The 288358-nt window shown below is 36.5% G+C and overlaps 1 protein-coding gene and 1 long non-coding RNA gene across 2 annotated transcripts; one reads left to right on the top strand and one right to left on the bottom strand.

Moving 5' to 3' along the window:
- Window positions 1-75799: 75799 nt before the first annotated feature.
- ANGPT1 (angiopoietin 1) lies at window positions 75800-232459 on the bottom strand. Its single transcript, XM_040065768.2, has 9 exons — window positions 232012-232459; window positions 161596-161751; window positions 160592-160713; window positions 151726-151958; window positions 135175-135302; window positions 129684-129785; window positions 114414-114580; window positions 87658-87788; window positions 75800-78144 (listed from the first exon to the last, which is right to left on the bottom strand). The coding sequence occupies exons 1-9, from the start codon at window positions 232306-232308 to the stop codon at window positions 77984-77986; spliced, it is 1497 nt and encodes a 498-aa protein (XP_039921702.1). The 5' UTR covers window positions 232309-232459; the 3' UTR covers window positions 75800-77983.
- Window positions 126366-129994, top strand: LOC120753495 (uncharacterized). Its single transcript, XR_005701117.2, has 3 exons — window positions 126366-126506; window positions 127303-127440; window positions 129703-129994. It is a non-coding gene; the product is annotated as an uncharacterized LOC120753495 (long non-coding RNA).
- Window positions 232460-288358: the final 55899 nt, after the last annotated feature.

The raw sequence follows: 288358 nt of genomic DNA, 5'->3' as shown, positions 1-288358 counted from the left end.
TTTGTACTATCATTAGACCACTATCAATTTCAGGCAGAGCATTGGTCAAAAGCTGAGCCATTCTCACTCTTCCCTTTCTGGTGCAAGCAACAGGGGTTTCAAAGTGCCAGAGTACCCAAGAGCTGAGAGACACCCACAGACAACTAAGGGGATGGGATGAATACCCCTTGGTTGCCAGTATGAAAATATTCTCATAGAGTTAGAAAAAAATGCTGGACTCTCACGTGAAACTGGTCATCTCTCGCTAGAGGGACAAACAGATGGCCATGAGCATATGTTTTCAATCCATGAGTTTTATGACATTTGGAAGGTGTATTTTACTGGAGATTATGGAACTACTTTATTCTAAAGCTCTTTTTCTTTACAGAGGCCTCCTTTCTAGCAGAGTCCAGTCTACAATTTCTTCCCAGAGCCATCTGAACAAGCAATCTTTTCTGTCGTGCCTTCACTTCAGAACTGCAGGCCTCCAAGAGTCTGTCTGTGGGTTGATGCCCAACCACAGCAGACCACTCTCAGACAGCTCACTGAGTTGTGGTCACCCCCACAGATGGGCACTTACTGACACAGCCTTCAGCCCTCCCACCTTGGTGTAGCATTGCCTGGGGACTATGCGCTAAGCCATGTACTTTGTTAATTCATTAAAGTTCTTTAGTGGCTCTTAGATCATTGTGGTAACAGAATTACTGTGACCAGGAATGTTGTTTTACAGCAAAAAATAAAACTGGAGCTAAATTGAGTGTGACAGTGACCATAGAGAAGAATAACATTGCTAATGGAGCTCTTGCACTGCTCAGATTCCACAGGCAACACTGGGATTGTAAAACAAGACTTGGTTTGATTTTATGCATAGCAACAACATCAAAACTGACAGAAACAAGGGCTGTGAGATAGAAACATACCAAAAGCATACTTGTGTCAGAGGAGTTTTGACTAATGAACTGAAGACAGGAGGTCTGAAGTGATACATTCAGAGCTAAGGTTAGTAGCAGCACTGTGACTTAGCCAAATATGATTTTCTCAGCTCCATTTTACTAATGAGAGATCTGCTTTGTTTCTCTGCTGTTGTTAAATTGAGGAGACTTAATACCAAAAGAAACCTCTTTATGGAAAAAGCTGTCACACCAAGGAAAACTGAATGGTAGGCACTACATCAGCATGCTCAGCACTTGCTCAGCCTTGCCACCACCAGAGTATGGCATCAGGGGCCATGGACCCAGGAGTGTGGGAACCTGGCATCAGCTGGTGTTAGGGTGCAGAACATGGGCTTGACTTGTAAGAAGGAATCTCCCAAGGCAATATGGCTGGGAATGAACCCAGAGGTTGTCAAATTCACAGAAGTCACATTAGTATCCTGGTTTGCATGAAGCTTTTTGCAATATGTGGATCTTCATTATAGATAATGAAACCAAAAATTGTAATAATCAGGTTCAATTAAAGACCTGACATACTGAAAGATGGAAATGAGGAAAACAAAACCTGAGATGTTCATTACTCTAGTGCATAATGTGGCATGTAAACATTTTCTCTGTGTAATACCTATTCATAACTCAGAGAATACTTTGAGCTTGCAATAACAATTGCCAGGATAATAACCAGGCAGCACACAGAACATAGAATAAAGACTCCTTTCTTTTCAGCAAATATTTAGGTAGAAAAAAATCAATTTAAGTAGCAATGCAATTGAAGTTGTCAGACAGAGATAAAAACTGAAATTAAAATATTGTTTTGCAATTCTTAATATTGAGCTGTCAGTATCATGAGAAAAAAAAAAAAAAGAAAAAGATAAATTTCAGCTTTAATAACATACAGTCATCCATGAACTGTGTTGGCACTGGTAATATCTCTTTTGGGATGAACAATAACCTCAAAGATTCAAACTTGGAAGTATTCACAAAATTCTGCTAACAAAAATATTTTTGAGATTGAAATCCAAAGCAAAAAGAACAAGTGGGAGAAGCAAATGAAGTACTCATGGTTATGCGTGCATAAGCCTATGTAGAAACTCTAATACAGAACACTTGTACACTTCTATTGATTGTTTAGCTAACATGAAAACTTCCCCAAGGGAAATTTTCAATTCTAAAAAAGCATTCACACCCCTCAGAAAAATCTCCTTCAGAGCATACTCAGTTTCAAGGAGAAATCCTGTAAAAATAGCGTGCAACAAACTGATGTAACCCATCACGCATAATTCACTCAATGGGAGCAAGTGGAGGCATAAGTGAAACTGTCTGTATAATTGAGTTTTTCCAGGGGCATTTTATTGCTTACTTGCACACTTGCTTTCATTCAAATAAAGAAAAGAGTAAACTGAAAGGAAAAGAGGTTTCTGATAAACTCCCTTTGGGAGACCTAAAATTATTTTTTCATTACTTTCACTTTTCAAAGCTTTTTTGTCCTTCCTGTGACTGAACAGGCTGCCACCCTCTGTAATTAGCTCTTCAGTATCATGATACCTTCAATCCTTGTCTGCTTGCCTTCTGGAAATATGGCATAGGCAAGTGGCCTGAGAAACTACTTCCCTTGGAGAACCCTGGCTTAAATGTCACGTCTGACACATTTGGCAGAATCAGCAGTATCCAGTGACCCTCTGAAACAGTACAAAGCCATCTACCTTACTTAGAAATCTTTCCACCAATATCTTTCCAATAAATATTTCAGGAACCTGTACTACATGGGTAAAAAAAGGTGAAGAGGTTGTTTCTGGGCATGCTTCCTCAAAAACCTGTACATGAAGTTTATTTTCTTAGCATGCTTGCTGATGCTGTCTGCTGGTGCACCAGACCATAAATAAAAGGGCACAGTTTCAATAGTACCATCACTTCTCTTGACTTGGTATTTCTGATCTATATGACTCTGACTCAAATACAAATAGGCATTAAAATCAAGTATGCCAGTCTTCACAGGGTCACAATCTTAAAATTCTTCCAAATCTTTTGTTTTTATTTCTTCAATTCATAAAAAAAAAAAAAAAAAAAAAAAAAAAAAAAAAAAAAAAAAAAAAAAAAATTGATATATTATTATGTTTAGAGTCAGTCCTTTAAATTACACAGGGTTTGCGTCAAAAATATCCGCAGAAGAGTTTTGCAAGGAAAGTGGCTCTGTTACCACTAGATCCTGTTGAAATAAAGCCAAACCACTGGAAAGCACAGTGCACTAATGAGATTAGTCCAGTGTCAAGGTTTCTGCATAAAACTACACAAAATACCAGAACAATGCGGTGCTAATGTGCTGGTACTGCTATTACTGTTGGTGCCATGTGGATGCTTTATAGTGCCAATACTGTCATGGTCTTAAAATACGAAGGTTTCATTAACGTGTTGCTTGAATCTGTAACTGTATCCCTTAGGGATTATTTTTCACTCACTGCAAGACTTTTTCTTCCATACATGTCTGATTTCTCTCAATATTTATTTTAATTAAGCTTGTCTTGAAAATGAAAATGAGAAAGTATTTCTGTCCTTAATTATAAGAAGGGTTTACTTGACACTATGTCAATGGGGAAATATTTTATGGTAACACAGATTTTGTCACTTTTGCTAAAATTTTAATTTTACACTGGCCATGTACATTTTCCCCTTACACCTTGAAGTGGCTGTACTCTGAGCAATACTCCTATTTCTCATAAGCTGATCAAGGAAATGATGAAGAGGTGGAGAAGTTGTTGAGATTTTCCATTGTTCCAGATTAGCTCCTAGAAAAATTAAATCACACAGAATTATGGGAAGAGTTTTGAACTTGTATTTCTTGTAATATTGACACTGAGAAGATTTCACTTCACAAATCATATTAAGGATAGAATTTATATTTGCTTTGCAAATTGCTGGAGAGATGCATCGTGTTGCACAACCTCTAACATCCAGCAAAATTATGCTCTTGTTCTTGTCAATTCCTATTTCACAAGACAAATAATCTCTATTGTATCAACTTCCTCAGGGCAACATATATTAGCACATATTAGCAAAACCTAGTGCTTTGATTGTTTCTTTCTTCACTGTCCTCCTCGATTTTTCTTCTTTTCCTCCTGCAGAAACCCCACATCTAGCCCAAAGCTTCAAACAGAGTTAAATATTTATTGTTCAGTCCATTTACTTTTCTATGTTTTGTGATTTGATTGTGTAATATTTAAAGAAGATTGAAGACTTCTGCTAAAATATATGCACAAAAAGAAAAGTCACTATAATGTTGTATTCTTCACATCAGCTTCTCCCAAGCTGCCCCTCACAAATGGCACACACCTCAGATGTTGAAGGGGAGCCCTCATTTTGCTTTCCTCTATACGCTCTCCCAAGTGGAATAAGAAAACAAAAAATTTTGCTTTCTTCACTAAATTCCTCCCTGGAAATGGCAATGGTCCCTTAGTAAATAGAAGTTGGTTAAAAGTTGTAACAGTTGAGTGGACAAGAGAGGAGGATATGCCTAATCTAGAGAGAAAGGCATATTTAGGGTCTGAACTTACGTTTTCAGTCTTTCAGACTGATGACCTTCCTCTGCATTACCCTTCAAATGTACTGTCGTGGAAGCACTACAGGGTGGAAAACCTTTATAGAAAGAGTTCAAAGGATTCTTTAGATTTACATTTAACAGTCTACTATATTAATAGCATGATTCACTTTGACTCTAGTGGGCTAAATGACATCATTGTTATACTGTGGGAGAAAGAAGTTAAGTTGGAAATAATATTGTTCAGAATCTTATCAGCAATATTTATGAAAGTATTAATATTACATCAGGGAAAAAAATTGAGCTGAAATCCTGAAGAATGTGTTTTATATTATAAACTTCCATAAACCATTGACACAGAGCAGCTTTAGCATTTGGCACAACTGTTTTCTCTCTGAAATGCTATCTATGGCAAAAGAACAAAAAAATCATTTACCATATTTTCTTCTTGTTCTCAGATTTCTTTAGTATTGACTGATATATTTATGGCATATGAATACATAATGTGCAGATGTATGTGTGAATAACTACAAAGAAATTACTTAATTCAATATTTTAATCTTCATCTAGATCATTGTTTGAGAAAAACAATCCAGATATTTTGAAGGAAAAAGTTATTGTTTCATTATTTAGTCTTTTTGGAAACAAAAAGGATATTGAAACAAAAAGGGGATATTTTTAGCAATACCTTCTCAACTGAAATATTCTTCTCTACTAAAATATGACTTTTTTTCTTTAATGATGAGTAATATATTATGTCTAATTATTGAGACACTACTGGCATAATTAGATATATTGATAAAATATAAGAGCAAAATTACTTTATATGTTCATACCAATTTTTTCAATTATCTCTCTCATCAGAGATGGACTTATGGTACGTACTAAGGTATTTCATTTTATTTTGGTCATATCTTTAATATAGAGGAGAATTTAAAATACTGAAGATAAGATTTACTGTTCTCTTATGAATAGAAGTCAATATTTTTTAATAAATTTGGGAAAAATAGACTTTCAATAAGGAAAAGTAGAAGAAAATACTCTTTTGAAGACAGCCTTTGGAGAATAGATATAAAAATTTTAAATTGGAACACTATAATGGTGACAAAAAGCAACATAATGATATCTCTCTAGTGTTATACACTATAAGATTTCCCAAATTATATATTTTTTCATTATATAAAACATTTTGAATGCAACAAGTGGAAATTTAATAGTATAATTTAAGCAAACATAATTTTATAGCAACATATTGGTATTCTTTTTGGCTTAAAATCTTCCTCATTATTTTGTTAAAATCCATTGTCCTTACTTTACCAAGTTTTCAATATCAAGCTTTAGCAAAGAAAAAAAAAAAAAAAATAGAAAAAAAGTGAGAGAGAGAGAGAGAGAGAACATGCATATATATATATACACACACACACACACACACATATATATATTAAAAATACACACACACACACACACACACACACACATATATATATATATATATATATACACACACACCTTCAAATCAGTTGTAGCATTCTTATAACCGACAAAGCAGACAGCTAGAAGTGCAAAATTAGGGGATTTGGATGTAATTGTGGCATTTCCAGGATGCCTGGAAATGATATCCCTCTCTCCATTTCAGGTACAAATGTATACACACTAAGAATCTGCCTGTGTTCTGTGACTTTGGTTACCCCTGTTCTGAGCTGCAAATAGCTGTTGTCTTTTAGGTGACTATGCCAGTTCCTTTGAGAAGAGGCTGATCAGTTCCCAACTTGGTGCCAAAAAAGGTCCATGTGGGCTGATACTTGGCTTTGTACTGCTGTGCCTTAGTCGTTCTTGCTCACAGCTTTTTCTTTGTGTTAGCTTGTCATTTTATGTCCTGCAGTGGAAGCGTCTATTCATCTGCACTTGAAATGGTATCTGACATGAGTAGACAATAATTCTTGAGCCAGTTTCTGAATATATTTCTATTGGAGACAGTCATTACCATCTAATTGAGAGATGTTCCCACTGATGACAGAAGATCTTAGGCACAATTTGTTTCTAAGAATTTTTCTTTCCTCTTAATTGAAAACTATCTATAAAGTCAATAAACTCATTAGACCTCACATTACTGCAACAATGGTCTGGAACACAGAAGTTCTGGGAATCAAGTTTAAAAGGAAATGTGAAAGATAAGAATGTTCACTGCTTTCTTACTGGCAGTTCCAATGGAATTATGAGCTGCCTTTTGTGGTAACCATGACATATTTCATGGAAAATAAAAAGTAAGTTTAGATTTCTGTATGGTGTATCTTGATATACGCACCAGATGATTCAAATTTCAGAAGAATTTCTGCAAAATTCTATGTACAAGCTAGATGGAAAGTTAAAATGTGGATCTCTCACCACACTACTTCAATAAGGTTATTAATGAAGTAAACAGCTATACACAAAAGACACATTGACCTTTTGTCAAGGATATAGTATACACACACTATCTTCTGAAAGGGGTGCTAATGGCCTCAGTCATTGAAATATCTGTCAAATCAAGAGAGACTGAGAGAGCAGAGGCTGTTTAGCCAGACTTGAGAAGGTTCAGGGAGGAGTGAAGAAGAGAGAAGCAGACTCTTCTCAGTTGTGCCCAGAAGTGTACCAGAAGAGGTAATGGGCAAAAATGGAAATACAGGATATTGCATTGAAATGTTAGAGGAATCTTTTGTGCTGTGAGGGTGGTCAAATATTGGAACAGGTTGTTGAGAGAGGTAGTGGAGTCTCCATCCTTGCAGATATTCAAAACATGACTGGACATGAGTAGTCATATGTGGCTGACCCTGCTCAAATTGGGGCTGGACTGGACTGGATGAGTTCCAGAGGTTCTCTGAGGTGAATGAAGGTGCTCCAGACTCAGTCACACTGCAGCTCCCTTTGTTGATACTGGAGAAGGCTCATCATAACAACTTGTTAAAGTTTAGCTGAGATCAAAGTTGCATAACAAAAATTATTCACATTAAATTTTGGATTAAGAATGTCTATTGCTGATATAAAGGTTGCATGATATCCCTGTTCAGTGTATTTCTGATCAGTGCTTGACATACATCACACAGTTCCTGCTTTATATTCTAAATGGTAGCAGTAAGTATTTAATATTCATCGTTAAAAATCTCTTTGAAACAATCTCGTTCAGTGGAAATTTAAAAAGTTTTTGCTGGTGTGAATGAAGAACTAAGAGTAGCATGCTTCTTTTCCTAAGAACAGTGTTCTGCTTTAATTCTTAAGATTTTAATTTCTCAGTCCAATTATGTATAGGACATAATTGGACTGAGAAATTAAAACCTTGAGAATTATTTGAAAATATGCACCTAAAGTTTGTAAAACTGTTACAAAATTTTATTTAATGGAAAAAAGTATAGTTTAAAAAAATGTGTAAATTGGCAAGTGAAAATAATGGGGGTTGCACTACACTTAGTAGTTCCTCCTAAAAATTTCCATCTTAAAAACTCATTTATCAAATATGAATCTAATGCCTATCTTATATTTAAAAGGTCAGAATGGATTTTCATATTTTGAGGGCTTGTTTCCATACCCAGATTAAAAATTAATGTATAAGAGAGGTTATGTAGCTTTTGGCTACAGTTCCCTTACAATATATTAATTTTAGATGTGTTAGAAGACTGTTACAGAAGGATATTTCAAGATAATAGATTTACCAGCTAATGAAAATAAAACTGCTGTTAGTTCATACCAGCATATAGAAAGAGCAGAGCAAACCAAATATATTCTAGAAGGGGATGATAACTTTATGCTTAAAATAGAAAATATTTTGATGATATGTTTGACTTTTGATGAAAATATAAATTATAAAAAGCATTTTTACTTGCAATATTTGGTTCCTCTCCCCTCTCCTCTCCTCTCCTCTCCTCTCCTCTCCTCTCCTCTCCTCTCCTCTCCTCTCCTCTCCTCTCCTCTCCTCTCCTCTCCTCCTCCTCTCATCCTCCTCTCCTCTCCTCTCCTCTCCTTCTCCTCTCCTCCTCTCCTCTCCTCTCCTCTCCTCTCCTCTCCTCTCCTCTCCTCTCCTCTCCTCTTCCTCTCCTCTCCTCTCCTCTCCTCTCCTCTCCATCATCTCTCTCCTCTCCTCTCGCTCTGCGTCCTCTCCTCTCCTCTCCTCTCCTCTCTCTCCTCTCCTCTCCCATCTCCTCTCCTCTCCTCTCCTCTCCTCTCCTCTCCTCTCCTCTTGAGAACACAAACTTTCAGCTTTCAGACTGCCTGGGTAATGTGATGGGTCCATAGTCTCATTTCAAAGGAGTGAAAGCTCATGGAAAGCCAGATCTGTGGGTTGAAACATCAGTCTTACAACTTCTTCTAGTAAAGAAATACCAGCTTGAGCTGCACCTCATTGCAACTATTGTTTATACCACTCCAAGGACCCTGCAGGTCTCTCTCACATCACACCACCCACACCCAGAAAAGCCCTGTGTCTGCCTAGCATTTTCATTATCCCTGGTCACTGAATTGGACATCTACAATGCTTGTGCTCTGTGTAAGTTATTTCCTTCCCTACATTATATTTTAACAAGATAGAGCCTTCCAGAAGAGAAGATGCTTTTTGAATACTTATAAATTGTTTTGAACTGTTGTAGAAAACCTTCTGTTAGAGCTATGTAGTACTGGGGAGTACTCCCTTCTTCCCATTTTTTTAGGCCATATTAAAGTGTACAGGAAACATAAAATTACACCAAGGTCCTTGATTCTAGTGATCATCTATAAAGAAATATTAGTAAGGAAGAGAACCTTAAGAGATCCACATGCAGATGTGCAGTCATGTACATCTTTGATTGTTTCTTCATTTTCTTTTATGGTAATTTTACTGGTGTTGGTCACTAAATTTAATAGCAGAAGTCACATACATCATGACTGATCTCATTGATGGAAGATACAGTCTCACACTTGAATTTACATTCGTACTACTGACCCTGTTGTCAACTGAGAATCCATTATCTTGCTTTGACTCATATTTTCTTTAATTTTACCTAATGTATGTCACAGCTTTCATATTGAGTTATATGCTGGCATGCTCTTGTAGGAGCAAGATCAAGCACAGCACTGCTGTTACCCTGTCAACACCAGGTTTCAGAAGGAATTCCTTCGATCAGTCTGCCTTCAGTGCTGTGCCCCTCAAATTTGAAGTTCATCCCTGCAGAGGGTTGTCTTGCTGGTTTAATATCTCTATCAGTTCCTTTCATAATGCCTTCCACTTACTAGATTACTGTTTTCTTTAGGGAGTGCCTTGGAAGGACATTTAAAAATAACTATTTTAACAAACACATATATGGGAGAAGTAAGAGAGAAGCAGAAACACTCAACAGGTATCTAAACTACTTTTTCTTGAGCTATAATACCTTTGAAGATACTTCAATGAAGGACATTTTGTGAATTATTTTTCCATGTTGTATATTTAAAACTAAAACAACCAAAACCCAAGCATTTTAGGAAGACCATTATCTCCTTAAATAATGTTACAATACACATGGTATTATTCAATCAATATTGAGCAAAAATACTTTCATTGTTCTAAATGAGCATTTACTGTATATTTTGGACCTGTTACAAGAACTGCTAAAGTGAGAAGATTTTGGGGTGACCTGAATAATTCTATTGAATCTTTGCTACTCTCGAGTAATCTGATTTACTCACACAAGAGCCAACAAAGCCTTTATGCCAATCCACAGCACACTATCAAGTTATTTTTGTCTCCCCCATCTAACCTAGTTTTCAGCACTTATACCAAAGCCAAATTACCATGATGAAAGTCTCAAGGCTGGAGAAAGAGTGATTGAAAGTTACTTAAACCTGAGAGTATTTTGGCACAAAGCTGGTAAAATAGATCTTTGTGAGGAATTCACCAAAAGTCCGTCCAGGTATAGAAGAAACTGGAACAAATTCTTCCTCGTGTAACAACTAAGCCATGATATAACTGGTAGGTTTCTTTGTGTAAATGAGAGGAGGCTTTGGCTGAGCATTTATCTAATAGGTTAAATGTAAATAGAGTCCAGTAGAGAGCTGTACTTTCCACATTAATCTGAGTTACTGTTGGGAGTTAAACTATGTGTGTCCCTTTCTTATATTAAAGAAAATGAGTAAGAGAAATATAAGCTTATCACTTGCTGATATTTCATAGAGATGGAAGTAGGAAGAGGCTTTAGCTTTCTTCAACTGTTTATTCTTCTTTATTTTTCTTCTGAACATGAATCTCTCTTCTCAGGAAAACTGCTGTTTCAGATACAGTCTTACTGAACCTCTGCCCAGTGCTTAAACCAAACCGAATCTGAGCCTTTTCCAGGAAGACTGGGAGGAGATGTGAAAACTGCTTAGAGCTAAGATTAAAAAAATAAATGTAGTGTCTCAGCACTGCTGCTTTCACTTGAGATTCAAACTCAGGTCAGATGGGCCATCCTTACCTAAATTCCTGAGAGGTCCCAGCCAGGGAAAGTTCATTCTTCTTAGGCTGTCAGAGGTGACACAGGCATTTTACAAGTGACCCTGATGCCAGATTTGTAGATCTCATTTCCTTTAGAGACAGATTTGGAAGGAATACTGACTATGATAGGAAAGGAGAACTCTGGTCAGGCAACTTCCTGCCCTGTAGGAGAAATTGGACCCCTGGCTGCCAGAAGAGGGATGGCATTTCTTGCAAGAAGGATTGTTTGATCAACTAAAACAGAACCTCAATATCAAAAGCATCTTTTTCACTTGTATGAGAATTAGGAGGTAAGTGAAGACTCACTAGTAATTCATGTGTCAGGAAACAGATTCAACTAGAACAGACTAATGAAACAGGTGCTAAAAAAATTTCAATGTTCATAGGTGCAGGATGACCTGTAATTACAAATTTATTTTGCACAGTACCAGCTTGTGAAATTGCAACATTAGTGCATTTTTTTCCTGCTTACTGGTTTAGTTGATATTTCAGCTTTGATTTTTAAGGGTTAAATTAAAATAAACTGTGTTCTTTTTATATATAAACATCACAAGCAAGATGCTTGCTAATAGCAGAAAATATTCACAAGTCTTTATGAATATGAATTTATGAATCTATATGATTGTGACCAAAAAAGAGCACCCCTAACCTACCTTGTAAACTTCATTTTAATTTTAATTTACACTGCCTATAATGAATATAGGAGGATTGAAAGGAGAGACACTATGTCAGGATTTGACCTATGAAATTCAGTCTATTTACAGTGAAATATAATCTTTTTGAAATTCCTTGGTGAACCTACAGTGCGGAGTTTTTTCTGTACCTCCTCAGTCTCTAATGCTGCTGCATGTTACTTTTTAGATGTGGTTGCTGTGACAAAAGGAAAATGTCTCTCCATCTGCCACAGAGCCACATGGGCTCTCTCAAGGGACAAAAAAATGGTGAAAGGAGGAGGAAAGGGAATGGGAGGTGAATTTTCTGTTGGTGTCATTCCATTACCAGTTATGTGATAGAGTAAGCCCACAGGTGTTTGTTGGATGTTTCATAGAGAGAAAGATGTAAGCTCTCTTTCTGCTCTGCTTTTAAAAACACTTTCTAAATCTCCCTAATCCATTAATCTGTTTTTGTGCTTTTCCTTAATTTCTGAGGAAATAGATGCAGAGCCCCTCTAAACAAGGTTGTACAATTAGAGGCTGAAGAAACTTATCTGACTATGGATTGATGAGTCACTTATGCCTAGCAGGAGTGATTTATAAAATATTCTGGCTAACATCTAAAACTAACTAATGAACCTAAGATACCACTAAAATATTTAAGAGTAGCAGTTCTCTCCCCACTCACTACTTATCCTTTTAATGCCTTCCTATACTTCAGCTAGATTAGTGAATTACAAGAAAGTGTCATTCATCTGTTAAGTGTCAATGCAGAATGACACCTTTTTACTAGCTTATATTTCTCTGTGTCTGAGTCACACTTGAATCTGTTTAGTGTCTCAGTAAAGATCATGCCTTCCCACAATTTTAGTTGTTAACGCAGACCACTAAATATGTTTTTGGTGTTTTCAGCAGTTTTCAGTCTGTTTAAGAAGAGCTTCCTGCTTCAGAAAGAAGATTTATGCTTCTAAAGAAACAGAACACAACCCCTCCTGATCCCATCCTGATCCCTTTCTATCTTCTCCCTGCCCATTTCTGCAGAAAGGAAATCAGCAGGCGTCCAGAGGAATGTCTCTCTACATTTCTGTACTGATTCCCTTTCTCCCTCCTTCTGCAGATTATAGAAAGAAAATAATTAGACATCAGGATAGGTTAACTTCAATCGTATTATCTCCTACCTCTCAGTATCTTGGAGTAAGTCCTTAGCGCAAGTGAGCTAATTACTAATTGAACTAATTCGTTCAAGAAGAAAAACTTAACGTCCCTAGGTTTTATTTTTTGTTTTGCGATTAAGGTAACTTTGTACTTCTCCCGTAAGTCAAAGTTCCTTACTTTGACTGCAAATTACCAAAAAAAGAGGAACAATGCTACTAGATCTACTTCTAACTACAAAAGGATTATGATACCAGCAAATCACTGGAAACATTCAGATTTGGAGGACTTCACACAAAAGTGGGTTAAACCAAGTGAAAACCAGTTCTACTGCCAAAGATTTATCTCTTGACCTGTAACTGTGAAAGTAACAACGCTGCCAAAGTAAAGAGCAGTACCTTAGCCCTAGGTATCAGGGTATACTGTGGATTTTAGAATTAAGCTCAGCTGGAGATGGTTTATATAAAATACACTAAAGAAGGCTACTATAGAAAAAAAAGTTCTTTTCTTATGCTTTTCAGTGGCGTTTCACTGTAGGGAAATTAGTTTTGAATCTAAATGAAGGTTGCTCAAGCTTACTCAAGTTCTTGGTGAATTTTCATGTTAATCAGTTGACACACCAATGCAAATTCTGATAAATTCAGCTCTTAGAAGTTCTGTCTTTCCCATGCTGTTGACTAAGTTACAAAAGAGTGTTCTTAACTTTATGTCTGATTTTACTATATACTCTTAGTGTATTTTTAATACATGACTTCTTTAAAAAGTCACTATAATTGTGTAGCCTTCTTTTTGTCTTCATTTTTTTGTTTGTAGATATCTGTAGACATTTTACTTCCTTCAGCTGAATCAAGTATTGATCTCTGGTTTGGAACTTATGCTATCCAATAGGGGCTTGTAATTTTATCTATAATAGCCAAAACAGAATGAAAAAAAGGGTTATGTTTCTCATTTTTTATATATTAGGGGCCTGGAAGCACAAGTTGTATGAATATTGTTCATATCTGTAGATTTATACATATGGTACTATTCAAATTCTATTAATGATGAAGACTCTTTCAAATTTTATTGATTTCCTAAATGAGTTCTCCTCTGTCTCTGCACGTATTAAGTCGCTATAGGAACCAGACCAAGCTTCCCTTCTTTCCCAGATCTAATCCACTTCAGAAGAGATAATAAAAAATGCTTTCTTCTAGAAGAGTAAAGTGTTCATATTACGATATATTTAATTATTTTTCATTTGTTTTATTTTACTTTGAGTGAGGGGTGATTTTTCCTGATTTGCTACTAAGAAGCAGTAAACTCTTAATTTCATACGCAGTTTAAATAACATTTTTCTCTTTCATACCTATATGTGGAGACCTGTTAACATGTACAGACCACCAAGCAAAACACAATATTTGGAAAAAAGTTTGCAGAAGAAATGCTTTACCGATGAAATTGTCTGCTTCCAAAGAACAAAGGTGTAAAGTGACACAGGCAGAACTACCTGTATTGGGAGTACATATTGAACAGGCAATAAACAGAGCATATAGCATACCACTGTATACTCTAGGAAGTGTATATGTCCTGCCTGTTCTGCAGAGGCATTGTCCTCCCATCTAAGAAAAGATACAAAACTGGAAGAAAAACAGAAAATGACATCTGAAAGATTAAAGAGTTTCTGTACAAAGAAGATCTTACACAGGCTGTGACTTGGCAAGCTGAAAAAGAACATCTGAGGGTATCCAGCATAAACCTGTAAAAGTGTGAGAAGAAGAGTGTGAAAGTCATAATTTTATCACTTTTAGTGCAGAGCTAAATGAATGTAGCAATTAACAAGCTAAAACTTCACAAAAGCAGATCTTTTATATATCAAGTAGTAAACCTAAAACTACTCACCAAAAGTTATCCCACTAATGACCGAATCTCATATGGCAGGTGAGATATACACTGAAAGGTATAGATATTAGTTTCAATTTATTAAATTCTCGGTGGAGTGACATTGTTCCTGTGGAGATATTTGTCTGCACCTGGAAGTTAGCACATATTTTACATAATTGCCTGAAACTGGGAACTTGGCTTAACTGGTTTCTGCCCATATGCTTATCTGGCTTTGATAGTGCTATTTAATTTCTGAGACCTCTGGATGATAAAATTTTAAAAAAATTAATTAAATAGCCTTCTCCCCTCCCCCCTTCTACCTCTATTAATTATCTCATTTGATAAAAAATGGCATAATATTAAGATTTGTCATAAAATTACAATATAATCTTGTATATCAGCAAATAAATACTAATGGTACAGAACCTATGTCCAATTCTTAATCAGACAATTTCTTTTAATACTTTCATTCATTTTATGGCATTGCTTTAGCAACTTATGTCTAAGAGTCACTACTTTGGCATGGATGTAAGAGAATCTCTCTTGCTGACTGACATGAGGCCTTCATTCCTTGCTGTTGAGATAAACCCATCACTGGAAAGCAGTAAGGATGAAGGTGACATATTATTCTTGGTGGTTTTTGTTTTGTTTGTTTTTCCCAACTGGAATTCTCTCTCCTTTACAGTTGAGATAGTTCCCTTAAGATCTTCCATTTAAGTTAAAGGTAAGGATTTGCGTATGCAGTGGTAAATGAAAACTACTGGAACAGATTTTATGATTTCTTACATTCATGCACAAGAATAATTTTACCAAATTAAACAGACTCAACTTTGTACCTGCCTGCCAATAGCACAAAACCACCTTTTGCCTCTGCCTCTCAATTTTAGGTGTTTTGACAGACTATTGCCTGATTATAGCAAACAAGATATTGTAGTAATCTTTCTACATCAGGAAGTGGTTTCATTGGTATCCTGAAACCATACTTTGAAATTGGAGGTGAAATTGTAAATCCTTTTTTTCTGCTAAAGGGTTTTGCAATCATTGCAGTGAAAAGACAATTACCAGATTCTCTGCAGTAGAAGCTCCCTCCAGAGTTTTCAAGGTTTTGGATGAACTTGAATTTCCATGAGCAGCTCTAATTTCTTGTGAAAATGAGAGAAGATGTGGAAATTTCTCTATTCAAATAAAATCTCTATCAAACCCCAAATCAGTTAAAAATCCCTCATGAGTGTTGCTTTCTGCTGAGTTTTATCAAAGCTTCCCAGGAAAAAGGAGTGAAAATGTATGAGCTAGGATTTATAAATCTATGGCCACTGTGAAAACATTATTTCTAACATAGCGATTAAATACTGTCATTAGCACACAGAGTATTAAAGAATGCTGCAAATCTCCTTTTAGCATAAATTTGTGAGAAATTGCTTAGAGAGGCATGTGGTGAACAAGCCAAGAATTTTGCTTCCTTCCTGTTTCAGGATCTGTTTCTTCCTGCTGAAAGTTCGATTTCCTTGGTGCCTACCTCACAGAAGCTAGAGCACTTCCCTAGGTCATTTCTCTTGCAACCTGAAGTTGCAGTTGCCAAATTGTATGTTCACAAAAGTAATTTACTGTAATTTTTTGAAATATAATTAGAACACAAGGTAGGGTTTAGTTTGAACTTAGCTGCACCTGATTTTTACACTCTGCGCTATTTTAACAGTTAATTGATGCTGTCAATAATTCTAGTGGAGAGTAATGCCTATCTTTGTTCTGTAGCATTCCAAGCTTGTTTTCAGGTTTTAGGTATTTTCCAACTTGTAGTCGTGTATTGCAAAGAAAAACAATACAATAAAAATAGATTGTCATTGTAGCCAGCATCAACAAGTAAGTTTCCAATTTTTCTGGATGTTTCTCTTTAATTTTATCCTAACCAAATTAATTGCTCCTTCAATCTCCAGATTCTGAGAAATATAAAGAGCTGCATGAGAATGAGCTCACTGTGATAATGTACATTACCAGGAGAGCTGGCCTAGAGTGAGAAAAGTCTGAGCATATGCAAAAAAAAAAAAAAAAAAAAAAAAAAAAAAAAAAAAAAAAAAAAAGGCCAAGTCTAGAATTGAAAGCCTTAGTGAGAAAACATTTTTATTAGAAATAAAAATACATTCTCTCAATTATCTATTTCTCCATTGAAAAATCTAGCCAGTATCTAATTTTAACGATATCTGCACATCTTCTTATTGCTGTAAATTTCTTGGTATGTCCAAACATTAAAACCAGATGAGGATTTAGTTGCAAACCCTGTTCTCTTCAAATGCTCAGAAATTAATTGTCTGTAATAATCATCAATTCTTGCATTTCAGAACTTGAGTGAATTTAGTGCTCAGGAAAGCAGAGTCAAAACTATCTCTGGCTGATATTTAAGGCTGGTGCGGGTGTCATGCAAATTTTACCTCTGTGCTGCCCCAACTATGACTTGCATTGACCTACTAGTTCAAAATAAATGCTAACAAATTAAAAGGAGAATCTTAAATGCTGGCAGTAGCTAAAGACAATGATGACACCATTGCATATTATGACATTATTTACTGCTTTTTGGGTGTCTTTGGTACAAAGGGCAGACAAATGTTTGTGTTTCCAGCTAGATATAAAATATTTACTGCTCAAAGCAGCTCAAGCTGAATCCTTCCTCAGAGAATGTCTCTTCGCCATTGCTGAATAGCCCTGAGATTGGAGGTTAAAGCATGGTGCTAATGGTACCGAGGCTGTAGATCCAATCCCCTATAATTCAATTAAGAGGTGGATTTGATCATCTTTTTGGGTCCCTTCCAACCCAGAATACTCTGTGATCTGGAAATAAGTATTAAATATAATAGACCCCAAACTAAATAGGCTGATCCACTTGCTCCTAAGTGGCTCCTGGGAATATTCAGGTTTTCTGAGTAAAAGTTAGTTATTCTATATTGTAAACAAGGCCTTCACAAATAAATATCTGTTTCCAGAAAGGTCACACCAAAACAGGAGTCTGTAAAACAACATGTTCTATTTACAATAGTAGATTACTTAAACACTAATTTAGGGAAAACCTGATACTGTAAGTACCCTATTAAATAAGTTAATGTATCATTTTTACTTCAATGTATTTATCATAGTACAACAAACTGTGACTGTATGAGATCACAAACCATTAAAATTACAATTCTAGAAGTCCAGAACATGTTTACATAGCTGCAGCTGTGAATTTGAGTTGAAAGCAATGAGACAAATTTAAGCTAGGTAATATGATTTGTTAAAATACTCTGGAATGCAGACAGGTAGCCCCACTGATGACCATAAGAGAATGAAGGAAATTTATTTGCCTTGTCAAGGAGTTATTCAAAAGTACTGGGGCAAGTGAGAGTTTCAGATGTTGCAGACATAAACCTTTTGCAAAAGAAAATATTTAGATATCACTCCCAAATGCTCCAGAAATCCAGGAGGATTAATGTACATTTTTAACTGCTACCAACACAAATTTAATATCTTCTCTGACTACATATGTCTATAGGAATTTTGAATATCTCTATCCCATGAGTTTATCAAGAAGTTGAATAATGAAATGGCTGCAAGAGCTGCTCCTTGTAGTCAGACTTAAAACCAGACAGAAGGGGAGAGTTCTCATGCAGGAAAAGTTAATTCCAAAAAATTTGAATCACCTGCCTGCAAAGGAGGGTGATGATATTAAGTATAAATCTATTTTTAGTTTTCTGTGATTGCAACGCAGAAATAATGAGTACTTTCTAAGTGATAGACATTCTCAATTGTGAATTAGCAAAAGAACAACAGTTTGATTTTCCACTGAATTTTAATCTGCTCAGATTTTTTCCTTACTGTTTTCAACTGTTTTTTCCTAAATTTCTGTGCATCTTAATGTGTTACTCTATGTATATATTAGAAAACATCAGAAACCACAAATAGCTTGTTAAAACAAAGACACGCTAAAAGGGAAAGGAACCAAAATTGCCTTCTGCCAGTCACACAGAACTGGCACTGTTTCTGTGGGCTTGGAAATATTTCCCATTCCCTTACTGGAGAGCCCACTACACTGCTCCCTTATGAAAACTGAAATATTGATTATTCTTAAATCTAGTGCCATCCTGCTCCTTTGCCAGCCTCAATGGAGAGGCCAGAGAGTGGTCTCATCCCTCCCCACCCAATAAAACCAACTAATTATTCTTCATCTCACCAGATCTGACTCTCTAGGATAGGTCTGCATGTTTCCTGCTGCTGTGGGTTGTACCAAGGGGCTTTCCTCTAAATCCTAATGCCTGTGGGTAATCCTAGTATCTTATTCTTACTCCAGTTGAGGCCCAAGTCCTTTCCACCTCAGTACTGAGTCTTAAGATTCCAGGATTCTAAAGCTAAATCAGAATCATAATGGAAACTTAGGTAAGCAGTTGTCATTATTGCAAGAGTGTGGTGGGGTTTTTTTGTTTGTTTGTTTTGTTTTTTTTTTTTTTTCCTAAAGAAAGGCAACTTTCTGGTAAGATAACAACTTTCTGGAAGATAAAAACCTTGGGAAAGCAAGGCTGATACTGATTTTAAAGTCAAAGTCAAATACAACTAAAGAAAGACACTTTCTTTTTTGGTCTTTTTTGGCTTTCTTTTCTTCTTTCAACTCTTCCCTCAAGCTGTTGTTTGATGGATGAGATACTTTATCAGCAGTAATACCTGACCACTCAACTGTCCTCTTTGACCAGTTGTATCTGCCCCAGGTCAGAGATTCCATTTCAGATGTCCCAACACAGTGGTCTAAGTTCATGCTGTCAAAGTGGAAATCAACTCTGTACTACCTTTTGGTTTTGTTTTAAATAGGAGGAAGGGGATTTTTGGTTATCTTTCTGATAGTGAAGTTTAAGCCAGGGAAAATACATTGGACACTTGGTTGTTACTTCTGAGAGAAATGTGTATTGGCTTGATGTCAAAATGAGATTCTCATTTTTATTGGGTTCTTCTTTTAGTTTAGTTTCCTGAGTATGTTTTACTAGTAATACAAAAACAAGTGTTGTTTTTATTTTCAGTTGAACCAGTGTTTTACCTCCAGCACAAATCACTGACACTAGGAAACTTTTGGAAACTTTGTTAGATCTTTCTGATGAGTTTCAGAAGCCTGGAGATTGGAAAACAAAATGAAGGAAAAAAGAAGTTGCTATTAGAATTTTAAATATTTGCTATCTCATGAAAATTAAGCAAAGAAGATAATTTTGTCCACTTTCTAATAGGCTTTTCATACACTAGAACTAAAATAAATACCGGCCAACACTGTAACTCAGAGCTGAGTTACTGTAGCATTTTCAGTACAATCTTGAAATGCTTCAGTGTAGCAGAAGCAAAAATATTCTGAGCCTTTGAAAGCTGGGGGCCAGTCCCTCAGATGAGGTGATGGTAGTAAACATCTGGCTTTCAACCCTGCCTCAAATAATGAGCAAAACCAAGTGATAGGTCACCTCCAATGCTTTCCAGAACTAACCCAGGGAGATACATTGTAAATCTACAGCAAATGTAGAAAATGTTACTGTTTTATTACTAATGACAGTTTATAAAATGGCATAGCATTGTTATAATAATGCAGTATAATAGTTTATGGTTGAAAAATTGAAAGCAATATATTTTCCCTGGTTTTTGACAGTATCACCTAATTCCATTAAAAGCAGATCTATGATGTTATTTTTATTTGTTGATTACTACAAAATCAGCTTCTTTTTTTTTTTGTTGACAAGCCTTTTTGAACTTCATAATTGGAATACAATGTTGTTGAATTAATTTTATGTGTATACATACAGTTAAATTTACCTTCAGATATTTTTCTGGGAGAAATTTCATTTCCAGATTCAGATAGTTACTACCAGAAATTCAGATTTTTAAGAATGTCTAAAGTATGTAAATATATAATGTCCTTGTTATTTCACAGGATATCTCAAAGCCAGTCAAACAAACAAACAAAAAAGTAAAATAGGACGGCTACATTTTCTTCAAAAACTGCTGTGTACTGTCCCATCAGAATTAGTTTGATGAAAGTTTTGCTTTTTATCATATGTTCAGGAAAGCTGTACTGCTCATAAGGAAGAATTCCGTGCAGGAAACTGAAAATCTTATGATGTCTTCATTCAGTCTGAGTTAGGTCTGTAAACACTGATGACTGACAAATAGTTGAATGCCGTGGGTTCTTAAGCATCCAAATTTTCTGTGTTATAAGGAACAATGAAAGCAATATCTGATGATTTTGCTTAAGAAAACTCAGCTTGACTGCTGAGTCAATGGTATCATTCTCGGCTCAGTACATTTCCCACAACTGTTGTGGTTTAGAAATAGTTTTCTCCAATTTGGTACTCCCACTAAAAAGACCATGAGCTGCTCCTCTCCACTCCTGAATGGGAGGTGTAAAAGACAAAGATCACAGGTTAAGATAAGAACCACTTTCTGAAAAAAGGTATGACTTAATGTGTTAGGTTACAATGCAAGATGTACCCAAAAATATGTTTTCTATCATTTGCTTCATGAACTGTTAAAACTAGGTGGGGCACTGTTCTTTATCTGTTCCATGACCCATCTTCCCTCCTGGGGCTATCCTCCGTTAATGGGCCACTGAGTCTCACTGCATGACTGATAGAGCTACATCATCTCATTGTGAGATGTTCTGCTCAGGGGAAGGGATCAAGAATTCATACGTGGATATAATCTGAGATTTGGAACACCACAGGCAGCCTTATCCCCTGAATTCCCAGAGGACAAGAGCTCCATAACCACCACTGGACCTCCAGAGGAAGATCGAACCCTTCTACAGGATCACTGCTTCAACAGAACCACATAGATCACTTCAATAGGACTGCAGCCACTGTTTAATTGGACTGTACCAACACCCTGACCAACAGAATGTCCACACAACTCTGTCAGTGTTTCTGCAGATTATTGCATTTATTTTAATTTTCCTATTTAGTTGTATTTCTGACTTAGGATCTCCTGCTGGTTTGCTTTCAAACTAGTACACTTAAGAGTAAGAGCAACAATATTAATAATAACAAAAGGTATAAGACAAAGAAATTATTACATACAAAATAATACCAGACTGTTTTGCCTGACCCATTTTCTCTCACCAGAAGGAATACCCTTCTACACGGAAGCAAGAGTCTCTTTGTCCTGCCCCAACAATGATGTAGGGTGGTATCAAATATCATTTGGGTCTTGGCCACACCTTCTCCCACTGACCTGGAGCCAAAACCAAGGCAATAACATTTTGGAATAGTTATATTACAAAAATTTCTTGTCAAGAAAAAAGTTCAAAAAAGTTTATATAAAATTTTCTAAAATATTTGAAAGTAAGGCAGAGTATATACTGCAAGTAACTTACAGAGAAATAATTAATCTATTGGACTCAATCTTTATTTGTTAACAGAAATATATGTCTTTCATAGTCCAGCAATGCTAGTAACATGCAGATGAGAAAAAGGCTGTCAAGCTTAGTAAGCAAAATGTAAATTTTGCTGCAATTGTACCAATGACTTTTCACAGTCATTTGAAAAGTATATTCAAAGGCTACTATCAATTAAAAGGAGGGAAATATTGTGAGACAAAATAGTACATAAGTGGCTTATATAAAAATGTGCCATGTAAGAAAAAACCAAACCATTTTAAAGGACTACTTTTTTTTTTTTTTTTTTTTTTTTTAATAGTTTCAATACTATTTCCCACTGATTACTCTATGAAACACCCATAAAATCAAAACAGAAAACTGACCTACCACTACTAAAAATAACGCATAATGAACTGTTAAACATCAAAGTAAAACTGGAACTACATAGGAAGATAGCATGTTCTTTCTTATCTCCATTATTTTAACCTTATGTTTCGGAGAACATTGGATAGTATTCAAGTGAGTAAATACTTAAATAAATTTTTATTTCTTATTCAATGCTTTTACAGTCCTGTTTCAAATGATAAACTGGTTGGGAAAAATCTGTTCAAATGCTATTTTCTGTGGTATGTTTCTCAAGCATATTTCAACATTTTTACAATTGCTGTACTTATAAATTTTAGGATTGATCAGTATACAAGAAAAAATAAAAATAAAATAACTCTCAGGATATGAGTTTAAAAGCTTATGATTGCAGTCATGAAATAATGTCTAAGATGGTATATACAAAGTATTTTATGCAAGTGAAAATATTTGCCATAGAATTTTAAAATACTGGACTGAAAATATAGTTCTTTAGTTCAAAGTATCTTATTTGAAGATGCAATTTCTATCCACTGTTGCAATCAAGTAAATTTCAAAAACATGAAAGACTAATTGTAAAATATGAAAATATTAAACCATGCTTAAAAACAAGGTTTGAGTGCATTTCTTTTCTGAAGGCTTTCTAAGGACTTGTTTGCTTAAGAGTAAATGCCAGCAAAAATGATTTTTGCCTTATCCAGTTGAAAATAAATACTTAACATAGAGTATGTAGTTTAGCCAGATAAAGCACAACCAAGGGAATGGTATGAAATAATTCTTCTTCTTAAAAAAACAACCCTTCAGTTAACATTTTGGCCCTAATCCTATCCTCATTAAAACCAGTGGCAAATATCCCGTTGTTTTTAATATAAAAATACTAACAGCTTTATGACATTCCGATGAGACTGGAAAATAAAGTAATCTCCCTAGAATATCTCTAACTGATAAAATGGAAGACACATGCATAGAACTTGTTCAAAAACATGTTCAATAATATTCTTGGTTCTCAGTGGGGAAAAAAAAAAAAAAAAAAAAAAAAAAAAAAAAAAGGAAAAAAAAAAATCACAACTGGTATGGGCTGGAAACACAGTATTTTCCCAGCAGGAGAATGAGGAAACTGCAAAGAGACCTTGGGGACCTTTTTATCCAAGTGAAATCAACATAACTGTCCAGTAACGAAAGCAACCTACCTAATCAAAGACTGGGTGACAATAAGTTGTCTTTGATGTCAAATAGCACAAAATTTCCTGGGTTTTAACTTTCTTCTAAAATATCCAATAATGTGGCAATAGAGCTAAAAACCCAGGGAATACAAAAACAGAAGTATGTAGGCCAAAGGAACTGAAGACTACTCTGTTTTATTTCCTGCTGAATGAGGATGAGCATGGCTGAGCTTGTGCCCACCCTGCTTGCTGCTAACTATCCACAGCGTCTCACTGTTCTGTTTCCAGTTTTTCAGACGGTAATTTTGATTTGAATTTAACTGGGTCACATCTGGGCAATGCTGACCATGGTCAAACTTAGTGGCACCCACCTGAGCTGGGCTTTGCCTCCCCTGACACCCAATGGTAGCTGGAAATTAAATAATCTTTAGCTATATGAATAAAACAAAGGAATGAAAAGAGGAAGAAAGGAAACAGACCAATGACTTTTGGTTTTCCCTTGGACCATATATGATAGCCAAAAATCTTAACTCATATAACTAAGGTGTAATATAAAGACATGGTTTTGGAACCATTTCTTGTGAAGACAAAGTATTTTAATTTCAAATTTTAGATGAGTTTACATTCAAAATATGCCATTAGGAAAAGGAAACATTTTCCTAATGCTTCCTAACCTGTTTTAAAGTGTTGATGAGTTATTGTTGATGAGTTATTATAGATGAGTCAAAATCCTTTAGACTACTTTGGGGATAATTTTGGAGTGCATTGGGGATACTCTTGAAAACCATAGGAATGCACCTCCCACACCTGAGCAGGTGTTTCCAAATAAGGAAAAGGTGTTTCCAATTTACCCCTGACTTTTATAAAGAAGCACCAGAACTTTACATTCTTTGCTCATCGGCACTGGCTCAGTGCCAGCACAGGGGCAGTGGTTGGGCTTTGGAAATGTTACTCAAAACCTGTAGTTGTTTCTATTGGCAGCAAGCCAAATTGTTCCTCCTTGATCGTTGTATACTTAAGAATGGGCACAGAGGTGCTCAAGTGGTTTTGGGGGGTGTTTTAATCAGGTGTCAGATGCTTCTCGGGCACCTGCAAATGGCTTTTGTTCTTTTGTTTCTCTATTGATTGTTATTTTCTATTTTATTAAAAACCTTGCTTTACAAAACACACCCAAGGAGACATCTCACAATGTTATTAAGCCACTCTGAGAAGTTGCATGTCAACCCTCAGACTTGATACATCTTCAGGGGGCTTACTACACATTGGCCATGCATAAGACTGTATCAGAAAACTGCCTTTATTGTACAGTAAAGCTTGTGAAAATATTTCAGCTTGACCACTTCATGAAAATGACAATGTTTAAATCTACACTTCTGGCCAAGGAAGAGAATGTTATAAATGAGCTCTGCCAATGTGACTTGAAACCTGAAATGTCCAGACATGAATCTGGGCATGTTGTTTAATCCCTGACTTAATAGTATTAGTCTTAGCTGGTAATAAAAAAGTAGTCTAATATCCTTCTTGACTGATCTAGTCCTTGTGGTAAATTACACAGATATGAGGTTATGCACAAAATCTTCTGAGTCATCATAAATCAGCTACACTGAAATCGGTTGGGAAGTAGGTAACATGAGGTTTTTTACTGCCACTTAATTCTGATTATATTTAATTCAGAAGTTCTACATGTCTAGAACAGGCTTAATAAAAGATGTTGATATTTTTGATCATTTGGGAATAATAATTTTATTTTTACTGTTAATAGGCAACCTAATGAAACAAATAGAAAAATAAGTGGAAGGAGGGACTTTTACCAAGGAGCTGTATAAGCACATTAAGGAATTTATTTTCATTATTTAGCTGAAATAAATGTAATTCTAAAAAAAAAAAAAAAAAAAAAAAAAAAAAAAAAAAAAAAAAAAAAAATTAGCTGTTTGTCAGAGCTGGGTGAGGTGACCACTTTAAAAAGTACAGCTTTTGTAAAGCTGTTGCTAGTGAAACTTTAAAAAACTTAAACTGATGTTTGCTTTTAAATGAAAACAACCTTTTTAAACTATATATTTACCCTTTATATATGGATTTTTTTAGACGTTGAAATGTATTTTTTGCTATTATCTTGGTGTTTTCTGATCTGTATTCACAGACTTGGGATATGCTGTTACACATAGGAAGTTGTCAGCCGGAGCCACCCATATTACAGCTGACAGAAACTCCCTAAAGCCCATTAATCCATTTTGATAACCACTGCTGTTTCAGTTTACTACTATTATATCAAATTCAACTTGTTCACATGAGTAAATCAAGCAGGTTTTAACGATCACATGGAAATTACTTGGTGCCTCTGACAGAATCACTTCTGTACTGTAAAGGTTTTAGGGTAATTTTTCCAGTGTGCCAGAGACTTCCAGTAAAGACGGAGGAAAAGAGGCCACTGAAGCCAATAAGCCCTGAATTAGAGCCTTTGAATTTGGTTTATCTCTTATCCCAAGGGTAATATAAGAGTACTCCAAAATAAATAAGTGAAAATCATCTTTTAAAATAGAATAAAGGGTCAGAACAAATTATCTTTGGTTCTCCTGTAATGAGTATAAAGTTTGTTTGAAACTTTACTGTAGGAATAAAGATTAATAAGCAAAAATTCTGGCTGGCTTGTCTTAAGATACAAGCAAATGTGTGTAGCCGTTGTAATCTCCTCCATGCCAGCTCTTTTTGTCTTAATTAGTCTAAAATTTCTTGGTCTTGTGACAGAACTTTTGACTTTATGCAGGCAAAAGAGAAAGGGGCACCAAAAATGCAGATATCAGGAACTACCTTGTATTTTCTCATTTCTGCTGCTGTCCAGAAAAATATTGCAGTGTTCTCAAGAAAATAAATAAAGCTTGAAGGTTGAAGGGAATAAGAAACAAAAAGATCTGTTCATTAACCTACTCATTAGTAATCTTCTTTCATCTGCCATTACATACAAAGTATAATTCAAGTTTGCAAACTGTGGTAAGAGCAGATCCCAGCCTGGATGGTGAATGGGAGCAGGTTCTCCTACAGTGCAGGCAGTGGCTGGTACATGCATGGCTGCAAAATATATAGCTACAACAGGCTCTCCATTCCAGCCTCCTCCTGAGGCACTGCAAAGGAAGGGTGTTTCTTCAGGCTCCCCTCCCCAGCTGTCCCCTTCAGATCTCTGGAAGATAAGGAAGGCTTTATGTTCACATCAACTCAGCATAAGCATTTCCAGGGTGTTTAGACTGATTCTGGAGTTGAGGTGTATGTGGAAGAGCACATGGTCTGGGGAGGCTGATACCATATACCAGAGATGTAGAAAATCAGCCCAGGCAGGAAGTGTTGTGAGCAGTAGAGGCAGTATCTCAAGGGTTTGGACATGGGTTTGGAAAGGGGGGATACAGATCTGGGGCAGTGCAGACTTTGTGCCTTGAAGAACAAGCTGTGAGCCTGCCAGTTAGCTGCACATGAGTATGCTAGTAGGGTTGAAGTGAGGGATGTGACACATAAGTGGCAACTCCATTTCCTTGTGTACACAGAAACAGCTTGAACCAATTCTTGCAACTCCACTTTTATCATGCATTTTCCCTGCTTTTGCCTGCACAGCTCAAGGCCTGACAGAAGCATCTGCCATACTGCCAGTAGCCTCAAATAGAAACTTTTAATTTATATGAACATCTTAAATCCATACAAGGGTTTTAAATTAAAAAATTAAATCCAGCTGCATTAACCATGCCAGGAAAAATTGCATGGAGCTTAAAGTCAACAAAGAATTTTAGAATATGAGCAGTCCTAATGACAGAAAGGGTGACTTCAACAAGAGGTCAAAAATTCATGACTTCCTATTTATACAGGCGTTCCTATAATTAACATGAGAAGTTACTTGTGTTCAGAGAATATTTAGAAGTATATATTTGAAATTTTTCTCCCAGAAATTCCCTGTGAAAAGAGGGATTGAATCTTGAATGCTTTCAGCTATCCATCTCAGAACAGTCAGTCTTCATTATCTTTTAGAGGCCTCGGACTTCACATTAATTGTCTGATGTTTGTATGTTTAACCAGAGCATTGAGAAACATTACACTGAATATTAAGATGGAAGAGAAAGGTGTCCATATGTTGCTTAAGGCATTAATTCTGAATGACATTTTGTCATAGTTTTAATTTCAAACCGGGCAGAAACACTAATTAATGTAGTGGTTTCACGTTTACTAAATTTTGGTCTTGGTATTTACTCTTTTTGTGGGAGAGAAACTAGGAGAAAAAACAAAGCAGGCTCAGCTTTAAAATTAACAAATAGTTTATTAACATACACTAAAAGAATAGAAAAAAAAAAAAGTTGGAAAAAAATGAAAATGGAATGAAACTTCAAAAAACACTTTCCCCTCCCCTTACAAACTCTTCACTTTCTTACAAAACAACATAAAGAGCCAAAACTTGTAATTTTCAGTCAGTTTCACTATCTGATAATAGTCTTTCATCAATTCATTAGGGGAAGAGTATCCTTTTGAGTCATAGATCCTACTAACAACTTAGAACAGTTCTCTTGTAAGTTTTAAACTGTCACAAAAACAACTGCCTGGAGAAACCTGCCTTTGTGACCCTCCCAGGAGCAGTTTACCAAGCTGCTGATAGGTCATGAGTCTTAGACTTTTGCATAGTGGGGTGTCACCTTTTAGAGATAAATAACTTTAAAGCAAAAGATTCTTTACTTCAAGGTACAGAGATATCTTCTCACTTCTTCACTAGCACAGGGAGCTTCTCATCTTTATTTCTGTTCAAGCATCTTATAAGATATTACTTAGTTCATCACAAACACCTTTGCTTAAATCTACACACAAATTAAAACTATCATCTCCCCAAATGCCTATCTTTCCCATGATTTAAAAGAATGACCTAAATATAGAGTTCATTTCCATAGCTCAAGTAAAAATAGAACAACTAACTCTTCAACCCTCTGTCCCAGTAGTCATTTTACTCTTGCTTTACTGACTTCATCCTGCTGTTCTTTATGTTCACTCTGTCCTTTCTCACTCCCTCAGAGAAAAGCTAAGCTCTAGAAGCTTCATGTTGCTAAGAAAGAGTTAAATCTGCTCAGAGTCTTTGTCTCCTCTCTGTCGCTCATAGTGTTAGATGTTCAAGGCCGAGCTGATGAAGGAGGAAGAACTCACAAAAACATCAGAGATCAGAGTACTCAAGCAGTCTAGAATCACAAAAAGACTAAGCAGGATCATAAATGCTTTCTCAGCCTACCCCTCAGTGTAAATCGGGGTGGCTTCAGCCCAAATAGTGCCCATAGCTCTTATGAAAGCCCAGCAGAGATCTCTCCCTGCTCCAGGGAAGTTTAGAGAAAGTAGCTGTTGCAAAACAGCAACCTCTCCTTCCCCCACTTCACCTGGGAGCTGATGGAATCCGGCCAGACCTCAGGCCAACTCCCCCCCAAAAAGGGGGGGAGCAGCAGGCCCAGCTCGATGTTACTTGTCTCTCTCAGGCCAAAGGAAGAAGGAAAAGGACCCACCTACAGGAAATTAAGGGATTTTATATGGTACTTCCCAAAGTTGCAGCTAACAATTTCAGTGGTCAGAGTAGATGTCAATATTCTAACTAACTCTCTGATAGGTCTCTGTCTCTTCTAAAGCAATTCCCAGGTCCTGACCTGGAGAATTATTTTACATTCTTTTATAACTAAAAAACTAAACTGTACTAACCCATGACACATTTCTGTGTCTCTCATATCCTTTCTCCAACGCAATGATGACTGAGCTCTCACACAATAGAAATGCGTTGATTGGTCTTAGATCAAGCTCTCTAGAAGTAAAAATAAAAACTTAATACTTGTACTTTGGCAAATATGGCTTATTCTGTTCATGTCAACTTTTGTGTGAAATACATGTCCAGATAGAACATTTCTCTGCTGCCTGAGCTTGCTTTTTAGTATTCTGTATTATACATACTCGTTCATTATATTTTACACATGTATACGTATTTATGTATACTTCTGTATTATTATTGATAAACTCTATTTGACAGTCACATGAAAATGGTTTCATGATTCTGTTGTCTGTAGTTTTTGATTATTTTTCTGTCTGCAAATTTCCCTTGTGATTTTTATACCACTCTTGATTTCTTATTTTCTAGACAGTCCATGTTAACCAATATGTTTAAATTTATTAAAGCAGAACGTGTAAGAAGACTGAGTCAGAACAGATGCAGATAAGTGAGTTCACTCCTCAGCCCTAAAACTCCTAAGTCTCTAACTGCACTGGGAAATGTCCTATATATTCTTGCTTTTTCAATGGTTTTATTTTCTTCTGCACCCATACATATCAGAGGCTTCTCTCTTGAAAACAGAAAATGAGGTAATTATGTAAAAATGTAAAGTAACAATCATGTTTACAGAATTTTGCTTGTGTTTACCCCAATTCTTGGAAATATTGTTTTGCTCCCAGGGAACCAACAAAAGAGAGAGACTGCATCATCATATATTGCAGGTTATGTTTCATGAAGGAGATCAAGGGAATGATTGTGGAATTAAGAAAAAGGCATATCCTATGAACCACACTGCTAAAATATATAGGAAATTACATTAAATCATTTTAGAGCTCAATTAAAATTGTGTGGGTTTTGTGGGTTTTTTTCTCTTATCTGGCTATAGTACAGGCATATGAAACATCAACATATGGAGAGCAACCACTGCTTTCTGAACAAAACTCTCTGAATTCAAATAACCTGTTTAAATCCAGAGCTTGTCCTGGGTGAAGATTACAAAATACTGACAAATAGGTATGACAAAATTGAATATTATCCCCTGCTTTAGTGAATAATATTAATGGAGAAAAAATAAGATATCAATTCCAGGAAAGGGTAAAAAATGTTTCAGAAGCATGGAATTAAATAAAAGCAAAATACTGCATTTTGCTGTTGACACTTCTGTTAATATTTAGAGGCTGTGGTGAGTGTCTAGCTTCTGGCCATCAACAGACAACAGTGTAAAAACTGTGTATTTTACTAGTGGTATCTGGTCTCTCAATATCTGTGAAAAGAAGGCTTTTGGAAGTGATAACAATTTTAGCCACTAATTTCTTCACAGAAGTGGTTTTTTCTGTCTTTTTTTTTTTTTTTTTTTTTTTTTTTTTTTTTTTTTTTTTTTTTCCTGATTGATGTCTCTTCTGAAAAAAATACATTTAATTATAAGTCTTTCCTGGTGGTGAAGTGGGTAAGCCACTCTCCATGATATTGGAAAAATCATGGCAATCAGGTGAAGTTCCAGGTGACTGAAAAATGGGAAACATTCTACCCATCTTTACAAAAAACATTGGAAAGGGACCCTGGGAACTACCGACCTGTCAACCTCGCCTCTGTGCCTGGGAACATCATGGAACAGAGCCTTCTAGAAGCTTTGCTAAGGCACATGGACAGGGCTGTGATTCAAGACAGCCAGCACGGCTTTGTTAAAATTTTGATTTTGTTGGTCAGAAGGCGAAGAATTTTCATTAGGTGAGAAAAATAAGTTGTTCTATTTAATAAATCACCATTTCCCCCTTCATTTTCAGTGTAATTATAGGGCACTAAGAGGTCAGAAAACATACACAATATAAGAAGCACTTATTTTGTCTGGTAATTCTTTAATTTGACAGGGCATAAATTCTTTTCTGCTTTTCTATTGCAATGATTCTTCTTGCTTGGTGATTTAAAAAAAAAAAAAAAAAAAAAAAAAAAAAAAAAAAAAAAAAAAGTGGAAGGAGTAAAAGTCTTTGACCAATATGGCAAATACATCACTGGCAAAAAATTCTGAGCGGAGGTGTTGATACATGTGTCACTATTTGGCCTTCCTTCCAACACCTGTCCAGAGATTAAGTAGAATGCAGTTTGTGCTTTGTCACTTACACTACAGATGACTTTGGCCTTCAAGTGTAACTCAATAACCCTTAAATACACAGTAGATAAACAGTAAATACCAGGCTATCAGTAATTTTATTCCTAAATGATTACGAGATGACAGGATGCCAATATAATAATCAAGCCATCAATAAGGCTGGTTGTTTTATTTCCAAAGTAACAACTGGATGCAATTAAAAGCTGTGATTTTCTCTTCTGTCATGTCTGTTGAATTTTTTAGGTCTCAGTTGAGTAATAGTGCTTCTTGCACCTCATCTCTTAGGTAGCTATTAGAAGTATGCCACTTTCAATTGCCAGATGTTCCTGTCATCAGCCTGACCCCTCAAGAAAATTTAAACCAAAAGCTGTCTCTTGTGATTTCTTCATTTTCCTGTACAGTAGAAATGAGAGAGGGAGTGATGAGTGGTTTATGGGTCAGAACATATGAAGGATGTCAATTTACAACTACCACTTTTATTTGAAATTTGTAGCCTGTCCATGAGTTGCTGGGTATGCCTTAATGATTTCCCAAAGCTACACATGGATGAATCTAAATTCTCATTCTGTTTCACCTCAGACTCTGTCAGAAGGGTTCATGTTTTAGTACAGACATCCAGCCCAGGGTCTGTTGTTCATTGTCAGGGCTCCTTAGAAAGGAGGCAAGTGCAGTTACAGAGTGCTCCATCAGCAGCCCAATATACTGCTCTTATTTTGAGCAGTTTTGGACCACCAATCTTTGCATTACAAACCTTTGCCAGTGGAGTAGGTTGCCCACAGAAGTGATGGAATCACAGTCCCTGGGAGTTTTCAAAAGGCATTTGGAGGTAGTTTTTGGGTATATGGTTTAGTGGTGAACACAATGCTGGGTCAATCCGTGGATTCAATAATCCCAGGTGCTTTTTCTAACCTTAATAATGACCCCATGAGTCCAAGTTGTGTAGAATTGACTGAGGTTAAAATCTAGCCCAATCTTCTGTATAGCTGAGTGCTAATAAGTTAAAATAAATAAATAAATAAATAAATAAATCACTGATAACCTGAAAATTCATTTAAGGCTCAGTTATCCAGAGCCTTTCAGTTTCCCTCTCCCTCTTGAGCTACAATCTACTCTCCTTGCATATGCAGGTAAATTATTAATACATATATGTATATATATTTCCATGCATGCATAAATTTCTACTTCCATGGGTTTAATGCATGGTGTCCCTGCCCATGGCCGGGAGATAGGAACTAGATGATATTTAAGGTCTTTCCAATACAAGCTGTTTCATAATTGCTATGAACATTGTGTCTGGACCCTTTGAAATCAGCAGGCAGTCTGTCCTCAACTGTGATATGTGTTTGGTCAGAATTCACTTGTAACGTTCTCATTGTTCTAAATAAGGAAACGTTTCATTTTAGATATTCTGATTCGGTAATGGTTCCTAGGGTCCCATGTGCCAAACTGTCACATTATATTGCTTCCCACAGGGATTTTTGTGATGATGTTATGAGATTTGCAATCCTATTTCTTGTCTAGCACTGAATAAATTACCAGCTTTGGTTCATTAGACACTCTGGTGGTTCAGTTCTGCTTTCTCCATACTTCAGACTGTAGCTCTCAGACATGTTAATACCCCACATTAATTGGGGGTAGTTACTTCTCTGCAAATTGCAGTTGATGGAGCTCTCACAGCAGAACATGTGCTCTCAGGTATTGTAAAACATAACCATAAAAATACCCTTTATTTGCTCAGAAGCATAAAATAGGTCTGAAAAATTATTTGTGAAAGAGGAATTTTAAAGGGTGAATTAATTTGTGACATTTATACTGGATTTGGAGTCTAGTTTAAAAGTCAGCTTATCTCATGGAGTTGCATAGACCAGGGCTGGACATAGCCCAGAAATTTGGCCAGCCTCCATAACTCTCAGAAATCTTGTTATATTTTTAGGGGAAGTTACAAGAAAAGAGATATTGCCTGCTTTTAGATACATGGCTTCACTTTTTTTATATACAGCTTAATGTAAATACAGACACACAAGACAGACATTTTGATTTCATAAGATTTTAGTGATAGAAAAAGCACTTCCATTGAAATGTATTGCAAATCTTTATGGATAATATTGATTTAAACCATTTTATAGGTCAGAATGGGTAAGCTGGACTTAGGAACAAATCTTTTGTGTAATATCTATCTTAATATAGATGTGATAAACAAAAGATAAATATGGTGTTCAAAGTAGCAAAATATTCATGTTTTTTATTCTTATTTTCTGTTACAGCAACAAACAATATTGCAAATATTTGTAATTCAGCATGTGACTTAGAAGAAGTCACATCAAAAGAGAAGACTGTTCCTCCAGGTTATATGTTTCCGTAGCATCAGGACTCAACATGTGATTTTCTGTATTGTTGATTCTAAAATTAAGTACAGGGTAAAGAGATGCTTTGCATGGTAATTTTACTTGCAGATAAATACAGATACATGCTTTGTTTAGACCAATAAGTACGAGGTCACATAAAACTGTTACCTGTCTGGAAGAACTAAGTAATCTTAAGAAGTGAGGAATTATGTTTTTAGGTTAAGAATACTTCTGGTTGTTCTTGAAAGGAAAATCAGAATGAAAGGTAGTAGGCCTAATGCTGAAATTATCCCTTGTGAGGGATGAAGTCCAAGACATTTGGCTAGATCTACCACCACCACTTCTCTGTACCTACACTTATGATAGACTTGATAATCGTAAAATATGCATAGCAGGTGTAGGTTGCTTTGTGTGACATTCCTTTATCTAGGTATATAAAATTATAGACAGATAGACAAACATGGTATGTATTTTATGTCTTTGAATTAAAGGTCTGGAAGAATCAATAGACATTGAAACACCTTATAATACAAATGTGCAAATGTGATGTAGAGATAAGGGGATGTTTTATATCCTGGCACTTCATGTCGTGTTGGCAATTATGATTGTTTGCATGCTCAAAGTCTTGAAAGATTTTCAGATGAAAAGCTTGAAATGTTTCCTATAAATGTCTAGAACTGTCACCAAGATTGAATGTAAATATTTAAAAAATATTTACTTATGTGTGTCAGTGCTTAAGAAATTAATGGAAATGAACAGACAATTTGTCAACTCATTGTAAGGGTTCCTGCATTTGTGTGAGAGTCCCTATATTCCTTCCATAAAGAGAGCAAAAAAGGATCTCAGGGTTTTTTTAGCAATGGGCAAAGGGTGAGTTGAGCAGGTGTTCAAACAGAGCGGTGGTGAGATGCAGATAATTAACTCCTCACAGAACACAGTGGATATAAGAAAGGGTTTGGGCTACAGAAAGGGTAGTTGGTATTGTGTTGTATGTAGGATTGTAATTTTTTTTTTCCTCACTGTAGTATTTATTTACTGTCTGATTATTGCCTTCAAGGCATATTGAGTGCAAATAAGAGTATATGTAATTTTTGGAATAAATTTATATAGATATAAAATGTGCTCAAGACTGCAAAACTGGACATTTTGCTTGCCTGAGAAAGGGACCTCTATAAAACCTCATAAACCATGAAGAGCAGACAGTCAGCTTTGCTGGCATCCACAGTCCTTTTCCCCAGATAAAGACACTTCTTTCCAGTATGTAAATCTTCAGTACAAAACTGGCTTCATATCTGCTGAATTTCTACCATCAAGTAACACACTGCTCTTCTTTTTGTAGTGGCCACTGCCAGATTGACAACTAATTTCTTTTCTGCTGCAGATGTGCTGTTCAGGCTAGTTTCTGCAATGATTTTCATTTGTTTTGGCACCTACAAACTCATGACTCTCAATCTGGCCGTTTCTTAGTACATATGTTCTACAATTGAATAATGCATGAGTATAGATTTAGCTGACAATTACATTTTTGCTTCCTTTCTAATTTTAAGTACAACATTATCAGTTTGGGATTTTTATTCAAATGTTTTAAAGCATGTGACTGCAATTTATAATGTCTTCTGAACATCTTCAGTTCATGTTATCATGTTCTTTTAGTATGATTTTGTACAGATAAAACACAGATGAATAGAGCTGATCATGTGATCAAGCATACAGAACTTATATATTTCCACTGTTGCTTTTATAGCCATTTCATTTTAATCCTGCCTCCTAATTCTCACTTTATCTGTCTTTTTATTATTACTTTTTGATATGTTCCATGCATAACCACTTGAGGAAAGTTTTTATTAAAAAAAAAAAAAAAAAAAAAAGTACTTTGCACAAGTGTAAGAACATAAATGCAAGTATTGCTACATTGCTGTAAAAACCAGGAAAATGTAAAATATACCTTTCCATAGCCACGTTTTCATTAGCAAAAAAATATGGTTGTGCCATCTGCTACCAATGTCTATTACCAACTGGTTACAACCTATACAATGCACTAAACAAAAATTAGCCAGCTGAAGAAAAGGAATTAAAAGAGGTATTTTCCTGCTCTCAGTGTCTGTAGCATTCCCCACGAGACTAGACGGCCGCTGAAGGTAAAGGAAGAGTCTTGACTCTCTGACTTCAGTGGGATAGTCCTGCTTTTATTCTTATGTCCTGCTCAGCCTAGAGACCCTATCCAACAGAGAGCCGATGCCAGAGAGTCCTGGCTCCTCCCTTGCCGTGGCTTTTTCCCCCAGGGGGCAGGGCCCATAGGCGAGACCCAGAGGCACCACCCAATCAGCGGTAAAACAGGATTAGGTTACGTCTCAGTGAGGGGGGTGGGCACTGCTGGGCAGGGACAGATAGAAAAGGACATTACAAATATAAACCCAATTAATGCATTACAACAAGTGTCCAGTTGCTGCAGAAGCTGACACAGTCAGTAGTGCTGCTAGTGACCGCTTCTGTTGATGAAGTACTGTGATTTTTGTCATTTGTGCTTTCTCTGAGATTTTTCTTACCTTGGAGCGTGCATCTCCATGCCATTGTGGGCTCTCCCAGCCTGTGGCACGCCCTGCTTCTGGGGATCAGGGGGCAGCTTCTGCCTTGCCCTGCTCTGTCCTGCATGCACTGAACCCCTCTGCCACCACACAAACCACCGTGTGAGCAAAACTTGAACGCTCCATAGTACATGAGGAGGTGCCAGGATGTGTGATGGGTTACGCAACTGCAAAGCTCTTTGCCCCCTCCTCCCTGCCACTCCTGTGCTTTCCATACTCAAGTACCAGTTGGTTGGCAGATGGTTTTAAACCATTAAAACTGACAGAGGATGTAACTTCTGTACATTAAAACATGATGTTTTGTTCCAGAGTCACATTTTGAGTCATCATTTTATGGCAAAATTTCCATCACATAAATGACATTGTGTCCTTCTTTCTAGCACTGTAAGTTGCTGCCTAGCAAATGTTGAAATCTGCAGTGATTTTTGTAGTTATTAAACTGGTCATTACAGCTAGGCAGATTCTCCTGACACAATGCCTCACACTAAGACAATATTGAAGAACAGTTTTCACATGTGAAAGGAAGATAACGCTGTTAATTTCCTCTGACAAACAAGGTTTAGTCAATATATTTTAAAGAAGAGGGCCTCAGTATGACATAAAAAACACCTGCATGGGTCTGTCATAGGAGCTGTCATTTGCTGCCAGTTACAGTTATTTTCAGGGTTATGCAAGTGTTGATCCTGAAAATACGTTAAGAGGAATAAAGATGTCAACAGCTTCTCGTGTTTGGTCTTAGATATCACATGGACTTGTGCTGGCTATTTCTTCACTCCTTCAAGTACAGATTGCTTATATCTATGTGGCCAGCAAGACAAGTCAGGTCCCAAAAAGGAAAGGATCATGACTGTCCACTTCAGAAATACTCCTGCAGTAAATCCAGCTCTCCTTCACTCTTACCAAAGAGTGCTGAATTCTCCTTGTCATGCTTTAGCTGTTCAGAGACACTAAGCAGCAAGACTGGCTGTATAATCTGAAATACAACAAAGTGATTCAATGGTTCTTGAGATTGCTCACACTCTAATTAGTGTGACTTGTCACATCATTAAAGATTTTATCAGTTTGGGTTTTTTTGTTTTTTTCTCTTTATTTTTCCAGTTTTCTGGAATCATCCCAATATCGGAAGGCTCAGTCAGGATTAAGTCTGTAATGTGTTTTACATTCTGTATAGGCACAGAATAATCTGTGTATCTGATTATTTACACAATCTTAATGTCTCTTCCTGAAGACTGAATTCCTGACATGGAGTACTTTCTTTCTAGATGTAAATATAAAATCCTAAGTAAATGTAACATCCTAGTCCTTCTAATGTAAAACATATAAATTTCAAAATTTTGAAATTGTAAGATTGTATTGTGTGTCTTTTAAATACTGGGTGTCCATTTTACATGCCCACTTTGTATGTTTCCCCTTACCTACTTTATTTCTAGAACAATGATTTTAGGGTTACTTATGGCATTTTTTGAACATTTCAGATCATGCAAGATCTTATTTTTCCTTTCTCAACACAGCAATTGTTGAATGAAAATTAAAGACCTATTTGTAGAACATATGGCATGTTCTCCTTTTCTACTAGGCCAAGAAGAGGTATTCAAAGAAATGGAAGTAGGGAGGAGGGTGTCATGCTTGCTGCAGAAGGATCTATAGGTCTCATATCTTCTTAGGTATTTGGGCAGGGTGAAGGATAAAAACATCTTAATGTGAGACTTCTGGTGGCTGTCATCTCAAATTAAACTGGAGAGGTGATATCTTAAAACTGTAAAGCATCAGAAAAGTCCATGCTGCCACTGAGGTGCAGTAGAGTAGACAGAACCCAACAGAGAACACCACGATCAAAGTTTGGCATCGTGATTGGTGAAAGAAGGTGCAGGACATTTCCTATAGGCACAAACTTCAATTTGAAATTCCATTTGTTACCTGTCTTTATGTGAAGTAATGCTGCAGGACTTGATTTTGCAACTTTCAGAACATATCTCCATCCATGAGACGGTGCAGATGGAAGTTGCTGGAATCACAGAATCTGGAGACGGTTCTTTATATGGATCAGCTGAGGTCCAGAATGCTATTTGACAAGCAGCATTGTCCCTTTCAGTGAGATGATCTTCAAGAGTTCCAATGAACTACATATGCCACCATGTTATCAAAAAATGGCATAATATTTTACCAGCAAGTTAATTTATTTGCATTTTTTTCCAAAACCAAATCAGGTTCATTTATTTTTTATATAATTTCATTAAATTTATTTTTTTTGTTTTTCTTACATACACAGCTATTATTTATTGCCTTTCCTCTTTAAAATAAAGAAGCATTTCCTCAACCATGTTTAAGTCTCCATTTATCAATAAAACATAAATACATTCTTGACATTTTAATTTTATTTTTAGTGGGATATAGTTTATAGCTTTTTAAATTTATTCTTCTTGATCTTCTTCATCCTTCATCAACATGGTTTCACAGTAAATGTCAGTCTCTGTTTTGTATAGCTTTTAATATGTTTGATTTTTCACATTTGTTATCTGTTTAATTTATATTTTTGCTTCTCAAATGTTTTATAGGCACTACACCAATGCTGATCCTGTATTTGTGTTGGCTTAGAAGTTCCATGTAATTTAAAATCCCATTGGTAGATCTCTGGGAGGAGACTGCCTGGGGCTTTCACATCCAAGAAATGTAATCCATACTTCCTTTATGCAGGTTTGCTATCTCAATGATGTATGGCATCTGACAGAACCTCTTTGAAGAGTTGCTGAGAAATTTCTTGGATTTGGATACATGATGTAATTGCAACTTTGATTCACATGTGTGTCAGCATTTTTTCTTTCAATTCTGCCTCCAGTAGCTCAGACATCATACCTGAAGCCTCTGTCCATTGCTTAATTTGGCATCTGTCCACAAGCGTGCAGGGTCACTTGAAGGCCCAGACTCATTGTGGATTTTCCCCAAGTGCAAGTGAGCAAAGTGCACTGTTCAAAGGAGCTCACTGAAGCTGTGAAACTTTTATTTTCCCAGAATCCAGAGGTCTTGTGAAGTCTAGGAGTGTCTAGCTGTCTCTTTTTCTTGATACATTATAGCTAAACAACAAAAAGAGTTGTTAATCACTGTTATGCTCCTGGTCCGCCTTGAGCCATTTTCCATTGAGTGGCCTGATATGCAAACACAAACTTTTTATCGAGCACTCGCAAATGTGGATTTCTTGGGTGTTTAGTTTTCCATCCAGGACACCATACTGCCTCTTTAAATGCATGCCTACAGGTAAAATGCCTAAAACCTACTGCCAGTCCAAAACTTTTGATTTTAAAATATTTTGGATATTTTATCTTTGGAAGTCTATGAGGTCAGATGACCACTACGTCTGAAAACCAGCCATTTAACTTCAGATTTTTATAACCGACATTTAGAAGACATGAAATCCTTAATTTTGCGAGAAAATTATATAAATGTGGTGTTGAATGGTTTGGACTTATGTTTTCATATTTATTGACTGCTGTGGTCTCTGTTCTCTCTGCTGGGATCTATTGTCCTACTTTTCTTGCAGAATAAGAGTTAAAATTGTTGGGGCCACAAAAAACAAAACAAAACAAAACAAAACAAAACCCCAAACAAACAAACAAACAAACAAACAAAAACCCCAAACAAACAAAAAACCCCCACCACCTCCCTAAAACCCCAAATCATCAAATTAGCAAATGCTTTTCTAGTTTGGGTTTTCCTAAAATAAGAAAAACATTCTTTTTACTGTCTCACCATATCCTTCATGATATTCCCCATTAACTGAAGTAAAAATAGTTGTTTCATTTCTCTTTCTGTAAATAATTTTCACAGAAATACATACTTGGTAAACAAACCATGAAGAGGGTATCTCTAGTTCTGAAAGTGCTTTGGATGATGTCGTGGCCCAGAAACAGTTCTTGGGGCTACATCTTTACTAGTGAAAAGAATGTTCCCAAGTACTGCCCCCTGACCCTGAAACTCCGTCATCCACATCACTGAATTGTTGGACTGGTTTCCAGAACAGTCACAACCATGACCAACAAGTTCCAGGCTTAAATAAAGACACAGCACAGACCAGGAACTATTCTCAGTGGGCATTTTCAATATGGCCAACCACTTATTGAAGGGAAACAGAATGAAGTGTGGGCATGAGCTATTCCTTGCCAAGTACCAAGACATTCTAGAGGCTATTTATAATGAAAACCAGGCTTTTTCCCAAGATGACTTTTTATTGCTATTTCAGGATCTTAATATTTTGTAAAAGCTTCTTCCTGTTCTCTGATATCTAATCTATGACCTATGCTCTGTAATGATGGTGTAATTGCCTGCAAATCAACAAATAAAGAGCACATATTCTTACATGCATGTCTCAGGTAACATATTTTGAATAGCATCATTGTAAATAATCCATGAATGCAAACCAGGATATGAACATGTTTGCTTCAGAAATATCTATAAAAATAGGGACCGGCATCTTTTTCTGAAAAAGGGGCATTTGTGTTGCATGAGGCACACAATACAGATTCTCATCTGTAGCCCAGGACTCAATCTACATGCTCATCCCATGTCTGTAATGGCTCTTGAGAAAACAGAGAACCCAAGGAAGAGTAAATTTTGTTGTTCTTCATGATCTGTGACATTACTGCTATTTCTGTTCCATGAACAATAAAAATATGATGTCTGATTACTTGTCTCTATTTTAGTTTATCTTGATCTGACACCCAAATAAGGAGTGAAAAAGAAATAAATAAATATTTCATGGAAATTAAAGGGACATTAAAGGGAAAATTGAAACATTGCTCATGATGTGGCATGAAGGAATTACCAGAACAAGGTATTGAGTTTACAGCACTGGCTAGGATTCATACCAAAGCTGAAACTTTACTAAATGTTGTTTTCTACTCATCATATTGTAAAAGTGATTTATACACTACAGTTGTCACCCTTCTCTTACTCTCATCAGCAGAGTTGCAGCTGACATCACATCAAGCACAAGGGTCACCATTTTTGACTGTTACGATGCCAGAATCCTGTGGTCAGCAACCAGAGGTAACATTTAGGACTGAATCCATTTGTGCTGCAATAACCATGTTCCTGGCAACAGTTCTCATCTGAGAAAGAAATAAAAAAAATATTATTGGACAACAGGTCACATTTCCCCTTGTTAGGAAGGGAAATCATCATAAAGAGAAACATGGGACATGGCAGACCCCCAGGGATTTGCGTTTGAGGTAATGAGGAAATTGAATTCTGAACAGACATTTAGAAATTAGTTATAAATGGGTAAGCTGGGAGGTGAACAGTCATAACCCTTTACTGCTCAGTTCCTCTAAACCTGCAGAGCTGATACCATAGACCAGTTCCAAAGCTGATTGCTGAATTACTGACCAAGAAAGGAAGAAATAAATAACTAAATATGCTGGAGTATAGATGCCTACATTGCCAACATGGCATGTGCCAACACGTGAATGGAAACCCAAGATCCAAACACAAAAAGGAAAAAACAACAAACAAACTAAAAACCCCACCTCAAACAGAAAATAATAAACAGAAGCCCTCAGTATTTAGAAATGTGGCTCATCGGGGGAATCTAAAGACTTGGAATTCTCCAGAAAGGGGAATCAGTGCTGGAGTTAAGTTTCAAGATAGGTAATGAGAAGCTGCTGTACAGACTGATTAAGCAATGATCTGGTCTTCTGTTCACCAAAAGTAGATTGGAATTATTTTGGGAGTCCCACGGCACTGAAAACATTTACCTCATCTTCTGTATTACAAGTTACCCAGAAGGAATTTGGTTTAAAAGATCTGACAAAATATCATATAAGTGGATTAGCAGTTGCTTTACAGAACACAGGATATTTACACAAAACTTTTTAATCCTAGCCATAGTTGCCTGTCCCCTTATCACAGACTAGAGGTTTCATGTTCCAAATCAGAGAGTTTTGCTAACATGAGCAATGTGTCAGAGTGTCTGTGTTCAACAACAAAGGACATTGCTGAGATTTCATTGTGTTTAACACTAAGGTTTCCTGCTTCTGGATGTATGAGGAATCTCAGTGAGCATTGTTGCTTGCTGTTGGTACTGATACCTTTCCTTTTTACCTTGCAGGATGGACTTGAATTTAATTTAGTCTTTATTTCTTAACTGCACAGGACCACACTTTCTCAGCTGCTCTAGCTTCATGCTGCTACTGGACTTGATGGAGGGAAAAGGAATATCTATTCTCTCCTCTCTCCAAGCAAATATTTGGGTTTTGCTTCTATTCCTGTGGCAGTAAATGGAGGAAAGCAGTCTGTGGCATTTTGTGGCTGTGCAGTGCAAATGCATCATGAAAGATCATTACTTCATTGTTCCTAGAGAGCTTTCTTTAGGCATAACTTTGTAATAAGCTCATTTATGTACACCTGCAAGTAAAATTAGTTTTACATACTAGTTATTTCTGTTCTACTTCTATATTTCATCATTTCTAACGCTCATATTTGAACAAGAGACCAATTTTAGGCAATGACCTGATTACATCCTTAAATATATTTAATGGAATGAAACAACAGACTTTTTAGTGTGTCCAGCTACATTACAAAGGATTTAGAAAGTTTTAAGTAGTTACTTTATTGAAAACACACTTTGAAAGAGAAATCCTTTGGATTTTGACCATTGAAAGCTAAATGATTCAGAAATTTTTCCCTTAACACAAGAGTGTATTCAGAACCCAGAGTTGATCACCTAATAAAAAGTTTCTCTGGAACATGCCAGGTTGTAGACAATTTTACCTTGTAACAGCAAAATTTCTGAAATAATTATCTAACTTTAACAATGGGAAAATAAGACAGTGTTCAGCTCTGGTTGTGTACTATGTAGCATTTTCTATATTTTTATTTCATGTCATTAAATTGTCTGACACTTGTTTGAATTAAACAACAAAAAAAGATTCTTAATCCAAATGAAGACACCAGAATACAGATCAGTAATTTTATTGCCATACAAAGATAAAAATAAAATAAGACATCTTTTCCTAGTTTCCATATTTCCTGTAGTGCCTTCTTATTTTATCCTCAGTGGAAATGGCAAGGTCTTTGCTAATGTCTCATACTGACTAATTTATTTTGATTCCTTCTCTAGTAATTTTTGCCAATATAGCTGGTTCTGTGCCTTCACTCTTTCTCTTACACTATATTAACTTAGTCCTTTTGACTTTTATACTTAAGCAATACATAACCTTGTATTTCAAAATCTCTGAAATGTCCTAGCTCTGTTTGTACTTAACTTCAAGATTCTGCACACTTAATGCAATAATGGCCCAGCGTGGATTCAAAGTTGCTCCCAAGTTCTTCAGTGGCCTGAACCTTTTGCATGACAAAAATATTATTTTCTAATTCTGATTGACATGAGATTATTTTACATCCTGATAAATAGTCACTTGTATTTGAGTATATATACTTTGTTACTTCCACACTTGACCAATCAAAACATCTAGGACCCCAGTAATACTCCTACATAAAAAGGCTTGGTGCACAAAACTATGCACAGGGGAGTAAGAATTGCTCTCTTATATGCTGAAGAAGGGATGTAGGTGTAAATGATAACTGTGAGACTTTTTAAATAGGAAAGAGGTGGTTTGCAAAAGAGCCAAATACAATAAATGTTGAGGCACCAATGTCGAGGTACAAAATTTATGTAATAGGAAAAGGTATTTGGAAGACATTGTGGTTGAAGACCTTGTGGGAAAGACAGACAGTTTTGTCCTCTAAGCCTCTCAGAGGAAGTCCTGACAAATATTTCAAATGAAACTTTTAACATATTCTGCAGCTATTCCTCAAATTCTTATATATTACTAGGTTGGGTAAAGAATTAAGACTTATTCAACTGTTGCCAGTTATCAGCTTAGGATAATTAATTCAATGTGCAAACTAAGTTCATATCTCATCTTATCAATAGCTGAAGTTAAATCCAAGCGGTTTGGCCTTTCATGTGTCTCAAACACATAATAATTTAGTAGCTCCCACAACAGTTATCCATTAGTGCACAACTGTTTTATTTGTAGTAGCAGAGATTACTGAAAAATATGCTGTTCAACAAAAAGTGAATAAGGCAGGTCATCTTTCGGTATTTTGGAAAGAAGGTGAGAATTGATAGAGCAGCTGTAAGTTTTTGTAAAGGTAGGTTCACTATTCTCTTGCAAAATGTAAGGAAAACTATGTTGATAGATTTTTTGTTATTTAGAAATAATTTAATATTGTAATATTCATTTAATGTTTGCTATTTTGGAAGCAATTTTCATGTATCTTTTGAGATGGATCTGGAGCAAGCTGCTAACTATTTTGACTTTTTTTTAAAAAATCAGGACTGAACTAAAAAACCCCAACATTTTCTTCTGCTCTATGATATTCCACATCCATTTGTTCTTAGGTTTTTATCCAAACTAATTTCAGGATTTTATGTTAGGAAAAAAATGCATTAGTAATAATATTTCTATCATGAAATCCTATGTGCTATTTAGTTTTCTGGGTTTTGTTTAACTTTTTTTTTTTTTATAACTCCCCATTTGTGTAAAACTCGGTATTCTGTCATCTCTTAGTAAGGCAAGAAAGATGAGAGAGAAAGGGACTAATATCTCTATGATTGAAATGCTGGACAATTAACAGAATATCTCCTAATCACCAGTTTTAGATGTAGACAAATCAGCCCAGAGGATCAATGATTTTCATATGGAATTTTCTGTCTGCCAGTGACTAGAATTCCCCATCTGTGCTTAAATTTGGAAATAGTTATCTAGTAATTGTTCATGCTTTGAATGAAGACATGACGGGATAATAAAATCTTTGTAAACATCAATTATTCACCCATAAAGCAGGCCAATGACCTAATGCTATAATTTACATTTAAAATCTAAAAATTTGAACAAAAGGTAGTTTTTTCTTTAGCATATGTTTATCTTGGGTGGGCAGGTGGGGTCCAGTCTTGTTAAACCAAAAATACTATACCTTTGGGTTTACTCAATAACAAGAAAAGCGGAACAGAGTATTAAGGACTGACTGATGAAAGTATTTGACATGAGCTCATGAAAATAACTACTGCTTTTATCTCAGGACTGTGCATCTCTGCAAAGGAAAGGCATTGTGTGAGTGAAGTTATAAATTTGGCATAAAAGTGGTGCATTGGTTTTGCCTGGCTGCCTGCACATGGGTGAATATTTAGCACACCCAGATGGGTTATGATTATTGACTACTAGCGCCATGCTGTACTTGGTAGGAGCTGATGCTGGAGATTCATTTCCTTCTCAGTGGCCCATTCTCTATAGGTGCTCTTCTTGCTTCCCTTCCTCTCCTGTTGTCTAAACAAGAGGTTCATGCCTCTAACTTTTTTGCCTCTTGCACCTACAGTCAAAATATGAGGTGACATTGACTAAAATTCCACTTCTGAATTTCAAAAAATTAAATCATTTGCAATAATATTTTCTTTTAGTTTAGACAACTATTTAACCATAAAAAATAATTTTAGTTTCTTATCACTTATAAGCCAAATGCCTGTGTAATTTCTATTGATGCAAGGTTAGAGAGGAAAAAAAAAAATTACATGAAAAGGTCTTTCATCAGCAAAATGGAAAAATTACCTTCTTTTCAGAGAGATATTATTATTAGGTGGAAGAAGAGGTAGCAAACTGTTAACACTATTTAAGTTTCCTTTCAACCTTTCTGTCTTCCTATTTCCTAAAACCAAAATTCCCCATCTCTTTTTCTTTTTCTATTATTATTATTATTATAATTATTATTATTATTATTACTACTACTACTACTACTACTACTACTACTACTACTACTACTACTACTACTACTTCTTGGGGGGGTTGGGAGGGGGCTGTGGGGAGGAAGTGACTAATAAGGGAAATATTTGTTTTCCTAAATGTTAAATCACCTGTAATACTGACTGTAGACAGGGGCAAGTTCAAGTGCCCATCATATTTTTAGAGTTTTGATTCTGAAAGAAAGGACACGTAATTCATCTTTAAATGGGGAATTTCCCCAGTAACAAAATGCGTGTGTGTTAGGGAAGATGTAAGACCTGTTAAAGAACTTAAATTTCCCATGTGTTGGGATTTTTTACTGTCAAGATCAAGTGCTTCAGCAGGAAAGAGGTAGGTCTATCCATCCACTCAAATATAGATAGATATGTAATACTTCCTTTGGAAGAACATCTTAAAATGTTTAATTCCAGAAAATTTGGAACTGAATTTTTTAAAAATATCTCACTGGAGATTCATAAACTCTCAAGGCACAGGAGTCCAACAGATTAAAGCAGCTTAGGGTATACTAACAACTTCAGCCTTCAAAGTGGAGGCAAAAGCAGATTTTAAATTTCTTCCTTCATAATCCAGTGGAATTTATATATTCCTTTTCCAATATATTTTCACACAGAAATGTCCTCAATTGTAATTGCAAGAATTTAGAGCAAGTCAAGTACACTCCAGTCATCTTCACAGCCAGAATCCTCCCAGATTCTGATGGTCTTAAAATAGATATAACTCTACAAATAAATTCTCTTATGTCCACATCTCTGTCTTCCTTCTCTTTCTATATATCAGAAAAAACACCTGGCATAAATTGACTCCATGTGTATTTCAAATGAAAATTATCTGTTGTCAGTTTAGCAACAGTAAGAAGACTATCACTTAGAACCTATCACCCCCCTAGCAGTTCAGTGGTTGCTTTTTCATGTTGGAGTTCACAGTAGGAAAAAGCAGTTTATAGTGAAGTATTGGCTCAGTTTTGACACTTTTTAAAAATATACTTAGTGCATAATTAACTTATTCCTTTGCATGACAGTAGTATCTGGGGAGTCTTTTGTTTGTTAAGTACTAGGATGAGTAAATTTCCACTTCTGGAAAATGTTACTTTCAGGAGGGTAAAGGCTTTACAATTAGGGAAAGAAAAAAGTCAAAAATTACAGTACTATGAGCATGAGATCTCTGTCTGAGAGTCCTAATTTCCAGACACAGAAATGTTGGTTTGTAGACCACATCAAAACAAGTGGGAAAACATGATTGAATACAGGTTTGGAACACTTGTTTTCCTCTATAATATTATATATTTTTTGCAGATCTCACAATGTAAGGATGTCATGGATTGTAAGCAGAAGTTGTTGGAGTAGGAACAGGTGGGTATAAATTCAAAAGAAAAACGAGAATTCCTTTGCCTAAGTAAATCTGTATGAATTTAGCAAATGCTAAGGGAAAGAAGTAATTAAAAGAAAAATGCAATAAAATCTCTGTCTACTGAATGTTTAGTGTCTGGTCCTGGACCTGGGCCCACTAGGACATGCTCTCTGCAGGCTGGGGCACACAGCTATAAGGGTCTTATCTTCTCTCTGGAATATTTCGGGATTTTATCCAACTATTTTTAATACCAAATTTGTAAAAAACCCAGGAAATTTTAGCCATCCATTTCTGAACAATATATATATTCATTAAACACAAAGTGGCTGGGCCTGGGCAAATGGGAAGATAAATGTATGAATGAAATCCAGTGTTCTGTGTTGCAGGAACATGGGACAATTCCAACCTGGCTTTTTTGCTGTACAAAAACCCACAGTCGATATTTAGGAATTGAAAGCAAAACAAAAAAATAGCAGAAGCAAATGCTGAAGTTTTTTTAGAGGCATAGAATTAAAAAAATAATAATAAAATCATAAGAGGAAAGGTATAGTGTAAGTTTCTCCACTGTCCTGCAAAAACCAGGTCCACCTGCTTCTATAGACATCCTCTGCTGGTGCAATGTAGAAACCTTTATAGAAATAAAAGCCTAAAATAAATGTCTCCCCCCATCCCCAAGGTGTGTGTGGTGTGGGGAGGTTCTCTTGCTCTTTTAGGGTGTGGTTCTGTTACTCAGGTTGTCATCCATGCATCACAGACATGTAAGACACAGGAGCTAAAAAACCTCACCTACCTGAAGGAGAGAACAGAGGCCATTCAGATACAGACACATCAGATGTCATTCTGTCTCTCTGTTTAGGCAACTAAACTTTATAGGGAAGCAGATCTAGATGAATAACCTTGGGTATCTATATGTCTGCTGTGCACTCAGATTTAAATCTGTGGACATCAAGTCAATAGGTCAGCAGTGAGAGATACTCAGCTGATCAGCCAGGGCTTTCTGATTCACAGTGCCTTGACTTGCTCAGGACTCTGCTTGTTGATCCCCCTGTCTCTTGTGGAACTGCCTGTATTGTATGTAAACACCTGAAGATGACATCCTTCAATTTTGTACAGGAACTACACTTCTGTTCAGACCCCACTGGATTCCTCTATTCTTGTCTTTCATGCAAACTTCCAAGATTTGTGTACAGTCGTGTAGCTGTAGGTGGGATTCTCAACAATGGGCTGCTTCCAACTTTACATTTGCCAAGACAGAACAAGCATAACATTGCTATATTTGGAGGAAAAAGGATCTGACTGCTCGTAGTAAAACTCTCCTATTGTACCTATTGTTAAAGGGCCCTGCTGCTATCATGCTGTAGACAGCGGATCAGCTAATGAGGGCAAAGAGCTGGTTCTCAACATACAGCTAGTTTTTTGGTCTGTGTGCAATAAATGCTCACACTAATTCCAGCATGGTTTTCCAGAATACAGAACCACAATTTACAAATGGAGTCTCTAATTTTATTACTTACTAATAAAATTTGGTAAAGTAGTTCACCTCCTTTTCTTGGACAATGACTTTCAGAAGCTGAAAATTCCCTGAAAAAATCAAATTAGAGATTGGACATGAATTATAAATGTGAGATCAGGACTGAACACTGTAATCTGAATCGCTTACAGGACTCTTTTCACACACTTTTTGTTGAAAACAACCATCTTGTGGCTGCACAGGCTGGTTCAGTAATTCTGCTGTCATAAATATAATTGTAAAATAAACACAAGAGGCTAAAGGAGACAGTGGAAGAATGAAGTTGCCAGCTGGAAACCTCAGCAAAATGATATTCGATGACATTAGGAACCATTCAGTACAATTGAACTCTATCTTTACTTGGCAAAATATTCACAATAAATGTAATTGACTGCTCCTCTCTGAACTTTGAGACTATATGGAACTGATCTGTCTATGAAGATTAGATGTTAAGTAATGTCTTTGCTTATGTGAGGTCTTTATTACTCTGTGGCTAGCGGATAGGCTGCAGTATACTTTAGAAATATTTTGCATATTTTGTTATCAAGATTTTAGCTGGTATGGCTTGTGGTGACATTCTCTGTCTCTATCGCCTCTCTTTTTTCTTCTTGTTCTTCTATAGAACTTCTTTATTCACATACCTTTCATAGCAGATTTTTTTTTTTTTTTTGTGCTTTTTAAAGTGTCATTCCTTTTTTTTAATGTATATATTCTGGGGTAAATTGGATGCAATTTGCTGTTGGTCAATTTACAATGTACAGTTCCCACCCTTTAGAAAAAAGTTTATTTTTCAATTTTTCTTTAGAATAAGGCATTTTCAAAGGAGACATTAAGTGGTAGACAAAAGAAAAAAAAAAAAAACCCTTAAAGTCTTCTGCACATGATCCACTTCAAATTATTGCAAAATATACACAAAATAGTCCAAAAAAGATTCCTGAAGATCAAACCAACAAAATCAGTTTTCATTCAGGTGTAGGATATCTTCCTGTTAGCAAGAAGGGCAAACTGATAGCAATGATTATGTGTATACAGGGAAGAAGTCTCTCTAAGAGAGCAACTTCTTTTAGTGGAAGGTGTCCCTGCCCATGGCAGGAGGAATGGAATTATCTGATCTTCAATGTTCCTTCCATCCCAAAAAATTCATTATTCTAGGGTATATTATTCTATGCTTATGTGGGTACATAAACACAGGACATTTTAGAAAAAGAGAAAGTCTACATCTGACCTCTGATCTTTATTTTATAAGTATATGTGACAATCCATCAATATATTCCTGAAGGCTTTCAAGTAAAATTCTATCAAACTACCTTTAGATGCAGTTCTAACTCATAGTGTTACTCAAAGGCTTAGCAGTATCTAAAAGAAACCCTGGAGAATTAGCAATAAGAAATGTTACAATATTTTTTTGTGTGCATTAAATATGGACACCTAAATATTTATATAAACCAATAAATTCAGTATCTGTACTTGCTTCCACACCCAGGGACTCCCTCCCTTCCATGAGCAGGGAAACAAATCTTACTATACTTCATTTTGATAAAAATCCACTTCTTTTCTTTTGGCTTCCCAAATAGTAAAATTACTTTTAATAGAGTAATTTTCTAGAGAAGGAATAAAGCCCAGGAAAGGGACTGAGGTGTGCCTCATATGAAGCAAAATGGCACAGACACCACAGCCTCCCTTAGGCCTTAGTTCATCTCATCAACTGCATGGCCTTGACCCAGTGTCCCAAACAGGCATCACAGAGACCCACAGGATTTTACTGGACTTAAGAGAAGATGGAGCTCATCTCTAGAGACCAATCTAGATGGTGTGTGGGCTGCAAGTGCAAATCAAAGGGTTTGTGACTGATGAGACTGAGGAAGAGAACTTCTCCTGCATCTGTACCAGCTGCAACTTTCCCAGGGCTTATGCTTTCCTGTTTCAGTAAATTGCATTGCTGTAACCAAAATGGAACATGGTGAAGAAATGAGTTATCATCATTGGCAGTGAATCAGAGAGGACTGGATGCTATCCTAAAGCCAGTGGGAGATAGTAGGGAGCATTTCTTGCAAACTCTAAAACACAAGAACATTATCAGTCATAAATCATTTACAATATTTCTTAGCACTTTGTCAGCTAAATATCTCCAAAACAGGTCACGCAAATCCAAAGAAAATTCAAATTCATCAATTATCTAGCAACTATCTTATTGATTTGCTTCTAAAACTTGTTCCCAAGAGTTTTCTGAAACTGAGATGCTTATATTATTTTTTTTTTCAATTTAATAAAAGAATTTCCCAGAACTTTTGACTTCCATCTTTTTCATGGTAAAATTTCCTTAGTCCCCCAAAGTTATTTTTAACTTCAACTGAATATAAAGTACTACTGCTAGGATGAGTTAGGGTCTTCATTTCAGAGCTAGAGATATCAAAATATATGTTCATTTTTTAGAGATTTCCTATACTCTGATGCCTTACAAATTATATATGTGTTAGCATTAATCTTCCTTTCAGCTGCTTAAAAGGAGGAGGTAAATCACACAGACAACCTAGCTTCCAACTGCTGCTCCACAGCAAAGCAGTTCTCTGGTAGGACCTCTTTCCCCTTCACCAGTGACACCTTGTCACCTACCTTTGGACATTTCAACTGGCATCAGAAGCCTTTGTTTGGGCAACTGCATTGAGTCCTTCCTGGTACACTCATAGTCTCATAGTTTATCAGAAAGTAAGATGTTTCTTCTAGGAACCTTTTCTGATTGATCTTAAAAGAACTGAGAATTAGCCTTTGTAGATGAGATTTCATTTTTCTATGGTGATGTGTCCTCTTGTAAGGCCACGCAACCTTTGAGAATCACAGCCTCGATGAGAATCCACTTTCTACGAAACTTCAGAGCAAGAAGAAAATTGCTTGTTTTTAATAATGGCTGTAGCAAAGCAGTAAAGAGAAGTCTCTCAGGCAGGCAGGAGAAATGCCACTTTTGTGGATGACTATGATTTTATTTATTGCTAAAGTGGTATCTAAATATTATCATTGCACTATAAAATATAAGCAGGTCTAAAGTGTTTTGATAAGCAGGTTCAGCTAGAAACCTAGAGGTTTAAAGTCTGGCTTTACATAATGAACAACTGGGAAGCGAAAAAGCACCTATGTAGCTATTTTAGGATTTTATCTCTGTGTGTGACCATATCTTAGCATTTTCACTCACCTCTCCAAAGGTGAGTGTTCCTTGTCTTTGGGCTGGATGTACCCTGCATACTGACCTGCCAGGGGACAATCAACCCAAAAGCTGCCTGCAACCAGTTTTCCCAGTTGTCCCAGTCTCCAGCAGAATTTTATACCTTTTCAAGCCTGTTCATATCAGACAATCCAATCAGCACAACTCCCCCAACTGTGTAATGCATTCATTATGAGAGAAATCCAGACACTTCCTCCTGAAATTCCTGCCTGGTATTCTGATCTTTGGACAAATCATATTGCCTATCAGACATAACAGCAAGGGAGAAGGTATGGGTAGGGGGCAGGGTTCCCCTGAAGACCTGGGGATATATTTTCTTGTTGAGACAATGATCTGATTTGCAAAGCACTAAGGACTAGGACAGTCTTTCAGTGACATTTTTTAGAATTTGTCTTCAACTTACCAACATATGACTAGTTTGAAATTGGCAGATCATGAGATTCACTCTGTCTCAAGTAATCTGCATGCGGTTTTATATACCACAAGTATTGAAACATGTTGGTATTGGGACTGACTCCAGTTGTTTTCCTATTATTTAAAAGAATGTAAAGTCTTTAAAGTAGATCCCCGATGTAAGCTATCCTTTCAGGTTAATGTAATTCCAGTGATGCCAATGGAGGCACCTGCATCATGCACCCACTTCCCCCAAATGTGGTTCTTGGTGATTGTCTGTACATTCCAGATAATTTCTAGTTACTGCATTACGTTGTTTCTAAATATATATATATATATATATATATTATTATTTTAGGGCTTTTAAAATTAATGTAATTTCATAAATCTTAAAAATCCCTTCAAAACTGTACAGATTTCGAGAAGCTTAGACTGGCTGCCTAGCCAGCGTCAGTTCTTTGGTTGTTTTGAATTTGATGTTGCAGGTGTCTTACTGATTCCCTATTTACTCCATTACAGCCTTTTTTAAAAAGGAGATCAGTACATGAAAAATCTGGAGATGATGCTATAATTTAACATAGTAATGATGGTGATATAATTTAATAAAAAAATAGATGTATTTGTTTTCTAAATTATTGACTAAATTATTATTTCTATATTTTGTCTGCATTTTTGGTAAAGATAGAAATAAGTTACTGAAATTTAATCATATAATTTAATCAATCTGCTCTTGAGAGTCCAAAAATTATTTGGCTCTTGTATCAGTTGAACGTCTTGGTCCTAACGATGAGAATATTCTCAGGACTGTTCCACTGTCCCAGCTGATTTCAGCCAATAGGCACATAGGTCAGCCAGAAGGCTGTTTGGGGGTCTACAGAGAAAAAAAGCAAAAAATGAGGAAAAAAATGAACACAAAGGACACCATGGGTCATATGTCTTTCAGTTAAAGGAATATTTCCCTATGGGGAAAAATAAAAAATTTTAAGTACAAAAATAATCATACTGTCTCTTTTGAGACCACTTTCATAGCAACAAATGTAACAAAGAGCTATTGTGACATTGCATTAAAATACTTTTTTACCAAAGTAAAAAAGGTCAGGCAATTATCCCAGTTTAGCCAGTGGCTCCAAGACAAGAAAGAGATCATTTGAAATACTTTTACTTACATCAACCTGTTTACAACTCTTGCAGTTTCAGTACTGAGCAAGTTTTAAAGGAAAGAAAAACCAAGAGGCCTTCTTCAGTGTGTTGGTTCTTGCCTTGCCAAATCAGCTGTCTGTGTGCAGTGCCAATCTCTGTGTCACTTGTGGCCTCTCCTTGGCTTCTGGTCAGAGAGCTTAGGAACTGTTTGTTGTTTAATAGAGCCCTCAGAGATTATTCTTGGAGAGGGTTACTTCTGTAAGCCAGAATACATTGGCTGAAAATTCTTTTCTAAAGCCTTGCAAGACGAGCAATTGGATGCACTCTTTCCCTACTAAATATTCACTGGGAAACAGAAGACTGAATTTGAGATCTACACCCCCACATTTTTGCTTCTTATTCATCAATTTACCACACTCAGGGACACTGTCTGGTGTCTATGCAAAGATTTTTGAGGTGAATCAATGCTGTCATCACATTATGAAGGTTGCTCCCTGCCTTGTGGAACTAGGTCAATCCTAGGGAGCAAATTTCTGTGTCAAGAACAGTAGCACTGGCAACTTAACAAGAATTTGTTTGAGACACTGCAAGAGCATACATATAAACATGAGTATTTACAATTGCTATATATCTATCTGGAAGTCAAATATTAGAATTTTTTTTCTTTTTTGTCTATGTAAGGTAAAGAGATAGAGGACATAACTTTAATAACTTTAACATTTAGAGCAATTAATTTTTATTTATTTCTTCCATGAAAAACAAAAAACTCTCAGACCCTGCAATATATTGTGTGTGTATGTGTGTATATATATATATGTGTGTGTGTGTGTGTGTGTGTGTGTATGCATTTGTATAGAACAGGAAAAATAAACTGTTTGAGCCAAACTTAAACACATTTGCTTTATCTTTAGGATAAAATTTTTAAAGTACTGCAATTTTCAAAATGCAGATTCTTAAAAATTAAAGACTGAAATGCCTTCCCAAATATCAACCTGAAGTTTTCCAAATTTTCCCCTTCTCTGTCTGAATTTCTTCTCCCAGAATTAACTTCAAATTAAGGAATCATTTCCATCTTTCAAATTTTATCTTTATAAGAAGCAACTTTGTGCTGAAGAAAATATTAAATGTCAGCATTGTTAATGTTAATCCACTGAATGAATAGCAGAGTGGGTTTTTTTACTCTCAAAGAATAAATGTGGGCAAACTATGAGTATGAAATTAATATTCATATTTATAATAAATTCATTATTGAAATCTTTAGTGAGCTGACAGTTTGAGAAAGAGCTGTACCTCCATGTCTCCAACAGGATATAGCTGCAGAGCTGACACTGAGCAAATCAGCTGGATATTGAAAATGGCTGCATTAATTATTTAGTCCTGCTCACCTCCAAGTGTCTGCTGTATTACTGCAGTACCACAGACACATCCAGTGTCCGAAATAAGAGTTTTTCAAAATGCTGGTTGATTATTTCTCCCTGTGAATATGTCAGTTCAATGCCTATAAGATAAATGTTGCAGTCCTCAGCCTTATCCTTTGTGGATTCACCCCCTAAGTTGTCATAATAATTTGTCTCATAGTTATGGTAAATTGTCCTAGTGAGTCCAGGGCAAGTGATGGTGCAGGTAGTCAAGTGAATAAAATGATCAGAGATCCTGTAAGGAATGAGAGCAATGGATGAAGGAGAGATGTTCTTTTCTTTATCCCAAAACATTAGGATACACATGGAATGAAACATGACATACATTGGCAACAGATTAAAACTTCTAAAATTAGTTAAAATTCTGAATCAAAACATATTTCAGTAGATCAGCTTTGTCTGAACTGACATATAGGAAACTTTTTTTTTTTTTTAGATGTAATTTGTGGATTTTGATGATTTTAGCAGAAATTGAATAGTCACAGATAAAAATCAATTTTAAGTATTCTTTTTAAAAATCATTCATCAAATGCATGGTCCATAGATCTTTAATTGAATAATTTCCATCTGAATTTAAGCAATCAAATTCCATAATTTCAAAAGTGCATCCTCTGTGTAGGAGGTTGGATAAGGTTGGATTTTCACCTCTTACTTAGATTCTTAGACACTTGCCTGATCACTCTCAAATATCTCCAAAGCACAGCCTTCTCTTGTGAATGTAAATCCAAGATATACTGCAGTATCTGGCAGGCCTTTTTGAGGGTGTTTGGTTCTCAATTAATAATTTAGAGAGAGCCACTCTTTTACTCCTTTGTCTCTTTTTGCCTCTGAATCTTGTGTCCCGTTTGGTCAAGATAGAGGGTATGAAAGTTGGAGAGGAACCTATTTGAGCTGTGGGTTATTTTGCCAACAGACCTTTTCCATGCTCAAGCCTGAATCACTGAGAAGCCTAAAATGGCAATTGCAACCTGAATTCTCCCATCAAAAACCATCCCTGGGCTTCCATGTCCTCAGCATTGCTGTCTACCATGTGTTCTACAGGGAGAAACACAGTAGTCTTGTTGATGGCAAATGCTGAATAAACACAATCTTTCGCCAAGATAATCATTCCCGGTTTTCTTACTTCATGGTATCCACCTCCTTTCAGCACCAGCAGTTCCTGTTGCCTCACTGTTGCAAGGAAGCTCCTTGTGCCATCTCAAGCTCATTTTCCCACAGGTCTCCCAGGGGAGCTAAACTCTGCACCTTGTTCACATAGATCACAGCATAACCCTTGAATTAGACCATGCCTCCATGGCTACAGTGTAATGTAAATATATTCTAATGATTGATCATGTTGGACTTGATTATCCTTGTGGGTCCCTTCCAACTCGGCTCATTCTGTGATTCTCTGATTCTGTATTTGGTTTTCTATTTCATATAAATAAAGCCTAACATTTGGGAATCACACTCTGTCGATGTTAATATAAAATCCAGATGTCCATATTGTCAGCCTACTGCCTTATACTGGATGTTTGAATGTTCTAATTTTCTGCCCAATGGTGAGTTATTTAAGGGAACAGTGTGTGTGCACATAAGTGTGTTCAACACTACAGGTGCGAAAACTAGTGCTCCAGGTTCAAGATATGCATAGATGAATGATTTAAAATCTCAAAAAGAAAAAATAACCAGCCATTGGCATTGGTATTTCATAGGACTGTGAAGATATCAACTTTTATTATGCAAACAGATGGTCATACATGAAATGCCACTGTTATTTATTTTTAACTGCCTGCATGGGAATTTACCTTCATGTTTCAGGAAATACTGCTGCACTGAGATAAAGAAGTGTAGTCTTTGCAAGCCTTGCTTTTTTTGCCAGTCATCTCCAGGCCTGGGGGCACATGTTTGCAACAGGATTAAAATTTCATCAGATTGCCACATACCCTATATTAGATCATTCCAAGCGAGACTGAATTTGGTACAGATCTCCTGTGCCAATGCTAAGTTGTATATTTTATGAGTAAATTGCTAATAATTTTCATGCCATAGTCCAGTTCTGATGACCTTTATTTGGAAAGGCTAACACTGTTGATGTTGGTTATCAAATTATAGTTCTGCTGGATGATTATGAATGATTCCTTCTCAAGAATGAGGAATTTCTCCCAAGGGTGATGGCTGTACAGCAGCCACCAGCACCAGTGACAGTAAGTACAACTTCCCTACTGACTTGAAGGTGCCAACTATGGCAAATTAAAATTAACTTTGCATGACAGTTTATAAGGTGATTGCTCTGACATGCTATTCTTGACACAAACATGTGTCCTTGTCTTGGTTTGGAAAGACAAGTGTCTGCCAGGGAAAGCCAGAGCCTCCCTTGGAATGGAAAATGTAAATTCCGTCCTTCTGCATTATTATAATTTTGAAATTAAGTGGCTTTCAGGCAAAGATATGGAAACACAAATAACAGTTCTTTACTGGAAATATTAAAAATAAAAATGTAGTAGTACAAAAGAGCAAACAAATACAAAAGAAAACAATGACAGAGCGAGAATACAACCTGACACTTCATTGGCCAGGGTGTTGGGAGCAGCCCCATTAAGTCTTCCTGGAGTGACAGATGTGATTCTTTTGGAGCAGAGATGATCCTGTAGAAGGGTGTAGTTTTCCTCTGAAGATCCAGTGGTGGTAAGACGGGTCCAGTCTTCCTCTGGGAATCCAGGGGAAACAGGCCATCCAGAACAGCTGTTCTGAATGCCAGATTTTATCCAGATAGGAATGCTTGGCTTCTCCCACTGGGTGGAGCATCTCACAATGGGATGATGTAATTTTATCAGTCATGCAGTGAGCTTTAATGGCCCATTAACAGCAGATATCCCCCTGGAGGGAGGATGGGTCATTGAAGAGATAAAGAAAGACACCTCCCCAACTGGTTTCAACAGATCGCAATAGAATACGTGCTTTTGGTTACATCTTGAATTGCAACCCAATACAGTCTTTCACACAGAATTTGTTAAGGGAAAGCTGGATACTGCAGTCAAATATTCCTCCACAGCTATTTGAAAGGGATGTTAAGGCAACTTGATCTTGGTTTCAGAGAAAATATTTATGCAGCACTACACCATACAAAGAAAGTTATGCAATATCTTGTATTTTAATATATATTGTCAACAGTTTGCCAAATTCTGATCTTAGATAAGTGTGGAAAAACTCATATTTCATCAACTGAATTAGTCAAAACTAATTAAGAGAAAAGACAGCAGGCTTTAGCACAACAGTGTCAGAAAGATTTCTCATGTATATCTGAAGAGAGGAATGAATTTGTGAATACAGGGCCAGATTGAAGATTTCCCACTGATTTTTCTGGGCTTTGCTTCACACTATAAAATAATTTCAGGAGTAAATGACATGTACTTAGTAATGACTGTGTAATGGAGAATTCATCCACTGTTCTTATAAGCTTTTTTGTCAAAAGCAGTTAATATTATTTATCTTTTGTCACATAAAAAAGTTTTCCTGAAAGGACTTTGACAAAGTGCTACATAACTCCAAAGCTATATCCACTCTTATTAAGCCAATGGTGTTATGCTAGAATTCTGTCAGTGTTAGTGAGTGCACATTACACCTTAAAAAGCCTATTCACATGGGTAAAAGGAGTGGAAGTTTTCTCTTTTCTTTAGACATGGAATTGAAATTTTGACTTTAAAAAGTGAATAGCTTTCAGTAAAATTTTTATTAAAAAGTATTCCATAATCTACCTAAAATAACTACAAGAAGAGGTTATAAATTTTGTTTCTAATAGAATCAAAAATATTGTTATGGATTTTTTTTTTTTTCTGGCTTTGCAAACATGTTCTTAATTTTCTGACAAGCAGCATTTGAAAACATCTGCTCTGTAACTGGATGTGCTATTTTTTTTAGTGCATATGCAAGAGTGGGAGAGAGATGTATTAGAGAATCTTGGAGTTTACCTTGTTATCTAATCAGCTCATTACTCAGCAGTAGTCAGAAAACAGCTCATATGTTGGAAAGAAACAGAAAAGAAAAAACAAAAGGAATTATAAAACTTCTGCCACTGTACAGTGCTATGGAGCTCTTATAGCTTGAATTATGACTGCATTTATGTTGCCTCCATAAAAAAAGAGAATACAATAGCAGTGGAAAGAGAAGGAGAAGGAGGTCAAAAATAGGAAGGCAAGAAGAGTAAATAAAGGTTTGGAACGGCTTCTGTGAAAGAAATGAAGAAAGAACCTCTACTAAGCAAGACATAAAGGAAGGAAGATATAGTTCATTAAATAATAGGTGTGTAGAGCAGAGAATGATTGTTCCTGTCTTTGTCTTTCCTGCACAAGCTGATGTTATCTTTAGCCTGGAGCTCTAGAAATATTACAAATTCAAAAGGTTTGAAATACATAATCTGAAAAAATATTGGGAAAAATCTACAGTCGTTAGATAATAACATTGTATCTGAACAAAGAGGTTCCTGATCTATATTTATGGAAAATCCTCCCTACATTCTGAACCTGCTTTTATCCCTTTTCTCAGACCTAAATGTTGCATAGGGATTCTTCTATAGAAAAGCAGAATACAGGAAAAGATTTTATTTTGCCTGATAGAAGATTTCCTATGTTCTAATTTGGAAACTGATATCCAGTTGAAGTCTGGATGTTGCAAGCCTGCAAATATCCATTTTCCAGAGGAGAGAAAAAGCCTGTGGAGAAATGAAAAAGTGCTAGACCACCACTGCAGTGTTGGTTTAGTTTAAAATGAAAAGTTAAAAGCACAAAAGAAAGACAAGAATAAAATAGCCCAGAAGGCTTGATAAGACAGACATACAAATCTTTATTTAAAAACTAGCATTCTAAAGGATGAAATGTTATCATGCTGCTCCTCATTTTTCAGTCTCTGGAACAGGACTAAACAGTACATGTGGGATTATTGCATGTTTTACTCATAATTCATGAAGCAATAATGCTGTGTCACAAGTTTGCAATGCTTGCTGATTTCAGGAAAGATTACTTATTTTAAAGACTGTCTGCTCAATGTTTTGGTTAGTGTGACTGGATGCCTTCTGTGCTGAGAGCATATGAACCACAAACAAGGCACCACCCATATACTTAAAAATGCTTTGTAGCAAGCCTCATGGTCTGTAAGCCTTTGACTGAGACCTCAGTGCCCTGAGCAGGACAGCTACCAGCACTTGAGTGGAAATTCATGTGGGATTTAGATAGCCATGGGTTTTCCCAGCTGAGGCTCTAAGTTTCTATCCCTTGCTGGAGATTGCTTCAGCTCCAGCAGAAGTAGTGTGAAGTAGTGCTGTGCATCATCTGGGGCAATATGTGTGAGCAATGCACCTACCTGAAGAAGAATGGCTGCCAACCTGTCAGGTCTGACCCTTTCTAATACCTGGTTGCCCACAAACCTCAGCAAATAACATTGAAAAGCTTTAGTTGAGATACATTTGCAAAAATACTTATTCAGTTTTTCCAACTATAGAGATTCAAAGTACAATGAGAAAAACTAAAGTATGATTTTTGCGATAACCAATAACTAACAATTGTTTTTAGATTATTCCTTAAGTTTCCAAGTTAAATCAGTCCTTTCATATTCCAGCATAACAGTTTTTATGTCACTGTGATATCTACCAGGAAAAAAAATATTTTCTCAACTTTGATTAAAAAACAGTAGTTAGTGAATTTTTCTCATCCCTTCACTGGTTATAAACTCAGTTTAAATTTAGCCTTTTGACTCCAATTAGGGCTTTGAGATTTCTTGGGAACAGATGACATATTTACAACTCAATATGTTTGTTTCATCCATCTGTTCTCTTCTGGCAGGTTGTAAATTATTAGGACACATGCTGCTTTGTGTATATCTTTTATGCAGAGAAAAGAGCTCTGTGGGTAGGGTTTCCTGCTCTAATTGGTGTTTAGGTTCTTCCATTGTGTAAAAGCTACACAGTAGTGATCTATGGATAGCTTTTTGATCTACCCTAAACACACTTATTTCTGTCCTGGCTGAGTCACAGTAAAAAGAAAACAAGCACTTTAGACTGGAGCAATGACAGACAGTGTTGGACTCAGAAAACTGGCAGGTCCCAAACAGCTCCAAGTGGGAGAAAGTAAAGAGGGAACCTGCTTAGACATAAAATGAATTTCATGACAGTGATATCATCAGTAAATGATTCAGTGAGAAAATAAATTGTTAAGCTTGTGCAGATATTTCCAATCAAAAATTCATTCTCTATAGGAATAGCCATCAAGCCAAAAAATGTATATCTTTTTCATCAAACCAAAATTTGTTTCATTGCAACACATGTCATTGTGAACTCACTGCTGGAATGAATTTTCTTTGAGAATTCTCAATTTACCAAGTTTCTTTTGCAAACTACAGTTACATGGCTGTCTCTTGTGGTGTGGACATGTTGAAGTTTAAAAGCAAACCATAGGGAATAGAAAAGGTGTAGAATGATTGTGCTGTAAATTCTCCTTCAACTGCAAAGTCTGAGAAGGCTAAAATAGCAGTGCAGCTTTTCTGGAAATCAGACAAAAAGTTAAAGACTGTATTAAACACACTAGGAAAGATTATTAAGAAGTCAAGGGATGATATTGTTGACAAGGCATAAAGCCAAAAAACATTTATCCAAAGCTGATAAGGGAAGAGGGTTAGAAATTGGAGAAGCTTAAGCAGATATTTATAAAATTTTGCTTAGTACAAACATGATCTCCAAGGACTGGGCCATGGTTAGCATAACCCTATTATTAAAAAAGTGTTCTAGAGATTTACTTAGAAAATGTATATCAATGAATTCAGCCTCATATGAGACAGAGTGTTTCATGAGATCAAATAAAGATACCCTTGGAAAAAATTGACAGCCTGAGAACAGCCACATGTTCTCAGGAAGTAGAGATCATGCTTCAGCTGGTTGGAATTCCTGGTGGATATTATTACTACAGAGGTGCAGGTTGATTTGCTAAAGTAGCAAACAAAACAACCAGAATTTGCCCTGTGGTTGTTCAGGTATTTTGATCATGTAAACATCCTAGAACTTAAAACTGATGAGGATTAATGGGCTTAAGGATAAGTGAAACCGATTAATGAAATTCAGGCTGTTTCTTAAACTCATTTAGATTAATGTTTTTAAACCATTGTCAGATTTAAACTTTGCATTTAGAATTTCTCAGATACTGTAGGATTGGACACAATGAAAAAAAAAATACTCCTTAATACTTCAATTTCTGCAGTATTAAGACTAAGAGAAATGCAAAAGAAACAGGAACCAAAAGGAACTTGGAAATATTTTAGAGTTTCTCTAAACTGTATTCTGCCACCAGTGAGACTTAGCAGAGCCTGGTGTGTCTCTAGTCCACTACAGAAATGGAATTTATTTTGGTTTGGTTAGTTTGTGGTCATGGGCAATGCTTAGTACAGGCTTAGTAATTCTTTGCAAAGTTCTTGTATAAGTATATTTAAAGTTAGAATCACTTTAAAATTAATGGTTTTGGTTTAGTGCACCAAATTACAGCAGATCTACAGGGATCGACTGATTTCTTTTTGAGTGCCAGTGGTGAAATATATATTCAGGAAAGAGTATTAGATGAGCACACAGAGAGAAGCCATCTTGAGAGACTACTGAATTTACTGTTCCAAGAAGAATTTCTTCAGGAATTGTAAACTTTGCAACTTGGATGACTGTTGAGATTTCATGATCAGCATAAAATTCCCAGATTGCATGGATTAGACAGAAGAGTCAGTTAACAAAATGAACAGATGTCAAATGAAAGCTTTCCAACAGATCTTAAGGAAAGGGCTTTAACAATCAAAGTAGATCAAGGGTAAATTATTTTGAGTGACATGGGATTACAATAAGTCAAAGTAATAGCTAAATTCTCAAAATAAATATATCCCGAGTTATTTTTAAAAGTTCAAGAGCCCCATAAGTATTGAAAGTACCAGAGATTGTTACTGTAGGAGTGACAAATATATATAATGGGACCACTACACTTTAACAATTTCAGGTTTGAAATGGAAAAAATACAAAAGGATATCTACAAATAGTGATTGCCTTTTAAGTATTTTTTAAATTTCTGCAGTCAAACCTCTACTCATAAAAGAAAATTAATCCTGTTATTCTCACCTAAAGAAAATAGGGCAATGCATCACAAAATCTCCCTTGCCTTTACTAAAAAATGGAATTTGAAATTTGTGTTACAGCATAAAATAACAGAGATTTAAGAAAAAGATGGTGACTTTTTTTCTCCTTCTCTATCTGCTGTTAAGACATCACCACAAAAATTAATCCTAGCTCTGTCTCACTGACTTATGGGCTTCTTTGAATAAAGTATCTCCCACATATCTCTGTCAAATGAGTACAAGTCTTACGAGGAGAGAAAAGTGCCAAGCAAGGAGCATTTTTTCTCCCTGACAGTGCAGACTGGGTTTGGTGTGTGCCAGGGCAGAATGGGAGCAGCTCTACCCTCAAGGCTTTGCTGTGGCTTTCAGATGAACCCTGCAGCTGCTGTGGAGGCTGTCCCACTCAGCACCAACCTTAGTCTTGGTGATCGTGAAATCTCACTTGCACTGAAGATAAAAAATCAAGGGGTGCATTCCTATGTTCAATAGCTGGTTTTTACGTTTTAGCATTGACATTGTCTCTGCTAATCATTCTTATTTCCATTTGAGTCATTGAAATGTTCCCAGATTTTTGATTTAACACTAGACTTGGTTTATTTGGCATTGGATATGTTGAAATATCTAAGCTTATTAGAAGTAGATGTTAGTCCAGATGGCATTGAAACCAGATTTCTGAGGCAATAAGTCTAAAGCAACAAATTATTGACACATTTCATTACTTCTACAGCAGTCTAAAATGTTGGACAAATCACTAATACAAATTCACAGTTTAGATAGCTTTTGGAATAAAGGCAGGCCATGAATTCTTCATAGTCACACGTGATATTTAATCACTCAAGTAACAGCACTTTTCTTAAAACTGCAGATGTCATTTTTGGATTAGATTTTATATTAGGTTTTTTGTTTTTTTTTTTATGAACAAAATTTGGATTATTTCTTTTGTTATATGAATTATTCTGTGTTACAATCTTGCATCTATTGCTGTGGGTTGGGAATCTACAGAAAACTTGGCTTCAGTCATACTGCTCTAATGGCTTAATTGTTATTTAGGGCAGAAAATGTCAACGTTGACAGATCAAAGCCTTCTCAAAACTAAAATGAATTCCTTGGACACTCCAGAGGTTTGTATTCACATTGGATCATATTATCTACAAGTCCTGCAATAATCATTTTATGTCTGTCTATAAACACAGAGCAGATGCAGGTTTCCCCTTCTCTTAATGTCCTCATGTATCCAGCACGGGGAGAGGCTGGCTGAGCTGCGCAGTCCATTTACATAACTCTGGATGCCCAGCAGATTTCACTGCTCTCCATTCACCCATCCAAGTCTGATCTTATGTTTGACCAAAACTGGTGAGAAATTCAGTGAACTATCTAGACCACACAGAATACCACAACTCTGTTTTGTGGAATGGATCTCCTTTTTTTCATTGAATGAAGGAGCAGATTTTTGTGAGACTATCATGAAACTTGTGCTTTCCTTACTATGAAAAATTTAATTTCCATGTGGGCTGCTTGATTGAAGGTGAGTTTGGAATCAAGCCAAAGGGAAAAAAAAAAAAAAAAGAGAAAAAAAAAAAAAAAGGAAAAAAAAAAAAAAAAAGAAAAAAAAAGAGGAGACATATAGAAAGAAGGATTTCTTGCACCACCTGGAAGTGGAGAAGAATTCCTGCTACTTCTTATAATTTGCCATGTCATTTTGAGAGTTTCAGGATGATGAGTAGGAAGTTAACTGTCAGTTTTTGGCTTACATAAATTTGGATGGTCTTCAAGTCCTATGTTATCTTTGGAGGTGCTTGAGACAAACAGTGTTTTTCCTTTGGATATTACTGAAAAAGATACATAATCAAAAAATACTCAATTTTTCCATTGAATTCTGAACAAGACACTTGATCAGACTTGAAGTAAAGGATGCTTCCTATTTTCAGCTTATCACTTCTTTCCTTATATTATTGTGTTTCTAGAAGTGCTGGAATAGTTATGGCTGTATTACAGAGGTATTAATTAGGAAAATACTTTCAGGCATATAATCCTGCTTTTATACTACCTAAAATAGAGAGGACAGGAATTTCAAATTTTCCCACAATTTTCTTTTCAGAAAACCAATAATTATTGTTTCTTATTTGTATTTAATTGCTGATTTCCTTAGAGAAATTTGGGGGTGGAAAGAGATGAGTCTATTAAAAAAGTAGAACTTTTCCACTATAGTACCAAAATATGTGGATCTTTCATTGAAAACCCACACACTTCATTCTGAGGTTTTCAGTGTAGCCACAAATATTTCTAAGGAGAAATTCCCCTTCCCTGAATATTTCTTTTTAATAGCAATCCCTCTGCGAAAAAAACACATTTTGTAGAAATAGATCAGCATATTTTTGATATTTGGTAGTAGTGGGAAGGTTTTTGGGTTTAAATTTTCTTAAACCAGCTCAGTTAATGACATCGTTCCCCTTTTAAGACTTGGAAATCTTATTAAAAAAAAATCTAGACTAAGTGTCAGATACATCAAGCCTTTATAGGTTAATATACTTCATTATATCTTAGAAATTTTATACATAATTAACCAATCTCTGTGAAATATGAAAGTATAAATTTAATCAAAAGAAATATTTTGGATAAAGCTTATCAATATAAGTCAGTAACATTCCAGGTGTTAACATAAACCAAACTGAGCAAGAATAAAGCTACCATAGCAAGGAATAAAGGAGATGAAGGAATATTTTTCAAAACTTCATACAAAGCTCCATATGAGCACAAAGAATAGCCATGGATTCTGCAGCTATGCTATTCTTTTCACAGAAATTATAAGCACTACTAGTTACTAGAGATGGAAAAAAAAATAACATAGAAGTTTCAGCTCTAGGATATGAATTAGTTTCTATTTTATGCTCTACTTTATGTATGTATGCTGAGCAGTGCCAAACCAATAAACTATCAGTCTTAGAAGTTTAATTTCTATATTTTTCTATAGGTAACATTCTGTGCAGGAAAAAAATAAGAAAAGACAGCCTTACAAAATGATTGAAATTCTGCTGATATGAGTTCTGATGCTCAAGAATTAAAGCAAACTAAGTGCTATTACTTCATTTTATGCAGTTTGATAGAAATAATTTTAGAGGAGTTACAACCAAAAAAAATTATTCAGCTAAGGGACGAAGCAGTTAAGAAATTATTTGAGTTAGAAATATTTTGCACTGCCCTGAGAGTCTGTATATTCTGTCATATGTATTTTCTGTACACAGAGACGTGAACGGGAAATATTTTTGCATGTAAGAGACTGCAGCCTGAATATGGGATTACTTATTGTAGGCCACCCACAACACGACTTGCATTGAAGTAACTCTTCTACCAGCAATGATTCAGTTAACCTTTGATTAAAGACAGGAATTTAAACTATGGAAAGGTCTGAAACCTGACACAGTCCTTTGACACCTCCATGTCTGTCATTAAAGATAATCCTGTGTTAGGTACTGATTTTTGAAAATAGAATTGAACGACTTTGGTTTTCACTCTTAACCTTTCCATATTGCAAATGTAACCCTGCTGTGTTAAGAGATTTCCTGAATTACTGGTTCTCCTTTCAAGCCTCTGTGTTTGTGAAGGAGCTTTAAAGGGAGCACAGGGGCTGGTGAACACAAACTGGGCAGCTCCATCACCAGCAAATGAAGTGACGGTCCGGGTTGTAGTAATCAGTGGACCACAAAACTGACCAGGACTTCAGAGTCTGATCATGCCTCATTCTTCTTTCACTTTTTCACACCTCAGTGAGATAATCACCCCAAGACAAACATGTTTGTTATTTTTTAATATTTGCTTTGACTGAGAACCACCAACACTATGCCAGTAATTTTAACTGTCTCTGGTGTGACTGTGTTCCGTCTTTTCCCACTGTTTCTAGCTGGTTGAGTGATGGAAGCTCTGTGATGATCTGAGAGGCCTGCACTTCAGACATACTTTTATGCCTTTTTAATTGCTATGTTTTCTCCTCTTCCTCAACTCTGTTTATCTAAATCTCTAAGAATATCTCAGTGGGAATCTCCCAATATTTCCTCAGCCTGCTGGGTTTTTTTTCTTTTGTCCAACATTAAATGCAGGCAAGAAGTGTCAGGTTCTCATTTTTCAGTGTTTGTGTCTCACCTGGATACACAAAGTAAAATAAGGAAGTCTAAAATAAAATTAAGATGGAGCACAACTCAGCAGAAAATTTCCACTGGAAAATAATGTATGGTGTTCCAAAGTTCATAGGCTGTGAAATATGAGAAAGTCTTTGGATTTATACAGTTTTCGAGAAATTGCCCATCAGTTTTTTGGATAGGTTGTGTACTGCAGTCAGTATGGAATAAGCAAGGTCCTGGCTGAGAGCCGACCAGGCACTGACTGTTCTGCAAAGACAGTTCTTACACACCTCATCACCAGCAATGCTGTTGGTGACAGGACACCACCCAACAAAGGGCCTGATCTTGGAATTATGGCAATAGTCCAACTTGAGCAGAGCAAAAACTGGCTGACAACAGAAGACTTCTCTTGAAACTAAGCAAGAATCCTGGTCAGACTGCAGAGGTGACAGTGCCCTCCTCAGCCATCTTCAAGGCACCTAGATGCCTCTGGATGCTGGTGTCCACCAGTCTTTCCAAGTCACTGACAAACAGTTTCATGACTTTTAGAGAGAGAGAATGTTAATTTTTTTCTTTTTCCCCAGAAGAAGCTTTTCAATCTGCCTTGTCAGCCTGTACCCTCTTGCTAGTGTACATAGGAGTTTCCTAGAGCCCAACCACTCACAGCAAACTGAGCAAAAGAAAGAGGCTTTGTGTTGTTTTCTCTTAGCTCCATGATGTATAGGCATGAAGCCTGAAAAGGACAACTCAGTCCTTGAAAAGCCTCTGAGTGGCACCTACTTAACTGTCCCCGTAGTGCAGCTGCAGTTTTCATGTATCTCACTGAATTTCTGGTTCCTCTTCATAGGTGTCATATGAGGGAACAGTAAAAAGGCTTCAAAATTATTAAGTGCAACAGGGCTGTTGAAAGGTTCTGTATGAGTGGAGACATTTTAGAAACATGCCTATATTAAAATATAAAAACATTTCATTTGCACTGTATAGAAGAAAGGAAAAAAAAAAAAAAAAAAAAAGAAAAAATATGGACAACCTGGAGAAACTTCAGTTTAAAGCTGAACAGTGCAACAAAGCAAAGATGACCAGAGTAGAAAAGACTCCCTCATGGATGTGGCCTTTATGGAAGAAGGTAGGTGAAATCTTACCCTTGTCAGAGAAGCTCATTTTACAGTACCAAAGAGGACATTTCATTTTGGCAGGGTCCTGTTGGCAGCTTATTAGAGCTGCTTATTTTGCAATTGTTGTTTCTGATAAAAATTGCAGAGCGCTGTCTGGAGACAAATACTTTGGGATGCACAGAGTAACCTGGTATTTCCTGGTGGAATACCAAGCTTATCACTTCCGTGACGCTAATCTCATAATTCACTCACTGAGCAATAAAAATTTCTCTTACAAATTAGATCTGTTTGATAATCCATTCAGTGTTTTGACATGCTTGGTATGTTGCTTCTCATATTCTTTCCTGGATAGCAGTTTAATATGGTGATTTGTGATGCCAGCAGGAGGCTCAGACAGGTGCATGGATAAATGAAATTTCTCCATGTTCCCACTGACAATGCAGAAATCTCACGGGCTGCAAAACCTCTGTTTTCTCTGCCTTGCTATTCTTTGCAAATCCTTGTTGAGTGTTATTTCTAAAAAAAGTGAATACAGGAAGAAATACTGCCAACTAGCATTCCCTGACTTCATTTTGTAAAGAAAGAAGAATGTTTTGGTTTGGTTTTATTTGCATTAGGTTCCAGATTAAAGACCACCAATTCAGGAACCATTTTCATAGGTCCTGAACCTGTGCCAAAGTTCTAGGAGCTAAAGACATCAAGAGACACAGTGGTAAAATCTGAAGAAAAGGTATGGCCAGGAAGCAGTTCTGTCCCCATTGAAGTAGTTTGGCTGTCCACAAGTGTTAGTGCTTTGAAAAGTGCGTTGACTTTATTTTCAAGTTTGACTTTTGTTTAGTAGGAGTAGGACTGTTTGTCATGAGGACATTCATTTTCTCTTATTCACTAGGTGTGACATGCCCTGAAAGTGCTGGTTCCTGGATGTGCTCCTGATAAAGTAGTCAACTGGAAAATATACCATTTAAGAAATCTGTGGCATTAAGTACAAAGGTTCTCCACAACTGGGTAGCAGTGGGGCTTATTATGATTCAAAAAACTGATCTGTTAGAGCCATCTGCAAAACATTTCGATGTCTAACTCCTAAGTGGAAATGTCTGTTTAGAAACATACTAAATAATGGTGCTGATTTGGGCCCCTTCAGGCTGTATAATAGTGATAGCCCTGAGAAGGGTTGTTTTTGTTAGCATGGAATCTGGTATCTGAGCTTTCTCATGGCTAGAGTTCCACCTGACCCAAAGAAGATGGCAGGAAGGATATTGGTCTCATTTCCATGGGTCTCCAGACTTCCAGGTCATCTGCAGAGCAGATGAGAACTGAACCACAGGCCCAGGGCCCACCTGCTGTGAAAAATGGCCTTTCAGCGACTAAACCACCATTCAAAAGGCTGCTTTTCTAAGGATACCTGTTCTGTAATCCTACATGTCTTAAGAGTCTGAGATTGAAATTCTCTGTCTGTGTAACACAGTGCCAGCTTCTTTCTCCATACTGTTCCCCAAGCACAATCAAACCTGCCTGTGGAGCTGGAGCACCACTGAGGCAGCCATGGAATGATTGTTTGTCCATCATGCTTGTGACCAGTGGGTAACCAAATTGCTTCTGCTTTTCTCTCATCAGCATCTGTTTTTATTTGTTCAGAGATGCTGAGTTGGCTGCCTTGCAAACTCAAAGTGGACAAGAGCGCACAAACAAATGGGTTTCTCCAGCTTTCTAAATATTGGCTTACTTCTGGTTTCTGTAAGAAATGACATGAAATCCTGCTAATATCTAAGGTTATCTGCAGCCTTGTGACCTGTGAATCCTAACCTCAGTGCGACTCTAGTTTGAACACTGGAAAGCGAAAGGTCAGCGAAATGAGATAGCTTATGTATGGCAACAGGATTAGCAGTTTGGTCTGCTCTGAAGATATTAATTTGGACCATCCCATGGCAAATATCACTCAGGTGCACTTAAGGGGAAAAAAGGAATTTTTGAACTCTTAAAGAGTCAAAGGATCTTTTGCATTGCTGAATATGACTCCAGAGTAAATAAAGTAAATTAAATGAGCTGATTTGTTGGGGAGTTAAAAAATACAAAATTGCAAGTATATATTTTCATTTTCCAATTAATTAGTCTTCATTAATCAAAAACCCTATTGAAATGTGATTCTTGAAGTATGATGTAAAACCTATGGGAGAACATTAAAACATTCAGGGTAACTCGTGCATAAATTGGTTAACTTTAGATTCAAAGAAGAAATTGGATTTTTTGCCTTTACAGCGTCTGAGAAATGTCTTGAAGATTATTTTGACGTGGGTTTGGTTTTTTTTTTTTTTTCCCAAATATAGTTCAGTTTCCATATTGAACTATGTCTTTCTGTTTTTTGCTTCTTCCTTAGGCCTCTTGATGAGTGTGCTCTGTATTAATTACTCTGGTCTAGTGAAAATGTAGTAACTGCAACATGCATTTTTAGAATGGTTTTATGTTTTTCCCTTTCTCCATCACTTGTGGTTTTTTGAGCAACTTTTTACTCTGTACATATTGTTATTTTCTTTAGGGAGGGTCTACACTGCTATGAAACCAATGTATTTTTAATCCACTTGGAATAAACTGAAACCAGTGTGAGTTCAGTACTTTTAAAACTGAAAACATGTACCTAAATATAGACTTCATTTTGACATCTGTGCTGGACATCCTGACAATTTTATTCATCCCTAATGTTTCCTCTTCTTAGCCTTCCTGTTGCATGTTTAGTTGATTTTGGTGGTGAATTTCTCTTTGGAAAAGCTTCTTTTCCAACCACAGGTGGCAGCAGACAGTAGAAGCTTCAGGAATAAGGCCTTCTCTGCGCCTCTGAGTCAGCTGAGATGACAAGATAGATTTTCTTGTTCCACAGTGAATGTTCTTTTTAATTTTCTCCACACATCCAGTGGCTACTTAAAATATATGTTTTATATATTTATATTATATAAGTGCTCTGAAAATATAAGCATTTTTGATTTTTACTCTCTGAGTACTTGAACAGGTTAGTCATCCTATAAATCTTCAATTTCCAACATTTTATATATACTTGCACTTAATCTATTTTAGATTATATCAAACCAAGGCAGGTTTTCTGATTTTTTTCTCTGAGCTTTGGGGTAGCTCACACAGTCTGGAAAGGAGATTCAGGAGATGCTGGTGTCAAGAGAATTTGCACAAGTTACTCAGTCAAAAAGAGGCTGTGAGAGACCTGTTGGGTCCTGCCTAAAACTCCGTTCATAAACCTGTATTCACAGACACATATAAAAAATTCTCTTTCTCTGTGTTTCACATTGTTGTGGGTAAAATTGCTCTTGCTTAGAAACTTATTTTTTGTCAGACAAAGTCCAGTGTATTTATTACTGTCTTTTCCCAAAGCCTTGAAAACTCCAAACTAATGCCAAAGCTTTTGTAACATGCTAAAACTAGGAGACATTAGACACATCTCCACTTATGTGTTTAGAAAACTGTCTGCTCCTGTAGCAAAACTAGCACCTTAATCTAATAAATAGAATAAACTGGTGGAAAAGCCTTTGGTTAATGCATTTGTACTTTTCAAAAGATATTGACATGTATTTGCATCACCTTTGTCTTGTAACCAGGCATTCTAAAGTCTCTCCAGAAGCGCTGCTCTAGTGTGAGCAGCCTGCAGGTAGGCGTGCAGAGATACCATCCCATGGGAACAGCTGTCACGGTGGCTGCTGGGCTGTGCTTCTCTCTGGTCTGGGACAGGAAGGTATTCCAAGAGGAACACGTACGAGGGGGGACTTGATGACACCCCCATTACCTGGATGGAGGTACAGATAGCCCTGGCGTCACCGGCCAGTGGGCAGCTGCTGGTCACAGGGATTTGTGGGACCCAGGAGCAGGATCTGCACTGATGTTGTTTCCAGGAGTTCCAGATTTCCTGGAAGGACTGAATGAAACCCCTTAAAAAGCACAGTGTTGGCTCCTGGCTGTGTGATTCTCCACGTGAAGGTAGAGCAGAAGAGGATGGCAAGAACCACTGCATTAATTCAGGAGTACTTTGGCTGGGGGTTTTACAGAAGAAACAGCACTAAGTAAAGCTATCAAAGAGATTAAATATTCTCTGTTGGATGAAATATGGACACCAAACTAGAAGTGTTAAAATTAAAAAAGAAAAAAAAAAAAGGCAAAAAGAAGAAAAAAGAAGAAAAAAGGAAAGAAAGAAAAATCCTTCAAAGGAAGAGGAGTAAAACATATGAAGGAGTTCTGCTCCATTATTCAAAATAAAATAAGGCAGTGGTTTGACAGTGCAGCTGAATGAGATCAGGTCAGAGATGTGTAGTTTCCTTTATAGTAGACAATAATCCTAAATAAAATTATTATTGGGTTACAAAAGGGTAGAGATTCACATCTTTTAGTGGAATGGTAAATATTATCCAAAGCTGTTTGTTCTGCTGCTGGATTTGTGTCTCATGCAAAAAGCATGAACTGTTTCTCAAGGCAGCATGTCAGCAAAAATTCATCTAAGAAGGAACTGCTTTTTAAGTATTGCTTTAGATTTTATAAGTGTACTACCCCTATATTGTAAATAATAAATAAAAGCAGAAAGTAAAAGGGTGATACAATTCTTTTTAGACTTTGGAAAATTAATTGGATGATAATTATGCTCTAATAAATATGCTAACAGATTTTTCTGCTGGATTCTTCTTAATTTGTTTCTCATCCAGTGCTTTAATCTCTGCCATTTCTCCATATTCTTTTTGTCAGCCCGACTTCCTTCTTTTGCTGACCTTGCCTTCAGCTTCCTAATCTGATTCCTTTGCATCCTTAGTTTTCTTATTCTATAATACAGTTTTCTCACTCAACTCTTTCTTTCCCAAGTTAGTGTATCAAGATTCTCCATTTTTCCTTTCCCTTGCTTGAGACTTATTCCCCCCTCCCTTTCCTACTGCAGCAGAGAAGCTGGCAAAGCATCCAGTTCCTGTTTAAGTTGAAAAAAGGACCTCCATGCACCTTATTTTTCACTTCACAACCTGGCAGAGCAAATGACAAGTGTCAAGAAATGTTCCTTATCCGTGGTTTGGTGGAGAGTGACTTTGTTCTCACAACAGGTGGTGTGGTTGTAAGCACATCCATCTGCAGATCTTCTGCTAAATGTGGTGCTTGCCTCCTGTGACTACTTCCAGGCAGCAGAAGGCAAACACTGCCAGTAGTTTAAAAGGAGTCATAGGGGCACTATTAAAGTGGGAGAAAGGTGAGAAGTGCAAGAAGACAAAGAAAATTTATGGTAACACTTCAGGGCTCGAGATTCTTTTTATCAAAAACAAGAATGGTGTTTCGGCCTTGATGTACTTCAATATATTGTGTGGAGGTCATATTTACAGTATATATCCATTCTTTAATGTTCTTTAATTGAACTCACTGGCTCAGAATACTTCACTGGGCACAAGAAATTTTATCTAGTGGAAGAACAAAGTCTCTAATTTCACAAGATTTTGGATGAGCATAGGTTCTATTTCACCATTACTACTTAAAAGTAACGAAGCAGAATGCCATATTTTCCAGAGGAACTTCTTCATTTTTACAGGACTGCTGCACAGCTAATTTGACATAACCATAAGCAGCATGTCTTCTCAAAAATCCATACTAAATTGGTCCCTGTGCAAAGATTTTAAAAACAAACAGAAAACAAACCAAAACAGAGAATATAAAAAGAAATAATATCCATAGATTTCTACTCGTAAGAGCAAGGGCCAGGCAGAGAGGGTTTGGACACTCCTAGAAGGCAAGGGAGTTCCCACAAAGTGTGATAGTCATGGCACGGTAAATAAGAAGCTGCTGTATCTCACAGGTAATACTTTCAACGTTTTTCTGTCTGTTCTCTCTCTTCATTACAGCCCCATAGCCCTGTCTTTCTCCTTCCTGCTCTTGCTGCTTAACATTGTGGTGGTGGTGGTTTTTTTTTGTTTGTTTGTTTTGTTTTGTTTTGTTTTGTTTTGTTTTGTTTTGTTTTTTTAACCTGAGATTACAACTTCTTTAGCTAAAATTTAGGCAAGATCGTTTTGATTGGCTGTGTCAAGTTTTCTCTAGACATATGGATTTGCATGTGTAAGTGTCTGTCCACACCACAGCTGAGTCAGACAACAGCAGCAGCTCTATTCAGGGTTGCTGCCTCTCTCCTCAATCTGTCCAGCTCATGTAAAAGCTGGTAGGTCGGAATGCTTTTTGGCACAACTGCAGCACAGTCTGGTTGTAAATTACTCTTGATCCTACCTGGAGAATTAAGCTCTTGTTGTGATTGCTATTTCAGTTTTGCTCTTCCCAGAGGAGAAGGGGAAACTGTGCCAATCCCAAACGAGATTATTTGAAGCATGGTCAGAGCTGTGGTTTTAGCTTCAAGTCTGCAGAGAAGAAAGTTGTTTTTATAGCTGGAAGGATTTTTAAAGGAATTTTGTCTTGGGATACAGTTGTACAAATGACTGTAAATGAGGATGATTTACCTACTTAATAGGTCAGTACTGGATGCTAGGGCACTTAGCAAAGTGTGCATTTAAATAACATCTCCAGCCTCAAAATTTATTAAAAATTAAGGAACAATATGCTTTGGAAAACATATCTATTACTTTGTAAAAATTTTGTGTATTCCTGTTTTATAAATCCGGAAGAAATTATCTGTGAAGGGTAAGTAGTAAAGTTACTGTTACCACTGACCTATGACTTTTTTTTGTTATCTGTCAGGCCAAGTAGGATTTTAATATAAATCAACTCCAAACCCAGCAGTTTTATGAATCGCAACACTTCAATTTATGCAGTACATATTGATTCAACTTTAGGAGCAAAATGTGCTTTTATGTATGTTGTTCCTTGCAGCTTTAGTCTTTATTTGAAATGCTGTGATTCCCCAAAGGAACAAAACAAGTCAATTAAGAAAAAAAACCTGAGAAAATGAGGTAAAAATGACTACAAAGAGATGTTAAAACTGATCACTGTAGTCTTTAAAGGCATATGAATAGAGAATAAGGAATTTCTGAGTAAGAGATCAGTGGAGATTTGTCACTGCCACAACATGATTGAAGGGATGATAGAACAACACATCATAAAGCAAGGAAAACATCATATTTCAGTTTGTATCTTTGCCTGTTGAATTAAAGAAATCTTGTATTTTAAAGATTGATAGAGAGTTGTATGATCTGAACCAAAAATAAGAAATATCGTCCCATGATTTTAATCAAGGGAATTCAATAAAAAATACTGAAGTATGGATATGAATGGTTAGAAATGGTAATTACTGGATAAAATTTAATTAGTGTTCTTTGCTTCATACCCTCTAAGCTTATTACTATTTCTTACATGGAGTGGCTTTTGAAATGTTATCAGTCTGTCACAGAAAGTTATATTTAAAGCAAAGCAAATCACAGACTCCACGATTTTTAAATACATTTTATTATAAAGGATAGGAAACCAAATCCACATTTTTTTTCAAACCCAGATAAATAGACAGTAAATATCATGCTTTTAATTTTAAATGTGTTATGCCTTTTGCAATAGGACCTGCAAAACTCTATCTTTTGAGAATATGGTGGAAGACAGACTGCATATTTTGCACATTAATGAAGACCATTAAAAAAAACCTGCTGGAAAATGGGACAAAACATGCTGCAAAGAAAGTGCTGTATAAAGAGTAGTTTGGTAACTTATTCAGCAGAAAACTTCAAATTAACCCTTAGTCAAGATTATTTCAAATATATATATAAATATATACAACTACACACACACACACACACACAAATCTTCCCACTGAAAATGAAACAAACATCAAATTGTAACAAAATTAGAGAATAGTGGTACTATAACCTTGTGATCTTTAGGAAGAGGTGTTTAAGAATCTCCAAGTATTTTTTCCTCTATTCCATAGAAATAAACTGCTAAGTGGGGAAAAAGAAAAAAGGAAAAAAGAAAAAAAAGAAAGAAAAAAAAAGTTGAAAAAGTAAGGGGGAAAAATTTATCATTACCCTTTTTAAAAAATCAGGTCATTGTTGTGCCTCATCTCAGGAGCAGTTTAATAAATATAACAAGGCAACAAAGAGATGAGCAAACACCTCACCACCTGCAGATTCTGTGTGCCATGTTGGTCCAAATTTAATTGATGCGAGTATTACTTTTGATTTCAGTGGGAGCAGGGTAAACTTTTTCATTTCATTTCTAGCAGAATTAGAATGACTGCAAACTGCTTTCCCTAATGGACTTTATTCATATGACTTAATCAAAAGGGCTGTAAATGGAAAGAGTTTTCTCTACCCTCCTGGGGCACCCACAGCTATATTCCTTGTTATTAGAAGACTTTTATCTTTTCCAATAGTCCCACACTTGAGCATTTTAATAGAACAAAACAACTTGTTAGCAACCTGTAAGCAGTCATCTAAAGTTCTTCAATATTTCTATCTTTTTGAGGCTTTTTACCCTTTGTGTGGGTTCAGGGTTGCCTGTACAAAATAAATGACTGTTGCAGGAAATATAAACATGATATTTACAAGTTCACAATTCTTTATTTTATATACAATTCTGATGAGTATTTTTTATAGTCGTAGCCTAAGCACTGTGTAGAATGGGCATGCTTCTGATATTCACAAAAATGTAATAAAGAAGTAAAATAATTAAGGCTAAATTGTGCACATGCAAGGGTACTGTAAAATTAATCCATTGCCATAAGCTATGCATGTATGTAATTTTTTTATACCCTAACAGTTTGCCTTCCTGTGTTTTTTTGATGGAAAAATTCCATGCAAAATATTGTATTTTTTCTTGGATAATATTTCACATTCTTTAAACCTTCCATTAATTATCTACATGACATTCAGACTGCCTGTAATGAAAGAAAGGAAAAACCTAAAACACAGCTACTTTTGTTATCACACTATAAATCCTAGCTCAGGGATTATGCCAATTACATGATTTACCTCTAAAGAGCAACTGAGGAATTTATGCTTATTATACCTATCATTATTCATATGTTTGACTCAGTTTATTTATTAGAAATCTGTCCTTAAAGTACTTAATGAAAAATAATATTTGCACAAACAATTTGACTCTGGGGTTAACATAAATCCATCCACTATTCAAATTCAGTTCATTTAAGGAAAACAATATTTGGAGTGGTCACCTCGGATGCTTTAAGACAAATTTTAATAAAAGGGTCTCTGTAATCCTTTTTCATGGGTAAAATGTTTGCATTTCAGTGCTGAATAACTCTACTCAATAGACCATGGCTGATATGTTTCAGTTCTTTAAATTCCCATCCTATTCCTGAAATAGGAAAAAAAAAAAAAAAAAAAAGACGTCCACTGCCAAGCCCCAAGTTTGGGTGGAATAGCCAGATCCAGTTCTCTGGAAAATCATTTCAGCCACCTTCTTCTAAACCAAGCTCCCCACAGTAATCAAAATATGGGGTGGGAAGTGTTTGCAGGTTATGGAGTGATAGCAAAGCAACTTTGCACCATCCCTACATGTTGCTTCCAAGGAGCCCTTTGCCTTTTACCTTCAGACTGTGATAGCATTGCTGCTGAGGGCAGTGCCAGCCTGGCTTCTCCTGGGATCCACTGCAGAATTCCTTTAAAAGTCCAAAGGCCGGATCATCATGGTGGTGGAGCGCAAGGAGTAGCTGGGGCCTTTGAAGTAATGCCACTTGATTCCATTGAGCTTTCCGTGGTTTTGTCCAGCTGTGTAGAACATCCCATTGAGATTGGAGGGGCCGCAGGCATCAAACCACCACCCTGAAACCATTAAGACAAAATCTTAAACTGCAAGCTCACTAAGTATTTTATTTTGTTGTATTAAGTTTAGATGATTAAGAAATTCTGGTAAATATCTCATAAATAGCACCAGTGTGGTATTTTCATATTTTCCTTTTTTGCTCTTTTGTGCTATTCTGTAGTCAGCGGTGCTGGAGAACACACGTGCATTTACAACATTGTGAAAGTAATTACGTCCCAACCCATTCTAGTTTTATATGCAGTATATGATATAAAAGCAAGAACATGAAAGACAAATGAACTGGTTTTCATATTTAGACAGTATTACATTTTATGTTTAAACTTCAGAAAAGGACTGTAGTTCAAAAGTATTTTGCATCATTTCAATTGTTATTTTGATTATAAGCATGATTTTCTTTTATTTGCCAGCCCTTTTCTGTTGTTTTAACTGTGATTGGTCAACTGCTCAGTTACTTTTGTTTCCAAAAGAGACATTTTTGTCAGAAGGATTATGAGAATTGTGGTGCTGCATTGCCCTATTTTAACTTGTTGCTTTAAGATGAAATTAATCAGTGAGTTCTCTTGTTTATCTCTCCAAGATCTTTTCTTTTTAAGGTGAATTTTAGATTGCCATGGGAGCTAGAGTTTTAAGAAAAATTCCAAATAACATGAAACTTGGCAACACCAAGACTACAGAAAACAAAATGACAAAGATAAACTAGGTGACATGCTGACTGTACTGAAAGTAGTGGCAGTTTTTCTGGATACCTTGATGGGAATAGAATTTTCTCTCCAACACCTTGCACAGTATCTATGTATAGTAACAGAAAGATGCTTAGTCAAGACTGAGAAAGGCAGAATGAATTCTCAGACTGCAAAAACCAAATATCCCCAATGTCAAAGTGTATTTTAACTTCTGTTGCTAGGAGTTCTATTTGTCAGAAAGATTTCTGTTGAGGCTTTTTTTCATAGCGAGACCTATAATTTCATAAATCTTTATCACAGTTTTTATGCATCTTTCCATGGAATATGGTTGTACTGAACATTTGTGTCATGAAGAAAATAAGATCATAAAGATCAGGTAGTGACTTTTGCTTTTGATAGTTAAACGCTACTTTATTATTTTAAAAAATTATTTCAGCCTGCACATCACAACATTGCAATCTTCCCAGGACCCCTTATAAAGCATTTTCTAATAGTACTGGTAGTGATAAACTGATCATCCAGTGAGTGCACACTGAATTATGCAGGTGTCACTGTGGACTGGAATGCTGAATTTAAAATTGTCAGTGTTTTTTTCCACTCTGATTAGAGCTTACTCTGCCCTTTGTATTCCACACAATTTATGATTCTAGTCTTGTAATTCCTAAGATTTTGGAAAGTACTTAGTGGTCTGTGGGTGTTTTTTTCCTTGGTTTTTTTTTTTTTTTTTTTAGAAGTAACACTTCATAATGAAATCTTGAGGGATGAATTTATGCCAGATAAATTCTGACAATCTTCTATTTTGGTACAGCTGACCTCCCTTTGATTTCAATGTTATGCCTAAGGGGGCAATAATCGAAGAAAGGGAAAGCTGTACAGCTGGTGCTTTATTGTAACCAGAGTATAATCTTGTAGAAATTTAAGATGGAGTTAAACACAGAAATCCTAATCCTCATTTTTCACAGCTGGAACTCAGATGCAGCTGGGTTCTGTTTCTGGTGTTGGGATGAAGATATGGCAAGCTGACCTAGTTACCATTTCACCTTAAAGGAACAGGAATAGATGCATGAATGGTCTTTTTTGGGGGTGAAGGTTTTCAGTGATAAAAAAATCCATGTAAAAGCTGGAATAAGCCAAAGAAACACATAATTTTATAAAACATTTGTTAGGACTTGCTCCATCCTCTCATTATAGGTTTCTTCCAAATAAACAATTCTTTCAAATTTTGTTTTAATGAACTTTTTTCCTATTGTAGTGTTCTTCTTAGTGAGGATGAATGAATGAATAAATGAATGCTTGAAATACGTTTCCTAATATTGCGTAAAACTTTGGGTTTGCTTTCTCACTGGTTTTTTGTTTTTAAGTGAGGTGTGGGGTGTTAATTTGGTGTGGGTTTTTTTTGTTTGTTTGTTTGTTTTTGTTTGGTTTTTTTTGTGGGGTTTTTTTATTGTTTGTTTGTTTGTTTGTTTTTTCCTTTGTGTCATGGTGACTTTTTTTTTTTTTTGTCCATATGATTATTTCTCTCCATGCTGCCTCGCAGATCTCTGAAAGGTCTCCTCCACTCCCCATAGAGCCTCAGATTACCACAAGGCTTCCTATTGCATGTCTCAACACTGAAACTCATATCTTTGAAAGAATGCAAAGTTTTTACAGATGTTTTGTATGTTGAGGGAAAGAGGAATGCAAGCAGCGACTTTCTTGGTAGGTATGAGGAAGTGGAGGAACATAGACCAGAGGTTTCTGTAAGATACCTGCAGCGCTGCTATTGCAGAAAACACCAAATAAACCATCTCCAGAGCTGTGAGACAGTCTGACCCAAGGAAGGACACTCAGTAGCTAGATGTTGGTTTATTACCTGGAGTTCTTATGAATAATCTTGTTTATTTTTCTCTCCAAGGTAATGGCTTTCCCAAATAAGTAAAAAGTAATCTTTGAAACACAGTAAGATTTTCACTTTGGAGAGAACTTTTGCAACAATTTCCATGGAATGTTTGAATTAGGCATGAGAATGATGAAGAGTGGGCATTGTAAGAAATAATAAGAGAAGTAAGATTTTAAAGTGAAGTGGTAAAAAGAAGGCTTTCATGAGGAGTTTAAGAGCGTTTTTATTCAGAAAGAAAGGTAGTTTCTTCATGATATGGTGATCACAAAGTCACTAATTATGTACTTGAGTTGAGGGCCAGTTTAAGTCCAAGTGCCGAGTCCTGCACTTTGGCCACAATAACCCCCTGCAACATTATAGGCTGGGGACGGTGTGGCTGGACAGTGCCCAGGAGGAAAGGGACCTGGGGGCACTGGTGACAGCAGCTGAACATGAGCCAGCAGTGTGCCCTGGTGGCCAAGAGGGCCAATGGCATCCTGGCCTGGATCAGGAATGGTGTGGCCAGCAGGAGCAGGGAGGTCATTCTTCCCCTGTACTCAGCACTGGTGAGGCCACACCTTGAGTGCTGTGTCCAGTTCTGGCCCCTCAGTTTAGGAAGGACGTTGAGATGCTTGAGTGTGTCCAGAGGAGGCAACGAGGCTGGTGAGGGGCTTGGAGCACAAGCCATATGAAGAACAACTGAGGGAGATGAGGGTGTTTAGCCTGGAGAAAAGGAGACTCAGAGGTGACCTTATCACTCTCTACAACTTCCTGAAGGGTGGCTGTAGACAGCTGGAGGTTGGTCTCTTTCTCCAGGCAGTAACTGACAGAACAAGAGGACACAGTCCCAGGCTGTGTCAAGGGAAATATAGGTTGAATATTAGGAAAAAGTTTTTCACTGAAAGAGTGATAAAGTACTGGAAGAGTCTGCCTGGGGAGGTGGTGGAGTCACCATCCCTGGATGTGTTTAAAAAAAGACTGGATGTGGCACTCAATGCCATGGTCTAGTTGAGGTGTTAGGGCATGAGTTGGACTTGATGATCTTGAAGGTCTCTTCCAACCTAGACATTCTGTGATTCTGTGATTCAATTTTTTTTAGGTTAGCCTACCTCTAATATTTTGTATAGTACAAGCAGAGCTACCATCTCTGTTTGTAATAAAAATCCCTAGGTCATAAAATTTATTTTCCAAACAGAACCTAAATTAAATAATGTATAGATAAATTGTTTGAAAGTTCAGCTATACAAATAGAAATGAATCCTCAATGTAGATGGCTGTTCTGGAACAGTTAAAGTAAGTTTGCATATCGTGTATGGTTGTGCTTTGGTCTTCAATTTATGTTGCTATAACCAATGGGAAGTTTTTAAATTTCATGTCTGTTAGCTTGTTTCATTAATAAATATATTTTTTTAATGTTTAAGCTACCTATCCCTGATATATATACCATCTTTGACAGAATATGAATGTATATTGAAATATTTTCCACAAATTCTTACAAAAAATACCTAATAAAGAGGCGTTGCTCAAATGTGTAGCAATAATTAAAAGAAAAAAAACGCCACGAGCATCTTTTATAGTGGTTTTCTAAAGTGACAAGTATAATTTTTGCATGATAGGATCTTCTTCTAATAAGCAATGTTAAAAAAGGTCTTTTGCATGCCCAAGCTAACAGATTTACTTTTTTTGCTCGTATAAATTGCAATTAAGCAAGTATGCATGTAAAATTCTTTTACAGTGACCTGATACTCATCAATTCGTGAGTGCACTGTAATTACTGGTGTGCAATGGGAGCAGTAATGATCACTTAGGTTTGATGGGAGCTCCTTATTTGACTTTGACATTCTAAAATAATAGGTATTTAAACACTGCAAAAAGGGCAGACACTTTCCTCAAATGCCTCTGTCTTCCCTCCTGAGCACACTGGATGTCTCCAAATGCAGCAAGATCAGTGCAGGCCATTCAATAAGATCCAAAGTATGTCTAAATGGTATGTTTGTATGAATTTATGGAACAAATGGATCCTATGGAAATCCAATATTTATTTCTAGCCCTCTGTGTTTGTCCATAAAATTTAGTGCATTTGGCAACAAAGCCAATAAGAAAATCCAAAAAATATTGAAATAGTCCTCAATGTCCAAAAGAAATAGAAATTTATTGTAGGAAAGATTTCAATGTTTCTGACATTCTGTACTTTAAAGAAGTTAGATGGTAATACATAAGATCTGCTTGATTTTGCATTGGTAATTTCTCTTGGATGAAGTTTTGGATAACACCTCAAACTATCAGTGGAGCCACGGGACAGAGTCCAAAAGAGTGTATTTAACAGGAATGACTTAGGATTGTTTAGTCAGAATTTGAAAGATAAATTGCCAACAATTTCAAATTCTGACTAAAAACCTTTCAAAGAAATGGAAAGGAATGGTGTCTATTCTTTCCAGTGATGGAGGATATGACAGGATGAAATACATTTAAATTATCACAGAATTAGTTAGTCAACATGCTGAGCTTTCTTTTATTAAGTGTAGACAAACACAGCAACAGATTTTAGCATGAGAATGAACATCGATAGAAATCTTGAAGATGAATAGAAAGACAAATAGATCGAGAAGAATCTGTATTGGAAAGGAACTAAATGACCTCTGGAAGAAATTTTTATGTTCTTTTATTCCTTAGAGTATTGGATTGACCAGACTACTGCTTGACAATCTGAAGATTAAATTAGATTTTAGCTGTCAGGATATAAGATGAAAAGGCATTAGTTTTCATATCAACTGGATAATTCAGTCCCTTTCATAGGGACATTTTTTATGAGGTAAAAATAACATTAAACTTGCAGACTGGTGGCTATGTTCTAATACATCAAAAGTTAGTCACTTCCTGAAGGTCTCCTAACACTGTATTACAGTTGCCCATATTTAAGCCTGATAAACATAACAATGTAGTGATGTTTTTGTTAAAATGCTGCATAGTCATATGTCTAATTAAATATTTTTAATATTTCAAGCAAAAACCCAAATAATATTCTAAATACTTGATTATATTTTTTATAAAAATATTTTACAATATATGTGGTACTTCAATAATGCTGCTTTCTGTGCAATTTCTTTATGAGAGCAGGAATATGCATAAAAATTAAAAACTGGTGCTTTCTTATGTAATTAGGTGTTTATCTGGGGGTTCAGGTCAGATAATCTTAAGTGTCCTGCCACACACAATTTCTTTCAAATATTTTGTTTCAAGGAGAATATAAGAAAAACTGTGGCTTTTCTGATAGGAGTTTTCTATTTTTGGCCAAGAACTTCTGTCCAAGTCATTGCATGAAACCTCCATACCCTTCTTGCCCGAGATTCATAAAATTCACCACTTGGAGAAAAAGGCAGTGAAACAACAGGCAATGAATGCAGCACGATTTTGGAGTCATTGAGCAGTCCCTGACTTAACAGATGAGAAACCTATTGAGGCTCAGTAAATATGTGTTTAATAAATACATATTTTTCTGACTCAGGAAGCCCCTGAGATTCAAAAGATACCGAGAAAATACTCAAGGGAGGTATAATTTAATTGCATTTTTCTTATGCCTGTATTGACTGCGGTCAGAGACAGGAGACTCCAGCTGGATGGACCTCTGCTTCCAGTAAAATAAAACAAACAAACAATTTATTTCAGTCATCTATGCTGCTTCAAACCTGGCAAGACATCGAGAAAGTCACCCTGTCTTTGTCAAATTATTTTAGGGATCAGAAATTTAGCAATTTAGCACTTCTCACTTGAAGCAAGGTAAATGCCTTTGTAAACACCTCAGGCTGCAGCCAATGCCAGACAAAGAAAATTGCCTTAAAACTCTTTCTTGGTGAGCTAAGATACCATAAGTCACTTTCCAGTGATTGAAAACAATTTCGCAAACAATTTGGGGCTCAGTTGGCAGGTGGTATCTGGCTGAACAGATGGGAATTTGGCCCAGGAATCTGATCCAGAGATGTTAAATGCTAAGGGCTGTATTGGAAATCCAAGCATTTTAAACTTTTACTCATAGGCTCATTCTGGTGACAGTTTGTTGAATTTTCAGTGCTGTTTCTTGCAAAAAATCTTGTATACATAACTCATTGGGGTACTCAGACTAAGGCTTGAAATAACCCTTTAGTTTTTAGTTTACTGGCCTGAGATATTGAAACAATTAATAAATTATTTGAGTGAATGTGATTTGTCTCCCTTTAAAGTAAAACAAGCATGTTTAGTTTAAATTTTCCAAGTCACAAAAAAGCAGCTAAAACGTTTAAATAGGATGACAGTTTAGAGGGGTTAAGAATCCAGCTCATACACATAATTTTGAAGGCATTCCCTAAAATCCGTGTAAAGATAGAGCCAAGTAGCACAGCATGGCTCTTGAAAAGACAAGAAACACACACACAATGCATTGTTGGTGCTTCTGTATTATTCTCCGGTATATATTTTCTCATTCTAGGAAAGAGGGATGAGATATAGGCAGAGAGAGAATAATAGGTATGCTATAGACCAAATAAAACTGACAACTAGAAAGATCACAGAGAGAAATGTGTGTTTTCCTTACACTTTTATTTTCAACCTTGATTATAACCATATCACAGTCTTGAGATTTGGCTTATCTCAGCCTTTATTTTTGACATAAATATATTCAGTTCACCTCATAGAGATAACAGACTCACCCAAACTGTCAAGATAGCTAGAACTGCTAGATTGCCTGCAGATTTCATACCATTCATCATTGAAGAGCTCTCTGTGATGTTGCCAATACTAACAGTCTAATATCTTTTTGGGAAAAGAAAAGAAAAAGAAAAAAAAAAAAAAAGTGTTTTTCCAAAACCTATTATCCTTGCTACTTTTCTAAATTAGTCTTTGTCTTGTACAAAACTAAAATATACTCCCCAAAAAGATGTTTTGGTATTTAATTCAATTCTGATCTTTCTCAAGGAATGAGAAAGCTGCTTCAAGGAGAAAAGCATAGTAGAATGTTTGAGGAGAGCTCTAGCAAGATTAAAGACTTTCTTGAGGAGCTACAAGTTACAGTGCTGTACAACCTGTCTCCAAAGAAGCAGTCCTCAGAGTCTAGTCCAAAAGTAGACTCATCTATCTCCAAAGGCTAATTGCACCTCCTTTTACTGTGTGGTGATTTGCTAAACTTGTGACTTCCTCAGCCTTTGGGAATTCTCCCCCTTCCACCCTATTAAATTCATTTGGTACCAGTAAATTCCAATCTGTGGTTATGCTGTTGATTTACAGGAATGCTGCAGCAATATATGTGAACCTTGCGGAATGGTTGTTCAAGAGCAGACTGACCTTAGCAGGGTGTTGACCTGTCATAGAACTCAGAGCAGGAAAATAAACAAAGCCCTCAGCTCCCAGAACTAGCTGCCTGGGAGTAGAGGTGTTTCCAGGCAGCTCAGACACATGAATGAGTCTGCATTTAGCACAAACACAATTCACACCCAGGAGCTTCTCACTAGACTCTGGCCTGCCCTGTAAGAAACATTACTTTAACACAGCATGTTCTCTAAAGGGAAAGGTCAACAGCTTTAATTAAAATAAACAACTGACTTCTTATCCACTATCTCTCTCCAGATCTATCTGGTAAGCTTCTATTTTTTATAGAAATGAAAAAGTAGTGTCTGATCACCTGTCCACTGGAAGAAGTTTCCCATGATAACATTTAATATGATATCCCTAGAGGAAGTTAGGGGAGCTTGAAAATTTGGCTCCTTACGTTCCCAAATGGGTCACTTCCAACTGGCAAAAAAGAATGAGCAGTTGGGTTGTGCATCTGATATAAATTTTCAGTGATGGAAAACCATCTTCAGTTAGCAGATGATTGCTTCAGAGGCTCATATGTGCCTGGATGTGAAATTAGCTGAATTCAATCAGAGTGCCAGTAACCACAAATAATACAGGTTTAACAGTCTGATCCAAAATACTGACAATTTTACATGCTATAGGTTTGGGGTTTTTTTTTCCCCAGGAAAGTTAGAAATCACTGAGAGAGTCTCCAAACAAGATCAGATGTGAAGATAAGAAAGGGCCTTTCTTGGTCATAGTCAGCAAACCAAAGAATCCCAATTTAAGCTCTCTGCTATTATGTGGTATTCTAGAGATAAAAAATGAGCTTGCCCATATAGGGACTAGGAATAAGTATCAGTTGCCAGAGAAAATTCTCTCTCTTAGGAGCATTAGGAGTCGTAATGGAGAGATAATCTTAGATATTCATTCTCTGCTCTGCAGGGAACAAATACCAATCGTATACACTATCCTTGCTGGCAGTCAGATTCACTTGGGACTTAAAACTGTCCCAGTGTAACCTGTCTGTGCTCCTCCCCACCTCAACCCTTATTTCCTTCTGTAGTTTGACTCAGCTCACAAAAATATCAGCTTAAACCCTCCAGATTTGAAAACGTGGTTACTGGTCTAGTCTTTCACAGGTGAGTGAATCAGTCATTTAGTGTCTTTATACAGAGAAAGCTTAACCATTATAAATATCTTAATAACACAACCACATCCCTAAGTGAAATAGATAATGTATTACAAGACTAGACTTTGATTGTTTCTAAACTTCATCATCTAATATCTAATACCTGGCCATTTCTCTCTTCTTTTGCAGGTTAATTGTCCAGCTTCTCACAAACTTCTTCCCACCTTTTTAAACTTTTATAATTTTCTTTGTTATTTTGCCTTTCTTGCCTAAACGATTACACTAACTTATGCTTTCCTCTTTGATATTGTTGCAACAGCTTCAGTGCATCTCTGAATAATCCTTTCTCTGCTGATAGAAATCTAGAGGTATTGGCACTATGAAAGAATATGTACAGAAAAAAGTAGCAGTAATAATAATAAAAGTTTTCACTCAGGACTTGTACATCCATGATACAACTTCATCCATGATTGCTTTAGGAAAACACAGTAGATTCCTATTAACTTACCATATTTTCAGAGTCAGTTTTACTCACCTCCAGTCAACATGAGAGCACATTTACACATACAGTTGTCATTGTCAGCATCTTTTGTACTGAATTCAGCACCATGCAAGATCAGGCTACTCTGTTTTCCAGCAGTTCCACTGTGACCTTTTAAATGAAGCCTGAAACAACAAGAGAAAACAATCAGGGTCACCAAAATAGAAAAGAAAGATAAGAGATTCAGATTTTATCCACATCAGGTTGGCATTGTATGAAGTGCACACAGAAAATTCATTAATCTCTTGTGCTTTGGCTCAATCTCTCTGTTGTTTCAGGTGTGAAAAGGGGACATTTAAGGTTTTTCATTGTATCTGTAGTAGCACATAGTCCTTTCTCCAGAACAGAATTGAGCTGAAGGAATTGGAACTGAAAATACAACAAAGTAGAGGGAGTGAGAGAGGAGGAGTGAGAAGAGCTGTCCAGATATCTGGAATACATTGACAGAATAACTGAGTACTTGAGTAGCTGGTTTCGTTACTGTTTCTTTACTGTGGCACAGAAACAGCAACCTCAGTTAACAGGAGTCATGTTATTAATGCCTGGGCTTGGAAGAGGATTTTTAGCAGCCTTAGGATTTTTAATTCCACCACTTACAGCACAAGCCAACAACCCAGTTCTGCCAAAGCTGAGTGATGAATAGAGAATAACTTAGAGTACAGGCCTAAAAGTCTTCCTAATTTGCAATGCAAAGCATCTCTTTTTCAAAGGAGTCTTTTAACTAGTTGAAACCACAACCATGAGCTAGGAGCTGGAGCTCAGCTCCAGCAGCCAAATGTACCACCTGCAGGAATGTGGAATGGAGTTCCTCTGTTCCACCAAGGAAACACTGAGTACATCTGACCTGGGATCACACTGAGTACAGGAGAGGAGAGGAGAGGAGAGGAGAGGAGAGGAGAGGAGAGGAGAGGAGAGGAGAGGAGAGGAGAGGAGAGGAGAGGAGAGGAGAGGAGAGGAGAGGAGAGGAGAGGAGAGGAGAGGAGAGGAGAGGAGAGGAGAGGAGAGGAGAGGAGAGGAGAGGAGAGGAGAGGAGAGGAGAGGAGAGGAGAGGAGAGGAGAGGAGAGGAGAGGAGAGGAGAGGAGAGGAGAGGACTGCAGGAAGAAGAAGGTATCCTTTGTCATAATAGCTTCATATGCAAGAAGGAAAAGACAGGATCTCAGTGTCAGTGGAGAAGTTTGAAGCCACAATCCTTACACTCAAGAGCAAGCCCTAGCCACTGGAGCAAATAAGAGGGAAAGACACATCCCACCCCTGTCTCACTGAATCTACAGGTTAGGAACAAATCAGTCACAGGGCTAACCAAAAATATGATTTTGTAAATAGTGGGATAGACTTCTCCACTGAAGTGAGAGACATCTGTTCTGTCTTCTAGGGTTATTGAAGAGGGGCAAATATAGGTTTTCAATATCAAGGAGTTAGAAGAACAGAGGCAGGACATAAGCAGGAGACATGGCTGCCTCTCTCTGTGATTTACCTGGGAGAGCTATCCTAGAAAAAGTTTTCCCAACTTCTCCTTCAGACAGAGTGAACAAGGAGAATAGATGGGAACCACTGACTGTCACTGCCTCTCTGTTGTTGTATTTTTATCTAGTTATTTTGTATGAATAAAAGAGTAAATTACTTTACCTGAGAGTCATTCATCCATTTGTTTAGGTGGAAGACATACTTTGCTGCAGTGTTCACGGTATTAACCGCAGGAGTAGAGAACATCCCTAACCTTTCGAGCCTACAGTAGTAGCAGTAGTTAAGCCATTGGCATTTCTTCTGAGATGAGGACAGTCTGTCCCAAGAGAACTCTGGAGCTGAATTTTGCTTATGAGAGCAAGGGCGCCATATGACAGCTTTCCTTAATCAAGTTGTTGATTGGCTTGTTTGTTAATCAAGGCTGTTGGTTTAGTTTTGGTGGGGGTTTTTTTTGTTGTTTGTTTGTTTGTTTTGCATGCATCTGGGGGTGGGTATCAGGTCCAAACAAAGCCAATTAGATTACACTTGTCCCAAAAACTCACTATGGAAAAGCTTTGTCAGGCTATCCAATTAAGTTACTCAAAATGTGAAGGCATAGAACCAGAACTTAGCAACCTACATAGTTTCATACTTGTAGACTGATGTGAACTTCACCTAATTTTCAGTGAATATCTTCCTATGTGTCCTTTGTTAACTCTAAAAATGAATACAGTAGATGCTAAGCATGAATATTTTAAAATAAAAAAAAAAAAATTAAAAAGGAATTGTCACGTTTATCCTTTTAAAGTAGCTACACTGCTTTCCTTAATTTGATTTTAATTTTGAAAGTTGCATGGCTGAGGCTGATGATTAAAAACCTTTGGACTCAAACATTCGAGCAAATTTTGTATATATAGATAGACAACTGCACACATATAAACATACAAAACTTATTGGATTAAAAATAAATATCATGCATAGTCAAATAGCTTCTGGTAGAACAAAAGTAGATAAGGCCAAGTGTAATCCTCAGTAAAAGACTGTGAAAATCCTTTGTAATTTAACAAGAAACAACCTAGGAACAGGAATTTAGGAAGGTCATTACATTATGCTATTGCCCAATCATGGTGGAAATTATCCTGTAATGACCACGTTAATCTATCAAAGGATGTTTGTTTTAGACAAGATTAATCTAAGATCTGTCTTTGCACATGTCCATTTCTTTGTTTCATACAAATGAAGGGCTGGAATTGATCCCATCTTCATTCATTGGACTTTTGCCTTGTTTTTCGGGCTGTGCCTAATATTTTGCAGAACAAAATAAACTTCCCTGAGGTTGTGTTGATTGAAAAATTAGTTTTTCACATGATATCTAAGATTTGAGTTTAAATGGCTGTACATCCACATTACATCAGCCACACCAAAGCTCAGAGAAGTCTCATAATGTCAGCATAAAAAGAAAATGTTGTTTACTTAAATAAGAAAGACAAGGTTAGCCAGACCTTTTTATTAGCAATCAACACTATAAAACCCATTTAGTCCAATTAAAAAAAAAAAAAATACAATCTAAGAAAAAAAAAAAAAAAAGAAAGAAAGAAATATTACTTGGTATTCAATGTTTTCCCCAAAGGGTGAGGGCATTAGGATTATTTACAAGCTCTTTACTTTCCCTGATATTTTACAAACATTCCACTCATCACAGATGTAGATCTTGCCAGTTATGTTTGACTATTCCTCAACACAATTTGTCTAGTATGTCCCCAGTGACTTTAAAAGAATAAAGCTTAACTTGGCTCTGAACTCAAGTGTACTTATCATACTGCAGCCATGTGCAGATGAACCACAGGGTGAAACACTAATTCTGTTTCTTTGGGCTTTTCTCCCTGAATTGGCATTGCCCATTTAGGGAAAAACGACACTGCAAAGTTGGCACTGCTTTACAACAGAATCAGATCTCAATGAAAACCCAGAATTGGTCCTGAATCAATCAGGGGCTCCAGTTCAAGCCATACAGGTCCAAACTAGTCTGGCTTGAGACAGCAAGTCCGCACAGCAGTGGGCCAACTGATGAGCTTGTTAGCTCCCAGGAGCAATAGACATCTTACTACTTGGACTTAATTAGTTATTCAGTATTTTCTGATTCATATTGGTAGGATTAAACCTTTGAAACAAACTTCAAATAACTGCTAGGACACAATTTCCCTCCCTTAGAAAAAAAAAAAAAAAATGGCAATTCAGGGTATAATTCTTCTTGGTTGCTCATGGGGGAAAAGGAAATAAAGTTAACAATAAAAAGCAACTTATTACTGATTAAAAGTCAAAGAACATTTTTAGGAGTACATCTCCAGTCTTTCCACTTCCTCACAGCCAGGAACTTCTGATCAAGGAAAGAAGTGGAAGCACTGCTTAGGCAGGAAAAGTAAATTCGTGGTCATAAAAGCAAGAACAAATCTACTTTATCTGCATACAATGAAACTGAAAAAACAACAAATGAGCAACAGCAATTAAATAATGAGTAAATAGGAGTAAGAGAATACTGCATTTGTATATTAAATTTTGAGGACTTCTGATGATTTTTTAATGAAATTCTAAATTCACTATGAGGAGCAGAGCAGCACTCATTTAAAAACTAGCAACTTTCATAGTTGATATACTAAAGAAGAAACAACATATTTTGAAAAATATTCCTACTGTTATGTCTTATCTAGCATGGGTGTTAGAAACATCCTGCATTTTTTTCAGGTGATATTAGAGCAATGGCAGCTTGGGATCTCACTTCTCAGATGGTGAGGGAGAACTCTTGAGAATGTTTTACTTTTCAACATTCTTATTGTGTGACACAACTTGACTATCTGCAGTAGCTTGAAACAAAAGTAAGGTGTATTGTGTGCAAAGAGTAGATCTAAAAACATTACATAAACAAAAACAGGGCAGCCTGAAATGACATTTTAAATTTACATCAGAAATTTTTGCTTTTGCAGCGATTAGATGACCTAAAATTCTTTCAAATATATACAGCTTAACTGTCTTCATACCACATTAAAAAAGCTTAACAGATAAACTTGGGATAATTCTACATAAATAACAAAAAAAATTAAAATTATATAGTTCTGCAATATACAGCTGTGAAAATTGCAACACACAGAATGAGATATACAGAATTCTAAAAAATAAATGCAGTCATAATAAATCCATGTGGGAAAGTTGTGTGCTAAATATCACTAAAGGTGTAGGAAATAGTTTCTGATGCAGCATTTTACATATCAAGCATCTAATTTTAGATTTTGTATTTATTTATTTTTACTACAGTTAGTGAGAGTTCACTAGAACTCCCAGAATTAAATATGAGCTAGTTTTTCTCTATTGTTTTTCTGTTAGAGTTGCTTGAGGTCACTCCTTCATTTATAGCAGTCTCAATGAAACAGCTAAGAAGTCATATCTGGCTTTGTTGGTGAGTAATAGTTACTTTGTAAACAAACAAGATGATAGCTTACTGCAAATATAAACAGCCATCATTAAGCGATGTAGAGAACCATTTCAGCTACCTCGGTGTGCATCTCTTGAGTATCCTGGGGTAAGAGCAAATTTCATCTTTGCCATAGTACTAAAAATCTGAGCAGAGATCTCCATGACTGGAATTCATAAACATGAGTATTGGCCGAATATCCTTAACAACTAAATAGAGAGAACCAGGAGTAATGAAGTAGGATTTAAATGATTCAGCATGATGAATGGAAACGAATACACTGCCGCTTGCCTTTGGGAAATACATTAAAGGGATGCCTCCATGCCTTCTGTTTGTCTCTGCAGCCTAAAATGTCTTTTCTCCAGTCTGCTCATTCCACATGGCAGGAGGGAATATCAGATTCTGATCCCTTCTCAAAGGAAGGGTTGTTAATTTTGATGGAAATGGTCATGGAAAAATATTAGTTGTGTGGGGATCAGAATCCTGTACCCAGAGTTTCCATTTTAGTTCTTCCTAACTTTGACAGCAACAGAGGGCACCTACATCTCAGTCCCTCTACTGGTCACCACTTAGGTATGTCCTGCATGTTAGGAATGTGAAAGACATCTTTCTTTTTAGAACCCCTGACTGACATTACTTTGCCCTCTAGTTTAGAAATGTTTGAGGCTGAAGAAGGATTTAACTTGCATCTTCCATCTGGTTAACAGCTGCATCTAAATTTTAGACACCTTCAGTTTCTGAAAGGAAACACACTTGTAAAGATGCTGAAGTTGGTAGTTTCATGAAATGCAGTGTTAGTCAAATAATCCCATTCATAATGGAATTTAGGTGATTAAGTCCCTTTTGTGAACCAAAGCGCACTGGACTGCAATCACTTCGGTGGACCCAGTATAAGATTACACTTAGGATACTCTTAGGCATTAATTATAATAATACTAAGTAAGAAAAAAAAAAGAAAACCAAACCAGAGAGCAACTTCATCTTGACTTCAGGTTTTGAGGTTGTTTTCCCTCAAAAATGCTTTGATCAATTATTTGGGAATCAAACCCCCTTTGTTATCAATTAATAAGACATAATGTCGACATTAGATATTGTTAGTTTCTTAGAATTCTTGCCAATGCACCTTTTACTGAACATATTGCAAAATCTCGCCAAGTTTCCCAATAGTAACAGTTGTTCCTAAATAACAAAACCACCTCTGTAAAAAATACATATTACAAATATTCAATGATAGAAAACATGTTATGAACAGGAGAAAAAAAATCTAAATAATCACTCTAGAGGAATACTGCTGTTGCTGAGGTTGAAACTAAAATGTCTGCCAAAAACCAGCTAAACATGGAACTAAATATAATGTGGTAACAATCTGTGAATCCTAACCCTAGTGTTTTACCTATATACCCTAACTTTTCCATCCTTTTGTACTCCCACTAAAGGGAAATATCCCTTGTGTCTGCTCGTTTTTAAATCAGTGGAAAGATGATCTCCTCACAGGAGATAGATCATGAGCCATCTGTGGTGACCAGGGAGATCCCTGTAAGTTTGAACTCTGATGGACTGTAGAGTAAAAGGCATAGTCAGTGCCCTTGTCCAGATTACAGATAGATTGCCTGGGCACCCATTTGGATCCTTTTTCTCTTTTAGGATATAAAGCTTTTTCTTAAACGTAGCCTTTATTTTTTTCTTTGAAAAGGAGAGGAGGAAATATTTAGATTTCATTAGGGCAGCACATACTCTCTTTTTAAAAACAAACAAAATCAAATAGACTCACGATTTTTTAAATCATGAATCAAGATTAACTAGTTAGCAAGAATGTAACACCAGATGAGGTAAATAATTATTAGAAGTAAACAAAAAGCTATCCTAAAAGAAAGGAAAATACTTTGGAGAAATTGAAGAAAGAAGACAGGGTGGAAGATGACAAAAACTGAGTCACCACTACTCTCAAAATTTTGAACTCTTGCTAACTCATTTAATTGAGTTGCAAGAACAATTCACCACCTGGATCACTGCCTGTCTTTGAATGAATAACTGATGTAAAAATACCAAAGACAACCAGAAAGGAATATCACAGTTGGTGTCTGGCTGCAGAAAACCAAAATATCAACAATAAGAACACTAAATTTTCCCCACTCCTATCTTCAGTACTAACTTGCAAAACAGTATACGTGGTAAATTCATGGATTTTTTAAATTTAACTTTGTTATATTCCTAATAGAGTTGTAACTGCAAACAGGAGGCATGATGTCTCTGCAAAATGTTGAAAACCTGAATAATGCAGTAAGTGACAACTTGAACAGATTTTTAACTTGGCTCTCAATATTCTTGCTGCCTGGACATGAAAACAATTTCCTTCTATATTTCTTTTAGAAAAGTGTAAGACGAAATAACCTCTGTATTTCTCCTTGGTTGCTCTGTAGTAATGACTCACTACTGTAATTATTATCTGACATTACTGCATCTCCTTGCCCATTCTCCTGTTTAGACAAGTGAAATGTGCCAGCCAACAAAATATTAATTCAATATATCCAGAGTAAGAACATTTCTGTGCCAATTTTAAAGATAAAATGTTACTATAAAATACAACTATAAATGAATATGATCAGTTTTCCTTTGGAATTATTTCAGTACAATCTATCTAAGGCACAACAAATCCTTTACAGTAGAGGGATCCTTCCCTGGAATTGCACACTGTTTACAGAAAAACTTGTTTTCTCTCTAAGAGTCCACGGTAATTTTAGCTTGTGTTTGAGCTTCAGACCTGACAGGTCAAAGGAGAAAAATACATTTATTCTGGACTATGAACAAGCAAACAACCCAGCTGTGAATAAAAAACACATCTACACATTACAGCAAAATACAGTCTAGTAAGCCTGGATGCTGTACTGATTGTGAGTTTTTACATATAATGCAACAAATTTCCTTTTTCTATATTAAGTTTGATTAATAATTGAGTAAAGCACTGTACTTATTGAATAAAAAATACACAGGGTAGGGATAATTAAAACATATCAGGATCTATCATCAGAGAATTTTTTCCTAACATACAGCCCACAGCCTGTCACACTGCTGTGTGCAAACAAATGGTGCTTTGCCATGGTTTACAACAAGTGTTTAAAAATATGTTTATTCTGGACAGTGAGCAGGCAAACATATGCTTCTGTTACTTGAAATACATGCTACAGAAGCCACAGAAAGTCACTGAGGCTGTGTGAGCTGCTAGGTTTGCAGATGATGTCAGTAGCATGGTGGTGATGGAGAGGAAACATACAGTAACACTGGGTTTTACTGCTAACAGAAACAGAAACATATTTACGGCTACTCTCACAATGATGTGTTGAACAGAAATAATTCCCTCTACTCTAATCTCTCACCAAACACAGCACAGAAGAGATACATTAATCTGCTACTACCATTTTCTGTTAAAACTATTTTTCAACACAATAGTTATTAAAACAAAATCACCCAGCAATGTTTTTTCTCATGGAAATCTGAAATGAAACTTTTTGGTTATTAGATTTATTACATTTTTTATTAAATAGAAGTTAAATTCTTGCTACAGAAAAAGGTTTCACTCTCTCACCAGCTATATAAATACTAAGATTTCCGATTGCTGCAGAAATGACCACTTTTTTCCTGATTCATGGCTTTATAAAACATAACGTTAATTTATAAAATGTAGGGGCTGAATTAGTTTCAAGCTTGAAATAACTAGAGATGATTGATGTTTTAAATGGACATGTAAACATCGAACTGTACTAAATTATAATGATTTTTTTTAATATCATTGAAGATTGATGAACTTCTTAAAAAATAAAATACAAAATTAAAAGTTATCGGAACTTTTTTCCCAGCACATGGACAAATCCAAGGTTAGAGAAATTTGCTTAATTCAAAATGTAACCTAAAATACAAAAATATATTTCTCCTTACTCAAACATACTTTCTGGGTTTGGCTGAAGCCAACAGCAGAAACACCAAAACTGATTCTTAAGGGATTTTTTCAGCACGGAAATACAGGAACTCTACAGAGAAAGTAATATTTTAAAAGTTTTTAAGGTTTATTTAAGTAACCAGGCCTTCTGATGCTTATCTTTACCGAATTGCTGAAGCTTGTGGTGTTTGTATATCTTTATTTAAGGATCTGTTTTACAGACATTGAAGTTAGTGGAAAAGTTCAGTGAACATTTATTAGAAATTTGATTTATCTTTAAATTGATTAATCATATTTGAAAATCCAGTAAAAGAGACCCACACAACTACAATAAAATTTAAACTTAATACTTCTTCCAAAATATGCTTGGAAGTTCCAAAAGTCTCATAAATATAGTTTGTTGAAATCCATGCAGATGTATTGTAATAGTGGATTTCATAAATCTATGCTTTAGTTGTACTGAGGGTGACATTAATTAAACACTGTCATCCACATAGGTTATACATTATCCTAATTAACTGTTTTAGATAAAATGGAAGAGGAAAACTTAATGTATCAGCATGCTGTCTATGCTTACTTTTACCCTGATAGCTACTGTAGAGATACTGGGTTCTTCTTACCATGCAGTGTCATTGAGAATTATCATTTACAGGCCACAGTAAAATATTTATCACACAGCTCACTTAATTGAAAGTCATTAATCATAAGTAACTACAAAAGTTACTAATATCATAGATAGACATGTTAAAAAATTATATTAATCTTTCTGAGATAAGTTGATGTTTGGAAATTAATTTGTCTAAGAAGTATACAGTCAGTGTAGGTTGGTGGGAGGGGTGCTAGGGCTTTGATTTGGGTTTCTTGTGGGGTTTTTGGTTACCTTTTTTTTTTTTCTTCTTTTTTTTTTGTAAAGAGTCTGCTGGAATTATGCCTGAAATTATCTACACTTGTGGTCTAAGAACATTAAATCCACCCTAAATCCATCTTTACTGATCAGTTAATTAAATGTTAATTAATTAACTTAATGTTAATTAAAACTTTGCTATGCAATTAGAAGAAAAAGTCTATGAAGATGACATTTAAATGTGTCATTTCTATTTACAGAGATACAAAAGAATATGTTCATATATACATGCCTAGCTCTTGAAGTTCCATAGGTTTTGTATTTCTTTTATTTTATTAAAAAAAAAAAAAAAAAAAAAAAAAGAAAGTAACTTTCTGGATAGAATTTTTTTTTTTTTTTTTTTTAACCTGGATACTGGATCCTCATCCTTTTCATTATTGCAGAGGTTCTATTAAATGTTTATACAGCTCAGCAGAGAACTGCAGTCTCTGCTGAGCAGAGACTTGTTGCAGAACCCACAACAAGCCACTGTCCTAAGGATTCAGAGTACATTTCAGGGAAGAAATTGAAGTGTTAGTTTAATTGATATTGGCCCCTCCTTAATATTAGATTGTTTCCCTGAAGTTCCATGGTTATGATAATAGGCCACAAACCAGGCAGTGAGAAAACTGAGCCTTAAGCACCCCTGCCCTGCAGGAGAAACAGATCAAGACCTGCATCTAGTGCAAAAAAATATTGGGTTTTCTATGAGAGCAAGTGGTAAGAATCAGGTAAGGGAGGAGCAGAAAAATAAGAGCACACCTAAGGACTGGCAGGCACATAGACTATGTCTTTGGATTCCAAATATTTTGCATAAACCAAAATGAGGAAATGTTTCCTGAAAAAAACTGTTCCAAAAATGTCAGAGGTATCTCATATCAGAGTATCTTCTGTAATGAGTCAGCTGCTGTGATTCACTTAAGGGGCATATTTACTCTTCTATGCAGTGAAAGTAGGATGCTGTCATTCTGCTTAAGAATCATGCCCCCTTCAAGACAGGCTTATATTTCTTGAAGTTGTGTATAGAATCCAAGCTCTTGGCTAAAACAGCAATGAGAGACATGCTAGCTAACAGAATTCTGGACAGAAATATGACTACCGAACCTACTCTTTTAAAATCAAATTGGATGTGGAATAAGATGCAACATGTAATCACCATTAAGAAAATATTTAAATACTGAATTTGACAAAATATCTAGGCTGAGTAACATTTTTTTCCTCATCTCTTTACTAGCACAACAGTTAATTGAAACTGTGAAAGGTATCTTTCAAATATGATAGAAAAATTTATGTTGGAAACGGAACTTAGGATCATTGAGTTCAGTCATTAATCCAGCACTGCCAAGAACACACTAAACCATGTTGTTAAGCAACACATCTCCACAGGTTATAATACCTCCAGGGATGCTGACTCAATCACCTCCCTGGGCAGCCTCTTCTAATGGTTGGCAATTCCTTCTGAGAAAAAAAAAAATTCTTAATATCCAATCTAAAAGTCCCCTCATGCAGCTTGAGGACGTTTCCTCTTGTCACTTCTTACCTTGAAGAGGCTGACCCCCACCTGGCCACAGCCTGTTCTCAGAGAGTTGTTGAGAGTGATAAGGTCCCCACCTGAGCCTCCTTTTCTCCAGACTGAGCACCCCCAGCTCCCTCAGCTACTCTCCATGAGACTTGTGCTGAAGGCACTTCCTCAGCTCCGTTGCCTTTGTCAGGACATGCTTTAGAAATCATTTGGGGGTTTGTTTTTTTTTTTTTTTTTTTTTTTTTTTTGGGGGGTTTTTTTTTTGGGTGTGTGTGTTTTTTTTTTTGGTTTTTTTTTTTTTTTTTTTTTTTTTTTTTTTTTTTTTTCCCCTTGTGAAGAGCTTGGATATAAGGGAATTAATCATTATTAATAAAGGTGGAAGTAGTCTGCAATTAATTTTTCATAAATTTGATTTGATTATTTATTCTTTCTTCTGTGCTAGCAGTGCATTCTTCCTTTATGATTGTGCATCTTTGGGCATTTGCAGATTCTGTTTCAGAATTTTTTCCAGTTGTTAATGACCAAATAACCCTATCAAATCTTACTACAGCATTGTTTTAATATGGATGGAATGGAATGAGTTTGTAGCTGCCAACAAACTACAATGTAAGGAAATAACCTAATGAATAACACATTAAAAGAAATATTTTGGGGTTTGCATGAGATTTTTGAGATTTATGCTGTGATTCATGTCAAGATATGTGTGCTTCCCACTGCATGAATCCCAGAGGAAAATGCAAGTATGTTTTGGGGGATATTATTTTCAAAGCAAAATGTTCATCAGAATTTTTTTTCTCTTACCTGTGTTTGAACTTGATCAGTCCTGATGGATAAGCCAGTTCACAGTTTATGAATTTCCTCTAATCAAATTAAAGGGCTTTACCCAGTGGCTATGTACTCAGACTCATAACATCAGTAAACCGCAAGAGATATTGAAGAACTATTTTGTGGACACAACAGGAAAAACAATAATTTCCAAATATGGAAATTATATAAGGTAATATTAATGACAACATAATTGTCATGATCTTTTTGTGACCCTTATATTTTAAAATTTTTTTATGGTTTTATGTCATCTTAAAGAGTGTGCAATCATAATGAAACAAGAGTGACTTGACTTGCAGAGAGAGCTCTGGTGGTTCTGCCTCAAAAATACTTCCTGTGTGCATAAAAGAAAAAAAAAATTACTTGTGTACATTGCAGAATGAGGGCCTAAATCTGTTAAAAAAAAAAAAAAAAAAAAAAAAAAAAAAAGGAAGAGGGCAAGGAGAAGAAGAAAAAAGGTGGGGATGAGAAAGCCAAGGCTTGTCTCATTCATATAGTATCATTCACACTAACATTATTCATTTTTTGATTTAAGATTTATTAAATTGGAAACAGGATGTAAAATAAAGGCGCTTATATACACAAGAATGTCCCACCTTCAGTCTGAATAGTGTGCAGTAGGTCTGGCTTGATCCCTTCACTCATTAGTGTCTGTATTGTTCAACATGCTACACTTACCCTCTGGCTTTTATCTCCATTATCATACTAAGGTTAGGCTTTCATTATAAGTATCTAGGAAAAGGTAACAAATTTTATAAGTGACTGATGCAAAGAGAGCTTCTGTGAAATGTTTATAGCTATTTGAAAAATAAATATTGGCTTTAATGTTTCCTTGGCATTCTTAGTGCAAAATTAAGTTTAAAAAAATGCCAAAATGAGTAATGTGGCACTAAGACCTTGGTAGAAAAATATAAACAGGCTATTAAAACATATTTCAACTCCCTTGGCGTCGTTTGTAGCCAACAAATGGTCATCTATGAGCGAAAGGTTAACTGACTGTCACCCATTTATGATCCAAGTCCTTTCCTGGTGCCACACTGACCAGGCTAACACAGATCAGCATGTTTTGCATGCCTTTTTCCCCCTAAAAACCCAGGTCATGACCTAATGAGAGCTGTGACACAATAATGACTCCTTTGGTTCAAATGGCATTGAGGTAGGTCCAAGGGGTTTTACTGCAGTGCAACTGAATTATTCTATATAAAAGAAAACAACATATGAACAGTTCGCATGCACTTGGGTCAAGTGTGTTGAGCTGTTCCAGCACTGAATTAAAATTGAAAACACTTCAGCCTCTAGGATCTGATGAAACAGAAGACTGGAGACCAGACTCTCTATGGTACCAGGCAGTTTTCTTTCTTTTTCTAATAGGCTTTCATTGTTATTGAGAACCTCCTTCTTGCAGATCTTTGCAAACCATCCTAACAATAAAAAACTCCACTGTATTGGATATCACAATAAGTTTGTGCTCTGACATTCAAAGTTGTTATCTGTTTGAAGGCTTATGTAAATTAGCAGCTCTTTAGACATGGTGTATACCTCTGCTTTGTGGTCTAACTCATCTGCTGCTTTGCTGCTGCAGACATAATGAATAATATCACTTTTTATTACCATTACCTTAGAGATAGAGACAGCTAAATCAAGTAGGAAAAAAAAAAATCCCAAAACTCAAATTCAAGAGAACAAGAAACTCTTAAAGATTGGTGCAATAAATGACTACTGAAAAATCTGGGATGATTCCTTTGCCAGATTCTCTTCAGGCACCACAGGTACACTTTTTCACTCATGAAAGAAACAAACTCACAAAAAAATACCACATTACGTTGCTGGTATTTGCTGAAAATGCACTGAATCAGTGCAGAAAGTGTTCTCAGGATCAGGCCTTAGAAACCTTGCCAGTGGAGCTGTTAATGATAAAAGGACAGGGAAGAACCACTGGCATTTGTTGGCTGGGAAGCTGGTAACAGATTTCAGAGACTTTAACTACGTACATTCTAGATTAAATAGGGGTCACTCTAAGAATTTCTGCTTGTGTTTTTCAAGCAGATGAAAGCTTGCTCTGTCAGTTCTCTGGGCAGACATGAGCTCATTCTGCCCACACTCTGTCCTGGCTGGAAGCTGAACTGTCGCAGCAAGCGCGACACTGAACCTACTGACAGGCAGGATATTTCAGCTTGGGCCCAAAGCCACATTGACAGGTCTACCAAGCTTCTGCTGAGCTCAGAGGGTGGGCAGAGAGTCAGCAGCTATGGGGGCATACACACTCTGAGGGGGCCTCCAGGTCCCATTCTTTGCTTCTGCATTGTGGAGATCTAAGTTTGAATGTTTGGCTCATGGTGAAAATCATGGACATTGCAGAAAACTTTGCAAGCAGCTTTTTTTTTTTTTTTTTAATATGGAGATATTGTCACTAATACTAAATAAATTCATCATAATCTTGTAAGCACTTACGGTCAACTTCACTTTGATAGGGATCTTGGTCATCCACAGGAAGAGCATATTTTTTCTCAGTGAGATCAGAGACATATCCCATTTTTTGTAATCAGATTTTCTACCTTTTCAGGACTGGCATTTGGAAGTGTCATTTTTTCCAGTTTTGATCAAAGTTATGGGAAGAATAATGTCCAAGTTAAATATTTTGAGCTGGACTTGAATTTGATCTCGAAAATGTACTGTACCTTACTCTTGCACAAATAATAGCGAAGAGAATGATGCAACCAGGGAATCTTAATTAAAGAAAATTTGCCAATAGAGAAATGTTTTCTAGTTATAAATTTTAATGTGAGTTCTTTTTTCCCTCATTCTGCATTTTACCTTTGAATTAGTTTTTCTGCTTGCAGTCTTATAATAGATGCATTATGCTGCAATACTAAATTTTCTGCATATCAGTGATTAACAAACTTCAATGAAACTCTAAATTTTCACATTGTGATTCTTATATATCTACAACATTTGACATGTCCTTACATATATCCATTACACCCTGTACACAAATTTTCACTATGCTAATCTACATTCTGAAAATAATTATAAGTTTATAATAAGTATTATAAGAGGGTTGTAACTCTTACATTATACAAGAATTAAGTGAATTCAAACAGTGAAAAAGTTTTAAGAGCACACACCACTTTTAATTAAGAAAATAATTGTAATGATAAAAATTAATTATTATATTATTCATTTTACTATAGAAATTGAGGAAAATATCACATCACTTATGTCCTTGTGATGGATAGTCTGAATTTAAAAACCACGTGACCTTGAAGATGCCTGAATATTCTACAAAGAGCAGTTTTGACATTAAAAATTCCTCATGGGTGGCAAATATCCAGAAGTGTCTCAGCTACACAAAATCCTTTTATTCAGGAGCTGTTTCATGTCAAAGCCCAGTGGAGATAAGGAAACACTGTTACTGACTTCTATATCAAAATCTAAACTAATAAAACCAGTACTTTTTAGCTCTTTGTAGAGGCTTTGATGGAAGTAGCTTAAAGAAATGTAGCTCTTTTTGGTGTTATTACTGGTAGAAGTAGGATCTCTTACCTTGGGGACAGTGAATTTCATTCAAAACAGGATTTGGTAAATTTTTTTAAAATACTTGTTTGAAATTCTTTCATAATGTAAATGTAGAGGTGGCATAAAGCAATAAATGCTTAAAAGAGAGCAACACTGTGCAAAAAGACTGACAGTGTAGATAGGGAAGATAATAAAAACAAAAGGAAAGTAGTCATTTTAAGGTGGAGTAGCAAAAAAACATGGTCAATATTATATTAAAGTCCGTGCAGCTTTTTAGATGCCACAACATGATCAGTCTACCCGTTAGCTGGAAGAGACCTTGTGAAATCTCCACTGAACTACAAAATTTAAAGAGGAGATCACTACTGAGTTCCCATTAATAATTTTTCTGCCAATACTTACATTCATTAAAGAGTTCTCTCAGACCTCAGGCTCGTGTACGTGTGCAGTAGCCCTCAGCAAGGATTTCATAATATTGTTCTGTCTAGAATTACATTAGTCTCACATAAATCTGCTTTTTCTTCATTAGGTAGTAAGTGGTTGAGCCACTAGTCATTGTTACTCTTAACATTTTATGTAAAAACTTACTGACCTGAATGACTACTAACCACCATGTAGGAGTTAAGTTTTTATGGACTCAGCAAGAGAAAGGCTTAAAACCACAAACCTTCCCTCAGCATGCCATGACCAGCAACGTGTCCTGCTGCAAATAAATTACTCAAGAATCACTGAACTTCCAAGGGAGTGCAAATGTAAGTGTGTAGCAGAATAGTACCCACTGCTTCAAAACATAATTACATAATTTAATATAAACCCATTTAATTCAAAATAACACATGGAACAGGGAGCATAATCTTAGAAATCACTTTCCCACTTCATTGACAAGGGACCTGGGGCCTGTACATTCACTGAGCAGTGAATTCATCCCTGCACAGTGTCAGAGGTTCATGGACGAGCCCATTCCCGGGCAGCACAGATTGCTGCTTTCTCTTGGGAAGCAATAACTATGGTCTGGATACCCTCTGGCAAATGAATGCATTAACCCAAGGCCTTTCATTTCTTTTGTGAGCAAGACAAGACATTGTCTCGTACCTTCAAGCTGTGGACTGTCAGGGGATATAAATGGATGCCTTGCTATTTTCAGAATTTCCTAATGGTTAAAGCTAGGCAGTTCTCTGCTCTGCATGTTGCCTGATTTGGCTTCTGTCTAAGGAGTTTATCTCTCCCCAGGCATGCACAGAGAATCGAGTGTCTCAGGGTCCTGCAGACTGTTCCTAGGGCTCAACAAATTTAATATTAGCACAGAATAATCTTTATCACATATACCTGCAGTAAAAAATGTGAATAACCAGTTAAATTCATTAAATCTAGGATGATGTCTAAGACTAAAAAATTGTTACAAGATATTATTTTTTTTCATTGGCTCACATTTGAATTGATGTTTATTTTATTGTAGATAAGCTTTTTGGAAAAATAAGATACTTTTGTTCTTGCTCATATATTTTCCGTTTCTTAAAAAACTAGTTTAGGAGTCTGGAGGAGGAGATAAGGTCATGCCCACTACATTACATTGTGATAGCTGTGGTGGAACATATTGGAAAATGAGCTTCTCTCCAGTTAAGTGGCTTAAAAGCCCTAAAATGCCAAAGGAGAGAAAAGCTTCTATAGTCATAACAGCAAAATCACACTTAATTACTGAAAGTCTCTTACTAATACCCTATAAAAAACTATTGGAATGTGGGTTCTGCAGGCATGTGAAGTTGAATATATGAATATACTGAATATAATTCAGTATTGATGAAGGATATATATCCATTTGGAGAAGATAATTGAAAATTAACCTGTTAAGGGAAAAGGATAGAGAAAATCAAAACCGAAGACCTCATCAATTTAAAGATAGCTTGGAAGATCTAATAATGAAATTAGATAATAAATATCTACCTATTATTGATAAATAGATGGATACACCAAAATGGTTAGGCCATGGTTAGGCCATTGTTACATCAAATTCTGAATGCAACTTACACTGGATGCTATGCCTTCCTCCTTGAAAACAAGGCTGCTGTACCACCAAGAGTATATACCTAGTAAAACTTGTATTACCAGTACTTTTGTAAAATCTTAAGGAAATAATTTGCTTGTGTTTATGGAACATCAAAGTTGATTTCCCTCTGTGTCCTAGATACTGGTTCATTAAGGAGTTCTAACATCAGTTTTGACCAAACCCCCTCATTTTTAAACAGATTATGTCTGATAAATTATACTATTTCGGAGCTGCCTTTGCATATCAGTATTTAGTAAAAAATACAATAAAAACATAGAGTGATAGAACAGTCTGGGTTGGAAGGAACTTTGAAGATGATCTAATCAAAATTTCCACCCCAGTGAGCAGGAACATCTTCAACTAAATCAAGCTGCTCAGAGCTCTGTCCCACCTGACACTGAATTTTTCTAGAGAGGGGTCATCTACCACTAATTTGAGAAACTTGTTCTGGTATTTCACCACCTCATTGCAAAATATTTCTTCCTTATGCCTAGTCTAAATTTATCTTCTTTCAATTTAAAATCATTATTCCTTGTCTAATGGCAATAGGCCCTATAAACACACTGTCCCAACCTTTCTTATGAAACCCCTGCTAAGTACTGAAAAACTTCTCTAAGATTTCCCTGGAGCCTTCTCTTCTCCAGGCTGAACAGCCCCAACTGTCTCAGACTTTCTTCACAGCAGAGGTTTCAGCCCTGTGAAGTTTTTCAGGGCTCACCTCTAGACCAACTTCAACAGGTCCATGTGTTGTGCTCTGAGGGATCCAGAGACAAAAGTAGCATACCAGATCAGGTCTCACCAGAGCAGAGCAGAGAAACAAAACCCTTCCCTTGCCCTGCTGGCCATATTGCTTTTAATGCAGACCAGGACACTTTTGGCTTTCTGGGCAGCCTAAATACTGGAAGTGCACACTGCTGGGCCATGTCCAGCTTCTCATCCCCCAGAACCACCAAGGCCTTCTCTCATGGGCTGCTCTTGGGCTGTTCATCCCCCAGCTCTCATGGGCTGTTCATCCCCCAGCCTGTGTTGGTACTGGGTGTTGCTCTGATCCAGGTCCAGCACCTTGCTTCCAGACCAGGATCTTCACCTGACTGCCATGACTTTTCAAATATTGCAGCGTGGCTTGGCAACTCCATCAGTCTCTGGACCCTGGGACTCCATTCCCTCTGGACTCTGGGATACATCTTGTGAGGTCCCATAGACTTATGTATGTTCAGTTTCTTCAGGTGGTCACACAACTGATTTTCTCCTACAGCGGGCAGGACTTTGCTTCCCCCATTGTGTAGTCCATGTGCCCAAAAGCTGTGGGAACAGACATTGCCAGTGAAGACTGAGGCCAAAAAAAATTGTGGAGTATTTCAGCCTTCTTCTCATCTGTTATTACCAGTTTTATCAGTCTTGCTCATGGAGGAGAGTACATTTTATTTGACTTTCTTTCTCTTGCTGACACACCTGTAGAAGCCTTTCTTATGATTCTTTGCATCCCTTGCCAAGTTCAGCTCCAGTTGCATCTTCGTTTTCCTGATTTCATCCCTACATAACCAGGCAGTGTACCTACACTTTTTCCAGGAAACCTGGCTCTGCTTCCACTGTCTGCACACTTCCTTCTTGCCCTTTAGTTTGACCAGAAGATCTCAACTCAGCCAACTCTTGACTTTCTTTACTGATTTCTTGCACCTGTGGATTGCTAGATCTTGAATATTATGGGAAGTGTCCTGAAAGACCTATCAGTCTGTTCTGTTCCCTTGTTCCAAAGGACACATTCCCAGGGGCTCTGATTAATAAATTCCTTGACCGAGGTTGTTTTCCTAGAATTCAGGGTCCTGACTTTACTCTTTGCCTGACCCATATCCCTCAGGCCTGCAAATTCCACCAATGCATGAGCAAACTGGTCTAGTGGGAAGTTTTCCTGTCTTTGACAGGGGCTGGAACTAGATGACCTTTAAGGTTTCTTTCAACCCAATCCATTCTATGATTCTGTGACCACTGAAGTATAGGCTGCTTCCCGTCTTGATGTCAGTAATTAGCTAGCTCACTTTTGTTGGTGACCATCAGATCCAGTATTCCACCCTCTCTTTAAGGGCAGCCTATTACCTGGCTTAAGAAGTTATCCTCCATGCACTTCAGGAATCTCCTGGATCGCCTACAGCTCGTTATTATAATTTTTCAGCAGATGTTGGAGTGACTGAAGCAGGAAAAGGGCCTGTAAGTGCAATGCTTCCTTTAGCTAGAGCAAGAAAGTTTTGTCACCAGGCTGTCTTTGAGCAAGTGGCCTGAAGCAGACATCGACAACCAGGCTCCCTTTGCTGACTCAGTCTCCAGTTCTTACCTGTAAGCTTTCAACCAGTTTTAGACTGCTCTTCAGAAACAACTCTTTGCAGTGCAACCATTTATTGATGTAGAGGGCAATGCCTCCAGCCCTCATTCCTTGCCTGTCCCTTCTGAACAGCCTGTGGTCACTGATAGCCACACTTTAGTCAGGCGATTCATCCCACCAAGTTTCACTAATGGCAAGTTGGTCTTCATTTTCTCGTGGCACAGTGGCTTCCAACCCCTGTCTGTTGCCCCACTGGGCTGTCAGCTGTGTCACCTTCTTAGAGGAATAACCCTTGATTCTTCTGAGATATTTCAGTGATGTTTCTCTCTTGGCTTCTGTTACCTCAGGAGGCCCCAGCTCATCTTCTGAAGATTTCAACTGCGCCGCGGCACTGCCAGCATATCTCAATGCATTCTCATTAGATTCCAGAATGAAACCTCTCTTCCTGCTCCACAGTAGTCACAGCTATTGCATATTGAACTATAAATGACTTTAATGAAGTTGGAAGTGGGAAATTATTATCTGTGGATGGATAGTGTATATTGGGATTTATGTGGATTAAGGGTTTTTTTAAATTCATAAATTCCATGAGCATATTTACATCAGCTTTCAGTCAGAGAAATTGTTATATTTAATATCCGCTTACATTTGGAGATACTGCATGAACTGCCAGTGAGTTTTAGTCACAGATATGATGTAGCAACACTGGCATGTTTCCAGAAAGACCTCTGGTTAATGGCATGGGATTGAATCCTTGAACTTCCAGTATTTAAGCCTCATGGAATATTATTGGACTGACAGTATTGTTAAATAAAACAAAATAATTTAAGCCAGATATTTATATATACATAAAGATGTTAAATATTTTCCCATATTTTTGATTTTATACCACTGTTTAGTGAAAATATTTTCAAATTGTGTAAATTATGCATACCACAGATATCATTCTGTTTGTTAATAGAATTTTGCATGGATATTTCCTCTGAAGTAGACTTGCAAATTGAATTTCAGCTTTCAAGAAAAGTAAATTACTACAGGCTTTTTGCATTTTTGCACCATGACTATTTTTTAAGATATTCTGTATTTTTTATATTTGGCAAGAAAAGTACTGGGGTCTCGGCACAGAACTCCTCCCAAGAGGATCTATGTTTATTTTCTCACTTTGCTACAGATTTCCGATATATCTTCCACTGTACTTTTCCTTCCCCATTTGAGACAAGACTGAATAGATCCTTTGAAGGTTTACTGTGATACAAATCATGCTGAAGAAGCTAAGCAGTTGGCTCAAAAAACTTACAAGTCAGATTGATCCCCTGTTTTACAGAAAAACTCAAGTGACACAAGAAGATTTTACTTATAAAACTGCATGTCTGAAAAGCCTGGGTAATAACAAGAACCATACTGATATTTAAAAATGAGAATTTGTACACCAAGAAAGTGATAATGACCTGTGTCCTGTTTATGAAACAGCAATATTACATGGAATATGTTTTTAATTAAGGATACATAAAACCATCTGTCCCCATAAAATTTGTATCTCAAATAATACTTATTTTACTACCTATTAGAAAATTTTCAGCAGTAAAATTTAAAAGACTGTACAGATAAATATATTTTTCTCTATTTTACAGAGAGATAAGTGAGGATTTTTGCAAGAAATTCCATCATTAGTTCAATAATGGTGATAAGTAGCATCAACTTCAAAAAAAATTAAAGATGAACATTATAAGGCTTCTAGCAGCAGACTACCCACCTGATTTGTCTGTGAATACAGAGAGAAAAAAATATTATTTCTGAAATCAAATACACAAACAAAAGTTAAAAGTCCAATATTCTACTCAATGAATTGAAACTCTCTGCTACCAAGTCCCATAAGGTTTACCAATTCTTGGTTTACTTTCATCAACCTTGCTTTGATCTTGTTTCCTAAAGCAAAGCCCGGAGAGACGCAGGAAATTGGAGAGCTTGGAAACTGTCACCTAAATTTGCAGGCCTTGGAAAATCATGTTAGCAGTTTGAAGTGATTTGAAAAATTTTAATGACTACCTCTCCTGTTTTCAACAAATTTCATCAACTTATTGCACCTGAGGACCCACACACTTGACTCTTCCCTACATGATTATTACTGCCCTGTCAATGAGTGTCTTGTGCTCCTAATGGATCTATGCTCTCTTTTTCATGAGTTTTCTAATCATTTTCTCAGGCTTGTTCCAATCTAAAATTTCTTCTTAATTTTAACTACCAAAGGTCAGCCACCACCTTACATCCAAACTGACTCAGGGAAGTTAGGATGTTCTCTGTCCATCACCAGTTTTCACCTATGCCTACACCAATCCCAAAACCTTCCTCACCTGAGCAGCGTTGTCTAATCATTTAATCATATTTCTCCATGGGTAGGACCAAAGTTAGTGAATCATTGCAGCAATAGCAAATTTTCTAACTAAAAGAATGATTAAATACCAGAGTATATTGTCACAGGAGATGTCTATTAAACCTAACAGTTCTGAAGTAAAAATAGCTCAACCAATTAAAAAGTGTAATCTCCCCATTATTCACCCCTAGCTTTGCTTGGAAGTGCTTCTCCTGTGTCATGAATAGCAAAAAACAGATGTATCTGCAGGTGGAAATCACTACTGTTCAATTCAACATTAATATATCTGTTTTCACAAGCTAATATGTAGGGTTATGAATTGTGGTGCCTGAAATCCCAACACATGTTTACTTTTCCTGTTACGGCTGAGGAGTATCTGAGGACATGGGCGAGAGCAGCAGTGTATCACAGCTGTACAGCTCCTAAGAACATCAAACAACGTCAAGTGGGCTAGGCAGAGTCTACACAGGAAAAGGGGAGATGTCATGTGTCTTTTAGGATTCTCTTTCAACTCATGTTTTTATAGTTCTATAAACAATTCCTGACTATATTAAGAAACACTGCACTAAATGGGAGATCTCCGAGTTCTGGCTCTTCTTACTGCATGGAGATTTTACTTGCCACAGTGTAAGTCACAAAGAGTCTGACAGAGATATTTTCATCATATTTAAAGATAGTCTCTGTGTAGTCACCTTGTAGATAAGAAACCTAAAGATGTCCTAAAAGACATAAATCACTTGGATACTGTTATTAAAGTTTTCACATGTGGTGCAACATTTGATTTTTTCTTTCAGTTATCATTTATCATTCTACATTTACTGATTCAGTACCCACCTTCTCATCTCAACCTTCTTCCTAGTCATCATCTGGGATAAATAGATTTTATTCTGATTTCCCAGAAAACCTCTTGGAGCTGTCTCATTTTGAAAGAGAAACAAGTATATTTGAACTTACATGTGTTCAGCATTACTCTTTTTAATAACAGATTCTTTAGACTAATAAAAAGTAGTAAAGAGAATACAAAAAGCCCAGAGAAAAAACAGAACCCTTCTGAAATCACCAACTGGGAGTTATCCAAACCGAACTGAACTTTGCGTAACGTTGAGGCTAGATTTCAGAAGATAAACATGAAAATTATTTTTGATATTTTCTCAAGCAGATTTTATCACTTAATTCCTTTCCTTTCCGTTCCTTTCCTTTCCTTTCCTTTCCTTTCCTTTCCTTTCCTTTCCTTTCCTTTCCTTTCCTTTCCTTTCCTTTCCTTTCCTTTCCTTTCCTTTCCTTTCCTTTCCTTTCCTTTCCATTCCTTCTTTTCTCTCTCTCTCTCTCTCTTTTTTTTTTTTTTTTTTTTTTTTTTTTTTTTTTTTTTTTAAATCTTCCAAATATACAAGGAAGGCACTGCCATTGCAAAATTAAAGATGTTCCACTTCCTGAGTTTTCTTTTCATTTCAATGCTCTTTTCTATTTCAGAAATTCTTGATCCTCTTCCCAGATCAGCTTAGAAACTTGTCTCTTTACTGGTTACTATTACTTAGTGAACTTATGCTATTTGAAACTAATGTGAATCTAGCCAGTGTACAATTACATATTTTTGCTAACAGAAACAACATTTAATGTGGGTCATTATAAGAAACAAGCTTCCAAAATAAGACAGCATCTGTTTTGTTTGGCAAAATAACTCCAAGTAACAGTAATTAAATTTTGAAAAGGTGTGCTGTTCTGTTTTTGAGGTATTGAAAGGAAACATGGCAAATGATGGAAAGTTGTGAAGGAAAGACACTGGGAGCAGGAGTTTGGGAATTGTGCTTTTCAGCTTCAGAAGAATCATTTAAATCCTTAATGGCAGGTCCTCAGATAAAGGGAAAACAGCATTCTCTGAAGGGTGGCCAGCTATTTAGTACTTAATAATAAGGTTTTATTCAGTCAGCCTTCTGGAATTGCTGCTATCACAAATAGTAATGCTGGCAAGCAAAATAAAGAGTTTTAATGTCATAGGATGCATTCCTGTAAAATTTATAAAATAGCCCAACATAATTTTGGTTTGCAAAATCCATTTTTGGCATATATTTGTCTGGACTAGGCACTAGTGCATTTGTCAACCATGAGAAACAGTCTTGACTTGCATATGACTTACACATAATTATTTCCAGGACGGTCACCATGTTACTCAGATATTTTCTTTAACTATTCAAATATACTTGAGTAAAAATAATAGAGGAATTAATTTGAAACTGAAAGGGCCAACAGAGATGGACTGTTATACTTTTTTATGTTTTTAATTTTGCTTATTCCAGAAAAATATGAATTAAACTGATTCCCCATTTCCTCGACAGAAGAGCTTCAGTTGCACCATAAGACCAGAGTGTGAGCAGATCTCATTCTGGCCTTCATTTATACTATGGAATAGGACAGGAACCAAAAGTGCAGTCAATAGCCCCCAGTCAAATTCCCTTTGATTTTTGTGGAAAAGTAATTTTGACATGGGTAGCAGAATTTATGCCTGTTACCCAACATTAGACTCTTTGAGGCCTGTATGACCTCTCTGATTTAATTTCTAGAGGTTTAATTTATATCTCTTTTGGTTTTCTTGATCAGCAAGAAGAATTATATGCATCATTTTTAAATTTTTTGTTCCATATTCAGAAAAATTATTTATATTGCAAAAGATCTCCCTTTTTTATAATGAAAGTGGGTTCCCTTCCCTTCCCTTCCCTTCCCTTCCCTTCCCTGGCCTTCCCTTCCCTGCCCTTCCCTTCCCTTCCCTTCCCTTCCCTTCCCTTCCCTTCCCTTCCCTTCCCTTCCCTTCCCTTCCCTTCCCTTCCCTTCCCTTCCCTTTTTGAAACATAAGACATTCTCTTGGCTATTTTGCCATGAATGAACACAGAGGAGTCCTGAAAAAGAAATCCTCTCTAAATGTGAGCTTTAACATGCTATATTTTCAACAGCCTTCCAATTCCCTAACAATACATATTGTCCTTAGTCCAGAATAAAGATGAGCAAAAAAAATCCCGTTTTTGTTAGCAAAATCAGTCATTTTAGTTCGTCCCCTGAGTAATACTCCTTTCCTCTGATTCATCATCAATTTTTGAGCTGTGTATAACTGCCCTTCAACATTTTTCTCCATTTGAAAAGGATTTTTCTCATCTTTTCCTTTTGAACTTCTACTGATGTTTAAGAGCCTACTTTTACACTGCTTTTTTTATGTTTTGTATAAGTATTTCCTGCCTCTTTTTTGAGAAATTACTTATATTTATTCTTTGCCTTAAACTACCTTGGAATAGGTTCTCCACCTTTCCGGATTTGGGGAAATGGCTTTCCATGGGCAGTGCCAGGCTCAGCACTGCTGGAGAAGTTATCCTTTGTGTGCAGAGGGACAATCCTTGCTTTATGCAGGAGCTAAACTCGTACTGATTGCTTGTAAAGGGATCCTCTGCACTTGCACGGCACTGGCTGCTGCCCCTGCCAAACCCAGAGGGCAGGGGTACTGCTCTGTGTCCCACCTGGGCACAACCCTGTCAGCAGAAAGAGCAAATTGCTCTCACTCCATTTCACTGGGGACCCGGGGGAGGGAGGCAGTCAGCATTTTTGAGAATCATGTTACTTGAATGTAAAGATCTGAATACCAGCCTAGTCTCACATGCCTTGAATGTTTGCGTTTACAATATATCTGCTTCTCTACTGAGTCTTATGCTAATTAGATGTGCTGTAAATAATAACTGGATATTTTTATGGCCTTCATTTTCATTTTCTATGATTATACTGTCTGCTCAGATGAAGCAATGATTAAAAATTGTATAAATTACTACTTAGGTTATCTGCATTTCTTGTGTCTTCAAGTTGTTTCTTCTGGGTTTTTTTCAGGGGGGTGTTTTTTGTTTGTTTGTTTGTTTTGTTTTGTTTTGTTTTAAATAATCTTTTATCTTAAAACAAAGTACGGGAGAAAAATATTATTAAGAAAAGTTTTTGTGTTCAATTTCCTCAAAATAAGATCCAGCATTCTGTTTTTCCTCTTCATTTACACTAAATTTTTAGTTTGGAAATATTAGATGGTTTAACAGCATTTTTGGTCTTTTATTCCCATGTCCATTGTTTCAGTCTTCTGCTTCTGAGGTAGATATCCTTCAGGTTTTAATGAAGAATCCAAATCTTTTTTCTATTCAATCAGTTTTGGGTTCTGAATATAAAAGTTATACAGTTTTTAGCAGTTCTACCAGACAAGACGATTAATAGATCCTTTGTACTCAGATATGTTAGGTTTACTCTATCCTTCTATCACTGAGAAACCTGATTTCTGTTTTATTTTTACAATCTTTATCCACTTTTGATGAAAATCAGAATCATATTATTGTCCTTTCTCATATTTGACAAGTGAACAATGAACAATATTTATCACTCAGCAGAGTCAAAAGAATTTCAATAGATTCTTACCTGTAATTCTGTTTTTCATTTCCTATGTGAAATCTGTCATATTGTGAATATGCCCGGTTTCCTTCCCAGTCCATTAATTCAATTCTTAGAGAATATTGCCTCTGACTTGTTATTGCAAAGATAAATTCATTTCCCAGCCAATGTTCACCTGATGGGCTACCAAAACCCTAGAAAAAATTGGCAAAATAACTAGATGTAATCATTGTAATTGGTAGAGCCTTTATACAATAATAAAACCATCATTATATTTTACCTGTACATTCTAATTACCAGTCACAACTTTCTTTGCTCTGGTTTGACTGTCTCTAAAATGATTCTACTAATATGTATGATGTAGGAATATCATGCAGTTCACCTGGTGTTTGAAATGGTAGCTGAGGTTATCAGCTGGAAATCATTTTACAGGTCCATGATATTAATAGCATGATGATGTATTTGCATGTTGTTCAATGGGAATACTTGACATAGTAATATCCTATGATGCATTTAATATGATGTCAAACCTTGTTATCTAGCTCTTCTAGTCACCTTGCTCTCCTCACATTTCATACGTTGCAATCAGATGATCTTATTTCTGGTTAAGCAAACAGTATCATTTTCAAACATGGAAAAATAATAATGAAAGAAAAAGTATAATTAATTTTCAAAACCAATTCCCAGGCATATGTTTTTATGCATCTCCAGGTTTTAAAGTTGTTTACATTGCAGCTAATATTTTACTATATTAAATTTAAGGTTTTATTCAGTCATTAACTTATTTAATCTATATTAGAATAATTGTTCTTTTTAAACTATTATTTCATACCTGGGAACTCTTTAATCCATTTAAATTTTTTTTATTCTTTAGACAGTAGAAATTATTTTCAACTAGAATACTTATTTGTGAAGTAAACATGAATGTGCTTGCTTATTCATATTTCTTAAGATAGGAAGAATGGGAACCAGAAATCTCCTGATTCACTTACAGTGGGGCTGGGGGTGTTTTAGAAGGTCCTGTGAAAATTTCGAAGTCTAATTAAATGAAAGATTGGATTATTTCCAGAAAGCACGTATTTTTTAAAGGGGTTAAAATCAAGAGATTTCCTTGGGACTAAAGGTTAGATCATGAGAAATGTGTCTCTGAGACACATTGGCAAGACATCGATCTTCTCTATATATGTTTCAGTCACTCCTAACATGAGATGAAGACATCGAAAGCAGAGATCTCTCTCTTTTTTCTTTTATTTTATTGCTGTGGCTCCAGCCCTGATTAGTTGGGTCTCTGGAGGATGAAATCCTGCCTGCCCAGATGCCATGTGGTAGCACAGGTAATACTCGCTCAGGCAACGTATTAGGTAAATCAGCTGAAAATTGCTGAAGAAAATTAATTTAAAAAATTTAGAAATTTAAAGGTTTGACTGGTCCAAAAAATAAAAATGGATTATTTTTGTTGTTGTTGTTGTTGCTGTTCCTAGAGAGAATTACAGTAGAAAGTACTTTACTCCGGACTCATTTTTGTTTACATGACCCCACTTGAGCATATATTTGGTGACTCACTGGTAGTAGAGGCTGAGATGTTTGGGTATGCTGATCTGAGTACACTAACTTGTATTTTGAATAAACACGTCTGCCTTTTGGCTCAGAGACTGTCAAGAGGTACCCATGGACAAAGTGTTTCATCTGCAAGATCTGAAATTCAGTAGTCTGTGGCAAGTCTCTAAGAAGTCTCAGACTGAAATGTGGGACCATACATACTATTAGTTGGCTTTTCCTTCCATGCATGTTATTTCATTATATCCTCTTTCTGCAACAGACTACTTCCTACTTATAGAACTATCTGTAAATACTGGCTGTAGGTATTACCCTGCTTTGAACCCATCTGTCTTCCAGTGCGAGCTGCTGCTCCTCAAGTTTTCCCATCATGATGCTGTTATTTCTCACTTGCTGCTTTGATGGCATTCGCATTCATATTTGGCTTTGTACATTCCTCCTAAAACATGAAAGTACTTGTTTCTCACCTGTATGAACCCTGTCTACAGCTGGCACACCCTTCTGTAGCTATCACTGTTTTCTTTCTGTGCTTTTGATTCTTCCCATCACCTTGCCTTGTCTTTCTACCCTTGACTGTCCCACCTGGTACCTCCTGTTCTAGTAGCTTTGGCAGTGTCATACCAGGGCAGTTAGTGGTTTGTCTGTGACATCTTTCACCACTGGTCACCATCACTCATCTCAGAGTAAGGCAAAACATGCTCTGCATAGACTACCTACCAGGAAGTTTGTCTTGCTAAAATCCAGAAAGAAGAAGTGGAGCATAGTTGTTCAGATATCAGTCAAACTAGTTATCCTGGAGTTTACATGGTTTCTTATTCACAGAAATATTATTATTATTATCTGTCTGTCTTTAAGGAAATATTATCAGGAAGTTCTTTCTTTCTTTTTCCCAGTGCAGGAAAGCTGAGGGGACTCCCTTTTGAACTGTTGTGTATTGAATTATATATATCTTATCTCATTTAGATTACAGCCTATTCAGGATGTAATATATGTAGTGTTTTAACATTATATGATCCCTTATGTGTTTTATAGAAACTCCAGACATCATATATAAGTATTCTGAAGTAATGATTTTTTTCTTCAAATTTTCACCTCCTTCTCCCTTTTCACCTGTGTTATTGCACAAAGATGAAAACCTATCACTTAAGTGCTTTGCTCTCTTGACCAGAGGAAATGAAGCTGCAGCAACAGGGAACAAAAGAAATATAAAAAGAAGTATTGAATATCATTAGGAAATCCACCACATTAGTTATGAAAAATGGAATCCCATTATCAGGGGCTACAATACTGAAACTCAGATTAGAAATGCCTAGAATAAGATTTTTTTTTTTTTTTCCCCTTGACAGAAGTAAATTCTTTTCAAACTACTTGCTTTTACAAAAAGAAAACCAAGGAAGTAAGTGGGATATAAAACATCTTTCTGAAGCAAGGAATGCTCCAAAGGAGAAGCAGTGTACTTTATTAAACACCTAATATGGCTAAAAAGATATAAACAAACAAACAGGCACTCAAAGCTTTCATAGATGTAAACCAGAGAGGAGCAGCACGCTTCTGTTAAGCACAGAGTTGGCAGCAATTTCTACAAGTATAATTTTATTATGCCAAACTCAACTGTTTCCAACCTGTATTTAGTCTGCAGTTTACTGCCTATATTTCAAAGCTGAAGAAAGAGTTGCGTGCATACTGTTTTCCCCAGATACTTTGGCTGACTTAATAACTATACAGCTCTCCTTGTTTATATCCTACTTAGACTGTCTCTATAACAACAACACCACTACTTTGATGGGTTATGTAAACTTCTGTGAGCAGAAGAAAATAGCATATTATTAGCCAAAAAACCCCTGAAAAACATGATTTAATTTTGTGTTTCCATTCCCAACCCTGAGGCTGGCAAAGAAAATGGTTGTGCCTTGTTCTTTTGATTTACCTTCAGAATCCTTAGCTTTCAAAGAACACTTCAGAATTTTATCTTCAAACACCTTTTTTTTTTTTTTTTGTCTCAGAAAAATTAGGAAAACAAATTCGCATAAATGTTATGCCCACCTGTCCTTTATACTTGTGAAATACTTTTTGAACATTTTTGAGGTTTGGTTAAAAATCACAGAAACTTGATGTTCAACATGGTTTCAGAGAACTGGTGTTGAGTTGCTGCTAGGAGAAATGCTGAAGGAGAGGCTCAGCTGTTGCCTATTCCAATTGCTACAAGCAGACACAGAGCAGGCAGCCAAGTGCAGATGCTGAGTAAATATTGCCTCAGAGGTTCTTAGACATCTGGGAGAGATTGAGGGACATAAAAGGGGAACTCAAGCTTTCACCACAGAGAATCCTAGAAAATAATAGGGTTTCAGAAGATTATTCATAATAAAAATGGGACTTCTATGTGAGACTCAGGACAAAAGTCCACAGAAAAGCAGACCTCATTAATTTTGATGTTCATGAGAGAATTCAGCAATTGTTCAATAATTAAACTTCAGTAATGAAAAATAAGCATTTTAGTTAGCAGTCCATTTGGGTTTATACTGCTGCTCAAATCTGTAGGGCCCCAAGTGATAAGATGCCTAAAGCCTTGCCTAAGACCATGCTTGTCATTTGTGGACTGATGCCTCAGATTTAGGACAAGAGATTTTGTTTTGAGAATGCCTTAGGGCAGTGTTAAAAGTTAATGTTAGGAGTGACCTTTTTCAGATGCATAGCTGTTATTAGATATATTTGTTTCCCAGTACATATATACACTGTCAACAAACACTTCGGGTTTTGCATTCAACTGTTATAGCAAATGCTTCCATAATTATTTGTGTTAAAGTTTTGTGGCTGAACTCAAGGAATTACATGAGGTGATCCAAGTCATCCTCAGCTATCAATCCACTAGGAGAAGGAACATCTGTATTTCATGAATGTATTTGCAGTTAACTACATTTTAAGACTCCCTGAAACCCAGTGGGTCTTAGACACGGTTCCAAAATTGCATTTAAAGCTACTAAGAGACACTATTTTGTCATTATCTTTTTATATTTTGTTTGTTATTTCTTTTCAAATAAAGAGATTAATTCTTTAAGCTCTACATTTTATTCCAAAAATGCTCAAATTTGCTTTTCCCTAGAAATTTACATAATATTTTGAGATGGCTGGCAAACCAGAGGCTTTAAATTCCAAAAATAGTGCTTAATGTAATAGGAAAATCAGTAATTTCCAAAAGTTCTCAGAGTTCTCACTAGCACTCTATGGAAGCTGGGAAAATATAGCAGGGAAATATGCTTATATTTTCATAATATGCTTTCTTATCTCTCCACTATTAGTCACAAAAAAAATGCACAAATGTTTGCACTGATCCAGCATAGATTATTATAATGTTTCATTTTATTCTGCACAAACAGAAAAAAAAATATTTTTGCTACTGAAAATTTCATTCAGATCATATTTTGGCAAAGGCTGATCTGAAATAAGACATAAAAATCACAAACGAGTAAATTCTTTTATCCAGGTTTTGTCATTGAGGAACAATAAAGTAATGTTTTATACTACATTAGAGCAGATTGTTCTTCCTACATGAGAGAATTTGTTTTCAGAGAAAAAAAAACCACAATACATAACTGTACTGACAACTGTGAATCCATTTTTGTAGTCAGTTGAAGCAAAGCTGTTTTCTGTTTCTATATAACTTTATCATAAGCTCTGTAAATTCTGAAATAATGTTCAACTGTTATGCAAAAAAAAAAAAAAAATTATTGTTCTTTTGTATGGATTAAAGTACTTAGAACTAGGAATCAAAACCAAACCCACATGATTGTATTATATTTATTCTAGATGACATCTGACTTCTACATCAGCTCATTTTCAATTTCAATTTGGTTATTAACAGAGCCCAAACTACTAAAGAAGTCATAAGTACAAAGAAACAGAATTCAGTACTGGTTTTAAAAACGCCCTTAAGAATTTGCAAAGTTGATACTTATTCAAAAATAATAAGTAGGGTGCAAAAGAATTTTATTAGCTTTGGCAAAATCTTTGAGGGTATTCTGCCTGAATCAAGTTGCTCCAAGTTCATTAAACAATTATCTCTCTTACTTTATTTATTTTGTCTGATAATGCTCACAGGAAGCTTTGACTTTTTATAGACAAAACAAATTGAAACCAGACACAGCCAATATATCCTATGGGTTCATCTTCTGTCAGACAATTCAGTGAATAAAGCAGATAATAATTCAGTGTTTTACAGCAGCAACGACTTCCCAGAAGCCATAAAGGATATTCAGCTCCTTTTGCCTTAGCTGAAAATGCAGAATGAATATTTTTTAAGAAGATAATTTCTAAAATATGTTTGTATACTTTTTTGTACACTTGTATATTTTCATTCCCATCATATTATATTATTCATTCTGTTATTAGAAATAAAGATTTAGTTTATAGAAATTATTTCAATTTCCTCAGATAACATATGTGTTAATTAATGTTAAGTTAAAAGAATATTGGAAAATATTTCTAAATATTCAGATTTTTTCCTAGGAAATACTAACATATATTTGTTGGCAAGTTTTAAAAATATATTTAGGTTGAAGGCAGAGATACCTTCTCAAAAGACTAAAAAGAAAACGAAGCTATTGTCAGTTTAAATAAAGAACTAAATATCTGTATAATCTGCCGGAAAATATTGTTTGTAATCTGCAGCAATTCAGCCTGTTGCACTTCTTTCTAGACTAAATATATTAGTAGACGTATAGAAATTCGGTTCACTTTTTACTTTTTCCTTCTCAAACACACACAATATCAGTAGCAGCAAAATTGCCAATGAATAAAAATCACAGGGACAGATTGAAGTGTAAATCTTACACAGAGGTTCCCTCTGGCTGGGCAAGGGACCCAAAACAGCTCAGTTGCCTACATACATGACCTAAAAATAAAATAACCAGTACATCTTCCTCAGGCCTGGATTTCAATCTACTTCCTTACCATGTAACTGAAAATGGGAGAGTATTTCTTACTGAGACAAATTACATTGAGAACCTTTATCCCAAGCTACATTTTTCACTCCAGGACAAGTGGATCCTAGGAATGAACAGACACTTAGTGTGGCTCCTAGTAAGAGCATCCCAGGGATATGGGTATGTATTAAAGAAAAGAAAACTCTTTTTTTTTTTGAGCTCTGAGAAAAATGAATTTTGAGCTTCAGATACCTTTCTGATTCATTATTTGCAAAGAAATAAATGGTAAGTTTTAAGGCTAAATATGCAAAATATAAGAAAAAAATTAAAAAAATAATTTTTGTGATTTCAGGTAAAAATAAAAACTTTGGGGATGTAGGACTTAATTCTCTTCTCCAAATACACTGATTAATCCCAAGTAGCAAAAATGAGCATGACTAGGAGCATAGATGCTACAACAAGACCAAAAGTTTGTGAGTTTGAAAAGGGGCTTGAGTTTCAGCCCCATAATTTGTCTAAATAGAGCAAGCATCAAATTTATGGATTGTTTTTGAATTTCATGCTTGGCTCAGCTGGTAGTCTAAACAGCTGAACAAGAATAGAAGTTGACTGACATCAGAGTCAAAAAGTTACACTTCTAATTTGTCACAATCCCCAAAGCAAAGAGCTGCTCCAGTAAGTTCCAAACAGATCAGATCACACAGAAGATGCTCCTCCCTGAAGACAAACACTGTTCCATGAGGAGAGCATGCAACTGCTATTTGTGAAGGCATATGCTGCCATTCTACTATATTTTCAAGTCACAGATTTTAAAAGCAACCTCATAGAATCTTACCTGGATCTTCTAATATACCACTTTCGTCTTGTGGTTAGAACAGTTCTTTAATGACTTTAACCTTTCTCATGTTGCTCTACTAGAGGCTGTAAGCATGATTAAGCTAAATCTTGATATCATTATATAAAATGTATTAAATAACAGTCTTTGGAATACCGCATGAATCATTTCAGTATAAATTAATGCTGTTATATTGAAGCACTGGTGGCAAAACAGGCACAAATATGTATGTGTCAACACAGTTCTTGAAATGGATGCTATCCAGCAATGTTTGCTTAGGAAAGACAGTGTTGAGTATAAGACATTTAAAACACAACTGAGCTCCAACTCAAAACTGTGTTTAATTTCACATCCAAAAATATTCTCCAAAATAAAGAGGATGCTTCCTTTTGTAGTAACATCTCTCGTGCCCAATATAGTGATCCAACCCTCTCTGAGACAAATATTGTTTCATTCTTGCTCCCTTACATAATTTTGTTGAAGCTTACACTGTAGATTAAGCCTTGGTCAGGACCAGAAGAGTTTCATGAGCTTGTTTTTGTAAAACAAAATATGGTCTCTCACCACTCCAGCATCATGTCTATCTCTACTGGACATACTGGATTTAGATCTCAGGAGAAGCAGAGACCTTTTTATAGCACTGATGAAAGTAACAATTATATGAGCAACTGTTGCAGTCAGAATGGACTTTTTATTAGACCAGCATGACACGCTGTTCTTTATCACGGAAGGGTGGGTCTCTGTGAAAGGCGTTACTCACATAATATCTCAATACACATTCCAGTCACCAAAAATCATTTCCTTTTATCCAACTTACTTGGTAAATGTGTGAAGGAAACAAATTACTTCCATGTCATCTATCCCAGTCCCTTGAAAAAAATTGTTTATTTTCAGATGTAAGAAACTTACGACTTTGAAGCATACTATCATAAATAATGAATTTGTCGCTATATGGTACCAAATTATTTATGTCTTGAGTGTGCCTTTTTTATCCCCTTGTAATCATAACACACTCTTATAAGTCATTCATTCAACATATTAATTCAAGACCACCACTACTCCAACCTGTCTTGTTTTTTTAGGCTACAGAAACATTATTTCTGTCTTTTCCAGAGTGATGCATCCCCTTGTTTTTGCTTTTCTCACAGGTCCACCCTGTTCTCAAATCCTTCATTTTGCAGAAGGAACCATGCTGGTGTTAGAAGGCACTTCATAAACTGCTCCATGCTACTGACAGGGGAAAAAACCCAAAGCCATCTCTGCTGAAGAAATTATGGGATTTATCTCCATCTAATAGCTAGATAGATAGATGTTGTACAGATAGCTTTATGAAGTCTCTCTTCCTTCCAGAAAAATTTTTGTATTCCTTTCCTGTTCCAAGGTTATCTTCAAAATGCTTGCCCAGGTTCTTTGAACCAGTAATTCTTTCTTTCACAAGTGTTTCACTAAGACATGGGGGGAAGAAGAATCTGTGAAAAGTTCTCTAAAAATTTCCCATGCTAACAGTGAAATTGCCTCAAATCTGACACCAAAGCAGCCCTTTGCCAGCTGGAATTTGGGAATGGCCCAACACCTGTCACTGCTTGGGCATTATCTGTGCATGTTATTTGAGTCAAACTAAAACTACTCTAAAATGTAGTGATGAAGATCTTTTGTCACAAGACATATTTGAGTCCTTCCATTTAAAGAACACAGGCGTACATCTATCAATGAAAAAAATGTGAAGTTTTCATGACCTTAACAATGCATAACATACCTTAAATAGTTATAATCCTAGAGAATGAATGAAAATTCATTCAGAATATCTAGATTAAAAAAAAATCTGAGAATTATGAAAGATATGGTTCCCACAGTATGGGCTTTCAAATTATGAACTTTTTTTTTTTTTTTTCTGTCAAGAACATTCTCCTCAGCCAAGCCATATGGTTTATGTAATTTTTGTTTGAAGTCCCACCCACATCTGATGTTATTTTGCATTAAGATAGTGGAACCAGAATCAATAACCTTACAAAAACAATTCTAAAAGGTGCTTTATGCATTTTTATGTAGTCATTCTCACTTGAAAAAGAAAATTTTGAACATAATGTTCTAATTATTGAAAGGCGTTGGAGCTCTGTCTGCAGTTGTTTGATTCTCCAAGTATTTGGGGGTAAAATATAACCTGAATTCTATTTGTAAATGGATGCAACTACAACAGGGAATTATCTGTGATCTGTCATGCTCTAAGAGTAAACTACATCAGCTTGAGTTTTTGTCTCTTTGTTCAAGACAAATGTAATATAAATTGTGGTGAATGCCTATTCTGAATGAGAAAAATGTGCAAGTTAACATTGCTACTGAAGCAATATAGAAAAAAATAAATATGAGAGTTCAAAGACAAGAAAGGTGGGCAGGGAGAATTATAATTGAACTTGAAACTTGAACTGAAAGTTTCACAAGAGAAATTAAAATTTTCAAGCTGGAAGCCTCACAACAGGTGGAGACCATAAAAGGAATTAGGAGGCCATATTCTAAAACAGGAGCTGAACAGTTTGCAAATAAAAATTGAATGCAAGTATCATCTGGAAGTTTTCAGAATGAACTGAACAAAGGCATTGAAAAATAAAGTCTGTATTGGAATGTTAGTTCTTATGTAGGACTTGCAAAGACTAGCAAGATCAAAACATGGGAGGACCAGCAATCTTACTGTCATAAACAAGAAGGTTTTCCAGGAAACAGGTAGGACCTCTGCCCAAACTAGAGCTTAAGCACAGAAGTGAAGTGTAGGAAGTATACAAAAATGTGTAAAACCCATCATGTCTAGAAGCAAATCAGTGACATGAAGTACAAAGATGTGTTTGGCTGTCTTCTAAGTAGGCAGAAGACTCAGATCACATGATTTGTTATAATAGCTTAACTTTACTGAGACTCAGGCTATTCCAGATAACACAATGTAAATTCCTGTTAGAATTGCGTCCAAAAATATTTCCTGAGAAAGTTCTGGTGACTACCTCCGTGGTCTGGCTCTCAGCATGTGAAAAATTTAAGCCACAAAAGAACATAAATTATACTGCTCTGGTGTCATACCACATCAGCACTATGGAGATAGCCATCAATTTGACACAACAGCTTTAAGAGAAAAGAAAAAGAAGAAACTGCGAAAGAAATGGAAGAGGTTTTGTAGATGTGCCTTTCAAGCACACACAAACGCTACTGATAACTTCTGAAACAATTGGCAGCAGACTTGTTTTAAGCATTGAACTGTTGTTGGACTCTTAGATATTAATCAGGAACATGAAATTGAAGGAATGTGGAACTTAGCACTGAATGTCATTCTTGCCTCAAAGAAACCAAAAGAAAAAAAGCTGCTGGTCAGGAAGGTAGGCAGTTAGGAAGTGGTTGCTGTAAAGCTTAGAAATTCAACTTTGAGTGTAAAATGTACAAGTGATCCTAATCTAGCTCATGACGTTATGGATGATTAAAAAAAGTGATAGGTTTTTTGTCATCAGAGAGAGGAAAGTAGCAATTAAGGCATAGAGTACAATTAAATACTGACATGCAAGAAAAACTGGCTAGGAAAAAGATTGCTGTGAGCTGGCTAAGGCATACAATTTCAAATACCTATTGAGAGTTTTTCTCGAATGAGAGAAAGCAGGAAAATCATTTTAAATGTCTGAGGAAACTCCCAACAGACGTGACCCCAAAGAAAGCCCCCTAGGAAACTCGCAATGAATGTTAGGCTATCAAATGTAGAATAAATTCAGAGAATTTCATGGGAATTATTAAACTAGACATGCTAAAAGGCTAGAGAATAGGGAATCCAATACTCCATCACCTAATTTGGCAAAACTGGAGACAGTCACTGCAAAAGGTGCATTCATCCAAGAACTGAAAACTGGAAAATTATCAAGAAGCCTCAACAGCCAAGTTAGCACATCAGCTAACCATTTACTCTGATTTGATTTTTGCTAATAACTGCCTAATAAATGCCAGAAACTGTCTTGAAGAGTATGGAAAACCCCCTTCTAAAGGGTCTTCGGTTTGCAGATGGCAAGCAATAGTTTTTTAAGTGATATTCCTCTCTAGAGATCAAAACTCTTAATAGTGTTTTACATTTACATTTACTCAGGCAAGAAAATACGAAAAATGCTTGAAACTTGCTTGCTTCGGGGTGATCTCACCTACTGTTAAAGAAATTATTTGTTATTCCACTTCATTTTTTTTTTTTTTATAAGCAACAAACAGTATAACAGAGAATCCATTGCAAAATGCAAACAACAGGTGTATTAGATACTGACAAGGAAAGGATGGAAGGATGAACTTAGGATGCGGTTTTCTCTGAATTTATTCCAATTACTATTGAATGTACCAAACACAAATGCTCCGAAAGATTTGTTAGTGTCCTAGGGTGACTTTTGATACTTGTATCCCCAGTCATCTCTTCTGTTCATGCTTTATGCTAAGTTCTGTACCTTTAAGACTAGGTAACCCCTGATAAGTAACAGCTGTGTTAATTAACTAATACAGCCTTGCCCCTGATGAGTAATAGCTATATCCAATAAGGATGAGTGAGATAAAAGAAGAGGTTAGCTGGTAAGGGGAGGATCATCATGGAGGAGCAACCTTGAGGAGCATGGAGCAGAGACTCATGAAGCAGGATCCTGGAGAGAGAGAATCACTGCTGTGAGACTAGTTCTGAGAGGGAAGGGGGAGAGAAAAGATGCATGGAATTTGTTTTGAAAACAGCATTCACTCCTCTGCATTCCTGCTCTTGGACTATGCTTGTCTGAGGCACAGAGACCTGTTTTGCTCTTAGTTAGTTTTAGCTAGGTAAGGCAGAGAAGTTCCCTGGACTGTTTTTTCCTTTTCCTTGGGACTGGTTAAATGTATCCTGAAAAACCCAGAGAGACACCCAGATCTTATGCCTGCATCCCCTGGGGTCCAGGATAGTATTTTTCCAGCACCGGAGGAACTGATAAGAGACTGAGTGAGCTGAGCTACACCCACAGCAAGGACTTTCTGAATTTACCATCCCACTTCAGAGCAATGAGAGGTTTTATTGTTTCATATTATTCATTCTTTGTGGTTGTGGGCACTTTGTTAAATAAATAGTTCTTTCCACTTTTCTCTGAGGAAGCTCCTTTCCCAGATCACTTGGGGAAAGGGCTGTTCAGGTTTGCTCCCCAGAAGGACCCCATTCAGGGCTTCTCTCACAAATTTGCCCTAAACCAGGACAGTTAGTCAGAAATGAGTTCCTAGAAGCAAATGTACAAATCACACTGTATGCCATAAGACTAAGAAGAAAATTGAAAGATACTGGAAACATATGTCCCTAAGCAAGAAGATACATAACCAATCTTGCGTAACAGTGAGTCTGCAGAAAAGGTTTTGCTTTCATTAGCTGTTGTGTTAGATACCAAAGAAAGTGTTACTATATTTTACTGAGTAGGGGCTCAATGCAAGTGGAAATTGAGGGAAAAAAAAACAGGAGGAAATTTTAGTATCACTATTGTGCTATCAGTGACTGTGTGGGAATTTACATATTAATGGAGTAAAATACTTCCTACTGAAAAGATTTATGGCTGCCTTACCTCTCATTTAACCTGTTTACTGTATTGGTGTCTAGAACAGAAGTGTTTCCATGCAAGCTGAAAGCACCAGTGTGAAGCTGCATCAAAGATGTGTCTCGTTGCTGTCAAGTGGCTCCTGTAAGCCAGCAGTGCTGTCACCCGTGCAGAGACTGCTCCATGCACATCCTTCCCAGGTAAGCTGCTGTAAGGATCTTAGTCAGAGCATATGCGCAGTGGCCTCCTAACACTGTAACAGCCAATAACTTGTGAGGGCTTTAGCAGTAGTGCAGGCTGGTGGCCTGAATTCCTGTGCAGCTCAGAAGCTGGCAAGTATTTGCTTATAGCTTAAAAACTTTGACTGTTTTCCAGATTTCTTTGCAATAAGAACTAAATGTACTGAAAATAAATGAAGCCCTAGAGACTTATGGTTGCTGTTATTATATTGTGATACTATTTCTGTTAGCTTTAGGACCCCAATGAGATATAAGTACATGAATGTCAATTTGAACTGTAGGCTGAGAAAACACACATTAAGTTCGCCTGCTCCAAGTAAGCCTAAGTGCCATTGTGTTCCCCCACCACACCACTCAGCTTCCATTGGAAGAAACACCAGGAAGGGGGGGGGGGGGCGGGGGCGGTGTTCCAACAGCTACCACACACCCTCTGTCAGCAACCAAAGAATTAAGTTAGTGGTGCTGTTGGCTCGAAGCTCAGATGCTTTCAGATACCCCAGTAACACATAGAGAGTCCACCAGTCTCTACCGTTCTACATTTAACAGCTGGCATTATATGACAACCACAGAAGGGAGCCTAAAATTGTTACTTTGGTGAAATGGTTCATAGAAGCAGAGCAAGCCTGAGCCCCATCTTGTTTTATGACATATAGGATAAATTGGTAATAAAATCCAAAAGAGATCCCTTTTATTTGGTAGAAGTAAATGATCTCTTAGAATACTATATCATTCCTAAACAAAAGAAAAATTAATTCAGAGTGCTTGAACTAGACAAAACCAACAGAATCTAATCCTGTAAAAATCCACACTATTGTGAATGAAAAGTGGAGGAAAATAACTAAGAGAAGGGATATATATAAAAAAAGGCCGCATGGGAAAACTTTACAAAGGGCTGTATTTATTACACTGCCTAAGAAATATCAGGAGATAAAAACTGACAAAATCATTAATGTGATATGTATAAGTTTTAAAAAGTCCACATATAAGTTGCACACACAAACTCTAATTTCCTCACTAGTACAACTGGTACAGTCTTCAAATTTTGATTCCCCTAAAATAATTTGATGTTTTATATTTGATTCTGAACCAAAATCAAGTAAAAGTTTTTGTTTTCTGCTAAATTATAACAATATGAATTCTAAAAGAAATTTCCAATTTCGTAACTCTATTAAAAATATTTTGCCATTTTAATATCACTTTAGTTAATATATGTAATGAAATAGATAATGTCCTCTAGTTATCCATAAGAGCTGACCCAAAAGATTATTTATATTTTCAAGCAATATAAAAATATTGAAAATAAAGCATCACTAGAATCCAAAATTAGATTTTGGTTCAATTATGTTTATTTCTGAAATTGTAAGTTCTACAACAGAACTTTTTCCCATAGAAATTTTTACTGAACTGACCTTGCTTTTATTTTTAAACATTTAAAATTCTCTTTTCATTAGTGTTTTTTGAAAACTGTAAAAAAACCTTTTCTCTGCCAGGCTGATTATACAATGCTGAAAACTTCACTAGGAATGTCATTGAAATCCAAGCTAGTCCTCAGGGACTTGGAGAAAGGAGCTCCATCAGAAAGTTTGATCAGGCAGATAATAAAAAAAATAAAATAAAATAAAATAAGAGAAGTTAATTAAATTGGAGTAATTTTTTTTTAAGTTGGCAAAGGGAAAATACCCTGCTTGAAGTCATGTCATCTTTAATTTGGTAAGTTATTTATTTTATTGTAATCCTATTTGAAGTATCAACATTTCCAGTACATTAACTTGATTGGCAGAGGTGCTGTATGACTTGGGATAAATGCCAGTATTTTTATTCCTGTCTGAGGTGCTCCAAATTCTGAATGAGCTCCTCTCAGCTGAAAACACTCATGCCTTAGAAACATTATCACATGCGTATTACCTCCTAACATCACATCAAGTCAGAACTTCAGAGAGATAGAGAGCAGCATACTGGCCTCATCTCATTTTAATCTCAGTATCTGATCTGAAAGGAACTCTAAATCAGGGGGAATAATACTCGACTAACTGAGTAAAAAGTATTTTCAAATGTAACAGACATGATGAAAGGTACATCATAAAAGACTGCAGGACCATGCCACATTACTACAGGAAGAATTTTCTATTTAGGACAATAGGAAGTAGTATTTGAAATCTGACACTTGCATGAAATGTACAGTTACTCCACATTTTTCACCTTACCATTTTGTATTCTTTCCAGCTTTTCTGAAAATCCAGACTTCCATCTTCCCGGTGTTGTATAACTGTCCATCCTCCTCCAGCAATTTCCATATTGCAAAAGACCTAGGCAGTAAATAAAAAAGAAAAACTTAAAAACCCAAACAAAAAAAAATAAAACAAGTTTGCATTGGAATTCTGGCATCTTAGGCAGGGAAGTATTTGTGAATAAGAGTATTAAGGAAGTGTGTTTTTCTATGTACTCATGCCCTATTCCTTCAATGACCTCTTCAGTCATTTGACGACAACCAGTTCTCTGGTTATGTTTAGTGTTATTGTCCCAGAAATGTCTCCTTTCAGTACAACACTGAAGAACCTCTCCCCATCATCCCCCTCTGCTTCTTCAGCTTTCCCCTTCACATTCTGTCCATGCTCTTTTCTATTTTCTCTGCAGTGCCTGTGAAACCACTCCATTCCTCTTAATAAACAAGAGTAATCCCTTCAGTGATAATAATGCTTCATATAGCTTTTAGCAGTGTAATTTGGTCTCAGAGAGAATCTTGTGAAGTATTCTTGCAGAAAATACTCATCCTAGGAGTCTGAAATGTAGCACAGATGAGGATATTCTGTTTTCCTTTGAATTGTAATATTTCCTGTAGTGTTTCAGGCAGCGTCCCAAAATGGGACAGTTGATGTCAGAGTAAGCTGCCTTATACTGATGGAGAACGTAGATAGAAACAGGCTCAAGAGATGAGGTCTGTGAGATAAGTTCGGAAGTTAAGATCTACACTGAATACATAAGATCATACCCTGTCACAACTGCACTAAGAAAATTGTATCCTAGATACTAAAGACTCTGTGTATAGAGGATAATGAAACAATTTGACAATTTTGTTGACCCTTGATATTAGAATATTGTGTAAACTGAAATCTGTTACAAATCTTAAATAATCCATATCATAATAAAAATTTATATTAACTTTTATTCACTTCACTCTTTTTATTATCCTTCCAAAAATATAGAAGATAAACTATTAAAAAATTAAAATACAACTTGTGCATTAGCTTTTCTTGGTATGCAACAAACAGTAATAATTGTTGTTCCTGTTTTTGTAAGACACTTTAAGACCTAAGTTTCTTAGGGCTACTTATTCAAGCAAATTTTTCTGATTTCATTCTCCTGTACTCATCCATGCCATATTGACACTGCAACTATCCTAAATTTCATTTGTTTGTGCTTTTAAAAGCTGTATTCTGCCCTTTAAGTAAAAAGCCAGTATGTAAGAATGCTGAAGAGGTTTAGCTTTTGGCACTCACACCAGCAAGAGTCAATCCATTAAGCACTGGTTGGCAATTTAAAGCTTTATGTTGGTTGAATGATTGGAGGTTACTATCCAACACAGTTAAATAAAAAATTGTACTGCAGTTGACTAGAGGACCGTCTTCTACCCTCAGACAAAGCCATTCTAAATTTATTCTACTCATCAGAGCTGTCATGGTAACAATATGCAAGTGTTTTTGTTTTAATTTGCACCAGACATGCCAAATGAAGTTCCTGTGAAAGTGGAGGAAGGAAATAGAATACCAGAACAAATATAAACTTAATTCTGGGTAACCACAAGAAAACCTGCAATTTTCTAGACAGATATTTTGGCCCTTTTCCTTCTTTGGGGAAGCCACTGTGAGTCAAAACATTTATCTACAGGATTTAATGTCTTTAGTTTGATTTACGGTGAGAATTTCTGAAAGATGGACTTACTTTCCTTATAAGTCATTTCAAGCTCCCATGCATCCACGGCCAATTTTTAAAGCATTAAATCCTAGACTATATTAAGACTACCCATTTTAAAGACGCACACAAATTTTGGGATTTTCATACTACAATATAATGAAGTACCTGAAAGACTGAAGTTTTCTGAATAATATATCAAATTGAAAGAGAAAACTGCACACTGAAAAAAAGATTTGCCAGCAGCAAATTTGCTGTCATTTTCACTTGCCATCATTTTGTGGTCTGGTACTTTCCACAGTGGTAGATACAAACACCTATTAACGTATTAACCATATTTACCATATTAACAGGAGCTCAAGGTGATTGTAGATCTTACTGTGCATAGCTCTACCCTTGTCTTTCCCAGGAAAGATCAAGACATTCAGCCATTTAACACCAATTAATGCATTCTGATACTTAACCCTCAATTAGAAAAGGATGAAAAAAGTGACTGAATTTGTATGCATTATAGATTCTGATTTTATAATTAATAAAATAACCGAGAATAAAAGACCATCCAAAATATTGCATTCTTGCTCTTCCTTAAATGCATGGGTACAAATTCTCAAGCTTTTAAAAGGAAAATACGGGATTATTTCTACTTATTTTAGCTTTACGGACTAAGGTATTAAAACTTTCATAATTAGCCTTCAGAGAGAAGCTCAATTTTAAAGTAAATAGAAGATATGAAATTTCTACAAATTACATTTAAAGCACATGCACAGAGAGATCCCACGAGTCTAGTGGAGCAACCAGACCTTCGAGGTTCAGAGAAGGTGCTCTCTGCCATGCAGAGTCTGATGACTACCATGTTGGAGGACAGTGTGCACAGCACAGCAGGATAGCCTACATTTAATGGGTTAAAATTCTGCCAGATATCCTCAGAGAAAACATCAGCACCAATTTAGTGGGAAGTCCACAAGAAGAAAGTAAAGGGGGAGGAGTGAAGACCACAGCCATAGCAATTGCTTTTTCAGAGCTGTAAAGACACGGACCCTGCCCAGCAGCAGTGGTAACGTTACATTTTCAGTGTAGTGACCCAGAGGCTGGTAACAGTCACGTTTGCGAAGGCATTCGAGGAGACAGTGGGAGAGTCAATACATTGACCCACGGGACATGCAGAGTTCTTGCTTGCACTCAGACCAGTCACACCCAGCCTACTTTGGCTCCCAGAGGTGACTTGGCTCTTTCAACTCCAAAAATGGGAACAACAACATTTTTGTTACTCCCTTGCTCATCAGAAGCCTTGCTTCCCCTGTAGCTCACCCTGCGTTTGCTGGGGACTGAGAGGATCCTTCCTGCCTTTTCTTTAGCTGGGGATAATCATTTGTCCACATTATCAGGCACTGCACATATACACATCAGAGTAAGCCAATTAATTAGCTTAATAGTTTCATCCTTTTTCTCTTTCTATGTAAAAAATATTATTAATATCCTTTTAAATACTGGGTATTAAACACTAATTTTTCATGAAGAGCTTGAAGACTAATGAACTATATTAATGAACTGTTGAAGCTAGGGACAAGAAACAAAAATTGCGGGCTAAAGCGTATGTGAGCATAGAAAAATGAGACATATATGCTATGGAGCTGTAAGCACGAAAGTTAACTTTTTAATGAATATATGAATGTGAAACTAACAAAACACTAAAAATGAGAGTAAAATTTGTGTATATGACAAAGGTATTTTCCATTGAATATCAGGATTCTAGCGTATCCCTTAGAAAACAGAAAATTAAATGAAGGTATATTTTGTAACCTGATGTATAAAATTATTATAAATGAGATAGTTGCCTGTGACTCTGAGTAATACAGAAGATAATAATATATTAGGGCTCCTAAGACATTTCAGAATTGTGCATTGCATTGCTGTAATCCAGATAACTCAGCTGGCTTTAAACAAGCAAGTCTGTCTCCATGGAGTACCTATGAGGACATTAGAGCGATTTGGCTGTGTCTGCATGGTGCTGCCTCTGGGCTAATTAGTGCTGGCACAGGGCTGCACTGACGTGATTTTGAAGCTATCTCAGCTGGAGTTAGTTCAGCTATCTGCACAGCACTACCTTACAACTTGTTTAAATGACCCTAATGTCTAAAAACACACCTGTTAAAGCAATTACACTCCTCACTTGGCTAACATGAACATGTTTGGATCAGCTCTTGCTGTGTTATTGTGAGGGTGAGACAAAAACAGGTGTATCAGAAATGCCCTCAACACACAGAAACACACTCCTGCCTTTTCTTGCTAAAACAGGAACCCTCCAGGAAAACATAATGCAATGAGATCAGCTGAGTTGTGATATCTGTGTTGATTGATAGCAGCGTCCTTAATCAGGCATACAGTGGAAATACAGGATGACTTCCATTGTGTCACTGTCCTTATACTGCCAGTGAAGTGGGTTTGAGGTAAATATATCAGAAGCATCTGTGTCACAGTGTTTTCAAGTAACCACTGTTTTTAATTGCAGCCCAGCTTCTGATCATGGTTTATGAACTTCAGCAAAGCTAAGAAAACTACTGCCAATTGGTGCATGCGATTTGGGCATAGATGTTACATCTCTTTTTGAGTGGAGCAGCATCTACAGGATTTCTTTTATTATTCTTGTCCTGCTCAGTAATGCTTTCAGGGATATCTGCCTTTTATGTCATGCCAATTATTTTCCCATTCACATTCAGCAGAATTATGTTGATCTTGGCCCATAAAGCTCTCCCACCCTAATTCTACTCATGGCTTAATGCTATGCTGTAACATATTCATGTTTACAGGCTTCCAAAGCCTTTTTGTAATAATACCAAACTTCACTTACAAATAAGATTGGCATATCTTAATATGGTCATAATATTGCTATAAACTATAATACTGGTAATATTTTTTACAGTCTTTTTCTGTTTGCAGAGTCACTATTTTACTGTAGTAAGAATAAATCCACCAGACAGAAGGGATTCCCTCCCTCCTGTCTGGCTCACTTTATGGCCACCACTGTATTTCCCAGGTAATCCGTCCTTAGTCTTGGTGGCTGCTCCCAACAGTGCCCTGTCAGAGGGACAGCCAACATTCCTCCATGGATATGTTGGGTTTAGGTTATCCTCTCATGTTCCTAGTCTCAGCTGACTCAGGTACCTTAGCAACAAAAGCCTTGGAGAAAAATAGTCTTTTATACAGACTAGTGTTTCATTTGCATAAAAAAACCCTCACAAGACTCTTTTTTGAGAAGGATGGGATTATACATGCTTCATAATTTCAAGCAGTGCTAGCTCTCAGCATGTTGTGCTCTTTACAGCCAAAACCACTTTTCCCTGTCCCTGACAAGAGAAGCAGAATTTTTTAAAATCCTTATCTTTAAAAACTACTAATTCTGCTACTTCTTTCCTTGTGCTACCAGATAATCCCCTAGATCAGCTTCCTCATTATCACACTTTACAAATTCCCTTCTAAATTTTATCGCAGATTTATTTGCGGCCATAGTCTGATTCAACTGAGCTTGCCAAGTGGGAGGAAGTGAGTCAACTATTGAGTGGACGCTGGAACTTAGGAAGGATTTTCTGTCAGCAGGAAAGAAGAATGTCTGGAATAATACAGTTAATCATTTTCTCAAGACTCTCATTTCAAGACTAAATATAAGACAAGCTTTTTTATACCAGTAAGATATTTTGCGGAATGATAACTTCAATAAAGGCTCAGAACACTTCTTTCAATTCAGAGCAATATCATATTAACAAACAAGAAAATAAATCCATTCTTTACCTTTTTAGGATCTGACACATTGTTAATATAAATAGTGTAGACCCCACTTTTGTTAAAACCAGATTGGTACACATCTGCACAGTCTCTGAATGGCTTTTCTTCTTCCTTTTTTGCATTCTTTAGTAAAACTGCAAAACAAAAAAATATGGTAATATGTTACAACAACAGCCTTAAGCATTTCTGTATCTAGGAAGTCCACTTTTGCACCCTGCATCCCTTTTAAAAATACACAGAAATAATTGTACTGTGTTTCTTACGCTGCTCATGCATTTAGCAAATTCTAGTAAAGAACTAGTACAAAGCTTTCAGACAGATGGCAGAGTAGGCGCCAGAAGAAGTCATGATACAAATAGCTAAACAGAACATCCTGTCTGCTGAGAGGTAACACAGCAGGTTCCTTCTGAGTGCAGAGGTCTGTGCTGCTGCAGGTGCTGCCACCAACTAAAGCTCTACCTGGAAGGTTGCCAAAGAATGCCCCAGAGATGGCACATGAGGGTGGAAAACATGTTCAGTGTTGTGACCTGACACAGATGCTCACCTAAGACAGCAATGTTGGAAGAACAGAGTTTACGCTGTTCATGAAGTAATGACTTTTGAGCAGCATAGGAGCTTGGGGCAAGGCAGCTGCTTGCTTAAATTTGTTTTTTGGAAGAGTATAATTTAATTATTTTCATATCTACTTTCATAAAGGTTGTTGAATACAATAAAAGGGAAAACAGTGCTACTAAAGTCAGGTGTCTAGAGGCAAGATTTGTAGAATTAATTTGGCTCAGCACAGGGAAACCGTTAATGTTATAACACCAGATCTTGATCCTGTATATTACAGACAGACCATTTTTATGTGAGTTTGGGCTGAGAAATCAGGAGTACAAGATGCTGAGAATCCCAGTCTTGAACAACCAGGAAATTCCCTGTAGAAGGAGTGACATCTGAGAGTGTTATTCACTTTCACAAACAAAAGTAGTATGACCCCACACAATAGTGAAGGATATGATTTCATTCCAACAACACATATTTTAAGTACATCAGTATTCCCAAGGAAATCCATCCATCTACTCAGATTCTTAAACATGTCCTTAAGTGATGTGCAGGGTTCGGGCCAGCACTTCATTAATCCCTACAATAAGGATACAATATTTAAGTCTTCCAGACACACTCATCCTCTAGTGACAGATACTTCTTTTTCATTTTTGGCTTGAAAGCATGACTATAGATACAAAAGGGACTACAGAGTCTTATTCACTCTGAGTGAAGTGGGCTCTGCTGCAAAACTGACACTGATGTGCAGCAAGGCAATGGTCTGGCATGGCATGCGGGGTTGCACGGGCCATAGATGGTGAGGATAATGCCAAGGGTGTGCAGCTGGAAGTACTATCTTCCCTATGAACATCTCAGAGCAATATTTTAGGGTGGCAAATTCCTGCCAGAGCACTTGGTATTAATACCATTTCACAAATGGGGAAATTGAAGTAAAAAAATGTTAAATATTTTACCTCAGTCATTCCATGAAAAGGTGAAAATAGGAAAATAGTGAGAAATCCTATCCTGACTGTAAGACTATACTGCTCTCTAGGTAGGCATTTTGAACAAAAAATATATTATTCTCTCCCTTTTATGTGTTTTATATTATTATTTAATTTTTTTATTTTAAGAAACAAAAAAATCCCTTACTTCTCCCCTTCTATGTATTTGCTTCATGCTTATTATTTTTATTCAACACCATCAACAGAAATAAAACCTAATTTATATATTTTCATATGAAATTTGATTAGAAAATCAATGGCTTTGAAACTCAGCCATATTTGGAAAAGGTAATGTTGGCAATGTTGTGGATTACACACTTTCCTGTGAGGTGGCAGAGAGTGAGGTCCTTAGCAAGATGCACATCAAATGTGCACTCTCTTAAAAGTGACATTTTTTAGATAAGTAATAGAACTGAGGTCCTCATGATTTGTGCTAATTAAAAACTTCATGGTACTTTCTGTAATCAGATGGTGTTAGTAACTGTGGCCAAAGTCCAACCCGAATAATTACTTGGGGCTGGAGCCAAAGCCTAGAGGAGTTAAAGCAAAGCCTCTCATCGATTTCAGAGGGCTTTAGAATAGATCCATTCTTTCTGGCCTGACTTTCTTTAATGCTGTTGTTTCAACTGGAGACATCAGTCTCTCCTGTCTAAAAGTTATATTTAGTGGTGCAGAGGCACTGCTCATTTACTTCAGTCTTAAAACACTTATATTTTATTAGCTGTATGCAGCGAGACTATCTTACCTCTTAGATGACTGTTATACACACATTGAAAACCACTTGGAAATAACTACGAAAAAGCAATAAAGGAAATTTGAATTTGGGTCCCTTGTAACTGATACTTAGACAAAAGAAATAATGAATATGTTCTAAAGTTTATATCATTAAAATTTTAAACAAGGTAAGATTTTAATATCAGAGCAAATAGCTTTGGTAATTTTATGAAGAAAGGGATCTCTAGTAATCATCCTTGGAAATAAATTAGCTTCTCATGCTTAAAAACTAAAAGAAACACAATAAAAGGGATATTTGCGTGAGAGGTGAAGTTGAAAAAGACAGATAAAGGTCATAGATATGGCCATCTTTCCTCTTAGAATCAGACAGCTGAAGTAGCTAAAATCACACAGAGAGCAAATGTCTAATTTCCTAAAAATTAAGCAATCTAATACCCATTTGGGGCTTTTTGCACCAGTGGTTTTATTCCACTGTAGCCAGGAGAAGATGGCTTTCCTTGGGTGTCTCTCACCCTTCCCTCAGGAGCTGGTGCTCCCCCTGGAAGAAAAGCCCAGCTCCTTCACAAGGATCTGTACTATTACAGATTGCAGCACAGTATATTAAGCATGACTAGCTAAAGTTTAGGTTTTCTTAATACATCACACTGTAATTTGCAAGAACAGCCCAAACTTGACAGAAAATTAATACTCAGGAATGTTACTGGTAATGTGCTTTTAGCATAAAATATGTTTTCTCTAAGGTTTGCTGTTGTTTTTCTAACTTAATATTCCATAGAGTTTCCAAACTACTTCTACGTATTATAGCTCTGGACTGTTTTTTTCTACAATATTACATAGACCTTGAATCCTTCATACATTAAGTAAAATCCCTGAATGATGTATTGGCTCACATATGGTAGATGTGTAAGTAATTTTTTTTTAAGTAAGAAAGTTCAAATAAATTAGTTTTAAAAGCAATTATATAACCATTAAATTCCTTTGTCACCTTCAAGATATTGACTATACACAAACATCTAATGTTATCTTAGTTCTTTTCAAATATAATGCTTATGACAGAGTTTTATGTACCAGAAGAAAAAAGATAAGTCTATGTCAAGCAAAATAATATTATCATTTTTTAAACCTGAACGCTTAGCCAAGATTTGGAACCCTGGAGGTTTTCTTGATTGCCTTCTTTGGATGAATAAACTATGAATGGTTAGGAAGTCATGTTCCTTTAAAGCAGTGATGCCTGGGTGGAAAGTCCTGTTTTTCTGAAGAGAAGAAGAACCTACAATAATTTTTTCACCACACTTCCAAAAGTCTTCTGGGTAATTTTTAGCCCAGTAACTCTCTCCTTGGGCTATGCTATCTGTTTATCCCGACTTGATGGGAAATCTTTCCTTCAGTTATCAGTCCTTCAGCTGTTCCTTTTCCTCCGTGCCCTGGACGATGACTGGAGTCCAAACAGTACAGGGAGTGCCATCCATAACTGCCCGGGCCCTGTGGATGAGCAGGAACCCAAATCAACGTGTTCTCTGTCAGTCCATAGGCTGTGCAGCACCAGGGCTGAGCAGCTCTTCTGCTGCACCTGATCCCAGGATATTAATCCTCAGCAGAAAGCCGGGGTCAGCACCCCAGGCTGTAGCCCCTCCAGTTTTATTAGAATGGCTTACCTGTGCTTGCAAGTGAGAGAGCTCAAATATATAGGGCTTTTTCATAAATCAATAGTCAAGGAGCTTTAACTGATTGATATTTATGTGAGCCCTGTGTAGATTGAGACTATTTTTCTGCTTTCAGTTGTAAAATTAAATCAATAGTTAATTAGTTTATTTCCTAACAGGTATCACCAATGGAGGATGTTTGCTCTTCTGCCCAGGTTTAAAGAAATACAAACTGACTGCTAAGAATAAGTATCTTCTGAAATATTTAGTAATCTAGTATTCTCCTCTGGGAAATTGAAAGCATACTATATCTGGTTTTCCTATCTGTATGAAAAGTATCTAATTTAATCACAGATAGGAAAAAAAATAAAATAATCTACTTGATTTTTTTTAACTGAGATTTCTGGTTGTTTTTGAGAAAATTAATTTGTCTCATTGCTTTTCAGGTCTCCATCAGATGTCTGGTGAGCTTGTCTATAAGCAATAATGTTAAAATGCAGCTCATTAAGTTGACTGAATCAAGAAATTACAATCATACTTCCTAAATTATTTGAGATCTGAACTGCTATGTTTGTGAAATCAGTTGAGACTGGGTTAATCACTAGATTCTTATGTCCTTTAGTGATACTGACAACAAATGAAAAACAGCTGTTTGTTTTTCTGCATGATAGTGACTTACTCGGACAGATACGCAGTGATTTCTTTAGTGTCTGAGTGAATTATTGTATTTTCATTGTTTTAATGTTCTATTTACATATATCTAATTTTCTAATAGAATAGAAGTACCAAAAACGTACTTTAAAAAATCATTCATGCTTTTGAAGTCAGAAAGGAAAAGTCTTTCTCCCTATCTTATTGGCATATATAATTCACATAATTTTTACCTGCGCTATTAAAAGCATATGAGGTGAAAAATTATGTCCCCTGTTGGGCAACTCCTAAAAAATCAAAAGAAGGTTGTAAATTGATGGGTTTTACCTAAAGCTGCCACATTCCAGGACAGGGTCATACAAGGACTGCCAATGACAGTTTCTGTCTAGATCCCGACTGCAAATAAATTTTGCCTTGATGTTGTCATTGTTCCAGACATATTGTGGGGAATCTTGCATTTCTGTAGGTGACCCTGTGTCTCTGACCTCTTTCCCAGCCATTTGGATGCAGCTGCTGTGCACCAACAAAATTCCAGTTACGATGGCAAATAATGACTGGCTTGTGAAGAATCAAATCCAGAACAGTTTGTTAATGTTATCCAAAGGATGTTGCTCAAACTGTTACCCAGTGAGGAGGCCTGGAACACTGCCCACACAGATATATATGTTCCCCAACTCAGCAGCAGCAACCACAAACAGATCTGACAGAATAAGGTGAAGATTTTGTTTTTGTTTTGAGGAGGAAAAAATATGCAAAGACTGACAGTTTTTGCTGACTTACAGCCAGAGTTATAGTCTGCTATATGTGTGTCCTCATCTTGCATACACCAACCTCCACTTGAAAACAAACATTAAACAGCAACCTAATAGCTGACTGACACCCGATATTGCCTGCAATAAGATGACCCTGTGACAACACCATTGTGTTGCAAATGTTACACAAACCAAAGGAAAAAACACAAATCTGAAGGCTGATTTCAGTTCAGGTCTGCTCTCCAGATAACTACAGTGATGCCTAAGAACTGAAATGTCAGCTATGCAACAGCTCACTTGGCTCCCTCTTAAAATGGATTTGAAAGCACATTTTAATTCAAGTTCATATTACACACTATTGGTTTTTCTTCCAAAAAAACAAGTTTCTGAATTATTAAAGCTATCACTGTCACTCAATATAACCAATGCAAGAAAACAATTAGAAAATTACAATCTTTTGAGATGTATGAAATAAAAAAAATTTGCAGTTACTCATTCTTTATAAAGTATCAGGAGTTTTTATGCTTCAAAAATTTCTCCAATGTCAACTTTATTTCCTACTTTATTAATTCAGTGTTTTATTTTCAACTCCATAGAGTCTGAAAATCTCAAAAAACCAAAACAAAATGGGGGATATTAGTATGACAGCTACTTCTCTTGGAGCCCAGCAGTCTTCTCAGATACGTCATTTCTTGTATACTCAATTTTGTTTACTAGGGAGGTGAAAGAAAGTTTAAGACTGGAGTTTGGACATGCATTTTCCTTTCAACAAAATATGCATACACCAAAATGCTTTTAAAGCTAATATTTCTTTGTGACATTGCTCTGAATCTGACAAAAAGAGCAGGCCATTTGCAACTTAGAAAGTTCATTTTGACATATTGGAATAAAATATTTCTGTTCTGGGAACTATGGCTCCATAATCAAGTTTACAGATTATAAATTTGCAGAATCTAGTGTAAAAAAACTGTATTGTCAAGGCCCCCATTATTTCCAAATGAAGTTACAAGACTAGATATCCCTGGTTACATTGCTGCTCCAGCCTCTCCAGTGCCTCATCTCCAGTATCAGGGCCCTAGAAGTCATGGGGCTTCCTCACTAGACTTGATATTTCAACCATCATCTTCTGGTTTTTTCTTCTTATACTCCCATAATTACTTATTTTCTTCTTATTTTCTTTTCCTTTAGGGCTTTTCACCTCAGGAGGGCCCTAAGATTTTGCAGGAGCTTGGCTGACACCTGGCCAGAAAAAGCTCTTCAATATGAACAGATGTTCAAAGCAAATGCCTGGAGAACAGCATAAGTGCAGGAAAGCATATCCAGGAACTTACAGTTTAAGTTCTTCCTCTACCGGATGTAATATCTGCATCTTTAATAGGTTTTGAAAGAATTCTCTTCCATTGATTTCTCAAGTTAACGTTTTTGAAACCATGTTAATTTTTGTCATTCAGCGTCCCATGCCAAGGAACTCCATACACATACCACGTGAAGGACAACTTCCCACTGTTAGCTTTTAACAAGAGTGTTCCAGCTGGTGACACTATATTCTTAGCAGAAAGCGTCAGTAAGCCTGCACCCACACTCTACAAGTCACCTGCAATTTCTGCTGCAATCTCCTTCTATTATCTTTTGCACTGCCTGAAGTATTTTTCATAGGTTTAATTAATGATATTTCACATACTCAGTCATCTGTCCTTTTTTTTATTTTTTTTTTTTTTTTTGGTTCAATGTGGGTTCCAGTACATTATACGGCATTTGAACACACCATGGATTATGTGGTACAATATTTTTTTCTGAATTTCTCTCTATTCCTTTGTAACAAATTTAAAAATAATATTTTCATTTGGGCCATTAACTGGTAAGTAACACCTCCTGCATCTTTCAAGATCTCCCTGGGAGCTTACCTTGAATTCATATGAGTGTTTTAAAAGGTGAGAGAAAATAAAACTCTAGAATTTCTTCCTTAGGCACAATAATTTGCTGGATAATGACAACAGAAAATGCTGACTTTCATTAAAATGTTCAGACTCTATGACAGTATAAGCGTGTGTATAATGCACATACACATGCACATTTTGAATGTCTAAGGGAGCACTTAGTCCTACCCCAAACACAGTGCAATTACAAAATGTCACTTACAGGAGCAGTGCTGCTCTGGCTATATCTGTTGGCTGTGGACTGGTTCCATAGCCACAGAATGAATCAGCTAATAGGAGATCTTGCAGAAAGTGTTTGGATTTGTTGTAGGGGCAAAAGGCGGGGGGGGCAAGGTTAGGGATTTTGCTTGGTTGCTCGGTTGTTTTGTCGTTTTGTTTCTTTGTTGGTTATATGAGTTGTTTATTCTGCTGGAGCAGTTCAATGATCTTGATTCACCCCTTGACCCTACAGTCCCTGGACTGGATGGACAAATGGAAGGATTTTGTTCCCAAGGAAAAATGACCAAAGCAAAAATAGTTCCTTCACTCTCAACCTCTAGCCCTTAATGGCTACATGCATCATCCTCACTGCATGTGGGAGGCCCAAAGAGGTGTGTGAACGTCACTTAAGTACAACCCAGAGTAACTACCAGGCCCTGCTGAAGTGCAATTAGTAGGGCTAGAATGATTCTACCAGCCTTGGCTGTAGTCCAGTACCAGATTTGTTAGGAGCCGTAAGGTTCATTGTATAGAAGGATTTGAATCAATACTTTTAACATGGGGAGGAAAGAGAAAAGTTGTAGTCAATTAGATGTCTCAGGTTAACGTTTATAGAAATGTTTTAGCAGCTAATAGAACATTAGTTTGCCCTCCCACACAGCCTCTAAGTGTGTGCAGTAAGAAAGGCAAAAAATTGCATAGCGAGAGCACTCAAGCTATCCAAGTAGTTATTAAATAAATCATTTCAAGCAGAATTTCCCTCCTGTAGGGCTGCAGGAATTAACTCGGTCTTGGAAAAAACATTAACATAGAGAGCTTTCACCCTCTCCAGGGAATAATTATTTAATACCTAATATATTATCTACAGTTATCAAGTTTGTTTCCCAATAAATCTAGTCTCAGTGACTGGCAAGAACAATAATACTTCAAATCACTGCGCATTTGAAAGAAATCACTTAAGAATACCATAAAATGGTCCTCATTAGTGAGCTGCAATAGAATGCCTTATGGCCCAGTTACAAAGAGATAAAGACACTTAATTATCCAGCTGCAATATAGTTCCTTAAGAGTTTCTGCTTGAGACAGCAATTTCGTGAGTAACTAGCTATTCACTGAGAGGAGAACTAAAGAAGTCTTTCACTAACTGTACAAGGAGATTAAGTTGCTGGCATTGTTTAATATTTCTAGTGTCCGTATTTCTTTAATTGATTTCTGTTTTTCCACACAGACACCCTAATGTGCATTTGATGTTTCCATCTGAGCAATGGTATGCATACAAAGAAATTTTTTCCTAGCAAGCCATTTGTGTGACACCGAGAGTGCTGTTAGTTGGTTTATATGTGCTGATAGTCTCTGTAATATCTTTGGTGTGAGTGAATAATGCCAGTTTCACAAAACTGAATGAAGAGGGATTTGGCACTGACTTATACTGTAGGAACGAGGATGGGTAATTGATTTTAATATCAACAGTCAAGAATTTATATACACTTCCAGTATAAAGTTTTCAGTACAAATAAATATTGACCTCCTGCTGTGATCATCAGCATGTTAATAGGGATAAAATATCAGAATCCACAATTCTGCTTCAAAGAATTTAAATATTTTCCACTGATATAAATGTCAAATGTTGCACAATCAAATTTACTTACTTCAGAACTGAATCTCTATTAAACTACAGCCTAAGTTGCTACTACTTAATATAATTTGTTGTGTTTTATTTGAAGCATAACTTTGAAATTAAGGTATTCTTGCCTAAGAAGGGTATGAAAATATTTTTATTTTTAAAACATGATGATTTGGAATTGATAATTTTTTTAGTTTTAGAAAAAAACAACAAAGGTAGTGAGTCATATAAATATCATCACTGACATCATTACCTTTTATCAGATAATATGGAGGAAAAGGGCACTTATAGTTGTAAATCAACTCATCATGAAACAACTCACTTAGACAGAAGTGACTTTGTTGATCTAAAAGAGGTCCAGACCTGAACTCTGAAGATGTTAGGAGAGTCAGATAAGAACTGGCCCCAAAAAGCTCTCCAACAGAGCCTTTTGAGCATCTCTGAAAATTGCATGTCAATAAAAAGAGTCTTTAACAAAAACAGGAATTGTATAGCACCTGAACAGAAAAAAACCAAGAAACACAAAAGCTGCTGCTGATGGGTATGTTTAACTGAACATCTACATGACTGCACAAAGTCAGAGCAGCCTCTGACTGCAGCCCTGCAGCACTTTCCAGTTCATCTGCTCAATGGGATCCAGCCACAGAAAGAGTAAGGGGACCCCCTCTTCCCTGACACAGCGCAAGAGAAAGATTCAGTTTTTCTCCAGCTTTCAAAATATAGATAAGAGCAGATCACATATTGGAATGCATCTTTGCAATAGTGAATTTTGTGAATTGCCGGTGAACATTTCCTGATAATGATCTTCTGATCTTTTTTTTTAACTAAAAGTATTTCTGTTATGCTTATGATATCTTAATGAGAATTAAAACCTCATGCTCATAAAATCTCTGAAGATGGAGGAAGTAGAGAGAAACTTATAAAATTGATGTTTTCCATAATCTTGAACACATTATGTCAACCTTAGTGGAAGTGATCTGCTTTGACATCTTTGGGGAAGTTAAAAACTGTGGAACATCAGATGATTTCAGTGCATTAAACTGGATTTTGTTTAAAACTTTGGTGTAGGCATTCTAACTTTGTCAAGTCTCGGGTTTTTAGTATTTTCTTAACCAGTAAAAATTTTGAAAATAATTAGTATATAGAAAGCATCATGCTTTGCTATTACACTGCAGTATATTAATACACATTGATAATTAAAATTCAATTTCTGGTATAAGAAAAAAATGTCTGTCACTTTATTCATAAACTAGTTTCTTTAATGTGTTTCAAGCACAATCCTGATCCACCTCAAACCTAGAGCTTTAAGCCAAAGCTGGCCAAAATCTGTGCACCTGGCACAAAAGATTCTTCTATGTTTCAAAAAAAAATAGTGATTAATGTGACACACTCTAAGTTTCTGCTTCACCACTTATATCTCATCATGTTGATAAAAAACTTAATAATGTCAAGGATGAGGTACTAAGAGGAGGCATGGGCTTAAGGAATGAAATATTTATAGGGAAATGGTATCAGGAAAAACAAGCTGTCACCTCAAAATATGTCTCAGATGAGTACTGATGTTATTCTTTCCATGAACAGAAGATAAATAATCACGACTTGTGTCATAAAGCCTTGCTTTTCTATACTGCTAAAATCCAGTGGATTTAAATATCCTTATTATTGTATTCCAATGTATGGCTGAATCAGTATAACATAGAAAATGTGTCTTACTGAACACAGTAAAAATACTAATATTTAAAACTACTGTTCTCTTTTTCTGTCCTGTGTTCCCATCAGGATTTTTGATTTGGTTTGGTTTTGGCTTTTTGGACTTGATGTTGTTGTTGTTTTGTTTTGTTATTGTTTGGTTTTGTTTGGTTTGTTGTTGTTGTTGGGGTTTTTGTTTGTTTGGGTTTTTTTTTAAATTTTGGGTTGTTATTGTTTTTTAAATACTAGCCTTTATTATAAAAGGTGCCTTTGAAGTCTGTCCAATGAAGAAGGCCAGCATCACTGCTGAGGGAATTCTGCTTCTGTCAATGGAGTTTCCCTTCAGCTTGTAACATTTAGGTAATTTCTTTGAAGTTCTCAGTCTATTCTCACCCTTTTCACTTCAGAATAAGTTTTCACTACACATCAACTAAGAAGTGGAATAGATTGATTACTGTTTTTTTGTTTGTTTGTTTGTTTTTTGGTTTCTTTTTAATAAATTACTTGCAATACCTTTAAAAAACATTAATTCCATTCAAATTACCTTTCGGACGCATTTACTTTTCCTATTCATAATCTAGGAGACTCGTACCTTTTCTGAAATGCCAAGCCCACTAACCATGTTATTTACTTTATGAATTCAATAGGCACTTCTGGGGAAGTAAATTCTTAGCATATACATGTATTATTTTGAGAATTAAGCTTAGCACTTTGTCAACATTCAAAAGGATGATAATTCTTCATTTGTCTTTTACTAAGAGATCATAAAACCAGACATTCATGACAAAACTTTCTCTTCTGTTCCATTAGTTTTCTGAGGTAAGTAAGTTTAGGCCAAATATTTTAGTAAGGTATATTATTATGCAGTCTAGAAGACAGCCAAAGAAAAAAAATTAATAGGAAAACAAAAACAAATTTATGGTTAAATATGCTTTCACACTGAATTTTACATTCCTTTATCCTGTGGGTAGGACTACCTAAGCAGTTATCAAAGTTATGCAAGTTAAATTATTTTTAACATAATAGAAATTCAATAAATTTTCTTCTATTGGAATAAAAGACAATGTTTTTTGACTAGGCACCTTTTGTGACATTTAGCTTGAAACATAATTTTCCAGTGGACCAATATACTTCCTGAATTAGTTCATTTGAACTTGCTTACTTTGATTACATTATCTATTGCTTAATATAGTTTGTAATATATGTGTTGTTTTGGGGTTGAGGAGTTTTTGAGTATATGACTATCTACTTTAGCACTACAAATCTTCTCCATAAATAATTTTTCTGACCTGGCAGCTTAGAAAGTACTTCATGATACTATTCACTGTGTTACAAATGTGTTGTTTGACAGTGACAGCAATGTGCTTTATAAATAATACTCTAAAACAAATAATACTCTAAGCAGCATGAGGAATGAACACTTAAAAGAAAACAACAAACACAAAACCTTTTATGTCCTTTTCTAAGAATAATTTGATCTCTATCTATCTATAATTTCATCTCTATTTGTTATCTGCTACAGGTGAAGTACTTTTACCGTTCTGGAGATAATCATGCAATATCTCTGTGATTAATCAGGCCTTCACTTCTATGTTTTTATTTCCTCTATTTTGTTGGGGAAAGGTAAAAGCTTCATGCATTTATCTACATTTTAATTTGGAGATTACTTCATATTTAAAGAGTTATTTTGATATTCACCATAATGAACAACCATTTCCTTTGGAAAGCTAGAGTGTGAAGGTGTTTCTATTTTAGAAAATCTTCCGCAGAAATTTACTGGCAGATGTTGCCAAGGTTTTTGTCCCTGTCTAAAGTATAGAAATATACACAGACAACGTGACAAGTGTGTTTAGCCACAGACATAGGCCAAAATAGAGACTTGTGAGTCCCCATGGTACCCTGCATTTGACTCTCTGTAGGCTTTGTGACCTATTAGAGTGTCTGTTTGCAACTGAAACTCTAGAATCACTCACACTGGGAGAGAAGTGTGTGGTATTTTGGAAACTGAACTGACAAATAATTCCAAGTTTTACAGGTGGCCCTCATCCCAAAACTGGTCTGTACCAAAACTGACACTGAAAATGGGATCTGGATTTTCTATTTAGGTTCATCTATATATTTTTTTAAATATTGTGTTGCTCTTACCTTTTCAGTTGGTTTTCTTTTGAGGTTTTTTTCATTGGTTGGTTTGGTCTGGTTGGTTTGGTTTATTATTTCTCTTTCCCATTTGCTTTTAATATTTTCAGAAATTCTCCTAATATAAACCTAGGCACAGCAGAAGCACCAAAGCAGATTTCTTAGGGTTTTCATCTAGTTTTGGGGACTTTGTTAGCTCCTTAGACTGTTTAACTGAACAAAACCAGTTTCTGTTCAGCCCTGTAGCTCTATACTACCCAACTATATTATTCATAGGCTCCTAGAAGGAAAACTTCAGACAATGTCCCAATTTATTTAAATTAATCTAAAAATAAGTCTTCTGATATGATTATGTCATTACTGGAATAAATGTATCTCATGTTCTGCAATCAAAAAGCAATGATTATCAGTAGATTGGTTTCAAATTAATTGGTTTGGCTATATTATATTTTTCACTTTCACTAACTGGAAAGTCCTCAGTACTATGACTTTTGAGAAAAAGAAAATAATTTTCCTATCTGTGACTTATCCTGGGAAAGAATTTACACATGGTCGGATGGTTGGATGGATGGAAAGACATTTTTAAAAATATTATGGCATAAATTTAAGGTAAAATATAGTGACTTACATTTTAATTTAGGAAAATTTGACAAAGGTACTTAAAGCCATTCTCAAAATACCACAGGATTTAGACATTGTAATTCCTATCGAGTCTGTTCATGCATATAAAGTTGCTCATCTTAGACCATCTGGCTTTCAAGACTTGATGCCTCACTTAGGTTGTGCTTTCTGTCAAAGATGAGTGTCCCTATTAGAGACCCAAAGTTCTTAAGAGGACCCATCCTTTCCTATCTCTACAGCTTTCTAATAATTAAAAAATATTTATCAATCTCAATGATATCTAGTAACATTTACCTAAATTACTCATCCTCTCTTTTATCAATGGAAAATACTTCTCAGTGTTACTGGCTGCTCCTTTTCTCCCTATCATTAATTATTTTGTGCATTTCCATAACAGCATTCCACATGTCTTCTTTCTCACCTAATAGTTCTGTATGTTACAGCTTTCTCTCCTCATATGAAAATTGTTTCAGGACTCTAATGTTTCCATTGTCCTATTCTTTTCTGGACCATTTCCATTTCTGCTATATCACTTATGAAATTAGATGACTGAGATTTACCAAAGTATAAGACAGAGGAGGTGCCACTGATTTATGTATCACTTTTTGTTATTCTCTATTTCCCAAGAAACACTAGTTCTCACAGAGCAATTTTTTTTTTTTTTTTTTTTTTTGATCATTAATGCACACATCAAGATTTGTGTAAGACTACCCAAACTTTGTATTTTGGTGTGAATTTGGAGTACCTACAGTAGTATTTTCCAACATGCATACATTTCTACCTTCAACGTATGTTTGCACAGACTGAAGTTGGTATTAATTTTTGGAACAACATTTAGTATTTAGTCTTTATTAGAGTGGTCTGGTGCTCCAGGAAAATATTAACTTGAGCAATCTGGCAACTTCTTCAGCTGTGAATGTATCCACCAAAGATATTGGTCAGTTAGACTTAATCAGACAATAAGGAAGAAACATTTCTTCAATTTAACATTTCTTTTTAAGTTATTCTCCTCAAAGAATAAATGCATCCAAGGAAAATTCTGAACATGACAATACACAAAAGGTAATGGAGTCCAAAATCAAGGGCTTAGTTAGGCTATTGAAGTTATATTTAGGCATTTAACTGTGCTAAGCACCATTTACTTCCACAGTTCCTCAGAAGTTAGAAAGACTGTTGAAAACTCAGGTTTTCAGGCACCTGAATTTGTGTCCAGGAGCCCAGTTTGAAACACCTACCTCTGTATTCCTCATTCAAAGTTTTTATAAGAAGCAGCTGAGGAAACTAAGTTTAGGGAAAATGTTGGTTTGTTTGTTGTTTTTTTCTTTGAATCATATTCAGGACTGTTAGAAAATCTTAAGCTAAAAGGAACTTGCTATATATCTCTGTATGAGAATAATATATCTTTCATTTTTATCTCAATTTTAAAATACTCCTGAGCTTTATTAGAACACTCTGGACACAGCTTTGCCAGGTTTCTTTGCCAAAAGGCCATAAAACATAGTAAAGGATTTGCATTGCATCACAATGTTTCTCTGTTGGTATGAGAACAGCCTACCATGAAACATGTTATTTTATTCAAAATGCTAGGAAGCTATATAACAGAATGAGCAGAAGGGAACATTTAAAATGAAAATGAGAGGGGGAATTTTTTTTTTTTTTTTAAAGTAGTCTATCAACACTAGCCCAAGCAGGCATCACTTCCAAAGTGAGAGATGTAATCCTCATGACTGGAGTAGTTTATATTTAAGCCACACAAGTTGCATGGGAATATATAGCAGAGAGAAAACCCACATTGCCTTGAGCTGAATAATTTTGACTGATCTAGTATGTCATCTGCCTCTTAGAGAGTGCACTGAATAATAATGCAGGTGGCAAGTTTTCAGCTGGGGGAATGAGGTAGTTGTTTGCTGGTTTCATTTTGGTGTTTTGTTTTTTATTTTTTAGTTTATGCTACTTGGAGCTCTAGAATGACAATAATCTATTATGCTGGGATTTTCAGACTTCTGCTATATCTCAGAGAACATTTTGATCCATGCTTCCACAATTGCTAAAGGACGATCACGACTCACACATCTACAGTTGCTCTCTGTGTTTAACCTGTATCTTTCTCAGAAGGATTTTTATGATGTCATTTCTGTATGACTTTGCCTTGTTCTTTATTACATAATATACTCTTCCAAGTGTACCATTTCTATTTTTCACAGTGGTCTCCACCCATCGCCCTCAACCTGTTGAAAGAAATTTCTTTTTTGAGACGTTCTGCAGTGTCTTTGGCATTTGAAAATTGAAATTCTATCTGAATTTCTGTCTCTGTTTCTGTAAGAAAACTGTTTAATAAGAAAGACATATTTGAGGAAAATTGTCTTACAGAGTCTTTGCTGAGCTCTTCTTTCAAAGTATATTATTTCTACCTGGTTTTTTAGAGCACCCAGGAACAAACAAAATGCAGCAAGACAGTACAAAGAAAAATTATCCCTTATTAAAAATAAAATCTATTTCAAAAGACAAGATTCATCTTTTGGATGTCTACCTAAAGCACCATAAGAGCCTATATCCAAAATCATCGATGTTATAACCCATACACATGTAAAAAATCCTGAATTACTTTCCTTTTGTTAGCAGACTGTTCTCTCCATTGACTGAAAAAGAAGTCAAAAGTAGATGAGGTACAGACATTTGTAAAGTTAGAATCCATGGTTGGTTGGCTTGCTCCCAGGAGAAGGAGACAGATACTCAGGGAAACAAATCAGTATTGCTCGTGCAAAGGCAATGTAATTTTGGCATATATCTGCTATCGTCAAGATATAAAAACAATGACATTAAATTCAAAGAATCAAATATGGCTCTTGGTACAAGGATCAGCCTCAGCACTGTCTGAATTTTACTTGATTTTTGGGTTCTCATGAGCTCTCTTCTCCTCAATTATAATGTCTTTTTCTTTCTAGGAATAAGACCCTTAAGTTTCACTTTTCCAATAATTCAGGGCTTAAGTCACGAGAAATTTCCTAGTACTTCTGATGTTTTATAATGCCACTTTCTTACCTCCTTCCTTGGAGCAGAGGGTGATCAGGGTGTGAACTGTATCCATCAATTCAAGCTGCTGTTTCTGCAGGACACTGTTATTGCTTGTTGCCTTATTTAACTGCTTCTCTAGTTCCTGGATTATGTAGCTTTGTCGTGTGACTAAGCTTTGTAGGTTCTCTTTTTCCTCCTTCAAAGTGGCCAGCTCCTCTTTGTGCCTTTCTTCCATTTCTAGAATTTTGTGCTCAAGTAAACTAAAATGAAATAAAACAATTACTAGATATATACAGAAACCAGAACACTTTTTTCAGTGTATAATTCACTATCTAAATCAATAATTCTAAAATATGTCACATCTAGTAATTCAGCCCATTGAGTTTTTCTGCCAAGTAGTCAACCATAACTGATCTCTAAGACTGCATTTTATGATGTTTGCATGTTGTAGTGCTTAAAGGATATGGAACTGCATACGTAGATATTACTCTGATCTACAAGTATTCCTACACACAAACATAAGGGAAGAAAAACATTTGAATGCAAAAGCTCAGGCAGAAAAGCCTGAGATAGGCAGAGGAAAGAGAAGAGCCGGGCATTGAAGAGGACATGGTTAGCAACATGAATAGGTCAACATGACGAAACAAAAACCAGGGCAAAATGCAGAAGAGCTTGTGAAGGCCCTTGTCACTGAGAGGATGATAAGCATTATAAATTATGGAGGATCATCAAGGTGCATGGAACCCATAATAAATACACCTTTTAATGGGGTGCGTGAAGCTGGGTGAAAAATTCACACCAGATGAGCAGTACCTGCTTTCGCATTAAGAATAGTACTGTTTTCCCAAAAGGTAATTCAGCAACTTGCATTTTAATGTAGGACTCCCTTGTTTCCCTCAAGTTTACATACATATCCCACTAACACTCCCTAGCCATGTTTGGGGTTTTTTCCACAAAAGGCTTCTCAGGCAGAAAACTGTTTGACATCATGCTATGTGACCTGCTTACATCAATTTTTGTAAAGAATTTTGCTCATGTATAGAAACACTTTCTCTGGATTAATATTCCTTTTCTAGTATCCTTCTGCCCCTTCATGGAAGTGTTCAATTTACCAAGATCAAAGGCATATCAGATTACATCTAGAAAAATAATGGTGTTGTAGACTTAAAGGACAGCTAATATCTGTCAACCATGAACAAGAAGTTTTCCAGGACAGTGCTTTGGTGCTGTGGTGGGAATTTAACAGAAAAGATAAATTAATTCAATCTCACTGCTACTTTCTCTATGAGCTTTCTGTTGTATACACAAAAGTTGTATTTCTCATGCCCACAAACTGCTTCCTGCTCAAGTCAGTCTTCAGTTTTATTTGTTTGCACTCTCCCTCTACCTTTGTTTTTCACTTCTGGATAATAGATCAGTGGCAAAATGCCTGCATAATTTTAGGTCATTAAACCTAACAGAGGAATGTAATAAAATCCATATGGAGTTGCTTCTATTCTATATCATGGAGCTTTAATATGAGCTGTTAGAGATGATAACAATGTAAAGATTAAATTCAGGCACCAAAATTTGCTGTTCAAGCTAGAGATAAATTTAATTTTTTAAAGTAGTATTTTTTTAAATGAAATATTACAAATGTGGAAATTACAAAGATCCTGAAGAAAACATAATTTGTAATATTAATATGTCTAGTTCTGTGAAAACCAGAAGCATCTGGGTAAAGGGAGCAAAAAAGAAAATATGTGAGGGAAAATACATTTTTGCAGAGTCCAAAAAAAACAACGGAGAATATATCTCATTTTATAAATCTCCTTAATTAGAAACAAAATAGCAATACTTAGTGGAATGAAATACAATGGTAGAAGGTTACACCCTGAAAAAATATGGATTTTGAAGCCAAAGACTATAAATTATTTTAGCACATTATTGGACCTGTGGCTGATTTTTCATCACTTAAATACTAATACTAAATATCATGATTTAGATTCACATGGATTTTTTTGAGAATATGTACGTGGTAGCCTTTGAACTTTCTTACACAGAAAGTCAGATGCAGTTTAGTTTGGCAGAAGCTGTTGAAAAATCTTCAAATAGATTTTGTTCTAGTCATAAAATATTGTCAAAGAAACCCACTTCCTTTTGAAATTTATTAGTTCTATTCACAGAATAATTCTATTCACTGATGATTTTTCACAGAAATTATTGAAGTACTGATTGTGACTCTAGATCTTAACTTTTCTGATAGACTAGTTACATCAATGCACTTGGGATAGGAAAAGGGTGGCCTGATCACAGTCTGTAATTGAATGGGTGCTAGGTAGGGCCACATCCCTGTCTGATATCTTACAGTCCCCCTAAACATTGTGTATTTTCAGTGCAAGAGAAGATGTCATTCAGGAAGATAGAATATAACTTTATAATAAGTAAAGACAAGAAAGTTCCCTTTATCCATATAGTACAGTACAATGTATTTCCTTAATTCCACAGTGTCCTATCTGCATATCCACCAACTAAATAATTTCCATATCTGAATGATTTCATGTCAAAGAATGAGCCTTTGATAGCCACAATTTATGCACTGCGTTATTTGTTTCCCACCGTGGCATTCCTACGGCCGTAGCAAATGAATCCAGGGGGATGACAATCTAATTTGTGGCAGCACTGACCATGTCGAGCAAGAAAAGAGAAGCTAACAATGTTTAAAGCCCCACAGTCTGGCATCTACAGAGACAGACAGGAAGCAGATGTTTTATGGCTTTAATAATAATACATCCTAATATTTCTGAGTGGTGTGTCAACATGTGGTAGAAAGATGGAAGTGTCATAGCACTTGCTTCCTTTACTTTTCTACATAGATTAAAAATCCTGTAATTATAAACTGCAAATCTATGCTATTGTCAGGAATGCATATATATTTACACAATTAGGTTTCTATATCCATAAATCTATATCAGATAAAAGTCCTGAGGACAGGACAACTCCCTGTATTCCTGGGAGAAGTCCAAAACATTCATACTTGTTTTACTATGAAAAAATGAGAAAACTCTGGTCAAATTTCCAAAAGAACAAAAGCAAAATCTTCACACAGATTTGGGATTTCTGAACTGGTGTGTTCGATAAGGAAGAAATCCTTCAATAGTGTGAGAAAAGCTGCTCTTAAGGCTTTTGACTCCAATATGGCCAGAATTATTCATTTGTATTGTTATATTAATATTTGTTATAAACCATTTAAATAATTTTAAAAATGCAAGGAAGTTTAAAAAATCTTAAAACAGATTGAAAGTGATTAAAAAGATATTTAGGATTTCTTTAACTGTGCCAAGACCACTTGGTTGCCTCTTTCTTGTAACATCAGACAAAACTGACAATTACCATTAAGAAATAACTTTGCTGAGTGCTTGAAAAATATATTTTCTCAAATTTTTAAAGAACCATTGTGAAAACATAGTTAAAATTAAAATATATTTAATAATTTTCATTAATGGCTACTGCCAACATAAAATATTATCAAAATAGAAAGAAGGCTGTCTCTACAAGAATAAGACAACATCCTCAAAAGGCTGACTGAAGCATTCCTTTATAACACTTTCCAATAAAATGTTATGGCTCTTTTTAGCAGTAAGTTTCCTGTATTAATTTTCATATACATATTAAATTCCTATACAATTCCTATATGTTTGAAAATTCTAAATTTTTGAAAATACTACTAATCTACGCATACAAAACATTCAGAGGAATATGTTACGCAATAAAAATAAATCACCATTCACCAAAAGCATCATAATATATTTATACATATGTTTATTTATGAAGATGCACACATAAGCACATATATATGTGTTTTCTATAATTGGAGCCTTCAATTCGGGGAAATAAATCAGGCATTTGGGGAACGGAACAAAGTTGCTAATAAAGTGGTTTTATTATGATTAAATACCAACATTACCCATTGAACAATGACACTTTGGAGTCATTATCTAGGAGAATATTAATTTAAAACCAAACACACACACACACACGCAGATCCCAAACCCAGACAAATTTAATTTTTCTAAAGGTTAGCTATGTCCCAATGTCTAATGTAGTGGTTTTGATGGGGCTAGGAATCTGTTTTCAATGGTACAAATGACATCTTTTCTTTGTTAAGATATAAGCCTGGGGAATGACTCAGTGCAACACCTCAGTGCAATTGTGCTACATCCAGTTGATTCAGAAAAAAAACTCTACTACTGCTGGAGAGGGTAGAATACTCATAATGAAGTCAAAGAATGACTTCTAGTGAAAGCTGTTGTCATTTTGAAAGGTGAGGAAGCAGAACATGTAGAAAACTCTCTGTCCAAGGGGGAAGGAAAGTCTGATTTAGACAATCTGCCTTATAAAGTAGTTTAATCTCTAATCCATTCCAGACCACAGAAGTTAAAGAGATTTTTTAATAATATTTGTTATCAGAATCCTCAGTTTAGACATGTGAGAACAGGATATAGACCAGACCATGAAGATGGACATTTTTTGCATTAAAATAATCTTTTAAAAATTATGATTTATTAAATATACTTATAAAACATATACTTTGTTGAGCTATCCAATAATTAAAGACAAGTAATGCCACACTAGAAAAAAAAAGTTATTTAGCCACATATATGTAGGTTTCTTTTATTATATGGATGGGAAGACATAGGTAGAGGATTTCAATGTTTCTTTTTTGCATACAAGAACATTATTTTACCAAAGAAAGCATGAGACAGCTTTGTACTTTGTACTTCCTTTTAGGTGAGTGAAATTTTCCCGATGCTGTTAGGTTCTGACCACTCATACTGCCCTGCAAGTCTGATACTGTCTGATCAGGTTGAGGAAATACAAAAATATGTGTCCGAGATTTCTCAAGGCCAGTAAAGTAAAGAGTCACTTAGCACCATTAAGCTTACTTTTTATACCAGTGACAAGATAATTCCATTGAAATCACACAAGTGAAGTGTAAAATTGGGATTTATCTTTTTTAGTTTATGCACAACCTTCAAATAAAACTTGTCAGACATACTGTTTCCTCGTCTTTCACACAATCAGACAGACATTCAAGAACCATTCTTGAGTCCTTGCTTTTTATAGCATACAACAATTCTTGTACTGAACGTGTTAATCCAGTGTTATTTTCTGGAAATTCAAGCAAGATTTTACATTTAAATTTCACTTCCACTACTTGTTGATGGAGGATCCAGGATTCTATTATATTTTTCCTCATTTGTTTCATTTTAGCAAATAGAAAATTTTTTACACTTGCATATTGAAACAAACAGCACACTATAAATTAAATACAGCTGGTACACTCTGGGGAAAAGAAAAGAGGGTTCATAAGGCACTTAAGAAGAGAAATCTTTCAAGAATAATTCAAAGTAGCATTTAGAAAGCTCTTGTGGGAAAAAAATGGCAATGGAAGAAACCATCATTTACATTATAGTGGGTGGGAACCCACAAAACCAAATTATTTATGGCATGAGAACACTCAATAGACATGTGATTGTAAGGCAAATGTGATTCTACTTATGCCATGGAATATCTTCCATTTCAGTGGAATATAAAGAAAAAAATTGGCCCCTCTTCCAAGCAGAGACAGGCAGTAAAGAGAAAGGCCAAGAACAGATATATTTCTAGTCCAAAGAACATGCACTGTTCCCTTGTTGATAAACAGTGTTAGTTTTATTCAAGGATAATATGCAGGTTGTTGTAGAACATCAGTGGCCAGTTATTCTTACTAAAAGATTTTGCATTACTTTCATCCAAAATTTAGTTCTCTGAATGTGAATAACATCTTAATTTTTATTTTATATAGAGGAAATTTTAGCACAGGGAAAGAATTTATCAGCCCACAGTACACTATCTCTTTTGATTGTTTTTGCAAAGACAATAGCTCCTACACTAGTTCCCACTGTGCTGTAAACCTTCTACAAAAGAAAGATCCTTTCCAAAAAAGCTTACAGTCCATGTACATAATGTGGATAAAAGAAACTTTCTCTATTTATTGGTGTGAACATGATATAGAGAGGGATTATGAGTACCTAACTGCAAATAGTTACTAAACACAGACTGATGAGTAATCTGCAAATATTGTTTAAATTTAAGCAAGCTAAAACCATTGGCATTTCCAGAAGCCTAGTATCTGCTGAGATAACAAAGATTTGTCCCATAGTCAACCTGAAGCACACATAATTAATTTCAAGTTTGGAACTTGCAAGGCCAAGACTACACAGTTCTTTGTGAGGAGTAGATGATGATACAAGAGTGGATGATCCATATTTTAGTATAATTATAACACTGCCTTCTCCCTAATTTTATGAGTCCCGAGGAGACCTTAAAAGAACACACACAATGCATGTCAGGTCTTTCCTTTGCTACAAGATGAAATTCCGTGTGATTTTCTGTCTATCCACAAATACCTATACCTCTGACAAAAACAACAAAAAATGTGCTTTTAAAAATAGACCTTTTCTTCTGACTTTTCAAAAAATATTTTATCACAATGTCAGCCAAGTCAAAGGTCAATTCAAGTAGGGCTTGTTTGTTTACTGACATGAAGGCTTTCTACTCGGATTCATTCCTAAGGTAAATAAATAAATAAATCCAAATGATTAAGTATTCAAGATGCAGTCTCTTAAACAGCTAACAAAATTTTGTTGCTAACCATATTGCAGCAGATAGAAGTATAAATACTTATATACTTAACTAATGCTTGAATAAAGTCAATTTTTAAATAAATTTGTAAAATATGTAGAATTAACTGCCCCCTGCCAATACCCAGTGTGTCTGTGGATTACAGGAAGAGCTCACATAAGCAGTTTAGGTGAATGTTTACCTGCTTTTGAGATTGCTGAGGACAAAGTTAATCCCACGGCAATTTATTCACATTTCTGTTTGGTTAAGGGACATTTCTGGAGTTCAAGCACTTTTAAAGCAATACAATTTCTTCAGAATAACATTGGCTGGAATTACTGGTGACAAACGGTTTTTAGATTAAACACATTCAATTGGTTTTCATAATCAGTAGCAATAATATATTATTCAACCAGCTTTGCAACTAGACACATTTAACAAAAACATTTCTTTGTAACAATATTTTCTATTTTTCATCATTACCTCTGTATTGCCTTCTTTGCCCTGTAGCCTCTTTCCCACTATGGTGCTGCTCTGCTGATGCATAATTCTGGGCAAGGTTTTTCTGCCTCAGCTGCCAATTCCTGTCCAGCAGCATGGGGTCACAGTGCTCTCTTTGGAAGACTGACTGATCTCAACTAGAACAGTCCTCTATAGCTTGTATCACATGCTTCAGTGTCTGCGTCATCTTAAAAGCTGTTTGCCTTATTTCAATATCAAATGCAGACAGAGGAAATAGAAACCTTAGTCCTAGTCAGGCTGACCTCTTCTTTCTGGAAGGGAGCTGAGAGTGAGGCTGAGGAGTCAAGGCACCCTGTGTCCTCCCTGCCCACACCTGTCCATTACAGAGACAGCAGTATATTGGACATTTCAAGGAGCACAGGAAGGGGAGCAGCTTTTCCTACTGCCCTGGTGCCAGCACCCAGGGGCAGCTGCTGTGAGGAAAAGCCAGAGCTAGGCACAGCTGGTTCCATTCAGCTGTACAGTGTGAGAAGGGAGGGAAAAAGGGAGAGAAACAATGCTGCAGACACCAGAGTGAGAGAAGGGGAAGGAAGGAGGCACGGGAGCAGACACAACCCTACAGCCGGTGAGAGAGCCCATGGTTGAGCAGGTGTTTCCCGTGGAGGATCCTATACTGGAGTGGATTTGTCCAGAAGGAAACCAACACCTGTGGAGAACCCATGTGGAGCATTCTTACCCTGAAGTACTCAAACCTGTAGGAAAGAACCATGCTGGAGAAGGGAAAAACATGAGGAAGAGGACGAGGCAAAGTGTTGTGCACTGTCTACAACCCCAATTCCTCATCCCCTTGTACTGCTGAGGGGGCATGTAGAAGAATCAGAAGTGAAGTTGACCCTGGGAAGAAGGGGAGGTAAAGGTGAAAGGCCTTTTTGGGTTTGTTTCTGTTTCTCACCACCCTACGCTGTTATTAATTGGTAGTAAATAAGGCTGTTTTGCTCATGACAGTAACTGATGAGTGATCTCCCTGTCTTTATCTCAACTACGCGGTTTTCACCATATTTTTTCCCTGTTCTGATGATGAGGGGGAGTGAGAGAGTTTCTGGGTGGGCGTCTGGCGTCCCGGACAAGGTCAGCTCACCACACATGCTCTCTGACAGACTGCATTGCTAAGCCCAGTGACTTCAAGTGCTGAGTCCCTGTGTCACAAAAAAGGAACACTGGAACTGCTCCCCAACTATCAATATACTGCCTAAAAGGTTGCATTGCTAAATATTTTTTTCATCCACTTAAACATAAACCCCAAATATTTACCACCGACTTCTTAAAATGGAGCATGGCTACAAGTATGCTATAGATAATTGAGTACAAAAGGAGAGAGAGATCCTTCTATATGTCTTATCTTTGAATCAATTAAAATTAGAAACATGAACCAATGAAGATTTTCTGATGCACTTTAAAGTAGTTGAAAATCTCATAATTTAATAATATTTTTCTACTTGAAAATGCTCTTAAAAGTTATCCCTATGCTTTTAGATTGGAGGAACTATGGTCATATGATTGTCAAGAAAGAGAGAAAGATGTAAATTTACTGTGAACATGAAGAGTGGTAAAAGTCAGTTTACATTTATCATACAACATATAATATAGTGTAAGTTGACACCCCAGGTATTTTAGTGAGTTCATAAATCTCACCTATGCTGTCCACTTACCATATTTGCTCCTTTGACAAGGTATACACAGGCCACTTTGTAATGAACAGAGAAAGAGACCAACTACTCACTCTTACCTGTTTTTCTCATGAATTTTTAGGATTTCATGTGTCTGTTGTAGCAGCTGTTTTTCTAGCTTATATGTTGACAGGGAATTTTCCAGTAGCTGAATTTCAAGTCTGGATGTTTGATTTAGCACCTTAAGGATAAATTAAAAGCATTTAATTAATGTTTATATTGTCCTGGATATTTTGTTTTAGCAGCATAATATCATAATTTCATTCTGATTTGATGATTCATCAAAAAATATTTCTAAATCCTTTTTTAACCTCAGATGCTCAGCTGGTGCAGATGAACTCAATCATGCTACACTGATATGTACCAGCTGATATTCTGGCACTCTGTTTACTGTAGAATAGTAGTAGATCAGCAGAAAAAAAGGCTGCCAAATAAGCTTTATTTCAATGGAAAGAACAAGAGACATGCCTCAAACATGCATTCCTACAAAGAATTCTTAAACCAGAAAAGTGCAAGAGTACTTGGAATGAGGTCAAAGTGTTGCATCTGCTATTTTGCAAATAGAGCACCTACACCAGCTTTCCCCTGCATTCTCTCTTTTTTAATGTTGGCAGTCCAGTGTCTTATTTTTGTTTGAAATCATTGGCATTCTCAGAGCAACCTGAATTGTCCTTTTTTTGTTGTCCTACAGAGCTTAAAAAATTGGGAAATGATTGATATACAGCAATGAAGATGAAAAGCTATGATTTATGAAAACTCATTACTTATCCTGACACTGGTATCACTGACAATAGGTAGCTGTTTATAGAAAGTCCAATGCTGATCTACTTTCCTGGGCAGTCTTGCCCTTGTTACACATAGAGCTAAATGTATGAACCAAATGAAATGAGAAGAAAGACATATAACAAGGGTCAATCATCAATGTTCTTATTACCAAGAAACCAAGTGTGTTTCCTGGACTCCTGTGATGAAATGTTTTGTGTGGTAATGTATTAGAAAATAAAGAATTTGGGAAAGGTTCTCTGCAATTAACAGCTTTTTGAAAACCACGCTGAGAACATACCTGGGTTTCAACATCTGTGAGTTTTCTCGTCTGCTCTGCTGTCTGGCTGAGGAGGCTGGTCCCTATCTCAAGCATGGTAGCAGTGTGGTTTTGCACAGCATTCTGCTGCAGCTGCACCATCTCTGATTTCATGTTTTCCACAATGTAGTTCTCAAGCTGAAAAAGAGAAAAGGTTGTAGCTGTAGTATTTTTATCTGTAGTATTTTTATTCTGGTGTCATAAAGGGTGCATAGCTGTCATTCTTGTCAAAAGAAGAAATTTTAATTTAATTAAGGGGGATCCCAAGTCTCAGTTGGCCGTATGAGTACTGTGGTTGGGATCTGACTATCTTCCACTTTCAGAGTCCCAAGATCTTCCCAAGTATCATGGTCTGCTGGCATGGGTTGGAGCAGGCCCTCCCTTTATTTGTGTCAAGGTTGCAAAGAACATTTGTCATGAAGATATCACAGCAGCTTCAAAATGAAACCCGAAAAGAGCAAAGCACACCAGGGGAAAATATCAAACCCTATTTGTACACCATAACACACATGTGAGTCTTTCAAGGAAGAGATCCTATCATACCATACCCTACCCTACATCTCCTGGCTTATGTCTGTCATTCAGCCAGTCAGGAATATGATTTTGGTTGAGTCCCCGGAAAGATTTTTCATAAACTCAGCAACAAACACAGCTTTGTTTAATTGAAAATTTGTAAAGGACTGGTGACACTGTCATGGCAATAAAAGAAGGAAATTTTTAGCCAAAAAGCATAATAGGCTGGTTTGCTACTTTGCCCTTCTGGTCTTGATATTTGGTTTGACTTGGCAAATTGTTGAACAGAATCTGAACTAGGACCCTCTAAATAAATTTGGTACCCCAGAGAGGATGCTGTTTGTTATGGTTTGTTTTAGTCTAGGTAGGCAGAATCATTTTCTCCTAGCTGACAATGTCCTTGCCCTGCCACAGCAAGCCATAAATCCAGGGCTAGTCTACAGTATAATGAGATTTTTTCTTACTTTTATGAGTATTGTTCTGGTTTGATATCCTCCATAAAGCTTTAACAAAAAGATGGGTGGCCCAGAACATGGTTTTCAATACCTTCTACTGAAATAACCAGTTGGAGTCCAGCTGGTTTAGACCCAGTGAAGACTTAGTCCTTAGTTTTGTTTTGCAGCTGATGTTCTTTACGGTTAGCTGATTTCAGACTTAAGCAGCAACTGTTTTAAACTGATACTGTTAATTACATTGGATCTACTTCTGTAGCAGTAAGCATATTTCACTGCGAAAGCTAAGTTGTACAACTAAATAATAGAGAACCAGATGGAGTTGATTTAAATACTGCAAAAAGGAACAGTAGTCAGATATAGAGTGTGATTAATAAGAATGGCTGCTTTAATTTTTTCTATACGTATACCATGCCTAGGGGCCACCACTGTTGGATATTCTAATGAGTCACCTCAGTGGAGCTCACAAAATATTTATTATAAGTTTGATCATTTATGTGCATCTACTAGTTTTATGAATGTTATTACAAAAATAGGAGACTGCCACAATGTAAATTATTTTCTGCATAAGACAACTGTTGATTTTTTTTTGTTGTTTCTTTGTTTATCCCAGTCTGAAGAAACAATAACTATCATCATGGTCAAAACTAAAGTGGATGTCCTACAGTTTCAGAAAACAAAAAGTTTGCTTGAATTTCCAGGTGACCACTCTGGACTAAAAACCTGGTGAGTGTTTTAAGGGGTTGGTAAAATTTATTTTTGAATACTTTGATAAGTATTTAGATGAGATTTAAAAGCCAAAGAAAACTCTGTATTGCAAAGTAATGTCTACAATAGATGTAACCATTTTCCACTCTCAGTGTAAGTTGAATGTTTTGATTTAGTTTATTGCTGTGAGACATTTTACAGATATTAAGCTGGTTCAAGGGAGAGCTTTTTGATCCATTGCATTTCTATAATATTATTTTATTTTCAGAAGTATTTTGCCTATGTAAATTTCTCATAAGATATTTTTAATTACCCTTTACTTCTCATTTTTCTAAACAGTTTTGGTTTTTTCCCACAGACTATCTCTTGATTGCAAATAGTCCTTGGGAATGAAACTGGGTGATTGTCCTTTTCTATATTCAGGTCCAGAAAATGGAGACTGATTCTGGAACATTTGAACAAGAAGTTCAATTTCTCTAAAGAATTTCATTTACTAATGAAACACAGGATTCTCTAATCCTGGTGCTGTTCATGAGAGGTTACAAACACACACATTTCCTCACATCCAATGTCTTTTGTTTGCAGATGGGAACATAGCATGTCTGTGCTGTAGCTGTACAGTGCTTGATTTGCTAGCCTGAAGCTTTCTGAAACTGCCTCTGTACATGTGGTGTATATGTGCAATGCATACATCTGAAAACTCCAGCAAAAGTGGTAATGAATTTATTACACATCAGAAATCAGAAATTAGATGTTTTCACATACAAATAAAATACCCACAGATAGGGATATAAATATAAAAAGAAATTTATATTTTTAAATAATTTTCTTTGCTTTTTACTTTAGTCACATTACAGAGAGGATTGTGATTGCATCTCAGTGGAGCTACAGCAGTTTTGACTACCAAGAACACAACTGTAGATTGAGGCATATTGTATAACTCATACTCTTAATTATTCCAGTCCAACACTGTCCCCATGGTATCCAGTCTTTGGCAATTGCCCTTGGTTACTCACCCTAAACCAGCCTCAGATTGAATCTGAGACTGACTCATTATAACAACAAAACTGACTTTCCTGTTTCAGAATTACTCATTAAGTGCTTTTGTAAATATTTGGTGTTCAGAATACCACAATAGTTTCTGTGAGCACATCTCTGGAGTATCAAGAGCTGTTCACTCAGGCAAAGAGAGGTTGAACAAGGACTGAAATAATATAAGGGTTTTGTTACATTAATTCTCCTTCCTTCCTCCCTTCACCTACTTCTTTTGGTTTGCTCAGTAGATTTATTTGTTGCAGTACTGGCCCCGCTAAAATCAATGCCAAAATTCCCATTGGTTTCAATAGGCCAAGATTTCACCTATTATTTTTATTGCAGGAAGCCAACAATTTACCAGGTGCATTATGACCAAGCATGGAATTTCATCTGAAGCCTTCCCTTCTCTGGAGGCCTTGTATTAAGCATATGAACTGAGCTTTCTTTGTGGTTAGTTAAGAGCAATAGCATCTATTTACTAGGTGATAAAAGGATCCTTGCAGGGTGGCCTCACAGAAGATTTGACACATGGAAACTTATTTACAGAAGAAAAATTAAAGAACATTTAGGGGTTTAGTTTTAATTTTCTAGAACTCCTTCATCTTATAATTAATTTAAATTCAATTCCTCCAGAGACTCTGAATTAAACAAGTCCTTAAATCACTGTATCTACTTATTTCAGCTACTTTTTTTGCAAAAGTTAAGCAGAATTATATTCTGCATTCTTTTCCTCTGCTCCCACCCCTCTAACTTTATAGGTTTCCACAGCAAATTGATGTCCTTGTTATTAATTTGGCTGCATCTGCTTTCAGTAAGACTCATTACATTGCAGAGGAGTTGTGGGTAATGCCGAATTACCAGTGGGATGTATAAGAACGTTGTAACATTCTCAGAAATAAAACTGTCAGAAGGTTCAGTGTTACTGGTTAATAAACATTCCAGAGGATTATTTATTAAAAATATCTAGCCTTTTCTGGACAATGTCTATTGAATAACCTTCATAGAAACCACCCAAACACTAATAGAACTATTGAAATGGAAACTGTAGCTTAGGGTCTATGTAATGATAAGTGTTTGGGGCAGAGGGCTTATAAATAAAATAAGAGATTTTACTTTGATCAAATAATGCTGGTCTCAGGTAACAACAATATGTTAAGAATTGTTATGATAACCAGAAGATGTTTTCATGCAGTGCCTTACAACAAGACTACAAGTTAAAGTAACAATAGACTGTTCTCCTACCATAGACTGCACATCATTTGGAAAAATAGAAAGACAACGTCCAGTGTTATTTTGTAAGAGAGGTTTTGTATTGTCTTGATTTGCAAACATGAATAAATACTAGTAATACTACACCACAAGCCAACCAATGAAAGATCAATTCTTCTTTCTTTATTTTTCTGTTTGAGGGAAAGTCATACCTCCCCACAGTGACAAACTGCCTCTGGGAGTGAGATATAAAAATGACATTTGATGTGATTTATGTTTCATAAATACACAAACAGCCTTAGTGGGAATAAGCTGGAAGAAGTAGAATATATAGAATACTTTAAAATTTCTTTGATTTTTGAAGAAGCAGAAAGGGGTTAGGAAAGAATTTATCACTGAGAAAAGTTATTTTATTCATGTATTGAAAAAGCCAATATTGCATTTATTTATACTATATATTCTATAGGCTATTTTTCAATGAGGAAAAATTGATAAAATGATAAATTTACAATGATTCAACCTTCATGTATTGCAATACCAATAAGCAGAGAACAATTCTTGCACAATTTCTGTTGGTATACGATTACTGGGAATCAAGGACAATGAACGTGGATGGCACATAAAGGCAATGAGTAATGCACAAATGTTAAAAGTCTACTCTGTACCACTTTTGAAACAATCTTACCTGATTACCCACATTAAGTTGATACAGGATCATACTGATAACTTCAGTAAATTTATGAAAACAACCTTGCAAGCTGAAGTGAAAGCTTCAAGTGACTGCTACACAAATTAGATTCCATAAAGGCATGTTGGGATATGTGGTATGTGGGGCTTTCACAAAATCATTGGTTATGAAATATATTGGTTATGAAATATATTTGTGGGTTTCAATTCTAAGACGAAACAGAAAACTAACCCACAAACTCTATATGTAGTCAAACATTTATGAGGAAAACTGGCTGTAAAAACTGTATTTCCTTTTTTTTAAATTCAATGTATCCAGATTTTTATCCTAAAAGCAACAAGAAAATAAGCCTGTTAGTTTTTCATTTACACCTTAATAAAAGTAAATATTAGCATGATACTTGCACAATTATTCTGCACTCATTTTTGCATTTTTGTAAGTTTCTGCAATATTGCAACTCATCATTTTGACTTCTTACTTAGATATAAAAAAAATCTCAACACTCAATCACAATAGTGTGGTTTTCCAAATTCTTTTCCTGACAGAGAAACAAACAATGACTTGCAGGGAATGTATGTTCAGTTCTGAACTGCAACATTGGACTGGTTTTCCAAACCAAATGTTCCAAACACATAAATGATACTTTTCCTTAAATCCTTGATTCCTTGAACGTCTGAATCTTCAGCATACCATATGTTTACTGTCTGGCTATAAGGCATAATTCAATAGATGTAATTCCACTGTGAACGGTGAAACCACAGCTGCGTTCTTCTCACACAATGACTAAACACTGCTTGATTCAGCCCCAGATGAGTGATTTCTTGTCTGGTTGATTTCTAATACACTATTGACACTTGTCCTCATGGAGGTTGAGCTTGAGTTTATAGCAACCTTCAGTGAAATAAAAGTGTGTTATAAATGTAGAAGAATCTTTCAGCTAGCTAAAAAACCAAAGAAACCAAAACCCCAAATCCAAGCAGGTTTTCCTCTTCAGATAAAGACCAGACATCTTTTTGTCAGAAGAGATCAGGTACAACCCATGTATGAAATTATTCCAAAACCCATGAAGTAATCTTTCTGCTGCATTCAGCATTAGTATAGTGTCCGCAACAGTTTTGTTTTCTGTTCTGTGTGCTGCAATTCAAGAAAGATATACATTATTTAGAAAAGTGAACAGAAGACCAAGAGTTGTCATAAATCTAAAAAACCTGAAAGACTTAGAAATGTTTAGCTTGATAGGAAGGCTAACAAGAAAATAATTTACTTGACTAACACAAAAATGCAAAGGGGAAGTGAATAACCTGTTTCCCACATTCATGAAGCTTCTGTATTGGGAGTTTAATTTTTAGGTGAAAGTTTTCTAACAGTACAGGTAATAAAATACTGATAGGGGTTCTTCTGTGAGCAAACTGTGAAAAGTCCATTCCTGTGGAGAATACTTCAGGTAAAGATCTGACAAATTATGTAATTTTATAGTTCTTTCTAGTTATGTTGATTTCATTATTCATAGTTTTGGGGGGGGGGGGGGGTGTTTGTTTGTTTGTGGGGGTTTTGTTTGTTTATTTTGGTGTTTGTTTTTGTTTTTGTTTTTTTATTACTGTGCTTCAGACCTAAGCTTGCAAGCTCAATATTTGGAATCAAACTCCATAGTAAAATCTCCACTGAACTGGGAAGAGGTTTGGAAGACCCATGTCCTAATGAGACTTTTTGAAGGATGTCAAGAAAACAGAGGAGTCTCTGGAATTAAAACCACAGAAATTTAAAAAGCAACAAACAAACAAAAAAACAAACCAAGAAAAGCAAGCCACACATGATGATATAAATAAAAGGAACTGTTTTGGATAGACCAGAATTAATCAAATTTGGACATTCATTGAGGAATTTTCTGAATATATGAATATTCCTCCATAGGGTGGCACTCTGCAGAACCATCTGAGAAATTATTCCATGAACTAGCTCTGAAATTATAAACTGGCAGAAATATCTTAAACTCGAGTTTCCTTTATTAGGCTGCTTTCAAAACTGCAATCTCTAAAGAATCAGTCGATTTGCTGATATCCAAGGTTGTGTCAGTGGTGTTTTGGCACCTTTGTACCATTTTATGTTATTCAGTAAAGTACATAAAATGTATCAGTCAGTAACAGATGATGATGGTGGAAGAATATGCTATGTGACATCCCACTAAAATCTTAGAAAACCAAAAAGGGAAGGTTTTTAAAATTAATTACTGTACTTTTATTATGAATAGAAATACAAGATATGGGCAACACACAGCTTTGTTTCAAGATATTTAAAGGCATCCCCAGCTAGGTTTACGCAACAGCATAATATTCAAATATGAACGTCAGTTCCTTATTAAGTATGTAGCAAGAAATATTTCCAATTTGTTTTTGAAGTTCTATGTCATTCTAAAAGCTTAGACATTTCTAGACATAAACCCCAAAAATCTATATGAATGAAATTTGTCATTTGAAGCGGCAGAAATTAGCTTTTCTACAAAAGCATACAAAACATTTAGGAATAAATTCCAATTACTGTTTTATGAATATTAGTTCATACAACCCATTTTTTAATCTTAAAGTTTAATAACGTCAATAAGCACCATAACTGAGAATCACATCAAACATGATTAAATAGGTCCCACGAGGAAGCTTCTGATAACATTTAATCATAACAATACGTTCTCATTTTCTACTGATTAGTAATATCTCTGGTTCAAAGTATTATCTTGTTGAATGTTAACATTTATAAATTTTGTTACTGTGTGAATGATATTTTTCTATCTTGATCATTTTCTAAACCACTTAGTTTTATAAACTAAATTCATTTGGTTTTACAGTTGACTGAAAATATGAACCATCATCAATATAAACTGAAAAAGAAGACATAGTTATGAAAAATGCAACATATGTCATGTCACCCTAAAACTATTAACATCTGTGGGGATTTCAAAAAAAAAAAATTCTACTGAAGTGTGGAATTAATTAATTTTCTTTAGCAAATATATTTTGGTGAGGCCTACTTTCCAGAAACACAAATTTTGGAACAACATCTGTGTAGAAGAATATTTAAACAACTTTTGGCTCATTCCTAGCTTATGCACATATGACATAATCAAAGTTAGTTCCACTGAAATATCTCCTTACTACATTGCATATGGTTCTTGAAAAATGTAATCTTAAACTGCATAAATAGTCTGGTTGCTATATTGCTCTGCCAGCTTATATCTAAACTTTCATTGAACCTGGGAAGCTGGAATATAGTTTGAAATCTGTATGTGTTATAGGAGATAGTATATTGATTTAGCATTGTACTACTTAATCTATTTTTAATTCTGCTTGATTTCTGACACTCATCACTATGACATATGAACACACTTTTCTGAGAAAGGTTGTGAAATTAAGACTCTATGGTTTTATTCTCTGGTCTTTCAACAAGTTATTTTTTCGTGAGATAGATAGGTGATAGATTAGATAGATAGATAGATAGATAGATAGATAGATAGATAGATAGATAGATAGATAGATAATCTCACAGAAGCTGAATCCCTTTATTCATTGCCATATGCTCTGCCTTCAGCTCTTCAGTTCTGTCTTACGATCTTCCTCACGAAAAGACCACAAATTCTTTTTTTTACCATTTTGCTCTCTTGTGCAGATTGCAGATTACCATTCTGCCTTTCTGATATGAAGTCTCAAAGTCAACTGAAGACCCAGTACATTACATCAATGGCCAACAAAGTCTCAGTTTTTAATCCTTTTTGAAAGCCTAAATTGGAAGTTTAGATGGCATAAATCATAAGTTTAGGTGAAGTGAAACCACTGAAAATACTGCAATTTCAGTACACTTGGGCCTACAGGAATTCAAGGGCATCCCCTGGTCCATAAAACAACTTCTTCACTCTTCCAGGCAAATACTTATTTTTGCCTTCCTCACAAAGTGATCAATAAAACATCCACTCTAGGCATCCCATCAATCTTATAACACTAACCAGAACTCATGTTCTGCACACTGCATGTTCACATCCTCTATGTGTGTGCTTCTATCATAAACCACCTACTGGTGAGGAGAACTGAAACTGATAGAAATGATCCCTATCTGACATCTTTTCCTTGGTGAAAAGGAACAATGAAAGCTTCTTTAAGTTTGATTGTTACGGGAAATGTAAATCTTATTGTGCACTCCCTGTCATGTAATATGTCTTTGACACCTGATAAGGACTCAGTCATGGTAGGGTTTTGCTTTGTTCAAAAAAACAGATAAAGTGCAGGAATGCTGTGTCCACAATAAGTGTTTATGCAGCTGACTTTACCTCAAAACACATGGGAAAATGGAAACAGAACAAATCTGCATGGACAAAATGGTTCATGGTCTGCTTGAGAGCAAAGAATCCTGCTACCAACTTCTGACTCGATGAGACCTCTGACAAGTTAGAGCAGCTGAGTGGACAAGGTATTTGTAAGAAAATGAGATTCCTCACCCCAACATATCTTATTTAGAAAAAAATGTTTATAAAAATCCTATCTAGACTACAAACAATATTAATATTTTAATCAAGAACCCTGTCCTTTTTGTCTCCTTTCCCTTGCCTAATAATGGCAAGTATTATTTTGTTTTGTTTTATGTCTTGCATTCAGCACTTTTCTTCAACACCATGATTCTAGTTAATATTGAAGAAAGATGGTCTTGTCCATTGTTACCTAATATAACAAAGAGCAAAACTTTACAGATTTACATGCTGTAAAATCTATTCCCCCGCAGAGCCCAGGGAGAGACAAACCTGAAATCTGCTGAACTTCTTCAGTCAATAAGGAATTAATATCTAGACAAGAGTTTAAATATTCTCACGCACAGTATTTATGTGCATAGATTTACATGATTGTATACATAATATCTCTTAAATTATGGAGTTAATCTGTGTAGGCAGCAATGTTCATTTGTGTCCTATAAATTTTGGCTATATTTACGGTTCTCAACTTTTATGACAATAATCTGAGCAAAAGCACTTTAATGATAGATGTTCTGGATATGTGGCAATATTTACCTTAGTTTTAATACAGACATTAAAATATTGATAAATCTCCACTGGAATCACTTTACAATTTTATGAAATACATATAAGAAATACAAATAAATTAAATTTTCAGAAATATCTGTAGTAGTAAATTAAGAGCTTCAATTTCCCACAGCACTATAAAAAAATTAACTGCTAGTACAAACTCTAACACCTTTTCTTCCCATTTTTGAAATTCTATATATACACCGATTAATCTCTAAGTGCCTCCAGACATACCTATAATTCTCAGCACTGTAATGAATGTGTAACTGCATACCAGGGACATGGTCCTGCCAAAATATGTGCAGCCCTCAAAAATTTGATTTCTTCCCATGCTGATGGATCTGATTGCCTTCATACATGTCAAAGAGTGTATTAAAATACATAAATAAAAAGCCTGCCAAATACTTCCTTTCAATAATTATTAAAATCGGAAAAATGCATAAAAATCTCAGAGTGAAACTGTTGCATATTCATGCATATTTACATATGCACATACATGTAGTATACATAAAATAAGGATTAGTTAATTCCACTAAATAGATTATAAAAACTCTTTTACAAGTAGCATTGGAAATAACTGAAAGTCACTAAATAACATTATGAGATATAATGTATTTAAATTAGCCTATAGAAAAGATTAGGAAACCTAATAAGATAAAAGTGCCTTGGTTTATCTCAAATTGCATTCGAGATATATATCCTTTTATGGCTTTAATAATTGTATAGAATGATCAGATATATCTAATAAGAAATATGAGAGCAGCCAAAGCATACAAAGACAGTTCTGGTCCCTCTTTTCATTACATTCCTCTTAGATTTTGAAAGAGAGCAATTGCATTTCCTTTTAGCAAACGTGTGCTAATATAATCTCCTTCATCCCCAGTTGCTGGAGTGAGATTCAGGATATGATTACAGGGATCAAATCCTTGCCCTGAGTTTACTTCTTGAATGTCACAATCTTTAAATGAAAAATGTAGAACTGTGAGTTTCTCTAGAGAGCTCATGTAGTGGGAATAAGCATTTTTATTTCCATTAACTGCTAAAGGAATAACCATACTGGAATTGCAACAATGAGGAGCAGAATTGGGCTGTTCTGTGCTGAGCATAAACTCAGCAGTAATGACAAGAAAACTGGATTGAAAATCCCTATTTTAATGTAACTCTGAAGAATGAAATACGTTTCTATTTCAAATGTTTAAATTTAGGGAAAATCTAAAAATTAAAATATTTTTGGTCTATTCCTGCACTTAAGTCACTGTAAAGAGGAGATAAGTGAAAAGGAATGATGGAAGAGTCTCTGTCCTAAAACCTTACTTTAGGAGAAGAATTTTTCCCGCATTTTTTTTTTTCTTAGGACCTGGCAAGAATATTCTTTCCTACTTCAGTTTATCATAATCACAGCTCTTCCTGGAAGAGGATGTTATTGTGATGCATTCTTTTGTAAGTCATGAAATCATGAGCTGAAGTGGAGAAGCTTTCACTCTTCAATTACATGTCTGCTTGCTCATGAGGAGTTTCTCTTTTTATGGCTGATGTAAAGTTTCTATTGTTCTTAACAAAGATAAGACAAATAAATTTGTAGATGATTTACTAAATCTGTCCATGAGCACTCATGCAGAACAGACATAACAAATGATAGAGGAACAGTGACATAAATTAAAAACAGATTGGCAGACAAAGAGATGGGCAGTTTGGATGCAGAAATTTGAAAATACATCTGGTTTTACAAGGGAAAACAGAAGCCACCAAGCATATATTTGCAAATGTTATACTTAATGTCCACAATTAGACATTAACTGTTAAAGACTCATGCTAGTTCAGTACAAATTAAAATCATTATAGTAATCGCAAAGAGGAACGGTTCTAATTACTTTTTAATAGCAAGAAACTGTTCACATGTCTTTGATATGTCCTTTGGATAATCTAAACATGAATATATTTCTGGTGATCCAGGAGTCCTGGCACCCGTGCTGCTCCCGCATTCCCAGCGAAGTGGCAGGGTAGCTGTCAGGCTCACTCTGTCACTGATTAAGTTGCTACTTTTGTTTGCAAATTTCTACACAGTGTCCCTGTGCCCAAAGTGATAGCGATCACAGTCATTTCCGATTTGTAATCCAGAAACATGTACAGGCCCTTGCCCTGACGGACCTTCACAGTTCACAAATATGAAGTGACAGCCCCTCCAGCATGATTAATGTAGTGAAAATACAGAGCCATGAGTCAAAGATGGGACACACCAGTTATTACAAGTCTGTATTTCAATCAGATCTTACATGAATTCTTATCATTTATCACTGATTTTGCTCTCTTGTTCTTCCTTCTACAATACTTTTAATTTTACAATAAATCCCAAGTAGGCCAATGCACAACAATAAAACCAATGTTTTCTTGCCAAGTAAAACCACAGTCAGAAGGGTGGTTTAGTAATAACCCAGAAGCATTTACAATGTAATAAAAAATACGTTGAATAAACCAGCATATCAGAATAACAGGACTATTAAAGAAAAGGAAAATACCCTAGGCCTTTCAAGCATGCTGTGACTCTTCAGAATCAAAGATAACTGGAGCTTAAAATCAAATATAGATTTTCTTAAACTTTCAAGTATTCTAAGTCAGGATTTTACCTCAGTCTCATTTTCATAATGATAGCCATGTGGTACTGTTCTTCTCCCTCATGGGTAAGGAAAAATACCTGTTCTACTGACTTTGTAGTTGTTGTATATAAATGCAGACTTTCGAGTCATTAGTTTAACCACATGTGCAGAATATATAAAAATTAGGATAACATTTCCCATGACTACAACTATTTGATCGAAAGAAGAATTGACGTCAATAATGCACACATCTATCACACTTTGTATTGCAATAGTAGAGAACAAAGTGTTCATGAATCCCAAGGAAAGCTTGGCAGATGTTACACTGAACTGTAGGTTGCAGTCATGTTAATAGTTATACATCCTTCCCAATAGCTGACAATGATTTCTGTGCCCTGTAGACAAAACTTTACAGCACAGCAAATTCTTCAGTATTGGAAAGAAATAAAAATCCTGTCAAGTACTAAAGAAATGCTGTAACTATGACTCTGGCAAAGTCATATCTGCTGCTCCTGGAGGACCCACGGAAACTGTATTGGTTACTGCAGGGTACATTTGAGCCCCAATTTCACCTGCAAACTCCTGTGCCCAAAGCACAGAAAATCTAAATATAAACCATAAAAACATTGAAAAATAATTGTTCCGAAATAGACATTCACTTTTTCAGTGACAAGGTTTTCCATGCCTGGTATTGATGCTGATAGAAACAGGTTAACTCTGTGCCATGCCCGAAGGTTTGATCCGATAAAGGGGGCCAAGAGTGCTAAAGCCAGCTGAGCCGTACAAGAGACCTGGGAGCAACAGGTCAGGAAACTCCTGATTTCCCAATGTATCCCTGTCTCATCTGGATCCAATTCATTGCATTCAGGTGATGACGTGTTTTCGATTTCCATTATGTGAAATAATATGGGGTTAGGGTACAGAGTTTTTGGGGGAGTGGGGATGGCACAGGAAGTCTGGAATTCTGACATATTAAAGTCAAGGGAGGTTTTGCAAGTACCCACAATCTGGCCAGGATTTAATTCCTGAGGTTTTCCTTTTTGACTTTCAGCTCCAGAACAGGTAAAAATATCTTCCCAAAGCCAATAAGAATGCTTTTATTTTATTTTTTATTAGCTGGCTACAATTCTAATCTGCTCTAAAACCAAACATTGGGGGTTTTCCTTACTGTAAACCTATTAACATGCTATTCAAGACTATTTTCTTGTGAAAAGTATGCTGCTGACCTTAGTGTAAGTGTGGACATAGGGATTATTAACCATTATTACATTTGGGCTAAACTTCTAACTTCTAGACATGAAAAGAAAACTAAAACAGAAATGCTTCTGTTCTACTTGGAATAAATTACCATGCTACCACAAATTCCCAGCAGGAAAAGGGAAAGGGAGGTGTAAATTTCTTCACAATGTGTAGAATATTTAATGGATTTCTGTGTGATAACGCTGAAAAGAGTGTCACTGTTCTTTTTGTCATTGTAAAGACAAAAAGTAGGAAAATAGGACTCAATTTCTTTCCTTGCAAGTGGGCTGCAAGGCCACCATAAAGATGTTTTCCTTAAAAGGAAGAATACAGAAAGGATTATGTAAAATGAGCTGCAGAGTTCCAGTTGAGAACTGAACTTCCTGAAAGGTCAGGTGTTGGGGGTTTGTTTGAAGCTTATCTTTTGCCTCTTTGCCATTCAAGAGCAGATCTTTCACAGCTGGACAGAAGCAAGATCTCTGCTTTCATGGCATCCCAAAAAAAGGTGATATTCCAAACAGACCTGCAGTCCACTGCTGCTACATGAGAGAAGGTCATGGCATAAAAAAATCTTCCTCATTGTCATCCCCAAATCTATAGCATGTGTGAGTAGAGGCTCAGTTGGAACACTGCAATAGCTTGACTGGTCTGAATGACTTTTCTAGGTAGGACTTCCTCTACTTGCCAAAAAGAAATAGATTAAAAAAAAAAAAAATCTCAAATGTACTATAAAACTCTGCTCTAGATGAAAATTCCTTATCCAAATATGCAGCTGAGTGTTTAGAAAATGTGATTCTATTTCCTCTCCTTCACACTCTTGTTAACATCTGTGTTAGTCTCTGTTACTGCAAGATCTCCCTTTACACATGGGGGCACAGCTTTTCATTGGTGAATCACCTGCCTTCGTGAGTGAAAGCAGATTTTTGCAGGAAGCATAAATCTATCTAACTGGACAACCAAAATTTCCTAAAAGATTTATTTTTCAATATTACAGAAATGTAAGAGAAAAGTACTCTAGTTCTTTAATCTTGTATCACCTCCCAGATAGTGCAGATCAGGGATTCACCTAGTTATATGTGAATGTGATGCATTCATAATCCTGCTTCTATTTACGTTATGTAGAAGGGATGTGGACTCTGGATTACTGGTGGTTGGAGCTGATTATTCCTGAGAGAGCTCGAAACAAGCGTTTAATCTGTTCCCCGCTTTCCTGGTGGTGAAAGTGTACTCCTGTATGTGACAGTCAACTCAGTAATAGCAAAGAAGTAGCTTCTGTTTCCATCCTGCCAGAAAAGATTATGTTCAATAGATGGGTCCATGAATTTATCGGGTAAAAGGAGGCTCACACTGATAACTCATCCACTGCTAAAATTAAGAGTGTGAGTCCCTGTTTAGTAACTAACTACAAAGCACATTGAAATACAAGGAGTGGCTAAAAAACAAGCAATGTTTGAACTTACAGTTTCCTGGCTTCTGTGTGCTTTCTGCAAGGCTGCTAACTTGTCTGACAAGAAGTCTCTGATTCACCTGTGAAATAATAAACTAAAACATGCACCGTCACAGTAATTTTGCTTCATAAGGCAGCCCTAATTTCATTTTCAAAATAACATGTTTACACCACATTTCTGAAGGTAGCACTGTGTGAACTATCAAAACCAAAAAGCTGCAGTTATTATCTGCTGATAGAAAAAAGATTTTCTACCTGTTGCTTTTTTTACTTCAGTGCTGTTTTGTATTGGCTAATAAACAAATATTTTCATAAATGTGAATGGAACTCTTCCACGCCTGACTAAAACATGATGCCAACCCCTTTGCCCTTTTATTGTCAAGATGCTCCAGGCAAATTATTAGTGACGTGTAAAAGACTGAATTGACCAATCACAAATATGAAGAACAGCTCAGTGGTGGATGTGTTTCACTGATGTGTTTAAGAATGACAGAGAGTCTTGGCACAGACTGCACTGCACATCAGCCAAGCCAGCAGAAGAATGTTTGAATCCTTTGCTGCAATGGATCTGCATAATCCTCATCTTTTAGCACATGGTTCACAAAGCCAGTGTGGTAAGAAGGATTTTTAATATAAACTGGCTTTATGAGACCTGAAAAGTTAATCAGATTGGTATTTAATTCTATTTCTTTTATGCTTAAAGCCTATTCTACTTGTGCATGAACTGTAAAGCTCTTATTGAGAAGAGCAAGCTGAATGCTAAAAATCCAACATACAGTATATAATTAGCTATGGCAGACTTAGTAGTTGGAGGGATACACTTTAGGAAATAATCCTGAGCTTTCAAGGAAGGAAATAGATGACCAAATAGTTTTATTCAATTTATAATTCCTGGAATGCTGTGAATAGTTGCCCTTTGGTAACTCAGCAAAATGATTGCTTAATAACAAATCACAGAAACATAGAACGTTTTGGGTTCGAAGGGACCTTAAAGACCATACAGTTCCACCCCTGCTGCCATGAGCAGGGACACCTCCCACTAGACCAGGTTGCCCAGAACTCCATCCATCCTTGGCCTTGAATACTTAGACGGATGGGGCATTCACATCTTCTCTGGGCAACGTGTTCTACTGCTTCACCACCCTCACAACACAGAAGTTCTTCCTAATATCCAATCTAACTCATCCTTTTTTCCAATTTAAAGCCATTCTTCATCCTATCACTACCGTTCCTTGTAGATCAATTTCTGGAAGGATTTCTTATTTAATTACAATCATTTAATAAGAAATTGAGTGAATTTTAATTGCTATGAATATCCTTCCAGAACAGTTTTATGCACAATAAGATATAAACACAAAAAGATGTTTTATTGTCTCTTGAATGATTTTAAATTATTTTGGTGTTATGGGTTATTTAAAAATAAAATAGTATGTTTTTTTCTCAGAAAATTGCGTGAGATAAATAAATTAAATTTCAAAGTGCAGGCCAGTATTTCTGTTAGAAATAGGCCATTTCTCTTAAAAAATAAAAACCTGTAACAGAACATCAGAACTGATGGCACAACATGAAAGTTATATTTTATTTATGGTCACTTCCAAAACCAGATTAAATTAGATATTTCAACTGTCTTCCTAATTTTGTTTAAATTGCATTTGCTTCTCAGATTTAATGAAACTTTAATACCAATAAAGGACAAGTTATTTAGCTCATTAAATTAAATTTAAATTCATACAGTTTTTCCAACATAAATAAATAATCCAAATATATTTATCCAGACAAATCTGTGATGTTCAATTAAGAGAACAGAACATTAGATAATAATCTAAATCCACACAGTTACTAGAAATATTTTTATAAGACAATGCCAACTTAAAGTCCACGTTCTCTTTAGACTTTTTTATCTTATTTATGCTCTTTCCAAGTAATACCAACAGTAATATGTAAATGAGGGCTGAGAGAAAGAAAGTATTTCTGGTAAGTTTGTTTGGTTTTCATAGCTAATGGCATTTTGTCTCTGTTCAATTTCTACTCATTTAACTGTGCCCAGGAAGAGCCATAAATAATGTCAAGGCAAAAATGTCAGTCTACACATAAGCCCAACTCTTACCATAGCTAGGCAACTTCAAACAGAGACAAATCAATATAATTTATGAGTTCTGTTGTTTGAAAAAGAATAAGGACTTGTCAGTCCCAGCCTTTGCACAATGTAGGGATCAATATTATCAAGCATGTGTATGACTGTACTGGTGCATTTGTTATTACATGGTCTGCTCTCACAGAGACCTCAGTACAGAATCAGGCCCTCTGAACTGAAGAGAAACCAGTAAATTATTTCATCAAACTCTCTGAAATCTGATAAATGGAAATGCCTTTGACTGCACTGACCTGTGTGGTATTTTACAAGAGAGCTGACTATGACAGGATGTCCTGACCATTAATAATTTTCTGAGTTGTGCAGTTAAACCAAAGGAGTCCTCCTTCTTTTTCATTCTCAGCTATCTGCATAAAAGGCTACTCATGATCTCATTAAAGACAGTGGCTTGAGTAGGGGTTCTCTGGTGGTTTTCTGCCTATTGGTGATCCACTCTTTTACAATGTAGTTAGTAGTTCTTTCTTTGACTGTAGGAATGCATGTCAATTATCTCTTCAAAGAGACCCTCAAATCACTTTAAATCAGCTACTCAAAGGTTTATATTTACTTAAAAAACCTTAGCATGTCCTCAGAAAGAATTCTTATTTTGGCTTAGTTTCCACTGCTGGGTTTTCACTGGACTTGTTTCTGCCACTGCAACTCAGTACTAACTTTGTTAGGTTCAGCCACAGAAATGTTTTGTCACCATGGCTACACAGAATTAAGCATACTGGATACGTTACTGTAAAAACTGGACATTCAGCAAAGCCTGAGGCCAGTCCAGGCCTCAGTTTAAACACGGAGACGTTCCACAATCCCTGGAATGATTCACAAGCACACACACGATGTGTACTTAATCTGGGGAATGAGGTGCAGTGTTCAGAAGGCTGGTGGATCCAACCTCTGGGCTTCATCCCACACATCCCCTTCATTTCAAAACTGTCTTCAGTGTTTTTAATACTCCATCGCTTTTCCTTCCTCACATCTTCAGCTTTTTCTCTGGTTTCATTATCCACTTGCAAAACAGAAATTTAAGTTTAAAGCCTAACTTTGATCTCAGATGTCATAACATAAACAACAGATGCAAATACTTCTTTGGTGACCACTAATCTGTCTGTAAATCTTCTGTTGAATCAGTGCTAAAAATAATGACACTCTGTGTAATTTGGCATAATTCATCTCTTTTACACTCTGGGAAAACAGAAAAATACTGCTAACTTGAAGGAGTTTCTGAGTTTAAGATATCTCATAGATGGTTCATTGTATACCTTAGTGCCATGGCAGATATGGAGGAGCAGCTGTAAACTCTGTTTTACTGCATTTATAAAAGGCAGATTTTTTTTTTCTCTTTGTTTTCTTTTCTTAACAAGGAAACTATGAGTCACTCAAATAAATTTGCCAGAATTAGCCCTCTCAGTTCACCTCTTTTATAAGGATATTCTTTTAGGCTTACAAGTTGAGGGTACAACTTTACTACTGTGGTTTACTGTTTCCTTTACCCTGGGCACTAGAACAATTCTGCATTAATGGCATTAAAACTGTCATTTCACTAATATTTCCCAATAGGCAGTGGCAGGAGCTGTTATATGATTAATGGTTTCAGAGATGATTGTTGAAATCCTAACTTCTGTTAAAGCAGCTAGCCTAAAACAAAAAAAATGCATTTTTTCAGCCAAATGTTGCCAATTGTACAGAGAGCTAACAGTGCCAAACTAAACTGTATACATAGCATTGACTACAGAATATCCACCTTGCCTTCCTATAGATCGTATTTGTCAAGCTACAGAGGGTTCACTGTCTTATTCCTACAAGGTATTCCTCTATAGCATAAAAGCTATTCATTATGTCTCCAGATTGTATCTCTTATATAAATGAAGAAGTACAGGAACATTTTTAAGAATTGTCTTTTAGGACAAGAATCCCAAAGATGCCAGAGTTTATATTTATAAAGAGAGGTTTGGAACAAAGAGCAATACCTGAATTTCTCATACTACAAAAGATTAAACTCTAAGGAACATGATTCATGGGCACAAATCCAGTTAGCAGTTTAATGTGTGTCTCACTCAGATACTTCCTCATGAATTAGCTGTCACTTACTTAGTTACAGAAAACTAATTTGCCTGGGTTTAATTGTATTTGAGACACCATCACATGAGTAGAAAACAGGACTTCTACTCCCTCCTCAGTCTGCGGGATTACAGGCCTGCAAATCCTCTTCAAAGAGTTTAGTCCACAAAAATATTAGCTAGGATGGGTCAAATGTGTTTTCTATTCCTCTGTTCTCCATAATGGCTAAAGCAGGACCATTATCCCATGAAGAGCACAAGGTTCATAATGCTAAAGATGAAGTGCTCTAGTACGACTGTGCTCTGACAGCCCATCAATACATGTCTCAAGTCTAAGGACTCTCCTTTTTTCTGAATATTGTGTATGAATTTTGCAGGAGATATTAAATAAATATACAATTTATCTTCTCTTGATAATTAAACTGTTAACTTACAGAAAAGATGGCACTGTACTTCATGGTGAGTTTAAGATTTCAGATGTGCAATAGGCCATGGCAGGAGCTGTTATATGATTAATGGTTTTAGAGATGAATGTTGAAATTCTTGCTACTGGGACAGTTTCTGAAGACAGTGATGTGAAAATACACTGGCTTGAAGGTTCTCATGTTGGGTGATCCCAGCCAAATCCATTATAAATTAATAAAATGCTTAAATTTATGTGCCTCCATATCATTAAAATTCCACTGTAGGCATCAGATTTTTTTTAATCTGTGGTTTATGCCCATACCGTACGTCTGTACCTAATTCCCACAGAATTTATATTTGAAAAGTAGAAAAATATAGAGACAATTGCTCTAAAATTTTCTGCATAAACAAACCTTTGGCTTGAAATATTTTGATCCCAGGAGTTGTCACACCCCACATGCACAAAAGTTTCACTTCATTCAACTTGGACAGAACTCTTCCAAAGAAATTAAGAGACAGATATACACACACACTGGATGTCCAGCCTGTGATGTTTTAAGAGACAGAATAATTATCGTTACAGAAATTAAGGATTTCATGGGACTTGGCCCCCATAAGATTTCTTTGAAACTGTTTACCTATTATATGGATATCTACTCACAACAACCCTAAAATGCTCATCAAAACCACTCAATTTTGTGCTGTGGACATGTTTAATACTTACAAGACAGCCAGCGGCTATTTTTAAGAAAATATTGTTTCAGATGAAAGTGGCATTGAAAGAAATACCATGACACAGCCAATAAAAACAGGTTTCAAATGAACTGCTTTTTATCAGTCATCACTTAAATGAAATAGAGCTTCTGGCTTTTTTTCCCAAATAATGTGGTTTCTGATATTATATCCACTTGAAAGTGCTATTATCAGTTTGTGACTACCTACATGGGTTACGATTGCGGAAGCAAAACTGACCAGAGTTTACATTTCCCATGCAAAACTTTTTTTTTTTTTTTTTTTTTTTTTTTTTCCTAGAGAATCCATTTAGTTCTTTCTAATGGTTCCTGTTCATTTATAACAGGATTTTTGTTTCCTGAGATTCAGATAAGGAACAAGGGATATAGGAATATCAATCTATCACATTTCAAGAATGCAATGAAATACTTCACTTTTAGTAGTGACAGCTTGATTACTGCTCGTCTAGGGTTTAGAGCACGGCTGTTAGGATTTGGTGATAGAGGACCACATCCTCAAGTGTTATACAGCACCACAAAGCTCAGTGAAAAAGCTGGGGATCTTCAGGTTTCAAAAGAACCCATAAATATATAATCACCTCCTTCTAAAACATGCATAGTTTTCATAGATGAGGAAATTTATAAATGTCAGAGGATCACCTGTCATTAAAGCAACTGTGGAAATTTTCATTCCCCTTTCCACTTGCTTTAATTTTCTCTTTTCCCCTTCCCCTCCTCTTATTCTTTTCTGCCTTTCTCCTTCCCTTCATAATATAAGGCAGGTTTTCTGAAATAATTCTGAAATAATTCAGGTTTTCCAGAAGTTTAAAGGACATGGGATGCTGTACCGTGATGGTACTTAGCCTTTTAGGTGGTACTTAGCTCGTATTTAGCTTCTTAGGAGATTAAGGAGCATTTACAACCCTGCCCTCCGGCTGTGACTGCAAATATACCTTCCTGGTTCTACCTGCAGGAGGATTTAGAGAGCTCAGACACTTTAATGAATGCAACACTTGGCAGACTTTGGCTTGAGGTAGTGTGGTTCAACTCAAGACATTCAGGATATCTTCAACAACGATTTATTTGAAAGAGGTGGTAGGCATTGATAAGATGGAGACTGTTTCTCCTCTGCTGTTGGCTGCCAAGACATTTTGTTAACAAGAGATGATGACAGTTTATAGGATTATGGTGATTTGCCCGAAAAAGACATCCACTCTCATTGATTCCAGTTCTATTTTGCAATCTCTCTGAAAAAACTTATCTTGCATACTTTGCATTCCCTTATTTACATCACAGAATTTTCTTTCCTTCTCACACTTTGCTTACAACTTTCTTTTTCTTTGTGGCCATCTGATTATGTATCTTATGTCTGCATGTTTAAGCAAAAGAATTCAGCACAATCTTTCATCACATCATTATCTTTTTGCATAGAAATCTCTTAGCTCTGTCTTAGCAAAACCCTCACTTATTTCATTCAAAACCTGTTTAACACTGTGAAATTGAGACAGATTGTATTTAATGGAAGAATGACTTTAGGTTGAGAAGCCTTTATTGCAATGTATAGTCACTGAGTAGATAATCTTTACTGTATGTGCCTCCTGGGGGTGATTTGGATTAGGCGTTTTCTAGCTGAATAAAGTACTTAACAAAAGAACTATTTTCCCATCTATGTATACAGCTCTACTGTGCAAATACCATTACTGCCCGCTGAAATTACATAGTTAACATGCATAGGTCACATGCACAATTTCTGCTGATGTTAGAGGGAACACTATATTTGTATGGAAAAAGGTTAGTGCATGGTGCTTAGAGAGAGCGGGAAGAAATGAAATATTCAAATATAACATGAGAGTTAACATATATAACAAATATAACATGAGAAGCTACAGGCCTGATTCTGCTTTCATTACAATCATTTGGATTTGTATGACTTCATTCCAGCTTACTCCACTAGCAGTTATGTTACTAAGAATTTCCAGGATTGTGATATATGTCCTAAAGTTAATTCGTGTTAAAAGATATACAGTGTAATATCATCCCTATAAGTTTTGTTTTAATCCAATATGCTATGAGTTAACTCAGAAAAAAAGCAGCTCAGTAAAAGTGCAGGAATTTCTCTCGCCTGAAAAGACAAGGGGGGGGAGGCACGAGACACAACATGATTAGAATCTCCAGGAGAGAAACACAAACATGCCTTGGCTACAAATCATTAATAAGGATTGTAACATCTGCTCGAAAGTTACTTCATGTTAATAGAATATAAAATGTAATACCAAATGTATAAATATGAGTTCTGTATAAACTAGCATGTTAGAAGTTAAGTTTTGTTTTAAAATAGCATTTTGTGGGTTAACTCGGGAAGAAGGAGACTTAATAAAATGCAAGAATGTCCCTAGCCTGAAAAGGCATGGGAGGGACACGAGGAGAGCTTGATTGGAATTACCAGAAAGGAGGACAGAAGACTGTCACTGCCAGGAATCACTGAAAGGAAACAAAAAGCAATGGAAAACAGAGATGATAGCCCGGAGAACCCGATGATAGTTTCAGATCCGTATCTAGATGGTCTCCGGCTAAAATTAACATGTCTACACCACACCTGGAACCGACCATTAACAGCATTGTCCTCCTCCGCTGACCCATTCAGACTCTTAGAACTGAAACCTGCATGTTTAATGAAGCTGCCTCGGAGAGAGGACTTTCGACATCTCGAGCCTCTCTCCGCGATCCAGTGTATAAAAAGAGACTGCTGCAAACCACAAATGTGAACTTGGGGATAACAGACTGGCAGAGTGTGTTATCGTTGTTCACCCGGCGCCGACCCCGGGCTCGACGCTGTCCTTTTAATTGTGGCTGTCCGAGACTGTTTTTCTGTCTCTCAATAAAATTCCAAATTTTGATTTATCGAATTTGGTCTATCTCATTTATAACAAGGACCAAGAGTGGTAGTTTATTTAAGAGGGAAAAATATGACCTTTGAAATCAAGCAAGACGAAGAAGAAACTTTTAAAATCTATAATATCGATGTTTCTGTTTTCATTCAAATTTCAGATCTTATCTTCAACTATCTGACTCAGCTGGAGATAATGAAGTTGATTAGTGCTGAATAAGGATCTACACCTCTAACAACGGTTCATATACATAGGACTTTAGCCAATTGCATGATGGACAACTTTCTCTGGGCAATATGTGCAAACTGACAAAGATCCCAGAGCAGTTCCTGTAGATTCTTGATGGAATGTGGTGTAAGTATAAACCAGTTCAATATTTAGCAATTTTTTAAAAGCAAGGTTTTTTCCTAAAGAGCAATGGAGTATTTATTTTGGTTTAAATGTGTTGCAAGCTCTGTGCTTGTTACATATCCTGTAAGACTACTCTGGTTCAGCAAAATGGCTTCCATCTCCTGTTAGACTAAAAAAATCCACTGTGGTAATCTGATCTAATTCATCATTTTATGAAACAAGTTGACATTTCAGTAACATTTCCTATTGCTTCATTACCTTGGGAAATAGGTTTGTGGTTAAAGGAGAAGGTAAATAAACATACTGAGAGAATGTACATACTTTAACACTGGCACTAATTAAAGCATTTTCTTAAGAAATTAAATATGACAAAAGAAGAAAGACATAAAATATCTATACAGAATTATGCCAAAATTTTATCTTGTTCAGAATCCTGCTTCTGACAATGATCAATACCAGAAGCCCAGAGCAGTCTATCCTCCCTCAGTTTAGGAACTTTGTGAGATAAATTCTTATGTAGACAACTGTACTTTATGGTCACTGCTGGACTCTATCCTCATGCATTTATCTAATATAATTATAAAAAAAAAAATCTAATTTTGGTGTCCACAACATCCTGTGGCAGAGTTCCATAATTTTATTATGCATCATGAGAAAAAGTATTCTTCCTTTTTTTGTTTTTCCCTAAGGGAACCAGAGACAAATGAAAAGGAGCTGTATTTACTCAGTAACCAGTAAAGTTTGCAGATATTTGCAGAGATGCAAATAGATGCAAAAGGGGGTGCTGATTATTACCAAGGCTCTGCAGGCAGGAGACAAAGGGGTAGTCACAGCACAATCCAAATACTGAGCTGAATTTTTGCAGTAGGAGAAAACAGAGAAGTCCTTGCTCGTAGTGTGTCATTAGAGTTTCTGATTTTGTCAATACTGTTTTGAGTCCTGAATATCTGTGTGCCAAAAACCAATGCCAGATGTTTATCTGCACATATCCAGTGAGAAATGTGAGTGAATGAAAATAAGGTTTTATCTCCTGTACACTTCACTGAAGAGCCCCAGGCTGCCATAGAAATACATGAACAGGAAATTGTATAGATCCTAAGGGCAGCCCAGAGAACAGCCTGCGGTGTGACAAACTACACATTTTCATATGCTGTGGTTTGTGCTTTTTGAAGTGGTCTTGTAATGAGCTGAAAATATCCACATTTAGATGGTAAACATGCATCTAAGTCTGCTGGAAGTGAATTTCCACTTGGGAGAATGTGACTTGCTCAATGGACAGTTACAGCCTGACACTCTTACACCATCCCTTTCTAGAGACAGAAAGCAAAACCCCAACACTTCTTCTCAGCTTATTCCCACATTTCTTCTGTTAATCAAATACAAAGCAAATATATTGTACTTACTTTTTCAATGCATAAATTACTAAGATGCCACACTATAAAACTGCTAACTGCAGAGTATGAAAGTTGTTATTGCTTAACTGGAAAGTATTCTGTGTTTTTAGCAGAAAGTATGGCTTCACAGCTGAGAACTTCACAACTGAGGACTGAAGGCAGGGGCAGCACTTTTCAAATATAAGCTATAATTTATAAGCATTTTTTTTCTGTAAAAGCAAATAGTGTTCGTTAAATTAACTAGTGGGGCTGAGATTCTTGAGGCTTTTTTCAGGCTTGGGAAGGAGGACTGCCATATGTGGTACAAGGTGAAAAATATTTACTCTGCAGCTTTTGGCTGCATGTCAAGCTTTCGGTAAATAATAGGTATGGGTACTGCAATTAACTGATTGAGCAAGGAAGTTTCCAATGAATGGCTTCTGCTTCAAGTAGAAAACAAAGGTGTTGACATAGAGTTAGTAGCATATCTGTCTTTGCTTATTAATGTTTTATGAACTAGAATATAATAATGACAGCAACATTTCACATAAATTGCTTGTCAAATCAGAGTGACGACTTCTTGACAGTAGAAAGGAATCCAGAGAAATATATGGAAGAAACTGAAGTACACCAAATTTCAACATATTATACCCCAAGAAAGTAAGGGATTTTAAAAGCTCCTTAACTGATTTTTTTTTTTACTCCTTATTCTATTATTCTATATAGTCTTCAAATAAGCTAGTATTATGCTATGTATCTATGTATAGATAGATACAAAAAATTGTTTGGTGACAATGCTTACTGAATTATGATGCATGAAAGTGAAGAGAAAATTTTCATCTCACCTAATTCAAAAAGGTAATTCACTAGTGTGGCTAAGCAAATACAAAGTCCAATGAAAAACAAAGCTTTCAAACTAAGATATGCCAAAAAATGCCAATACGCTGGTGTGAAGTAAAAAAAAAAAAAAAAAAAATAAAAAAAAAGAAGAATTCCTAACACATGCAAGGAGATATTTATTATTTAGCCTATTGATAGCAATTAATCAAACAAAAAGGACACCCTCAGCAAAGTGAAGGTATCCTTATTTCAGCTGGAAGCATAGTGAGGGTAATTTTTTAGTTAGAAAGTTAAGGAATTAGTTTGAAGATGAGGTTTCAAAACTTGGACTTCTTTGAAGACTTCAAGAGGCCAATGCTGCAAAGTTAACTTCCCTCACCAATGCACAGTCTATATTCAAAGGACATGCTCCTGAAAGGCCCTTGAATGAGAAGTTCTCAGGGTTTTCCAACAGAAGCCTCCAACTGACATTGCTCCAGGTTATGCCTCCTGCTTAAAAACTTGTGTCATGATTACCACCTTTCTGGAAGCACGTTAGCTAGTCACAGGGAAGAAGCACCAACCAATACAGCCTCACAAAACACAATTTACTGTCCTTTGTTTTCAATTCACTTATGTATTCAACAAGTTCCTATAAATGTGTTATTATTTTGAACATAATGATTTTATTTAACTGTCACCTTAAGCAGACTTTAAGTATTATTTTAAGGTAACTGTATAACAGAAATCTCTTTAGGTAGTATGTATAAGTGTAGGAAGTGGGACACGTCTTAACTCCCCTGTCTCTACAGTATTTCTTCTATTTGAAGATTGATAGACGGCATCTCAGCTTCAGTTTCAAGTTATTAGCATGAAGTAGGATATTGGTAAATAAGTGTGAACATTAAGGCTAAAGGGGCACACGGCATATGTGACAGGCTCAAAGAGCACAAATCTAGCTATTATTCCGACCACCTGCCCAGGGCAGCACACCCTGATGTCTGTACAAGGTGACTCGCAGTATTGCTGATCTGCCTTACTCTTCACAGATCCCTCCTTTCTTCACTGCTTATGTAAATTTTCTACACTCCTCATATACCCAAGCAGCTCAAGTGCCTGATGCTGAACAGTAAATATAGTATGGTTCCCTTTCCTATTCTATCTGCCCCATCAAGTAATAACAGAGCTGAGGTAGTTGCAGCTTATTTTTGGCTTGCTTTGTTAGCCCCTTTCTCATTTTAAATGGATGTGATTTTAACTAGCTTTTAATTGAAGCTTTTAGAAAATGTGATCTTGTGGTGTTAACTTTGACATGGGGCTGCCCATGTCAATAGCAATCACTGCATGACACACAGATCCTTGAAAGGAAACTGAAAAATAGCATGTGATTTTCTGAGATAAACAGGCATAATGGAAAAGTTCATTTTATAGTGCCAGGCTGAACAGAGTACAAATTAGAAATTCCTGTGGTCTAGATCTTACTGTGCCACTATCTTCATTTGCCATCGCAATGCCTTAGATTTCTTTGCAAGAAAAGGGATTATCTCACTTGTGAATAAAGTAAATCCTGAGCTCTAAGTGTTCCCAGTAGTTTTGGTTTTTGTTTTTTTTTAATTTAGCTCTCTTATTGAAACATTTCTAACAACCAAGAACAATGAAGTAAGCATCTAGTAGAACAAGTCTGTAAAAATAATCATTGTTACAGAACACGCTCTCAAAAACTCAGTAGATGTAGAAAACAAAAAAGACTTATACATGAGTCATCAGTTCTCATAAAAAGCTTTAAACTACAGTTGTGGTCATTCATAAAAATGTTCTAAGACCAATGGGGTGTGTTTCAGCTTAAAGCAATAACATTTTTCTAACCAGTGAAGGCTGGCAAGAGCAACTTTAACCCACTTTTTTATTTCAGATTTTTCAGTGCCTTTCTTCCTGTATTTCCTAAAACATTTAAATGAGCACAAAATAGCAAATAAAATCAATCAGAAATTGTGCTGTTGGTCCAGAGACACTTAGGTGTTACAGCCATGAAAGAAGCAGAGGTTTTCAAAGTAGATATCTCTCCACTTTTTATACCAAGAAATTATTTTATTTCCTTACTCAGAGGGAAGTAATTTCTTATCTAAATTACAGACCTTGTGAGCTGACAGTCCAGTTGTAACTGTGAGAGTGCCTGAAACACAGTAAAATTTCTCCTACTCAGAAAAGTAAAAAGACACACTTTTAGTGTACTGAGCACAACAGAGTTGAGAGGCAGGGCCCACATGCAAACAGTTAATAATGTAGTCACTTAAACCCCTGACATTAGTAAGTCATTAGATCTACAGTGATGATCCTAAGAACTCTTTATTTCTCTGACTTATATGCTGCAAAAAACTTTGGTCTGGATGTGGTTTTCATTCTCATTAGCATATACTCACTACCAGAGCAGTATTACAGTATTGCATCTAAAAAGTCACTTCCACAGGTAATGGTGCAAAAACCTGATTTTTAAATTTGGGAGATTCCTTAATTTAATTTTTTTTTTTTTCAGTTAAAAAACTGAAATAAGTCTGTTTCAGTGGCAGAGAGTTAGAGGGTTTAGCCTCTCAATATTCTGAATGCTGGACCATACCTCTTAGATATACACTTGAAGGTAGCATAAAATCCTTCACTGATGCAGACAAAGCAGACAAAGCAGATTTTTTAACAGAAACCTTCCATAGGTAAGTGGTATTATCTATGCATTCTTGGAAAGACACTAGGACTCTGTGCTGGTATTAGGGTGAGTGCAGAAATGTCTTTGTGAAACCAACCACTCTGAAATACGTGTGGTTCTTTTTTGGAAAGTTCAAGCAAATTGAATTGCCTTAAAAACCTTTTATTTAATATTCTGTCAAAGAGTCTCAGTCAAACTCTACTGTGTTATTTAAATTAAAATATATTCAAACTCGTTTATATTTATTTAGCACCAAATAGATCTCCTAGACCTATTTCTATGCCATCAGCTAATCCCTTTCTAATTATGGCTGCATTGTTTTCTTATCTCTCATTCTGTAATGTATTTAGCCATGCAATACCATTTAGAAGCAAAAAATGTAATTATTCTCATTTTGCAGAGGAAAAAACTGAATCATGAGGTCTGAAGCTCATATGGGACCTTATCTGACTCATCACATGCAGCTAAGACAAGTCCACCCTGCAGAGATGACAGCAGTAAGTTAATGGCTCCGTAGTGATGAGAGTCCACAAATTATGTGCCAATACAAACATGATTCCTCAACAGAAACAATGGAGTATTAGCACAACAGGGAAACCTGACGGTTGCACTGAGTTAATGAAATGTATTCTTTCACCACTTTTCAGTTATAATAAAACAAAATATATTCTGGATGCATCGCTTGCTCTGTTTACAAAGCAAATTATCAGAGGTTCAAACCACTGAACTCCAGACTCTCCGATGGCAAGTATTATCTCATATTCTTCCACAGGATTCAAGCTATCCTGACACCTACAACTAAATGTTGCCAAAATAGTATTCACTTTAAAATATAAGAAACAAACATGGACACATAGAAAGTCAGTACCCAAGGGAGTGTCATATCTTAATACTATAAATATGTTGCAGAGAGGTGGGTAGTAAAAAGTAAAAAAGAGGTGACAAACCAAGACATTACTAAAGCCCACAGGAGGCCACTATGCTTGGGAGAGTTTTATTTCTCACTTCCACAGTCTACTGGAACTCCCAGAGTGTTGAAACATCATGAGGTAGACACAGAGAGCTCCTAAACTTAGCAAGTCAATCCACTTAAGAAAGTTTTAACCATGTTTCTTTAACACATTAGATGTAGCAATATCAAGATGATACACAGAATAGCTTTCATTTAAATTCAATAATAGTTTCATAATTTACACACTAGTTTTGGATAGATTTGTATGAAAAATTAGATAAATTATTTTACAGACCTATTTTGCATGATCTATTGAGGTAAAATAATACATTTATTTACATAATAAATATAATAATACAATAATATTTATCTCTTAAAAAGTAGTTAATTTGATCATTTTAAAATGCACATATTAGCCACTGATATTGAGGAAAAAAAACCATGATTAACTGAAAAATCAAGACATATTCCAAAGGCATTTAAATGAAAGATGGAATAACAAGGATTTGTTATTAGATTATAATATTTCTGAAGCTCAGGAAATCTGAAGCATATATGAGAATATATATAGGTGTGGTGGTGCAAGAGTTGTCTTATTAAGTTATTATTTTTGTAAGATTTATAAGAAGCTATTTTTGTAATGGTTTATTCCACTGTACCCCCCTGTGTTCTGTAATGGTTTCCCCCCTATGAGTTAGTTATATAACCAGACGTTTTGTGTCAATCACCCTCCCCTGCACCTGTCCCTGTCAATCCCCCCTCTCTCCTCTTGGTCGCCCTGTCTGTCACTTCAGGACCCTTCCCTGGCTTCTGGAAAGATCCAGGAGAGGTGTCGAGTGACAGGCTGGTGCCCGGGGAATCCCCTCCTCCCCGCTTGTGATTCGTTCTTTGTTTTTAGGTTGACACCCCCTGTTACAACCCTGTGTTCCCTGGTTGGCTGACCCGTTGTCACCACCCCTGGATCCTCCCCCATTTATAAGTAGCCACAGGGCTTTGATCTGGGCTCTCTCTGGGCAGCAGTGGTCTGAGGTGGAGCTCCTTGCCAGACTCCCCTTTAATAAAACACCTTTTACCCTGCTCAAAGAGAGTCGACACTTTTTCCGTCACCGCAGTCGTGACGCCATCAGTTCCACCCGCCAATGTGGGGAACCAAAAACCCACCGGGAGGAGGTTACTTGCCCTGCCTGTCACCCCGACCGATCCACGTTGCCGCAGTGCAGAACTGAGCTAGCCTGTGGTCAACGCCTGCCAGGCGTGAGGGGCACAGCGACATATAGGGATGTGAATACTTATAAGAACCACCTACACAGTCTGTATTTGGACCCTTGGGAACTTTGAATGTGCTCCAACTTTACTATTTCAGTGCCTGAGGAAGACGGAGCGCAGTCTGCTAGGGAGGCGTGGAGGCTCAGTGCTGTAGGCAGTGGTGCAGGGCAGCAGTTCTGGCAGCAGTGCTCATGCATGGCAGGCTGAATGACAGAGTTTGCTCAGACAAACTTCCCAGCTTGTGCTCATGGGGCCACTTCAGAAGGCAGGTTGGTACATAGAAATCTAGTGAAGAGTTCATCAGTGTGCTGCCCAGGAATCTGAGCAGGGACCGATGCATAGCACTGCACACTGACAGATGCGAAGCAACAGTCCCGCCCTAAGGCCTTAGACATGGATGTTCATTAAGCATCCAACTCTGAGCTGACAGGCCTGGCTGGTTCACAAGGGGACGGGACTCTTCTCTCTGCTCAGAGCAGAAGGAAGAACCTCCCCTGGCTACCAGTGTGCTCCTAAGGAACACATATGATATGCTGGGGCTAGAAGGAGAAGACTCTATGTAAAATGATCAAGACCAAGACAAGAACAATGGTACAAAGTGGGTACAATCAATCATCCATGTTGGAACACAAAACACACCTCAGAAATATGTTGAAGGTGTAAGGAGCACAAGGTGTGTTCTCCTCCTTCCAGTTGAAGGATAGCATAGAATGTCTTTGAGAATTGTAGAAATCTTCACTGAGAAAAACCTCTCTGGAGTTGAAAATAACTGATGAAAAGTTCTGCTTCCTGTGGAATTGACCTTTGAGTGGTGGCAGAAGGAACAGGGGCCACAACCCACAGGAGGTCCAGAACATGCAGAGAAAGTCTTTGTAATGGCATGAGTTGGCATGTGCCACACAATTCTTTCAAGCAACAATTCATCCAAAGGAGAAGAAAATAGTTGGGCCACATTACAGATGCTTGAAGGGACCATAAATGCTGCATTTGTGCTACTGTGGTAGGCAAACAGTGGGAAGGGAAAGACTTCTGACCATCCATTTTCCATGCATATTCAGCAATTGCTAGGGTTAAATCCTTACAATAATTGTACTCTCACTGGAATGTAAATAAAGAATATCACACTCCCCCTGCCCTGCTTCGTCTCATGAATAAAGTATCTAAAGACACACATAGCAAAACCACAATTAATTTCCAAAAAAGCAGAATGTATATCTCAGCTAGTCCAGTTGAATGGTATGTCAGTTTCCTATCCTGCAGGGTAGGATCATTGCCTGTGCTGATGTCAAAGTGAGGGACAGTCTGAGGATGGGTGTGAGATGCATGGAGATAAACAAGAAATTCTTCCTCTCTGCACCTCTCCTAAGAAAGGAGAGTTCCAGGAAAAAAAAAAAAAAAAAAAAAAAAAAAAAAAAAAAAAAAAAAAAAAAAAAAAAAAAAAAAAAAAAAAAGTGTTTTCAGGATACTGGGAGGGATCACAGTATCTTGAAAATCCCACCTCTCCCTTTCTGTGAAAGGGACAAAGTATCCTCCTGGCAGGGCTATCTTGAAATTGGGAGCTGGGGTTTCCCTGCTCAGATACATCTGTCTGACATTGAAGCCAGTTCCTAAGACCAGGCATTGAGCAGATGACTGGCTCCAAGCAACACCATCCCTCATTCTGTGCTCATCCAAAAGGCCCTTTTGGTTCCACTGGCAACTCTGTCTACATAAAGTCAGTCCTAAAAGCAATAAATAGCCAAGCACTCAATGCTCTCTGAATCCCTTCAGCATTCACTTTAGGTGCATCCAGATGACATAGCAACCTTACAAGAGTAGCCAAAAGGTGACAGTTTGGGTAACACGCTAATAGCCAACTTGAAGTGATCTTTACTTGCTTCCATGGTGAAATGTCATTGAAGAAAAGGTTTACTGACAAGAATAAATATGCAAATTATTTACTTTTCAGTCCATGCATGCCATTTTGCATATTCTTTCATTCTAGCAATTAAAAGTCTGGGTTGCCTCTATGTAGTCATTGGGCTGAGTGGAAAGGTAAACACTGGAAGTCTTTATTCTTCTGGTAGCTGACAGCTTCTCTCCTTGGAGAATAAAAAGTTGTCTATTTTTAGTCTTGTCACAGAACAATAGAGGTTGCATTAGTCACAGAGAATATGGAAATATGCCAGGAAAAGAATATTAGCTGTACCCCTGTAGAAACCTAATAAAAATGTCTATTGGGCTTTTAGAAATGACCCTTAACTACCACCCAACATATAATGAAATTGGCAAAACACAAAAAGCAAAGTCTCACTTTGCTTTGCGGCTCTCAGATGACCCACAAACCTCATTAAAAGGGATCAGCAGTGGCAAATGTAGACTCTGCCAAAATTCTTTGGCAACATGTCCCAAAAAACTGAAAGAGAACAGGTTTACATAGAAGCAACAAGCTTGCCTGTAAGGTTAGCTGCTGTCAACATCTCTCACACTACAGACAGAAAAATCCCTTTTGACTTGTTTTCTTAATGAGTTATTCTGTTAAGTTTATTTCATCCACAGTCCACAGGAGCAGATAGTGCTGCTCTTTACTCAGATAAAATCCAGATGAAGCTAAGGAAGGGGGTTGCTGCCTAAGAAAGGAGGACAGCAGGACAGCAGAAGGGAGAACAGCACTGGACTATCTGAAGCAACTGTTTTATGTTAATAGTAAGGAAATATTAATTTTTTAAAGGACAGTGTTGCAGAGCATTTAATATTTTATTGTGCACATTCATGTCAATAAACTATAATTAAGGATAGATGTTGCACTGAATTAAACAAAATCAAACTAAAAAATTATGGAAGTCAGTTCTCCCTCCTTGCTAGCTGTCTATGAGAAGGCAGAATCAAGATTTCACTTTCGATTACCTTCTAGAAAATATGGTCCAGATCAAGTGCAGACTATGAGTTTGTAGACGACCTATTTATGTTATGAAAGAGGTCTGGCTAACTGCTCCTCTCCAATCTTGAAATCTGTTAGCCTTAGAAAAATTTAGTGTTCTACTACCAAGTTATGAGTAAAAAAATCCTTCCTGTTTCTTTACAGAAAAGTCATAAATAATATCATGAGCAATTGGCCTCACATGCTCTTTCACGTGCAAAAAGAAGAGAGCAATATGCATGCTTAGCCATACTGAGGCAACAGGGTGGAGATGGAGTGAACATTTGGACTGGTGATGTTTCTGATGAGAGGTCTGTAGAGTTGATTCATCTTTAGACAGTCCTGAGACCTCCATTGTGCTATTGAAGTTCACAGGAATACTAGCGAGAGTATGTTTTTTAACATTGAACTATCAGATTATAACAATGCAACTTGCTTTTCCCTGAAAATGTTTGTAGAGAACTTTATTCAATGTGGGTCTTGCTCTGTTTGTGGACTGTAATTTTAATGAGCCACAAGCAGAGCTCTTCTAAGACCCAGCTTCGCAAAGAGAAATGTCACACTGAGAAAGTCCTTGTTTGGCACTGTTTTATTGTATTGTGGACAAATCTACCTTGATTTCACTCCATACATTTCCTTCTTCTTACAGTATAGAGCTGGTAAATTGATCACCACCCCCCACCCCCTCAAAATTCAACTTCACCATTATTCAATCTCACTCACCCTCCCTGTTCTCCTTCATGCTGAGGCAGGAAAACAGACTTAAAAATCTCTCAACCTACATAATTCAAAGACAACATTGGAGTTTAACTGGTTTTGTCCTTGCTTAAGACTGAAATTACAAAACACAAAATATTTAGTTAGAAAATTAAATCTGAGGTCAGCCAAATGGAAAGGTCTTTCTGAGTAAAACTAATTTAAAAAAAACCAGCAAACCAGTGCTCTTAGACATTGACTACAGACAAAAGAGGGATGTTATGCACCTTAGTAGCTTCACTGCTCATGTTATTCTTTAGATACTTCTTGGTAATATGTAGCTAAATATGGGGCAGTATGGTGTTCAAAAATTATTGTGACGTACGAAGTGCCTTTCTGTATTTCATAGCTGGCAAAATCCATACTCCCAACGTGACTAAAAGCAGCAGGACTGGGGACAAGAGACCAGGATGGGAGCAGAAGGAGGAGAAGTTGACATGGGTCAGCGTATTGCCATGGCTTGGGTGGCTAATCCAGCACACTTGGGAGTTCAGATGTTGGCTGTGTCTCCCAAACCCAGCTTCTCGGTGGTCTTCCCAGAGTGCAATAAATCCACATGACATTTCTGTTCTGTTCGGACCATCAAGACAGGAAAGATTAAGAGTCATATTCTCATTACAGAGGAGGTCTTTGTGGAAACCTTAGGATCTGACCAAAGCACAGGGATAAAATCATCTGCTCATGAGCATTACACGCCTAATTAAAAAAAGAAAAAGAAGACAACATACAATTGATTTCACTCCAGATTCTGTCTCAACTTTGCAAAAATATTCTGGTATTATTCTAGCTTTCTTGTTCCCATGAACTTCCTGCTCAGACTGGAAATGGAAGGGCCAGACAATTCTTCTCCTCTCAAGGGATTTTCAGAGCAATTCTGAAGAAAAGAACATTCATGTTTTTGAAGCTGGTGCTGACATTCAACTATAAATCACAGATCATCAGTGATTCTTAGCAGTGAGATGGACTGGCCAAAATCCCTAAGAATCAAAGGCACCAAAGGCAAAGGATCTTTATAAACAACAGAGGGAAAATTTGGATCAAGAGGCCTGCTTAAGATTTGTACGAGAAATTTCACAAACTTCCATTTTTCTTTTGAACAGGAACATCTGTTATTAGGAGTGTTATTAAGAGAAACTCAAAAACATGTGAATGAGCACAGGGAAAACTTAGAAAGCAAATTTACCAAAGTATAACTTGATTCTTTTTCTCTCTGTTCCATTTTTGTCTTTTAAAAGATTTAGCTGCCATTTTATCTCTACTGAATATACTTTTGATTCAGAATATATTTATGGCAGTATTTTTAAGATATATTCAATGTATTTTCTGGTTCATAACCTTTGCCTAAAGATTGGTGAAAAGTGCCAAAGAAAAGTAAGCTTACTTCATATCAAAAAGGCCCTCATATCACACCAGAAAACTGAGGCTGGCAAACCTCAGAAGTTAAAAATCCCGTTAGATAAGCAAAAAAAGAGAAAGGTTTTATAGATGCTTACTCAATTATAAGTTGCTCAGATCAGCTCATTATCAGTTAATTATTAAATATACATTACAGTCATTCTTTAGATGACATATTTGGGAAGCAGATGGCTCCTATCAACAGAGTTAAAAATAAATAAGACTGTCTTCAAGAACATCTGGTGCTGGTGACTGTCAGAAACCATGCCAAGCTTAGAAATTCAAATAAAACCATGGAGTTTGAGGTTTTTTATTCCTACGTTTATGACCAAAAGGACCAAAGGAAAGATCTAACTATGAAATTTGATTTGGAATCAGATGTTAAGCTCTTTCTTCAAGGTATTTGACCATGTTGAGACCAAAGCAGTTTTTTTCCCTTGGCACCTACCACAGCTTAACACTGAAGCACAGGTAAATGTATAGTACTTCATACTGTTTCTTGTGATTGAAATTCAAATTAGTAATTTGGGGATTTTATTCTATTATCCTTTTTAGCAGTTGCACTTCACAAAAGCTGTTTAATTTTCCAGGTAACAGTGTTACAGGAGTGATATGAATTTCAGTAAACCTTTTGACCATATCTCTCACTGTCACTTCATCAAAATTTTTTTTGTGAGAAAGGGATAGTATTATTTATCTTGTTGATATTTGGATTAGTCTCTAACTTGTTTTCTTGTAAGGGAGTAAAAACACTGTCAAAATGAAATTTAAGTGTTTCAGTGTTGTCTTACTCTTTTATCTATATTTCCAATAGGACTGTTGAATTTCATCCTAAAATACATCAGCTTGACCACCCATGGGTATAATCTTCTCTTTCCAAAGAATATGCCAAATTTAACCACTGATTGTCCTGCTGAATCAGAGTCTCCACTTTAGAAGTTTATTTTCAAAGAAAACAGAATGGGGGCAGAGCTGGAGTTTTATGTGTGTGTGGTGTATGGGGTTGTGAAATCCTAATCAGGGTCCATCTGGAAATGGTCTTGAACTGAAATATCAGTTAGACAAATGAATTCCAGCATGATGCTGCATATATAGGGGACAAGTCTTCCAGGAAAGAAGAAAATGGAGCACTAATGAGGACATATTTTCCCAATTCCTATTATGACTTTTCCCAAGATCCACATTCAATACATAACTGGTCAAAAAATGGACTAATCTTGTCCAACCAAAGAAACTTTGGACAGCCTCCTGCTGTTCCTCACTTGTCCTGTGTCAACTTAGTGGGTCTGAACAGCCTCTACATTTTTGTCTCCACCTTATCTTGAGTTCAGGGTACTAACCAGGGTAACTTGGGCTTTGTCCATCCTACCCAGGCATTGAGGTGTGATGGGAGGATGAGAGGTGTGCCATGCAGGCACAGCCCCTGGTCGGGGCTGTCCTGGGGTGACTCTATGACTGCCTCTCTTGTCACTGCTGGAAACTGCACAAGAGTCCAGGTGTCTCCTTGCCACCTGCTCTACAACCACAGACCACACAGGATATTAAATAAAACCATCTTAGACTTTCAGGGTCATTTTTTGTTTCCCTTGGTGTGGTCTGCCAATGTGAAGTGCGAGCCCAAATAGAGGGGGTTGCAGTTGTTTTGGTTTTTTCACATGCTCCCTCACTGACACAGGAACTGTGCTGACAACACACATGAAAGCTGGCACACTGTGCAGTGCTGTCCACCAAGTCCTCTCCTTGCTGTCTCCTGTGACACCCCTTGTGTCTTTTGGAGCTTTTGTTCTTGCAGTCAGATGATTCATCAATTCATGAGGTCTCATGCAGCTCTGCTGGAAGGTAAGGGAAAGGACTGGAAGTCCGTGCAGTTTTAATTTGAAACATTTAGTTTGACTTCTTTTTTTCCCTCAGCAGAGTGTGCCTCAGGCCTGAGCTTTGGTGGTCTGGTGATTAACACTGCTGTCTAGAGTTTCATGATACTGGGATTCCTTTTTCTGCTTTACCACAGACTTCCTGTGTTCTTGAGAAAGTCACTTAATCTACGATTCCCTCAATACCACAAAGAAAATGATGCTGTTCTTCCTGGGCAAGGGCGCTGGGAGGACAATTCTGCTCCCTCACAGAGGAGAATGTATGGTACTGTGGCATTTAGATAGGCAGAAAAATGGAACCTTTTAAACTCACTGATAAAGCTGGGTCATTCATTGTTACATAAAGTTATCTGTAAAGGACAGAATGGACCATTTTTTCTGCTCATGGAGGAGATTAAATGATAATAAAACTCATTTTTATGGTTTTTTTCTGGTTAGCTTTTTAGGTAAAAGTCATTAAAAGTCCTGAATATTTCCTTCAACACACAATAAATCCCTAAAAAAATACATCACAGTTGCAACTGTATGTGTGCAATTATCTACGGAAAGTTAAAACAAATCTGTAAGTACACTTCAGCCATTAACTCAATTACTTTAGTCATGAAAGTGATTTTAAGGCAGTTTTGCCTCACTCTGCTTCATCATAATCTGTCATGTTTTGTACCTAAAAAAACATCCTGGCACTAGGAAAGATCTCAGATGGCAGGACATACAAGTCCTGGCCTGACATCTTTTGAAATGTACATTCCTGTCTCCCCAGATTCTGCTGATTATTGGCAAATTCAGTTAAATAAATAAATAAATAAATAAATAAATAAATAAATAAATAAATAATTCTACTCAGTCCCCTGATTTTAATGGATCAGATCTTTAGACAAGCCAATTGATTTAGGATTTGGTTTCAAGAAGAGCTGTTGGATTTACAGAATTATAGACTGAAGTGATCTAGAAGTTGGAAGATTTTGACCAATAACTTTGTCAAATTGCAAGGAACTGTCTGAATCGAGCAAGATTATATCAGTGGCATGTTGTAGATGGTTGGTGTGCACCCTGCTATTTCCCAAAGCTGAATATTGGCAAAGCGTGTAACAGATAATGTCCAAACATTTCAATTAGCAAATATTCAGCTGATCCCAAACTGCAGGGAGCAGTTAGTGTGCCAGAGGGCAGGGCTCCTGCTCAGAGTGACTGCAGCAGGTCAGAGAAATGGGCTGACAGAAACCTGACAAAGTGCAGCATGGGTGGGCACAAGCTGATTCACCCTGAGGGGACAGCCTAGGGCCTCAGTGCAGGCTGGGGACAAGTGGCTCCCGTGCAGAGGAGGGATCCCAGAGGAGCCACATGAGAGCGTCCTTGCAGTAGTGAAGGCCAGTCACAAACACAATAAAGGGTCTCAGTCTGCAGCCTGAGAGGCTCCCTCTCAGCTTGGCACCTTGCTGAAAACAGCCCTGAACTATTTAAAACTCACAAGACCATACCTGGAACCCCCATCCCTGTTTAGGTGCCCCAATACAAGAAAGCCATAGGCAGACTAGAGCAGTTATCTTCCAGAAGACCCACAGTAGCAGAAAGAATGTAATCTATGTAATCTATGTAATCTGGGCATCTACACAAAGTAATTGAAATTCTTATAATAATCTACCTTTGAATTCAAGATGTCTTCAACATTGTAATCTAAATTTTTCCTGTTTCTATAATTTAGCCACATACTCCATTTGGGATCCATACATTATGGTATAATATCTAAAACAACTTTAGGTGCCTATTGAATATTCTACAACATAAATTCACATATGTTTTGGAATGAAAGGAGATGAGAAATAAAAAGAATACTAAACAAAGCAACAACAACAACCAAAACAACCAACCAACCAACCAAACAAAACTGAAAAGAAAAAAACACAAGCAGAGAGAAAAAATCCACTAAGAGATTGCTTTCTTTACTTGGATAAGTCTATCTTTCTTTTCCAGAGTCCTTCTTAAAAATAAAACAAAACGCTTTTCAATATCACAGAAGGATAACATTTTCTTCAAAAATCTCCCCTTCTTGATCAGATTTTCATTATCATGTTCCTGAACTAAAAATGGCAAGTAATTTAATATACTTTTCAATTTCCTATCAAAGTAAGTTGATTACCTGAATTGTTAAGTGATGCAAGCCTGTTTGTTAGTATTCTTTCTCTGTAATGCTTCAGTTTCTCCTATTGGATGAGTAGCGTAGTGTTGGATTACTCTTGTTTGGGATAGTTGTAGTGCTGTGCTGTCCTCAAGCAAATACACTGTATCAGTGCACAGCTATGGAACTGCAACATCTAACTTGTTTTCTTAATTGAAGTAGTCAATTAAAAGATCTGTTTTTTCTTCGCAATACAAACATACGTTAACTTACGCAAAACAAATTGAAAGAATTCCCTGGAAATGTTGTGACACCATTTCAACCAAATGCATAAAGACTCCGGGAATATGAAAACTTTTCCTGACCTAATTTTAAGGTTATTGCATGCTTGAACAAATCTAAAATTTAGTATTTCAAGTGTATTAAAGAACATCTCCTAATATAGCAAACTTTTTGTTTGGAATTCAAATAAGAGCACTCCTTGTTAGTGGCTTGGTCAAACATGGCATGAACATAATCAGTAGAAATTCTAAAAATAATTTGTATTTTAAATAGTTGATTTCTCAATCATACATGTAGCGCTATCTTGTGTTTTGAATTCCAGTGTAAAGCAGTTATTAAATAAATTAATATGGTTAAAATTCATGGGTCCAGAGGAGTGCTGAAGTGAAAATGAAAGAAACATGGAAGGTAGAACAGGCTGTAGGCACAAAAATTGGACTTTAAGCTCAAGTTATATTTAGAAGGAAACACTTTTCTTCATAACTTTTTACTTTCTTTACCAAATTTGCCAGCAATTGTATAAAAAAATACATCCTCACTCTAGACAATGAGATTGAAAATTAGGTTTTCAGCAGTGATAGAGAAGACAGTACGTGAAAAAAAAAAAAAAAAATTAAGGAAAAATAAGTTAGTGACAGATGAAAGATAAATGTTGCACCATCCTGGCAGATATTCCAGCAATGTGTAAACAGAGTTATATCATTTCTATATGCTTATTTCCTACTTCAAATTTCCTGGAGGTTCAGAGGTAGACAAACCTGGAGTTTTGGACCTAATGCAACTTAACTAGATACCATGAAAGCAGAAAATATAATCCAACTTGTCAAACACACACCTTAGAAAAGTTAAGTTATTGAGAATATGATCTAGAGACCACATTTAAAGACTACATATGTAAGATTCACTTCATGATCAGCAGCAAGTTTACCTTGGATTCCTGTAGAGGCTCATGCAAAGTCTGTCTGAGCATATCTTTCCTGTTAAAGCTTGATTATCTGGGAAACTTGAGTATCTCTGCTCTGAAAACCTGCTCTCTTCAACGTGCCTGAATTAATCATTATCAGCAGTAGATACAAAGAAAACATTAACGGCTTTTCAAAATCTTGACCAGCATTTACTTAGAGTCAGCAGTTATTAGAAAATAGGACTTGTAATTTTTAATATTTTACATACTATTATTTTTTTCTAGAACTGCATTAATGACAATGAATCAGTTTTATATCCTGTTCCCTTATTATTTTTCAAAGCTTATTAACTTCTTTTACAGAAAATATATTTCTTATATATATGATTTTGTAAAAATATGCCATAAAGATTTTATGTATCACCTGAGCAGTTTAAGGCATTTTAAATCTGGAAGAAGTTACATTTACATAATATTACCAGTTTATATATTTTTCTAGTACAAATATTTTGTCTTAGTTTGCTTTTTTTTTTTTTAATTTATATTGATTTTATTGTATAAATTATTCTGCATAATCCAGTTGTTAAGGTCAGTTTTCGTGGTTGTTAACAGGTATCTGTTGCCCAATTATAATAGGTTTTATCTGTCTTGAAGTAAAAATAACAAATGAAAGTTTGTCTTTATAATAAAGTGATTAACAGTAGGAGCGACAGAGGCATGGGATCCTTTCACGTTGTATCCTTGAAAATTTATCCTGCTGACAGAAAAAATTAGTACAAAACCACTTATATGGCTAGTTGGTTGACAAAACCTGGCCACCTCTCACTTCAGGCTCAGCTTTTTGTTCTTTGAAACAAGTTCTGTATATAAAATAATTTGGAAAACCAAAGGTTTAAAAAATGTAAATACCCTCCAGTATTTAAATGGCTACAGTTTCACGACAACTGCAGTAACTACTGTTACTGAAAAGCTTTTTTCTTTTTTTATGGCTATGATTAGGATATGGTAAAGTGCTAAATGTGCAAGCAATTATGAACTTGGCACAGTAGCAATATTTATTTTAAGCTCTACTTGTGCTGCTTTGGTGGAGGATGTTTACTTAACCAGACTCTATTAAACATGCTGAAGACTTTGTACTCTAAAACATTTTTAATTGATGAAACACAGAAGCAATCAATCAACACAAATGGTAAAGAAAGGCAGACAGGACCATGCAAACAGAATATCTGTAGGTGTCTTTTTATCTCTTAAGGGGAAAAAAAGAAGAAAAAGTCTATTTGTGCTGCTGAATTAAGTGTTTGTGAAAAGAGAAGACTTGATAGTGGTGGAGACTGAAGTCTTCTATTTATTTACAAGTCGGGCATAGTGGTGGGAACTGTTTCATGGTCTCTTGCCTTTCCTATTCAACCTCTGACCTAATGGACCTGATGAGCTTATCCTCTCTTGTGACAGGAAAAATCCATGCTGAGGATACAACCTGTGGGTCTAAGTTACCCAAACAATGCTGTACGGTGATGCTTGTCATGCACCGTTTGTAAACATATGAAAGCCATTGCACTGCCTCACATTCCTGCTGCAGGAAGCAAATTCCATAAAACTTTGAGCACCAGTAGATGGGAAGCATTTCTGCAGCTACCTTATTCTCAAACTGAGTCTGTTCTGAGCTTCCAGATGTTAATTCTAAATCATGAGCTCATAAATGTTTTTTTTTTTTTTTTTAATGTATGTTTAAAAAAAAAGTCAGAATAAAATTCTGTCAGAGCACAGGTGTTCTTTGAAATGGGGTTTATTGTCAGCTATTTCTTAATAAAGAGTTTAAGCCTAAAACACTTGCTCAGACTAAACTCCTCATTTCAGTGGGAACTTTGCCTGGAAGAGGATGGCAGGACTATGTCCATAGAAGAAAGAGTTTAGACATTTAACAAGTCATTCAGGGAGGTAGTTCAATATGGTGTAGCCACTTTTGCATCTCATAACTGTGAAGTTGAAAGGAAATATATTTTTATTAAATATATATATATATATTCTTTCAATGTCACGTGAATAGATTTGTATTTATCATAACAAGTGCTTCAAATTTTTATCTGTACAACGAGCAGATTGGAGCATAGAATAAACATATATACATAAACACATGCATGAATGTCTACATTCATTCATGTATTGGAACCAATTCCATATGGGCAAGTACTTGGATTCTAAAAAAATGAAGAATTAGTGGGTATCCTTTAATTCCAAAATACATAATACAGTCAAGATGATCTTCTTAAAAGGTATGCAGGTCTCAGTATTTCACTGTGAGATTTTTCCTTGTATTTATATATTTCTTAATGTTCTTTGTATTTTTTATATTCTGTATATATACTTTCACAATATTTATATAAATTAAAATGCCCTTTTACTAATGTCACAGAAAATTAGAATGCCCTCTGCTGTCAAAGACTCCTAAATTCTTGTAAAATTCTTTAAATTTGTATAGGCAGAATTATTTCAATTACTGCTTACTATTCTAACAAGTGTGATTGAAAATCTGAACATACTTGTTATCAAATCTTACTACTTTTTCATCCTTATGACAGAGATTGTGGAAATAATATTTTTGATAACTTGATCTGTGAAAATAAGGAATAATAATTAAATTTTTCTCTACCTTTATTCAGAATTCAAAAACATTAGAATTTGTTTTCTCATATAAAAAGAGTATTTCTTTTATATGACAAATATTCCATATTGTCTTTTATATACTGGATTTGTTTTATTCCTCAAAAAACCCATACAATTGCTGTGGATCATTTGGTAAGATTATAGTATGAATGGTATTTATTGCTTGTATTCAGATCAGCAACTGTACATGAAGTTTTTTTTATACTTTTGCACTCCTATATTTTGGAAAATTCATATAATTAAATAATTTGAGATAATGAATAGAGTTTGTAATTTCAACTAAAACGATTTTATGTACTGATTTATACTTCTACTTTTTGAAATATGAAATGCACAATTAAATATGACATCCTATGGATGACATCCTGTGGAAGTTTGCCCTTAATATTTTTATGGGCAATAGATTTTGGGTTACTGGCCAAAACTAAGGAATTAATATCACATTTAATACAATAGGAGATAAGTGATTCAGACATTGGTTACATGTTAACATATAAACAGTTTCTTCTCTTTAGCTGATAAAATGTTCAATTCCTATTCTAAACAGGTAGCATAAGTGGTACAAAATGAATCGTTACTTCCAGGTTTCATTAAATTCATATGAATTTGAATCTTAGGTAGCAGTGAGAAGAATTTGTATGATTTTTGTGTCATCCAAAGCCTGTGTAAAAGCTTGTGGTTCCCTTAGGTGAGAAGGAAAATCAGTCCAATTGTTAAAATTTCATTGCTGAAATATAAGCATTAGTCTCTCAAGTTTTCATGCTTTTGTTATTTTGTAGCTAGAATTTTCCACTTTTTGGCCTAAACTAACAATTTTTAATTTTTTTTTTTTCTGGCTACACAAAGAGGAAGTGTGTTCTGACCCAACTCAAGTGGTGTATACAACACTATGACATGAAGGGAATTAGTATTTCATACTTCCTTGATATTTTTGAGACTTAGATCTATAATTTCATAGGGTATAATTAAATTCATTTAACTTTTTTCCTTTATTTTCTGGGAATGAGCCACGAGTGCTCATTCATGACACATTTATAAAGCAAGGAATATTGACTTTTAAATCTCTGTTCTTAGGGCAAAACTATCCTCTTCCATTATCTTCTCCAAGTCAGTGTTGAACAAACATCTCCAAAACTCTTCATCTTCTATAAATCTTTACATTAGCAACGTAAGGTGAATTCCTGGTCAATGAATCTAATTTCTGAATTTACAAGTGACAGCATAATAGTTTGCAACTGCATCATAATATTCTCTACATTTATTTTCCTATTTTCATAGAAACAAGCAAAGCCAATCCTTTAAGGGCCAATATAATGGTTTATTGACTTTAAGTCTTTTCAGAAAAAGACTTTTATAGAATTTTAACTCAATTAGCCTGCCAGGGCAAGTCAGTTGTTGGAACCATTTTACTTCTTGAACTAACTCATCATCCGTTGTTCGTGCGGTCACTTTTGTCATATCACAGCAGTAACAAATGAGGAGCCAGAAGATACACAATAGCTGCACGTATCTTGTAAGCACAGGTCGCCCTGCCCGCAGTGAACACCTTTCACGATGCCACCCCATGTCCAGTGTGCTCCCCACTGGGGATTGAGTGTCATCTAAAATAAAACATATTTTTTAAAAAAATGTGCATAAAAATGTATAAATATCTGTGATACATGTGAATTATTTTGTGAATTACAAAACAGGAAAGAGATACTTCAAAGGAGTGTTATAATGGAAAATATTTGACTCCCTAAGTGACAGGTCATGACTAGTGCCCTGCAAATTAATATCAACCAATCTGTGTGATCTAAAGTGGTATATTCTTCCACTATATCATTTAACATGTGATTTCTGTGGTCAAATCCATCAAGATTGATACAAAATAAATTTTAAAAGACAAAGCTTTTTATAAGAACATGTTGTTTTATGTTTAAAAATAGTCCATTTAATAAAAACATGGACATCTATTAGCTTCTAAGAAAGATTCAGCTGGTGTCTAGTTCTTTGCAATACAATATTTTCCACTGATGGAATATTTTTATCTAAGTCATTCTGAAAAATAGATGCTTGTTGTTGCTGTTTATTTATACACAACCCTACAAACAGCTTTACCCAATTTCCTGCATTTATTCTCCTTAGCAATCATATTTGTTCATGGTTACTCATGCCTTTATTTGACTTAGTTGCTTAGGTGTAACCTATATCAAATAATCTCAATTCCCATTTGTATCAGCATGATATAAAAATTAATTTTTTTAAGAATTCTTTTTTACTAATATAATCAGAATAAAGATGTAACTGTCTGACCTCAGTGACTTCAGTGACCAAAGTCTATAAAGGAATCACCTCAAATTAATGATCACCCTTTAATCTTCTTTAACATAATATAGAAAATAGCTTCACAGAAACAGATTTTCTAGCTGTTTATTTCAATTGACAGAAAGCAGAATACAAACTTTGTCAATACTGTGAACAATTCCTAGCCAGCTCCTCTGAAACTGTAAACTTCCAAAATCTATTTAATGATAGTTGAATTGTTTGACATCTATTAATGCAGGCATTCAGCACAATGTAAAATTTTAGAAATATTTTAATTGTTATTTTGTTTGTATAAATTTTGCTTATGGTCTATATAGGAGGCAGAAATGAGATCTGAATTGAATAAAATAACACTTTTATAAGGGAGGACAAATGAACAGAGTTTAAAAAATATTTAAAAACTGGTAACATTAATAATTTTTCCAAGTCTTTACCTGATGCTGCCTTTCAGCTTCTCTAACTTCCTGATTAGTATGTAAACATGAAGCATGCTGTTAATTTAGGCGTCTACATCCTAAGCAGCAAAGGAATAAAGACATAATCTTGTGAATAATGTTTAAACTCAGAGTCTGAGCCTGTGTTCTAGCCCTTGAGACACGGTACTTATTGTTTATCAGGAAATAGTACAATACAGTGTTTAACGCCTTTGAGGTGTTTACACAGTCTGAATCATGAGTTGAAAAGATGCACCTTTATATTATCAGTGTTTGGAGACCAAATATATTCTTTTCACAAAGACATATAGAATCATTCTTAAAAAGCTGTAATTAGGCTTTATATATTCTGTTATATACCGAAGCCTGGTTGACACCTTTCTAATCTGTAGAAATTAGCCTAATGAACAGAGCACTCTAACACACTATGACCATCATCTCAGCAGGAGAGAATTTGGCTACCCAGCTTCTGCCTCTCACAGTATCATCATAGTGCCAGACTGAGCAAAGTTCTTGAATAGGTATTTTTAAATAATTAGAAAGATTGCAAAGTAGTAGATGTATTTGATTACTAAATCCTGAAATATGTTACCTCCGTTAAGCAGTATTTCTGTTAATTAGACGAATGCATTTCCCTGTTAAAGAGAAACTCAGTCAGAACATTAAGAATCAGTTTCAAAGGACGATGACCTTCATACCATAACTCGTCCTTCCTTTTACTCTTGTAGGCAATCCTGAATCCACTACAATCACCGTAGACATAGTTCCTGGTTTCCTGTAACAAGCCCTATATGTTAATCTGTAGTTTAAGACATCCTATAATCACAAGTGTTTTTAAATCTAATAACTAACTCCCATAGACACTTTTGTTGAAGAGGTAACTACAATGAGTTTCAAGCATATTTTTAGCATTAAACTTTAACGTTGCTGAACAGAACCTTAACTGAGGAAAATATTGTTATAAATGTAATAGTTTCTGCTTTTTTTGAGACACTTCATTTGACAATTTATAATACCCTCTCTTTTGCAAAAACTATTATTTTGATGTTTTCTTCTCATATTCATCTTAGTAATTGCATCCTGTGACTTTCAATTCTGGAGATCTATATTAAGCAGTAAATATACCTCTATCCTTGGTATACCAAACACGGACTATATTGATTTATGACAGCTAAAAAAGTTTGCAATAGAAACTCAAGGCATTCTTTTACTTTTGTATTAAAGTATCAGGTAGTGTCCTTGAATAGGTTTCTGTGGTTCACACAATTTTTAACTGCTTCTCTTCTTATTGAATTTTAATAATATGCTGTCCTGGTCCCTGCCAAGACAGGCTTACATTTTTCAGTAGCTGGGAGGGAACATGGCTGGGACCTGGAGGTTATTCCATACAACCACAGGTCATTGCCAGGGGAATGGGGAGGAAGCCTCTTCCAGGGAAAAAGGTTTCTAGTCTGGAGGGAGCCATCCAGTATTACCCGTTCTTGAGGAGAGATGGTTGGGTGAGAGTGAGGTTCTGTGCGAATTGTTCCTTTTCTTGTACCCTCTGTCAACAGTTACTGTTCAGTTTCTGGTCTCATTGGTATTACTAGTAAATTTTTCTTATCTCAATGTGTGATCTTTGCCTTTCCTGACTCCAATTCCCCCCTCAATCCTGCCACAGGGGAAGGAAGAGCAAGTTTTAGTGGGAGTACTAAATTGGAGAATACCATTCCTAAACCAAACTTATGCCTGAAAATAAATATTGTGATTCAAACCTTTGTTTCAAAGGCTCATTTACACTGCACTGTCCTGTCCAAAAGCATTAGTTCAGTTAAAAAGGGTTAACTGATATAGTCAAACAAAGCAGAGCCCAGTCCAACTGCAGCAGTTGATGTTTTTGGAGAGCAGGCCCCACTGGTCACAGAGACTTCCTCTCCAAGAGCTTTTCTAATTCACAGAAGATGGTTTGAGGTACCGAGACTGTAGCTTTTCTCCCAGCTCAGGAACACAAGAGCAAACGGAAGAATGATGAGTGAGTTCTTCCCAAATAATGGCTGGCAGTGCCAAAACTTTCTGGGAGACCTCTGTGTGCTAGGACAGCCATACAAAGTGAAAATACGTGGGTTTAGGCATACAACAACTGCTGATCAGAAAATCCAAGAGTCCAAACAGACTGGGCTAAGCAAGAAAATACCCAGCCTTTTTGCCCCCTCATTTTAGGTCATGCATTGGATATTTCAGAAAATTCAGAGTCTGATAAAACAAAACCAAAGTCTAAGATAAAGACTGTTTCACAAAGTTTGTGAGTCCTTAGCAAAAAGTACTGGAAATCTGAAAAACAAAATATTTTCCTAGGGAATTATTAGCCCAGGTTTTATATAATAAAGAAGTTGATACACTTCCTAACCCATAGGTATTGAAATATTAAGATACAATAAGCATCTGAATCTTTGGAAGTTCATCCAAAGTGATCTTGAATTCTGATGTTGTAACTAAAAGTGACTCACCCACACAAAGTTCTGGTAATCCAGAGTACTAGGGAATTGTAATATTCTGCATCTCTAGCCAGAAACTAAAGATGTATTTCCTTTGGGAAATGTATGTCCTTTAGAAAAAAGATAATTAACTAAAACCAGTAAGTATCCACATTACTGGAACCCGAACAACCTTGTCACATTCTGTGGAATTCTTTTTCATTTCAGTTTCCGTCCACAGATTCCACAAACCCCAGTCCAATTTTTAAAAGCAACAAGTCTCACAATTATTATGAAAAGACACAAATTCAACATACCAAAAGAGTCTGTTTATCTCTGAATGAACATCTAATTTATTTTTACTGAAATTCATTGCCAAATTTCAGACAATTTTAGGGCAAGTAGAATTATGACCATTGTAGAATTCCAAGAGAAACACATACTATGCACACTCTTATGTGAAATGCAAATACCCTTATGTGAAATAACCTGTGTGAGGTCATCAATAATGTAGGACACGTCTTCCTGTCTATGGCAAACCTGGAGTAATACTTGAAATCAAGTCTGGAGCCATTGCAAGATACCTCAGATGTTCTTGTTCCACATATCAGTGTTTTCAAAAGCAAAACATTAAGAAACAGAGGTTTCCCCTTTAAAGAATTCCAAATTATTGTTGTAAGAATATTTCATGTAAGGAGTTCAAATACAAAAATTCAGTGGAAACCTGCTTTTTAGGCAGGATTTGTCACTTTCACTGCCAGGCTCCCGTGTGGCCCAACACAAAGGGATTTCCAGACTCCCAGCTCTGCAAAGAGCCACTGAACAGATTTGCATGGATCTGTGACACAGAAAGTTCTGGGATTGCCAGCTGCAAAGGCCCAGATTCCTAGGTCCTTCAAGGTTCAGCTCTTGGCTGACTTTTATCCTGGACAGCCATAAAGCCAGGAGTTCCAAAGCTCATGGGGGCCATAACATCCAGATGCCAAGGTTTCTGGGTCAGCTTTGATTCCTAGGCACTTCAGTTCCTCCACACCCTGGGATCTCAGGGAATCCAAGACCTACAGCACAAAGCCATGTCATCAGACTGGCTGTTTCTGAGCCAGGATTGCATCTCCTTTCACAGTTAACTATGAATAATAGATCCTGATAAAAGTGAGACATGATTTTAAAATCTTGGAAAGTTCCTGAAACTACCTGAATAATTTATCAATAGCTGGAAAATTACCTACAATGAATGACCAAAGGAAAAACATATTAACAAGGAAATAAATTTATACCATAACTGAGGCACTTGAATAGATAGATCATAGAATATCAATTTATAATAAATAAAAAGAGTAAAAGAAAGAAAGAAACAAGATAATTAGGTAGTGATTTAAATGTTGAAAATCAAAGGTAATCCATGTATGGCCCAAAAAATGAATAAACTATTTTTTGAACTTTTAATAAATATTTTGTATTAAGATTGTGGAAGCAGATGGCTATTTAGCATCTAGAAATGGAAGTTCATGTCATAAAATATCATATTTATTAATTGAAACTTAAAAAAAAAAAAAATTAGAGACAGGACTGTATAATTCTTCTCTCATTCTATATAGGCAAGTACAGAAAGTGTTATTGTGATGATTGAAAGTACAGAGTACTAAACTGACAACAAACTAAAAGTGACCAGCTTATTTTACTTTGAAAAAAGACATAGGAAAAAAAAAATTCAAGACAAGATTTTTCAATATTAAATTACTTCCCTTCCTATCTTTAAAATATAGTTTCTTCTTCATCTACCAATTTCCAGGATATTCAGCAGAGGTGTTTAGGCTCAGTGTGTGTTCATTTCTTACTGCTATAAAATCTTTTGATATGTAAATTAGGAAATTCAGGATTTAAATCACTCTATTAATTCCACCAAATCTGATAGATTGAGATTAGTATTTAATGACAAAAGAAAATCCTGTTAAATTAAAGTTTTGTAAGAGCTATACTTTGCCCTCAAAGCAAAAGAGGTTAGTATTAGTAAGATGAATACATGTAAATTGTCACTGCTTTCATCACAATTATTGTTATATCTCAATTTTCACTATCACTAGGTAGAAAATAAAGATGCATATTTTCTAACAATATAGTCGAACAGCACAGTCTGATATATTCTTTTTAATTACTTTAACATCATACCCACTTTCAACCAAGCCAGCCTTGTTGAAGACAGATTTCTTTTCACATTTGAAATGCAGTTAGCTAATGTTCTTTCATAAGTCAGTATAAGGAGATTCTGTGACAATAAATAACAAACAAAATGTGGTAAAATGTTTTTTCCAAAATATATTTTAAGTCTGTCAAAATTGCAGATGTTTTCAGTTTTATTCAATATCCTTCTTTTACAGAACATATGAATTCCTAGATGGGACATAATCCTTTTTGCATCATATTCCTCAAGACAATGTGCTTAACTAATACAGTATAGATATTTCTTGATCATAACCAGAAGATGAAAAATATTATTTAAAGATTTATCTTGTGCCAAAGGGATACTTCATGATCCCAAACTTTCTTTGGATCATTTGTTGAAATAAGAGTAAATGTAAATTTTTCAGCCTCTCCCAAGTATGGTGAGTATCTGAAAGAAAAAGTGACATCACCAGAAGTTAGATTACCTCCAGATGAAAGCTGATCTTTAGTAACTCTCAAAATCTCCTTTGCCAGTAGCAATCGCTAATTTGAAGTGTATTTACTGCTCCCAGGTTAATTTCTCAGCATAGCCCTTTGTACCAAGGAACCTAATTATGTTTGCATGCCCTCATTTCTAGCTGCCTCTTTTACCTCCTTTAGGGTGTTGTCCAAAGAAGGGGTCTTGCAGCTGGCTATGAACCTCTTGGGCAACAAATGCAAAACATAAAAGTAGGAAAAAAATTAAAAACAAACATTTATTGAAGTTAGTGACAATTTAATTCGAAAATATGCTTGGAACCATGTGCTCAAAATCATGTGTACATATGCAAAAGAAAACAATGCCTGTTCTGCTTCTAGTTATATTTTGTTGAACTCAGCAATGCTGTACTAATCTACAGTAAACAGAAACAGAAACAGAACAAGAGCGGTGAATATTCCAGCATGCAGAACTAGAAAGACTGAAATTAATAAAAACCAAACTAACATTAATATTCCATAGCCCAGGTAACATAAAAAAGGTTATAAAAATATAGATAATCCCTTAAGTCCACATAAAAGCTGCTCTTTCTCTTGCAAGGAATATTTGAGGTAATGATGGTAGACCTGCTAATTTTTTTTAGTTGAATCGAGTCTACAATTTTTCAGACATAATAACATTGTTCCTTGACATTTCCTTATTGTTCCTTCTTCCTACTAAAAATTTGATGTGTTTTCTACTCAACAGTTCAGTAATGTCTTCACTGCTGATATTCCTTACATTTTTACCAAACCTGTTTGTTCATATGCAATAACATGTATTATAAAAAATTGTTCCCTTACATGCTGCGCAACAGATGATAGTGGCCTGACCTAACAAGCTAAAAATTCTAACCTGGAAGACATTTGAAAAACTGTAAATCAAATCAAAGTATACTATTCTAAATACTTACATGAACACAGCTTTTCTAAGACCTTCAGTAGAAGACATGTGAACATATATGAAGAATCAGCTAAAATAGTATAGAATTTAGAATTTAGTATAGAATTACTCACAGAATAATAAATTTGGATATATGCACATAATAGGAATATATAAAAACACACTGCTTTGCTTGGTGTGTCTGAAAACTCACACCATGTGGGCTTAGGCAAAAAAGTGGCAGCATGGAGTCACTCACTTTAAAAATCAATTAAATATACATATTTACATAGTTATTTGTTCTGCAGTGAATGATATTTTGTCTTTGATAGAAAACATTTATCATAAAACAGTAGAACTGTTGAAAAATTTGATCCAAAACTTTCTGTAGAGACTAATCCCTTTAAAAATGTTCATATTTTATAAACATTTTGCAACAAACTCATCTATCTTATTCATAGTAACAGAACCATAGAATCATTTAGTCTTGAAAAAAAGTTTAAGTCCATCAAGTCCAACAATTAACCCAGCACTGCTAAGTCCACCACTAAATCATGTCCCTAAGAGCTATCTACGGTTTTTAAATACCTCCAGGGATGGTGATCCAACCACATCCCCAAACAAACTGTTCTAACTACTAAAGTAATATTATAGCAATGTTTTTATTGTCTTTTACAGCAGTAGCCAGATTAAGTTCTAGCTGTGCTTTGGCCCTTCTAATTTTCTCCCTATAGATCCTCATGACATTATTGTAGCACTCCTGAGTGGCCTGGTCCTTATTCCATGTCTGCCTAACCCACTGGCTCATATTTCTGCAGGTATAATTTGACAAACAGAAATGTTAAATAGTTTGGTATTTCCACGCATGGGTGTTGCTGAGGACTCGTTGCTGCACCACAGCTCTGCTCCTTTGCACATCAGGTTGTGTGACCAGGGCTGGGCTCTTCAGAAATACAAAGAATCACCAATTCAGAAACTGAGTGAGAAAAGGAAATAGCATGGATGTATGCAGGAGCTCTGACCAGTTTAGTTCTCATTCCAATAAAGCAGTCAAATTTATCAAGGAGGCATCAAGATGCATTGAAATGAGGTACTAGTGCAAGCATGAGCATCCAGAAGCCTACCTGATTTAAATCAACACCATTCCACTCAGCACGGCTGAGCAGTGTAGATTTACACCACCTATGAAATTAGCCCACAAAACCCAGATTTTTGGGACAGTAGTGGGAGGAGTAACCTGAGAGAAGTTGGATATTTAGCTACCTGTATTAGTGTGGAGTTTTTTGATAGCTATCATATAAAAACTGCAGCTGTCTCAGGTCTTGGTTTATTGTTGGGTGTACTTAGGTTTCTGGAGTGCCTAAAGGCACATCAGCTTGTAGGTTGTGTACCTTGGGTTTTCCAATGAGTAATAATAAGAAAATTGCTTCCTTCCCTAAGCTTTCTGGGCATTACGAAGCTTTATTCACTGATATTTCTAAAATGTGTTGGGATCCGGAACACAAAAGGTTGTAGAAATGTGATCAATTTCTGCCATTCTTTAAAAACTGAATTCAAGACTGTAAAGCAGCTATGTCAATGTTGAAGAGAGCAATAACAGATATATGCATGGAACTTGCAGCAGTAACACTTCTTCTTTCATAGGCCCAGAAATTTAACCAGCAGAGTTAGATATGCAGTCTTGATGGCACTGAAATTGCTTGAATTCTGCCTTTGACATCACTACAGCTGGTATTTCTACAGCTAGAATCTTTATTTATATCAGAAAATGTAAGTAAACCATTTCCAGTATTTTGAAATATAATCATTACATTATTTTCTTCACAAGTTTGTTAATCATGTTGTAAACTCTGTTCTAAGCTAGAAATCCTTTGAGTGTTTACTGCAATAGAATTTAATTTGTGCTAAAAAAAGGCATGTTCCTGCTCCACTATGTTGCATTTAATGCCTGTTATTCATCTGTCATAAATTGTGAAGGACAAGTGATTTTTATCAACATTCTGTAATCAAAAGAAATAATGAAAAACTGCATTACTTGTTCCCATGTAGTAATACTATAAAATAATTTCTGGATTTAAGAGCTGGGAAATCTATTTTATTCCACACATAAAGGTATCCCAAACAATGGCAATAACAGTCCATTTTTGTTTGGAAACTACAACTTTAATAACCAATTTTTCAAAAAGCACTACACAAATGAATCACAGACATTTATTTCCTCACTTGTTATCCAAGATAGTACAAGCCAAAAAATATGAGCAGTGTAAAAAATTCAAGCAGAGAGGTCATTTATGGAGAGGGATACTCAAACAACCCTCAGGAATTTTTTTGTAAATTTTATCTGGTGACCTTCACAGAAAGATTATTTTCTCAGTGTGCTGCAGTGTAGAAGCACAAAAGTAAAGTGTATGTGGGCTTGGTGACTGGCATATGGAATTAAAAGATATCTTTGTCATAAGAAGCCAGAGGGATGACATATAACCTTATCAAACAAGACACGGGCTCCAAAAAATTCAGGAAGAAAAGTGCCCCTGGTATTCGGGGCATCTCTGTCCAGAGAAACTGTGGCTGCCCTATCCCTGGAAGTGTTGAAGGCAGGTTGGATGGGGCTTTGTGCAAACTGGTCTAGTGGAAGATGTGCCTGACTGTGGTTGTGGGGTAGAACTAGATGGTCTTTAAGTTCCTTTTCAACATCAAAAATTCAATGAATCTAATATTCAGATACATATTTCTAGTATATCACTAAAAAAACCACTGGAATATTATCATGTGTTCAATAGATTAAATCAACAGACTTCTACAAAGTGACTGCCTTAGGGTTAACTTGGGCGAGAGTAGAACCAAGTCCTGGTATTATCTTGGTGTATGAAGGCGAAGCCTAAATGTAATATTTGTGTACAGCCACAGTACATGAATATATTTTCTAGAAAGAAAGGGGATGAACTATTTTAGTGTCCTCTTGTTTATCTGGAAACAGTTGCTTCTGCAGTTCCTTTTTTTTCTTGAGGAAGATAGAAAGAATATGCATGTGGAATGTTGTTGATGTAGAAAACATCATGCAAATTGTACCCACTGAACTAGAGGCATCTGAGTTCAAAGACAACTATTTGTAACTTTTCTTTCAATGCCCTGGGTTTTGGTTTAATTAAGAAAAATAACTTTTAGCTTGCTAATTTAGCTCATGTGAAAGGAGAAAAAAAATCAGTCTGCTGATTTTACCAGCAGGAAAATGTTTTCCAATGATATTTCTTTCAGTTCTTGAAAAAACTCAGGTTTTTAAAAGAAAATTAAGACTAATTTATAAATAAATAGACAAAAAAGAGAAGGATAACATTATTTAGCTAAGAATTCTAACCTCTTGGCTGTAAACCACAGCATTTTGGTTTACTGTTGCACTGTGCCATGTGGTTGTTGTTACCTGAGGTCTCAAGACCTCAGATTGGACAGTCTCTATTTTAGGAGTTTGGAGAGTTTTCTATTTTAAGATATTTCAGAAAAGAACCCCCACCCTAAACTATTTCCTGATTGGCTTCAGCAAAAAATGACTCAAATGTTCCCTGAAAACTAGATGCCACATAGAATCCAAGACCAGGTTTAAATTAAGATAATCTGCCTGCTTATTTTGAGTGCTTCTGTTTCAACAAGTATCTCAGTTCCTCTTTGGTGTTTTAAAGGATGGAAAAGAAGAAGAGTGAGAAAAGGCATGCAAAGTTGCTTTTATGTTCTTTTTGACATGAAATAAAAATTAATACTGAAAATATCTCTATAAAATTATTCTCATGAGATGTACCTCATGATCCCCCTTTCAGGCCTGGAGAGTGCTTGAAGTAGGCTCTATGCATAATAAAAGCTGTACACTGAAATCTACCCTCAAATGAACAAAAACTCTGAGCTTGTCTGCTTCACAGAGGCTGGACTTGAATCCTCTTCTTTAAGATACAGCAGACCGATATTGGGATTCTTCCACTGGTGCCAGTGATTTACATGCTTTACGGCTTATGCTGTTGTTCCAGGGCTTTTTAAAAGAGGTCTTCCTTTTTTTTTTCCATTATTATAAAAATTCCACTGCTCACAGATTTAGTTGTTATCTTTCTAGGCATATGGAGTAAGGAACTGGCTGAGGATAGAGTCCATGCTATCATTTCGTATCTTGATGTGGTACCCCACAAATTCATGTGGACACAATGCAGTGATTGTAGAGCATATTGCGATGAAGCACTTAATCCGTTATTTTGTCTCTGTTATTTTCTATAAATAACAGACTTCAGTCTCCGTGGGTGCCAGGCTAGTGTTTTGCAACATAGCACTCCAAGCCTTTAAAATTCCTCCTGACCATCTGGGAATTTCCTGTTCTGCCAAATGTGTTTGCCTGGATAGCGCTGATGTCTGTATGTCTCTTACTAGAGAGAAACCCCCTTATGTTAGGGCAGAAACATTTTGATGTAGGTGAACCCAGACAGCTGGTACCAAAAGGTAGACCTGGAATTTCTGCCACTTCTGAAAGTGACAGGAGAAGGAGAAAGGAAGGAGACAGCTTAAGCTGGGTGGGCCTGAGGTTGAGAAACCCCCTTTTCTGAAGAGAAATTGAGCTTAGTTTTTTCCTGCTGATTCACTGTGGGCAGCATCAGGACAAGCTCCATACAAATTCATTAACATCACATTCCAAGTCAGAGTCAGGACCTTTTTTCAGTTTCTAATCCTCTTGAGACCCTTTAATGATAATAGTTTGGATTTGTGGACTATGTTGGAAATCTCCTTTGAGTTTATGTTCCCATGGAAAATTACTAGTTTTTCTAGTTGACTTTTTTGGTAAGATATCATGATAACAACACCTGGAAAATATAATAGCAATGCCAGGCTAAACCTAAGAGAAGCAAACCCCAAATATCTGTTACAATAGAAAAAACACTGAGCAATTCTGACTTAGGATGACTCAAAATGTAAAGCTTATATTGCATTATGAGTAGTATTCTAAAAATAGGATTTTTCTAAATTTCTAAATAGGATTTTTTCTAAAAATGAAGGATTTTACTATGGAAGTGAAAACATGACAGCATTAAAAACCATGCTGATGGAACTAACACTGAGGTGTCATCTTGAAACTCAAGAATAATGAAAATGGGAAATGAAAAATAAAAATGTTGAAGTAGTCTTTAAAAATGCACATGAAAAAAGATGTCACAGTTGGTACATATTTTATGGATCAAGAATTCATGTCTTATCTTCATGCCCATAACAGTGGAACAAAAACATTTTCACTCTTGCTCAATTCTGCTTCTAGGAAATACCCCAGGGGTGAGTGGCCAAATTACTAGATGTTTCCAAGATGCGTAGGAGTACTAAATCCTGGGTCAAGGAAACTTCTTTTTTTCCTTTTTTCTCCCCTGTTTCTAGGATTTGTAAGGCATGTTTTTTTGTGGGAGATATTAAGGTAGAAATGACAAAGGTTTTGTTTGTCTTACTGGCTTAGCACTAAAGAAATACAATCACTACTCCTAGCTTTAAAACCTGAATTCTTCACAAGTTCTTTTCTTCAGACTGTATTTAATTTTATAACTATTTTTAAGGTTGGTACATCCTTTTCAGTTAAAAAGTCAATATATAAATATGTTGAATAAGCAATTAAGTACTTAATGTATTCTTGTTCTGTACAGTGGCTAGTACAGCACATACCATAATGAGAATTATAATTCACCTTTTTTTTTTTTTTTAACTTTTGTGTGAATGTTCTCTATAAAAATTCTCTGGACTTCTCATTCCCACCCACTTATCCTAAAGAATAAAATATACATGTGCTTGTTCAGTGTAACAGAGGAATACCAATTCAGTTCTACCTACTGTTGAAGTCTGTGAAAAGTAGCTATGTCCTTGTGTTAGCACTCCAATGATGCAATTAAAACAATTTATTTTACTGGGTTAAAGCTTGCCTCATGAAACATTTGAGTACATCAACTCAAAAAGAGACCCTTGGCTCACTTGGGGTCAAGTTCTTAGATCTTGCAAAATTTAAAGTCGGCAAATTTGGGAAAATCCTTTTCCAGTATTCCTGACCTCTAACTCATCATCACAAACTGTCCAAGGTGCCTGCTTGATGCTAGTAAATTGTTTCTTCACTTAATGGTAATAAGCAGCAAACACAAACATTACTTATGAGGTTATCATTGATAGCTGCAAGGGTATTCCTAGTGACAAAGTGACACATCAGTTACAACCTGTAATGCTCCACATAGCATTTCAGTCTGGGATCGTCTGCATTTTTGATATAACTTGACAAGCAGCAAAATTTGGAGAATTTCTGGTTTCCTCATTAAAACATGCTGCTGAGCATGTTTCTCTTACTCATTGCTATACTCTTAAATTTAGAAAAATAATTTTCCTGTTCTTTAAAAAAAAAGGAAGATCTTATTTTAAGTATGATGAGTTTTTTTTCTTCAGCAGGCTGTACTACTGCTGAAATAAACAGTATTATGACATTTTTAGGGCCACACACCAGTAAACAGTTTACATCTGCATTGTTACAGGACATTTTACTGAACACAGTGCCACACACCAGTAAACAGTTTACATCTGCATTGTTACAGGACATTTTACTGAACACACTGCTGTGTTCAAATACCAAAGTAATTTCTCAGTCTTTTCTGTCACATCAGGACAAGGTATCTGATTGTATGTACTTTAGTGATAGGCTGGAACCTTGGCAGTCACAAATTTGTGGATTGCATCATTTACCATTCCTAGGGATTTTTAATCAAGTCTTCTCTCAATCTCAAATCAACAGAATTTGTGTTCTGAAGCACCACCCTCACTTCCCACTTTATATTTAGCCTTTTCAATATCTCTTTGTGTCCCTTACACTTTCCCTGAGCTGACCCTCCCTAGACTGATAGTACACAGTTAGAAACTGGGTCATCAAGCAGATCCTCTTTTTTTTTTCTTTTTTTGCCAATTATTATTTAATCTGTATTATTTATTCTGCTGTAATAATCCTTTACCTTTAACAATAATCTCGTGGTACATGGCAAACTCCTCTTCCCTTGTGTGCCTCTGCAAATATAGTTTTCTCGCTCACGCTTCCCTGCACAAAACCTTGGTATTGTAACAGGTACAAATATTTCTTTTAACAACAGATATGAAGGCAGAGACTCTAATGGTTGAGCTGTGGGATGTCATGGAGGTCAACGATGTCAGAGGAATTTACAAAAGAGTATTTATTGCATCAGCCAGAATTCTTAGAAAAGCCAAGAGATCAAACTGGATCATTCAAGAAAAATGTGAAGAGAAACAACCTTAATCATCGCCTCTGTATTTCACAGGCTAAAGTGATAAAGAATTTTGCAGTCCATATCTCCTCCACGCAAAAATAGTAACACAGAAAAACCTTCTAGCAGAGCATTGATGGCCTTTCCCATTGACAGGATAGAAGTGACGCAGGAAAGATAGGTGGCCCTTGACCATTTATCTCTACCATGGTAAGTCACACACAGAGTGAAGTACGAAGTTTTAGCCAAGGAACAAAGGGGAATAGTTCATTCAGGAAGAGATTAGATCATCTCTTTGAGCAATTTTCCTTCTAAGCAGATCCTCAAAATTCCAGGCACAACACCAAAGACATAGTGGTTTGGGGGCTTCCCATTACTGTGTTGACTTGCTGACGTGGCCTAGAAGGCTACAGGAATTTTCTGGTGAATTAAGACTGGGAAGGGTAAATATTTAACTATGACACAAATAAACATACATAATACTTAAATGATAAAGGCAGTGATCCTAAATCCTCATTTCTGTTACTTTTATCTGAATATGAATGCCCAGTTTTTCAAAGGCTGCAGCAGTCTTCTTTGCTGTTGGAGGAGACTTCAGGGAAACAGACTTTACATGAAGAATTTCTCTGAGATTTCAGAAACATCAAGTAATTTCAACACAGGATTTTCAATTTAAAAAAACCACAACATTTTTAGAAGTAGTGCTCTGATAGTGATAGTGATAAAATTATTTGAAAATCCTTGCCTTTTTGAGACACAAATGCATGATTCAGAAGTGAGAAGAGAAAGACATGTAAGTGACCCTATTAATCACTCTCACTGTTACCCATACACTGAACTGATGACAGAGTTTTAAAGAAAAGATTTGTTTAGCACAGTTTTCTTTCCTTCAAAAGACTTCTGCATGAGAAGTAAAATTCACAGAAAATAATTCACTAAAGCTACTCAAAGCTGAACATATGAAAGTGAAAATCAATGCTATTAAATAGAATCATGGGTGGTTTAATACAAATTCAAAAATTCATTCACTAGATTGCCTAGAAAAAAGAAAACATTAAAAAATTATCATTTAACAACAACAAAATTATTTTTTCTTAAGTCTCTGCTGTGCAAGACCATATTTGTGGGTAAGAGATTCTAAAAGAAAAGTATACCTTTATAAACACAGGCTGACAACTTTAAAACATTAATAAATAATATGATCCAGAGGGCAGGCAAGTCCATCACAATCCTGAAAATAAATGTAAAAGCATCTCTAGACATTGTACTAGGACTTACTTGATTTTTGCAGGTATTTAAAACATGTTCTGTGGATTTGGAGTATATTAAAGGTGAAAAATTAAAATACATCTCAAAATATTAAATTTACATATTGAGAACCAGATTTTTTTTTTCACCTATAATCAGGACGTAAGAATACCACTTTAGAGAATGAATGGCCTTTGGTAACAACGCAAAATTTAGTGCAACACTTAAAATAGTGGGCAGGAGCACTCACCTGCCTCAAAGTCAGTGCTTTTCTCTTTGAAACCTTGCAAGTTCCCTCTGCAGTTTTATACTGGTGAATCACAGATCAGGAAATTAAAAGTCTGACCTGCTAACAGTGTTATCCTTAAGACTTAAGTGTTGTAACTTAAATAGTATCTTTCAAGAAAAATCTCTTGCATACAGAAAACCTCTGAGGGAAGTACAGATGTGAAAGAAGGCAGGATCAGTCTATAAATGGCACATCAGCCTGCAGCAGACCATTTTTAGATTCAAAATTGATTAGTACCAATCTGATCATCTGTGTTGTAGTGTGAAAGAAGCCATGCAATCAAAACCAGACAAATTACCTTCCAAGGTTGTCTGCTCATACTCCAAATTTTCTCCCACTCTTCTCTAGTCTTGGCTCAATTTCATCCTGACAGGAATGCTCTGAGTTTATCCTACTTCTACTGTAATCTCTCAAGCCTCCTTGGTACAAGAGGAGGAGAAAGAAAACCAGTACCCAAGTTCTCAGGCAGAACAGAATCAGAAGAAAATCTGGCTAACTGTGATAAGTGAATTTTTGTTGTTTCCTTCTATGTCAGAAGGAATGCCTGGTACCTCTATTTGCAACAAGACAACTAGAGACAACATGAGAAATGGCAAGAATTTATAAATAAAAACCCCCAGAAGAACTGATGAAAAATTATAGCTGTACACCTTTGCCATTTTCTGTTAAAGAAGCAGATGTCGTGCATGCACAGAGCACAATCATGTTGGAAACATACACACATGTAAGGAGAGAAACATGCCTGGAATGGGGAGAACAAAAGTCCAACATTTTTCCAGAATATATGAAAATTCTTGCTTCATAAACATTCTGGAATAGACAAAAGCAAATGAGCTTTTTCAAAATGTTCTTTCAGCAATACAACTGGGGAATTGTTCCCACAGAATTAATGCATGTGCAACAAACAAGGTTTCACCTTGCTATAATTATTTTTTTTTTTTTTTAGCCAACAGACCAGTTTGAGGAGAACAACAGATTGACAGCAGGTACATTGGTATAAAACATGAGAATGGATTTAAGGCACAGCACTTAAGAACAGATTTCCAAGTATCTTAACACCAAACAGTCCAAAGATCAAAATTCATATATGTGTGCACACACTGATGCACCAGAGTGAGGTGTTGGGAGGAGAGAAATTCTGCAGACTTCTTAGAGAGTTTTTCATCAGCCACTTTTTACTCATAGATCTCCTACACAGAATTTCCAACGGCAACATTTTATATGGATTTTCAGCCTATTTCTCTCTCATTTAAAAAAGAATTAGTAACACAGATCATATGATAGATCACATACTATCATATAGCAGATCTTTAAAGTACCTCTCCTAATGACACGCCTATTCTGCCATGAAACTAGAATAGTTATCTTACTCTTACCTTTTTCTTACTGTGTTGGCTTTTTTTTGTTGTTGGGTTTTTTTGTTTGTTTGTTTGTTTGTGGTTTTTTCCCTGGGTTTTGGTGGTTTTTTTTTTTCATTTCTCCTCCTAAAAGCTAGCCAAGGAAATATAGGAAATTTCCTTCAATCAGGTAGCTGGATGGCCTTGAACACGGGTTTTCTGTATGATTTCCTCTGAGTCATTACAGCACTAGCTTAAACAATTTTTTTGGTGGGTCGGTTTAAATCTGAAAGCAAACCATTTATATAGTGTATCTTGAGCATCTTTCCAGCTGACTCTGCACCTCTCTTGCTTTGACTGTATGCACCATATTCTTGTTCAATGTTGAGTGTAACCCACTGTTAGGTTTGTTTAGACAAGGAAGTTATACTAGTTTGATTTGCATCAGTCTTAAAAAGGGGTAATTAAACTGGTGCAAGTCCCTAATTAGAATTTTTATCCCAGCTGAGTAGTAACTTTCACTGCATTAGATTAACCTGATTCCTTAACTAAGGCAATGAAAAGTGAATCTTGATCTTTGTGCAGAAATATTAATGAGAACACTGCAAATGTGCAGCAATTTATGGCATTTCTCAGCTACCCTTCTAAGTGAATATTCACCACCCTGGTGTTTCATAACACTGTCTAAAATATACACATGTGGTTGCACAAAAATAACCTTGTGTTAAAGTACAGCTGGTTTCATAAGGAAAAGATTTTTTTCTATGAAATATAAAACTATTTCAATTTCCTTTTCCTGATCAAACATCAGCTCCTTAAAAAGAGAGGAAACTCTTATGCTACTGGGAAGACTGCTACACCAGAGTTGTTTATTCAAGACACTTGAGCTGCTGGTGTTAAAGATGAGTTCACAGCAAACTTAAACCGTGATACTGGTTCTAGGAGGTCCTCATTTACTAGCTCTTCCTTGTCTGCAACTTTTGCAAATACAGACAATACAACTGAACTAAGCTGAACTGTAAATTGAGATGAATACAAGTAGACAGTTAAATATCTTCACCTTTCAGATTTTGCTTGCAATAGGTCATGCAAATGACCCCAGTTTTGATAACAACAAGTTTATCCAAGATTTTTGCTAATGGTAGCTCTGAATAATAAAGTATTTCTCACTGGTCTTCATGAGAATCTGTACAAGACTCAGTCCCTTTCAGTTTGGAGCAGCAGCTGCTTGATGGGTTTTGAAAACCCTTCAAGAATAAGGATTATTCTGGCTGTGAGCAGGACACAAATAACCCATTTAGCTAACTGCAACCTTCAAGATATTCTTGGCTCTATAGAGGCATATTCATTGTATTTATCTGTTCATTTTTTATTAACTACTTTAGTTACTTATATTAAAAGCAATTTCCTTCCAACAGACTTTTAATCTCAAAATTTTCTGAAAATATTGGAAACATTATTATAATACATACACTGTTAAGAGCACACAAAATACTTTCCACAAGAAAGACTCCAAAAGCAGCACAAAAAAATAACATATGAAGCCTCCCAACAGCTTTGTGAAATTGTGCTATATCTGTATTAGAAAAGGAAAATCGGAATATTTAAAGTTTACAGTTTCCTAGTAGTCACAGGTGAAGTCCATACTACAGGCATGGACGGAAGTAAAGCTTAAGTCAATCACACTTAACTGAGGCATTTAAATCAGGTAATGAGCCGCTCAGGATTTTCCTGGGGTCAGTAAAGAGAAACAGGGACTTCAACAGAACAGTTCAGACAGCTGACTCTTCCTCTGGGCTTGCTACTGTCTCATGACACAGCACTAAGAGATTCCCCACAGCAAAGAAAAATCTATTTGGGTAACTGGCCTTCTGGAGAAGCTGGCAGCCAATAACTTGGAGAGGTGCATTCTTTGCTAGGTTAAAAACTGGCTCTAAGACTGGGCCCAGAGTGAGATGGTGAATTGCGCTACTTTCAGCTGGTGGCCAGTCACTCATGCAGTCCCCAAGGTTTAGTATTGGGGCCAGTCCTATTTAATGACTTTTCCAATGAACTGGATGAGGGGATCGAATGCATCCTCAGTAAATTCACAGACTGCACTGAGTGGGAGTGATGATCTGCTGGAGAGTAGGAAGTTTCTGCAAAGGGATCTGGAGAGGCTGCATTGACGGGCCAAGGCCAACAGTATGAGGTTAAACAAGGCCAAGTGCTGGGTCCTGCCCTGGGTCACAACAACCCCCTGCAGTGGGAACAGTGGCTGGAAAGCTGCCCAGTGGGAAAGGACCAGGGCATGCTGGTTGACAGCAGCAGAACATGAGCCAGTGTGCGCTCAGGTGGCCAAGAAGGCCAGTGGCATCCTGGCCTGGATCAGCATTAGAGTGGCCAGCACAATTAGGAAAGTGATTGCCCTGTACTGGGCATGGGTGAAGTCACATCTCAAGCGCTGTGTCCAGTTTCAGGCCACTCAATACAAGAAGGACAGTGAGCGGATAGAGCAGCTCCAGAGAAGGGCAGTAAAGCTGGTATAGTTTAAAGGTAAGTTGGATGAGGAGCAGCTGAGGGAGCTGAGGTTATTTAGCCTGGATAAAAGGAGACTAAAGGGGACTTATTCTCTACAACTATGTGAAAGGGTGTTGTAGTGAGGTGGGGGTTGGCCTTTTCTCCCATGCAGCAAGTGACAGGACAAGAGGAAATGGCCTGAAGCCAGGGGAGGTTTAGGTTGGATGTCAGGGAAAAAATTCTTCACTAAAAGGGTGGTTAAGCATGGAAACAGGCTGCCCAAGGAGTTAGTGGACTCACTGTCCAGGAAGGTGTTCAAGAAATGACTGGATGTAGCACTTAGTGCAATGATTTAGTTGATGTGGTAATGTGCCAAAGGTTGGACTTGGCAGTTGTTTGGTGGTTTTGTTTTTTTGTTGTGTTTTGTGGTTTTTGTTGTTTTTTTTTTTAATCCCAGGCACAAAGCACTGTGGAGTAAGTTGCTTAGTTGAATGGGAACAATGAGTTCTCAGCACCCTCAAAATGACATGCCATTTACTGTATCTCAGTTTCATTTGGAAAAGTTCTCAGTGTTCCAAATGAGATCTCCCAATGGGCATCTCTGTTGAATAATTTGACGACTAATAAATTTAATATTTTATTGTTACCAGAAATTGCCTAATTATGGCTGTCATCACTGTAAATAAACACATTCAGGTCCTACTGAACATTATGATAAAGCCTTCCCTCCAAGCATGGGAAATATTTTTTAAAGTAGTTAGCTACTAAATGTGGCAACATGTGAAACTTTCCTTCAGTCTAATTCTCTGATTCTTCTGCTTCTTAAAAAAATTCATTGCCAAATCAATTACTCCCCAATAATATAAAACTTTCAGGCACTTCCACATTTGAAAGTCTTGCCTCTTTCTTGTCAGTACACCAGAATATTCCAAGGATTTGAGCAAATTGACTAATAAAGCTTTGAAAAGCAGGCATGTTTTTTGGTCAATGGATTTTTGGGGGTATATCAACAATTCTGGATTTACACTCAAACATGAATTTTCTTGGAGGCAGTTTATTTCCATTGAGTTATTTTTGCTCCTTAAATTTGGGTTTTATACATATATACTTGCTCAGTGAGTAGTACACTAAGAAATCCCACTAATGTGTATTCCACCCTTTGTTTCACATGTTTGTGGGAACTTCACTTCAAATATCACTAGGATGAGAATTCATTGACTCCAAAGCAGAAAGGAGCACCCAGATTAGTAAGCAGCATCTGGGTCTAAAAAATACAGGTTTGATCTGGATACCAAATAGGAAGCTAGTGCCCAGTTTTGAATGAAACTTTGTGACTGTTTTATTTTAGCTCTGGTCTACCTTGAAAAAGGAAACATTTACCAGAAAGCCATTCTTTACACAGCTCTGTTAGTAATGCTCATACATGCAGAATAGCAGATTCCAAATCCATTGACCACCTTTTCTATGTGAGAGTTAGCAGGATTTCATCATGTATCTTCTGGTTGCACTTAATATCCAAATATCATGTGAACTTTTAGTTCATGTTACATTGCAAAATGCTCAATGAAACATCACTATGAATAAAATGAAACTGTTAGTATTTCTTGTGACAGTTCAACTAGTGAAAATTAGTTTCTTAATATGAAAAAAAATTCACACACACAACAGTCTCCATCTTTATATTAATATAAATTTGCCTGATAGGACATTATTACAGCTCTTTAGATCTGTTCGGCTCAGGGCAGGCTCTGTCACATTTTCACTCAGCTTGCTGTGCCATATTTCCACTCAGCTTCACAGCAAGAGTGGCATGTAAAGGATTTTCCCATCCTCAGAAAACCATATAAAATCCAAGCCAAAAATCAGCTGCTCCAGACACATAAGCATATTATAATATATAGTTCATTGAGGGAAACAGTAGTTTGGTCCTGATGGTAAAGACAGGACAAAATGGCAGACTTCCAGTGGAGTCACGGAACATAGACACTGGTTTTTCCAAAAGCCATTTGTGTCTACATAATAATAGGCCCTCTCAAAACCTAGATCCCTTACCTGTTTAAAACCTAGGTGAGCACTGGTGCTGTTACTGTCGCAAAATAAGGATATTAACAAAGACCACAAAAAATGCCACAAAAAATATTTTCGTTAAATTATTCTAATAATACACTTTATCAAATGGTTACAGATATTCCAGAAAAACTGTTTATAATTTCTTTCATTAATGACCGAATAAAGACTGTATTTTCATATTTCCTCAGTAGTAGCTAGTAAATAACAGCACAGGCACTTTGAAGGGAGAGGGAGTGAATTGAAGCTGTTTTGTTTTGGTTTTTGTTTATCTACCTTCTTGTAATACTTGTATGCCTTAGCTTCTAATAGAATACTATCGTTAAGCAATATTTTTAAACTTTTATGGTACTCTGCTTAAATAATGAGCAAGAAGAAAAGAAAGAGTGGATCATGTAAAACTCACTTATTACTGTTATGTTACAATTATTACTACCATTTAGATGTCAGGAAAAGTATATGGAACACTCATCTACAGAGTTATCCTGAATGTATGTTGAGTCCATCCATACTGTAAGTTCAGCAAGCCAACAGCAACTTCTTAAGCAAGACAGGATGATAACATTTCATGTAACTCCTCTTTGGCAATACTTAGACACTGCAAATAAATACCAAACAGTGTCACGTGAGCCAGTCACTGCAAGAAAGAAAATGTGATGAACTGTTTGTTTTGAACTACCAGTATAAACATATTGCAGAAATGAAACCCAAGCTTAAACAATGGGGAAAGTTATCCGGTATTAAAATAAACAGTTCTAGGAAATTCTCTAAAAATGTTTACCAAGTCATCTTCTTCCGCGTAGTTTCTGTGCAGAGCATTTTGCCCTGTCCCTGGTTTGTCAACCAACCCCAGTTACACTGATTATAGATATGCAAATTGTAATGGACAAGGCTGGGCCTTAATTGCCTATAATTGGCACCCCAAGCAAGGGCATTTTTTTCTACAATCAAGCTTGCAGATCATCAAAGAAGCAATTTTACATTTAAAAAAAAATTATGAAAGAGTATATTGTTTTGCTTCTAGGAATCTGATAGTTTGGATATTAAATAAAAAAAAAATTAAAATTTAAGCAAGCCATGATTCTTACAAAATTTCACAGTAAATATTTTTTAAATATCACAGGGGAGAATCCGTGTTGAGGAAATAATTCACTTTCCTGAAATTGGCTACGTAAATTTTTAATGAAAGCTATATATATTACCTGAAGTAATAAATGTAACTCCTTTATGTAAGTCAGACTATTCCTAAAATTCATAAACATTATTTCTGATTTTATGTACTCTCTTCCAGTAAAAGACTGGCAACTGTTAATTATTCTTTAGTTAATTCACAGCAGGTGCATTGTAAAATGCTGTCTAGTGTAGAAAGTTTAGGGGGAAAAATAAATGCAGAATATAAGAACAAGATGTGAGATATCTGTGTAATATATTCATTACAGCTGAGCATTATGCATGTTTTGAAAGGAAATGAGTTATAGCTGAGATGCTTTGTAGTGGCAACAACAACAAAGCAAATTCAGCATTCAGAGATGCTATAAAGGGGCTGCATCAGCCTCATTTGTTCAGAGTGAGACATGGCCCTTCACACAGAGAAACAGGTCCTTTCACTCCGAGGAAAACTGACACATGGGGATACATGCATAATCCCAGTTTTATGCTAACCCCTGGGAGCAGGGCACTGGGGGCTGGGAGGGAAAGGAGGAGGGGAACAGTTCTGCTCTCAGCCAGTTTTACAATCATCGCAGAAGAAAACAGTCCTAATTTAAACCCCTTTCACTGGACTTCCTACCTGTTTAATCACTTCCCTCCAAAGTGTGAGAGGACTAACTCTCAGACATTCACACTCCAGAGACTCATATTTCCTCATGTTCAGTGAAACAGTGATCTTAGTTCAGTCTCTAGTGGACAAACACAGAATAAGTCTTAGAAGCATGATTCAGCAGGCAATTTCCTCAAGTAAAATCATATGTGTATAAAAACAGAAAACAACTTTGCTCTTTTTATTCTTGTCTCAGCCTGCCAAGACACAGTAAGATAATTTCTTTTCCTCTATATAAAACATCCACTTATTTCCAGCCCTATATTCCCCAAGGCAGATCAAGACATTAAAAAATGAGGGAAGCAGTCTAAAAGTTATATGCTTGGTTATATTTTCCACACAGAATTTTTTCTCTCTTGCTATGGTCAGGTATGCAAGAGAACAAATAATCTACCAAAAAATCAGGAAATCCCCTCTAAAAATTCTAGTAGAGTTGGGGGGGGGGGGGGGTGGTAGGGGGGCGGGGGGCGGTGCATATGCTTTTTAACATTTATGTCTTATATACTGTCTGGATGAAACAAAACTTGCAAATGAGATAGGTTAGCAGCAACTATGCTAACGTGAAGTTTCTGCCCAGCTAGTAGAGTCTTCATTAGAGTTTTATTGATTTTCATTCTTAAAATGAACTTGTGTTGGAGTTAAATCATGTATCTCTCAAATGGGTACATACAGCAGTGTTCTTGTACCACATTACATGACTAGTTGCATCACTCAGCTGTGCAATTTTCTAAGTTTTGCCAGGTCAAAATGGCAGCATGTGAATGGGAATCTCACAAATAGCTATACACAGGCTGTTTATTTTATCTGGTCAGTTACCCCAAAGCATTTTCTTTACCAAGGTATGGACAGCAAGGTATGCAATTTTACACACATGAGTAATCATGCTAAGGTGACTGGGACTGCTCATATGAGTGAAATTATTCGCATATTTAAACCTTTCAGACCCAAACTTCACAAAAGTAATTACTTCTATTAAGTTACTGCAACACCTTGAAACCCATTTTCCCCTTTCTAGGAAACACAAATTTCTTTCTATAAACACAAATTGAAGCAGGCTGTTTCAAGACCAGTGTATGCAACATGGTTAAAACTGTTTACTGTGAAGTTTGAATGCCTATATATTTTCCTTTCCAGCAATCAGCTGGGTAGAATAGCGTTACAGGATCTGTTTATGAAGGAACAACCATATTCTTAACCCAGTGCCCTTAAATGCTGATTTTTTAAATGCCCCCTTTTGCTGTCACAGTAGCAGGTATCCTGCATGACATCTGAGCTGAATCTGTGAACTATAAGTAGAGCTTTTAAGAACTTGGTAAGCTCTGTCAGTAGAGTGTCTGGAGGAATTTTGTGTTCCCCAACTCACACGCATCCACAGTTTCTTGAAAATAAGCCTTAAGAAGTCACATCTTTCAGTAAAGTGAAGAAAATTCAGCTCCCAAAATCAATGTCACTAGGAAGGATGCACTCTAGCTAAAACATTTCTCTCCTACACAGTCAAGAACTATATCAATTCTTATTACTTCTGTTCTCATAGAAACTAATGAAAACTTTGAACAGCATAAACATCTCCCCCCAAAAATCATTTAGTGAGAAACAACAAAAGACACACTTACTTTTTGCAGCCACTGAGTGTAATTTTCCATCACATGTTCCAGATGTTGCAGTTTCTGGGAAGAGAAATCCTGTTCCACGTGAGGAGCATCTCTCTGAAGAGCATTTGTGTTGTACTGGTCTGTCGTGCTTTCACGACAGTTCCCGTCCTGTTCTGGCAGAATGAAAGTGTAGGTGCACTGCCCGTGCTGAACCCGGTTAAATCTTCTCCCACTGGCTTCTGGACCCCGACGCTGGCTAGTACAGCCTACAAGAGCAAGAATCACTGCCAGGAAAGCAAAGGAAAAGAAAACTGACATGTTATTATTACTTTCCTTTCCTGCTTTAAGAAAAAGTTTTTCTTCCTCTTTCTTTAAATTTGTTCTGAGTTTCCCTTAAAGTCTTTGGAAAAAGGAGCAGAGCAGCACGCTTTAACAATCGAGCTCGGGTAAACTGTTTTTTTGGTTTTTTGGGTTTTTTAATTTCACTGTGAGGATAGCTTCCTTAGTTAAAATTGGGAATATTTATTGCATAGTAGCTAAGATTTATTGTTTCCTCTCTCTTCCAGTCCAGCATGTAGCCTGCTTTAGTCAGCTGCATATGCATATCCCAGTCTCTTTCCCCTACACTATCTGCTGCAGAACTGCTATTTTCTCTCAGGCTTCAGTGAGTTTTATTAAGGTTGCACTTTCAAGCCAAGCTGGAAGCAAGCAGTCTTTCACAAGATGACTTGACAGGAATGCGTGTATGAGTGCGCCCCTATGCTAAGGATGGCTGATGGCTCAGCACAGAGGGATCATCTTACAAACTGGCTGGATGCATGACCTCAATCATGCATGTCTGCCCAGCCCCTGCTGCATACAACTGCTGGGGGCTTCAGGCGAATTCACGTAAGTTTAATAAGCAAGTCAGTCCACCTTAATACACTTCATATGTTCCCACTGACCTATTAAAATGTAGATAAAGTGTAGAAGTTTGTTGTAATCCCTCTGTAAATATACAAAGCGCTGAAATTAAAAATACTTTCAGTTCTGCTCTGCTCTGTATCTATGAAAGAATTCTAGGTCGGGAGAATGACATTTACAGGAAAAAAAGTTAAGTTTAACCCTCACTAGGTTTATTTCATTTTCTAAGACAGTTGTGTTTCTTTAACAGTTTTCAGGGAGCTGGTTTATATCATATATTGAAATTAAAGTTGCCAAATAGTAATTGCAAAAGGCAGTTCAGAAGGATAATAATTTTCTGAGTTTGGTATCTAAGCTAAGGTAGCTAATTAAAAACCAGTGAGAGATGGTGACTGAACTATTCCAGATTAATTTCTGTACCACTGCCTAGTTATCACATACATAACACCAATTTGCAAGTTTGTATGGGCTATACCAGCACTCCTTGTTACTTGTGGAAACTTACTCTGGGACAACTTCCTGAAAATAAGACTGTGGTAACTGCTTAAGAAACTATCTTAAATAATGCCTTTGGTATTTGCTAGAGACAAATAAAAAAAATGCACAGATTATAAACAGGACTGCAATATTCATGAAATTCAGAGGAATCTGGATCTGAGTTCCTGCACTAGTATTTGTTGTTGTTAAATAAATATGAGCCAAAACTAATGTGGAGCACTTTGCACAATATTTCCCATGAAAGTAAGTAGTTTCTTAAACAGCAATAGTGAATCACTTAAAAAAAACATCAAGGAGGCCTACTTGCACAAATACTGAGTGCAAACAACTTCAGTGGTCATGTAATTGTGACCTGTATCCCAACTACAATGTCATTTTAAAAGAACTGCCTGGAATATTTAGACAGGCATCAGACCCATTCCCATGCAAGCTATTACTACTCAATGCAAAACATCTTGCACCTGGAAAGAAACAACAATAAAATAGAAAAAAATGAGAAACTGATATGTTGCTCTAAATTTTTTATATATCCAGTTTATTGAGAGAGAGAAAAAAGGGAAGAACACAAAGCTGAAAGCAAAGCATCAGTGCTACTGTTGCTTTGAGCAAAATCAGACTATCCTTCCACCTCTGAACAGTTTAGGCCTACTTTGCACTTGTTTCTCTGCTTCTGAAAACCAACTTCTTAGTTTGTTTTCTTCCTCACATACAGGACTTCCCATAACTCACCACCACCACCAGAACTAATGCTGCAGTAGTTTATTACACTGTCTTTGCAATTATCATGAAATGCATTTCTAAGGTATTTGCTCACCTAAGATCAGAGATAAAAAGGGAAGAAAATTGTAAGATCAGACACTGAGCTGAAGGGTTGGCAAAAAAGCAGCTGTTCCCCCTGAGTCAAAGCAAAAATACCAGAGCACAAACATGGCAACAATACATGCTTTTCTTGTAAGTAAAAAAGAGTACTTTATGAAAGGGCCTCAGAGAAGCTGAAAGAGGGATAGCAAAGGTGGGTGTACAAAGGCCTTCTAGATTTTTAGTTGATATTTTTCAAATATGAACACACATTTACACAAATGCCTCATTCATTTTCTGCAGAGCTTTTAAGCATCGGATTTATTCACATGCAAATATGGAGAAGTGAGATTGGAAATTTACAATTGATGTTTTTCAGATTAGGATTTCACAGAAGAGCTGGCTCACTTTGTTGCTGTTACATGGCCCCTTCCTGCTGGCTTGAGGTGGCTTCTCCTTCCCCTTCTGTCCTCCTCTTCCTGAGGGATAACAACCACCAAGACTTTCAAGAACCATGCAGAGTTACCATGCATCTTTGACATTTGCTTGTTTCCTCCAGCTTAGCTCCCTACCACAGCACCTGCCTCTCAGACCTCCTACCCCAGGCCCCGAATGGATGGATCAGGGGCAATGTGCAGCTGTCAGGTGTCACTGCAGGAGATGTGGCAGAGCCGTGCAGCAGCCAGAGCATCCCCTAGCAGCACACTGCACTAAAGCTTCCTTACTAAAGAGGATCAATTCCCCCTACCCACACACTGTCCACATCTGAGTTGTAGAACTGTCTCTGGGATGTCTTGTGTGTCCAAACACGTGGGGTCCCATGCAGAGGCAAGGGAGGGATGGCAGGAGTCTGGTGGAAGTCCAGGTACCACTCTGTCACTCCTAGTCTGCAGCCTTTGTAGCCTACTGGGAGGCACAGAAAAGGACTCATGAATTGTGGTGGGATGCACTTAAATATTTTCAAGGGTTCCTTGAAATAGTAGCAGGTCTGTTGGGTACAGAGAAACTCAGCAAGCTTTAGGGCTGCTGTGGCTGACCTCAGAGTTGAAGCTGTTCACCAGGGTCCCTAACTAGAAAGACAGACATTCCCAGTCCTGTAACACAGGGACCAGAAAGGTCAGCTTGCTGTTTCCCCAAACACACAGCAAGTCATGTTGATAAACACACTGAACCTACCAGACCAGGTTCAGTTTACACTCCTCCCTGACACACTCATGGCTCCCTGCATACACAGGCAAAAGTGCAACAACCAATACTAAAAAAAAAATAAAATAAAATTAAATTAAAAAAAAAAATCTTTTTTCCAGATCTACAGATTATTCCATTTAATTCCACACTGAAATTTTATAAGGAATTCCATTTTCTCTAAGGACAACAGATTCAGAAATAAGAGGAGTTTTTATTTCCTAAAGTTCTCTATTCCTATTGAAGTGTTTGGTTTTTCTTTTCAAAAATAAACCAACCAACCAGAAAAATAAAACATCTTTCTCAAGAGTTTCAGTGTTTTGATGTGTTACACCTGATTTGATAAATGTACAGTCCATTATTCCAGCACCATGTGATCTATGTGACATGTCCCAGCTTTGCAAGAACTGAAGATTTCAGGGAGATGAGGAAAAAAATAGTTCTCACAGTTCTGTCAAAGTCACTGTGGGTACTTCTGCAGGATCTTACATTATATTCTACAGATAAAATCTAAATGATTTGCCCAGGATTGCACAGTTGCTCAACCAGAAACTGAGTAGGGATGTGTTTAAAAGGTTTTTTATTTTCTTAAGACCACTTCCTCCATCACAATGATCAGTTTTGTATTCCTTGAACTTTTCCTTGTGTGTAACAGGGAAGGGATGGATACAGAGCCTTCCTTCCCAGACTATGCAAAGTCTCAAATCCATCGTTTATTTAATAGCTATGTAAAATACTGTAGCTCACTGTGTAATCAATCCCACAAGGCAAAATAACTGGGAATTAAACATGCAGATAAAGGTTGCATTTACATGATATTGGTTCCTACACGTCTAGAATTAATGTAATTTTGTGGATTTTACCAATACATATGCATGCTCAGAGTTCAATTATAAATTCTGGGAAACCAAAATCTATTTCTTTTTCTTTACATTTCTTCTGTAATATGTGTCATTGCTGCAGATGAGTTGCAATAAGGTTGCATCATGTCACACACAGTACTTGGAATTACTCCAACTCAGCCTCCTTGGTGTGTGTGGGAAATCAGTGCAGAGTGGCTTCTGAATATAGGTATAATGAGCAAGATTTTCTCTCTCAGTAAACCAATAGTAAAGCACAAAATATTTATTCTTAGTGTAGCACGTTCCAAAGAACCTCACTCTACACATATAAATTCTAGCAAATAAAATGAGATCTTAAATCTCACAACTCTGACTGCATATGTGCTAATGCTTCTCTTCAGTGGAGATTGTCCCAGTTATTCACAGCATACAATATCTGTAGGCTTTCTTTCCTTGCTCTCCAGGGAAAAAGTAATCATCTCAGATTAATTTCTCCTCAGGACTGAAGTTTGTATACTCACATATGCATACTTAAGGCATGATCCCATATAATGCTGCTTGCCAGATTCTTCCTTCAAAGGAGCATGGTGATGGGTGCTCAGTCATACTGCAGTCCAGCCCAGCCCTCCCAGCATTTGATTTCACACCTGAGAACAAGCAAACAGCTGTGAACATTAACAGTGAATGGCGAAAAAGTAGCTTTTAGAAGAAGTTGGTTGTTTACAGAAACATCTGAACTATGGTTTATACCTGTCTGAATTTTGTCTCACATGGAAGCTTTATTGGTTTCTTTCCCATATAATGGCAGATGAGAGAGGTAGATTGTTGCATTGTGCTCAGTGTTATTTATTTTCGTATTGTATTTTATGTTATTTATTTTTGTTATAATGGTTTGTTCTGTACTCACCTGTTCTCCCAAAAAATGCTATGCTCTGAGGTTTGTCCCTGCCCCTCTTCCCTGTCAATCCTCCCATCCCATATTCCTCCCAGTCCCCTCCGACGGGCCCTGCCTGTGATTCGATTGTTCCTCCTGGCTCCTAGAGAGTTCGGGTAAGGACATCAAGTGATAGGGCAGGAGCCGAGGAAGTTCCTCCCTTTATGTTGTCATTGGTTTCTTTGAATGTCCCTCCAACCCTGTTCCGCTCCCACCTTGTCCCTCTTTGGATGTTGGTTTGTCTCCTCCCTTAGTCCCTCCCCCATATTTAGTCCTGGAGTACATCGACCCTGGTGGCTTGGCTGGAGAGGCTCCTCTAAGGTTTGGGTGTCCCTGGGTGGGACTGAATAAACACCTTGGACTTTGCCCTCCAACTGAGTCAGACTCTTTCCTCTGCCGTTGGTGTGGTCTCTCCACGTGTCCCCCTGTGACAAGGGGAAAACTCCTTTAGCCACTCCTCTGGTTCCCAAAATCCAGAGGAGTGTTCCCTGTCTCATCACAGTGTCAGAGCTAGCTTGGGTGGACGGAGCCGCTGCTTTGAGAAGGGCACTGTGACAGTGTATGTTTCCTAAAAACTTATTTTCATGATGTGGAAAAATCAAGTTGTTCTTATATTCATAAACAATCTTTGATCTTTTGCATGTAGAGCCAAAACACATAGATTTATTCTGTTGAATGTACTCTCATTCACTGGGGAAGGAAGGAGTGTTGCAAGCATCCTCTTGTTATCTGTTTAGGGTAATTTTTGTCCATTATTTTAAAAATTTTTGGATACTTGAGTTATTTTAAAATATTATTTAAAATTATTTAAATATTTAATAATATTAAATATTTTAAAATATTTTAATAAGTTTTTTAACCAACCCCTGACAATATCAAAGAGGAGGATACACAGTAATGGAACACAGTGTGTATGATGTTTCTGTTTCAAAGTTATAAAAATACATGCCCTAATCAAAATGCCTGATGAAAAGACCAACAGTAATCTTCCCCTGTAAAGCCTAGACAAAACCAAAAACTGCCTGGTTTTAAAAGAAAAATATTTTATATCCCTACAGGCATTTCAGCCCTATCAAGTGAATGTGCCTTCTGTTACAAATTAATTGAAAGAGCAGTTTGGTGGAAATTATTTATCAGCAGTGTTGTTTGGTTGAATGATTTACTTATTCTGTGAATTACGTCTGTGTCTTAATGCTCACCAGGGAGAATACAGGGGACAAACAGCAATCCTTTGGTGCGTTACCTTCAGTTCCTGACTTAATTTAACATGTTGCCTCAAGTGCAGTGCTGCATGTGCATCTGTTCTTGAGCTCACAAAGCAGGAGCCACATTAGTGTGATTTGCCTGTGAAAGGAATAATTGCAGTCCCCTAGTCAAGTGTAAATGAAAAAGATTATTCCAAATACTGGTAAAAATTGAACATTTAATAACTAAAAAAAAAAAACCAAAAAACCACTGAGGTTTCTTCAGACTCTATGGACTAGCAAATTAACATCTTTCCTTTGGAGCGTTAATTCAAAATTCTTAAGATTATAACCTTCTTCCCTAATGGAAACCAATATTCTGATTCAGGTGCTTAAAAAGCCTTGTTTCTGAGGGGAGCTAGTTGTATAATTGCTTGAGACAAGAGACAAAATATTGGTTACAAAATCTCTTACATTTTCCATAGAAGAAATAGGAGGTCTACCCAGCCTTCCCTGAGCAGGATGCTCCTGTGAGCTCAGTCTTTCTGTCTTTTCACAAAGCCTTTTCCTCACAGACTTCTCTATAACTCCGATCTTTCAACTCAGCAACTGCAGCAAAGAAGGAAATGATGCCACTGACAAGGATGGCTAGAACATATGGAGGTGAGGTATAAATCCTTCTACTGCCTGATATGGAGAGAGACAGGAATCAGACTCTGGGGTCCCTTTGGGTTTGTGTATTCATAGCAAAACATGAGTTCATGTTCTGATTTCTTCTGCTGGTTGACACACATCAGCTAGACTCCCTATCAACTTTAATGACACCCTGAGCCACCAACTGCAAAAGTCAGTCTTTGCTGTTCTATGATATATTGAAAATTAAAATGTAAAACATTCTCCTTCACATAGCAAATCCAGGTCAGTTCTCAGTACTTATGTTCTACAAGAATTTAACTATTTGGCTATAGTACATGTAGAAAGAATATAGACCTACTACTTGAAACATAGATAGGTTTTTCTGATTAATACTGATTTTCCTAAAAATTTTACCTAAAATAGACTTAGATAAAATAATCCACAGGAAATTAATTTTATTGGATATGATACTGTGGTAGAAGTTATGAACATCAACTTTTTCTCTTGAGATTTTGTGGAGCTCTGATTAACTTTTACATACTTTTTTGAAAAAAGCCTGCAGATTAAAGGGACTAGGAAAAAAAAAAGGCTTGAAGAGATGTAATCTATACACTAAGAGGCAAAGACAAAAAAGCTGCAGGGAATGTATCAAAACTTCATTTTACAAGTTTCTGTGAAAAATCTGATATTATCACTTTCCCCGAACAATCATAACACATCTTCTGCATTCAGTCAAAAGAAGGACAAAACTCATCCTTCAACAAGCTAATAGTTAATTATATTGGTGAAAACCCTCTCTTTTGATTTAGCTGTAAACTGGGAAAACAGGTTTAAGAGTTTGGATTGCTATTCTTGTTTGAGTTGAATTTTAAAACACTTGTTTCAAATGTTTTTTGAAAGGAGAATGTGACAAATGCAGTGATGTTTCCAAAACGTATTTCATTTTAAATAAGAAATTGAGTCCCAGGAGTCAGCAATCTCAATTTTGCAGCTTTCGTGTTCTTGTGTTTTATTTTTCATGAATGGCAACGTTCAACTGCATGTGTTCTCTCTGTGATCATCCAACTTAACTTAACTTTTTGGCCAGAGTCTGACTCTAACAGGAGCAGGAGAGGCCAATAGTGATGATATTACCCAATATAAGCAGACCAGTTTTCCAGCATTCAGGATCATCTTGCTTGTACTTATTCTGGAGAGGATAAATAGTATGAAAGGAAGCAGAGAGCAGAACATGAACAATATAGATGTTTTTGGCATAGACAATAGCAAGATTTATAGCACAGGCAACCTAGCTTGGAAGCTACAGAATTTCAGCTGAAGCACTTTAAATGCAGTAAATGGAACAAACCCAAAAGCACTGACAACATTCTTCTAAAACTTGGTGAAAGACAACATAAAGTTGCATTTCAGTTGAACCTATATGAAATATAAGCTCACCATGATTATGTCATATTATATTATGTCATTATATTATGTCATGATTATGTCATATTATCAAGGTCTGGCAAGCTCAGATTTTGCAAAAAATAAATCCTTAAAATCTTACTATTTTCTAAAAGAGTCAGAATGTTGAGTTCTTTCTCCTGCAGGACCAATATATTATATATCTCTATTACTACATGCATTTTCAGAAATTAAGTCAAATACTGATGAATACTTTGATAGCAAGTCTGCCATATTGGACTTCCATCTATCTAGGTCCTTGCAGTCCCTAAAACCATGGCAGCTTCCTTACATTCAGTCTATTTATTCACTCATTCCTAGTAGCTAAGGGTCAGGTACTGGATGACAGATATAGCAGAGAAAAAGGCAGGAATAAGCCACCAGAAATCTGAGGTATAAGAGGTAAATAAACAGCAGTGCAGCCATGGAAAGGGAGAGGCACAGAGAGACAGTCTGGAATTAGGAATTGCAAGTATTTCTTATTTAAGAAGGTGATTTATAAATAAAATATATCTTATATTTTATAGTGTACTTTTCTCCCCACACCTATTATTTATTTTTGTAAACAGCTTCTGGTTTCACATTCCACATGCATATACAAGGCAGAGTCTTGGCTTTCTGTGCAAGATTCTGGCAACATCCCCATAATACCAAAATTCATCATTAACTAACTAGAAACCTCAATCAACTGGTCAAAATTATTTTAAGAGACCAATCAGCTTCTTCCCAACTGTACATGTCATTTTTAATTAGGAAACAAGAAGCCAGACAACACAAATAAATAGGAGTGAGGCAAGAGGCTAGCTATGGTTTGTGAGCAGCTTTCCATGAATTGTACCAGCAAGGCACGCCAGCTGCACTGCACTAAATAGCCTCACTGCATCCACGTGCCACATGTCTTGGATGAAATACAGGAGGCACTCATCTTATACTTAGCAAGCTGTCATAATTTTACATGGGAGAAACATTTATCAAAAATTGGCTCTGACTAATTGACCTGCTAGACTCAAGTCATTAATAGAAGTCAGAGACAGTATTTTTGAACAGAGCTGGAAAACAGGGATAGGAATCCATGTCCTGGGGACTAGGGTATTCTTAGTAGGACAGGCAGATCTCTGGAGTAGATAGAGTACTGTATATCTCTAACCAGCCCTGTGGTGCTGATGTCCCCATGTCACACTGCAGTGACAGGGAAGGAGTTCTACCTTCCCTTCAGAGAGTCTCTCTAGCCCTTTTGTAAAACCTGCTCTGGCACATGTGCCCAGTGTTGGGTGTAAAACTCACTCCACGGGATGCTGTAGGATAGTGGTTTCCTGTAGAAAGCGGGCAGAGGCACACTTTCTGAGACTGGTACCTATAGCAGGTGGCCAGAATATAGGTCCCATGCTTCTATTCACACTGAAATTCTCAAAATGCCCAATCACTATAGCCATAAAAATGGAGATAATGGAACTACATATACCTTTTGTTTCCTCTAATCCAGTCACCATATAAATGCTGTAGCAACTGTATTGAATACAAACTTTTAAAAGTATGATGAGATTTGCAGCCAGTTCTTCAGCCACTTCTGTGAACACAGTACAGTGTAGGACCTGTGACACCCCAGCAATCCTTCTTCTCTATCTCTTGGAAAACCAGCTCTGAAAAATGAGCACCAGACACTGGACTGTGCCCTCAGGAATAAGTGTGCTTAGGCACAAGGTCACTGGAGCACCAGTAGCCTGAGAGTTTCATTGCAGCTCATATTATATGAATAGAACACAAAATGGTTTGAGGGACAATATTTTAAAATGAACTCTTTTTTATCTGTGTACAGCACTTACTGTACATCTCACATACATTAACGCAGGGCACTCAAATGACCCACTGCCTCCAATAGCATGTAAGTCAAAGATGAACTCTTAATTCACTTTGGTCATCATAAACCCATCAGCACACTACTAGACATTTAACTTCTGTATGCCAATAAAAATGTAGTTTAAACTGTTAACTGCTTTTTTAAAGCAGTAATTAATCCCCAAAATCAACACCTTCAAAATTACTGCCACAGGGCACAGATAAATATTAACCTTGGCTCTTAGGGAGTGTTGGGCTCATGACCTGGAAAGGGATCACTCTTGGTAGTTTAAGGTTTTCTCCCCTGGTTTGCCATTGAGACATTGTATAATTCTTAGAAGAAAAAAATAACAAAACCACTCTTCTATTTTTAGTATCCTTGATGTAACCTTCTTACTCAGAATGTGGAGTTTCCAACTGCCACTTTCTCTACATATTTTCTGTGAAATAATAACACCCCATCCTTTGGATCAGATAAAAATAATCTTGGTGAAATGATGAAGACTGGGTGGGACATGACTTGAGGAAATTCACATTTTTCCTTCTGAAAATTTTCTTTCCATCCCTCTCCTGATGCCCACTGAACATTTATCAGCCACTCATGTCCAGGCTGGTCCCAGAGCAAGAGTCAGGTTTGTGGTACTGAATTATTTTGAGCTGTAACTGCTGGAACAAGAGAGTAGGAGGCAGAGAAGAAACACAGTAAGCAGGAGAGTAGATAGGTCTGTATTCAAGTATTACTGTTGATAAAGTATTTTACATCCCTTGTATAAAAGGTAAAAAAAAAAAAAAAAAAAAAAACAACAACAACAAAAAAAAAAAACCTCCGATGTTTATATAACATCATGTATTCAGTCATTTCAGTAATTTATACAGGACTGTTACTGTACTTTATAAAAAGTATCCATCTGGCCAATATTATTTTTTATATAAAAAGTCATTATTTTAAAATAAGTGGCTAAATGAGGACAAATTTAACCACCAAAATTCTAAGTACAACTCTGAAGAAGTAAATCAGATCCAGGCAAGCCAGGCTTTATAGAATTTTTTTACATGATGCAATCTTGCTCTTTAGATTCAGAAGTGTATAAAACAAATATCCTGTACACAGATTTTTCATTTTCCCTAGCTACACACACATCCAAGTCCGAAGTGCCGTGAACTCAAGTTCCCTTCATTCCCTACCCGACATGACATTATAAAAGTGGCTGGGACCACTAATAAGGGATGAAGTGCAGTGACATCTGATGTGGCTCTGCCAACTCCACCCTTAATTTATCTGCTTCTGCAAGTTCTCTATTACTCATTTGGTATTTTTAAATAATTTATTTTGATAAATATGGAACCATCACTCTGCATGCTTCCATAGGCAACAAGCAAGCATAAAATCACCATTCCTAAAATATACTTTAAGGCAGTTGGACATGCAAAGCAAGGCTGTGCATCTGAAGGCACCCTCTGTGCATCCCTCTAGAGGCAGGGGGGTTTCAGGCTTTGTCTAATACAGTAGAAGCAGAGAGCAAGGTCTATGGGGACAGAGGAATTCTAAGGAAATTGTAATGTCATTATTATGTTGCAATCAAACTGTTTTTCTTGCTTTTTTAAAATAAATTATGCATACCATTTATGTTCTACTGGGGCCTATCAATGTGAAAGGTGTAAGTATTAGGATGTACCACTTTTTCTACCCTTTGCTGTTCATGAGAGAAAGAAAACGCATACCACTTTCCCAAAATTTCTGTAGCAGGCACTATCAACAATTTATATTTTGAAAGTTGTTTTGTGCTTTCCATTTTAACCCTACCTGTGACAGGCAAGATTTTATATTTTCAACAGCATAAGAAAGCTCCTGAAGACTTGAATGGAAACATAAGCAAATATAACACAGAACAGAAGTGATATTAAATATTCTAAAACAAGGCAATCACTCAATTAGTAAAATGTGATGGAAGCAAGATAACATAATAGTTACTATTTTCATTCAATTGTTACTTAATATTAGCCCATTCCCTCTGTTTCCTGCAACACTTTCGAAGTTTAAAATTCTTTTCTTCAGCCTTTGTCAGTGTATCTTTCCACCATAGCATTTATCAGAATTAGGTCCTATGAAGTACATAATGCCTAAAAGTGCAGGACCTCAGAAGAAAGGGGGGGGGGGAATCTAAAACCCAAAGAACCACAGGAATATTTGCTTATAGAATCTTAACAGAAAAACAAATTCTTCCTCTAATACTTTTTATCATGTCTTTTCTATTAGTACACGATTAAAACATGTAGCTGAGAATATCATGCAAAGATGAGAAGGGGCTTCCCTGTTGCATCAGAGATTAGACAAAAAAGAATAATTGAACTCAGTAGACAGATCAGTATTGATGGAGAGATTTCAGCTGCACAGTGCAGTCTTCTTTATTGACACAATGTAAAAGGCTCAGTTCAGACTATGATCCACATAATTTACAGAAAGACAACCATATGGTGTGCAGACAGCTATCAATCTGCTCTGAGTCACTTTTCAGTCAAACCATAGTGATGCAAGGTTCTTGAGCAGCAATTTTGATGCTGCCTGTACTAAATGGTTTGGAATGTCTTGGCAACAGGCATATGTAAACAATTGGATCCTCCTCTACACACTGACAAAATGTCATGACAAGTTCAAGATCTTGGTCCATTTGACTAATGTGTTGTATGAACATTGCCCAAGATATCTAATTGATCTACTAAAGACCATGGGTGATAAACATCTTCAAGCATAAGGAAGCTCAAAAGAAAAAGACCATCTTTTCAGGGAAAGAAGCTGGTTGCTTGTGTTTAGATGGAAAGTACCTTACAAGTTTCTAATTACACATGGAAGGCACATTTCTCTACAAAGTATTTAAGCAACATAAATTTATGCATGGTCTTTCTCTGTGTTTTTTGGTTTTATTTCCATTGGGTTGTGGGGTGTTTGTTTTTGTTTTGTTTTGTTTGTTTTTGTTTTGTTTTGTTTTGTTGTTGCTTTGGGGCAGGTTTTTTGTTTATTATGCTTTAAAACCTACTTGTTTGTCAAAAGCCCTGTGCAAATTCTACTTACATGTCACAAAGGCAGGAGACAAGTATGATTCCTCAGTCTAAACAACACTCTGATGATGTGGAACATGCCTTAGGAAAGGAGAAAGAAACAACTAAGAGAAAGGGAATATAACTAGGCTGTGATTTTGCCATTGGTTCTGTTATAATCAACTAGTGTATTTTCATATACATAAATATTTACTCAGGTGACCTAAAAATAGGAGTTTTGGATGAAACTGGAGGTCAGGAAGCTACTGGAAAGCTGGGGTGAGATTCGTGTCTAATCTCCCATGGTGGGAGACTTCTACTGGTGCGGGTTTATAGCAGGAGAAGAGGGTTTTTAGAATTACGTTGCCTGTGCATATCAGTATCTCTATATGCAGATGGATCTTATAGCAAAGTAATTCTATTAATGTTAAATCACTACCACTCTTTTTTTTTTTTTTTTTTTTTTTTTTTTTTTTTTTTTTTTTTTTTTTTTTTTTCAGAAGGGTAAAAGAAAACGGAAGTGTGGATATGATGCTTGTGGGTAGTTTGACCTAGAAAAGAAAGCATGTGCTTTGTTGTACAAGAGTTTACATTAACTCTTTTCTAAGCAATGACCATAGAAGTTTTAAGCTAAATTGATTACTATGGGAAAATCATTATTAGAATCCAAACAAAAAGAGAAATACAATAACAGAATGCTGCAGTCCATTGTTTATCTCTTCAGCTTGATGCTACGTCTCTATATTTAGGCACTGTTCTGATTTAATAAGAGTGATTTTTATGTGCTACTAACCAAAGAAAAGGACAAAGATCACCCATGATGGGACCTCTTACATAGACTCTACTACAAGTTAAAAAGTCATTGAGTAGTTAAAAAATATAAAGGTAGATAAGCTGTGTTTGAGCAGATGCAAAGTTGAACAAGATACTCATAGAATATTTTTCATGTTCATGTAAGATTTAAGTTATGCAGTGGAGGCATATTTATAATTTTACTCTTAAAAAAAAAAAAAAATAGCTCAAAATTATTTCCCCTCTAGAATATCCATCCTTGTAGTAGAGGCTACTTGAAAAAACATTCATTTCAGTTCCCATGCACTTGTCTATACAGGCATTTGGAATATGTTTCAAACCAAAAGAAGTCCCAGACACTGCAGCAAAGCAAAGTCAGAAGTTAGTTTCATCTCTACAGCACTGTCACTAGTATGTTTTCGCTACACATTTAAATCATAGAATCGTTTAGACTGGAAAAAAAACTTCGAGGAACATGAAGTTATCCCTGCACTGTCAAGTCCACCACTAAACCTAAGTCCCTGAGTGGCCTCTCCACAGGTCTTTTGTACACATCCAGGGATGGTGACCCAGCCACTTCCCGGGGCAGCCTGTTCCAATGCTCGACGTACTTTCAGTGAAGAAGGTTTACCTAACATCCAATTTCAATCTCCACTGGTGCAACATGAAACCATTTCCTCTCGTCCTATTTCTTGTTACCTGGTAGAAGAAACTGAGCCCCGCCTCTCTACAGCCTCTGTTCAGGTAGTTGTAGAGAGCGATAAGATCCCCTCTGAACCCGCTTTTCTCCAGACTAAACACCCCCAGCCCTCTCAGCCACTCCCCACGAGACCCGAAATAGATGTTTGAAATTCCTGTTACACCCCCATCCAAGAAGGTGGGGGCGTTTGTTGGTTTATTGAGAGATGTTAGAAGGACGGCGACAGAGCAATCTTTCCCACGGCGAGGACAGCTCCTAGGGCTGATTAGGTGCTGATAAGGCTCCTTAGCCGCCGATGTGGCGGAGCCGCGCGCTCCCGGCCCCGGCGAGCCCCGGGCGCGGCGGGCGGAGCGCGGGCCCCCCCTGCCGGCCGCGCCCCGCACCGCGCAGGGACCGCCCCGGGCGCTGCCCTCATCGCGGCAATCGCCGGCCCCAGCGCCGAGGGCTCGCTGACCGGGCTTTGAGCTGCTGCGCGGAACCCGCCGCTCCTGTAGTCCGGTAACCACGTCCCCCGCCGCTCCTGTAGTCCGGCAACCACGTCCCCCGCCGCTCCTGTACTCCGGTAACCACGTCCCCCGCCGCTCCTGTAGTCCGTTAACCACGTCCCCCGCCGCTCCTGTAGTCCGGTAACCCCATCCCCCGCCTGCAAGCGCAGCTGCACCGGTAAAGGAGTGCGAACGGGGCACAGGCCAGTCTGGGCTCGGGGCAAGGAGGCAGAGGTCCCGTCCCGTGCTTAACCCTTCCTTCAGTGAATGTAGTAAGTGTACCCTAGGGTCTGACTAGCTGCAAGTGTCGCTAGCATATCACTAGTAAAAACATACCTTTTAATATCGTGCAGAGTGCACAGGAAATTAATCCTGTCTTTTGCTGCATATTTCCCCTAACTCTCTCATTTTCTAAACAAAGTTAAAAAGATGAATGGAGATTTATATTCAGACTGCCACTGAATGTTGGCTTGCAGTTCATTGAAGTTTTCTACGTGTAATTGCCAACTGATAGATAGTACTTCTTGAAGAGGTTTCACTGGAACAAGATATCTAGAGAACCCTGAAATTGTTCAAGATGAGGCTGGATGGGGCTTTGAGCAACCTGGTCTAGTGGAAGGTGTCATTGACTGTGGAAGAGGTTGGAAACAGAAGAACCTTAAGGTTCCTTCTTCTCAACAAATTCTGTGATCCTGTGAATTTCTGTAAAGTTTCCCAATTCAATTATTTTCACACTACTACATACTACATTTTCAAAAGTATTTTAACTATTTTTCCCTCCACAATATTCAAAGCAGAAAATTTTCTAAAAGTTCAAATTAATCATTACACCAGAATGTGATTTCACCATTAGAGGCTGTCTTAACAGACATATTCTTCATAAATGAAGAAAGAAAAGAAAACTAAGCCTCTCACTCAGTCCAGGCAATGTCATATTTCTGGCATTAGCAAAGGCTTTTGTGTTAAAAAATGCCCTGTACCAATGATAAATCAGCCACACAGCAGGGGGGAAATCTTGAAGTCATTAAAGGTAATGAAAATTTTTCCATGGAACTAGAATTTTGCCTAAAAATATTTATGCTACTTTTTCAGTAACACTCTAACTTACAACACACTGTACTGCAGCCTAGGTAAAAGGATCTGGGCTTGGAACTAAGCCTCAGTCCCTTATCAGACTAATTCTACTTGTTTCAGTCAGCTGTAAACAATTGATACCATCACTGGAAAGTGCAAGAAATCTGTTATAAATAATATTATCTGTCCTTGGAGAAATGTCATTTTCCCCTTTACACATAACGCTGACCTATATGTAATCTTAAACACTGTGTAGCGACATTAGCATTTCAGAGTGCTCAAAACTCAGAGCCCATGCTGCCGTGTGTGGTGTGACAAACACTTGCAGTCCGCTCCTTCCTAAAGAAAGAAAGGTCTCAAGCTGCAGTTCTGCAGCACCAAATGCCTACACAAGTCACCAGTGAAGGTCCACGAGGTGCGGGATGTTTGCAAAAAAGAACTGGCCCAAACGGACAGATTGCTTCAGACTGGCTGAAAGTAGTTGAGCAACAGCAGAGAACTCTTAATGTCCTTACGGCTTTACAATGGCAACATTCATGCACATTTGTACGGGATTCTGCTGTGGCTTCTTTATTCTTGTAACTTGCATAAAGATTCAAAAAATCTTTTAACTACAATAGTTTATATTTTCTATCAGGTGCAAAATGAAACAAAATTAGTCACTGAGAGCAAAAGCAGAAACAGGGTAAATTATACTTAGATATATATATGACCTGGTAGTTTCAATACTAACTGAAATGCTCAAGTAAACAACGGTGCCATGTAAATTTGCACCACTGAAAGCTTCACAAACATAAGTGAGAGAGGGAGGAAGTGTCTGAAGTGAATGGGTATGAATCGGTCTATGCCAGTATGATTTGCTATCCAAAGCACAGTAAGTACCAAAATAGCTGTTCCTTGATAGTGTGGGGAACCACATGCAAGGTCCACTTGCACGGTAAGTGATTGTAAATCTTTCATAGTAATTCAGAAGAGAAAGTAAGCAACAATTTGCCTGTATGAAGGACTCATAAAGAAGAATGAAGCTCTACTTCTACAGTGTAGACTAAAGCTCTTCTGACACTCAGTTCTGTGCATTTGTCATAGAACCATAGAATATGCTGACCCCTCCTGCCATTTCCTTGAGTCCTGTCAGTGGTCTCAAAACTAAAGAGATCCTCATCCCCTCATGAGGAAGCTGTAACTGCAATGAGGTCTCTCCTCAGTCTTCTCTTCTTCAGGCTGAACAGACCAAGTGATCTCAGCTCTTCGTCATACAGCTTCTCTTCATCTTTGTTGCCCTCCTTTGGATGCTACTTAGTAGTTTAATGTGTTCCTTATATATTGTGGTGCCCAAAACTGCACACAGGATGCAAGGTGAAGGCACCCCAGGGCATTACTCAACTTTAGTGATGCAGTCAGCATATAGAGAGTTTAAAAAGCAGAACTAGAAAATAATCATAATTTAAAGCTGCGTTTACTTCTTGCAGTCTGAAATAGCACAGTCCCCCATAGTTGACAAACATGAACAAATCTACTTTTTAGAAGTTCAAGAAATAATGGAAGCTATTAAAAAGCCCCAAACCATTGAGTATGAAATAGAGAAAGAAAAAGGGCAAAGGAGACAAAGAATTATTTATAAAATTTTTATTCAATTCCACCTAATTTTTACAAGATTTCTCAAATCCTCAATATTATCATGTTTAAATTATGTCAATAGATCTATTGCATATGACAATGAAAGAATGGATTCCCTTATGGTCAGTGCATGTGTAGGACACAGCTGTCACACTAAAAGAAATTCTATAGTGGTTTTAAATATGTATCTTCTTCTCATTAAATGTAAGCCTTGAAAAATCACAAATATGTATGTTTACTACTTTTACTACACGCTAAATCTAACTATTAATACTTTTATGAACACCAGACTACATTATATATTGTTTAACATACTAGCAAACAACATTTGTCATACTAGCATACTTTAAAAGTTGATTCTTTAATTGCACTATCTGAAAAATATTTATAGGATAACAGAAATTTTGAGTACCTAACTTCTCTATGAAACTGGGTTTTCTAAAAAAGAAGGAAAGATTATATAAAGTGTTTTAATATTTAAATTTTAAACTTCTAATTTTCATGTTTTTCTAACACTTACAGTGTTTGCATACAACACTGGCAGAAGTCCACAGACAAATAAACTTCTGTGAAATAGCTCTATTAATATAGGGACTAGCTCTGGGAAACTACTTGAACAAAACAAAAAAAGTCAGTCATAATTTCGCTTTCATTTTCACCCTTATGTTAAAGTTAGGGATATTTTGTAAAAAGAATGATTGAATTATTAAAGAAAAACCTTTGATATTTGCATGTCACTATAGTTACTTTGTTTCATGGTTTCTCTGTTAGGGAGATAGAACTCATCATCTGGATCACCACGGGAATTTCTTTATTTGAAAGGGAGGCAAGCACCATATGTATTTTTTAAAACATCCAAAACCAAACATCAAGCTGTCTTCTCGAATTACATACTTTCAAACACATTTGGTCTGAGAAGCAACTAGTACAGAGTCTAGCTACATATATATGTATATGTGTCTTTATCTGTCATTTACACAAACATAAATACATTCAGAAATATACAGATACATATGCAAACATGTATCTAAATAAAATAGGGTATAATATATAATGGTGTTTTGTATACACAGTTACATACTTATGTACAATGGAGGTATAGATATAAATGCTTTGGCTCTGCATCTCTCTTGGCATCTCTGTGGCTTTTCATAGCCCGTTGCTAGTGATTTCTGCAGCTCCTTATTGAACCCCCCTCTCAGGAGGCCAGGGTCAGTTTCACATGCATTTCAAAAGCAGCTCTCAGTGAAGACCAAATCTCAAGTGGAGGTACAGAACCCTTGTGCTCCCCCAGCCTCTCAGTTTGCCTGGTAACACCTGTAGGCTGTACATCCTGAATGAGCTAGCACCCAGTTTAGAGCATGCAATTGCTTTATTTTGGATTTGCAAATGCTGTTTTTCCTGTTTGCAGTTCCATTAGAAGCCGACAGTTCAGCTTTCTCTTGTTTTCTCTCTTTCTTGAGGCTCTTGATTAAAGAAGGATATTCCTGGTGTTGGAATTCCAGAACTAATATTTAATATACTGAGGGCAGAAACATTTTTTTCTCATAAAGAGAAATTTATTTTAGTATTTTAATTTGTTTAAATTGTTATAAATATATTGTATACATACTCAAGACATATTTTCTTAAACATACCTAGTTTTCCATTGCTAACAGAAGTAGTTAAATGACACCTTAATGTATATCAGACATATAGCATTATGTCAAATAATTAAATTAAAAATTGAACTTTTTCTACCCAATCCACAGTACATTATTTTAGTGAACCACACAGTGTATAATAAATAGATTTTCCAGTAATTTTATAGTATCGTATACGTGTGTTACATTTTTAAATAACGCAATAAGTGCTAAATGCTTACTAGATTAATTATATATATTAAAATAAATGCATAAATCGATGTGTGAATTATTTTTAAGGACTGATATGTAGCGGTTTGAAAGTCTTCCTTAAAGAAGGCTACTTTCTGGTAAAATTTTGAGTGACAGAATTGTTTGAGTTACGGTCTGCCCACAAGTACTTTGGAGTTTAAGGGAGGCTATAATTGTTGGCTAAGATATCTGCTGCAAATTGGTTAAGCATCCAGTGATTAAAAGCTCTTTGAGATCTACATGTAAGTGCTCAGTGTGAGTATTGCTCTTCTGAGTTACAGAGCCTTGGTATATTTGTGATAACCCCTTACCAGGGAGATTTTCTCTTTACTAAACCTGAAGTCGACTAATTGAAAACTTTCAAGGCCTGACCCATAGTTTAGAAATATACCAGACCTCAGCCTAATGTCTCACTGAAAACATTTACTTGTGACACATTATTATGATCTTCTGACCATTCTATGATACCATAGCAGCAGTATGGACCCTGTGCCTTTTCTGCCAGAGCCTCAAGAAAGCAAATAATCAGGAGGCTTTTACTTCATGTTTCTTCAATGTTACTTATTAGAAGAAAACAGAAAACTCTCTAATAAACCAAGGGGAACTATTTAGAATAGATAGCATAAATACTTTCAGAAGCAAACTTCGTTATTACTGTGCAGCTAATGTGAGACATAAGCCTTAGCAGGAACTTGAGCACGACAAAATAGCTACACAGAGTTTCTGTTTCCACATCATTAAGTGCTTAAAGGCTTTTGGTCTTGAAACAAAGACATGAAAATTTTGAAGTAAAAAAATCCACAAGTTTATTTTTTAAGCACAGAGTTTCAATGTCTGTCCTTCTCAAACCAGTGCTGCTCCAGGACTCCAGAAAGGAGGATCTGGGGGACTGTACTGAATAGAGAATTTTTTCTGTGCAGCAGTTCCAGACAGGAATGATATTTTAAGGACTAGAAGTACTGTATTGGGGACAAATAATGGCAAAGTTTCTCACATTCTGGATATCACAAGCAATCTCAAATCAAGTGTGGATTTACCAGGATGAGAAGCCTGCCCTTCAAATGCTGGTAAACCAGGAAAGAGAATCATAAACAGTATCTGCTGTTTACATATTTACTTCTGCTAAATAAGCAACACAAAAGGACAAAAACCCTACTGTGTGATAATTATCCAAGTGCAGGTTATGCCACTTTGTCTGCATGCTTTCATATTCTCATTCCCAATCACTCTCAGGAGGTTGCTCACACTGAGAGATAAATCCTCCTGGATCAGTTCTCATGTGTACACAGCCAAAGACTTTTGGGAAATTGCTATTCCCCCTCACACACACACACTAATCCTATCTACCCCTTCATTTAGCCTTAACCACAGGAAAAGAACTATCCTATATGAGAGAAGAGCATGATTGCTCATCCCTATCCTGCAGCTTTCCCCAACTTCTGAGGTTATCATGAGTGGGACCCGGAGCAGAGGAGTGAGAGAAACATGCACAGTGACGCCATAGCATGACCTCTCTCTAATCCTATAATGGATACATTTGCCTCTGGTTCAATTACAAATTGAATCTTTTCCAGTTGGTATTTTCCCTAGGAATTTAGTTCACAAACTCCCTTAGCAGGGATAAGTTCCCTATCATAAGGCTGAAGTTTAACACCTTACCCTCTGCTGCCTATGGCCCTCCTTTCAGTGCTAATATTACAGTTTCTGGCATAATACTGTCTTACACAACTATATCCAGTTTTAAATTTAGCTTTCCCTGTGCTTTTAGACTGACAGCCCATTCATCTTACCCTTTAAAAATTCTGGGTTTTCATAATAAAATTAATGTGGAGTGCAACATCTTCAGCATTTTTGTAATGCAATTTTACAGCCACCCTCTTCTGACTACAGCAGCTGAAAACAATCAAGTGCATGAGAACAAAGCATTTTTTAGAGAAAACCCTTTTGTGTCTAACACGCCTGCAATATTGCTTTTGTATACAGAATAAATCAGTGTTTTCTCCAATCATTGCATTTGTACAATTTTTGGACACTTCATTTGGATGATTCTTTAGCATAAGCTGAAGACCTCATTTTTCTTAGATAATTTTTTGAGCATCAGTTATTGTTCAGTAAGTATTTAAAAGCATGGAAGCTAATAAATACTTGCTTCAATCAGTGTCAGAATTTTAACTGACCATTACCACACAGAGATTTCAAGTATGTCTCATACCAACCAGTCTTTGATATTTCCTTCTTTGGCCCCCCTAGGTGCTTCTTCAATTCAGTTCTTTACTGGTAGAGTCAGCCCCTTGAATCTTCCTCCTGTCATTCAGAAGAACTTCAAGGATGCAGAAAAATCACTGCAGTCTGACTTCAGATTATTCCTGAAATCCCGGGGAGTTTTTTAAGCAATGTTCCTGCGTTCTATCACAAAACATGCCAGTCTTCCAGGGCTGCTTCTGTAACAAATGCCAACTATTAAACAAAAGAAAAAGAAAGAGAAAAAAAAAAGTTACGAGCCTACTGCTTACAGGTGCACATGGATAACTCTCCATCTTCTGTAAGCTATGTGAGCATGACTGTGTACACTTTGGAGTGCTGCACAGCTGTTCCCTACAGGCAAATCTGAATGAGAACTCAGTCACTGTAACAATTTTTACGTTTCTATTTGCCTGTAGTAGAGGAAGAATGAGAAATCATCTGTAATGCAAGTTGTGTTCTCAGAACCTGACAAGGTTAACTGAGGCCACAGGCTGACCCCGCCCAAACATTGCTCAGGAAACACACAGCTGCACCTCAAGATTTGAGAAGGTCTGCTTCCTAACATTCTTGACTGCAGCTATTACATATAATACTAAAACGATTGTTTTATAAGTTTAGAATTCTAGTAGAATCAGAAAACCATATTTAAAATTATTACTTTATATATTTTGTATTGTGATAACGCAAAAATATATCAGTCCTGTTCAAACTCTGTTCTGACACAGTGTAGGAACTACATACACAAGACCTTTCCTAATGGAAAACCTTTTTCTTCAACAGATGTATGGCTTTCATTTCTACACAGTCCTGGGAAATCTTTTAAGTACATAACACAAGTATCTTCTAAACTCTGATACTAAGTACCATTTATAGCTGTCAGTCTCTGGAGTGGGGGTCAGTTATGGCATTCTCCAGTCCTCTACATTACCAGTGCAGAGTCAGATCTAATGGGGTCTAGGCAATGGGATCCAAAAGAGGCTAGTTACAACTCTGTCATAGTGCCAGATGTAAATATAAATCTCTATAATTATAAGTGTTTCAAATACAGATGGATCAAATGTCTTTATGGTAATTTAAGGCTTAGAAATTGAAACTGTTTAAAAATTTGTGTATTATCTATGGCCTTGTGCCTTCTTTTCTTTTAGGAAAGTCAAAGGATCAAAGACTTAGCTTCCTCACAGAAAAGTAGCTATTATGAAGACTTTAGAGTGAACAAATTTTTCCATTATTTTGCAAAATTTAGGAAAATACACTAGCTAGCAATATTTCTGTAAAAATACATATCTTTTCAAATGTTTAAATAATGCCTATCTTTTATATATATATATTTATTTATATATTTATATATAAATATATTTATTTTTTTTAATATATATATATATATATACACACATGATATCCCTTTTCTCCTGAAGGGATACATGGAGTTTAGATTGTGGTTGAGGAAGTATTTATGATTTCAACCAAATTCAACTACAGAGGGAAAAATTATATGCAGTGAGCCATGGGTTTGTGTACAAATTGGAATTATTATTATTATTGTTATTATTATTATTATTATTATTATTATTAATGTACAACTGTGCGTATATCTGCCATAATATTAGCAGTTATATACTACCTGAATTCTGAAGACAAAGGGCCTCTACTTCCCTGTAAGATCTCAGTTTAGGGATATAACTCAAATTAGGTCAATGTATGCCTAAAATGATGGCTAGTCAGGATGCAAAAAATTTCAGTATTATTAATATTCTTAATTATTCTGTGGTAATACACTCTGATTTAGGTAATAACTTTTCTTTTTCTTTCAAGAGTGTATTTATTCATGGGTGGTTTTTTTGCATTAATAAACACCAAGCAATGTGTGGATCAAATAATAATCACAGGGTCATTAGAAGATAGGTGTTTCTCACAAATCAGTAAATGATACTGGTTTTAAGTAGTGTCATAGGTAGATTTGCAGCTCACCTACATAGTTCCGTAACAGCTCAGTACAGAGATAGTGCAAAGTCTACCTCCAGCTTTTGTCCTAAGGAGCATTTCCCAAGACCTTCCCATGTAACTGGAGCAACAAGGACAGGGATGAGGGCACTTAGTAAGTTACACAAAAGGCGGTGGCTCTCATTCAGCCCTGGACATTGCTGGAATTTTTTCCCATTCTTTCTCTAACCTCAGTGTTGATAAAGATATTTTTTCTGGAGGCATCACACAGCTCAAGTCTATTTTACCTAGTTTTAACTTCACTGTACATACCCGGGTAGTCTAAGCCACAAACATTAATTATGTTTTGATTAGGTTTTTTAATATGTGTTTATCAGTCTGGAAGTTGTTGGGGTGTTGACTGGACAGGCGTATAGGGAACATTCCAGCCTCTCCAACAGTCATGAGTGGTGATCAGCTCTTCCCTCCCTTCCTCCCAGTATATCCATTGAGATTTTAAATTATTTGGTGGCAACAAGCAGGCACTACTAATCTCCCATGTCTTAACTCTGGTTATTTGCAAGTCATTGCAGCACGCCAAGCTTGCAGTCCTGCTAGTCCTGCTAGAGGACCCGGGTCGGCTGCTGGCCTCCACGGCCTTCGTAGCCAGGAGTTGGGAGCAAATTAAACACTGTTGTCTTACTGTTGCCATCTGCATATTATTGTAAGCATCATGGCTCCTGTCACTTTTATCCAACACTGTAGAGGTTAGACACAAGATAAATTGTGTTTGATTTTCACTCAGGGAAACAGACATGTTGGGAATGTTTGGACCAGCCAATAATTCATGTAGACAAAGTCATTTGATGCTTGTGTCAATAAATATGCCAATAACTCAATTAAATTTTGTCTTGTTTGTGAGGCAATTTCATCAGGAAAACATCAGTGTACTCTTGAGGATTGAAATCACAACTTAAAATAATTGTGAAAAAGTTCATCTGTTAGTTCATTGAACCCTGCAACAGCAGGTGATTTTAATAGCTGTTTCCATGTCATGTTTCCATGACAGGAAAAAGTAAATATTGTTTTACCAGTGCCTAGTTTCACCCCTTCAGTATTTTACTTGCATGTACTGAAATCTGAATCAAATTTCTCTAATGAACTTAATAACTCTTGACTCCCTTTTCCTAATTTGAAACACTTTTGTCTTCAAATAATTATTTAAAACATTTTGTATAAATCACATTATACAAAAATGTGGCTTAGTATGGATATGTTCACATGGAATATCATTAAAATGAACCATTAAAATGCTTATTAAAAATGCAATTAAAATGCTTGTTGGCAGATTTATATTTCACACTTATAACCCCTTTATAAATAAAGCACCATTTTATCTCAATTGTTTTCTCTTTCTTTCCATATATTCAGCAATCTATCTGGTGCCCTGTGCTTAGTCTTCTGTTTTGGCTTATTTATCAGTCATTCAACTATATGCCCTTAAACAAACTTAAATACCATAGAAAATTCACTGGTTTTCACGTAAACAATCACTTCTTACATCTGAAGAAAAGTAGTCTATCCAAAGATTTACTTTTTTCCTCAGTTCTGATAGTTCATCTGGCAGCTGGTATTACATTTCTCTCCAAACTTTGCAGTACTTATCTTTTTAAATCATGACAGCTATAAAACCAATATCTGTCTTCATTAGAATATCCAAAATTGTACTATTTCAGATAACATTATCTTTATCATAGAAAAAAAACCAAAACAAAACAAAACAAAAACAAAAACAAAACCACAACAAAAATATTTAAACATTCTAAAAGCTCAAATTAATTACCATCTAACAACTAGACAGCTGAATTTAGTACTGTATAGTCCTCTGTGCAACCATATTTTACTTTTTAAGAAGAGTCTTATTTTTTCAGGATAAAATTAAAATCAGTCATCTCATTGAAACTTTGTTTTCAACCTTTGTTGAATTGTCATTGATTTTTGAACATCGTGTTAGAGATTTTTATACAATTCCAGTAGTCTTGTCCTTGAGATCACATTATTCTTCCTGTGCAATATGCTTCTCTATGCTCATTGACTTTGTGCTGTCAGCACTTTGAATCCTTGGATGATGAAAACCTTCTCCAGACCACTGTGTCATCTGCAGCATGACCAACTTTGAAACTATAGCTTGAGACAAATCTTCTGAGTCCAGAATGCTTCCCAAAGAAATTTATTAAGTTTATTTTTCTCAGATGATCGGAAATTTTTATGACAGCTGAGCTGCTTGTAGGGGAATTGGCTAAGATATGAAGAAAGGTCAGTCTGTACAAAAGGAGTGTGGAGATAACTACTTTGTTTTCTTCCATTTTACATAAATGTAATTTCCCATTCAAGACAATACCTTCCAAGATGTGTTTATATTACTTAGATGTTTATGGTATGTATTGTTTCTAAACACAAAAATAGATATAGAAGATCCAGTATAAGGCCCATTTCACATTGAAAGCTGTCAGGGAGTCATGAAGAAATGATAAGTTGTACCAGGATGAAAGTGTAGACCACTGTATTTTCCAGCTTACCAATAGTCTAATAGTCCAAGAATATGAAACAATGCTCTATTTAACAGGGAAGTACAATCAAAATATCTCACAATTAAGAAAATAACAGAACAAATATTAGGATTAAATACTTGTCTGAGTCCCTCTGGGAATTTAAAGGAAGTTTGTCTGCTAGCATTAACATTCTTTGCACAACAAAAATCATGTTGTAGTCAGTGATTTATCTGAAGATAAATCCTGCAGGGTGGGCCTGAGGTGATGGATGTTTCTGTAGGGAACCTCCTGAAATTGCCTCTCCAAGTGATGTGTAACAAACATCCAGGGGCTGGAACTTTTTCAGAAACAGGAGTCACCTGCATAAGGCAGAGACCTGTCTGAAACAAATGTAGCAAGAGCAAATGAAATAGGTTTTTCCTTTTTTCCTTTTTTTTTTTTTTTCACATAAAACTTTATGAACACTAAAAACTGCCTTGTGTGTCGGGGATGTCATGAATACTGGCAATTTCTACTTGGCTTTGCCTGTTTTGATTTCAGCGTGGTCTAAGACATATGAATAACCATAAAATGCTTCTTACCTACAGGAAAAACTGAATCTATAAACTGGGGAATGGAGCAATTTTTCATGCACTTTAGTCTCCAGAATACCTTTGAGAAGATTCAGATGGCACCAGAGTAGGTCCTCTGCTTAGCATGACCCAGTAGTAATAAAGCAACAGTGAAAGAAAGTGGGAGAGAATTCCAGTAAAATTAGAAACACTGAAATTTCTCTTGCCTGCAGGAAATTGTTGGTGTGATACATGAACATTAAGGATCACAGGGAGCATATCACGGGCTCGTTCACTGTGTTTTTCACTTGTCTTTCCTACTGTGAAGGCTGTATATTTCAACTTCCACTGGGCCATTTGCAAAACATTTGTCACAGCGTGCTATACACTTGATATCTATAGGAATTGTATATGCTGTGTATAACATCATGCCTCTATAATCACTTGGTATTTTGGATACTTTTCATTTCTCCTCAGCACTTATATTTGCCAGTTTGCTCCTCCATGTTGTAATGACTATTTTCCCTCATTTTTTTACCATTAGTACACATATCCATTTTCTTGTTCTGTTACAGCTTTCCCTGGCTATGTCTATGTTTGGCTGTAGATTAAATCCAGACTCCGCTGGAATAAGAACACTCCCCCTACATGATGCAGAGTGCTGATAAACTTACCCTTGAGCCAGCGAAGCAAGTTTATAGTACTTCAAAAATGTTGATGAGATGATTTTGTGCCAGAGAACTTAATGCTAAGTCAGGACTGTCTGACCATGCCAGATCTCCCACAGCTAGTGAACCTCCTACAGATAGGCTCTGAGCCTTCTCACAGCCCCCTCTTGCTTTGTTTCTGCCTACTTGCCCACAGTCATTGTCCTTGGAAGCAGCCTTGCATCTCTTATGCAGGCACAGAGCCCTTTATTTCTCTTTGTCTTTGGTTTCCATCTATAGTCATGGCCCTAGCTGTGGATCCACCACGCATTGTGGATCTCTGTTGGCCTGCTGCCTCAGACTTTGCCACTGCCACATGACAACACTGTCACAGAGGCAGGGATGGGATTTAAGCCAGATCAAAGCCATGTGTGCCTCATTTACGCTAACTCGAATCCCGCCACTAATCCCAAAGCTCCCAATCCAGAATGAAGGTGGGTGGATCTAAAACAGCTGCTAGAGCTCTAGAGGGAGATTCTTCTCAGGTCTGCTCTTGCCAGCTCATGCAAAGGGGCTGTGTTGTGCTGTGGTTGTGCGTGGTTTTCTTGGCCTCCTGCAGGACCATGGCTTTCCAGTGAGTCCTGCCCTGCTGTTCAACAGTTCACACTCTCCTTGACGTGGATTTGGCCTGAGCCAGATGAACTTCTTCCACTGGTGGAAATACTGTTGGCCAGGGTCTGGTCTAGAGCAGCACTTGAGGCCATCTTTTTCTCCTGTAGAGAAGGGGAAATTTTAGCCATCCAAACATCCTGTGTTCTGGGCCTTGAGAGAGGCCCTGGCTTTGTTTTGTTTATTGGTATAGAACTAAACAGTGAGCTGTGTTTGATTAAGCCAAAGGTTCTGAAGAAGGACTAGTATGGACTGAGGATAATAATGGCTGTGTGGATGATGGGAAGACACTCTGCAACTATGAAAAGTTCAGCAACTGCGATGTACTCAGATGCAGAGGTTTGAGATTTCAAGCCTCCTGTGTGTTGCTCTCTGAGGAGACAAGGGAGCACCTGAGGCCAAACTGGATCATTTTTGAAGGCCTTTCGTACCTCTTTCTTTTTTCCTATCATTTTCTAAGCATACAGACAGCTCCTAGGCCTTTTGCCAATAGAACAGTCTAGTGTTGCTGGCAATTCTGTCCCTGCCCTTCTGTTAGTGTCTGGGAACTGGCCTACCTAAACCCTTCCAATCTCAAAAGAGCTTTCCTACTCCAAGACCTATACTCTGTCACATTTGGAGGTTTTGACTACTAATTATGTTTCACCGTGGGAAAATGTGAATCACAGGCCCATACCTGTTTTTCCACAAAAAGCCCTCACTGGCTTATTTTACTGGAGTGGCATAGGAAGACATACTGCATACAAACTGTAGATAGATAGATATATAGAGATATATATAGAGAGAGGGATATCTATATACATGAAAATCTAGAATGATGATTTTTCCTGCTCATCAAGAGTACCTGGAGAAGGGAAAAGAGATTGGACTGGTGTCACTTCTGCCCATCATCATCACTTACTATTCTCTTTGCAGCTAATGTGTCAGCAGTTATAGAGCCGTACATCAGCCTGAGATAGGCAGTAAGTATTTCCAGATGTTTCCTGGGATAACAGGCTTCTCCATGGACCACGTTTTTTCCTTCACAATGCTTTCTGTATTTTGGAGCTTTTTGTGCTATATAGGAAGTTTGCTTGCAGTAGAAGAAATATTTGCATACCTCTGCAGTCACATGAGTGATTACCATAATGAAGCAGGGAAGATTTACTGCCAGAGGTGATAACTGCATGAGATGGTCCTCACGATTCACCATGGGTCTGGTGAAGCCTTTGTTCCCCATGTACTGGATGCAGTTGTGGAAGAGTCTGGAGAGTGCATGCAGCAGTTACTGGTTCTTCCCTCCTCTATTCTCACTGGGACACCAGCCAGACCCAAGATCACACTGACGTAACCTGTCATTACCAGGGCTGATGCAGACAGAGAATATGTCAGCTGGGATCCATAATATAGCCTAGGGAAAAGGTTGCTCATTTAGCTGGGGTATCTACAATGACCATTTCTATTTTCTGTTTGAACAGTTTGGGCATCTGCAGTTAGTCAGCTGCCTGGGAACATGAGCCTGATCTTTGGCCAAGTGGATGGGTAATCTATGAAATTAAAAGTATAGGAGCCATGAAGAGAGTACTCAAGCAAACATGGTTTGGCTCAGAGGAGGTGTACTGCTCTGCTATTGTCCTGGGCCAGAACCAAGTAACAGCCACAGCTGTACTCAACTATACTTTCATACTAGCTCTGAACAGGACAAAAGGCAGAAGACAGCAGAGACCTAGCACACTGTGTGGGAGATCTTGACTGGTACCTGGTTCTTACACAGAATACTAAGTCACCTACTTTATGAACACAGTCCTCCCAATCCATACCTAATATATTTTCCTAAGCAAACAGTCCACTTACCTTCCATTAGCTTCCAGAGACCAAAACCTAGTAGGAAAAAAGCAGGTTGCAAGCAGTGCCTGCTCGCATCAAGTCTGGTTCTGTGATGCTGGGAGCTAAATACACTATCAAATTTTCCAGGGTTCCTGTTACGTGTTGTTTCTAGAATCTGTTTTCCAAAATCCTTTGTTTTAAATTTTTTCTGCTGTTCCCCTTGACAAACCCCAAACTGTATTGTTATTTCTAGAGTCAGCATCCCAGAGCCTTCTCAGGGCTGGGATGGAGAAGCCCGTTCATTTGGGATTAAAAAGATGGTAGTGAGAACTATACAGGTAGAATCTGGCAGGACAAAGGGAAAAACAAGAAAGAAAAAAAAAAAGAAAAGGAAAATGAAATTGTTTAATTGTGTCTCACTATTGACAGACAGCTGTGGGGCTGTTTCCATGTCATGAAACTGAGTTGCTACACTAGCATTTAAATACATGAGGAAAAATCTTGCAACGCATACACTGAAGGGGTGTGTAAAGAAGCAAACCTGATATTGTCTTTTACATACTGCCTATTGAGATGAATTTCCCTCAGAGACAAACCACAGAGTGCCTTGCTAGTTCATCTCAAAAGTCCACCCAAAATGCACTGGTATGTATACAGGATGGATGACCATCACATATCCAATGGAAAGTGAACTCAAAGGATCTAAGTCTGAAAGACCAGGACTGAGGCATGTGTTCAGCACCCAAAATTTCACCTGCTTTACCAGTTGCCTAGGAGGGTGACTAAGATGTTACCTTAGTCATGCAAGAAGCGTTAAGTTCAGCCTGGTTCAGCAGGACTCCCATCATAGATCATCCTCAAAAATGGTGACTGTTTTTGAAAAGAAAATCTGAGTCACCTCAGACATCTGCCCATGGACTTACTCCATTGTACTGAGATTCACATTCCACGGCTCATAAAATGGGGAAGTGGATGCACCAAGTATTGTGAGTCTCAGATATAAACCTCTGATCTCTTATTGCTACAAAATCACTGTCATGTGAGCTCCCTAAATGATATGTGCATTGCTGTGCCTTCAACTGACTTACATCTGTGTTCCAAAACATAGAACATGGTTTGCTACATGCAAACCACATGCTTTCAGAAGAAACAACAGCTTCTTTGAATTAAATTCTATTATGTGACCCCACACATACCAGGACAATTGTTAAAACAAAGGAAAAAATGGTTACATACTTTTGATTATCAAAATCTATCTACAAAAATATAAACTCTATTCACACTTTTTGTTTTCTGTGCTGCTTTATCAGCCTTGTCTTTTTTGCTTTTCTCATCTTTAATACAGATAGGACAATGCTCCTACAGTGCAAGTCACCCGTCATTGCTACTAGTTCTGGCTTCTGGAACATCTACCTTTGTCAAACTTACCCCGTCACAGAGATTTGGAAACTAACAAAATATTAACACTGTTGGCAGTGATTAAAAGCAGAAAGGCTTTTTCACTCCTCAAGCTTCAAGATGTTATTCCTGCTCTCAACAAACAGCCCCAAACCAACTCTGCAAACCCAAAACTGCAGCCAAACCACTAATCTGACAAACTACAATTAAACAAACCATTATTCAACAGATAAGCAAACAAATTAATTTATTCCCAGGGAACAAGGACTTATTCCTTGCACACTAGCAGTCACACAGGAAGCTTAGTCTTTCTTACACTCTGCAGTCTGACTTTGCTGAGAAAGACGAAATGTCGGTTGAGAAAACCCTGAAGATATGTGCATTTTTTTCTGCCCCATCCTGATCAGGACTTAATTACTCCCAGAAAGAGAAATACGTTCGATAGATATCTTGTCTGCTCACAAATATTCTGAGCAGTAAAAAGATGAAAACTGGGAAATTTTTGGTGAAAAACTTTTATAATTCATATTTAGATATTAGCTTTCAATTTCTATCAGCTACTGAACCATATGGGCCAAGTATCATTGCTGGTATTTTTAAGTCCTGGCAAGGCATGAACAGTCCCTACCCATCCCATGTACTTCTAGCTGTAGGATAAAGACTGTCTCCTGTGAAGCACGTGGTGTGGGTTTAAATCAATTGAGGTAGAATATGAACCTGTAGCCAAGTCTCCTGATGGTAAGTGAATGTTATAATACGTGCTACATGGAAACAGCTACAACTGTACTCCTCCTTTGACCTTGATCCTCCACTCATTCCTTAAGCAAAGGGTCTTAATAGCAGGAATGTCCATGAATCATATATGAAGTGAAATCTCTCACTGTTGCAAAGCCAAAATGTCTAAATTTTAGCAGTGGATTTTGTGTAATGTTTCCTGTTGGCTGGCCTAGGTTATTTATTATCTGTGTAGAGTGCTGGCACTCCTCTCTTTCCATATGCTCCATTGACAGTCTATACCTAATCCATGTCTTGTGATGTCCCAAGAGATGGCAGGAGTCTCAAACCTGCACACTGCTGTGCCAGGGAACATAAACATTGCACCTCACGCTGCGGTGTGTTACAGATTATCAGACACATGATAGCTGCATTTGTGGGATGTCCCACACAGGGTAATTTGCCCAACTCCTCAGCAGCTGGATTGCTTGTGGCAGCCAAACTGCAGTGTGCAGTACAGATGTATCCTGATCACAAGGTAGCAGTGTTCTGGAAATTTAGCTCAAAAGCCTGGAATTTCCATTGAACTGAAATATATGTTGGCAATATAGTCAAGTTGCATTTTATGCCTTTAAATATGAAATTATACTCTCGTATTATCCTAGAATTATTCTGGTAAATTTACTGTTGTTAACTCAAAATTGAATAATCCAGATCATTCCAGAATCCAAGGGTTTTGATATCTCCTTCTGCTTTATTACTTTTTTTGTTTCAGCTGACACCAGCCATGAGTTGGCACACAATCATGGCCATGGTCAAATCTCTTTAATAACAATTAAACCAAAAGTGCCCTTCCTTTCTGAAGTCAAAACGGAAAAAGCAGACTTTGGCATAGTTGCAGTGCCATGAATATCAGAAGGGTGTTGGATAAAATCCATGGAACAGAAAGAACAGAAACAAACATTTTTATTTCAAATTCATATTACTACAATTCAGCATAATTTGTTTATTCAGACATCTACAGCTAAAAGGAAAAAGTTTGCATCCCAGATTAAAAAAAAGAATAATGGATGCTGACAACAGATGTGACATAGAGAAGATCAGTATTATGGTGGGTTTAATAACACATAATTGAAGAATTTATATCTTCCTTATAGATGTCAATTCAAATTTTATTAAACAGACTCTTTTGTAGATGAAACAAGATATATAAAATACCAGGAATATCACAAAATATCTTACATTTTGATATCTGGAGCTAAGACAAAATTTCATTTAATCATTGTTTTAATTGAAATCCTAAAAATTCTCTGTAAATTATTCTCTGTAATTTTAAGTATTTGATTGAAATTAACACTACTGCAGACATTCTTGGATCCATTAGAGGAATTACCAACAGCTTTATACACTCTTCTTACCACAAAAGCCTCAAAACATTCTTTTTATAATTTATTCTTTAATCTAGAAACTATCTCTTATTTTTTCTATACAAATCTATATATAGTGTATATATATATACACTATATATAGTATATATAGTGTATATATATACACTATATATACTATATCTATATATATAGATATACTATATATAGATATATATATAGATATATATATAGATATATATAGATATATAGAGAGATATATATACTATATATATATATACACACACATACACTATATATACTATATCTATGTTTTTTCTATATTTCTTCCTAACATTAAGTAAGTTTTAGTTGTAGAAATAATTAATAAATAAATAGCAATTAAATTATTAATGGCTGAAGCATTACATACTCATTATTTAGGACTCCTGAAAAACATACCCTATCCAATCTGTCAAAAATGATTGCCTACATTTAAAATATTTTTTTTTCTCTACAATTTTCCTGTTGCTGCTTCCTGTATTTCTTTTCCCATTTCTTAAAATAGGCTTTTGGTGTGATTGCTTCTTTTACACTGGAAGTGTCACACAGGCATAGTCCTCAGATGAAGGGACTACAGTCTGGAAAGACAAGCAAGATACCCAAGCACAGAGAAGACATCTAAATTAAAGTAGTTTTACACTGAATACATACAGCTACATATTAATATGTTGCAGGGGGAGTTAATTAAACTGAGACCACGTAAAATCTTGACTCTCCTTGCATTTTAATCGTGCTTTGTGAATGAACATGTTGACACGTACAACAATTCAGTGCTTCAGTTTGCAACAATGCAAACTGAAGGAAAAGTACTTGCAGCATGTTACTGAATTAATGTCAGTTCAGGAGATGAATGTAGGCATTCAGGAGATACCTCTCTATGGGAAAGAGGCTATACAGACAGCTGAGATGATAAAATCTTGAAGAGGCAATGTTGGAGAAGGCTAAAGAAAAGTTATTCTAGCTTTCAGAAGTTGGCTGGTTTACCTTGCCAGTGAGGTGTGCTGTACTGCTCATACCCTCTCCATCAACATTTTGCAGAATTGCACTATTCTGAGAAAGACTGGGGCCATGAATAACTTCTGTGAAAGGAGACTGAAAAGTTTGGAGTTGTTTAGAAAAGGGATCAATAAGAGGAGACATGAAAAAAACATGAAATGGAATTATAGTCAGTCTCATAACAAAAAGCAAAATATATCTCTGGAAAATGTCAGCTTTTTGTCAGAACTTAAAACTCAAACAGCTATCAGCTGAGAACAATGAAGAATTGGGGGTTGTCAACAAAGGTTTTGGTGTGAGAGCTTGGCAAAAGATCAGGTTTTCCACTGAAAACATTCAATTGCAGTATGTAAATGTTTCATATAAAATTAAATTTTCTGCTAAACGCAAATTTGGTAGAATATATTTGAACATCACTTGATTTGGTTACATAAAGTCCAAATAGGATGTGATGCAGGTATTTGACAAAGCTCCTAGTCGATCAAGGTTGGCAATTTCATACAAAGTATGAAGCATTCCACCAGGACTCAGGAAAAAATTCTGTTGCTAGCATTTTATCTCAAAGATGCTTCCTTTTTTAGTCTGACTCCTTCGAATTGCAGCTAATTCAGTTCTCTTGACATGCAAGGAAAATCTTCAAGAACTCAATGTTCTTTTACCAATTATTGAGTATAAATTTTCAGTCAGCTCTGATTTTACAAATTACTAAGTGTTCTACCCAGACAAATTGCTGTTTGTTCTGTCTTTTGTCGAAAAGAGAGATGCAAAAGGTCTCCTGTTTTGTTTTAAAGGAGGAAAAAAAGTTCCAATTTCTAAATTTCAACATAAAAAAATTAAGGTATGAACTCATATCTATGGTCGTTTCTAGTTTAAAATTTGTAAAAAATGCTTGCAGCAAAGTATGGGTGCCCTTGTTTTTATGTACACAAATCAACTGATAATGAATTTGCCTTTAATATGATTTGTAATGCTGAATTTGCAATGAGCCAAAACAGCAATCTGTTCCTCTGCAAGATAAAGCACGCCAGTTTTCACATGCTGCTTTTTTTTTTCCTTAAATGTGAAAATGCATATTTAGATAATAAAATATGTACTTTGCACTACTGCCACTGCATAATCTTTTTAACCAAGAAACAAATGCTCCATCATTTTTTGCAGAATCTTGGCAGGCTAGGGGTGTCTGCTACTAGTGTTTCCTCACTTTCTTGGGCATTTGAAAAAGATCTTATAGATCAGCTTTGAGTCCAGATGTTTCTTTTCCCTGATGTGTTGACATACTCAGCCAGATTCTCATCTTGCATCTGCTGAGTGTAAATCTGGAATATTTCTACAGAAGTCAAAGAAGGAACTGAATATACTTTTTGTACAGAAATGTGCCAAGAATCCAGATGAAGTTTTTAATGTCAACTAAAAGTTTAAATATTTTTTAAATGTCTTTACTACATATTACTGAGAAAACCAGGTCATATCAGGCTTACTCCAACAGTTAGAGCAGTTTAGCTCATGGTATGGCAACATTTCAGTGGAAAACAGGGGACCACTCTCAGTGGAAGATGGTAGAGGAAGAAGAAAAATGAGAAAATATTTGGTCAGTATTATGAATGTCTCTCTTACTCTTCATTGTTGCCATCTTCAAAAAAGTGTACAATTTTACAGCTCAATGTTAGGCACAGTTTTACTGTCCATAATACTTCTGTCTGAAATGGAATGAAAAAAGGTAAATGCCCTCCTCATCTTCCTTTTAGCATCCTGGATCGTTTTACAGCAAAAACATAGAAATACAGGGAGTGTCTAGGAAAATTCAGAGGGGCTAGGCCAGAATATTTGTTAATCAAGAATAAAAATCTGATATAAGTCACAGTTTTTCCAGCATTTAGAGAAAAATTTTGCTGTCATAATTTTCTCATCAAAGATTCCTTCTTTTTTTGACCAACTTTTCTCTTAGACCTATCTAATTATATCCATATATTTCCTCTTTACATTAATGAGCTAGTGCAGATGAAAATAAATCTGTAATTTATTTCACTCTCATATTTCCTTGTAATTGACACCCAGATGAGATCTGCTTCATTACAGATGCAGTTGGATGAGAAACAGTTTTTGAAATTTGCTTTTTAAGTCTGATATATCCCAGGATTCAGCAAATGGCCCTATTGTAGAACTGAATTCTAATTTATCATCTTACAAGGCTCTTGTGAAAATGACAGTGCAACATCTGACTAAAATAATTTATAAACGTTTAAGCCAGCTTTAACAGCATAAATAAAAAAGCATCTGTCTTTTGAACTGCTGTCCAATCAATTTGAAATAACTGGCCATTTTTGTCCATGGATTCCATAATTTCTTTACTCCTTGCTATTTTTAATTTAATTTAGGAATTAGTGTTGATACCTGTAGGGTACAGTCTCAACCTATAGTTACAGCTTACTGGGCAACTCCAGCCGACAGAGTTAAACAAGTGGCCACTCCTCCACCATGGTGTTGTTCTACAAAGTGACTCAGCCAGACAAGCCAGTTCCCAGGCAGCCAAGTCGGATCTGCACAACCCAGGTCAAAGAGAGTCAGGAGAGTGAGAACAAGCTCCACCCTGGCTTCAGGTCATCACCCTCCCCAAGTTCCCCCCAAAAGCTCCTCTCTTCTTCTTCTATCAAGGATTTATGCTCAGAATTCTAGGTTCTGGATCACAAGTGAAACTAGGCTTTAACAGAGTTTAGGAACTGTTTAGTATTTCCCGTTGCCTTGTCTTAAGATTCCTTTTCAGGCTGCATGCCCCAAGCAGATGTTATGAATCTTAAATCCCCCAAGGCATGTTGTTAGTTCTACAGACTCACACAATCCATACCCCACCTTCACCCCTGCACACTGCCTTGGAGTGTAACAATATTTCAGCTCATGGAAATGAAATGTAAAGGAACTAGAAGAGGACGCAGAGAGTTGAAGATGATAAAAATTAAGTCATTTAACTTTCTTCTAATTCTGAAGTGTGTCAATTTCTCTAATATCAACATAATTTTCTGCCCCTCCCTGAGATCATCAATGCTTTTATTCAGTTTTATTCTGTGAAATGCCGTGAAAAGAGCAATCACAAAAACACAAGAAGAGATTCTGTAACTTTTTCTCCCTCAGAGATGATATTTCTTATCATGACTATGAAAACCTACCTTTTTCACCACAACTGTAATGCATGAATACTAAAGGAAGATATGGTATAATTGAGACTGTGTTTATGTTACTGTGAATGACATATGCGTAGAAATAGATGTAAAAATTTAGAAATAATATCACTTTTGTCTGTGTTGCAAGTTATATCATCAACTTTCATGCTCAAAGAACAATATGAGTTTCAGATGTGACTTGTTTATGGACCACACTAGTCAGGGATATTGACAGGTTTGCTGTATCTGATGCAACATGAAAGGAATTCAACAGACGTGACAGGCAGATACTGTCTTGACAAACTCATGCAAAACATTATAAACAGAAGATCAAATAGACATGTTTTTTTTTAAAATATGTTTGGCTCTGTGGAGCCCTGACTGCTCCACAGTGAAGTAAAATTGTCCATGTAGAGATGAACAAAATAGACAAAACAAAAAATTCCCTGAAGTGGAAGTAGAAAGAGGCTGAAAAAAATTTGAGAGGAAAATCTTTAACAAGAGGCTTGTATGTATCTTCTTTTTCCCTGATGTCTGCTTATGGGCAGAAGACTGGCCTACATGGAGTTTTAATGAGAACCAGTATGGTCATTCTTGTATTCTTGGGCAGTCTTGAGGTCTAGTAAAGTGAAAATGTAACTCTGCCAGCAGATAAGATACCCTCTTTGGTGCTATTTTTCAAATAAAGAGATTATCTGCAGGCTTAAAGACCACATTGGTGGCATACCTGGTTTTGAAAGGAGAAGATATGATTTGACATACAAAAAAAGTAAAGATGGAAATGGGATAAAATTGATATAAAATCAAATAAAAATCACACATATTTTATGATATGGCATTCATCAATAATAAATAAAAGCATTTTAATAGTCTTATAACATTATTTATATTATATAAACTACGTTTTAGGATATATAGCACTATTTTTATGTGAGTTAAAACAGTGTTTTCATCTAAAGTTCCACAAAAACGCTAACGTTAATTTTTTCAGTCATAGCTCTATTGCTCTGTGTTTTTAATTAGGGAAGTCATATGTTTTACATTACTTGGCTTGTAAGAATAATTGTTGATTCCATATTCTCATTAAGCTCTAAAAGATTATCTAACTCATTTACTTACAGGGTTATTTCATTCTATGCCCCTATAAAGAAGAAGAGCTGTTTATCTGTTTCTCCTCTAAAAGGTTCCTTTCTCCCATAATAGGAAAACTAGAAGACATTTCAAGCTGGATATTTAAGATAGTTCCAATTATCTCTGCTTGTCACAGTGAAAAACATTACTGTTAAAATGTAATAATGTCAAATGATCCCTACCAAATACGAAGTAATGCTTTCCTTTTTAAAACAAACAAATTATAACTGTGGAGATTGCTTTAAATTTTTTCTCTCTCTCCTGCAGCCATAATCTTTGCTAGTGTAATTTTGCACAGGTTCACCATATTAAAAGGAGCTTCACACATCCACTCCAACTGCTGTTGTCTGCGTACACACAAAAGGTCACTTTTAATTTGGAAAAAAACCCAATATAATTCTGAAAGTTTGAGTTGCTCCTTTAACATCTGGAAGTTAACTGCCCTCATATGGATGGCAATTTGATCCTAAAATGGCTGCGATATGTGATAAGACATGTCGGACTATTTGCAAACTTCCATCAAGTTGGCAGTAATTAAAAATGATTCAGTCAGTCTGTTGTTCTTGAATGTGAAAAATACCAAACTTTTGCTACTCATTGATGAACTGTCCAGTTTGGACAGCAAAGGCTGGTTGAGTTAGGGTGCAGACAAGTAGCCTCTAGGAGGAATGCAAAAAAGACATTTCTGGTCATTTTTCTCTGGTTTGTGATATAAGTGGAGTGCCCAAGTGTGTTCTCAGTGTCAGGGACTGGCGTGTTATGAGGGTGCTGTACTGTGCCAGTGACCTTCAATATGGACATCAGTGACAGCTCTAAGAATCTTCATCGTGGAGATCTCTCTAATAAACCTACTTTGGATAAAATTGTTATGAAAGGTCATAAGTAAAAGATTCATAGTAAAAAGATTCAGCTAAGACCCCAAGGCCATCTAGTATGGCATTTTATATACTTAGAGCCAATTCTCTTACCCTAAAAACAGGGTGGTTGCATCCAAATTTCCCCCAGAAGAGTTTCTGTCTGGTCTTAGAGGTCAAAGTCAAGGTTTTTTTGAGAGATTGTTACCAGGCCCAGGGCCAGTAGAGATAGTTGCTAATTGCCAACAACTAAACAACAAAAGCAACGCTAGGCCTCTGCCTAAGTCCAGACATTGACCACCTCTGTTTTACTAATGGAGAAGTTTCTCATGCAGCTACTACAGAAAGAGGAGCAAAGAGGAACAAAGTTCCTACAAAGAGGAACTTGAAAACTTTTAGAACTCTATATTATTATTGTCTTGACTGCTAGGATAGGAAATTCCAAGGTTATAGCTCATACGCACCAGCAGCCTGTGGCCCCATGGCCAATGATACCAAGTCTATCCACTCTGTCTCAAAAACCTTTTCAGGAACTGTCTCTGCATCCAATATTTTCAGTATTACAATGTCCCTTGGCAACATATCACATATTATTATATGGATTCCTTCAGAACTGAGAACCTCAGCATATGATTTGCTAACAGTAGCAGATTAATGAGGAAAATTGTACTATAGGAACATAGGTAGACATGGATTTCAGAGTCTCAAAGAAAAAAAGTTGCGTAAGACATATAAAATCAATTATTTTTTCCTTCAACAGAACAGGCTAAAGGATTGTTCAAGGGCTGATTTAAATCTATTTGCAGCATGAGAAACAAGGATATACTTTTATCTTTTTTTTTTTCCATGAATAAACACTTTTTAAACATTCTTTTATGCCTCATGCGACTATTAAAGGAAAGAAGCAGCTGTTATGTCTTTGCAAAAACCAGGAGAATACTATTAAGGAATACTTTTCAAAGATTAGAACTTTACCAAAGCCAGAACTTCAATAAAATCAACCAGCTTCTCTTCAAATAAACACTTTGTATGTAATTGATAAAACAAATCTTCCTCTAATGGGAAGTCACAGTTTTTAAAGCAGACTTTGGTCAATCAAATTTCAAATAAGAACCAGGAATTTGATCATCATGCGTAGGAATTTTAATGTCTTAGAATAAATTAGCATTTGTGGATCCTAGAAATGGGAACTTCATGCTCTTCTGAAAACCAATCTTGTTTTTTTCTTCCGAGACTACTGGTGTTTTAAAAAAGGCATCTCTTACATTACAAAAATCTCAGCTGTTCTAGAGACTTCTTGACTTCAACAAATGAAATTTCAGAGGAAGGAAAATATATAGACAAATTAAAAATCAAGGAAAATCTAAATGAAAATAGTGAAACAAAACTACTGTGAGAATGGAATTTTAGTTCAAGAAAAGAAAAAGAAAAAAAAAAAAAAAAAAAAAAAAAAAAAAAAAAAAAAAAAGCCTAGTGGCCTCAGTGGCCTTTAAAGAAAACTCAGTGAAGCCTAGATGTGTCTCCAAATGGTAAGGACAAGAATCTCCATTCAAAATCAAAATCTTCATTGCTCTGGCCTGGCTGATACCAATATCTGAGACTCAAATGTTTTGACAATAGTGCCATACGGTTTGGATACAGTCAGCCCAAAATCAGTAGGATTCATCTGGACGCTGAATTGGTTTGCTGATGTTTGATTTGATTTGATTTGATTTTTATTCTGTTCTGAATCATTGATGAAATTCATGATGCATAGTAAAATTATTAATAACTGAGAAAAGGGTAGTGTTACTCCTTTCTTAGGACAGACCAGAGAGTGAATTTGGGATGAATGTGTCTGTCAGCTTTGCCTCTGTTCCTGAAGAGATTATAGAACAAGCCCTTAGTAATTCAATTTCAACATGGATTTCAAAGTGATTAGGACCAGTTAGCATCAACCCATCAGGAATAAATCATGTTTGATCAGCTTGATAACCTTCTGTGATAAAGGGACCATATGTGAAAACAGATGGAAAGCATCTATCTGTGGTATGTACATGGACATATCATAACTTTACTTCAATATGGCCTTTGACACCACCTCCCATAGCATTCTCATATGGACGTTGAATAGTTATAGGCTGGGTAGATACATTGTTGGAGGTGTTGAAAACTAGCTGAAACCACTGTGCTCAGAAAACATCAATTTTACATCCACGTTGCGGCTGGTCAGTATCCCAGAAGTCAATGCCTATGCTGATTTTTAGTATCTTCTCTTTGGGATGGAGAGTCAAAGTACATCCTTAGCAATGTTGTGGAATTTATTGGAATAAGGGGACAAAACGATATGCCAATCAATATAGCTTCCATTCAGACTCTCTTGAGAACTCGAGGACTAGGCCAACAGAAAATACATGAAGTTCAAGACAGAAAAATACAAGGTTTTCATAATGACCTGTAAATGTGTTCCATCTCAGATTTCCCCTGCCTTTGTCCCCAGAAAGAGGTGCCTGAGGGCTGAGGCTGTGCCCATGTCCCTGGCCTACCCTGCTTCTGCCTGGGGGTGGGACAGTCCCAGGCTGCCAGACTCTGTCCCTGCAGTCCCCTTGCTGCCCCCCAGCCCCTGCTGCAGCCTGGTTGTTTTGCACCCAAGATGGGGTAAGCCCACACAGCAGCCCAAGGGTGCAGATCATGGAGGGGCAGATGGAAACCAGCCCTGCCTGAGCTGCTGTTATGTTACCCTCCTGTACAGGACACTGGAACTGGTTTCTCTACTACTGCTATGTTTGTCACAGAATTTCTAATAATGCTCCTCCCAAATTTATGTATCTAAACTGAGTCAAATTAATGACAAACTTAGTGCATTGGTTAAAAAAAAGATTTCTGAAAAAATTTCCGGGAGTCTATTACAGAAAGTCAAGTCATTATTACTACTTTGTATTTATTAATCTTTTTTTGTCATAATTTGATTTTCATGGGCATGTCTTCCCTTTCATGTTTCCCTTTCCCATTTCCCTTTCATGTAACCTCATGTACATGTTGTTCCTGATGATGTCCCAAAGTCTAAGATTGTTTTTGAGGTAAAATGCAGTCTTGCCTTTCTACATCTGAATCTACAATATAATAAATTATTAGGGTCTCTGTAAGGTTATAACAAGCTCTAAAATTCACAACTCTCATATTCTTTATATATATTTATATCTAATCTATATCATCTATATATATATATATATATCTACATATATATATATCCAGACATTTATATATATTTGTATTTATATATCTACTTATATATATAAATATCTGCTGGAATTACCATGCTAGTGAGTGAAGAAAAAAAATCATCTTCTACCTAACAGATGTGTGTACCAAGGCAAGTCACTCAGCCACAGATAAAAGATGATGGGCAGAACTTTCCCATGTGCTGCTCAAAAAAGAGCACTTTTTTTTAAGCCTTGTGGACAGCAATGGAGAAGTCCCAGCCCAGGAGCCAGTGCAACAGGCCCTGTCCTGGCCATGGCTGCTTGTCTGCAGGCTGCCGGCGGAGCAAGGCGAGCACGGGTTCGATTTGGTGCGCGAGGCGCGGCAGGCTGGGTGTGGATGTGCTGCTGACTTGCAGGTCAGCGTGGCCATGGTCTGGATGGGCCACCTGACAGACCTCAGTGACAAAACACTGCATTACCAAATGGGCAGGAACAGACAAATATTCTGCTTTTATTACTTTAGACGAAATTATTCGCCTATCTGCCAGAGGTGACAGACTCTCGCTTTAGAACATGTGTTGGTATTACAGGTTGTTAGGGATTTCTTTCATATTTATGAGTAGCAGATATTATTAAATAGAAACACTACACGACAAGCTAAAAAATACTTAGAATGTCCCTTTTCTTATTTTACTTTCATTTCAGTGACTGGTTCTTAAAAGCTAATCACAGCATATGCAGAGGCTTTGCCATTCTGGGACATGATCAGAAGAAAGTGATGTTGAAAGGAACAATTAAAGCATTTTGAAAGTCATTTACCTCCACAAAATTACGGAGGGACTTTTGGTTTTGGTAACAGACACAATGAATTCTGTTACTTTTATGTATTTTATCTCAGGATTAAGCCTTCTCTGATTTTTCACATGCTTCTAAAAAATCATTACGTAGAAATAAGGAGAGGGGCAAGCCCGCCTGCAACTGTGAAAAAAATACTTCTTAGTATTTGGAGAAGGTTTGCCAGAGTCTTTTATCATTCTGCTTATTAAAGACTGCAGACTAGCTAGATTATTAATTGCCAGGTGCTACTCATCTCTAGCCTTGGTTCTCCTGTTATCAAATCTGAGAGCAGGAGATACTTGCAGCTTACAAACCTAAAATAGCTCAAAAGTGTTGGTAAAGATATACTTGCTCTGAAGGTACATAAAGTGCTCTTTGTCAATTTTACTCTACAGTGTTAAGTGACATACTGCATGTGGTGCTTGACAGTCCTGTTAAAACTTAGTTTAAAAGTAACTAAAATACTGAGAATTTGGCTGTGTGTTATATGGGCCACTTCAGCTTTCACAACATAAGAAGAGGAGGCTTCCAGAGGTGCCAGATCAGACCTCTTCATGACAGAGGCAAAGCTGATAAATGCATAGTTCCCAGTTTAATTTAATATTCCTTTACTCTCTTTACTGGTGACAGACCTGGAATGCTGAGGGCTAGAAGAACAATGGGCCAGAGCTGTGGAAGTAAGGATGTTCACTGGGTAATATCTGAGCTGCCAATCAGTCCAGTATGAATGGGAATAACTGTAAACAAGTCTGAATTATTGTATGTTCTCTGTACTGCTCTTGAGGGAATTGTTGGGAACTGTTCCTTTATATTCATTTGGTGTTCTGCAGTTGTCTTTACTGTAAATATGCTTAGGCACTTTGGATCTATTTTTATCTTTCACAGTAATGGCTAAATGCAGATTTTGTACTGAAATATTGAAATCTTAACTTCATTGACATCAAGGGAGAAATTTCATCAATCTTGGTGGCTCCATGGCTTCACCCAGCTCACTCTGATCCCTTGCTGATCTCTTCTCCCTTGTATCCTGTGACAGGAAACATGGAAATGCTTCAAAACTGCACAAGGAGGGTTTCGGACTGGACATTAGGACACATTTCTCTACCATGAGTGTGCTTAAACACTGGAGCAGGTTTCACAGAGAGGTAGTTGATGCCCCAAGCACTTCAGTATTTAAGAGGAATTTGGACAATGTCCTTACTAGCATGCTTTAACATCGGTCAGCCTTGAATTCTTCAGGCAGTTGGACTAGATGGTCATTGTAAGTCACTTCCAAGTGAAAAAGTCTGTTTTATAGTACAGGAAATAGCCAACAAGTTCCCTGTGGATTACATCAATTTGGATTGTTCACTTTACCGCATTTTGTTTGCTACCCATCTTCACTGACTCTCAGATACACAGCTGAGTGTTTCACAATCTGGGAATGGATGAGCTAGGACGTACATCCTGGGCATATGATTTTTTATCAAGAGCAGCAGTACACTATCATGAGCAACAAGCTTACTCTTACTCAAAAACATGTTTCTGGTAAATTATTTTATCTTATAATCTTATAATCAGTTGAGCTATCTTATACTAAAGATGACAGCACAAAATTCTCTTGTTTGAGCTGAATTATTTCAGGTAACATGTATCAGATACTACATGATGTAGGCTGAAATGATATAGTGCAGCTTTCCCAAATACGGGGAAAACTGAATGTTATTTCAGCTGCCAGGCATATTTTTGGACAGTAAGTTTTACAGCCAGTGTTTGTGCAAGAACAAATAGAAAACAGAAGACAACTTCTTGTGGGTTGTGAAATGCTATCAGTTTCAGAAAGAGGCTGGGGATATTTCTGCTATAACGCAATCTCCTGCAAGCACACGCACACATTTGAAATACCTGTACTATCTATGATTTCTGAAAATAAAATACTTCTGTGTTCCAAAAAAACCAAAAAAACCACCCCCACACCAAAAAAAACCACCCCCCCACCCAAAAAAAAAAACACACAAAACAAAAAAAAAAAAACACAAACAAAAAAACCCACAACCAACCACCACACCACCCGATAGTATAAGGCCATGTGAAAAGACCCCTGTGCGAATATCCAGGTAAAGTAAAGGAGGTGGGAAGTAACAGACCTCACTGTCAGCAAGAAGTGAAAGAGGTGGGAGACAAAGACAACATGATTATTTTGTGTGGTCAAAGAGGTTACCCTCAGACTGAGTTCAGGGAGTATCTAGTAGCTATGTGGATATGTTTCCTGAAGCAAGGCCTGTTAAACTGGTAAATACTCCTGAGAAAAGATGGAGATGCCCCTTAATACTCAGGTCATTTAAAACTAGATTGCAAGCTGCAGGGAAAAATTTTAGACTGGCAGGGGAGAGTAACATGCAACCTAATACTTAGCTTTCCATCTCTAGTTACTCTCACTCTGTGACTTCACATTTCGGGGGGCTGGAAACAAAATACCAGTCTCTCATACTGAAGGCTCTGGAGATTTCTTTGTGGCTTGTTTGCCATTGTTCTGACTGTGTTATTTCAGAAGAGGTGTAGTGACTCTGTGACCAGATGTGAATTCAGGTTAAAACATGACAAAAATATTGTTAAAAGGTTGGCAAAGGGAAAAGACACATCATTTACACACCTCATAATCCTCTTTTAAAAATTAGCTAAACTTTGGCCCACAGGATGGGGCTGGGGAATTCTCAGACTGATTATGCATTATAGCCCACTTCCTGTTTCCATTGAAGTCAAAGGCAAAACTCTCATTGATCCCATGGGAACACATGTTATACTTTCACACTCCGTAGCTCTTATATTTTAATGGATTTAAACATTTTTGTTTTAAAAAAAAAATCACACTCGTGCTGACAGTTTAGACACCAAATTTCTTGAAGCTTGATATAACTTGAAATAAGCCAGATGTGAAAACCTCCACAAACAAGATTTATAATGGAAACAAAATTTTAACCTTAATGTTGACAACTCCTGTGATATCACTAATATCAATAATGGGAAGAAAAGGCTTTTGGGTTTTTTTGTCACTCTGTGGGGACAAAACCATACAGCTACTCCCATCTGAAAAATAACTCCGACTAGGACTTCAAAAAATACTGGTCACAACCCCTCATACATGAGGTTTCATTATATTTCTCGTAGCTCTCTCTAAGCTATTTCTATACAAGGTTGTGGGTTCAGAGGTCACACTGTACATCATGCACAGTGTATTGGGAAGCTTTCAGAAGCACAGGTACAGTTCAAAAGATTATGTCATGCTGTATTATGTGACTCTGACTGTATGTAAGGAAAGCCATGTGAACCTCCCTATAAAGCAGCCTTACAAAGACCTCAGGCATTTGTGTTTTCAAGTAGCTCACAAAAAGCACAGGTTTTCTTCCAAATATAATTTAATGAAATTCCTGGACCAAGACAAACCTCCCTCTGGACAAGAAGAGGTGAATACAGCTCTTTCTTGTTCTTAAGAAAGCCACTAGACAGACCAGAGACCAAAGTCAGTCTAGACTTGCTACCCTTGGGATAAGAGTCTTGTCCTGTGCTCCTCCTATTTAATGGGCCAAGTTAAAGTCTTTACCCCTGGTTTTCAAATGTTATTCTTTACTCTTCCATGAACAGTCCTAATAAAGAGCAGACCTTTTAGAAACCGAGCAAATGTTCCCACAGATCAGAAGTGACTTTTCTTTCCTCTTGTCTTTCTTTTATTCAGAAGGTACCTGGGTCAAGATAAATAGCACCAAATATATGTATTGCTCTTGGGAGAAGCGTGCTCATTGGATTATTCTTTTACATTTTACTCTCCTTTTCCTTCTGTGATGTCAATAGCCCTCTTGTTTCAGAAAATACAGATTTCTGCAATATCTGTGATAAAGATAACCTTCCTTTGCCACATAAACTATTTTGGGAGGTGGAGAGAGAGGTGCTGATCTCTTCTCCATGGGATTCAGTGACAGGATGCATGGGGATGGTTCAAAACTTCATCGGAGGAGGTTCAGGCCAGGCATTAGGAAGCATTTATTTACCAAGAGGGTGGCAAAACACTGAACAGGCTTCCTTGAGGGGTGGGTGAGGCCCCAAGCCTGTCAGTGTTTAAAAGGCACTTGAACTTGAATAATAGGCCCTTATTAATATTCTTTAACTTTAGGTCAACCCTGCACTGGCCAGGCAGTTGGACTAGATGATCATTATAGTTCCCTTCCAACTGAAATATTCTATTCTATTGTAGTCTAGTTTATTCTGTGCTGTCCTGTTCTGCTTTTTTCTGTTCTAATCTGTTGCACACAGCAGTTGGTTACAGCATTAAGTATATATAAGAACAAAGAACTGTACTCATCAGGAGCTGGTGAAATTACGTGGCAGTCTGACATCAAGTCTTTCTTTCTCTGGGCACAGCTTTGCCTGCAGAAATTAGGCTCTATCAATTAATTATGTGCATAATAAGTCAATAATAATAAGATTATGACATATATATACACAAGATAAACATATTGGCAAATAGCAGGAAACTGTCAGAGGACACTCCAAAAATTCTGTTGATAAAGAAAGGATATCTGACATTTTCAGAACTCGGAAAGAGTTAGATAATTAGCTCCCACAGCATTGTAATGACATTTGAACAATTAAGTCCTTACCTCTCTTTACAAATACAGATAGCCATAGTAGTAGAAGAGGAAAAAGAGAAAACAATTAAAGCTGAATAAATGTTTTTGAAGAAGTGAAATTTTGTTGAAACAGATGTCTTCCAGAAATGTATCTGTTTCAACAACACTTTTGAACATCCAAGTCCTTTTGACTATTCCAGGCAACAAAGAGGAGAAATATTAAGATTAATCCTGACAAAGCAGTAGTTCAGATGTTGGGATGTCAAAGAAAGAGCTTCAAATTCCTAGTCCAACTCAGACAGTACAATATCTATCCCAGATCACAAGAGAGAGAGAAAAACACACACATAGTGAAGTCAAAAGAACCCTCTCATATAAAACCATTTCCTGGTTTGACTAAAAAACTCATATTTCTCCAGAATTCTAATTTGAAAAATTTTCCAAAGGTTTGGTTTTGGTTTTTTTTCCAAAATAGAATCAAACTTTTAAACCTTGAAATTTACTGAAAAACTGATTATCCTCCAGATATCTTTGCATGCAACATACCTCTACTATTTTTTTACTATGGTGTTATTTATGTCCCACTTCCTTTATCCAGTGTAAACTTCTATGGTTTTAATTTTATTATCCAAGTTTGATTCCAGGCTAGAAGAAGACTTGAGGTGTGAAATAGTCATCATTGCAACTTTCAACTAACTCCTACAAAGATATGGTAGGCAGGATACCAGATCTTTAAAGATACACACAGATTTGCAGGCCCTTAAATGTCTATTGTTTCCCATCATTATCTTCTCTCATGAAGGCATGTGTTCTTCACACAGACTGTCTCTGAAATGCTGAACTGATTTGAAATGGCTGCATTGGCAGTGTTTGCTTGCCGGGATTCATTCACTGTCCCTGCAGTCAGTGTAATACACTTTACTGTGGCAGCTCTAAGTGGCAGCAACCGGGTATCTGTCACAACCAGTTCCTAGCCCAGCTTTGATTTAAAAAAACTTAGAGCAGAAGATTTTCCGATATGTTCCTTTCTCATTTCCTTCCTATCCTTCAGGGTTGTTTGGGTTTTTTTAGTGGGTGTTTTTGGGTTTTTTTGTGGGTTTTTTTTTTTTTTGTTTTGTTTTGTTTTGTTTTTTGTTTGGTTTGGTTTTTTGTTTTTGTTTGTTTGTTTGTTTGTTTGTTTTTTGTTTTTTGGGGGTTTTTGCCTTTTTTTCTTTTTTTTTTTAATTGAAGGATTAAACACTTTCATGAGTGAATATAATGAGAACTTCTGTTTTCAAAACAGGCAGTTCTGCCAAGTGCATCTCAATCTGTTAAAAACTTAAAGGTCTAGTTTAAGTTTTTTTTCTAGTAGAAACCAGAAATTGATTAAATTAACTAACAAATACACTCCTGAGTAATACTATAATTTTCATGTGCTCTGTTCTTTCCTGACTTTCTTGTTTTCAGGCCTTTCTAAACCTCTCAAAATCTTTGCAGAGAACTGTAATGAAAGCAGCATATTTTGGACATGCTGACATCTTTTAATCAATCATGTTGCAAAGACTCTGAAACATATACCCAATGTCTGTTCTAAGAACACAAGATATATAGATACCTCAATCTGTCACTACATCATATCTCAGAGATCATTAATTATGGCTATAGTGTACTGAAGGGAATGTGCATCTCAGCATGGTCTGGATGGAGAAAAAGGGATAATTGCAAGCTCCTGGACCTTGTCTCCATTGCATCACCAGGCACAGCCACTATATCCTTCCCTTCTTCATCACATCTGCAAGGGGCCTTCTTTTAATAAAGTATTGCTGACTATGAATATATATCTAACTCTCATATAATTTTGTACAATAATTTATTGCTGATTTATTGTCTGTGTTATTTCGAAATAAACAAACTGAGCTATCAACTTCATTTTTAAGTGATACTGCAATTTATGTAGGTTGCAAAAATACTGAGAAAGTTTAAGTATACTGATTTACAACAGGAAGGAACAGCAGTTCTTATCAACTAATAAATTAAAAAGGAATAAAATAATATGTGCTTCAGAGAGAAAAAATATGAAGGAGAATGGATAAGAAATAATTAGCTGTGAAGGAAAATGACCCTTTCACCCATAAATTGATTATCAGCTATTAAAAGTCCACAGAATGATATGTAGTTTTTTAGAATTAAATTTTAATATAACATTTGATATTTTATGTCAAAGACTCTAGCTTGACATATTTATCCAAACCAATATGAATTAATAGAAATACAAATGTAGATTTAGAACTAGCTAAAGGAGCAAATAAAAGATTATAATACAGAAGTAATATCACATGGGAAGAGACAGCAGGTAAGATGATTGGCAATTGGCCTTATGGGATGTCTCAATCTGGAAATTGTAGTATAGGGAGCATGGATGAAATTCTGAGACAGCATTGAATTAGAAAAGGCATCAGTACTATCTGGAAAGTGAAGGAATAGGACCAGGATTTTTTTTTCTTTGAAGAGCTGTAAATCCCAGGGGAAAAATTATTAAATTCATGCTGTATTGAAGAAGTAATAAATCTAGGAAAATTATTGCAGCATATTAATATTTTGACAGCAACAAATATGTGATCCTACAAAATACTATGCAGTGTTTCTGAAGCTGAATGAGTGACTAAAAGAAAAAGCACTTTTTGCATGGCAGCTGTGAACAGGTACCAAAGATGGGACAGGCGTTCTGTAGACAGCTGGGATGCAGCAAATCATTGTAACCTTGCAGCAACTAAAGGCTGCTGAAAAGAAAAATAAACATGACTCGTATATAAGTTAAAATACAAGGTCTAAATTTATTTATCTTGGAGAGGGAACAAAACAAGGATGAGGCTTAGTAGCACATACAATGGACAAGTAAGGGCATGAACACTGAAAAAGGAACTGATTAGGGGGTTGGAAGATGAAATGAAGAATGGATGATTTAGGCTAAACAGCTCAAAACTTTCTTACAGGGAGGTATGTTATTCTGCAAAGGAGTCAAAGACATACCAAATTGAAGGCTTTAAACATCACTAGGTAGAACACTAAGACTATGACTTCATGCTTTAAGTCAGGCCTCCACATGCATATTTAGCTGAAAAACCACATTTACATATTTTTGTGTCCTTTAAAGGCTGCTTGGGCTTCAGTCCAGCCCTGGAAACCTCACTGTGGTCTCCCACCTAGAGCTGCTTCTTCCTTCCCCTCTCCCTGCACCTCTCTCCTTAAGGAAAGGACATCAGTATTTCTACACCACAAAACACTGTTATTGTCCTCTGGTCTCAACTCTTGAACTTGCACAGCAGAATGTGTGTCTGGACAAAATCCTTCCTAGTGATTGCTCCATGCAGCCAAATCTGCCTTGACTCAAACACACACAGCCACAGCCTCCATCATTCTCCCATTCCCTAGATTGTTTTTGATGTTGCACTTTTCACCATTTTTATGTCAAATTTATTTTTATGGGTTATAAGTAAAATTTATCCGTTTACTCATCTGAGTGTTTTTCACATAATAAAGTCAACTGAATTATAAGCAAGTCCATCATTCCAGCAGAGGTTCTCCAAAGTCCTTTATTGGACTGATGTTAGAAGAGGAGTTTAAAAGCTGAACAAAGTATGGTGGGTTTTGTCTCTATCAATTGATGTTGGAATCCCATTTATAATATCATTTTATATCAATTTCTGATGACATTATTTCTGCCTTAAGCAACAAACATCAGCCACTGTCTTTCCATTAAAAGATCATGCTTACAAAAACCTCCAAGGTGACTTTTCAGCACCTTATGTAAAACCACCAAATATTCAAGTTATTAATCTGGATAAAAATTATATTTCTAAATAAATACATTTCAGGTATTCCTTACTTAAAATTTGTTGATTTCTGACTTATTGTAGGCAAATATAATCAATCATCCACACTGTGCATAGCCAAAAATGACTGAGGTTTGCAATGAAATATTGGAAATATTTACATTTTCTAAAATAATATTTATTTTTAATATCCTGAACAACAGATATTTCAAGTGTTAGGAATAAAGAGCCTAGGATATATATAGTGAAAAGAGTTGAATTTCAGGCAAAGGTGACTGGAACACATGAGTGAAAATAGTGCAGAGGAATTAAGTGCTGAGAGCTGCAGTAATGTGATGCTTCAGGTTTTTCTTCTGTACACATCTTGTAAAGTCTACAAAGCCTGTGCTGGGCTACAGCAGTCTTGTTTTCAGGCCTTCTCCTAACCCCAGGTAAAGGGGAAGTCAGGACTGGTCCTCTTGTTTCCCACCTGTTCTCAAGCATAAACATGCAAACACACAAAAGAGAATCAGAGACAAGATTAAGATGAGATCAAAAAGCAGTTAAAATAACTGATGGATTAGGAAAGAAAGAATTTAAACAGATTTAGCTTTGTTTGTCTCACCAGTGACAAAGAAAATTCAATAAATAACCTAAAGGGAACAAAAAATAAATTATTTGCAGCTTTCAAAAGAATAATGTTGCATTCTTTGATTTTTTTGTCAAAGACCATATTTTGGGAAGGGAGAGAAATAAGTGTCCTGCAGCCACACTTCATCTGCTGCTTATTTTATTCTCCTTCCTCCTGAGTTTGAAGAGCCACAGCCTGGCTTCAGAAGGCATTCTGTGTCTTGATTGATTAGCCTCTGCTTTTCTGTTGCACCTTCTGGAAGTCCTCTCCAGTACTCACTGACAAGATTTAATCCACCTTGAATATGATTTGTGACCTCTAAGTGCTTACTCTTATTTCAGTAATCTTTTCCTGAGACAAAAAAAAAGCTCATCTGCTTTTTGAAGTTCATATTAAATGAAATGCAGTTATTTTACCACCACAGTCTCCTGAGCAGCAGCATCAGCCCCTTGAAGACAGCTTCACCAAATTCTGATAAAATGTGTGTGGCTATTGTCAGAAACTTGCTTTTCCTACATAATGCTAATAAAGATGTTACAGATTGACAATGTCCAATTCCAAGCCTTCTGCTCTCCCCAGTATGGATAAATCACTCTGAAATGCCATATGTATGGAAAATACCTTACAACAGGAATAATGTTTACTAGAAGTATTTGACAAGTGCTAAAATTATGTGAGCTGTGGAATATCATGGACTCACCTTTGCTGTTAAATCCTACACAGCCTACAGTCAGTGAAATGTAAATCTTGCCAGGAGTGAACAGCTCTTACTAGAGGTGTAATTATAGACAGAGGCGTGGGTATGCCTCAGTTCATGGGCAATGGAAAATAATCAAAGATCTACTCTCATAAAAAGCCATGTGTGTTGCAAACTACACAAAACTTCCAAAGTGCTGAAGACATAAAGTGTCACCACCAGCAGGGTGTGTATGTTAGCCCGATAAAAAGCATATGACTGCCAGCAGCCCAGTGAAGTGAACAGTGCTGTGAATTTGGCAGGTACCTCTGTGCTGCTGACAAGGATCACAGCCACTGTCTCCCACAGCAGCTCCCACTGAGCAGTGAAATCCTGAAGGGGATTTGAGCCGAGCCCACCCAGCACTGCACACTGTGGGGCTGAGGGATTTGCTTACCCATTCAAGAGCCCAAGCATCCAATAGATCCATGGTCTTTGAGCCACCTCTCAGTAATCCAGCATGGGTCTGACTACTCTCCGACAACTGCTATAAGCAATTTATTCTTAATAACTTTCACTTTCAACCTTAGCCAGAAATAAGGAGTTGGCACCTTAGTTCATCTTCTTCAGTCAATCTTACCGAGTTATGTGCTGCTTTGAGCCACGGGCCTCAAGGAAGCAGTGCTACAGAGATGCATCTTTCCACAAAATGACTGAAGAGACTGTTTTACTTTGCAAGAGGATGTTTGGACCGAGTATAGTAGTAAGATGAGTAAAACAGTGATCATATAACATGGTGAAAAGAACACTTAGTAGAAAAAAACCCCTTAACCTTCTGGAAATAAATATTCATTTTTATAAGCTTGGTTTGCTGAAAACACTATATTTGAACAGTGAAATTCTAGGAAAATCAGCAGTAAAATCCACATCAATTTCCCTGAAAGTGGAAAACAACTGAATGTCACCTATAAAATAACATATAATTAGTGCCCAGCTTAACATAAATCTGTAATAAGAAGCATATTTTCATATACTCTTTCTCAGTGTCTTTGGCTTTCACACAGCTCCACTGTTTCATGTTTCCACAAAAGTGATAAAAATACTTGCTGTTTTTCTTCCTTATAAGAGATAACTCTCAGAGTCTCCAAGCACAGGTCATGTCTTATACAGCCCAACCTTAAAGCATTTAACTTTTATCTTGGAGATAAGAGACCATGTCACATTTGTTTTAAACCTTACATTTTATTTCCTGTAGGCCTGCAAGGATGCCATATGGCAGCCTAAGATTAATAATACAATTCCTTACCTTTTGTGCCTCTACAGAAGACTTGAGTCTTCCTGGTCATCTCTTGAAAGTGACCAAGTATATACAGAAGAGCAATTCCTATAGAAACATCTGTTGTACATGGATTAATATGGTGTGAAATCACATTATATGCAGAAATGTTTTTCCCTGATGGCCCTGAGTCACTTGACTTTACAGATTCAAGTGTCTGTAAGGAGACAAAATTTTATAAGGAGAAAAAGTGTTATTCACAAGTACATAAGCACAAGTCAATGCATGGGTTTGAGAAACTGGAAAATAGTAGCTTTTAAACTAATTGCCTTTCACATGAACCATATCCAATCAGCTTTTTTTATTATAGTTACCTTTTTAATTCCTGCACAGTTCTGGATTTGGAAGACTTAGATGTGAAATGTAGAGAGTATATTCCTGTAGGGCATGCAATGAAGCGTGAGATTCACCTCAAAAGAGATTTTTTCCCCCCCTGCTTTGTCATGGGTTAGTACAGCTTAGTTTTTCAGTCATAGAGGAATGTGGGATGATTTTCCGGGTCAGGACCTGGGAATTGCTTTAGAAAGGACAGGGACCTATCAGAGGGTTAGTTGGAATATTGGCATCTGTTCTGACCACTGAAAAATGTCAGCTACGACTTCAGGAAGTAACATATAAAACCCCTTAATTTGCTGTAGGTGGGCCTATTCCTTTTTTCCTTTGGCCAGAGAGAGAGACAGGTAACATCGAGTTGAGCTGTTGTTTCCCCCCGTTTTGGGGGGGAGCTGCCTGAGGCCTGGCCGGATTCCATCAGCTCCCGGGTTGTGGGGGGAAGGAGAGGTTGCTGCTTTACAACAACTGCTTTCTCCAAACTCCCTGGAGCAGGGAGAGATCTCTGCTGGGCCTCTGATAAGAGCTATGGGCACCATTTAGGCTGAGGTCACCCTGATTTACACCGAGGGGTGGGCTGAAAAGGCATTTATGATCCTGCCTGGTTTTTTTGATTCTGGACTGCTCGGGTGCTCTGATCTCTGGTGTTTCTGTGAGTTCTTCCTCCCTCACCAGCATGGCCTTGAACATCTAACACCAGGAGCTACAGAGGGAGAGACAAAGACTCTGGGCAGATTTAACCCTTTCCTGGCAACATGAAGCTTCCAAAGCCTAACCCTTTCCTGAGAGAGAAAAGAAAAGGGACAGAGTGAACATAGAGAAGAAACAACATAAAGTCAGTAGAGCGAGAGTGAAAATACTGTTGGGACAGGGGGTTGAGGAGTTTGTCATTCTATTCTTATTGAGCCATGGAAATGAACTCTCTATTGAGATTATCCCTTTAAATCATGGGAAAGATAAGCATTTGGGGAGATGATTGTTTAGATTTGTGTGTGGATTTGAGCAAAGGTGTTTGTGATGGACTAAGTAATATTAATCCCATAGGATGCTTAGACAGAGATAAGAGATGAGAAGCCCTCT

The sequence above is a fragment of the Hirundo rustica genome, chromosome 1 (genome assembly GCF_015227805.2).
Source record: "Hirundo rustica isolate bHirRus1 chromosome 1, bHirRus1.pri.v3, whole genome shotgun sequence".
In the NCBI taxonomy this organism is placed as follows: domain Eukaryota; kingdom Metazoa; phylum Chordata; class Aves; order Passeriformes; family Hirundinidae; genus Hirundo; species Hirundo rustica.
The sequence above is the reverse complement of the archived record's forward strand: the minus strand, read 5'-3'. Positions and strand labels throughout refer to the sequence as shown.

Bases quoted from the DNA above. Each gene is read 5' to 3' on its own strand.
- ANGPT1 (XM_040065768.2), bottom strand. From the start codon at position 232,308: ATGTCAGTTTTCTTTTCCTTTGCTTTCCTGGCAGTGATTCTTGCTCTT. The intron at 161,752-232,011 runs GTAAGTGTGTCT...TCTCTTTTTCAG, and splicing joins ACACTCAGTGGCTGCAAAAA to CTTGAGAACTACATTGTGGA. The intron at 151,959-160,591 runs GTAAGAGTGAGT...ATTTCATTTTAG, and splicing joins AAAATTCATGAGAAAAACAG to TTTACTTGAGCACAAAATTC.